The sequence below is a fragment of the Scyliorhinus canicula genome, chromosome 5, assembly GCF_902713615.1.
Source record: "Scyliorhinus canicula chromosome 5, sScyCan1.1, whole genome shotgun sequence".
Taxonomy (NCBI): Eukaryota; Metazoa; Chordata; class Chondrichthyes; order Carcharhiniformes; family Scyliorhinidae; genus Scyliorhinus; species Scyliorhinus canicula.
Genome location: NC_052150.1, coordinates 78706650 through 78977270, shown reverse-complemented (window position 1 = coordinate 78977270; position 270621 = coordinate 78706650). Strand labels below are relative to the sequence as shown.

The 270621-nt window shown below is 46.4% G+C and overlaps 1 protein-coding gene across 1 annotated transcript; it reads left to right on the top strand.

The window, feature by feature from the left end:
* The first annotated feature begins 28889 nt into the window (after positions 1-28889).
* LOC119966077 (3-hydroxyisobutyrate dehydrogenase, mitochondrial-like) lies at positions 28890-214323 on the top strand. Its single transcript, XM_038797268.1, has 8 exons — positions 28890-29063; positions 37736-37896; positions 56990-57099; positions 65010-65131; positions 159959-160092; positions 160870-160946; positions 212709-212865; positions 214147-214323. Exons 1-8 carry the CDS (start codon positions 28994-28996, stop codon positions 214303-214305), a joined length of 990 nt encoding a protein of 329 aa, XP_038653196.1. The 5' UTR covers positions 28890-28993; the 3' UTR covers positions 214306-214323.
* The last annotated feature ends 56298 nt before the right edge of the window (positions 214324-270621 follow it).

The window sequence follows — 270621 nt, the reverse complement described above, 5'->3', positions numbered from 1 at the left end:
TTGACAGTTGATGCCTCTTTAGAATGTTTTTTTTAAAATTTAGATTACCCAATTATTTTTTCCAATTAAGGGGCAATTTAGCGTGGCCAATCCACCTACTCTGCACATTTTGGGTTGTGGGGGCGAAACCCACGCAGACAGGGGGAGAATGTGCAAACTCCACACGGACAGTGACCCAGAGCCGGGATCGAACCTGGGACCTCGGCGCCGTGAGGCGGTTGTGCTAACCACTAGGCACCCGTGCTGCCCCTTCTGTTTAGAATGTTAGAAACAGTTCTGGTAAGTTTAATTAAAGTCTATGTAGTTTTAAGTAGGTTAACTACGTTACTGTTTCAGGGCGGCATGTGAACACAATTATAACACTGAGATTGCGCCGCTGAGGACCCGGCGCTGAGGACCCGGGTTTGAATCCCGGCTCTGGGTCACTGTCCGGTGGAGTTTGCACATTTCCCATGTCTGCGTGGGTTTCACCCCCACAACCCAAAGATGTGCAGGTTAGGTGGATTGGCCACGCTAAATTGCCCCTTAATTGGAAAAAAATAATTGGATACTCTAATTTATTTAAAAAACTATATATTGTTTTATTCATTTACGAGAATTGTGCATCACTAGCTAGGCCAGCATCTATTTCTTATCCCTAGTTGCCCTTGAGAATGTGATGGTAAGCTGCCTTTTTGAATTGCTGTGGACCCTAAGGTGTAGGTACACCTACAGTGCTGTTAGAGAGGGATTTCTGGGATTTTGACCCAGCGACTGTGAGGGAACGATGATATATTTCCAAGTCAGGATGGTGAGTGACTTGGAGGGGAACCTTCAGATATTGATGTTCCCATATGCCTGCTGTCTTTGTCTTTATACGTGACATTGGTTGTGTGTTTGGAAGGTGCTGTCTAAGGAACCTGGGTGAGTTGCTACAGCACATCTTGTGAGATTGAGATAGAAATTTCATATATATTGTATTATATGTATTTGGTGAAGTAAGGTTTAATAGCCTGGGTTAGAGTGTGTTTGACTGCTGCAGTCATGGTTTTAAAAGAATCTTGGTTTGAAAGACAACAAATCTTTCAGGAGCCTGAGGTGTAATTAACCATCGTAAAAGCTTGGGCTATACTATTCCAGTGCCATGAAGGAGGCCAACAAGTTCTTGCAGAAAAATAAACTGGAGAAACAGCAGTAGTAGGCAATTATTGTAGTACGGGCTTCAGGGACAAGAGAAACAGGGGCAACCACATGTGGGGGTGTGGTGGGGGAGAGATGCAGACAGGGTTAAACTGGGGAACTCGGCCATTGAGGGGAGCTGCAACATGAATGAACTGGCTGGTGTACGGAGGAACAGCAAAGGAGGAGGCCGAGGCACACTTCCCAGCAGGGAAGGAGTGCATGACAGGAGGGAGGGCAAAAACAGATATTCAGGGAAAGAAAAGAGCAAGAAGGGAGGTAATGGGGGAGAGCAGATGAATGGAGGTTAGAGCCAAAGGGGGGAAACAAGGAGGGGGAGCACAGGGGTATAGAGGTCCAGTGGGGAATCAGGGTTGGGCAGAGGTTGGGAGAAGGGGGAGGACAGAGTACTGGTTGCAATAAGTCGCACGTGGACACAACAAAAATGAGGAAGTGGTCTTTTTGAATGGTCCGAGAGTGAGGGCAGTCTCAGATGAACGGGGCCAAGTCCACAGGGTGAGTATGGCTGACCCCACAGGAAAGTGGTGGTGGTGGGGTGTTGCTTGTTCTGGGTGAGTGTGCTTAACACTCAATTTGGCTCTGTTTCGTTCCTTAGCTTTGGAGTCGCCAGGTATCGTTAAGATACCGCCACAAGTTTCAAGGTTAAGTTCAAAGCAATAAATCCATACACCAATTAGTAAGTTCAAACAAGACACGTTTATTATATTACAGTAATCTTCTAATCATGCATATAAAACTATAAGACTAGGCTAATCCTACCACTAATAGGCCAATACTTATCTGGATAAGGGGACTGCCGATCAGGGAACAACCGGCTTCAGCCTTTTTGTCACTGGTCCGCAGGCTTCCATTAGTTATGGACTAAAGGGGGTCAGGAGTGTCTACTCCATAGCGTGCGTTGTGACTTACTTGCTAGGCGGCTGCTGTCCAGACCTCTCCTCCTCAAGGTTTCTTCTGCTGCAACGGTGTTTCTGGTGTGAGGGCTGGTACTGGGTCAAGGAAGAGGCTGTAGCAGAGATAGAAGCTGGGGTTTGCGGTCTCTGTCTTATACTCCTCTCAGGGTCTTGCGCCCACCTGGGCGGACCCTCTATTCTCTCGCAATCGATTGGGTCTCTTCCCAATCGATTGATTTGAATTCCCCAATAGCGGGGCAATTCCTCAATCACTGGGGCGGTTCTTGGGACTTATTGTTTTGGGCTTCTTTGGCGCCGAAAAGTCTGGCCTTCCATTGAATGTATCGATCTGTGTTTAACTTGTTTCCATTGTATCTGGGGATTGCCCGGTATCGCCTCATTAGTATGCTAACTGTTTCTTTTCATAGTGCTGTCTGGTTTCTGCAGCAGTCAAAACTGGTTTCTGCAGTAGTCTGAATATACAAGCGCTTTGCAAGCTGCTTGCTTTACAACATGTCCAATTTCCCTGCATTCCTTGCAATCTTCCATTTTGTGTCGGGCAGTGGTCACCCCAGGTGGCTACAGGGGTGGGGGGCGCCCCCCATTTTGATAGCTATATGGAACATGAGAGGCCTCAACGGACCGGTGAAAAGATCCAGAGTTCTCCCCATCTCAAAAGCCTACGGGTGGACAAATCTCCTCACAAAAGACACACCTAAAAGAGAGGGACCGACTGTAGATAAGGAAGGGCTCGGCGAGACAACATTTCATGCATGCTCAAAGACTAGGGCGAAAGCTCTGGCCGACATTCCTAACCTAGATACCCACTGATACAATATGGGGTGGGGGTACTTTAATAGCGTGCAGGACCCCAAAGATGAACAGATCCAAACTTAGGATGAGTACCATGTCAGGAATGACATGAGAACTCCATTCTAGGAGCAGATTGGGGTGGACCCTTGGAGGTTCAGTCACCCGGGGGAAAAATAATTCTCCTCTTCTCCCACGTGCACAAGGTCTACTTTTGTATAGACTTTTATAACGTAGGGAAAATGGTGCTTCCAGGGGTAGTAAGGACGGAATGCTCCGCTATCATAATCTCCGACCATACACCGCACTATATGGATGTGAGGTTGGAGAAGGGCCGAACCCAATGCCCCCCGTGGAGGCTGGACACAGCCCTCCTTGCCAATAAGGGATTCTGTAAAACAAAACTCCCAAGTAATCAACGGTTATGTAACCTGCAACCAGAACGGGGAGGTCTCATCCTCTACATTCTGGGAGGCACTGAAGTTGGTGATCAGGGGGGAAATAATAGATTATAGAGCTCACAGGGATAAGAAGGAAAGGATAACCGGGCAGCAGCTGAATTAGCGGATAAATCATTGATTCCTTTCATCTGCGACTGCCTTCTCTTTTTTTTACCCAGACCTGAAGCAATCATGTATCTCAGGAATTTTTCCTCCAAAGTCCCCAAATATATGACTGGTCTGGTCCATGGATAAATCCAAATTGGTTTGGAAGAATGAATTCTGATCTGTGGATAAAACATTTATAGAGTAGATTCAAATTTAAGAAGTTGTTGAAATTCAAGATGGCGCCATTGTCCATTTGAAGACAAAGGGTTTATCCGCACTTTCCGGTATTTGGGGCGCTCCTGCTGCAATGATGCTTCAACTCAGCCTTGAAAAATATTTAAACAATGACTGCTTGGATCGACTGGTTGCAGACCTCTCCATTTCAATGCTGTTTTAGGGTCGTGAAAACGTGAATCCTGGCCTTTGCTGGTATTTAAAGTGGATTCTTCTGTTGCAATTCTTCCAAATTAATTAATTACGTTCACTTTTCCTTTGCAGAGGGACCCCAGATGCTACATGTGTAGGAGCCGACTCGGGAATCTGCAACGGAATTCTCCATCGGTGGGATCCTTCGGTCCGCCGACTGTGCACCCCAGACCCATGGGTTTTCCGATGGTGTGAGGTGGTCACAATGGGAAACCCCATTGGCCATTGCAGAAATAGAGAATTCCGCTGCCAGCGATGGTGCCCTGCGCCGGAAAACGGGCTGGCGGACTGGAGAATCTCGCCCCTGGTTTTCCAATGGTGTCCTAAATGGCAATGTCTGACCACTGATTTAAAAGTTTCTACATTATCCGGAACTTAAAAGGTTTAGCTCACCCTCGCTAGACTGGCTGACTGCACTCTGGGAATTGAAGCTGGACTTCCTAAGAATTCCATGGCATCTTCTGCTGCACTGAGGAATTTTAAATTTCTGCCTTCAGCTTCCAAGTCTTTCTTTGGAGTGTTTCCCTGGCAATTTTCCCTTGTGCCTCTGAATCTCAAGCTTCTCTTCAGGTCAGAATGCTTCTTCAAATTTTTCTTTAGTCTCGCAGGATTTTAGTTTTTCTCTGAATGTTTTGTGAGGTTTTGGGTTCACAAACATTCAGGTAAAACTCCTACAAAATCAATATCGATGGTCTGGACACTTGTGTTCAAATAACCAAAAAGTGTAGCATTGTTGCCTCACGGCGCCGAGGTCCCAGGTTCGATCCCAGCTCTGGGTCACTGTCAGTGTGGATTTGCACATTCTCCCCGTGTTTGCGTGGGTTTCGCCCCCACAACCCAAAGATGTGCAGGATAGGTGGATTGGTCACGCTAAAATGCCCCTTAATTGGAAAAAATGAATTAGGTACTCTAAGTTTATTTTATTTTTTTAAAACAAAAAGTGTCTCAATCCTGTTTTCTCAATTCTCAAATGGCCAGCATTCTAAGGGAGGACAACACAACCACTTAACAAAAAACCACTAAAGCTCTCCTTGAAGCATGGCAATATTCACTGGGAGGAGGTTGCTACCACTTGTTCTACATGGCGACAACTTGCTCTTCAAGCTGTATCATGCTTTGAGTCACAATGTCTTAATGATGAGACAGAGCAGTTTCTCACCATTAGACTTACCATTCTATTCATGAAGCATCAGAAGGAGTACCAGTCATTTACATAACTGTTTGCAGGAAGACCCTGGATGTTTAGCTCTGGGAAGTAAATAACTCTACCCCGCTAGATAGTCTCCCCGTACTGCTTATATTCTGTTTCTTTGCCATTTGTGCCACAGATCAGCCTGTGTCTGTTTTTCTATCACTGCCCCCATGTTTAAATATAGACTGCTGTAAATCTACAAATCTCTTGGCACTTCTCGATATGTTTTATTATTGACTGGCAAAGCAGACAGCAATATTAATGGCCCAGTGGGAAGAATGAGGCAATGAAACAAGTGGACTGACCATCCAGCTGTGGAAAAGAAAGAAAGAGGAATGAATATACAAGAGAAAAAATTGCATTTGGGAAGAATACAATGAAATTGTGAAGAGAAAATTAAACGTAAATGACAATACAGTATAATCACTGATAGTGGTATGAAACCTGAGATTCTGGAATCTAATATTTCAGGAAAGTCTGTCCTCAAACAGCAGTCCTGACAAACAATGCAACAGGGACTGTGATAATCACATACTCGGACAAAGCAAAGTCAAGTCATATACTATAAATATGTTTCAAACTCTTTTAAAGTCTATTTTTGGCAAACCAATGAACAGAGTGGGTGTTCAGTTTGAGATGCAAATTACATAAACTACACTTGTCAAGGTGAATGAGGACAACTAATGTTTTAACACTTGAACTATGAAACTATTGATATATAATTACAATATTCTAGATGCATTTTGCTTCCTTCTAAATGTGTTGCCATTGACAGAATGTGTGCTTACTGCCGGCGATCAGTATGTTTGGTATGGAATGAGATGTGCTTTTTCTGTTTTTTTTAACAAACAATTTTAATGAGGTATTTTTGGCGTTACAAACAACCACAGTATAATAGAGTACACAGAACAATAGTCATAGTGCAACCTCCGACATCCATCCCTCCAAGGCCTGCCTATTTAACTCCCTACTCTACGCTCCCTAGCCCCCCCCCCCCCCCCCCCCCCCCCCAGCTGACGATTAATTCTCTGCAAAGAAGTCAATGAATGGTTGCCACCTCCGGGCGAACCCTGACATTGACCCTCTCAAGGCGAACTTGATCTTTTCCAGGCCGAGAAAGCTTGCCATGTTGGTTAACCAGGCCTCCGACTTCAGAGGTTTAGGATCCCTCCAAGCTAGTAATATCCGTCGCCGGGCTACCAAGGAGGCAAAGGCCAGAACATCTGCCACTTTCTCCTCCTGGACACCCGGATCTTCCAACACCCGAAAAATCACTACCCCTGAACTCATTTCCACCCTTGTCTTCAATACTCTGGACATGACATCCGCAAACCCCTGCCAGTATCCCCTAAGTTTTGGCCAGGCCCAGAACATGTGGACATGGTTTACTGGCCCTCCCACACATTTAACACACTTGTCTTCCACCCCAAAAAATCTGCTCATCTGGGCCACTGTCATGTGTGCCCGGTGCATCACCTTGAATTGAATCAAGCTAAGCCTTGCGCATGTAGTGGTCGCGTTGACCCTGCTCAACACGTCCGCCCATAGGCCGTCCTCCATCTCACCCCCCCAGTTCCTCCTCCCACTTACGCTTCAGCTCCTCTATCTGCATCTCCTCCGCCCCCATTAATTCTTTGTAGATGTCCGAGATGCTCCCCTCCCCCACCCATCCCCTAGACACTACCCTATCCTGAATCCCTCTTAGTGGCAGGAGTGGGGAGGATGATAACTGTCTGCGCAGAAAGTCCTGCACCTGTGGATATCTGAAGTCATTCCCTGCTGCCAACCCGAACTTCTCCTCCAGCGCCCTCAAGCTAGGGAAGCTCCGTTCCAGAAACAGGTCCCCCATCTTCTCAATTCCTGCCCTTTGCCATATCCAAAACCCTCCATCTAAGCTGCCTGAGGTAAACCGATGGTTGTCACATATTGGGGACTGAACCGATGCACCCACTGCTCCAACGCACCTCCTCCACTGACCCCAGGGTCACCACCACCATGGGACTGGTGGAGTATCTCGCCGGCGGGAATGGCAGAGGTGCCGTTATCAGTGCCCCCAAGCTGGTGCCCCTACATGAAGCTGCCTCCATCCGCTCCCGAGCCGCTCCCGTCCCCACCACTCACTTCCTTATCATGGCAATGTTAGCCGCCCAGTAATAATTACTAAAATTTGGCAGGGCAAGCCTCTTAACAAAGGACCATGGGATGAAAATCGGGAGACATTGGAATACAAATAAAAATCTCGGTAGGACCGTCATCTTAACCGTCTGCACCCTCCCAGCCAGTGATAGCGGTAGCGCAACCCATCTTCTAAACTCGCCCCTCATCTGCTCGACCAACCGGGACAGGTTCAACTTGTGTAACCGGCCCCAGTCGCGTCCCACTTGTATTCCCAGATATCTAAAGTTGTCCCCCACTAACCTGAACGGTAACTCCTCCAGCCGACCCTCCTGACCTCTTGCCTGGACTACAAACATCTCGGTCTTTATAATATTCAGTTTGTATCCCGAAAAGCGGGCAAATTCCCTCAGAATCGCCATAATCTCCCTCCTCTCTGCCCCTGGATCTACTACATATAGGGGCAGGTCATCCGCGTACAACGATACCCTATGTTCCACCCCTCCCTAACCAGCGGCGGCCCTAGGGTTGCTGGCGCCCCGGGCAAGCTGAACTTCGGCGCCCTTGGGGGGGGGGGGGGGGAGGGGGGGAGGGGGGGGCGAGGAGGGACGGGGCCGAGGAGGGACGGGGGGCGGGGCCGAGGAGGGGCGGGGGGCGGACCCGCGGGGGGGCGGACCCGAGGGCGGGGCGGGGGGGCGGACCCGAGGGCGGGGCGGGGGGGGCGGACCCGAGGGCGGGGCGGGGGGGCGGACCCGAGGGGGGGACTAAGGGGGATGGGCGGGGGAGGGCGGCCACCGCGCATGCGCTGGTTGGCACCGGCCCAACTGCGCATGCGCGGGACCTGAGTCTCTGGCGCCCCCTAGCACATGGCGCCCCGGGCGATTGCCCGAGTTGCCGGTGCCTTGAGCCGGCTCTGTCCCTAACCAGCCCTTTCCAACCCCTTGAAGCTCTCAGAGCAATTGCCAGCGGCTCTATGGCTAACACAACAGCAGTGGGGAGAGGGGGCATCCCTGTCTTGTCCCCCGCTGCAGCCTAAAATAGTCCGAGGTTGTCCTGTTCATCCTTACACTGGCTTCCGGGGCCTGGTACAACAACCTAACCCAGTCGATAAAGCCCTTACCAAACCTAAACCGTCCCAGCACCTCCCATAGATAGTCCCACTCCACCCGGTCGAACGCCTTCTCCGCATCCATGGCCACAACTACCTCAACTTCCCTTCTCTCCGGGGGCATCATATCACATTGAGCAGTCTTCTTATATTGGCCATCAACTGCCTGCCCTTGACAAATCCAGTTAGATCCTCCATAATCACCTCCGGCACGCAATCTTCAATCCTGGAGGCCAACACTTTGGCCCGCAGCTTAGCGTCCACATTAAGCAGTGAGATCGGCTTATAGGACCCACACAGCTCCGGGTCCTTGTCCCGCTTCAATATTAACAAAATGGTGGCCTGTGACATCATCGGAGGCAGCACCCCTCTATCCCTCGCCTCGTTAAAAACCTTGACCAGCAGCGGCCCTAATATCCCCAAAAATTTCTTGTAAAATTCCACTGGGAACCCATCCGGCCCCGGGGCTTTACCCGACTGCATTGTCTTCAAGCCCTCAGATATTTCTTTGGCCCTAATTGGAGCCCCCAACCCATCTATCAGCTCCCTGCCCATCCTTGGGAAGGTCAGCCTGTCCAAAAAGCGTCTCATCTCCTCAGGGCCCATGAGGGGTTCCGAGCGATAGAGTCCACTGTAAAAGTCCCTGAACGCCCTGTTTAACCCAGCCGAGTCCCCTACCAGGTTCCCATCTCCATCAACCACCTTATCAATTCCCCTGGCCGCCTCCCTCTTCCTCAACTGCTGTGTCAGCATTCTGCTGGCCTTCTCCCCATATTCATAAAATATTCCCCTCGCCTTTCTAAGCTGCTCCACTGCCTTGCCCGTGGACAGCATCCTGAACTCAGCCTGCAGCCTCCGACTTTCCCTGAACAGTTCCACCCCCGGGGTCACCGCACACCACCTATCTACCCGTAAGATCCCCTTGATCAGTCGGTCCATCTCTGCCCTGTCCGTCCTGTCCCTATGAGCTCGGATTGAAATCCGCTCCCCTCTCACCACTGCCTTCAGCGCCTCCCAGACCAACGGTGCTGAGACTTCCCCCATGTCATTGACCTGCAGGTAGTTCTGCATGCACTTCCTTACTCTCTTGCACACCGCTTCATCTGCCAGCAAGCCCACGTCAATCGCCATTGCAGGCGCTGGAAGCTCTCCTCACTAACCTGCAGTTCCACCCAGTGTGGGGCATGGTTCGAAATAGTGATGGCCGAGTACCCCGTGTCCACCACCTCCGCCTGCAGATCCCTACTCAAAATGAAAAAGTCAATCCGGGAATACACTTTATGTACATGCGAGTAGAAAGAGAACTCACTAACTGTCATCTGCCTAAACCTCCATGGGTCGACCCTTCCCATCTGCTCCATGAACCCTATCAGCTCCTTTGCCATCTCTGGTACCCTCCCAGTTTTCGAACACGACCGGTCCAGACCGGGGTCAATAACCGTATTAAAATCCCCTCCCATCACCAGCTTATGAGAGTCCGAATCTGGTATCTTCCCCAGTACCTTCTTTATGAATTCAACACATCCCAGTTTGGCGTATACATGTTAACCAATACCACCTTCCTCCCCTCCAGCTTACCGCTCACCATGACATAACGGCCCCTGCTGTCCGAGACTATACTACCCGCCGGGAATTGCACCCGCTTATTAATTAAAATCGCCACCCCTCTTGCTTGGTATCCAGCCCCAAATGGAAGACCTGACTGACCCAGCCCTTCCTCAGCCTAACTTGATCCGCCACTCTCAGGTGTGTCTCCTGCAACATCACCATGTCCGCCTTCAGAGCACTCAGATGCGCGAACACACAGGCCCTCTTGACAGGCCCATTCAACCCTCTAACATTCCAGGTGATCAGCCTGGCTGGGAGGCACCGTGCCCCCCCCCCCCCCCTCCCCCCCGCGCCGATCAGCCATCCCCATTCCTCTATCGGCCTGCCTCCAGGCAGCCCCTATCCCCGACCACCTCTCTGTCCCTGACCCCTAGGTCCGTCCCTCGTGAGCAGAGTAATCCCGCCCCCCCCCCCAGCAACATCGCCCTAGCCTAACCCCTGCCCTATGACCTATACACCCCCCCCCACTGTGCCTCCGTAGACTAGCTCACCCAGCTAGCCTGGTGGCCCTCGCCTCCGGTGCCAAAAAGTCTCCCACCTATTGTTCCCTACTCCCCTCCCCCCCGCCCATCGAAACTCCTTCCCTCATCAAACCAAGACCGAACAATCTCCTAATTACCATAAGAGACAGCCCGAAACAGACAAAGACCCCCAAAAAGAACCACCCCAAAGTGCAAATTAAAATAACACAGAATAAAAAGCTCCCACTAACCACTCCCATCAAAACACCGGAAACCCAACAAAAACCGAATAGCTTTTACTCCCCCATCTACATCCAAACTTCAAAAACAGAAAAAAGACAGCAATCAAACCTTACATACATCGCTCAAGAAAAGAGAAAGATACTGCCAGTTAAGTCCGAAAAGTTCTCAGTTCTGCGCCAGACCCTTCTGCTTGGCAAAGCCCATCGCCTCTTCAGGCGACTCGAAGTAATGGGGCTGGTCCTCGTGTGTGACCCAAAGGTGTGCCGGGTAGAGGAGCCCGAATTTCACCTTCTTCTTAAACAGGATAATCTTTCACTTGTCTGAAGCCTGCCCTCCTTCTGGCCACCTCCACACTCAGGTCCTGATAGACACGCAATATGCTATTGTCCCACTTGCAGCTCCTGGTACGCTTGGCCCACTGGAGAACGCACTCCTTATCCAAAAATCTGTGGAACCGAACCACCATCGCCCTTGGGGGGGGTCCCCCAGCCGTCCTTCCTCGCCATCACCTTGTACGTCCTGTCCACCTCCAACGGTCAGGGAAAAGCCCACTCCCCCAGAAGCTTCTGGAACATACTCGCCACAAAAGCGCCAGCATCAGCCCCCTCAGGGAGACCAACAATTCTTAAGTTCTGCCGACGCGCTCTGTTCTCCAGATCTAGCAGCCTTTTCTGCTGATCCTTCAGCATCCCCACCTCCAGCTCCACCACCGTTTGGTGCTCCTCCTGGTCCGCCAGCACTTTCTCCAACTTCTGTATCGTCCGATCCTGGGCATCCAGCCTACGTTCCATCCAATCGATCGACTCCTTTATTGGGTCGAGACAGTCTCGTTTCTGTCTGGCAAAGCCCTCTTGGATGACCTGCGTCAGCTCCTCCATCGATGGCATGTTATTTTCAGCGGCCACTTCGACCCAGCCCTTGCTTCTCTTTCTATTTCTTCCTTTACGGTCCCTTGGAGTTCTCCGTTCCATGCACCACTGTGTGGATCAAGTGCCGAAATGTCCGCACCTTCAAAGCCAAAACGCAAAACCACGTAAAAGTCGGGGAAAAAGGTCTAGAAAAGCCCGGCCAGAGCGGGAGCCACCAAGTATGCGACTTACTCCCTCATAGCTGCCATTGGAAGTCCTGAGATGTGCTTTTTCATACTCACTTTGAGCGTGCATCCCAATTAAATAATGCAGCAGGAAGTTTTTGAGAGTTAAAAACAAAGAAGGTTGTTTATTCTCACATACTTACCCTTAATTAAACACATCCTTCAACACACTCATTCTCATTCACATGCACAAAGATTAGATACAGTTAAAGTCATTTACTTATCCCAGTCTTTGGTTTATGACCTCTGGTCTCCCACTGACAGGCCTGTTGTTACTTAGATGGTTTTGAGCCTTTAAAGGAAGGTTATTATACAGCAGAATTCACACCAGGTTGTGAGGTTTTTTGGAGTCACATTTCTCAGGTTGTTTCTTAGGTAAACTTTAACTGGAACAGGCTGCATGGTAGCATGGTAGTTAGCTCTGTTGCTTCACACGTTCTCCTCGTGCCTGCATGGGTTTCTACCGGGTGCTACGGTTTCCTCCCACAAGTCCTGAAAGCCATTCTGTTAGGTGAATTGGATATTCTGAATTCTCCCTCTGTGTACCTGAACAGGCACTGGAATGTGACGATTATGGGCTTTCCGCAGTAACTTCATTGCAGTATTAATGTAAGCCTACTTGTGACAATAAAGATTATTATTATTAGATGAATGAGATCTGACCTAAGGCTCTGTACAATTGAAACATCGCTTCCTAATTTTTGTATTTCAGCCACCTTGGGTTAAAGGCTAACTCTAAGTTTGGCTTTTTGTCAAGAAGGGGTACTTTGTTACTTTTTGTACCTGTATACTGGCTTTAGGAATTTGCGTACATGCATCTGCAAACCTGGATATGCACTTCCCTATTCCTTAATCCAATTCATGATTATATATAGTATGGAGAAAAGTTGGGGCCTCTGAGAAAACCATTTGTCACATGTTACCAGTCAGGGAATGTTCACTTTATCCCTGGTCTTTGTCTCCTACCTTCCAACCAATTACCAATCATTGTCACAAGGTTCCCTCCAATTTCATCTGCTTCACATTTTGCCAATATCTGGTTCAGAAGCTTACCAATACCTACTGGAAATTCATATAGACAACATTTTGTCTCCGATCAGAGATTTGAGTAAATTCCCCCAAACTGGTTTCAAATAGAAGGCAGAGAATTAATAAGTGTGTTTGGGTAGTGGAAACAAAGGTTAGAAAATGGACAACATGAGTTTGTCAGTGTAAATATATACTCCAGTATATATGGGTGGAAGGGATGTCCTTTGGGGGAGCTCTTTGGTGAAAGTGATCATAATTCAGGGTAGTTTAGAAGGTTGGTTAAGCTCAGTTGGCTGGACAGTTAGTTCATGACACGGAGTGAGGCCAACTGTGTGGGTTCAGTTCCTGTACCTGCTGAGATTGTTCATGAAGACCCTGCCTTCTCAACCTTGCTCTCACCTCAGGGGATCCTCAGGTTAAATCACCACCAGTCAGTTCTCCACCTCAAAGGGGAAAGCAGCCAATGGTCATCTGGGACTAGAATGATTTTACTTACTTTTACGTTAGTTACCGAAAAGGACAAAGATTGACTAGGAATAAAAGTTCTCAATTGGGTATTTTTACTAAGTTGAGATGTGCTTTAGCTAAAGTGAACTGGAAATAGCTACTTGAAGGTAAGTCAGTATCAGATCAGTGGGAAGTATTGGAAGAGATGGATCTAAATATTTCCATAAATCTCCAGCTTAACTTTTGACTCCACTTTCCTATTTAACCACCATGCAGAGACATGATGGTAAGTTTGCTTTTAGTTTTGATAATCAGATCATTATTTGGATTAAAAACATCATAAATCCAAATGCCGACATCTGAAAGATTCTGCTCAACATCTTTTTGCAAATCCTGTGACTAGTCTGTTTCGTATTTTTGGCTTTTAGCTTAACTAATAATTTTCCAAATATAACTTTTGTCAAAATGTTTGCGATAATTCAATTGTATTGTAGTAAAACTATGTACTCTATATCTATAGCATCCTTAAATAAGTTAAGGAAGTTTTCCTCTTTCTAAATCTATACTCGTTTTTTAAAAATTGAAGCTGCTGGTGTCCAATATTGATTTATTAAGTGATTTTATCACACTTTAAAAAATGTATGGATGTGTTCTCCACATAACCCAGAAAGATTTAGTGTAGCTTGGCAAGAACAAACATTGGGAACCACATAGTGTGCTCAGGTGTACTTTTGTAATCAGCTGTAATTATGGAGCTCGCCAGTGCATCCTAACAATGGTGTAAAGAATAATCTTGGAGTATGAGAAGCAGAGTTTGCATCCTATATAAGAACGGGAACGTTTCTTTATTATATTTTTTATATGACTTCAAATAAACAGGTTCAATATGAAAACAGGGTTCAGCTAGCTGCGGCTGAAAAATAATGGATTTGTTTCTGTGATGGGATTGTCAATACATGAGAAATCCAAAGATATCCAGTTTCAATCACTGAGAGACAGCCTTTATTGTTAGTGCCGCTGCCTGATTAGATCAAAGTGTGTTTGGCGGCTGGGACATCCTTTGAAAACGCTGATATACATGGGTCAGCAGTCTGAGGAAAACAGACACAATTAATTATCTTAAATGGCTGCAGCATAAAGGAAGCTTTGTTTTAAGAGGAATGCCAAAAGCAAATGCACCATTAGATGGCTAGGGGACTAATTTTGCATATCCTATTTGTTTAAGTTTTAGAAAATTTCCATTGCTTAACAATTGAAAAGAATTAATTCCAAGATCAAATTAAGTTGCTTGAACATCAAAGTAAAATCTGACATCATTGAAGGACAGCCCTCTGTTCTCCGAGTGCCTATGGTCTCAATTACAAGAGGCAACTAAAATAGGCTCCGTATGAGGTCACATAACTATCAGAAGTTCAGTCATAAGCCATTAAAATAAGTGCAAATGCTTTGGATTGCTTCATTGTGTTTTCAAACTGCATTGTTTAAATTATCTAGAGTGTTAGAATGAACTCATTCAAGGAATCATTGAGGAAAATAGCATAGATGCAATTAAGGAGAAGCTCATTAAACATGAGGAAGAAACAAATAAATATAAATAAATAAAAGGAACTAATCGTGCCGGGCTATGGGTTAGTGTGGGATGGGGACTCACTGGATTGCTCTGAAGAGAACAGGCATGGACATTGGCCAGAAACTGAACAGGATCATGTAAATAATATGGCTACAAGAGCAGGTCAGTCACGAGGAATCCTGTGGCAAGGACCTCACCTTCTGACTCCCCAAAACCTGTCCACCATATGCAGTGATGTGGAAATGCCGGTGTTGGAGATTGGGGTGGCACAGTAAGAAGTGTTACTCCCAACAGGCCCAACAGGTTTATTTGGAATCACTAGCTTTCAGAGCCTAGTTCCTTTATCAGGTGAATGAAGAGGTAGGTTACATAAACACATATATAGACAAAGCCAATGATGCAAGATGATACTTTGAATGTGAGTCTTTGCATTATCACAGATAAAAGAGTTGTGAATTGTCTCAAACTAGGACAGTTGGTAGGATTTTGCAAGGGCAGGCCAGATGGTGATGGTGGTGGTGTGTGTGGAGGGTGGGGGGTGTAGTTAAATACAGTGGGACATGAACCCAAGGTCCCGGTTGAGGCCGTATTAATGTGTGCAGAACTTGGCTATCAGTTTCTGCTCGGCGATTCGGCATTGTCATGTGTCCTGAAGGCCGCCTGGGAGAACGCTTACCCGATGATCAGAGGCTGAATGCCTTACCTCTTCACTCACCTGGTTAAGGAGCTACGCTCTGAAAGCTAGTGATTCCAAATTAACCTGTTGGACTTTAACCTGGCGTTGTAAGACTTCTTACTGCCCCCACCACCTGCAAGGCACAGGTCAGGAGTGTGATGGAATACTCTCCACTTGCCTGGGTGAGTGCAGCTCCAACCACACTCAGGATGCTTGACACCATCCAGCACAAAGCAGCCTGGTTGATTAGCACCCCATCCACAAACATTCACTCCCCCTGCCAAAGATGAATAGTGGCAGAAGTGTGTACCATCTACAAGATGCATGTACACACACGACTGCATGGCAAAACTTGGTTCCAACTCCATCTACAAGTTTGCTGACGATACGACCATAGTGGGCCGGATCTCGAACAACGACGAGTCTGAATACAGGAGGGAGATAGAGAACCTAGTGGAGTGGTGCAATGACAACAATCTCTCCCTTAATGCCAGCAAAACTAAAGAGCTGGTCATCGACTTCAGGAAGCATAGTACTGTACACACCCCTGTCAGCATCAACGGAGCTGAGGTAGAGATGGTGAGCAGCTTCAAATTCCTAGGGGTGCACATCACCAAAAATCTATCCTGGTCCACTCATGTCGACGCTATCACCAAGAAAGCACAACAGCGCCTTTACTTCCTCAGGAAACTAAGGAAATTTGGCATGTCCACATTAACCCTTACCAACTTTTACAGATGCACTATAGAGAGCATCCTCTCGGGCTGCATCACAGCCTGGTATGGCAACTGCTCGGCCCAGGACCGCAAGGAACTTCAGAGAGTCGTGAATACCGCCCAGTCCATCACACGAACCTGCCTCCCATCCATCGATTCCATCTACACCTCCCGCTGCCGGGGGAAAGCAGGCAGCATAATCAAGGATCCCTCCCACCCGGCTTACTCACTTTTCCAACTTCTTCCATCGCGCAGGAGATTCAGAAGTCTGAGAACACGGACGAACAGACTCAAAAACAGCTTCTTCCCCACTGTCACCAGACTCCTAAATGACCCTTTTATGGACTGTCCTCATTAATACTACACCCTGTCTGCTTCATCCGATGCCAATGCTTATGTAGTTACATTGTATATATTGTGTAGCCCTATTATGTATTCTCATGTACTTTCTTGAATTCTGTTCAATTCCCTTTCTTCCAATGTACTGAATGATCTGTTGAGCTGCTTGCAGAAAAATACTTTTCACTGTACCTCGGTACACGTGACAATAAACAAATCCAATCCAATCCAATGAACTCACCAAGGCTCCTTTGGCAGCACCTTCCAAATCCACAACTACTACCATCTAAAACAGTGTTCTTCAAAGTCGGGTGCGCGACCTGCAGGTGGGTCGTGGGCGGGTGTCGGGAGGGTCACGGAGCCGTTGTCCGCGGCGCTCCCGATTGCGCAAATCCCCGCGCAGCAGTTGGCTTTTCATAACGCCGGCTGCAAGCGGCCGTGAACATGGAAAAGTAAATTTGGCCGCATTGCGCATGCGGGCACGATGATCGGTGCGCATGCGTAAATTGGGCACGCATGCGCAGTGCAGCCGCTATTTTTTTTAACGGTTGCAGCTTTTTGTTTTACAACTTCTGTAGTGGTCTTTATTCATTTATTTTATTCATTTAATTATTATTTTTTTCATTTATTTTATTCATTTATTTTTTTTACAAATTTTGGGGGGTTTTATTAATTTTTTTCATTTGTTTTACTCATTTTATTTTTTTTTACAAGTTTGGGGGTGTGTTTATTTGATAAAATTTTACAGGAAAAATATTCCGAACTTGGACAGATGGACACTCCATACTTTCCGACACTGTAATGCTTTACTTTCATCCAACAGGTTCTACTGGGGGAGCGTGTACGAGGGCCAAAGGGACCGAAAACCATTTCCTCCATTTTTGTCAGCAGCAAACAAGGTAAGAGAAAATGGTGGGTCGCGCAGGTCGTTCGGCGTGGGTCGCGAATGTCGGCTGGGTTGGGTCCTGAAGGTTGGCCGGTTGGTAAAAATGGGTCCCTGGAAAAAAAGTTTGAAGAACTTAGGGGCAGCACGGTAGCATGGTGGTTAGCATAAATGCTTCACAGCTCCCGGGTCCCAGGTTCGATTCCCGGCTGGGTCACTGTCTGTGTGGAGTCTGCACGTCCTCCCCGTGTGTGCGTGGGTTTCCTCCGGGTGCTCCGGTTTCCTCCCACAGTCCAAAGATGTGCTGGTTAGGTGGATTGGCCATGCTAAATTGCCCTTAGTGTCCTAAAAAATAAGGTTAATGGGGGGGGGTTGTTGGGTTACTGGTATAGGATGGATACGTTGGCTTGTAGGGTGATCATTGCTCGGCACAACATCGAGGGCCGAAGGGCCTGTTCTGTGCTGTACTGTTCTATGTAACACTGATCTAAAAGGCAAGAACAGCAGACACAGGGGAACATGACCACGTGGAGGCTCCCCTCCAAGCCATTCATTTTGCTGACTTGGAAATATATCACCTTTCCTTCACTGTCACTGGGTCAAAATCCTGGAACTCCCTCCCTAACAGCACTGTGGGTGTACCTACATCACATGGATTGCAGCGGGTCAAGAAGACAGCTCATTACCACCTTCTCAAGGGCAATTAGAGATGGGCAATAAACACTGGCTTAGCCAGCGAAGCCTATATCCTATGAATTAATTTTGAAAAAGATGTGCTTATGGCCTCCTTCTGTGTTACAGTGGTTCTATGAATACAAAGATACGTTGACAGGTTTAAATGAGGAAGAGTTGTAGGAAACATAGAAAATAGACGCAATGCCATCCGCGCTCTCAAGACTAACCACAACATCGTCATCAAACCAGCAGACAAAGGAGGGGCCACCGTCATACTGAATGGAATGGACTACTGCAAAGAAGCGCACCGACAACTCAACAACCAGGAACACTACAGTTACCCGCAGATCTGACCAAGGAACACACCCGCCAACTCAACACACTGATCAAAGTGATGGATCCAGACCCTCAGAATACCTTACATGCTCTCATCCCACGTATTCCCCACGTTGGAGATCTCTACTGCCTCCCGAAAATACACAAGGCCAACACGTCAGGCCATCCTATTGTATCAGGCATGGAACCCTGTGTGAGAACCTCTCTGGCTACATCGAGAGCATCTTGAAACCCATCGTACAAGGAACGCCCAGCTTCTGCCGCAATACGACGGACTTCTTTTTTAATAAACATTTCATTGAGGTAATTTTGGTATAGTAACAACAACGAAATAAACAATATACATGAAACCATACACATAGTGCAAAAGCCATTTACCTCTCGTACACCCTCCCTTATTGACCCCCTACTCTAATCTAAACTACTCCCCCCTGCCCCCATCTGTTGACGATTAATTTCCCGCAAAGATGTCGACGAACGGTTGCCACCTCCAGATGAACCCCAACAGTGACCCTCTAAAGGTGAACTTGATTTTCTCAGAGAAAGCTAGCCATGTCCGATAGCCAGGTCTCCGATTATGGGGGATTTGAGTCCCTCCATGCTCATAGTTTCTGTCTCCGGGCTACCAGGGAAGCAAAGGCCAGAACATCTGCCTCTTTCTCTTCCTGGATTCTCGGGTCGTCTGACACCCCGAAAATCGCCCCTCTGGACCCAGCGCCACCCTTGTTTTTAACACCATGGACATGACGTCCGCAAACCCCTGCCAAAGTCCCCTAAGCTTTTGACATGTCCAAAACATGTGGACATGGTTCGTCAGCCCTCCCGCACATTTTGCACACCTGTCCTCCACCCCAAAGAATCTGCTCATCCGAGCCACTGTCATGTGAGCCCGGTGAACAACCTTAAATTGTATCAGGCTGAGTCTGGATACGACGGACTTCTTACAGAAGCTCAACACCGGTGGACCAGTTGAACCAGGAACATTCCTTGTTACAATGGACATCTTAGCACTCTACACCATCATCCCCCATGGTGATGGCATTGCTGCAACAGCCTCAGTACTCAACACCGACAACTGCCAACCTCCAGACGGAATTCTTCAACTCATCCGCTTCATTCTGGATCACAACGTCTTCACCTTCGACACCAAGTTCTTCATCCAGACACATGGAACAGCCATGGGGATAAAATTCGCACCTCAATATGCCAACATCTTCATGCACAAGTTTGAACAAGTCCTCCTCACAGCACAGGACCTTCTACCAACGTTATACACCAGATACATCAATGACATTTTTTTCCTTTGGACCCACGGTGAAGAATCACTGAAACGACTACACGATGACATCAATAAGTTCCATCCCACCATCAGACTCACCATGGACTACTCTCCAGAATAGGTTGCATTCTTGGACATCATTGATCTCCATCAAGGATGATCACCTCAGCACTTCGCTACACCGTAAGCCCACGGATAACCTCACGATGCTCCACTTCTCCACCTGCCACCCGAAACACATTAAAGAAGCCATCCCCTATGGGCAAGCCCTCCATATACACAGGATCTGCTCAAACGAGGAGGTACATAACAGACATCTACAGACGCTGAAAGATGCCCTCGTATGAATGGGATATGGCACTCGACTCATCGATTGACAGTTCCAACGTGCCACAGCAAAAAACCGTACCGACCTCCTCAGAAGACAAACACAGGACACAACCGACAGAGTACCCTTCGTCGTCCAGTACTTCCCCAGAGCGGAGAAACTATGACATCTTCTTCACAGCCTTCACCATCGATGAAGACGAACATCTTGCCAAGGTCATCCCCACACTCCCACTACTTGCCTTCAAACAACCGTGCAACCTCAAACCATTGTTTGCAGCAAACTACCCAGCCTTCAGAACAGCGACCACAACACTACACAACCCTGCCAAGGCAATCTCTGCAAGACATGCCAGATCATCGACATGGGTGCCACCATTACACGTGAGAACACCACTTACCAGGTACGTGGTACATATTAGTGCGACTCGGCCAACGTTGTCTACCTCATACCTGCAGAAAAGGATGTCCCGCAGTGTGGTACATTGGCGAGACCATGCAGACGCTGTGACAACGGATGAACGGACATCGCGCGACAATCGCCAGGCAGGAATGTTCACTTCCAGTCAGGGAACACTTCAACAGTCAAGGGCATTCAGCCTCTGATCTCTGGGTAAGCGTTCTCCAAGGCAGCCTAAAGGACGCGCGACAATGCAGAATTGTTGAGCAGAAAATTATAGCCAAGTTCCACACGCATGAGTACGTCCTCAACTGGGACCTTGGATTCATGTTGCATTCATTTGAGGATGTGAAGCAAGGGTTAATAGCTAGAAAGAGCCAGAATGACCGGGATACATTAGTGGAAAATCACAAAGTAGAGGAATGTGTTATTGAAGCCATTGAAGGAGAATGAACTTGCTCAGATAAGGGAGTGATATTTGAAGTCGTGAGCCGACTCATGACTACAAGCCAAACAGCCTTGAGAAACAAGGCGCATGGCCGGATGACAGGATATGAAATGTGGGAGCTGCTTGCAACTATAGCTAACACCTGCTAATTAAGGTAAGACTGCTACATACTCATGTGCCAATAGATAACCTCAAAGTCTGTAAAATCATGTACTGGAACTATTGCAATAACAAATCTATGCTTTGTAATGGGGGCAAGCTCAAGTGAATGTAAGAGACAGCCCCTTAAAAAAACATATAAAAAAGGGATATTTTGAGCAATACTTTGGCGCTCTCCGAGGTGTTTCTCCGGAATACCTAGGGGGCTGCACCGATCGCAATAAAGAATATTCTGAAGTACGAACGTATTCGAGACTGTTCCCTCCGGACTGAGAGACAAGTGAATTAGAGATGCATTCACATTTGGTGGCAGGGGTGGGATTTCAAAGAGTCTCCGCTGAGACTGGCGGCATAAGCGACTGGCCGAGTTCGGGAGCGAAGGAGGAATTGGGCCACCACTGTGAGTAAAATTTTTGCCACTTTGGTATTCCCCTCCGCTGTACCATCCGCAATTCAGCCCCGCTGTCAGCACTCAGGGACGCTCCTACGAAATCCAGGTCAGTCCGGCGAACCCATTTAAGGGAGGGAGTGTGACCCCGACAGTAATAGTCACTAGGCATAGTCAGGGACTAGTGCTTTAAGGGAGGGTGTGTAGCCCCTACAGTTATAGCGAGATTATGGCAATCCTAGCTGGGGTCCCAGACCGCAGTCTCCAGCTGCATTTGTAGATTTCCTCCGCACCACCATACAGATGTATTACGCCGAAACCAGGGATCTTTGGGCGCTGGTCCAACAGATTTTAAGACCTGAGGAACATACCCGGTTCCGTAATAACCTCCACCTGCATAACCCTAATCTCCTGGTTCCCGTCACCCTAGCCGGGCTATTGGTCCTGCATAACAATCAGCAACAGCAACAGGACACAATTTACCAGGCGCTCACTACTACCCTACAGAAACCAGTCGATATCACAAAGGTCTTGGAAACAAAGCCTAAAAAGGGCGAAGGCGCTGATGAATTTTTAGAATGATTTGAGGAAAATTATAAAAATCAGGCGGGTGATGTTAATCACCGTAACGGCGCTAACAGCCCCCAATATTGCGCCATTCTCCTTAGCTGTCTCCCGACACAGGTCTCTGATGCTATCAAGACTAACAATATGGACTGGTCTGACAATAGCCCCACTCAAATGGCACAGGCTGTTAAATATTACTGGAAAGATGGGAGCGTTGAAGGGTCCTCTAAGGTACAGCATAAGGTTAAGGCTGAATATATTGTGAAGAAAGATGAGCAGTCTCCAGCCCCTGATAATACCGGCTATCAGATGGAGCCCCAATTTTGTGTCCTCGGTTGGGTGACCCCACAGGGTCAAGGGTACCTGACCCACCCTAATGGCCCCCGCCCGCCTTCATACGGTACGCCGTACGCCCAGTTCGGAACCTCGACAGGACCCTACGGTATACCGACGGGCCCTTTCCAACATCCGCCCCAATACGGCCCCCAGACTGTACCCCACCCCTATCCTCAGCAGCCCCCACCTCAGACTGCCCTTTGTTATAGCTGCGCAAGCCTGACCACTATGCCCGTAACTGTTTTCGAACAGAGGGGGTGGCCGAGGTGGAGGGGGACGCGGACGAGGGTGGGGGGGGGGGAGGGAGGTACCACCAACTTTTCCCAGAATAACCCCTTCCAGCAGTACTGAGAACGGCTGCTGCCCTGCCGTCTTGGGAATTCAGAGACTGAGCCTCTGATACCCCTGACCGTCCAAGGGCGCACTTATTCCTTCTTAGTTGATGCCGGCGCTACCATGTGCTCTGTCCAGTCTTCCCTCCAGCTCCCACTTTCCACTAAAACACAGCAGCTTTTAGGATTCCAAGGCCAGGCTGCAGAGTATCCCATTTCTGTTCCTGTTCCCGTTAGTCTCTACGGGATCACTCTCCAGCATAGTTTTGTGGTTACCACCAGTTTGGATTGCAACCTCCTTGCCCGTGACCTCTTATGTGCCTTCGGCGTTCGGATTAAATGCGGCGACGACGGTGTCACTGCCCATCCCTCACCAGTTCTGCACCAGTTTTTCTCTGCCTGTACCCCGCAATGGTGGGTTTTGCGCCTTCAATCCGACCCAGAGCTGCATGTTACCCTTGCCTATGATCCAACTGGCATAGATACGCAGCTGGCCGAATGAAAAGTACAGATCAAAAAGAAGAAATAACTTGAATTTTTCACAAAGCCAAAATGCTGAAATCCAGTTCAGATTGAAAGGAAAAGGTAACTTACAACTTTCAGAAAGAAAAAAACGCTGAAATCCGCGATAAAATGGCGTCGGAGCACATTTTACAGTCTCAGGCAGACAAAGAACAAAAAACTGCGTCTGTGCATGCGCAGGAAACGGAAGCCGCGCATGCGCAGTGGACACAAAACCGCACAGTAAAGGAAGGCCGATTTGCGTATGCGCAATTCATTCCTACGCATGCCGTCACGAGCGTCATGACGTCTGAGCATCCGGACCACGCCTACTTAAAAGGGAAATGGCCGATAATTGAAAACAAGGTACTTAAAGCGGTAAAACTAAACTTTCTTGCCTCAGAAGACAAAAAAACATCTGAACTTAAACCAGCAGTTGAAAACAACTTGCACAACACCCTGGAAAAAGCAGTCTGCACCACCCAAAGTGAAGAGAACAAAAAGAAATCCGAAACAAAAAAAGATGATTTGTTTTTCGAAGAATACTACTCAGACATGGCTGAGTTATTCGGATATGCTGATCACAGCATCAGCGACACGGTTGCAAAGCTCAACACGAATCTACTCGTGGTAGATGAATCCAACCAAGATGATTTGTTTTTCGAAGAATACTACTCAGACATGGCTGAGTTATGCTGATCACAGCATCAGCGACACGGTTGCAAAGCTCAACACGAATCTACTCGTGGTAGATGAATCCAACACCATGGTGCCATGGCAGATCGTCGATACATTGGATGACAGCAATACCCAAGACGAAGACGATGCCACACAGAGAGCACAGAAAGACTCCACGGAGAGAGCGATGACAGGCTCCACAGTGAGAGTGATGAAAGACTCCAAAAGGGAAGCAAGCAAACACTCTCTGGCGAATACCATGCATGAACAAGACCATGAAGGTCAACCCGCCGTATCTGAGCAACCGCAAGCAGACTATGAAAGGCTACCAAGCTCACATAAACAAGAAGAAGACAATGTACATCTACCCACTGCATGCGAAAACAGTGACAAGGTGATCACACTCGACATACAGGAGGTACAGGATCACAGCGAGACTGACAGTTCTCAGCTTGTCTGTACAGAAGCACAGAGTAGGGCCACCCAAGAGTCCAGAGAGACCATGCCAATAGAAACCATGCAGATTTTGACTCCAGAAGAGGAGCACCAAGAGTCCAGAGAGACCACGTCAATTGAAATCATGAAGATTTTGACTCCGGAAGAGGAGCACCAAGAGTCCAGAGAGACCGCGTCAAATGAAATCGTGAAGAATTTGACTCCAGAAGAGGAGCACCAAGAAAGCAAAGACAATGAATCAAATCCACCACAAATGACTGATGTCACCAGCATCAATGCAACATCAGATCAGTCTCACCATTCTCGAGACGAAACGTTCAATGACTCAAATTATCCACACGGGACACTCATTGAGCATAACAAGAAAAACAAAAGCCAAAAGAAGCACAGCAGAAACGAAAACAACAACAGCAAGAACAAAAGCAACATGAAGTGCGACAAGAACAACAAAAATCGCAAGAAGCACTGCAGAAACAAGAACAACAACAGCACCAACAAAAACTACAAGCACAATGACAAAAACTACAAGAAGAACAACAAAACCAACAAGAAGCATAACAAAGATAGCGACAACAACAAAGACAGAAACGACAAAAACAGCAACAAGAACGGCAACAAAAACAACAAAGACAGGAACGACAGAAACAACAGCAATGAAACAATGACTTGTACAAAATGGTACAACTCTGTACATGAAGGACAATGCCACAGCACACTGCAAAACAATGACAAGACTACATACATGCCATGGGATGACAACAAATTGCACAAACTCACATCTGCTCCAGAACAAGCAAGCACACCAGCTTTCAAGGCAGATGACATAATAAATCAATACCACAAGCACAGACAAAAGTCCATGTCAGTCAACATCAGTGGTTCGGCCATGCAAACACCTCGGGATGATGCATTGGTTACTTAAAATAACAAGAACACTGACAACATTCACCACGTCAACAACAATAAAAGAAAACTCAGTGAACAAATTCATCAAGTTTGGACTCATAAATATAAATTGGCTTTGTAAAATATGCAATAGCACCATCACTTGTATAGATACACATATCATAAGTAACTGTTTTGTTCAATTTTCTTTAACGATGTACAGAAAATATGTAAAGAAAAAAGGGGGATGTGGTGATTGTAGATCTGAGTAGATGCAATACAACTGAGCAAGCACTAGAGGGAGCACAGGAGAGCTATAAATACACAGGGATAGGAAGTGAGGACACACTTCACGGAAGGCAGAACTCGTAGCAGGACACAGACACAAGCAGGCAGCATTTGAGGTAGCCGTAAGTTAAGCTCTGAAGACAGAATAAATTCACAATAAAGCATCTTCTCCACATTTGAGACTACGAGCTTTATTAAGACATGAGGAACAACACACACACATGACTACAGAAATGGCTAATTATATAATAGCCCTCACTAAAGTCTTAAAGAGTCTCCACTTGCGAGTACGTGCCACACAAGAGGAAGTGCCACCCGTAGCTAGCTCCGATATTGTACAACTGGGAGATCATGTGATGATCCGCAATTGGACACGGAAGGGGTTGGAACCGCGTTGGGAGGGACCATTTCAAGTTCTCCTAACAACCCCCATAGCAGTCAAAGTTGAAGGATGTAATGCATGGATCCACATGCACCATTGTAAACTAATAAAGTTTGCATGATCACTAACTCTCGTTTTAAAGTTCTAGGTACATGTGGCTAATCGTTCGACTACAGGATGAGGCTGCCTTTTGTCCTCGCGATCCTCGCCAGCACACTACTGTGTGCGACCACTCGAGACCGGCGATGTAGACCCAACGGAAGGATTCTGCACCTTTGTCGTGAGGACACCTTTAGCTTTGCCAACAGCACCACAGATGAGATCTTGTGGACGGCGATCCCGGTAGATACCTGCACCACCATCATTCATCAAGACGAGCAGAAGCCAGGGTTCCTAACTACCCGCGGATCCCTGACCTGAGATCGCTACGCCTGCCGGTGGGACCACCGGTGTACGAGGAAAGGCAAGCCACGAGTTCCTGAATGTAAGACTATCCATACTCACCCGCCTACCAGGAGGAAGCGGGCAACACACCATGTGACTGCAAATTCATTCCTGTTTATGTCTTATACTTATGCAAATAAATTGAATGTCTCCTCTTGTTGGGCACTTCTGTGATGCCACAGATGCTGCAGCGGCTTTCCCAGTTAGACAAGCAGGACTTAGTAAGTGCCGAAAATGTGTATGAGGACGTAGGACCAAAGGATGATTTCCCGGAGGAATTCCTCAGACTCTCAAGGATAAGCCCCTTTCAGAGGAAGACTGCTGTGTGATCATGGAATGATCAAAGGGGGGTATGAGGATGTGAAGCAAGGGTTAATAGCTAGAAATAGCCAGAATGACCGGGATACATTAGTGGAAAATCACAAAGTAGAGGAATATGTTATTGAAGCCATTGAAGGAGAATGAACTTGCTCAGATAAGGGAGTGATATTTGAAGTCGTGAGCCGACTCATGACTACAAGCCAAACAGCCTTGAGAAACAAGGAGCATGGCCGGATGACAGGATATGAAATGTGGGAGCTGCTTGCAACTATAGCTAACACCTGCTAATTAAGCTAAGACTGCTACATACTCATGTGCCAATAGATAACCTCAAAGTCTGTAAAATCATGTACTGGAACTATTGCAATAACAAATCTATGCTTTGTAATGGGGGCAAGCTCAAGTGAATGTAAGAGACAGCCCCTTAAAACATATAAAAAAGGGATGTTTTGAGCAATATTTTGGCACTCTCCGAGGTGTTTCTCCGGAATACCTAGAGGGCTGCCCCGATCGCAATAAAGAATATTCTGAAGTACAAACGTGTTTGAGACTGTTTCCTCCGGACTGAGAGACAAGTGAATAAGCGACGCATTCACACATTCACCCCCCACCATCTGGCCTGGGTTTGTGAAATCCTACCAACTGTCCTGGCTTGAGACAATTCACACCTCTTTCACCTTTGAATATCCCTCTCTGGATCTGTAAAGACTTAATTATATGCAAAGACTTCCATTCAAAGTATCGTCTTGCATCTTAGACTTTGTCTAGATATATGTTTCTGGAGCCTACCTCTCCATTCACCTCACGAAAGTTAGTGATTCGAAACAAACCTGTTGGACTTTAGCCTGGTGTTGTAAGACTTCTTACCATAGAAAATAGAAGCAGGGGAGGCCATTTGGCTGCATCCGTTATGATCATGGCTCATCATCAAGTTCAATACCCTGATCACACCTTCCCCCCCATATCCCTCAAGAGCTATATAATGAATTATTTCTTGAAATTACACAATGTTTTTGCCTCAACTACTTCCTGTGGTAGCGAATTGCAGATTTACTACTCTCTGGGTGAAGAATTTTCTCCTCACCTCAGTCCTAAAAGGTTTACCTCTTATCCTCAAACTACAACCCCCACATGCTAGTGCCAGTTGTAAACAGTTCTACCTCACAGCACTAGGGACCCAGGTTCGATTCCAGCCTTGGGTGACTTTCTGTGTGGGGTTTGTACATTCTCCTGTGTCCCGTGTCTATGGGGGTTTCCTCTGGGTGTTCTTGTTTCCTCCCATAGTCCAAAGATGGGCAGGTTAGGTGAATTGGTTGTGCTAAATCGCTCCTTTGTATCCAAATATGGGAAGGTTAACTGGGATTACGGGGATTGGGGCAGGATAGTGGGCTTGGGTAGGGTATTCGTACAGAGGGTTGGTGTAGACTTGATGGGCCGAATGGTCTCCTTCTGCTTTGTAGGGGTTCAAGGGATGGATTCTCGGAGGAATGGACTGTTTTTGTGTTGTAAATACCATGCAATGCATATTGTACCACCTGACAATCTTTTTCTGCCTCTGTGTAAAATCTTACGTCAATAAATATCTCAATTTTAGTGTTAGTAATGGTTTGATCATGCATATTTACTGCTTTTAAAATATGACAGGAGAAAGTGATAGGCAGCTATGTACGTGTTCTCTGGTGCATTGTAAAATACTTGCTAGGTCCATCCTACTTGTGAGCACCTGTAAAGAATACAAGTTTCATTCCATAGGAAACATCCTCTGATCATAGAAATTACCATTTTGCTCCTACCAGTGGGGGGAAAATGCCAAAAAAAAGCCTGAATAGTAGCATCTGGGGTTGATTTGGTTGTAAACAATATTATTAAGAACTGGATATTTTACAGGATATGAATACGACTGCGTGAGTAGTCCATGCTTGAAGTAATGGAAGCAGACAGCCTGAGTGGAATGTGGCCTGCTGTGCAACACATCACACTGAAAGAAGCAGCAATGAAAGTTAAATATGCGAATGATTTACTACAATTCCTGTGGCATTGAAGTTGTAGCCAGGACACCGGGCGGGCGGGCGGGCGGGGCGGGGCGGGGGGTGAGCGGTGTTAAGATGCATTTTCCATCATTCGGAATCTGAGTCAACAACAAAACATCTTTCTCTTGCAACCGCAAAAATCCCATTGCTGTTGAAGGAAAGGTGGGCCAGCTTTCCTGTCAGCAGCGGACTTTCTGCAAAATCCTGCCACAGCGATCCATCCCAACTTGCTGTGTTCTTCCCAGACATCATTCCAGAGGATGTCCCGGTTCTAGCTGCTGCTGATTGGCGGCTGCTGGGCCCAGGCCGCCGCTTGTGCATTGGCTCTGCCGCTGCCACTCTCCCTCCCACCTACCCAGGGATAGGCCGCTCAGACTGGGGCAGGAGGACGCAGGAGGCGCAGGTCGGCACGGCGAGAGTCAAGTATGGCGGCTATTATAAGGAGGTCAGCGAACTTCTCCCTCAAATACAGTAACTATGTTCGCCACCGCGTGGGTAAGGCTTCTTTATTTATTTTGTCCACATTTAACTGCCGGATTGGTTATAAGCCATGTTGACATTGAAGGTTTTGCCGGGCATGGCCAGTTTTTAAAAGAAAAAACATGTTCCCTTAGGAGGCAAAGTGGAAACCGATGTACCTTGGTGGGATTTCTGCTCTTCTCCCTCGGTTGACATTTCCCGCAGAAACACTCGACTTGCTTCCCTTACCCTGAAGTAACAAAGATTGAGTCCCAGCGTCGGACATTTCTCACTGATCATATTTGCAGATTGTAGAGTGTTGCACACTAGTTGACAGTATTGATTTTTTTTTGTGTTGCTCACTCCCCCTGAAAGGTACCAATAGCTCAATATCCAGGACTCACAGTAACTTTAAGCTAATTTGTCTTCCAAAATTAAAAAATTTTTTTTACATCTCATTGTTGGCATCAGATGTTTGCCCTTGATGACATTTGTCGCATCCTGTTGGTCCAAAGCAAATCAGTTGTGAAATATGGACATAGAACATTCAGTGCAAAAGGAGGCCATTCGACCCATCGAGTCTGCACCGACCCACTTCAGCCCTCACTTCCACCCTATCCCCATAAACCCAATAACCCCTTTTTTTGGACACTAAGGGCAATTTAGCATGGCCAATCCACCTAACCTGCACGTCTTTGGACTGTGGGAGGAAACCGGAGCACCCGGAGGAAACCCATGCAGACACTGGGAGAACGTGCAGACTCCGCACAGACAGTGACCCAGCGGAGAATCAAACCCATTCATATATGGGATGTGGGCATCGCTGCCTGGGCCAGCATTTATTTTGCATCCCTAGTTACCCTTCAGAAGGATCTTCCTTCTTATTCTATGCAGGCTTTTTGTCTAATATATTGAATTCAAACTCCTCTTCAAATTAACTCATGCTCTTGTCTCCCTCTACTTTTGTAATCAGTTCCAGTCGTGCCTCTCCCCAACACTCTTGTTTTTAAAAAATAGCTTTTTGATCCTCGCCATCTTTTGTTGTGGCGTCCTGCTATTTTAGAACTTGCTCCTTAAACCCACCTGCTTCTTTTTTACACCTTCAACCAAAGAATCTGGTCAATTATCCCAGCATGACCAAGCATCTTTTTTTTCATTTTCTTGCATTTTAGGATGTTTTTCTATGTTAAGGACATCATGTACACACATTCTTTTTAAATCCTACATTGACCCTGGTGATGCCTACTTGCAACCTTCAGCTGTTTTTGGCGTAGAGTGTTCGGGAACTCTTGGTGTCAGGGATTTGGGCAGGAAATTTTGCACTACAAATTTTTCCCCAGCTGAGGTCAGCTGTTGATTGAACCAAGATTGACATCTCCACAGGTCATTGGGAAAGCTTTTCAAAACCAATACAATTTTACTCCGTGTCCATATTACCATACATGCTGGTCATTCAATGCACTTAATACCATTTAGATAAAACACTCAGTGAAAAAGTACTGTGGGGAAGGATAGGTCTCAGAGTTTTAGATAAGGTGGAATTAATCTAGAATGGAAATGAGAGATCAAATGAAGACATTGGAAAAATTGAAACGACAAAACATGTTTCAGTGATTGAAAATCTGAGCAGGACAGAGGTGAGAAGTATTGTGGAGTAAATTATATTGGCAACAAAAATAATGTGGGGTTTGGAATTTAGCTCAACGTCAGGTTGAATGACAAGATCTGCTTTCAGCTGAGTGTATTTTTCTAGGGAGAGGTTGATAGTGGCAAGGGAGCTGTTTTATTATTCAGCCCAAAATTAACCACTTGCTCTTTGGAATCTTTAATGATAGATGCTTTGACTCAACAATGGGTTCAAATCAGATAGGTTGCATTGACATTGCAGAGACAGTCAAAAGTATTGGAGAAACAAAGGTGAGTTTCATCAGTACATTACATTTATTAAAGCTGACCTTGTGATCATACACAACATCGCCAAGGGGCACCGCGCAGCTATGGAAGAGGAGGGGGTACAAGGAGGGCACCTTAGGAGCAATGGGAAGAGAAGCCAACATTGGGCATGCAACAATTTCAGATAAGTGAGAGTGTAACCATTGAAGAATATTCACATGTAGTTGTACCATAGAAGAACAGGGATGGAGGGGTTGGCATGGTAAGACCAAACTGCAGAAAGATCAAGGATGGCAGTCAAGACAATGCACTAAAATCATAGTCACAGAACAAATCATTTATAACGAATGAGGGTGCTCTTGATTCTGCAGTGGGGCAGAAGGTAATCTGAAGGAATTTGATGAGCATGGAACTGGGTGAAGATGATGTGCTTGAGGACATCGGTGAAGATGATATGCTTGAGGACATCGGTGAAGAAAGGGGAACTGGAGGTGTGGCAGCAGTTGAAAGAAACTAATGGGTCAAGGGTACACTTTGTGGAGGAGGAAGGGAGCGTATCAGTTGGGTATATTTACATACTGAGATTGACTCATGACCCTATATACCAGTTAATTAGTAACATTAAGATGCCAGAAATCTTGTCTTGAGATTAGAGTTCTTCACAACTCAAAACTAGTTGCGGCATTATATCAGCCTGCACAGTTACTACTCTTCAAAATGTTCTTAATTGACAGTAAAGTGCTTTGGGATGTCCTGAGATTGTGATAAGTGGAAGTCATTCTTTTTGTGTTAACAGATTAAAAATGGTACATCACCATATACCAGACATTATTGTTTGCTCCATATGCAAACTTATTTCTAAAATTCATTAACCTCCATATCTGGTGCTGAAATTGAGGAGCAATTTTCAGTTTGCAAAGATCCCCATCAAAAAATTAAACTTAGTGACTTAAACTTGTTTACACAGATAAATGTACTCCAACAACATAATGTGTATATTCAATACTATAAAAGTGCTGTTATTTAAAAAAACCCTGAATATCATGTGATTTCCCTTGAGCAGCATTATAGGAGGCAGTCGGATAAATGTACCAAATTGTTCAAGGTGCAAAAGAAAATATCCAGTATTTTAGTGCTGGGTGCTTGTGGTATTCGCCTGAAAATAGTGAAAGCATTTCAACCTGTGAAATTTCCTGGCCAAACAATGATTAAATTGGCTCAAACAAAAACAGAGCTAATGTTTTGAGTGTGGATGACTCTTTGGCTTACCTCAGCTTCACAATAGATGCGGGATTTAAAACAAAGAAGTCTTAAGTATTGTATGTCCATCATATTTCACATGGCACATTTTGTTACTGATCTCTGATTAACCTCAATATTTTACAAGCAGTTAGAATTCCTATGATTCCCACAAGGGGACAAGAAGTGAGAAGAACACAAAATGAAATGCTTGGTCTAACTTTTTAAACATAATCATTATCCTGATCTCAATCTCAGACATTTCATCATGGACATTTATCTGTAAGAACATAATCATTTCTTTGATTTCAAAATGCAAAGCAATTAAACATCTCCGCTTTAAAACCGATCCTTTAGCAGCAGCATTCTGCATGATATAAAAATGAGAAGCCCAACAGGACCCACCTCCATGCCACCACCAAGGCAAAAACCAGGTCATCTGCTCCGCACCAGTCCACAGCTCCGGGGCTGTGTTGCCATCAGTTGCCATCCTTGATTCGCCCTCCAGAGGCTCCGAATTCTCATCAAACGCCCTAAACACTCCAGTCCACTTCTCTGGGGCGGAAACCATCCTGTCCTGCAAATGCCTGACCTGCACAATCTCCCTGGCACCCTCCTGCCGCTTCAATTGGTGAGCCAAGGGAAGACTGGTCTTCTCCCAATACTCTAACACCGCCCCTTTTGCCCACCTCAATTGTCGCACCGCCCTATCCATGGACAGCAAGTCAAACTGCATTTGAAGATTGTTCTTGCACGCCAAAAGCTCTAGGGCCAGGTATCTCGCATACCTACAATCCGCCCCTAGAACCTCACCCTCCAGTTTCTGTTGCTCCTCCCTGCCCACATGTGCCTTAAACACACTAATCTCTGCCCTGATCACCACCTTCAACGCCTCCCACAAAATCGAGGGTGACACCTTCCTGTCATCATTATTTTCCACACACTCCCGTATGGCCCTCGAAATCCTCACGCAAAACCCCAAGTCCAATAGCAGCCCTAAATCTAACTGCTACCCCCTGTGATGCTCCTGACCAACCTCCAATACCAACTCCACCCGGTGTGTGGCATTGTCTGAAATAACCATCGCCGAATACTCAGCTTTCCTCACTTCTGTGAGAAGAGTCCGACTTATAATAAAACAATCAATCCTCGAATACACTTTATGTGCCAAAGGGAAAAAAACAAGAACTACTTCCACCATCACCCCCCAACCAAGGATGCGTAAACTTCCAGGATCTACCCCTCTCGCCACCTCCATAAACGGCGATAATACCATCCCAGCCGGGACCAATGATTTTGGCCAAGAGCGATCCACCTTTGGGTCGAAAGCAGAGTTCATATCACCCCCAAAATCAATTGCTGGGTGTCCAGACCCTGCACTGTAGCCAGCAACTGTTTCATAAATGATGCATCTTCCCAATTCGGGGCATACACATTCACTAGAACCACCTGCTTCCCCTCTAATTCAATTCCCCTACTGGCTGAGAATTCTGAATTCTCCCTCTGTGTACCCGAACAGGCGCCGGAATGTGGCGACTATGGGACTTTTCACAGTAACTTCATTGCAGTGTTAATGTAAGTCTACTTGTGACAATAATAAAGATTATTATTAATTAATGCCTCTACTACCATCACATATTGTCCATCCTGATCCGCTTTCATCCTCTGTCCGGAACTGAACCTCTCATTAATTAGGATCGCCACCCCATGCCTGACCATCAAATCCTGAATGAAACACCCGGCTCACCCAGGCTTTCCAAAGCCTCGACTGATCACGTACCTGCATTTGAGTCTCTTGTAAAAACACCACAGCGGCTCACCACACCACTCCTGTTCACGAGCCTACCTTCTAGGTAGGCAGGGTGCCCCCCCCCCCCCCCCCCCCGGTCCAGCCCCAAATCAATCAGAAGAAAGGCCTACAACCCAATCACCCAGGCTCATGCACACCCGACTCTCTTGTCCCAATCCGAGCATACCCACCTTGCTTCTCTTTCCTTCCAATCACCATAAAAATCCCCCGCGCTCTACCATTCCCCATGACCCTAGTTCCCAGGAAAGAAATCCCTCCACCTCCTTCTGCATTTGTGTGCAGCTGACTGGAAAATGCCACACTGGTCACAGCCCTGAAATGAGCTGCCGGCATAGAAGTTCAGAGCGGCGATAACTTTAAGGGCTACGGGCAGCGGGTGTCCTCCCATTCCATGTGATGCCAGTTCTTGAGGACCTGTAAAAGGTGGTCCACTGTTCCCTTGGTCAGATGCTGTCTTCTTTGGCACTGAAGCTCTGACATCTGCAGGTAGGAAATATTGGTGTCGGAAGACCCTTTGCTGGTACTGTCTCCTACGAGGCTCCATTATCTGTGGTGCTGCTCCCTGAACATTTGTGGGCCTAGCTTCCCCCTCCTCTACAGGGTGCTGGTCCTGGCCACGTGCAGCTGCATGAATATGGCTCGGCTGCCGCTCCATGGTTTTCTAGAATCATGCACTGAAGAGAACATCAAAGTGAGCATTGAGGATTCCTGACAGAGCCCTGACCCTCAGCCCTCCATGGGACATCCACTCATGCCCTTCCACCTTACTGAGTGCCTCTCTGCTCATCCTCACATTCCCCCCTCACACCCTCCCCTCCCGCACTGCGCCACTTCCCTCTCAACTTACCTGGTTGTCCCTCCTCAACTTCCTGGCTGATGTGCATGGACTCTCTAGAGTCTGTGGTACCTTAGCCATGAACATTCCCCACCCTCTCCCAACCCTGGCGTTACATGAAAGGGCAGTTGAGTGGATGTATGGGATCTGCATCCTCATGTGGGTCCTCATAACCTTGAATGGAGTGACTGATGATAGACATCACCATCATGCCTTGCAGGGGGGTACATAATCACTGTTATCTGTATCATGTTAATGCTTGTATGGGCACTGGGGTTCAAAGCTTGGGGCCAGCGCTTCCAAAGGGTTATGAACTTGGCTCCGAACTATTTTGTGAAAACCAAATAAGCTAAATTAAATATACTGAAAGAAATAGGGGCAACCCTAAGGGATATTGCCTTAAACAAAAACAAATTGCAAATGAGACTTAAAATATCGAACTGAAACGTGATTTAAAAAGTTAATAAAGGGTTTCCGGTGGCGGCCATCGTGTGAGTGCTCGCACATTTGGTGGCCCCGCTTAAGGTGGATTTTTATCAGTCCTTCCCCAGCCGAATGATGTGGTATTTGAGGGCAAAGGTTGTATGAGTGCCCAGGGAAGGTAATACTCTTCTGAGGTTGGTGTATGGATCAGCGGACGTGAAGTGCTGCGAGAAAGAGAGAGCAATTGGAGCAGGAACGTTTTTGTGGTGCACCACAGGTGAAGATGGCGGAGGGCAAGAGCAGCGCTGTCCGCCCAGTGGTCGACAGAGCAGCTGGTGCAGTGTTTAAATGGCAAATTCCAGTAGCAGAGGAAAGAGGCCTTGGAGGATTTGGCCAAGATTGTGGAGCTGCTTAGAGAGGTGACTGAGCGGGTCGAGCAGAGGCAGGAGGCTCGGGGTCTGGCGATCCAGAAGGTGGAGGAGTCGGTGGTGGAGCACGAGGATCGCTGACTTCGCTGGAGGCGGAGATGGGGATGGTGATGAGCAGCCAGAAAGGGCAGAGACAGAAATTGGAGGACCTCGAGAACTGCTCCAGGAGGCAGAATTTGAGGATTGTTGGGATTCCTGAGGGCACCGAGGAAGCGGAGGCTGCCAAGTACGTGGGGAGCATGCTGGAGAAGCTGATGGGGGAGAGGGCATTTGACTGGCTCCTCTAGGTGGATCGGGCACTCGGAGGGCTGAGGAGGAGGCCGCAGGTGGGGGAACTGCCGAGGGCTTTGCTGGAGCGGCAGCATTGGTTCCTGGATAAAGAAAAGTTCCTGAGGTGAACGAAGCAGACAACAAATGCACTTGGGAATGAGCTGCCGATTTACCTTGACCTGGGTGCGTAGCTGGCTAAGCGATTAAATGCGGACTTTTACAAGAAGGGGTCAAATTTGGGGTTTGTACCCTACCCCATGTGCGTGACACATCATAAACAGGAATTTTATTTTGACCCGCCGGAGGAGGAGATGGACTTCGAGAGACCATGGACCGGGAGGACAGTGAGGACATTGAACTTTGGAGAGGAGTTTTGTGTAAATTGTGGGGCACATTGGATGGATAAATTGGGGCAGGTTTCGCCGGGGGAGCGGTGATGGTTAATGTGCCTTTTGTTTCTCTTTATTTGTTGGTGGTTCGGGCGGAGGGGTGGGCTGGGAGGGTGAGGGAAGTCAGAGGCTTTGGGCGGGGGCCATTCTGCTAGCTGGGCCGGCTAGTTAAGCACCGCACTGAGTGAATTTGAACATAGTTCAGGGGGAGGCTCAATGGCCGCAGTGGAGGTTTGATGTGGGGCTGCTGGCGGATGAGGGGTTGCGGTTGTTCCTGGATGGGTTGGGGTTCCCTAAAGGTAGAGGGTGCAAGGACTGGGGGCCCCGATTGGGTTGAGGGAGGTGATGCAGATGGGGAAGGCCACTGGGCCTGATGGGTGCTCAGTTGAGTTTTATAATAAGTTGGTGCGGAGCTCGGGCTGTTGTTGGTGACGATGCACAATGAGGCGACGGATAGGGGGAGCCCCTCCCCACATTGCCGCAGGCATCATTTCCCTGATCTTGAAGAAAGATAAGGACCTGGAACAGTGTGGGTTATACTGCCCGATATCACTGCTAAACATTGATGTGAAGCTGTTGGCGAAAGTGCTAACATCGCTAATTGAGGACTGTGTGTCGGGGGTGATAGAGGAGGACCAGACGGGATTTGTGAACAGAAGGCAGTTGCGGGTGAATGTGCGCAGGCCACCTAATGTAATTGTGATGAACTAATTGTAGAAGTAGTGGTGGCAATGGACGCGAAGAAGGCCTTCGATGGGTGGAGTGGGTGTATTTGCTGGAGGTGCTTGGGCGTTTCGGGTTTGGGCAGTGGTGTGTTGCGGATTGGGTTTGGTTGTTGTAAACGGCACCAGTGGCGAGTATTTGCATGAACTGGATGAATTCGGGGTACTTTGGGTTACATCGTGAGATGAGACGGGGGTGCCTGCTCTCCCTGTTGCTTTTCACTTTGGCGATAGTCAATGGCAATGGGGCCATCATTATGGACCACATTATTAGATTTAGACTGTGGATTAGTATTCGGAGATTTATCAACTGCTCAATGCAGAATTAAAATTTCTGGAATAGTTTCCTCTGAAAAGCAGTGAGCTATGCTGATTAGCTCCTTTTAAAGAACTGGGAAAATATGGGATTGTGATACATAAGACATGGCTGGGACTGTGAATGAGTCACTGTAGAAATGAACAGGACAGAGTTGTAAGTTGCCAAGTTGGAAGAATTAAAATTGGTTAACTTGGCACAAACAAGACATTGACCTGCACCTTCCCAATCTGTGATTTACTACTATTTTGGGTAAAAACTCTCTGCAAACAAGCCAATCACATATTTTTGTTGCTCTCACTGATTTTTTTTTGGTGAAGTTTGAATGTAACTTGCGAAATATGAAATGCATCATTGTGTCATTGTTAAAAATGATCTAACAGTGTCTTCCAGATCGATGGCTTCGAAAGTCCCAGTGGGATTTATTGGGCTGGGCAACATGGGTAATCCAATGGCAAAGAACCTCATAAAACATGGCTATCCCATTATTGTTACTGATATCTTCCCAGAGTCGTGCAAAGAAGTACAGGATTTAGGAGCACAGGTAATTTGAGAATATTTAATTTTAATGAAGCATGTTCATTGTGATGACCCGAAACAAATCACCTTTTATCTTGTTATTTTGCGACTCGGTTCTACGTCCTAATTTTACACTATGAATCAGTTACTATAGATAAAGTAAGCCTGGATGAGTTTCATATGACGATAATTAAATAACTAGCTAGCCAAATTACTGAGGTCCTTACCCCTTATCTTTAGGGTATTGGTGCAAATGGGTTTAGTAACTGAGGTTTGGAAAGTGAAAGTGCCATATCAAGAGCATGTCATTAATTGTAGGTAAAGTATTAGAAGGCAGGTTTGCAATGGGTGGGAAGGAGCATATGAGGAGAGAGCTGGGTTAGTACCTGACCACCAGAGGCTGCAATATTTGTGGAATTTCATATATAGACAGTGGAATGTTGTTTAGGGCTTGTTTTACATTGTGCCATAACTGAATTCCAAGAGGCTTGTTTACGCTTGATTCTTTCCATTCAAATAAATAAGAAAATACATGAAAGAGTCTAAAGGCCGATGTAGTGATGCTGCAGGAGACCCATCTGAGGGTGAAAGATCAGGTGAGGCTCAGGAAGGGTTGGGTGAGTTGGGTTTTCCATTCGTGGTTCAATAGCAGGGCTTGGGTGGTGGTGGTGGGGGGGGGGGGGGGGGGGTTGGTAGCGGTATTTGTGGGCAAGAGGGTGAGGTTTCAGATGGATAAGGTGTGGCAGACTAGGGGCGTAGAGGGGAAGTTGATGGTACTGGCGAGGGTGTATGGCCCCAACTGGGATGATGCAGGGTTTGTGAAGAGGGTGCTGGGGCCATCCCGGATCTGGATGCCCGCAAGTTAGGGGGGGGGGGGGGGGGGGGGGGGGGGCGGGGCTAAGGTGCTGGCTGTGTTCGAGAGAGATGGGAGGAGTGGAGGTTCCTGCACCTGAGGGCGCAGGAGTATTCATTTTTCTCCCCAGTGCAGTAAAGTGTACTTGAAAATAGACTTTGTTATGGTGGGGAAGGCGTTATTGGCCGGGGTCAAAGGTAACAATGAGGAAAATTGCACCGTCCGTTTAAAACAAAAGTAGGACCAAGTAAAACTGAACAGTTTTCATCCCCTTATGTAAGGAAAGATATACTGGCATTGAAGGCAGTCCAGAGAAGGTTCACTAGGTTGATCCGGATATAGGTGGATTTTCTTATGAGGAGAAGCTGAATAGATTGAGCCTGTACTCCTTGGAGTTTAGAAGAATGAGGGGGGCGACCTTATTGAGACATATAGAATTCTCGTGGGGCTTGACAAGGTAGATGCTGAGAGGTAGTTTCCCCTTGTGGGAGAGTTTAGGACTAGAGGGCATAATCTCAGAGTAAGGGGTCACCCATTTAAAAGAGAGATGAGGAGGGGTCGACCATTTAAGAGAAGGGAGTGAATCTGTGGAATTCTTTACCGCAGAGGGCTGTGGAGGCTGGGTCATTAAGTATGTTCAAGGTTGAGATAAACAGATTTTTAATCAGTAAGGGAATCAAGGATTATGGGGATAAGGTGAGAATGTGGAATTGAGTATTATGATATTGCATCGGTCATGATCTTATTGAATGGCAGAGCGGATTTGATGGGCCGAATGACCTATTTCTCCTATGCCTTATGGTTTAAATCCAATCCAGCCAATTACTGCCCCATGAGTTTATTTTCGGCTCTCAGCTGTTACGGACAGAGCAAAAGAGATGTCGGCTAATTCTCCCCCCCCCCCCCCCCCCCCCCCCCCTTCTCTCACTCTTGGCTGACCGCACCCTCGAGTGCTGTGAATTAAAGAACTGATTTGAAATTGGCTTACTTGCCGGTTTAAATCAGCAATAAGGATAAATATTTATTATCCACAACACCCGAAATATAGACACAGGCATCCATTCCTCACTCCCGCCAAATACACATATCTACACAGACGGAAAGATGACTTCTAAAGATTCAGCATGCACTGAGTTATCTTAAAGAATAACAAAAAGGTTACTTCTAATCAGTCCTCAAGATGGTTGAAGACAAATATAAAGGTTGGATGTTTCATGGGATTGATTGACATTGGTTCATCCCAAGCAACAGCAAACTTCTGGCTTTCCAGTTGAAGTTGGTCAACCACTGGAGTGATATAAACTATAATATTTCAGGTAAAAATATCTCCAATTCCCTACCTAATGTGATTTCTGAGACAGGGACCTTCCTTGTGTTTTTTGGGATATATCTTGCCTCTAGTCTTGGTAATGCAGACTGACCTTTTTGGGCTGTTCTTGAAATAACAAGTGTTATTGGTTTGCACCAGAATCCCAATCTTTGGTTAAGATCCTGGACTAAAACCCATCTTTTTACTTTGGAAAAATGTGAAGAAATGTTACTGCACCACAGGAGTCATGCACTATCCAGCAGACAACTTTTATGGTAAAGTTATCTTTAATTTAAATATAGAATTAAACACAACAGCAACAGAGGAGTAACTTAAATTTAACATTTTAACATTTGGTTTGTTTTCTAATCCTGCCTCTATATTGATATATTCCAATGAAGCAAACCCATGTATATTACAATACCACTGGTGAATAACATTAGCAATCAGGTTTAACTAGCTTATCTTGAGACTGCCTGTTTGAAAAAAATCTTTTTATTCTCCTCATTTTCAACATTTTCATCAACAAACAATTAAAGACAACTAAATCCCTCTGTGGAAAGATAACAGACTTAACCTTTTGAGTCTGGGTGACTCTTGTTATGGGCCAGAGTTTAAGAGAATCCCAAAGTGTATCATGGAGTTCACCTGACCCACAACTTTTAATAGATTGTGGTATGGGGAGCACACGGCTCACTCTACAGGTGTGGTATAGCAGAAAATGGACCAGTGGTTTTTAAAACAAAACAATGTTTATTCTTTCTAAGTTAACCTTTCTAAAACAAACAGTGAATATCTTAGCAACCAGTAAATCAAATACACCCCCTAAAGAATACAACACTAAATAACCTGTATGCTGTCCTTTTAACATCCAAAAGACTTAACAAGTCCTTCAAACAGGAGCACATCAGGCTTACATTTAATACTCTGATATTTTACAATTCTGAGTTCGCCAAATGGTTCATAGATAGTTTTTGGATGTTAGAGATCAACAGCAGTGCAGCTGACAGACAGACCCAAGCTCTTTCTCAAACTGAAACTTAAAATAGCAGAAGTGGAGCTCAGCTCTACCCACACCCTGACATCACTCCAGTAACATGAGCAGCTCAATTTCTTAAAGGTACATTTCTTAAACACCCATTTCTTAAAGGGTACTCTCATGTGACACTCTTCATCAAGGTCAACTTTGTCTGTCACTGTTTATTTTAGTTAAAAGTAGAGTTATGAGATTTGTATTTATTCACTGCTTTTTTAAATGCATAAGAACACACTAAAATTGTCAAGAGAAGTAAGCACGTGATGAAGGAGACGTTGTTTGATCAAAAACTAGTGGAAGAGTTGAACTTGAAAGAGATATTAAAGAAGTGGAGGAGTTTAGGCAAGGAGCTCTTGAGAGTGGGCTTCGGCAGATGAAGGAACAGCCACAATTTGAGGCGAAGGGAGGAAGAATACACAAAAGATCAGAGTCAGGAATCAGTGGCTTAGTGACGATTATAATACTGACGGGTGGCAATAGGAGGGTCATTGGAGAGGTTTAAAAGTAAAGCTAAGAATTTTAAATTTCAGGCATGGATAAGTGCTTCAGCAGAGATGGCCTATGTTAAAAGTGGATATAAGTTCCTTGGTGATGGTGAGAATCAGCAGTTAGACATTGGCACAGTTTAAAACAGTGGCAGAAGTTTGTGGTGAGGGTTTGGAATTTATGTTTGGGGTTCACGGTCATGGCTTCAGGGAGGCAGTTCTTTTCCAGCATCAGGAGGGTATTTGAATGTAGTTATGGCACCGGCGGAGGGGAGGGAGACAGAGGTGATGGTGGCTTTGACGTTGAGAAGCATTTGACCGAATAGAGTGGGGGTATTTGATAGCGGCTTTGGAGCGGTTTGGGATTGGGCCATGATTTTTGGAGTGGGTAAGATTGCTATACAGGGAGCCGAGGGCGAGTGTCCACACGAATAGCATGAATTGGGGTAATTTGCTCTGCACCGAGGGACCAGGCAGGGATGTCCTATGTCTCCCCCTGCTGTTAGCGCCTGCGATTGAGCCTTTGGCCATCGCGTTGAGAAGTTTGGGGGTGTGGAGTGGGGTAGTACGGGGGGGGGGGGGGGGGGGGGAGTGGGATAGAACATAGGGTATCTTTGTACGCAGGCGACTTGCTATTGTATGTGTCGGAAACGAGTGCGTCAATGGGGGGGGTATACTGCAAGAGTTTGGGTCTTTTTCGGGGTATAAGCTAAATTTGGACAAAAGTGAATATTTTGTGGTGTCCCAACCGGGGCGGGGGGGGGGGGGGGGGGGGGGGGCTGCCATTCCGTATTGCGGCGACCCACTTTAGACACCTGGGGGGGGGGGGGGGGGGGGGGTAGGTGGCACGGGATTGGGGGGGGCTTCCGTAGGTATATTACTAGTTTGGTGGGGAGGGTGAAAGCGGATTTGGCAGGGTGGGATGGTCTTCCTCTGTCGCTGGCAGGTCGGGTACAGGCAATTAAGATGAATGTGTTGCCGCAATTCTTGTTTATTTTTCAGTGTCTGCCAAAGGTGTTTTTTAAGGTAGTAGAAAATATGATTACCTCGTTTATTGGCAGGGGTGGGGTCAGGATTAGGAAGATGCTTTGTAGAGCGGACGGCAATCAGGGGAGTTGGGTCTCCAGAATTTATTGTATTGTTACTGGGCGGTGAATGCGGAGAAGGAGAGGGGCTGGATTAGAGTGGGGACTCCCAGTGGGTTAGAATGGAGGACAGTTTGTGCAGCTGGGGGGCTTGGCAACAGCGCTGCTCCCGATGGCTCCGGGAAAATATTTGGTGGTCGTGGCGACGCTGAAGATCTGGAGGCAGTTGCGATAGCACTTTAGGCTGGGGGCGGGGTTACTGGAAATGCCGATTCTGGGGAATCATAGTTTTGAGCCAAGGAAGTGGGATGGGAGTTTTTGGAGATGGGAAGAAAGGGGATTTAGGGTATGAAAGGATTTGTTTCTGGGGGGCCAGTTTGCGAGGCTGGAGGAGCTGGGGGAGAAATATGGTTGGGGCAGGGGGAATTGTTTAAATATATGCAGGTCTGAGATTTCGCTGGGAAGGAGGTACAGAGCTTTCCGGTGGCGCCGGCCCCCACACTGTTGGAAGAGATACTGATGACAGGGGGAATGGAGAAGGAGGTGGTGTTGGCGATTTATAGGATGATTCTGGGAGAAGATAAGGTATTGCTGTATGGGGATTAAGGCGAAGTGGGTGGAAGAGTTGCGAGAGGGTATGAAGGGGTTGAGGTGTGAGGTGCTCCAGAGGGTGAATGCTTCAACTTTGTGCGTGAGGTTGGGACTGATATAGTTGAAGGTGATGTATAGGATGTACCTCACAAGGGCGAGGATGAGTCCACTCTTTGAGGGTGTAGAGGATATTGGTGAACACTGTGGGGGGGCCCTGCAAATCACGTTCATTTGTTTTGGTCCTGTCCAAAATTGGAGGGGTATTGGAGGGAGGTCTTCAGGGTAATCTCGAAGGTGGTGCACATAAGATTCGAACCCGGTCCCCTAATAGCCATATCCGGGGTATCAGATCAGCTGGGTTTGGAAGTGGGTGCGGAGGCAGATGTCTTAGCCTCGCTGATCGCCCGAAGGTGGGTCCTGTTGGGTGGAGGTCAGCTTCTCCATCCTTGTGCATTGGCGTGGCGGGGGGGATCTGTTGGAGTTTTTAACGCTCAAGCAAGTGAACTTCGAGTTGAGGGGAAGGATGGAAGGGTTCTGCAATCATGTGCTTTGTTTATTATACATTTTGAAGAATTGGATGACATTGAACATTGGCGGGGGAGGGACGGGGTTGGGTGGGTGGTTTGGAATGTATACGTTATTGGTGATTATGTATGAGTTAATGGTGGATCCTGATTCTTTTTCTTTGGTGTTTTGTATTTAAGATGTTGGGAGCTGTTTGGGAGTGGGTGGGATAAAGGGATTGTTGGCCAGGGGATTGCCACTGTATTTGTTACTGTTGGTTATTTGTTGGTGGGTGTAAATTTGATGAAAATGTGAAAAAGGAGGAGAATAAAAATATTTTTTAAAAGGTCATGGCTTCAATCTTCTTAATGTTTTAAGTGAAGAAAATTGAGCTCATCCAAGACTGGATGTTTACATGGTTTGCAATAATAGAGGTAGTGGAAGAGAGAGTGTTCTGGGAATTGTGAGCATACTTGTGGAAGCTGACCGATGATGTCACCAAGGGACAGCATATAGTTGAGGAATAGCAGCGTCATGGAAGAGAAGCCGGTACTGGAGGTGTTCTGGTGACAATCAGATTGGTAAAATGGAATCAAGTGAGGGAAATTTCACCTGAGCGGACACAGGAAATTAGTTGGAGAAGAATGGTCTGTTGATAATATCAAAACAATGCACTATAGTTGCAGTCACAAATATGACTTTGGCTAGGGCTGAATTAGATCTTTTGCAGAGGTGAAATCTCATTGGAGAGAAATAAATGGTATTAGGGGAAATGGAAATTGGTTTGATAGCCGCACAACACATTCCAGGATTTTGGTGAGGAAAGGAAGTTTGGAGATGAAATGGTAACTTTCAAAGAGAGTGGGATTGACAGTAAAGTATGGCTGTGTTACGACACTCTGGGCTAGTGCGCGGTCAGTCCCAGCACCACTTGAACCAAAGTCACAACACAATTAAAATATTTTTTTAAATAATTTTTTTTTTAAGAGTACCCAATTATTTTTCTTCCAATCAAGGGGCAATTTAGCATGGCTAATCCACCTACACTGCACATCTTTGGGTTGTGGGGGTGAAACCTACGCAAACACGAGGAGAATGTGCAAACTCCTCACGGACAGTAACCCAGGATCGGACTCGGGTCTTCAGTGCCGTAGACAGCAGTGCTAACCACTACGCCACCGCCGCCCACAACACAACTGAAATTAACTATTAATTCATAGAAAATAGCTCAAACCATTGGTCTCAAAAATAAACTATATATCTCAAAAATTAATGGACAGATTTCAACAAAACGTGGTATGCGTATATGGTATGCCGCAAGGAAGAACTTATCAGCTTTTGGCAGAGTGTAGATCCGGATTCAGATCCTGGAATTTTTCTAAGGGATCCATTAACATTGGGAGGTGGGACAAATTGACTTTTCTGTGAGTTTTTTTTGAAATTATGGTGATTATTTTAGAATGTTATGGATTGTCTGAGTTGCTGTGGTAGAATTTTTTCACTGCTGTCAAAGTGGGAGCGGAGTTTTCAGAGAAGGTTGTGTGAAGGATCCAGAGGAGGTTCACAAGAATGATCTCTGGAATGAAGAACTTGTCGTATGAGGAACGTTTGAGGACTCTGGGTCTGTACTCATTGGAGTTTAGAAGGATGAGAGGGGATCTTATTGAAATGTACAAGATACTGCGAGGCCTGAATAGAGTGGACGTGGAGAGGATGTTTCCACTTGCAGGAAAAACTAGAACCAGAGGATACCATCTCAGATTAAAGGGACGATCCTTTTAAACAGAGATGAGGAGGAATTTCTTCAGCCAGAGGGTGGTGAATCTGTGGAACTCTTTGCCGCAGAAAGCTGTGGAGGCCAATTCACTGAGTGTCTTTAAAACAGATAGATAGGTTCTTGATTAATAAGGGGATCAGGGGTTATGGGGAGAAGGCAGGAGAATGGGGATGAGAAAATATTAGCCATGGTTCAATGGCGGAGCAGACTCGATGGGCCAAGTGGCCTAATTCTGCTCCTATGTCTTATGGTCTGATGGGATGTGAATTGGTCTGAAGCCTCCTCTCTGAGGTGAAAACTCTTCATTTATAATGTTGGGTTAGCACGGCGTGGTGGTGACATGCTTTTATTGAATGCTGACTTCACTTGCTGTCCTTGGGAAGGTAGTGCTGAAGGTAGCCCGCCTTCTCAACCTTGCCTGTCGCCTGAGATGTGGTTATCCTCAGGTTAAATCACCACTCGTCAGCTCTCCCCTTCAAAGGGGAAGGCAGCCTATGGTCATCTGGGAGTATGGTGACTTTACACTTACACTAAGTGTTGAGCTGCCTTCTTGAACTGCGGCAGTCTATGTGGCATAGGCACACCCACAATGTTGTTGGGAAGGGAGTTCCATGACAAGAGGGAGCTGTTGAGGGGCAAAAGCAGCTGAGCTGATGGTCTCAATCATGGTAACAAAGACATCCATGATCTCTTTGCATTTGTTGTTCTTGAGGTTGAAAGGTGTTTACAGTAATCATCAGCATTGGAGAGAAGAAACCATGAGTGCATTTCGCTCTTCAGCATGACCCTGAAGTTTGGGTGTCCTTGATGGGGGAAAGTAGGACCTGTTAGTGTTTGATGTGGTTTAGTTGGATCTGGTGAAAGACAAGCAAGACAGTTATGTGCCGGATACACTGAGATCTGCCTCCTAAATTTGTGGCAAGGAAGAGTCGCGGCAGGAGGCAGTGACATTTTTGTTGGGGAAAAGGTGGAGATGAAGGGGTGACTGAAGAAATTGATGACTACCGAAGTATATTGGAGAACGTGCAGGGGGAGAGTTGATTTTAACCTACAATAGGATTTTCGTATGAAGTGTTGGGGTGGCCCGGTGGCACAGTGGTTAGCACTGCTGCATAACAGCACCAGCGACCTGGGTTCAGTTCCGGCCTTGGGTGACTGTCTGTGTGGAATTTGTATATTTTCCCTGTGTGTGGAATTCCTCCGGGTGCTCTGGTTTCCTCCCACAGTCTGAAGATGTGCAGGTTAGATGGATTGGCCATGCTAAATTGCCCCTTAGTGTCCAAAGATGTGTAGGTTAGCGGGGTTACGGGGATAAGGCGTGGGTGTGGGCCTAGTTAGGGTGCTCTTTCAGAGGGATGGTGCAGACGCATTGGGCTGAATGACCTCCTTCTGCACTGTAGGGATTCTATGGGAGCAATTCCCCAGCAAAGTGTTATTCCAGCTACCTGCTTCATAACTACCAAATATACTTAGAACTATAGAATTCCTACAATGCAGAAGGAGACCATTTGGCCCAGTGAGAATGCACCTGCCCTCTGAAAAAGCACCCTACATTTACAAAAAGTGATTTTGCATTTCCACCAAAATGTACTATAACAGACATTTACTTTGATAAAGAAAAGTCAGTCAATAGAATACTCATTTTTGGTAGCAGATTTTTGTTTTCCCCAAAATGTCACATCTTTGAAGTAAAGACTTTTTATGATAAAAGTAATGAACGGTCTGATAAGAATTGTTGGTTTATGCAGCGTAAACAGTCATGAGACATTATGACATTGTAGAGGTAGCGGAGAGAGAACTGAAATGAAAGTTGCCATAGTCCCCGAGGACCATAAGCTTCACTCCCCTTTGAGAGAGAGCTGACTGGTGGTGATTTATCCTGCGGGTCACCACACCTCGGGCAAGGGGCAAGCTTGAGAAAGCGGGGCCTTCATGGATAACCTCAACCAGTACGGGAATTGAACCTGAGCCACTGCCATCGCTCCGCATCACAAACCAGCCATCTAGCTAACTACCCGTGGGAGTTGTGTGTTTGTGAAAGCTGACCCAGTGTCTCCAGATGATGTTTGCCAAGGCAAATAAGCCAATGCTGGAGGTGCTCTGCTGACAAATTGGTAAATATGGAACTGGTTCCACCTACGCAAATGAAGGCATGTAAAACAGAAATATCAAAAGAAGCTGAACAGTGAAGCAATCTCACCTGAGGATTTGACTTGTGAAAATTGCAGCAATTATCAGGATGTTGGATGACAGTGTGTATATTTAGAAGTTCTATTGTTTCATTGTGGGGGTTATAAATTGCTAATAAAATAATTTAACGTTGTCTTGTCCTTTAACTATTTTCCTTATTGATTTTACTACTGATGCTAGAAAAGGCTGGTGTATTAGATGGAATTCAAGCGACTGTTACAGCCTTAAATTCAAAGCAGCAGTTCTGTTACAGTAACCTTGTGCCTGCTGCCTCTCTGTTGTGGATCCAATAATAAACTATGACCAGCATTGATTGATCACTCATCTTTTGATTTAAGAACTACTTAATAGCTGCTAAGCAGCTTGATCAGACCAGTAATAGATTGCTGTTGTTTCTCTGGCTTGTGGAATTCAGTTTATAAAATTGATGTGAACACTTCAGCTGTGTGGGCTAACTTGTCTTTAATTGCATGCGGTTCAAGTTCCAATGGACCGATCTGTGTCCAAAGAGGTTCCTGCCAATCTATACTTACTTATAGGTTTATTTAAATAGAAATTGTGCAAGACCTAATGGAGACCTTTAAGATAATGAGAAGGTTTGTTAGGATGGACGTACAGAAAATATTTCGACTTGTGGGTGGGGGGTGAGTCCTAAGCTGGAAGATGGAATTACGATTTAAAAAAAAAAACAATTTCCAATTAAGGGACAATTTAGCAGGCCTGTGTCTGTGCTATGGCCGAAGTTGTTGGCCTTTCGGCCATAGTTGCAGCCTCAAAGGTGTATGGCAAAGCAGTCGTCTTTTTGAGAGCCGAGCGGGTGGTCCACCTCGCCCTGGAAAAAGGGCTCACGGTGGGCGGGATCTACCTGGCGGTGGACCCGCTGGAGGCCACTGCCGAGAGAGTTATCCTCTCTAATGCCCCGCCATTTATTCCCACGGAGCTTCTCCTCACCCATCTCCATCAACTGGGGGAGGTACGGCCAGTGGTGATACCGCTCCCGCTTTGCCTCAAAGACCCCACCCTCAAGCATAGTTTCTCCTTCCGGCGCCAGGTCTTTGTTTTCCTGGCCTGGGAGGAGATCCTTTAGGGGATTTTGAGATCCCCTTTGGGGATAAAACCTTCTGGTCTGCGGGTGGTGTGCGGTGCCACGCTTGCAAGAAGGTGGGGCATATTAGAAAAAATTGCCCCACCTCTAACACTGCCGCTGATGATTCAGCCACTCCCTCTACTTCCACTGGCGTGGAGGTGAGGGGACAGCCGTGTGGCTGGAAGGCTGAGGGGAAGACCAACAGGTCGATTCACCAGCAGTCAGGTGTGGATCCTTCTGACACTCTGACCTTGACTGACCCAGTGCCCCTGGCTACTAACTAGGGTGCAGCCGTTACACCTCACCCCCCATCACCCAGCAACACCCTCAGCCCGGTGACATTTCGCCATCGGACGCCGGGCCCGGCTACACTTCTGCGCAGGCCCTTGTGGATGGCTGTGGTGAGGTGCGCGATCTCAAACCAGAGGGTGCTCTGTCCATCCACAAAGCATTGAGAAACAAGGAGTCAGCCTGGAGGGGCCTCCAGAGATCGAGGTCTCCCCGGTGTGTGACCCTCTCCCCTGCAAACGGCGGCAATCCAGGTTCTTTTGCATAGGTGTTACGCCCAGTTCCCAAAAGAAAGGACGTGGGGGGATAGTGAGGAAGCTGCTGCTGTCCCCCGAGCAGGATGCTTTGAGGTCAGACTGGACCCGAGCGGGCCTGTTCCACCCAGTACAATTTAGCACCCCAGACTTGTTAAATTTTTTGGGGGGAGGCGGTCGGCGATAACCCCCTGCTTCTTAGATTCTTAGCTAGTTATGGTTTGGAAGACCCTCTGTCCCAGCTGCTGTCTTCGGGCATCTCTGCCACCATCCCGGATCTGTTTCCGGAGTTATTTTCGGGGCCTTTCGGTAAACAGGCGGTGGGGATGGAGCAGGCATCTGCACCACCGCCTCCCACTGGCCCAGGACCCAGGGAGGAGTCTGAGGAGATCCCGCCTGTCGATGATCCCAGTGGTGGGATCAAAGCAGGCACTGGGTTGGTTGGTGGGACCAGTGTCGGGAGTGGAGGGTGTACATGAGGCTCTCTGCAGTGGGGTGCAGGGCTCACTTTTGCCTGACACTGTGTCTCCCTTCACCCTCTCTGGGAGACTCCTGGAATCTGGCACATCTCAATTGAAGGTTCTTGTGTTTTTCTGCCTTCGTAGATAGTTCAGGCAGTATCTTATTGGGCCCCCCTCCACCAACACCTCAACTTCCTCCCTCCCCACCACCCTCCTTTCCCGTCTCTCCCCCCATTCTTTCCTTTCTGCTGGGACAGAGGCGAGGATATCTGGTATCTCCAGCACAACGTTTAGTGAATGTACCATTTGCTTTTTGTAGATCTATGTTGGGAACTGTTTTAATAATCAGAGTATCCTAATCCCCCCACCCCACCACCCCCCGCCCCATACATTGGTACTGAGTGGATGATACTCTGTTTCTCCAAGACAAAATTAGTGTTTGACCTTGTATATATTTTTAACTGTTTTAATGAAAAGATATAGCCAATCCACCTACCCAGCACATCTTTGGGTTTAGGGGGTGAGACCCAGGCGAAATACAAGATGTTTAACAGGGAATTCATTACCCAGAGTGGCAGCATGCCATAAGAAGTATTTGAGACAAATAGTACATACGCCTTTAGTGAAAGCTGGATGAGCACAAGAGGGTGAAATGAATAGAGAATGCTGTTAGGGCTAGATGAAGAGTGATGGTAGAAGGGTGGTGTGCAGCATAAATGCTGGCAAAGACCACTTGGGCCAAATGACTTGTGCTGTAAACTTTATGTATGTAAGTGAATGTAAAATGGCAGCCGCTGAAAACACTGAAAACGTACGGCTAAATTCAACTTGAATTACATAGAACATAGAACAGTACAGCACAGAACAGGCCCTTCGGCCCTCAATGTTGTGCCGAGCCATGATCACCCTACTCAAACCCACGTATCCATCCTATACCCGTAACCCAACAACCCCCCCCAACCTTACTTTTATTAGGACACTACAGGCAATTTAGCATGGCCAATCCACCTAACCCGCACATCTTTGGACTGTGGGAGGAAACCGGAGCACCCGGAGGAAACCCACGCACACAGGGGGAGGACGTGCAGACTCCACACAGACTCCACACAATTATTTGTTGATTTGCATTCCCACTCCTAATCTCCCACTCCTTGTCTTGACCAGTTAAATTTGTTGCTTAATTCAAAGGATTCAAAAGGAACTCTTGGCATCACATTAAATAAAGCAGCCATTCAGTCGTGCATGTCTACTGACAGTTCTAAACCTTATTTCTTTGGTTTGTGGCATCTTCTAAACAGCACATTTGATTAACTGCATGTCTCACTAGCAGCAATTCATTACGCTTGATAGAATGAGCACTGGCCGTGTGTCTGCTCTCTGGCTTGGAGAAGACTGAAAGATGAGCAGGCCGGACACTGTCTGGGCCCCAGTGCAGGGCACAGACTCCGAGGAGAGCCCAATCTCAGATTCTGTGATTAATGGGGTCGTGACTCGTGGCTTGGGAACTGCTGCCTTAGAATTTTTTGAGGATCTAAGTGGATGTCATGTATTTGGATTTTCAAATAGCATATGATAAGGTGGCAGGCAAACGCTGTTCGACAAGATAAGGACTCATGGGTTTGCGGGTAATATATTGACATGGGGTGACAATTGCTTAATAGGCAGAAAGTAGAATGAAGGAAGTAAGAGGTTGTTTTCTGGTTGGCAGTCTGTTACTAGGCGAGTGCTAAAGGTTGGTGCTTGGGCCAAGGCTAGTTACAATCTATATCAGTGTTTTTCAAACTTTTTTTCCGGGACCCATTTTTACCTACCGGCCAACCTTTGGGACCCAACCCGGCCGATCTTCGTGAACCACCATTTTCTCTTACCTTGTTTCCTGCTGACAAAATGGAGGAATCGCAATTGCGCCCAAAGCACGTGATGTCAATGTTCGGGATGGGGGGGGGGGGGGGGGGGGATGGGTGGGCGTGACCTGCTCTCTGCCTCCCTGCAGGCAGGAAGATAACATGGAATTTAAAAAAAAAATCTTCTGCATCTCCGATTGTGCAAATTTGCGGGCAACAGCTGTAGCAGCCGGCTTTTGTTTTACAAGTTCAGGGGGGTTTAATTTGATAAAAATTTACAGGAAAAAAATGCAGAAACTGGAAATGTTTGCATCCTCTAGAAATTGGAGGTTCACCACATTTCACCTAAACATTACAATTAACAATGTAAAAAAAAAAGAAACGTAAAACTTAATTAATTGATAACGCCTCCAAATACGACCTGCAGGCACTTTGTTTTGGAATGTTTAAAAATCAAGATTAAAAAAGTTGACATCTCTTGGTTGAAGTTACAGCTGCGGTCAAACCATTGTTGGATCACACTCCATTCTTGGAGTAAGAGACTTCCACTTCATCAGCGTCAATCAATCACATCATTCTCCCCAAAATTTTTGCAGCCGGCTTTTAACAATGCTGGCTGTGAACGGCCTTCAAAAAGGCTGTGGCCAGATTTTTAAAAATGCGGCTGCACTGCGCATGCGTGCCCACTCATTGGTGTGCATGTGCAAAAGTCTGTGCATGCGCACTGATGAACGGGCACACATGCGCAGTGTGGCTGCATTTTAAAAATATGTTCGTGGCCATTTTGAAGGCCGCTGGCAGCTAACATTATTAAAAGCCGGCTGCTGCGTCTGTTGTGCACGGATTTGCGCAATCAGGAACGCCGCAACGGACGGCTCCACCACCCACCCGCAGGGTCGCGCCCGACTTTGACAATGCCTGATCGATATCAATTATGTAAACAAAGGGACTGACTGTAATATATCCACATTTTCTGAGATTGGAGGTATGCCGTTCAAGGTGGTGGGAGGGAGCTTTCGGTATTTGGGTATCCAGGTGGCGCGGGAGTGGGAGCAGCTCCACAAGTTGAATTTGGCTCAGTTAGTGGAGCAGATAAAGGGGGACTTCAGAAGGTGGGATATGCACCCGTTGTCAGTGGCGGGGAGGGTGCAGACGGTAAAGATGACGGTTCTCCCGAGGTTTTGTTGGTATTTCAGTGCCTGCCAATTTTTATTCCGAAGGCTTTCTTTTTTAAAGAGGATGAACACGGTGATCTCTTGAGTTTGTGGGTAAAGAAGCTGCTGGAGTGTAATCGGGGGGGGGGGGGGGGGGGGGGGCAGGCGCTACCGAATTTCAGGAACTACTACTGGGCGGCGAACATAGTAATGATCAGGAAGTGAGTAGTGGGGGAGGGGTCAGTGTGGGAGTGGGTGGAGGCGGCCTCATGTAGGGGCACAAGTTTAGGGGCACTAGTAATGGCACCTCTGCCATTCTAGCCGGCTCGGTACTCCACAAGTCCAGTGGTAGTGGCAGCCTTGAGGGTGTGGGGACAGTGGTGGATGCAGTGGAGGGGGCATCGATATGGCCACCTATTTGTGGCAACCACCGGTCGGGAGGCTGGATGGGGGTTTCGGAGGTGGCAACGAGCTGGGAGCGAGCGGTTTGGGGACCTGTTTATTGACAGCAGCTTTCCCGTGCTTGGAGGACTTGGAGGAGGAGTTTGAGCTGCCCGGGGGAATGGGTTCCAGTATCTGTAGGTGAGGGACTTTGTGCGGAGGCAGGTCTCGACCTTTCCGCACCCACCGCCCACAGGGGATACAGGACAAGGTAGTGGGGGAGGGGAAGGTCTCAGAAATTTATAAAGAGCTCATGGAATGGGAAGGAACCCCGATGGGGGAGGTACAGCGAAAATGGGAGGAAGAGTTCGGGAAGGAATTAGAGGCGGGATTGTGGGATGATTCCCTGTGTAGGGTTAATGTGTCCTCGTCGTGTTCCAGGCTTAGCCTGATGCAATTCAAGGTGGTCCACAGGGCACATATGACTGTGGCCCATATAAGCAGGTTCTTTGAAGGGGTGGAGGATAGGTGTGGGCGGTGTGCGCGAGGGCCCGCAAATCATGTCCACGTGTTTCGAAGCTTAGGGGATTCTGGCAAGGGTTTGCCGATTTCACGTCCATGGTTGAAGATACAGGTGGTTCCGCATCCAGAGGTGGCGATTTTTGGTGTGTGGGAAGACCTGGGAGTCCACGGGGTGTGAGAAGCTGATGTTGTGGCCTTTGCTTCTCTGGTAGACCGGAGACGGATCTTATTGGCATGGAGGGACTCGGAACCCCCAAAATCGGGGGTATGGGTTAGTGACATGGCCGGGTTTCTCAGGCTTGAGAGGATCTATGCTAGGGTTTGCCTGGAGGTGGCAGCTGTTTATCGACTGCTTTGGGGAAAATTAAGCTGTTGGCAGATATAAGGGGGGGGGGGTAAAGGGAAAAAGGGAGGCATGAGGTGTTGTTTGAGGTGGGAAATAGTTAGTGGGAAAGGGGGATGGAGGAACTGTATGTAAGCTACGTTGGCTGGGTGTGGTTATTGGTTGGGTGGGTGTTATTTAGTCTGTTGTTTTGGTTCCTCTTGAAAATTGTTTAAAATTATATAGGCTTTAATAAAATATTTTCAAAAAAAAAAAATAATTGACTCCAGCACTTTCCCCACCACCAATGTCAGGCTAATCGGTATATAAGTCTCTCTCCCTCCTCTTTTAAAACGTGGGGTTTCATTTTCTACCCTCCAATCCATTGAAACCCTTCCACAGTCTCTAGAATGCTGAAAAATGATCACCAATGCATCCAATATTTCTAGGGCCACCATCCAAGGGCCTAAACACTCTTTTCAAGCGAGGCAGTGCTCCATGTGCGCCTTCCTCAATCTGGTCTATTGCATTTGCTGCTCCCAGTGCGAACTACTCTCCATTGGAGAGACTAAACGCAGACTGGGTGACCGCTTTGCAGACCACTGTTGGTCCGTCCCCAAGCAGGACCCGGACCTTCCTGTTGCTTGTCATTTCAACTCACCGTCCTGCTCTCACGTTCACATGTCCCTCCTTGGCCTGCTGCAGTGTCGCAATGAAGCCTGGTGCAAACTGGAGGAACAACACCTCATCTTCCAATTAGGCACGTTACAGCTTCTGGACTTAATATTCAGTTCAACAACTTCAGACTGTGAACTCTCTCCTCCACCTTCACCCCATTTTTATTTCCGTCAATTTATTTTAATTTCTTCTATCGATTTGTTTTCCCCTCATCATTGTCTCCCATCCCCCCACTGTTGGAGTGGAGGGTCCATTGGTGCTTTCATAAAGACCAGCTCTGCACGGAGCCGGAGGGAATGAACCTGTCTGCCCCAGCAGAGTGACAATCAGCGCAGTAAGAGCAGTGCAGTACTATCAAAGGTAGGCTACGGATGTTGCACTTAACTTCGAAGTCTTGATCGAACTGAAGTCCGCATTGTGCATGTCACTCTTTTCAAACGGGCCTGACGTCGCCGTGATTTCCTGGAAGGCTGATGAGATCTCGGAAACCAGCTGTTTTAATAAGCACCGATGAGATTCAAATCAATGCAAATGGCGTTCATGCCACCAGGCAGCAGGAGAACCGACCCGCCATTAGAATTGTAAACATTTTATGCTGGCATGTTTCTGACTTACAAGTTCCACTGGATTCACCCTGCTGCCCGCCATCAAACCTGCCATGGCAGGATGGGAGAATTGTGCCTCACAGGTTGCTATCAGTTACACTGTGTAATGCTGGGGAATGTAGACAGATTCATTCTCGTCAAACCACAAAACCGAGGCCATTATATTTTAATAATAGAGTCAAAGGATAAGTACTGGCCCAGACACCTGAGAAGTATTTTCTTTTCACGCAATCTTTTACTTACGCTTGAAATGGCAAACATTGATTTAATATCTTATCCTGATGTTGCAGCACTCCCTGAGTACTGGCACTGACTGGCAGTGTCAGTCTACATTTTGTGTTTTAGTCTCTAGAATGGGACTACGACGACTTCACAGCTGACACATGCATTTCTCCCACCCCCATTTTCCCTTGCTTCTCCGATCATCGTTTAATGCTTTAAAAATTTTTTTTCGAGTACCCAATTCATATTTTATCCAATTAAGGGGCAATTTAGCGTGGCCAATCCACCTACCCTGCACATCTTTGGTTGTGGGGGCGAAACATTGTGGGGGCGAAACCCACGCAAACACGGGGAGAATGTGCAAACTCCACACGGACAGTGACCCAGAGCCGGGATCGAACCTGGGATCTCGGCGCGTGAGGCAGCAATGCTAACCACTGTGTTGCCCGTAACCATTATTTAATGCTGATAGGGTTAGATTTAATAGAGTGGGAGGAAGCTCATTTGGAACATAAATGTTGGCAACACCAGTTGGGCCAGATGACCTGTTGCTTTGCAATTGATATAACTTGATGTTTCTGCATGTTTCTGTATTTTTCCACTGAAACCTTTTGGCTTTCTCCTGCAGGTTAAGTGGAGACCGTTTGCTTTTATTTATTTAAACAATTTTGATCTGTTAATTTAGCTGTGTCAATATATGTAATTATCCTATGTGTACTTCGGATGACACCTTTACTTGTTGTTATGGGAGAGGTGTTTTCAGAACCCCAAAATGTATCATGGAGTTCAACCAACCCCCACCTTTAATGGATTGTTGCTTTTGAAGCACACGGCTTGTTCTCCAGGTGTAGTATTACAGTTATGGTTTTTAAAACAAAACAATGTTTATTCCATGAACTCAAATTAACCTTTTAAATAAACATTGGATCCCTTAACACCCCTTACTTCAAAGATAACCCCGAAAATAATACTACACTACCCAATCCTGCAAACTGTTCCTTCACACATCCAAAAGACTTAACAAATCCTTCGAACAGAAGCACATTAGATTTATATTCAATACTGAGACCTTTTTAGAATTCTGATTTCACCAAAGGATTAAGAGATAGTCCTTCATGGCAGAGATCACCAGCAATGCAGTTCACAGCCACACCCAAGCTTTCTTCAAACTGAAACTAAAACTCCCAAAAAGCAGAAGTGAGCTCAGTTCCCCTCCAGTAACGTCACTTCAGTCATATGACATGCCTCATTTCTTAAAGGTACATTTCTTAAACATCCAATTCTTAAAGGCACTCTCACATGACATTGTCCTTAATTGAAGGTTTTTTGAGTTACCTCTCCAAAGTGTAAAACCTGTTTCCTCACTTCTTCACACTGGGCCCTTTTAAAATTTGTCCCCAAATTGTTTCAGCTATTTACTTACCTGATTTCTTCTGATAAAGAATAGTTTTGCCCACTTTTGTTTCGTAGATCATGGACTCTCCTGCTGATGTAGCTGAGCGAGTTGATAGAGTCATAACTATGCTGCCATCAAGCCCTAATGTGATTGAAGCTTATACTGGTCTAAATGGCATTTTGAAGTAGGTAACTCAGTATACTGCTTAATATTTGTTTCAAACAGTTGTAGTTCATGTCAAAGTAGCACTGGAGACTGGAGCTCTGTAGTCACAAATTTCATTCTGCAATGCACTATACTGCATAGTCCTTCAATGAGCCATCCTCCATAGAATATTTCATTCAGATATTAAGTCTAAGCACAGATGTTTTGAATTATTGGTTATGTATGAAACAGATTGTCATGTTTAGTCAACTAATATGGTAGATTGTTTAATAAAATTATATATTTAGCGTACCCAATAATTTTTTTTCAATTAAGGGGCAATTTTAGTGTGGCCAATCCACCTAACCTGCACATCTTTGGGTTGTGGGTGAAACCCACGCAGACACGGGAACAATGTGCAAACTCCATACAGACAGTGACCTTGTGTCAGGATTGAACCTGGGTCCTTGGTGCCATGAGGCAGTAGTGCTAACCACTGCGCCACCATGCCACCCATGGTAAAGTTTATTTTGACCATGACCTAATTTTTGGATTTAAACAGCATCTAACCCTATGTATTTGGCATTTTGTCGGTGTCTTTATCAAATAGGATTTGTCTTCATTGAAACTTGGTTCAATCCTGCCCAGTTTTAAATCTTTATTGAAGTAAAAAAAAAAGTACATGTTTTGTAATGTTGCAATGTTTTTTCCCCATTTGCCATTTTGCCAAACAGCTGTCTTTGGGATGAGAGTGAGGAAGAAGCTTTTTTATGAAGGAGTTGATCCAGGCCTAAAATTTTCCGGCACTTCCCGCCGGCGGGATCTTCCGGTCTCGCTAATAGCGAGTCTCCTGCACGCAGCAGGTTCCCTAACAGTGGAGTGTGTGAGCCACAGAAAAGGCTGTTGACATCGGCTGGACTGGAAAATCCCACCGCCAGCCAATGGCAGGTCACCTCCTCTGCCGTAAAACAAATTGGGTTCAGTGGAAAATCCCGCACCATGATTCGTTATAGCTTCTCTGAGCAGCTCTCTGGCTGGTGCTTCTGATAATGGGCCTACCTGAGTTTGTCCATGCTGTTGTGTTCTGTGATCTTGCCGTTGCAATGATGTTTACAGGACATCTAGTTTTTTTTAACTAGAACAATGATTTATTGATTATTACATGGAAAGATAACAAACTGATTGTTATACAAAGTTACTAAATGAGTTTGAAGTCTCCTGGAGCTACCCTATGTGCGACTGTCCTGTTGTATGTCTTACTACCAACTGGCGAGTGACTCCTGTCACGTAACCGATGTCTGACACCACCAACTGTTTGGAGGTCGCATTACTAACTATGTAGAAAACTATTCACAGGCATATCGCCACATCCCCCTTCCTTTGGAGATGTTAACATTTATATACAAAAACATGATTTGTATTATCCTTTTTAAAAATAAATTTAGAGTACCCAATTCTTTTTTGCCAATTAATGGTCAATTTAGCCAATCCACCTACCCTGCACATCTTTTGGGTTGTGGGGGTGAGATCCACACAGACATGGGGAGAATGAGGAAATTCCACATGGACAGTAACCCGTGGCTGCGATCGAATCCAGGTTCTCAGCGCCGTGAGGCAGCAATGCTAACTACTGCGCCACGGTGCTGCCTCAATTTGTATTATCCTTTAACACATGTTATATATTTTTATACAGATGCAACTGTGCTTCAATCAACATGGTATGCCTGATGAATGTGGCCCTGGTGCACAGCTCATTTCACATCTCCAACATGATCACCCCACTGATCTCCTGGGCTCTTATCAGTTTCCCGATCGTCGCTTTTGTTTCTGGAAGACCGGTTTACGTACGGGTCTTTTTTGTGTTAGACTTTTGACGCGGTGCATCCTGAAGACCGTTATCCTTGCTCACCAGGCCTGTGTCACAAGTTTCTTTAGTTTTTTAACACGTTGTTTTTTTCTCCGTCGTCATGTGCTTTCTGGCCAGTCGGCCACATTGGCGATGTCTTCTTGTTTAGTATCACAGGTAGGACACATTGTGTCCCCCACTCTCCTTCTCGTCCTCTTCTTTTTTGCGAGATCGAACTTGTGACTGCGTCTTTTTTTCTGCTTGGCTTTGGTAGCACCCGTTACTGCTGGCCTGCGCCATGGGAGGGTTGCTTATGAATCATCTGTTGAGACGTCCCATGTCGGCATACTTCTGAGGGACTGTGCAGTTATGGTCAAGTCTGCATCTTCAGTAGCGGGCTGCAGAGCCTCGCACTCTGGTGTCTGCGTTGGGTGCTGTCTCTGTATCCGGTGTTTGAGCCCCAAGTGATGGCTCCTCGTCACTCGATATGATGATGCGTGGATCATCTTTTCCTGAAGAACTGGATAGTGGCTCATCCCCGTCTTGTAATATGATATAAGTAACATCCGTCGTCGTGGAACTGCATGCAGATACAGCCATTTGCTCCTCTAACTTGTCTTTCGGTGGAGTGGCCTCGAGTATTGGGGAGTCCACTACCGGAACCATTTTGTAGGCTCGAGATGATTCACCGTATGCCTCTGGAGCCAGTTTCTCCAGAATGGGTATTATATCTTCCGTTATGAGTGTGGTCGCAGCTGAGTTCTCATCCGAAGTATCTGCTGCTGCAACCTCCCTTTCGGTCTTTGCATATGCCATCTTAGAGCTTTTACACTTCTCAGTGTCCTGCGCAGACTGGGCGTCCCTTGTGATCACCTCGTCACTCCCGCCAAACCACCAGAATGGTGTTTCACGGTCGTCCCCTTCTGGCTCATCATCTTAAGTATTCACTTTCCTCATCGTAATCGTGGTCTTTGTAGTTTTCATCGTCGTAATGATCATCACCATAGTCAGTGCAATCATACTCATCATCATCGTTTTCCGTGAAGTATAACACTGCTCATGGAATTATGTGTTCATGCAGGAAATTACTGATTTTCAAGTTGGCAGCGAGTCTTGCTGCAGAGCTTCCATCTAACACTCAGTGCTCTGGAACCTCAGGAGGAGTGAAGAAATTGAAGAAAGAGTAATTTAGTACAATTTTCTTAACTATTGTACGTGCATCCCGACCCTGAAGCGACTGCTTCATTTTAATGGTTTTCAATGTGACATTTATTTATTTCTTCCAGTCGATGTGACACCCTATGCATCTTGTGATTGCAAATACGAAGAAGTTTGACCCATTAGGCTGTGACGCCATCTGGTATGTTTTTACGAGTACCTCATTTGTGAAGTACTCATTCGGTTCAAACTTAAACTTCAGAGTGAAGCCCATTGGCTCTCCCGGATCTGAGAAATTTACGGCTACATCTTGTAGATGCTGTAGGATAGGCTCATCATGCTCCTGTATTATGTCACTGAGCAAATCCTCATATTCGAAGACCGCTAACCAGAACTCTGAAGTCCTTTGGATTCCTCCACTTTCACTATCGCTTGTATCTCATCGGATAACTGCGCCACTGTATCTCGTTGCGAGTCTCAGTACTCTTCTGTTGCCTTGCTGTCTGGGATTTACAGCCGCTCAACTAGGTTCAGGGCCTCGCATGCATCCGAACGTATGATGGTCTTGCGTTTCGTGTCCACAATGGAAAATGGTACAATGTGACTTCTGTTGTGTACCCATGCTTCAATTTCACATACACCCAGCGTCTCAATCTCATTCCCACTGTAGTCCATCAGCAATCTTGGTTGATTGCCAACTTTCGGATGAACTCGCAGCCCGTGACCTCACAGCCTGTGCTAATCGGACAGACTGCTCTCATACTCGTGTCTGATTACTGAAATTGCAGGACTGGGCATTCAGTTCGACACGACACGATATATATCTTTCAATGTCTCGTTCAGCATCACAGGAATTGTCCATCTGTTTTCGACGGTATCAGTTGGATCATCACTATTATTACAACTAGTCCGTACTTCAGTTTTCATACTCCGATTCATCGTGTCCTTGGTTGAAATCAGATCAACAAAAAATAATCCTACAAGGGGCTTCTCATCAATTGCATGGATTGACCCTGTTTGGTCCACCGTAGGACGCAAAGAACATTGTGTCGCGAAATGATTTGTGGGCTACACTTGGGACATTGCCGTGGCCCATGTCGATTGCCACATTTCTAGCATTACCGCTGCTTAAAATGGCCGCCTGCACCGAGACCACTTTTTTTATTGAACTGCGTCACAGTGCTAATGGCGCTGGCATCTTCTTCCATTTTTGTTTTAAGGATATTTTATTGAGGCATTTATATATTAACACGACAACCATAAGCACAAATCAACCCAACAAGGCTGCAAATAACCAACTCAACAAACTAACCCACCATCCTGCTCCCCACTTCCCAACTCCCCTGCCTGCCCTTTTTATCACCCCCTCCCCCGCCCACTGCTGACATCTTAACTTTTTTTGAAGAAGTCGGTAAACGACTGCCACATCCGGGCAAACCCCTCCAAAGAACCCCTCAAGGCGAGAACTTTATTTTTTCTAACTTGACAAACTCTGCCAGGTTGCTCACCCACACCCCCGGTTTCTGGTGGACCGGGTCTCTCCATTCCAACAATATCCGTCTCCGGGCTGCCAGGGAGGCAAAGGCCAAGACATCGGCGCCTCTCGCCCCCTAGACTCCGGGGTCTTCTGACACTCCAAAGTACTCATCTCTGGACTCGGGGCCGGCATCTTTTTCCATGTTGGCGGCAAAATGCTTCAAGCTGAGTGTGCTGATCTGCTGTGCAGCCAGCTCACTTGCGTGGCAGATCTTAATCACATTTTCCAATTTCGGATCTTCTTCCCATAACAATCTCTCAAGGAGTTTTATCATTAGATATCCCAAACACTATTTGGTCACGGATCATCGATGACTTTAGATTACTGAAATTGCAGGACTGGGCAGTCAGCCTCAAATTGGTTACAAAGTTATCAAAAGATTTGCCTGGTTTTTGGGTACACGACGAAATATATATCTTTCAAATGTTTTTTTTCCAGAGAGCAATGCTGATCGAAATACTTTATTATCTCATTGTTTCTCTTGCTTTCCTCTTTGCTATCAAAAATGAAGGTATTGTAGATTTTGATTGCTTGAGGAACTGCTACCGTGAGCAGCAACACAATATGCCGCTCGTCAGGCTGCGGCTGCAGGACAAGGGCTGAAAAATAGAGTCTAAACTTTTGTTTGAAAACACGCAAGTTTTCATCTACGTTACCCAAGACTTGAAGCTGGTGGGGGTGCCTTTAAACCATCCATCTCTAACTTCACTATTGTTTGTTGCATTGAGTTGCAGATAGCCGTAGTTCACCTGGTCAGCGGAAGAATCTTTCCTTTTTCGTTCTTCGGCCTGTTTCGCCTTGTCTTTTCTGTTGTTATCTTTAAATGTTTCGCACACCTGGTACCATGCTGTGGTCTGTGATCTTGCGTTGCAATGATTTTCACAGGACATCTAGTTGTTTAACTAGAACAATGATTTATTAATGAACACGTGGAAAGATAACAAATAGATTACTATGCAGACAAATATACTAAATGAGTTCGGTGAACTCTCCTCGAACTACTCTATGTGCGACTGTCCTGTTGTATTACTGTCTTGCTACCAACTGCCGAGTCTCCCATCATGTGACTGATGTCTGACGCCACTAACTGGTTGGCGGTCGCATTACTAACTATGCACCATAATATTCACAGGCATATCACCACACATGGTTAGACCATTGGCCAGGTTTTAGCATGCAAAGAGATTGTGCTGTCAAGCTTAATGGCAGTGTTTTGTGTTGTAAGAAATGTAAAACCGTTTTTAAGGGCTAAAATTAAGAAGCTTGGAGCTGTCTTTATCTTTTGACATTGGAAGGAGTAAAGTCAAGCTTGTAAACCGTTGTAGCATTCTGTTTATGCTGCATATCTGTTCGTTCACATAGCTGTTTGGTTCTTAGCGAGAGTCTCATCCTGAGAATGAATATTCCTTTGCTTGCTGAAGTCATGGAGAATCATTTGGTTGCATGTGATATATTCCAAAACGTTACAATACTGTGGTATGATAATGGTTCACCGTTTGACCCCTCGATATTCGCTTTTTGTTGGCATTTTCTTAAAAAAAATAATCCTCTACTTTAAAAAAAATATGCCTCCAGATGCCTTTAGGAATAAGATGAGAAAGGATACAGGATTTTACAGTAATAATTAATCTAATTCATAAGATATATAGGAGCAGAATTAGTGCCATTCAGCCCTTCGAGTCTGCTCTGTATGCTCTGCCATTCTATCATGGTTGATATATTCCTCAACTGCTACCTACAATGTTACAGACCAAGAGCTGGATTGCGAAATCAGCCAGAGCATCTCCTCCCTAGAACACATGACCTCGGAGCGGGAGTAGGCAATTTAGCCTACTAAATCATGGTTGATCCCATTCTGGCCTCAACTCCACCGCACTGCCCATCCTGGAATGAAGAACTTGTATGAGGATCGGTTGAGGACTCTGGGTCTGTACTCGTTGGAGTTTAGAAGACTGAGGGGTGGGGGTGGGGGGGGGGGGGGAAGGGCAGCACAGTGGCCTAGTGGTTAGCACAACCGCCTCATGGCGCTGAGGTCCCAGGTTCGATCCCGGCTCTGGGTCACTGTCCGTGTGGAGTTTGCACGTTCTCCCCGTGTCTGCGTGGGTTTCGCCCCCACAACCCAAAAATGTGCAGAGTAGGTGGATTGGCCACGCTAAATTGCCCCTTAATTGGAAAAAATAATTGGATAATCTAAATTTTTAAAAAAAGAAGACTGAGGGGGGATCTTATTGAAACTTACATGGTACTGCGAGGCCTGGATAGAGTGGACGTGGCGAAGATGTTTCCACTTGTAGGAAAAACTAGAACGAGAGGACACCATCTCAGACTAAAGGGACGGTCCTTTAAAACAGAGATGAGGAGGAATTTCTTCAGCCAGAGGGCGGTGAATCTGTGGAACTCTTTGCCGCAGAAGGCTGTGGAGGCCAAATCACTGAGTGTCTTTAGGACAGAGATAGATAGGGTTTTGATGAATAAGGGGATCAGGGGTTATGGGGAGAAGGCAGGAGAATGGGGATGAGAAAATATCAACCATAATTGTATAGCAGAGCAGACTCGATGGGCCAAGTGGCCTAATTCTGCTCCTATATCTTATGGTCTTGTGGTTCTCCATAACCCATTCAACAGTGTTTATTTTTAAAGGGGCCAGATGAGTAAACATGTTTGGAAAATCAGATATAAATTGTGTAGGAAGGGTGAAGAAGAGGTGGTAAGGTGGTGCAGTGGTGAGCATAGCTGCCTCACGGCGCTGAGGATCCAGGTTCGATCCTGGCCCCGGGTCACTTTCCCCCTGAATGCGTGGGTTTCGCCCAAACAACCCAAAGCTGTACAGGGTAGGTGGATTGGCCATGCTAAATTGCCCCTTAATTGGAAAAAAATGAATTGGGTACTCTAAATTTATTTTAAGAAAAGGAAGGGTAAAGACATGCATTGTATGAAAGTGGAAAGATAGTTTTCAGCATAGTTTATGATATGCCTTTGTATGTAAAAACCTTTTCCTGTGAAAATAAGGTAATATCTTATTCCTCTGATGATCCAGCGTCTGTTGTGGTATTCCTAACACCTGCCCTGTATACTTTGACCTCAAAACCTCTTGGAGTAGGGATTTCCCCTGATAGCTGTCCAATCACCCTTACCAGAAAGTATGTAGGTGGAAATAGTACCCGGCTCAGCTGTAATGTCCTAAAATTTTCTGATGTTCACAGGATTTCTTTGGTAACTGCAAGCGATGCCACTGAATGTCAATCCCAGTTGCTGTTTTCTGGATTAGAGAGAAGGTTTTTTTTCAAAGAAAGTAAATAAGTCTTGATATGCCACATTAAAGTGCATTGTTTTATTTTCCTGGTGAATACATAGTCAATAACTTTGAAGTCGATGGATTTTGAACTAACTTTCCATATTTTCTTTCCAGGAAAGTCAAAAAAGGTTCATTGCTAATTGATTCAAGCACTATTGACCCTGCAGTTTCGAAAGAAGTAGCCAAAGAAGCAGAAAAGACTGGAGCTTTGTTCATGGATGCGCCTGTATCTGGAGGTATTTAAGAAGTTGAGGAATATTTTATAAAGGAAATGCCTACAAAAAGCCTCTCCACTATGAGATAGCCACAAAATCTAACTGTCCAGAAACCAGACCGGCATTTTCCATTTCAGGGTGAAGTTAATGTGTTGATGCTGGGGACGGGTAGATTCTTTCGATGATCCAGTTCTGATCCATTTTCCTGGGTTGAAGCTCCTGATAGGAGGGAGACCATTAGTGTCAGCCTCGAACCTCCGGAACCCATTCCACTGTAGCAGTCAGTTTTCATGTGGTGAATGGGAAAAGAGTGGATAGTGTTTTTTTTTCATCAGGAGAGGGACATCTGGGGTGGAAAGCAATAGACTTCACTGTCTAAATTTTCTAAAATTCTCTTGTGGTTCTGCTTGATTTTGTGGGATGCTATGTGGCACACAAAAAGTTATAGTATGCCAATAGATCAAATCTCAATTTTATTATGATTGGAAGTTATAGATCAGTAGTTTTGATTACTATGTTAACCATATCTTTACTGTTATCTGGTCTGTTGAAGCATGGGATACAGGGGAAGGTGAAATAGATGGTGCTGGCGGATAGCAGTTAGCTTGTAGAAACTGTGAGTAGCAATTGTGGGGAGTAGTGGGGCGCCATTTGTTGAGAGAGTGATAGTATGTAGGAGCATACAAAGGCAATGGTGACCTGGGAAAATCAGGAGCATGCTCAGCTGGGGGTGTGGCATTGCGGGCATGAGATGGCAGGAGGGAAGGGTGGTAGATGGTGAATGAATTCCCATCACTTTCCAGGATAAAGAACAGTTTTCTGCTCCCATGTAATTTGAGGAAATCTATTATTCTAAAATGGATGTGACCCTTCCCACCAGGCTGAACTGCTACAATTATTTTTTTTACACAATTCTAGTTATTTAGAAGTGTTGAAAATCCATTTGAAGAACCATAAGCAAATTATTGGCAATGAAGGGAACATGTGTAGGCAGTGACACCAGTCGGTGTTTGGGGATTTGTTTGTGACAGGTGGATGACATTGGTTTGAGATCTGCTGGAAGGGAATTCTGGACATGAGGGATCAGAAACTTGATTTTAAGACTCCCAACTTGGTTTGGTAATATGCACAATCATGACACACCACCTTGAATACAGGTCTCAATTACAGATCACTGTAGGTAGATGAGAGAGAAGATTTGGCGTACGATAATAAGAAGGTTAAACAACGAAGGGCATACTATCAGGGCCGATGGTTTACAATGACTAAAACAAATTTTAATTTCATTGTAGGGCATTGTGCGACTTTTTAGAAGAATTCTGTGACCACATACACTTGTAGCTGCACAACCTTCATTTTCTATGTATTCTAATACCTAAGCATGTAATTTTTGACCTGTTGCCATTTTTTAATGCTACAGATACATGGGTGGTATGCACCATATACCTGTTGGAGTTAGATAATCCTATATTTAGTAGTACTGAAGAGAGAAGTATGGATTTGGGATGGTTGTGGCCATTTTTGTCACTGAAGAGAGATTCTGAGGTTTGACAAACTGGCGTGTTGATTCTGCAGTTTATCCAAAGTAGGGTAGATATGCAAAGATGTGACAGCATTGGGGAGATTTCCTGTAGCTTGAATTCATGTGGCTAAGTCTGCAACGCTTGAATGAACTGTGGAAGGGTAACTTTGGTTTTGACATCTTTACATAGAAATATTGAACATGTAAGCAAGAAAGTGATGTTGAATAAGTTTGCTTCAGATATTGGTTCGATCATAGTTGAAGTATTATATGTAATCTGGGAAGTTTATATGATGAATATTTGTCCTATAATAATTCGTTGGAATGAGAGGTAATATTTGTGAACTTTGAGGACACCCAAATCAGATCTTCAGAAGTGTGAACATTTTTTAGAGGGTGAAATGTGATGGATTGTTTCTGTTCTTTTGCACAACTGTGCCAATAAGACCATGGACTTCCCATTATGGAGAAGGGAGAATTTTGTAACAGCGCTATTAAAATCTGGAATAATTTATTAAACACATCTATTGGGATTGGAGTCAACAGCTTCAGTATTGCATCCAGAATAATAGGCTATCTAATTTCTGCCTGTGCTGTGAATTCTGCGAAATGTGCTTGACGGAGTGGTAACTGGTTGCCTGATATGTCAACCAAAAGGGTCTGTGACTCTAACCGAAAATATTTTTTGTTGGATGGGACAGATCGCATTTAAACATTTTAACCAGATGTGTAGTTATTTTGAAAGCTTTGATAGACTTTGAATTATATTTTTCATATTTTAGTTCAGGTAAGAAATACTGTGCAGAGTGGAAATCACCTGCACATTTGGCACCAGCTTTAAAAAATCGGATAGTTACAAATGTGTCCATTGTTTGAAACAAACTATTTAGAATGGACGCTTACATCATGATTAATTATTATTGATTCAGTAATGAGACGAAGAATGTTACAATTACAGAGAAATATGAGATTGTCACGTTTTGGGGACTGTGTCTTTAAGGTAAAACCAAGTCGTGAAGGAGTCATGTGACCTGCAATACATTCTGTCTAATCACAAATCTGGCTGACTAGGTTGCTATGGGGACAAGAGAGGGCCAAGTCAAAAGACTTGTAGAGAAGATGCAAGGTGTTCACATTTATGAACAATGGCAAAGGTATCTGTGCTGGCTGTGGGTAGACTGTTAGCCTCCAAGTCACGGGGAGGGGTTAAGAATTCTAGACTTCATAGACAGTTATACTTTAGGCTGAAATAAAAACAGAAGTGCTGGAAATACTCAGCACGTCAGGCAGCATTGGTGGAGAGAAACAAAGTTGCCTTTTCAGGTTGCTGGCCTTCCATGAGAACGTTAACTCTTGTCTCTCTACAAATGCTGCCGGACCTGCTAAGTATTTCTCTCACTTTTTTTGTTTTCATTTCAGAATTCCAGCATCTTCATGATTTTGTTTTGCAAACTTTAGGCTGCCTGTTTGATTCCAGGATGGGGCAGCACAGTAGCATTGTGGATAGCACAATGGCTTCACAGCTCCAGGGTCCCAGGTTCGATTCCGGCTTGGGTCACTGTCTGTGCGGAGTCTGCACATCCTCCCCGTGTGTGCGTGGGTTTCCTCCGGGTGCTCCGGTTTCCTCCCACAGTCCAAAGATGTGCAGGTTAGGTGGATTCGTCATGATAAATTGCCCTTGGTGTCCAAAATTGCCCTTTGTGTTGGGTGGGGTTACTGGGTTATGGGGATAGGGTGGAGGTGTTAACCTTGGGTAGGGTCCTCTTTCCAGGAGCCGGTGCAGACTCGATGGGCCAAATGGCCTCCTTCTGCACTGTAAATTCTATGTAAATAAAAAGATAGCATGGAGTTGAGGATCCAGACGATAGCTAATTAGCATTTCTACCTGGATACAAATCTCATGTGATTCAAGCTGCCATGAAGATGAGCTTTGAAGGAAAAGCTTACCGAAACAACTGTGGGTTATGGTATTTTGAAGATATCACTGAAACTCTCAGATTTTTGCAGACTAACTTGTGGCTGAGAGAGAGAGCAGGGAAAAAAAGGGAACGAGACTTGCACTTGAAGCAGTGAAAACGCTGACCCAGTTGTTCACCACATGGAATGGAGGTGGGTGCTTTCACTCAGATTTAAGAGACCCAGGCTTTAAAGGAGGCTGGAGGATTAATCTAACCTGGCCTAGAGTGAAGCAATCTGCTGTGTATCATTAACAATGAGTTAGTTTTGGGATTAGACATTATCTGGCTGGGAAAGGGAAAACGACACAGGTCTTTGACAGTGGAGAATAGAACATAGAACATAGAACGATACAGCGCAGTACAGGCCCTTCGGCCCACGATGTTGCACCGACATGGGAAGTCAAAAACTAAAGGCCATCTAACCTACACTATGCCCTTATCATCCATATGCTTATCCAATAAACTTTTAAATGCCCTCAATGTTGGCGAGTTCACTACTGTTGCAGGTAGGGCATTCCACGGCCTCACCACTCTTTGCGTAAAAAACCTACCTCTGACGTCTATCCTATATCTATTAATAGTTTTGGATTGGTTCCAGGAGAGTAAAGTGTTCACTTAAGAGACAGAATAAAGTATTACCATGATGGGGACTTTCAGTTGTTGTATAAGTTAAACTGGAAAGCTTCTCTGTACTTGAGATTATAAGTTGCCTACTGATGCTAAGGTAATGTTGATTTTAGTTTGTTACTGTAAAGGTCTTAAAACCTAAAATATTGTCATGTGATCCTTCCAAACAATGACTGGAACCTCAAATGCCTTTTTAAAAAAGGGTATTTGGCCCTACACTGATCATAACAGGGAAAAAGAGGGGTATCTGCTATCTCTGCCGATCATAATCATAGAATTTACAGTGCAGAAGGAGGCCATTTGGCCCATCGAGTCTGCACCGGCTCTTAGAAAGAGCACCCTACCCAAGGTCAACACCTCCCCCTATCCCAATAACCCAGTAACCCCACCCAACACTAAGGGCAATTTTGGACACTAAGGGCAATTTATCAGGCCAATCCACCTAACCTGCACATCTTTGGACTGTGGGAGGAAACCGGAGCACCCGGAGGAAACCCACGCACACGCGGGGAGGATGTGCAGACTCCGCACAGACAGTGACCCAAGCCGGAATCGAACCTGGGACCCTGGAGCTGTGAAGCCATTGTGCTATCCACAATGCTACCGTGCTGCCCTTAATGTTGTTTAAACCTTTGGCATAACCATTGGGAATGTTTTGTTTTCTCATTAAAACTCCTGTGCTAATTCCTTGTTGTGGTGCAGTTCCATATATTTGGGCAACTTGTGGTACCTTGTTGAAATAGCAGATGTAGACAATAAATGTTAGTCAGATGTTTGACACTGGGGATACTGTAACCTGAACCTGTACCAATGCCCATGCACACATGACTCCAGCAGGGGTCACCAGATGATGGAACATAACTCTGTCCTTTCCCCGCCCAATTCCTGCCTGCGGCTTTAATGCCACTGATGGCATGCCTCCTGCTGCCCCAGCCGAGATCAGCGAACTTGGTAGACTAAAAATATAGTTGCTTATTGTACTACCGTGACTCTTCATAAAGATCATGCCTCCTACTGATATAGTTATCCATGGTTAGATTAAATTACATTTTTGAAAATTTGAGCATTCAAAGCTGCTGCTGATTGTGACATGGAGAAAATCAGCTCTTAAAACAATGGTGGTTTTCCCTCGTATATTCAACAATACTTTGCTGCTTGCCAGCTGACTTAATTGTGGCCAGGCTCCCCATTTAAAAATAACCCCAGATGAGATACATCATTCAGAACACTGGACTACAAAGTACTGCCTTGCAGTCTATTAGCATGAATAATATTTTACAAAGTAAAATGCCCACTTCTAAAAGAAGGTTTAGATTATTGCTATTTTAAAATAATTTCTTGATAAAATGGCATTATGTTTTTGGCCTCAGTACGAAAATGACTGATTATAGACTTTGAGGTCTGCTTTGTGAAGTTACCAGAAAACATAATTGTCCAAAACCCATTTCAAAAGTAATCATTTATTTTTATTTATTTACTTTTTAATTACTTTTTCTGAGTTACAAAGCCAGGACTCAGAGTGTGGACAGGGACAAACCCCTAATACAGCTCCTTGCCTACTCCAAAAAACAATTCAAATTAAAATTGTATCCAATTCATGGTCCCCACATGAGAGACATACCAGATCTGAGCCAAAAGGCCGAGCAGATACTACACTTGATCTTCGCCAAAAGGCCACTGAAAATATTGTACTTCCCTTCCCCAGAAAAGCTTCAATTGACAAAACAGTTCACTGGCATTTTCCCTTCCTAGTCCTGAATTGTTAATTGCACAGTAAGTCTTATAAACAGGCCTCACTAATTGAACAAGCTGTTTCTAAGAATATTGTTTGTTCTTTTTTCCCCCAGCACCACTTTCCCTTGAAGCTGATTCACTGGCCACTGCTGCTGGGACATTGCACAGAGGCTACCAGACATATACTCAAGTGTAGACAGTGAAGGACAACAGCCCCATTTCATCACTAAGAGCATCAGGTTCAGCTAACTAAGTACAGTACTTGACCTTCTGAGTCAGTACCATATCATGCAGTATTTATTTTTTGCTGAACTACCAGGGAGCCAAGAGTAAATTGTAATCTTGGGCTTAGTTCAAACCCTGCTTTGAGATGAAAGAGCAGTATTCACACTCCCAGCATTACTGATTTCACAGATAGTTGAGTTTAAGCAAAATGCCATTTAAATTTTTTTTAATGTGTTTCTTTAACCAATAAGGTGAGATACTGATTTAAATTTCGATTTATTGTCACGTGTACTGGGGTACAGTGAAAAGTATTGTTCTGCGTACAGTCCAGGCAGATCAATCCATACGTGAAAAACATAGGACATACCATAAATACACAATGTAACTACATAGGCATGTGGAGTATGGTGCTATAACAGTAGAGAAGATGCGTAGAGAGATCAGTTCAGTTCATAAGAGGGTAATTCAGGAGTCTGTTAACAACGGTGAAGAAGCTGTTTTTACACCTGTTAGTGCGTGTTCTCAGACATTTGTATCTTCTGCCCGATGGAAGAGGTTGGAAGAGAGAATAACCTGGGTGGAAGGGGTCTTTGATTATGCTGCCCACTTTCCAAAGGCAGCAGGAGGTGTAGACAGAGTCCGTGGATGGGAGGCAATTTGCGTGATGGACTGGGCTGTGTTCACGACTCTCTGTAGTGTCGTACAGTCTTGGGTCGAGCAGTTGCCATGCCGGGCTGTGATGCAACCAGATAGGATGATTTCTATGGCGCATCTGTAAAAAATGGTGAGAGTCAATGTGGACATGCCGTAATTCCTTAGTTTCCTGAGGAAGTATAGGCAAGTGTTTCTGAATCATGCAGCATTGTTTAGTAGCAAAACTGGATTTCATGATTTCTTTCTGCCTGGCGTTAATTTTTATGAATTCTTGATTGTGTGTAATTTAATGGGAATGTAAATGTTCCAGTGGTAAATCTCTTTATGTAAAAAAAATTAAAACTAATTCCAAGGGGCTTTTCACAGTAACTTCATACTTGTAACAATAAAAGGTTATTATTATTAAGGTCTAGCCATGATTACCAATTAGTTTATCAAATCCTCATGCCTCGTGATCCTTGAATTGTTATAATTAGAGGGTATTATATACAAGTTAATAAATAATATAATTGAGGAAAAGAGCAAATAGGTTAAAATATTCTAGCTGAGAGATTCACCTCTGAGATTGATTCTATTTATTCCATTTCTGGCAGAGTCTCACTGTGCAGTCTGCCTCACATGTGTGATACCAGTTTTGGCAGTTAGTGAGCAGCCACATGTCTGTTTTGTTATGCAGGGAAAACTGATATTCGTATTGGCACAATATCTCTTTTATAAAGCGGAGAAAGCTCCAACCCACTTATCAGTGGAGCAGCTAGTTATGGTTTCATCAGCAAGGGTAGTAATGGGCTGTAAAAGATTTCATAATTAAAACAAAAATCCAATTGGCTGCATGATGAGCTGGATTTTCAGTTTTTTTGGCAGAACCTTAACTTCTGTACAGGAGGCATTTGTATTTTTAGCGTCTTTGTATGTTGAATTGCTTTGAAATAGAGTTTAGGAAGTTCAAATGGTAACTATTTACTTCAGTGCCAAAATCAGTACATTCTAATGATTGCCTTTTTTAATATGATAGCTAGTAGACACACACATAATCGTATCAATCTGTCATTGATTTAAGGAGATGTCTGGTATTGTACACATCAAATGCTAAGATTACTTTAGAGTCTTCTAACATGAGTTAATGACAGCTTTACTCAACTTAGGACTTAGTGGAAAATGAAGCTGGGCTGTAAATTACCTCTCCAAGTCCATAAAATTTAGGATATGGGGATCGTGTGGCCCTTGATTTTAGATTGTTTGTTTATCAGCTGGCGCCTGGTCTGGAGTTAAGATTTGTAGATGTAAATCTCTGACAGAACTTGGAAACTCCTGCAGGCTACTTTCTTTATGACTTGGGGTAAATTGAGTTGAAAGCTCTGCCTTAATCATGAGTAATGATGCATCTACGTTAATTTCTGAACCATTTTACCAAAGTCCCTTTGTTTGTAGGTTTGGAATTCTGACCCTCCGTTGATGGGTGTGTTAAGAGGAGTCGCTGTTATCATAGCTGTGAATAAACCTTTTCAGAATGATTATCCAGAGCATGGAATGTTTTGTGCTTTTCTCATGAGCCTGATAGTGAAGTAGTAAACTCTTTCCCAGAAATCAAACATGTACTTTCAATAAAGTTGAAGAAATATTTTAAATTAGATGAAGCATCATTTGACCATATTAGTTTAACAATCAACTACATCTTTCTCTTTTGCCACAACATGTACTGATTTATAACTTCGTTGGAATCTTGAAATGAAAATGTAATGAATGCCATCAAATGATAGCCCTGCCTCTGAAAATAATGCAATCAAAGCTGTTGCAGTCAGTTTGGTCGTCTCCAGACGTTTACCAAGAAAGCATTTCAGTGTGCATTCGCTTGGGACTTTGCACCAACTGGTTGTGAGAAGTCAAGTTGATGTCTTCATTTATACAGAATAGTCACTGTTCTATGTACTCATGGGAACATTTAAAAAACTTGTTTTCTGGACGTGACATGTATTCATTGCTCATCCCTTGTTCCCCTGAGAAGGTGCAGTGGTGCTGCCTTGGTCCTTGTGATGACGCTTCCAGCGGTGTTAGTGAGGGATTTGCAGGATTTTAATCCAGTGAGAGTGAAGGAATGGCATTATAGTTCGAGCTTTGGATGTTGTGACTTGCTTTACTCAGTGGTAAGTGTTTGCAGGGTTGGGCGATACTGTCCGAGGACGTTTGGCCAGTTCAGTTCTTCCTCCTCCATCTTCCCCTCCTTGACCCGTGACCTTTTTCCGAATCTGTTCACTACTTATTCTGAAGATTCTGAGTCGTGTCACAATGGAGTTCCACAGAAACTCCCTCCCCTCACTCAAGTGGTTGCTTTTCAAGTGTGAACCTGACTGCTGGCGTTATCAGTAGTTGTCTTTGAACCTAATCCCGCCCTCACTTGATTTCCTCATGTGCATATTTCATCTCCATTTATCGTGTCTTCCTGACTTCGAAGCATTCTGGTAAACTAAGATGACGTGAAATTTGGTGAAAATGCTGAATTCTTAATCCGTGCTTCCTCCTCGTGCTCTAGTGGATGATGGCAGGCTGTTCAACTTTGGGCATCGTCACAACTGAGTTCAGCCATGTCAAATGCTTGATGAGGCTGCATGTGCTTTTTCCAGCAGGAATCATTGGAGAACAAAACTGAATAGTAATACTCGAGGCCTGGGCTGAGACCAGTTGGAGCATTCCTTGCTAAGTTTGACTAACTCAGCCCTAGATTTGCTCATGAGAAAATTGGGCATTGAACGTTGGCAGAGAAATTCAATTTACAAAAATTCAATCAGATCCTACGTACCCTACATGTGACTGACTGACTATTTTAACAATTAAAGGACTGCAGTGACTGCACTCGTTAGTATTAAATATGCTGTTCTCCACCCTAAATAAACTAACTGAAATTAAAAGCATTTTATAAGTGAAATGTAATTGTATTTGGATCGCAAATAGGAACCTTTTGAGTATTTTGTTAATGGAGCATATAGAACCATAGAACAGTACAGCACAGAACAGGCCCTTCGGCCCTCGATGTTGTGCCGAGCCATGATCACCCTACTCAAACCCACGTATCCACCCTATACCCGTAACCCAACAACCCCCCCTCCCACCTTACTTTTTAGGACACTACGGGCAATTTAGCATGGCCATCCACCTAACCCGCACATCTTTGGACTGTGGGAGGAAACCGAAGCACCCGGAGGAAACCCACGCACACACGGGGAGGACGTGCAGACTCCGCACAGACAGTGACCCAGCCGGGAATCGAACCTGGGACCCTGGAGCTGTGAAGCATTTATGCTAACCACCATGCTACCGTGTTGCCCCCATGAGACACGTTCTCATTTAACATTTTATTTTGTTATCTCCCCGTGCCGAGGTACATTAGACAACTTCAAACGTAAGTTTGTCTGTTCTAAAGAAGTCATGTTGGACTCAAAACATAACCTCTGTTTCTCTCTCCCCACATGCTGCCAGATCTGCTGTGCATTTCCAGCAATGTTTGCTTTTATTATAGATTTGTTTGGGCATATTGATCAAAGAAATAACTACTCATTGGTCTTGTTTGAAGCTGCGTGTGACTTAATATTTTAGTGATGCCACATTTTAATGAGGCAGGAACTGCATATTCATGCACAATTGAATACTCCTGTAGAACATTCCACATTTTTACATTACATTGCCTGCAATTTATTCCCTTTTGGAAGAATACCTAAATATTTGTAGAAACTGGTCGCTTGTCAGAGTGCATTCTTTTATATTCTTATAGACAGATTGCCTTTCAAAGAAAGTATGCAAACTTGAAAAGGTGCATGTATTGTGTGGACTTTTCATGAACACTTTTAATGGTTGTGTTTTACTTGGGTTTTCATATCCGTCTCCATCAAGATCTGGACAAGTAGATGTATTACAACTGGAATAATGCTGGACTCACTGGAACTGGCACAGTACATCTGCCATACTTCTGTGATGAGGTGCATTGCAACTGCCGCATCAAGTTATCAGTGAAAGTCAATCTTTCTCTTCTCTCCCACTACCCAGTTTGGGAAGGAAAACTTTTTTTGGGAGAGTACTTAAATGTGTGTATACGTGTGTGTGGCCACATGAAACAGGCCACACTTGTTGAGTGATCCAGTTCCTCCCTAACCAGGGGCATTGCAGCACATAACAGTGCTTTGAAGGAAACTAACATCACCAACCATGACAAATAAAGCTTAGCCCATCTGTTGAGTGGCATTGTCATTCTGTGTGCTGAACTTCAGATTTCTGGCGAATTTCTCCAATAATTTGGATAATTCATTTCAAGACGATTCAAATACATAAAAGTTTTTTTTCTAAATTTAAATGCCCCAGTTCAGTTCAGCTGCTAACCTAGTTGAAATAATATGGAAAAACCAAGGTGAAGGTGAAGGCCAACCAGGTTTGAAATTTGTAACTCGGTGACTCCTGGTTTGGAATTTCCAAGTTGAAAATTGTTGATAATAAGACTGTGGGAGGTGAGGACTTCATAGAATGGTTGCAGTGCTGAAGGAAGCTAACAAGCCTGTTGTGTCCATGGCAGCTGTATGCTAGAGCAAGTCCCACACCCCAGACTTATCCCATAGCCCTGCAAGTTCCATCCTTTCAGATGATTATACCATTATCCAAAAAGCTGTGATTAAATCTGCCTCCAACACACTGGCAGTGCTTTCCAGATCCTAACCACTCCTGCGTTTATGAAAAAAAAGTTTTTGCTTGTTGTCATTGGTTCTTTTGAAAGTCACCGTAAATCCTCTGGTTTTTGGCCCTCATGTCACTTGGAGCAGCTTTTCCCTATTTACTTTGTCCATGGTTTTGAACACCTCTGTCAAGTCTCCTTTTAATCCTCGAAAGAGAGCAGTTGCAATTTCTTCAATCTATCCACACAATTGAAGTTCCTCCTCCCTGGAACCATCCTTACAATTTTTCATTCTCATCTTTCATTCTCACTGCACAGTATAAATATGTCCTACTTTCTCTGTCTGTTTGCTTTGGCAAAGAGTCATCGGACTCGAAACGTTAGCTCTTTTCTCTCCCTGCAGATGCTGCCAGACCTGCTGAGATTTTCCAGCATTTTCCCTTTCGTTTCAGATTCCAGCATCCGCAGTAATTTGCTTTTATTTCTTACAATTTTTTTCCTGCATTCTCTTTAATGCCTTCACATCCATCAAAATGTGTTGTGTCCACATTTGGGCACAATACTCCAGCTGAGGCTGAACCAGTGTTTTATAAAGGTTCAGCATAACTTCTTTCCTTCTGTACTCGATGTCCCATTCTAATGCTTTGAGTTCCTGGGAACAAAATATGTTACTTTCTTTATGTGAAAGTAATGTCTTCAGTAGAGCTTTGAGAAATATATTAGAATATAGTCTCCATAAGTATAACATACGTGTAGAAATGTGGTAAATACCCAGTTGTAATTGTGTGAAGATAATCCATTAAAAGAGATTAAGGTTAATACTCTTGTGTATATAGTACCAGCAGATGGCATTGTAGCCAAACCTGTTCAGCAATTGGAGCTGTTAGAAGAGGTACTACTCAAACATAGACCTAACTCAGATCATTTTAAACCCTTCGGCAATGGTACTGGACAAGGCTTTAGTTTATGTCCTTTTCAATCTCAATGCTGCGATAGGAAATTCGAGTGAAACGCCATTGGAGAATCTCGTTTAGTTCTAAATGATATAGGCTATATACAGCTGTGAAAATGATCTACCATTCTGGATTAGTTTGAGTTGAAGTCCGACAAATTGATTTCTAACAATGCATTGCATTATTTCTTTCTCAGCTCAAGGGTGTGTTTGGTCGTATGCAGTTACTCCGATTATAGCTATTGGCATACAAGTGGAAATTGCTGTTCAAAATTACATGGTGTTTTGGAGCCATGCCTACCTACCTGTTATTTTTTTAAACAATTGCAGATAATCATTGAGCTGCTGTATGCACATAAATTGCAGAATTTGTTGGATTGTTTTTTCCTTTGGTAACTGTTGCTTTCCCCCTGTCAGAATCATAATCGCTTATTGTCACAAGTAGGCTTCAGTTAAATTACTGTGAAAAGCCTCTGGTTGCCACATTCCGGCGGCCGGCTTGTTCGGGGAGGCCAGTACAGGAATTGAACCTGCACTGCTGGTCTTGTTCTGCATTACAAGCCAGCTGTTTAGCCTACTGTGCAAAACCAGCCCCTACAGAATGCTGTGATAGTAATTGCCCCAAATCAGATTATTCACCAGCACTTTTTTTCTGTGATCTTGTTGAAATGCTCTTTTTGCCTTGCAGTCTTTGGAACTATCTTCTGGGCGGGATTCTCCATTCCTCGCAGATAAAATCGGGAACGTGATCGGGTGGAGAATCACACCGCGCGGCAAAATTGGGATTTGCGTCAGGTGGCAAATCTGTCGTGGGTCTCTGTGCCCGCCCCGCCTGCTGTAGCAAGTTTCCCATTGGCCCAGTTGGGTTTTCCACCCAACTTGGTGGGACCAGGCAAATAGCTCATTAGAGCTATTTTGCATGTCATTGGAATGCAGGTGCGCACCATTTACAAGCCAGATGGGATGCTCTGGGCCCCTCCCCCGGCCGAGAGTCCTGCTGGCGTGAATTTGTGCAAGTATCGGGGAGTGTGGACCTGGCACCTTGGAGTCTGAGGGGTGGCACAGTGGTAATTAGCCATCTAACAATAGCTACCAGCGTGCACAATGGGTCCTTCCCGAGAGGTAGGGGCGGGGGTGGGGGGGGGGGGGGGGCTTGTGCTGGGCTGGTGGGGTTCAGGTCAGGGCCTTCCATGGGATGGGGCTCCTTTGGCTGCTCTCCCTTTAACTTTTATATACTGACTGTCTTTCTAAAAAACTAATGTTTTTATTGGTTTTCACATTTTTATGTTACACATTCCACTTCATACTTTAAAGATAGATAGAGAAATACAGCACAGAACAGGCCCTTCGGCCCATGATCTTGCGCCAAACTTTTGTCCTAGGTTAATCATAGAATTTTGGACAATTTTTCATGGCCAATCCACCCAACCTGCACATCTTTGGACTGTGGGAGGAAACCGGAGTACCCGGAGGAAACCCACGCAGTCACGGGGAGGATGTGCAGACTCCACACAGACAGCGACCCAAGTCGAAATCGAACTTGGGACCCTGGAGCTGTGAAGCAATTGTGCTATCCACAATGCTACCGTGCTGCCCTTAAGAAGTTAACCTACACTCCATTATTCTACCCTAATCCATGTACCTATCCAATAGCCGCTTGAAGGTCCCTAACTTTTCCGACTCAACTACTTCCACAAGCAGTGCATTCCATGCCCCCACTACTCTCTGGGTAAAGAACCTACCTCTGACATCCCCTCTATATCTTCCACCATTTATCTTAAATTTATGTCCCCTTGTAATGGTGTGTTCCACCCGGGGTAAAAGTCTCTGACTGTCTATCTATTCCCCTAATCATCTTATATAAACTTACAACTTTCATCACCATGTATAGTACTGAGCAAAGCAACCAAAGAAAACATAAACATTACAAGTGAGATATAAACCAAAGAAGAATAAGAAGAAGAAAGCAAAAACGTTACAAACAAACCGAGGATCATTATACGTATTTACATGCCCCCCACCCGTGGCTGTGAGTTCCCTTTGGCTCCTGTTTTAGTTGGACTGCCCAGTTTTCTGACTGACTGCTTAATAGATTTAATGGCTGCAGATGGGGAGAACAGCCAATGGAGCCCATCCCAAGGATGACACCTGACAGCCCCACCAGCCTAGCATAAGCCTGCCTGACACCCACCCTCACCTCCCAGGAACGTGAGTGAGGGTACTTTGTATTGCAAGCTGCCAGGTTGGCGCTGCCAAGGGACAGGGCATGGAGGGGGGAAAGCGGGGGAGCTAAAGGGAGGATCTGGGGAGTGACGGGGAGGCTGAATGGGAAGATCTGGTTGGGGGGGGTGCTGAAGGAGGGTTATGATGTCTGGACCATTACCAACACTTAGGATGCGCTGGTGTCCTGCCTGCTTTGCGGGGTTGGGGGTGGGGGATCCATTCCAGCAGCTAATTGAGATTGGAACACCCTTTGAAGATGGCGCTCCAATCTTGGGGGGCCTGGGATCTGAGTGATTAGGTCCCACCTCTCTCAGTTGCAGCATGGACCCTGACGTGCCACGGGATGGGATGTAAAGCCGATTTCCAAAAAAACCCTTTTCCAAATGCCATGGAATGGCACGTTGGGGGGCCTAGTGCTAGCGGGGAACTGTCCCGATTCTCTGCTGGCGGGAGCACTTAGACTCCGGAATAGAGCCCTGTCCCTTTGTCTCTGACATCCTTATGGACTCTTGCTGTTTCTGGTTGACATGTACTCTAGCTCAGGGCTTTTCAAAGTGCGGCTTGCAACCTGCGGGTGAGTGACGAGAGATCTGCGGGGCGATTGGGCGCGCCGTTCCCCCAATGGTCCCAATCACTGGAGAAGCGGCCAACAGCCAATACCGGCTCTTACATTGAGTTTTTTAAAAAATGCATTTAGCTTATCCAATTATTTTGTTTTCCCAATTAAGGGGCAATTTAGTGTGGCCAATCCACCTAACCTGCACATCTTTGGATTGTGGGAATGAAACACACGCAGACATGGGGAGAATGTGCAGACTCCAAATGGACAGTGACCCAGGGCCGGGATTCGAACCTGGGTCCTCAGCGCCATAGGCAGCAGTGCTAACCACTGCGCCACTTTGCCGCCTTTCGGCTCTTACATTGAGAATGGCAACTGCTGCCACCTTTTTAAATGGAAGTAATGAGGCTGTGTGGAGCCTTTAGGCCAGAAGCGGCAGCAGAGAGCAGATCACGCCCCCTGCACGCACACTTGATGTCAAGTGCACATGCTTTTGGCACCAAATCACAGAGCACTGTTGCTTCCATTTTCCAGCTGCTGGCAAGCAAGGCAAGTGAATTTTGAAGGTGAATGGGTTTCTTAAAAGTAAGAGATGGCCATCGATTCAAATAGGCAGTTTACCTATTTGGATGTTTGAATAGAATCTCACAATAGAATCTGTTGGAGTGAGCTACTTAGGAGAGTCCAGGGCAGGACATAGCAGTGCTAGTGTTAGCTCTGTGCAGAGCTCCGGGGCCTCTGGTTAACAGCCTACAAAGAAGAAGCTTAACTGGGGAACACAGCAATATAAAGGTAATTTCTTGAGTTATGGTTTTGTCAACTGCCAATGCAAATAAGATTGCAAAGCCCCTGTGTGTTATATGCAGGGAATTACGGGCAGATTAGAGGAGAAGTTTCTGATTTTGAAAGAGAACTGGTGGGTGAACATTTCCTTCTGAGGTTGAGATCCCAGAGTCAGTTTTTAACTTAGAGCTGTTGGACCTGACCTGTGACAGCACATTAAAAACTCAGCAAAAGCCCATGAGACTGTCAGCACTCTGGTGTAGCATCTCCCAGGAGATCCAGTGCTGAGTAAAACATGCATTTCGTTGCTATTGCCCTTCACGACAACCTACATGTACAAAATTGGATTTTCCATTTTCATAAAAGATGAAGCCGGCAGAAAGGAACTGGATGATGACTGCACCTGATATGCACATTGCCATCTCCACCTTTGAACCGGATTCAACTGAGGTTGTGAGAACCAACCAGGTTCCCCTTTCATATTAAAACAGTAAGAAGTCTTACAACACCAGGTTAAAGTCCAACAGGTTTGATTCAAACACGAGCTTTCGGAGCGCAGCTCCTTCCTCAGGTGAATGGCCAACGCCGGCATCTCCACATCATTTCATATTAAAAGTAAGTGAACGTTGCGTGGGCTGTGAAGGCTGGCCAGAGTGGGCCACGAAGGCTGGCCAGTGTGGGCCGCGAAGGCTGGCCAGTGTGGGCCGCGAAGGCTGGCCAGTGTGGGCCGCGAAGGCTGGCCAGTGTGGGCCGCGAAGGCTGGCCAGTGTGGGCCGCGAAGGCTGGCCAGTGTGGGCCGCGAAGGCTGGCCAGTGTGGGCCGCGAAGGCTGGCCAGTGTGGGCCGCGAAGGCTGGCCAGTGTGGGCCGCGAAGGCTGGCCAGTGTGGGCCGCGAAGGCTGGCCAGTGTGGGCCGCGAAGGCTGGCCAGTGTGGGCCGCGAAGGCTGGCCAGAGTGGGCCGCGAAGGCTGGCCAGTGTGGGCCGCGAAGGCTGGCCAGTGTGGGCCGCGAAGGCTGGCCAGTGTGGGCCGCGAAGGCTGGCCAGTGTGGGCCGCGAAGGTTGGCCAGTGTGGGCCGCGAAGGCTGGCCAGTGTGGGCCGCGAAGGCTGGCCAGTGTGGGCCGCGAAGGTTGGCCAGTGTGGGCCGCGAAGGCTGGCCAGTGTGGGCCGCGAAGGCTGGCCAGTGTGGGCCGCGAAGGCTGGCCAGTGTGGGCCGCGAAGGCTGGCCAGAGTGGGCCGCGAAGGCTGGCCAGTGTGGGCCATGAAGGCTGGCCAGAGTGGGCCGCGAAGGCTGGCCAGTGTGGGCCATGAAGGCTGGCCAGTGTGGGCCGCGAAGGCTGGCCAGTGTGGGCCGCGAAGGCTGGCCAGTGTGGGCCGCGAAGGCTGGCCAGAGTGGGCCGCGAAGGCTGGCCAGTGTGGGCCGCGAAGGCTGGCCAGTGTGGGCCGCGAAGGTCGGCCTGTTGGTAAAAATGGGTCCCCAGAAAAAAAAGTTTGAAAAACACTGCTCTAGCCTGTTGCCTTGCATTTTCATGATCAGATTGGTGCATTCGCTCTCTGTTCTACCTGCTGCCAGTTGTTGTTGTTTTTGCTCTGGGCATGTATGTTAATATGACATTTCCATTGTTGTTGGAAGTTTGATCCAAATTTGGGTGAATGAACTCTTTATTGCTCTCTGCTTTGCATTGGGAATTGGTCACTGGAACCGATTGTTTCTACTGTTCATTAGACCCAATAGTTCGCTGGTTCCACAAATACCATGATCAAGCTGCCAGTCATGAATAATGTACCTCAAGTGATGCAGGAAAGAAAAATACAGTTCCTGGAATTTTCTTTATTATCCTCTACTGTGAAGACAGGCAAGGTATTGGTTCAGTGCCTCTGCCATCTCGGTGTTCCCCATTAATACCTCACCAGTATCGTCCTCTAAAGGCCAACATTTATGTTAGCTACTCTCTTCCTCTTTATATAATTATACAAGCTCTTGTTTATCTGTGTTTACGTTTGCTGCTAGTTTCCTTTCATAGTTTATCTTTGCTTTTTTGATTCTATTTTTAGTAGCTTTTTGCTGACCCCTAAAATTTTCCCCATCCTCCATCTTAACACTAGCTTTTGCAGTATGGTAGGCGCCACCTTTAACCTGTCTGTCCTCCTTGATTTCCTTGTATGGTCATGGAACATATTTCTCCCTTTTACAATTCCTCTTCTTCTCAGCAATGTACTTTAATTAAGAGATATTTAATATCGCCCTTGTAGCCACCTGGGGTGGCCACTGCCCAACACAAAATGGAAGATTACAAGGAATGCAGGGAAAATGGACATGTTGCAAAAGCAAGCAGCTTGCAAAAGCGCTTGTGTATTCTGACTGCTGCAGAAACCAGTTCTGACTGCTGCAGAAACCAGACAGCACTGTGAAAAGAACAAGTTAGCATATTAATGAGGCGATACCGGGCGATCCCCAGGCACAAAAGACACAAATTAACACTAATCGATACATTGAATGGAAGGCCAGACTTTTCGGCGCCAAAGAAGCCCAAAACAATGAGTCCCAAGAACCGCCCCAGTGATCGAGATACTGTCCCGTTATTGGGGAATTCAAATCAATTGATTGGGAAGAGACCCAATCGATTGCGAGTTTATAGAGGGTCCGCCCAGACCCTGAGAGAGGTATAAGACAGAGACTGCGACCCCAGCTCTCTCTCTCTGCCAGCCTCTCCTTGATCAGCCAGCCGTCCCAGCAGAACACCGTTGCAGCAGAAGAACCTTCAGGAGGAGAGGCCTGGACAGCAGCCGCCATCACATAAGTGTCATACAATGCACGCTACGAGAGTAGACACTCCTGACCCCCTTTAGTCCATAACTACTGGAAGCCTGCGGACCCAGGACAAAGCTAGAGGCCGTTGTTCCCTGATGCGGCAGTCCCCTTATCCAGATAAGTATTTGGCCTATTAGTGGTAGGATTAGCCTAGTCTTAAAGTTTTAAATGCATGATTAGTAGAATACTGTATTATAATAAACGTGTCTTGTTTGAATTTACTAACTGGTGTGGAGTTATTGATTTGAACTTGACCTTGAAACTTGTGGCGGTATCTTAACGATACCTGGCGACTCCACAGCTAAGGAACGGAATAGAGCCAAATTGAGTGTTAAGCACACTCACTCAGAATGAGCAACACCCTGAACATCCACCATTGTTCCTACCCTCAATTATTTGTGTCCAGTCTACTTGGGCCAACTCATTCCTCAGGCGTGTACAATTACCTCTGTCCAATGCTAAAACTCTTATTATAGCACTCTGCCTCTTTCGCTCAATCTGAATTTCAAATTCTAGCATGCTGTGATCACTCTTTCCAAGAGGGTCCTTAACGGCAAGATTATTTATCAAGCCTTCTTCGTTACATAACACTAAATCTAAAGTAGCCTCCTCCGTGGTTGGCTCCATAGCAATATGCTCTAAGAAACAATCCTTCATGCACTCTATGAAATCTCCCATCCCATATTCTAAGAAATCTTTTCCATGTTGTCCAAGATCTAATTAGCTGCCTTCCACAGGGCTACATACAACGTATTGTTTTCCCACATCAGTGCATCTGAACCTGATGCAAGTGCCCAATGCATTGAATCGAAAGCCCTTGATGTTGCTGCCAGCTGGAGGAGAGAGAGAAAGTGTGCAAAAAGAGAGAACTTTTAGAAAAGCATGTTTATTCGAAGTGTTTTTGAATTGTAAATGTCCTAACTGTTCAGTTTGGAATTTCAGATCTGTCCTGATCTTAGTTAGGGTGCAACTGTGAATGTCATAAATGGCCTCGGCCGTTTTAGGATATGGTAAGGAAATTTGGCTAACTTTCCGTTTTCTGCGCTGTGAGAAAAGTGGATTATGCACCAACAGGGGAATGAACTGACCTCATCCCATAATGTGAGGTCACTCATGATAGAAATTTACTGTCTCAGAGTTGGTGCTGAGATTGCAAAGCTACAGGCAGCAATTTTGAGTGCCAGCAGACACTCAGGTCCTGCTCATTATATACTACTAGAATTTGTTAGTGTTCAGAAGAGCGGACCCAAGGCAGCAAGATTGGGGATGGCGTGCAGGAGTGCACACTGATTTTGTTATTTTTGAATTGAGACCTCCCCAATGTCGGTTCAGATGCTCCAGTCACATTGTGTGGAGTCTATGATTCATTTATTGTGGACCTTATTGACGCACATCCTTGCCTGATGCTGAAGGGAAGGAGTGCTTTGCATTATTAGTTCGTACAAGTTGAAACGTCCTCCCCACAATTTGTTACTCTAGCAAATCCTTTTTGCACTCTAATCTTTCCTTGCTTTTGTGTTACTTAATACCACTAGTTCAACACATTGCCATCCTTATTTTTATTATAGCTGTTAATTATTATTAAGGTGCACAGTTTTTTTCCCCCATAAATTTAATGTACCCAATTGATTTTTTCCAAATAAGGGGCAATTTAGCGTGGCCAATCCACCCAGCCTGCACATCTTTGTGTTGTGGGGGTGAAACCCACGCAAACACGGGGAGACTGTGCAAACTCCACACGGACAGCGACCCAGAGCCGAACCTGGGACCTCGGTGCCGTGAGGCAGCATTGCTAACCACTGTGCTGCCCAGGTGCACAGTTAATACAGCAAACTGGACTGATATTTTAGCATGCTACTCAAGTTCTTGGCCCTGATTCTTCATACGAATAAACTCCTAATCTTGGTCAGGTACGAAGAAATATTGTGAAGTGTATCTGGCAGCTACATTCAGAATGCCAGAACTTGGAAATGTCTGCCCAACTGCTGACCAGCTGATCACGATGCTGGTGAGTGCCTTAACCGAAAGGAAAAGATTTAACTTCTTTAATTAAAGTACTTGAGTTTATTTTCATTTTACCGTAAACCTTATTCTACTCTTCTTTGCCATACTAATCTAAATTCCCCAGTTAGGTTGCTTCTGATGACTCTATCCAGTCAGACTATATTTGCATATATGCTTATCAAAATTATTTTGCATGTGTTCTTCCTCTTTGCATTTATAGCATGATAAGTAGTTCATTTCGTTTCCATTCAATTTGTTGGATATGGCAAGGTGCATTGAACTGCAGCTTCCTACAAATTAAAATTATTTTTCTTTCACAAATATAAAATATTTATCTTGCGCTGCAATTCTGATTTTAAGAAGCCAGAAAAAATGTTTCCAACCAAGTCCTTTACTTCCTCTCTTTTCTGTAGCTATTTTATGATTCCTTGGATGTATGGTTATTACTTGATTATACAGGAAACTCCTGACCTTTCTTCACAGTGTGTGCAAGGTTAGCTGGTCTTGGACGGGACAGGGATGCTGCACATCAGCTGTCGCACCCCTGGGCTGGATGAAACGTGCAGCTTGGGTTCGCACTCCTGTTTGCTATCTCTGACTATTAATGAAAAGTACGAACGTGTAGTCAACTGGTGAGAACAGAAATAACGTTTCATGCTGGAGTCCCACAAGGTTTGAAAAGCCTGCCAGCATTATTGTGTTTCAGTCTGTTATTGAAGAACAAGAACTTGAGCAATCTGTGAAGGAGCTGAAGATCTGTCTTGTTTCAAATCATACATGAAAATGTCTTATCTACCTTTCTGGGATATGGTCTGTATTTCTCCTGTAGTACTACAGATGTGAAATAGTCAAAACTGGCATCCACTTCGAAGATCATTGTTGAACCTTTGTCTGTCTCACAGCAGGTTAAGCAATGAATATAAAGTCCACCCTGGTGCAAGAAATAAAGGCTTTTCATACTTTTGGCAATGGTCCTTTCAGGGTGCTGCATGCAAAACTGAGAGCACTGTTTACTCAACGTGTGTTGATTGCTTGGTTTCTTCCTTATTTTGATATCCATTATTAATCAAACTTTTTTATTAATTGCGATAGCTTTTGAATCATTTTTTTCGAATTTTGTAGACATAAAAGCTGCATGTGCCCTTGGTTTAGATTTATTCTTAAAATACTGAAGCATGGACTGGACACTAACTGAGCACTTTGTGCATTGTCTTTCTCACATAGAAGCTTTTCCTTGCACGCGTTAAATCTAAATGGTCAGAATGAGTAGAGACTGTAAATTTTGAAACAAATACAATTGATTTCAGAAAGTAGTTCAATCTTGATAAATCAATGATTTTACCCATGTTTTGGTTTAATATTGCTGAACAAATTTCCCCCCCCCTTTGAGTTGTCTGTCATCTTTCCTATACCCTGCTTTGACCCATCACTGTATCTCCTGCTTCATGTCACTGTCCTGGGCTTCAATAACTCAAACTCTACCATTTGCGTCTATCTCTTTTCCAAAATGTCCATGAGATGCCAGTTGTTGACTTCCTAAAAGCACAGATCATAAATTGCCCCTGCCTTCTCTCTAGTTAACCTCTTGGCCAGCACAACAGCTGGGGACTACTCACCAGCCAGAGGCTGTTTAGCACAGGGCTAAATCGCTGGCTTTGAAAGCAGACCAAGGCAGGCCAGCAGCACGGTTCAATTCCCGTAACGCCCCCCCCCCCCCCCGAACAGGCGCCGGAATGTGGCGACTAGGGGCTTTTCACAGTAACTTCATTTGAAGCCTACTTGTGACAATAAGCGATTTTCATTTCATTTTCATATTATCTCATCGACCACCAACTCTTAGACTCTGCCAATGGGCCAACAATCACTGCCCCCTCTACAATTCCTCCAGAATGTCAGTGTATTTGTGAACAAGGCCCTTTCAGTTCACAGCATTTTGGATGAGGGCATTGAAATTTTGCCCATGATGGTAACACCTTGTGCCTTATGAAATTTTTCTGCCTGGCTATGATTTCTAACACCATCCCCAACAAACACTTTTGCCCTTAAACAAGGTGTAACTTGATGATTATATCTCTACTCAATGTTGCCTTCTCCTTTTGATCAATTTGTTGCTTAAAGTAGTCTTTTCTATTTCATACCGTACCCTTACCCTTGGTATTTTCAGGGTAATTGACTTACCCTTGGTAATTTCAAGCACTGCCTCAACTTCCTGTTGCCCTGAATTCATTATCCGCCTGACCTCTCTCAACCTCTCTCTCTATATAAGCTCTCCTATTCATATTAATGACCAGCACTTCAACCCTCCCATCTGTCATGGCCTCACTGCTCTGTTACTCATTGCATCCCTGACCAATTTCTGGTGTCCCTCACCTCCAGCATTACTTTTTCTCCTTCCACCCCTATTTTCTTCTTCATAGGGGTGGCACGTTGGTTAGTACTGCTGCCTCACAGCTCCAGGGTTGCGGATTCAATTCCAGCCTCGGGTGACTATCATAGAACATAGAACAGTACAGCACAGAACAGGCCCTTCGGCCCTCGATGTTGTGCCGAGCAATGATCACGCTACTCAAACCCACGTATCCACCCTATACCCGTAACCCAACAACCCCCCTCCTTAACCTTACTTTTTAGGACACTACGGGCAATTTAACATGGCCAATCCACCTAACCCGCACATCTTTGGACTGTGGGAGGAAACCGGAGCACCCGGAGGAAACTCACGCACACACGGGGAGGACGTGCAGACTCCACACAGACAGTGACCCAGCCGGGAATCGAACCTAGGACCCTGGAGCTGTGAAGCATTTATGCTAACCACCATGCTACCGTGCTGCCCCAAATCTGTGTGCACGTTATCACTGTGTCTGCGTGCGTTTCTTCCAGGTACTCTGGTTTCCTCCCACAGTCCAAAGATGTGCAGGTTAGGTGGATTAGCCATGTTAAACTTCCCCTTAGTGTCAAAAAGGTTAGGTGAGGTTACTGGGTTACGGGGATAGGGTGGGGGTATGGACTTAAGTAGAGTGCTCTTTCCAAAGGTTGATGCAGACTCTGCGGGCCAAATGGCCTCCTGAATTGTAGGGATTCTGTGATCTCTGGAGCAAAAATAATCTTTCCACAACTAACTTACAAAGGCACTAACACGCTCCCAATTGCGTATCCTTTGGCTCTCCATTGACCACAATAGATACTTTATCAATGATCTTCCCTCCATCATAAGATCAGAATGGGCTTGTTCGCTATGAAAACTAGCACAAAGGAAGATGGATGTGGTTGTTGGAGGTCAAACATCTCTGCAGGAGTTTCTCATGGTTATGTTCTAGGCCCAACCACCTTCAGCTGCTTCATCAGTGACGGCCCCTCTATCATAAGGTCAGAAGTGGGAATGTTCACTGATGGTTGCACGATGTTCAATCTTCAGATACTGAAGCAGCCCTGGTTTGTGTGCAGCAAGACGTGGATAAAGAAGTGTATGCATGTAAATTATTTAATTAAGCTGGGAAAAGGTTAATAGAGACACTTGTCTGGCGAGTCGAGAGATAGAAAGGAGTGAAGATGATAAATATATACATTTGTAAGGAAGCTACGGTCAAGTGGTTTTATAAATAAAAAGTGAAATTTTGAAATTTGCATTAGCAGATCGAGAGGGACTTGATTTTTCCAGCTGTTAAATTAAAAAGGGGAGTGAAAGGCTTTTCCAGCTTGCAAACTTTCATAAGTAAACAAGGGAAGGTTATTAAATTTTATTTGACCCACATGTGGTGGCAATAGGAAAGATATGAAAGATTTTAATATTTTGATAAACTTAAGGGGGGGGGGTGAGGACAATAGAATCGAAAATGAAAGGGAAAAAATATGCTTACGGCAAGGTATTGAGCTGAGTTGTGTTGACTGTGGGGGGTCGGGAGGCGGTGGGGGGGGGGGACCTCTTGGGAACAGCTATGTGTTGGGAGAAGGTGCAAAGTTTGAATCAGCCATTCAATCAAACCAGAAAAGCCTTGGGCTGCAGAAATCAGTCTTGTTTCTGATGTTTCTTGGATTTCCACAGCACAGTGGAAGTGAGTTTGAGAGACTGCTTGGTATACATTTACTCAAACAACAGCTGTTTTGCCTTGGGTAATGTCACTGGATTTTTATAGTTAAACATCTGTAAGGGAGTGTGGGTTGTAAGGTATTGACTTGTAGGTCTGACCAAGTAGGATTTTTTGGGAAATGTTTTCGAAGACTATTTTTAACTGTGTAACTGTAATCCTGTGTGCTTTTAAGTGTGCTTTGAGTTTTCTTTTCTTATTAATCTCCTAATTTTGAATTTTAAAATCCTATGAGTGTTGCTGGACTTTTTGTTGTTGGGACCATTATGGTTTCTTCATGCTTTCAGAATACAAAAAAATGTTACGGCCTTTAAGCCAAGTTCCCCCTGTGGTTTTGTTTGCTCAGCAATTGGCACCTGCTGTGGTCATAGCATAAGTAACATTCGCGCCACAAAAGTGGCAGGCAATAACCATCTCCAACAGAGAGAATTTAGCTATTGCCCCATGACATGCAATGGTATTACCATTGCTGAATTGCACACTATGAACATCCCTGGGGGTTACCATTAACTAGAATCTGAACTGGAGCAGCAGTACAAATACTGTGGCTACAAGCAAATCAGAGGCTGGGATTGCTATGGTGAGTAACTCACCTCCTGACTATCCAAAGCCTGTTGACTACCTGCAAGGTAAAGTCAGGAGTGCATGGAATACTTTCCACTTGTCTGAATGGGTGCAGCTCCAACAACACTCAAGAAGTGGGGCATCAGTCAGGACGAAGTAACCCCCTTGATCGGCACCCCACCCACCACCAGAAACATTTATCTCATCCACCACTGATGCACAGTGGCAGAAATGTGTTACCATCTGCAAGATGCAGTGCAGCAACTTACCAAGGCTCCTTCAACTGCAATTTCAAACTTGCCTGCTCTACCACCTAGAAGGACAAAGACAGCAGATGTATGGGACACTACTACCTGCATGCTTCTCCCCAAGTCACACATCATTCTGACTTGGAATTATGTTGCCATTGCTTCAATGTTGTTAGGCTAAAACCCTTGAACTCCTTCCCTAACAGCACTGTGGATGTGCCTACATCATGTGGACTGCAGTGATGCAAGGCTGTGGCTCATCACCATCTTCTCGAGGACAATTAGGGATGGGCAACAAATGCTGGCTTATTCAGAGACGCCCACATCCTATGAAAGAATTAAAAGAATATTTTTGCGATCCTTGCTTTCATCTATGACGTCCTTGCCTCCAGCATAGCCTTCAGTCCTTCCAAACCTTGTTATTCATCCTGATTTGGTCTGCATCTTTCCTTCAGATCCAAGGAATGTGGACCTGGTCACATACAATGCTTAACAATCCATCATCAGGTCTGTTTGAAACACGGCAGTGCTGTCAGATCTTATTCTTCTCTGCCAAAACTATCCATTACTTTAGATTCGCCCTGTGGAGTAAAGAGAACACGCTTTGACAAAGAGTCATCGGACTCGAAAAGTTAGCCCTTTTCTCTCCCTACAGATGCTGCCAGACCTGCTGAGATTTTCCAGCATTTTCTCTTTCATTCAGATTCCAGCATCCGCAGTATCTGCTTTTATAAAGAGAACACGTTTCTCCTTCAATTTCACCCATGGCCAATTATCCATTAAATAACCACCCAAGCTCCCTTCTTGGGCCCAAGCTGAGTGACATGTAAATGGTTTCCTCTTCTCCAGTTCTGCCCTTTTCCTTTTCATGATCTCCGCTAATACCTCCCTCCTCAAACACATCCTTCATCCCTCTATCCTTGCAAACTATTGCCTCAAACAAAGAACAAAGAAAAGTACAGCACAGGAACAGGCCCTTCGGCCCTCCTAGCCTGCGCCGATCATGCTGCCCATCGAAACTAAAATCTTCTACACTTCCGGGGTGCGTATCCCTCTATTCCCATCCTATTCGTGCATTTGTCAATACGCCCCATAAACGGCCCTATTGTCCCTGCTTCCACCACCTCCTCCGGCAGCGAGTTCCAGGCACCCACTACCCTCTGTGTAAAAAAACTTGCCTCGTACATCTCCTCTAAACCTTGTCTCTCACACCTTAAACTTATGCCCACCCAGTAATTGACCCCTCTACCCTGGGAAAAAGCCTCTGACTAGCCACTCTGCCAATGCCCCATCATAATTTTGTAGACCTCTATCAGGTCGCCCCTCAACCTCCAACGTTCCAGTGAGAACAAACCGCGTTTATTCAACCTCGCCTCATAGCTAATGTCCTCCATACCAGGCAACATCCTGGTAAATCTCTTCTGCACCTTCTCCAAAGCCTCCAAATCCTTCTGGTAGTGTGGCGACCGGAATTGAACACTATACTCCAAGTGTGGCCTAACTAAGGTTCTATACAGCTGCAACATGACTTGCCAATTTTTATACTCAGTGCCCCCGGCCAATGAAGGCAAGCATGCCATATGCCTTCTTGACTACCTGTGTTGCCACTTTCAGTGATCTGTGGACCTGTACATCTAGATCTCTCTGACTGTCAATACTCTTGAGGGGTCGACCATTTACTGTATATTCCCTATCTGTATTAGACCTTCCAAAATACATTATCTCCCATTTGTCCGGATTAAACTCCATCTACCATCTCTCCGCCCAAGCCCCAAATGATCTAAATCCTGCTGTATCCTCTGACAGTCCTCATCGCTATCCGCAATTCCACCAACCTTTGTGTCGTCTGCAAACTTACTAATCAGACCAGTTACATTTTCCTCCAAATCATTTATATATACTACGAACATCAAAGATCCCAGCACTGATCCTACAGAACACCACTAGTCACAGCCCTCCAATCAGAAGAGCACTCTTCCATTGCTACTCTCTGCCTTCTATGACCTAGCCAGTTCTGTATCCATCTTGTTAGCTCATCACTGATCACGTGTGACTTCACCTTTTGTACCAGTCTGCCATGACAGACCTTACTGAAGTCCATTCAGACAACATCCACTGCCCTACCTGCATCAATCATCTTTGTGACCTCGAAAAACTCTATCAAGTTAGTAAGACACGACCCCCCCCTTCACAAAACCGTGCTGCCTCTCGCTGATACGTTTACTTGCTTCCATCAAGCAGCTGTTCCTTATCCAAAGCACTTAAATGTTTCACTAAATCTGTTTGCAACGCCCATGTTTGAATCTCGGCAATCTGCTTTCTGCCTCTGCCCTGACTAAAGAAAAATTAATTAAATTGCAAATGGCATCCTCTGTGATCGTAACCATCATGCACTAAGTATCCTTCTCCAGCATTACCCGATTCAGGTGGACTGTCTCTGCTTTGTTCTACACTTAATACTCCACTCATAGCGAAGGCAGCTCAATCATTATGATTTCTTCAACCATTGCCACAACAAAATCATTTCTTTGTCCAAGTTTTGATCACTCTTGCGAAGGGCCTGTTGCCCATTTTGTTGATTATACCTGTTGTAGTTGCTGTAGTCTATGCAGTGGCACATGTCACCATCTCTACAAAAAGCCTATGAAATTTAGGACCCACCAAGTATTCTTTCATATTATTGGGCTTGGAATGGTTATTGTCACATCTTATGCCTGTTGTCACGAAGCATGTTGATGTTATCTGTGAGGGTACCCCAACTTGGAACACCGGTTAATGGATGTTTTTGTTTTTGTGATGATGTGAGAAGACAAGGGCGGGTGGGAATCAAAACAGTAAGGCAGCAAGTGTAGAGACGGGATGTGCATGGTACCAGGGCCAGGCTGGCTAAGAAGAAGGGCAAGCTGGGGGCGGTCAAACTCAGTGAGACTGGAGGTCTAGAGTGGATCTGCTTCAATGCACGGAGAATAACAGGTAAGACAGATGAACTTAGATACTTGACTCATGAGCGGAACTTGGATGTGGTTGTCGTAACGGAAACTTGGTTAAAAAAGGGACAGGATTGGCAGCTAAATATTCCGGGATGTAGGTGTTCTCGGTGAGACAGGGGGGAAGGTAAAAGAGGTTGGGGAGTTGTAATACTGGTTCGAGAACATATTACAGCTGTTCAGAGGGAGGACACCTTGGAAGAATTGAGTAACGAGGCACTATGGCCAGAACTCAGAAACAGGAAGGGGCAGTCACTATGATGGGGCCTCCCAATGGCCCACGGGAAGTTGAACAAATACATTTTGATTCTGGATAGATGTAGAATTATAGGGTTGTTGTAGAGGGAGACTTTTAATTTTCCTCATATTGACTGGAAATCTCTTAGGGTTGGGGGTATGGATGCTGAGGAATTTGTTAAGTGTGTCCAAGAAGTCTTTTTGGAACAATATGTGGATAGTCCGACTAGAGAGGGGGCTATATTGGATCTAGTACTTGGGAACGAGCCCGGCCAGATCATCAAAGTTGCAGTGGGGGAACATGTGGCGAATAGTGACCATAATTCTGTAAACTTTCGGGTACTCACGGAAAAGGACGAGTGTTGTCCTAGGGTTAAGGTGCTAAATTGGAGTAAGGCTAACTACAACCAGAGTAGGCAATATTTGAAGGCTGTTGTTTGGGAGAGACTGTTTGAGGGTAAATCCACATTTGGCATGTGGTAGTCTTTTGAGGAACAGTTGATGGGAGTGCAGGACAGGCATGTGCCAGTAAAAAGGAAAGGCAGGGTTCATGAACTGTGGATGACCAGGGAAATTGTGAGTCGAGTCAAAAAGGAAAAGGATGCGCACATGAGTTCTAGGCAACTAAAAACAGGTAAAGCACTTGAGGAATACAAGGAAAGTAGAAAAGAGCTCAAGCAGGGAGTTAGGAGGACAAAAAAAAAGGGTCACAAAATGTCCTTGGCAGACAGGATTAGGGAGAATCCCAAGGCATTTTATAGTGCATTAAGAACAAGAGGGTAGCTAGAGAAAGAGTTGGTCCACTCAAAGACAAAGGAGGGAAATTATGTGTCGAACTAAAGGAAATAGGTGAGATCCGTTATGAGTATTTTGCATCGGTATTCACAAAGGACAGGAACACTGATTGGCGGTGTCTCAAGGAATATGTAAATACTTTAGAACAGGTCATTATTACGAGGGAGGAAGTGTAAGGTGTGTTAAAAAGCATTAAGGTTGACAAATACCCAAATACCCAGGACCAGATGGCATCTATCCCAGATTACTGAGGGAGACGAGATGAAATCGCTGGGCCTCTAACAGAAATCTTTGTTTCCTCGTTGGCTACAGGTGAGATCCCAGAAGTTTGGAGGATATTATAACATTATTTAAGAAGGGTAGCAAGGGGCGGCACGGTGGCGCAGTGAGTAGCACTGCTGCCTCATGGCGCCGAGGTCCCAGATTCGAACCCGGCTCTGGGTCACTGTCCGTGTGGAGTTTGCACATTCTCCCCATGTTTGCGTGGGTTTCGCCCCCACAACCCAAAGATGTGAAGGCTAGGTGGATTGACCACGCTAAATTGCCCCTTGGTAAAAAATAATTGGGTACTCTAAATTTTTTTTAAAAAAGAAGGGTAGCAAGGATAATCCGGGTAATTATAGGCCAGTGGGCTTGACGTCAGTGATAGTGAAATTGTTGGAAAAGATTCTCAGGGATAGGATCTATGCACACTTGCAAGTGAATGGTCTTATTAGCGACAGACAGCATGATTTTGTACGAGGGGGGTTGTGTCTCACTAATTTAATAGAGTTTTTTTGAAGAGGTGACAAAAAGGATTGACAAGAGTAGGGCTGTGGATGTTGTCTACTTGAACTTTAGTAAAGCATTTGACAAGGTCCCTCGATGCAGGCTGGTGCAAAAGGTTAAATCACATAGTGTCAGGGGAGAACGACCTAGATGGATTCAGAACTGGCTTGGCATAGAAGACAGAAGGTAGCAGTGGAAGGGTGTTTTTCCGAATGGAGGTCTGTAACTAGTGGTGTTCCGCAGGGATCGGTACTGGAACCTCTGCTGTTTATAATATATATAAATGACTTGGCCGAAAACGTAGCTGGTCTGATTAGCAAGTTTGCGGATGATACTAAGATTTCAGGAGTTGAGGATAATGATGAACCACCAAGTGCTGGTTTAGCTCAGTGGGTTAGACAGCTGGTTTGTGATGCAGAACGAGGCCAGCAGCGCGGGTTCAATTCCCGTAGCAAATTACCCAAACAGGTGCCGGAATATGGTGACTAGGGGCATTTCACTGTAACTTCATACTTGTGACAATAAAAGGTTATTATTATTATTAAGATTGTCAGAGAATACACCAGGCTATGGATGAGCTGCAAAATTGGGCGGAGAAATGGCAGGTGGAATTTAACCCGGACAAATGCGAGGTGATGCATTTTGGTCGATCCAATTCAGATGGGACCTAGAAAGTAAATGGCAGAACCATCAGGAGCATAGACCCACAGAGAGACCATACCAGTCTCCAGACCTCAAGAACCCTACGACATCATGACAGTGAAGAATGGGGCTTGAAATCCGAGAAGCTCGAGAAGTCCAAAGAATTGCAGGTTAGATGGATTGGCCATACTAAATTGCCCCTTAGTGTCCAAAGATGTGCAGGTTAGATGGGGTTACGGTGATAGAGCGGGGAAGTGGGCCTAGGTAGGGTGCTCTTTCAGGGGTCCGGTGCAGGCTCGATGGGCCAAATGTCCTGTAGGAATTCTATGGTTCTAAGAAACCCAGAATCTCAAAGCATGAAGGACGAAAGAAACTGTGGTACGATCTGCCTAAATTGAAGACACAGTTGGAGCTTAAAAAGAAACTCCATTGCAGCTTATAAAACGAGCTAAGGGGCTTCACCACGACATACAGAGGTCGATTGCCAGACCTGATCAAATGCAGAATTGAGGGACCAAACTAGGTCACAAAAGGCTGAGCAAAATTCAAAGAAATGAAATAATCATTCTGAACGGCAGAAGGGAATGCAGCTGAGGGCTTCTGGGAGGTCCATTGTGAATACCCACAGATTAAAGATTTAAAGGGCCTCTAACAGTGAGCAAAATACACTAAAAAAAACAGAAATTACCGTTGAAAAAAGGCTGCAAAAAGGATCAGCAATAGCATCCGAGAGTGTAGCTGGAAGAAAGTGGTGGCCAAGCTCGAAGGAATGAAAAAATAAATTTTAAACAGAAGGAAGAACTTAAAATTTGTCTACCGGTGCATCCTTCTGATTTAAAAAGTTCACCACTTGGCTCAATTTTGGCTCAAACTTGGCTCAAATTTATAAAATAAAATAACAGCTAAACATATGTTCACTTTTTTGTTTATAAAAGCTGAACTTTTATAAAAGCTGTTTTGAAGGTTTTTTACAGAGAGAATAGGCAGGATTCTCCGACCCCCCGCTGGGTCAGAGAATCGCCGGGGGTCGCCGTGCTCCAAATTCTCCCGCCCTGCAAAAATCGGCCCGACGTGAGTCGCGCCGCCTGCCTCGGAGAATGGCGGGGTCTGGCACGACACAAGGGGCCAAAGGGCTGCCCGAATTCTCCGGCCCGTGATGGGCCGAAGTCCCGCCCGTCTTTTGCCAGTCCCGCCGGCGTAAATTGGAGTAGGTCCTTACTGGCAGGACCTGGCAGCGCGTGCGGCCTCCGGGGTTCTTGGGGGGGATCTGGCCCCGGGAGGTGCCCTCACGGTGGCCTGGCCCGCGATCGGGCCCCACCGATCCGGGGGCAGGACTGTGCCGTGGGGGCACTCTATTGTTCCGCACCGGTGGCTGTAGCCTTCCGGCATTGCCGGTGCAGAAACTAAGCCCGCGCATGCACCAATTTGCGCTGGTCGGCGGAGGCCCTTGGTATGCCGCCAAGCCCCTTTCCTGCCGGCCAGTGGGGCGCAAACCACTCCGGGCAGGCCTAGCCCCTGAAGGTGCAGAATCCGCACCTTTGGGGCAGCCCGATGCTGGAATGGTTCACGCCACACCGTCCCGCCGGAGTTGCCCGCCCCGCCGATTATGGAAGAATCCCGCCCAATGTTTTTGAAAAAGAGCTTGTAGGAGCAATGAGGGCCCACTGAAAATGACCAGCATGGGAAGAACAAAGAGAAGAAAAAACACGACGACTGCGCAGCCGTTTTTAAAAAAAGGGCAACAATACTTTTTTTAAATTTAGAGTACCCAATTCATTTTTTCCAATTAAAGGGCAATTTAGCGTGGCCAATCTACCTACCCTGCACATCTTTGGGTTGTGGGGACGAAACCCACGCAAACACAGGGAGAATGTGCAAACTCCACACGGACAGTGACCCAGAGCCTGGATTGAATCTGGGACCTCGGCACCATGAGGCAACAGGGCTAACCCACTGCACCACCGTGCTTGCCCTTGGGCAACAACATTTAAAGCTGTACTCTCCTGTGTGATAGCATCAGCTGTGGGCAGCAAAGTTATATTACCAGACCAATTTAGGCTAAGGCAAGAGCCATACCAGACACACAATTGGGCATCACAGAGAAGAACATTTTTAGATAACAGAAGTACACGATGATTAAGCAAGAAAGCAGAAGAGGTACAAGTTAATACGTTTTTATACTTGCTTGGAGTAATTGCAGATGGAGTCATCTTAAGACAAGGTGTAGATGAATCTTCAACCACATTTGGTGAGATATTAAAAGCCGTTGACAAATATTTTATGTGGAGAGTGCAGATCTTTAAAAAGATCTAGAACATCTCCAATAAAGCACTGAAGGGGCAAGGAAGACCCCAGGGCAAGAAATTGGACACCCCAGGCTGAGGGAGACAATAACTAAGCAAACCACAAGATGGTTGCAGGCTATGTCAGCGCATTGAAGTGCACAAGATGATGGAAAGGTGCAGAAGAAACAAGAGGCTAAAAAGGTACGGCGTAAAAATATAGCTTTTTGAAAATGCGGGCACATTACTCAATTTGCATCAGCAGGTGGCAGTGCGGAGCAAGTAACTGGCTGTGAATGAAAAGAGCTATCTGAGGTAACTGAAAAGAAATATTACCTGCAAAAGCTGTTCGAGAGGAAAATTTTTGTATCAAAGCTGAGTTAGAAGAACTCAATCGGAAGTTCAGCCAAAAACAACAGCAGGCGAAAAAGGTACTCAAGGAAGTCATTGCCCTGAAAGACTATTTGAAGAATCAATACATGATCCTGGAATAACAGGAGGAGTTAAAAAAGATGTTAAACACTAAGAAAAAGCTGCGATTGAACTGTCTGTAGCGACAAAGCAATATACTGAAGCACAGCATGAATTGGCAAGAGATCAACAAGAAAATAAACAGTTGAAATAACAGCTAATTGCACTTCAAGATCAAGTGCAAAAAGAATACATAACCCTTCAACAGCATGAAGAAATGAAGATTGTCTACAACTATTCAAGGTAGATGATTAGCCCCGATCTGTTTGAAAGGCAGAGCATACTCAACAAGCTGAATGGCCTACTTTTGCTCCTATATTCAATGTTCATTCCTTCTTGATAGCAGAATGGATGAGGGTAGAACAAAGGTGAAGAGAGTCTGTTGACTTACAAGAAAACTCAAGGCGAAACAAATAGGCAAGGCAAAGGAAAACCTGTTGAAGGACCTTCACACAAGGATCCCTCGGTTCAAAGCTTGTTCTTGTGGAAAATTATTAAGAGACGTAAAATGAATTTAATCTCACTCTGATAGAACAGAAGAGCAGGTTGGCAGAGAACCGTTCCAAGTTGTGAGCAGATATAAAAGCCATGAGTAGCACGATTATAGATGTCAAAGCTCTGCTGCAGACAGATTTCAAATGACTGTGCTGTCAGTCATCATCAACTGGTACATTTTTTTTTACTACTTTATCAGAGTTACAAGGCCAGAGCTCAGCGGCAAACCCCTAATCCAGCTCCTTGCCTGCTCAAAAAAAGAATTCAAATTGAATCCAATTCATGGTCCCCACCAGATCCAGGCATTACCTCACGCTCATCTTAGCCATGTTTACAAATTAGAGTCCGCTTACCAATCAATCTGCGCTCTCTTCCCTCTCTCCTCATACAGTATAAATTTGTTATTTCCCTCGGATTTGTATTCTTGCAAGATGTCCCAATGAGTGCAAGACGAAAAACTTTGGAAAAAGAAAAGTAACTTTTTTCTGCAATACTCAAGTTCTATTTTATTAAACGTGTATTTGCATCCAAAAGGGTTATTTATTGTAAGTTCTGAAGCAAATTGCTCCCATTCTTATGAGACAAGTATCTATTTATAGCAGCAATAGAGCTATTATTTTTATCTTGAACCCCAGTTAAAAAATTTGGAACAGACTGAATAATGATGGTAAAAATACCAAGTGATCTTTTATTTATGCAAGGCAAAAAGGAAATTTAGGAGGGGTGGTGATAATGGGGGACATGCTTTCAAATTACTCAAGCTTGTAGTCTTGTTGGAGTCTTCCGCATATTATTAAATTATTTGCAGCTTTGTGCTTGCTACTTGCTCACAGTAGGGACTGATTTGGCACAACAAAGCTTTTTTTAAACCAGGCGGAGGAAAATATTCATTGCATCATGTCTAGACTGAATATGAACCTGGGTTGCAGAAGTAAAAGGACAGGAGTTGAGTTTTTTTTTGCTTTGGGGACTGACTGGCAGAGACTTCATAGTATTATGCTTATTCCTAAAAATTGATGCTCCAAGCATGAAGCATATGAGCTCATGGAGCTTTGCATGAATCCTCAGCCTCCGACTAAAACCTGGCGAGAAGTTTATTTTTGTTGGGGAAAAAAAACTGGGTTGCGCAAAGGACCTCCCATGATTTGGTTATCTTTAATTTTGTTGATGCTTCTTGTTCGTTGTTACATAACAAACATTTCTGATTAACTGCAGTACCTTGTACTGCCTCTAACTTTCATGCTGGCACATAAGACATCATTTAAATGTTATATCCTTCAGAGATTTGAAATAAAAATGAAATGAAAATTGCTTATTGTCACGAGTAGGCTTCAATGAAGTTACTGTGAAAAGCCCCTAGTCGCCACGTTCCGGCGCCTGTCCGGGGAGGCTGGTACGGGAATCGAACCGTGCTGCTGGCCTGCTTGGTCTGCTTTAAAAGCCAGCGATTTAGCCCAGTGAGCTAAACCAGCCCCTGGTGAGCTAAACCAGATTTAAAGCCCAGAGTAAGAAAATTCTTGTTGAGGAATATTGGCAAAAAGGACAATCACTAATTTGGAATGTAACCGTACTGGGTTTGTTGGGCAATAAAGATTGATACTGAATATTTAATTAGTCAAGGTATGGCACGATGCACAAGTTCAATGCATGTGTTGGTATGTTCATGGATCCCGGGATCTCTGGGGCAATCCTGGTTCCTTGAACCTGATCTCTTGAATCATGACATCCTTTGAGATTTTAGCTTAAACCAGCTTAACTCTAACATTTATGCAACTCCTTTTACAGCTTTAAGACTTTAACTCTAATGGGTCCTTTTCCAACACACAACTTCCCAGTCTACCTTAACTGCTGATACTTCCAGCCCACCTTACCTGCTGGAGCAGGGCACTTCATACTGGAGCTACCCAGCTGCTTGCTGAATATTTTCTCTTTTTTTCAGCACTACTTTAACCGGAGCAATCCTCCACTGATCCAGAATATTGAATGTTTACTCCAATCCCTAGCCCTGTGACAGGTACTTGACGATTAAGCTTAATAGATGGGTGTGTCCAGAACCAGGGGTCACAGTCTGAGGATTCAGGGTAAACCATTTCGGACAGAGATTAGGAGACATTTCTTCACCCAAAGAGTGGTGAGCCTGTGGAATTCATTACCACAAGAAGTAGTTGATGCTAAAACATTGATTAGATTCAAGAGGCGGTTAAATATAGTACTTGTGGAGAATGGGATCAAAGGCTATGGGGAGAAAGCAGGATTAGGCTATTGAGTTGGATGATCAGCCATGATTGTGATGAATGGTGGAGCAGGCTCGAAGGGCCAAAAGGCTCCATCTTCTATGTATCTATGTATGTAACATTACTTGTGGCAAATACCCATCGACTGGCAATGCAGATACTAACTTTCGAGCAAGTGTCCTACTGTCAAGTGAAGTGTCCTGTAATAAACGCTTTACTCTTGGCAAGTGCAAAGATCTCCCCTGTTACACAGTTCTTGCAGCTAGCTTTGCAACATTTAGCCTAGGTATGCATGCCTGTGACAACACAACTAAATACTCCTAATCCAATATTTGCAACTATTTATCAATGGGAAGAGCAGAAGAGCAATCCTAGTTTCCCCACCACAATCAAAACTTAATTTGTACCTTTGTACTGGAGTTCTTGGAAGATTCTAGACCCAAGAAATTCCTCCAGCCAATAGACTTTGCAGACTTGGCTTTTGTTCCAACGTCTAAACTTGTACCTTTGACTGGGGGCCCTGGAACAGTAATCTTTAGGCCACATTCCTGGCCAATCAGCATTGACTTCAGCTTTGGCTTCTGTTTACTCCAAAGCGGGACCTGCTGGAGCCCACTTCTGCAATTATGCCCTAAGCTATAATTGCAGTTCACTTCATTTGTTCTTTCTCAAAGCTATAACATGGTATTTGACACTAAAGATATGCCATTAAGACTTTCTTCACAGCGCATCCCCAAATTCGCAAATCATCTCAGAAAGGTTTTCATCACTAAACCTTTGCATAGTAAAATTTGATCATTTAAGCCTTAATAATTACTCAAATGTGCCAGTGAGGTGAAGTCTAACAGCACCTAAAAAGTTCCATATTTTGACTCCAGGATATCTCAATTCTAGATGGGAGATATATTTCAACGTGAACCACAGAAAAAATTGTGCCTCTTGTGTGTGAAGGACCAATGTTTTCAGTAAATTCTCTCAAGGTTTTAGTCTGTTGCAGACTAAAATGTTAGCTTCCCCAATTTCTAACTGGCATGCTGTATATTTGATTGAAGCTTATTGGTCTGTTAACAATTAACAGGGCCTGAAGCATCTGGTGACATTAAAGGCCATACTATTAGAGCAGCAGTCATTTCATGGGCTCAATTATGCTGCATTAGGTGTTCAGCAAATCTGGAAAGCGGCTACATGGAGTTATAGAAGTATTCTCATTAGATATTGTTGTCTTGATTTTATAGCAAGCTGGCAGTTTGACAGGGGTTTGCTACTATCAGCTTTGGCATACTACAAACGGATTCTCTTGGTTGCTAGGAGATTATGCATGATATTTGAATGCCCAATGAACAAAGAAATATTTCTGGCCTGTGACATACAACATTTGCAGGGTAGTTAAACACAATGCGTTGGAGCAAAGAAAAGATGAGAAGACTTGGTCGGTATCACCACACATCTTGTCATTTTCTTTCAATTAAAATGATATTTCATTGAGTTATGCTTTTCCGTGCATCATAGTGACAAATAGCTTTCCAGATTTTTCTGTTCAATCACAATCGTTGAAAATGAAATGTTCTTTGAAATCCTTTGGTAGCCTTGCTTCTCCTCTTTCCCATTGCTTTCAAATACATACTTCTGACTTTGTCTTTCTGTCGATTTTTGAACCCGCCATTCTGTTGCCTAGGTCCAAAACACTGAAATTTCCTCCCTAAACCCTTCATCCACTTGTCTTCCTCTCCTCCTTTCAGACCAGACACAAATCCCATTTCCTTGCACAAGGGTTTGATTACTCTCATAATCTCTACTCCTTTAGCTTGGCATAATGTTTTTACATATTGTACCTCTGTGAAGCTCCTGGGACACTAGCACAGGAAAGGCACTATATTAATGCAAGTTGCTCTTAATGATGTATGTTAGCAAATTTCTTAGTGGTCACCATCACAGCAAAGGGTTGTTAGTCCAGCGGTAATAAATTTGCTTGTCATTCACATATGGGATTTTAGTAAAGTTTCTTAAAGTTGTAAGATTTGGCCTTCCATTTATATCAGACACCATGAAGTAATGCAACCTAGTTCTCAGCCTCTGATTACCTCCAACGCGCTCCAACCCAAGAAAATATCACACAAGCTGGAGTGACCAGCTCCCACCTTGCATGTGGCTGTAAGGCCCAGAGGATCTCTGCCCTGCCTCTCGAGCGGATCAGCTTCTATTTTTGTACTAAAATATAATCTGGGCCTGTGCTTAGTTGAGGCTGCATTTTTATGTGTTTATCCAGCTTTTTGGCCTTTGTATTTTGTTTATGATAGTGCAAGTACTTAGGCCAAATGTTTATCCTGTTCCCTAGACCTGGATGTTTTCATTCTCTGTCCGTGCATTTCCAAACTGTCTTGTCTATACTGAGACAAGATTAAGATCTCCCTTTCTCCAAGATTTACTTTACCACTAAAATTGTTCAAGGGAAAGAATACTGGGATGGATAGATTATTAAATTATCTTAAAACAGCTCATCTGTGTTTTGGGAATTTATCTGAATCGGTAATTTTTATTTATGATAAATGGGGTTATATTTTAAGACTATATTTTAAGTCTTTTTTTTACAGTTTCAGTATTAAATATTGTTTTAAAGAAAAAAAAACCTTTTCTCTCTTTTTTAAATGCCCACTTTCCCAATAGAAATTGTGAATAGATTTGGTTTAGTGGAAAAAAAAAACTAATGTTAGGGCAGCACGGTGGCTCAGTGGATAACACAGCTGCCTCACAGCGCCGAGATCCCAGGTTCGATCCCGGCTCTGGGTCACTGTCCGTGTGGAGTTTGCACATTCTCCCCCGTGATTGCATGCGTTTCACCCCCACAACCCAAAGATGCGCAGGGGAGGTGGAATTGCCCCTTAATTGGAAAAAGAATAATTGGGTACTCTAAATTTATTAAACAAATTTGAATTAATGAGTTTCCTTTGGAAGCTGCCTCTTTCCCAACTGGCAATAGAAATTGAGAAGAAAATAAGAAAACTATATAAACCAGAGGGCGGTGAATGATATAGATGCAACGTGCCATCCTTTGATTGATGGACCTAATTCAGCTAATCTTGCTGAGGGCTCACTCTCTCTCAAAGCCAGTAGTTTCACTTTCAAAGTTCAGCCCTCAGTTCCAGAGGATGATTCCTTAAAGTAAATTGGTGATCTGATATATGATAAAGCTAGAAATATTGATTTTTAGCAGATTTTTCAGCAATGTTCAGAGTAGAGAACATAGTAAAGGTTAAGCAGCTCCTTTAAAGTTTGAACAAATTACTGTGGATGCTGGAATTGGAAACAAAAACAGAAAATATTGGCCAATCTCAGCAGGCCTGACAGCATCTGTGGAGAGAGAAGGGAGCTAACATTTTGAGCCTGGATGATTCTTTGTCAAAGCTGGAGAGAACTGGGGGGGGGGGGGGGGGGGTTTGCATGTTGAGTAGTGGGGCTAGATAGAGGGCCAATGATAGGTGGAGATTGATAACAATGGCGTGGACAGAAAGACACGCAAAGGGGTGATCAAGGCTAAGAAGGGTGCTGATAGTGGCACATGAAGGGATCAGAATGTGTTAATGGCAGAACAAAGGGAACAGTTTGTAAAGGGGCAACTGGGAACAGCTGGCCCTGGTTTGGGGGGGGGGGGGGGTGGAGGGAGACAATGGTGAGGGGAAAATGGATCAATGGAAGAAATTAAAATAAATTGATAGAAATAAAAATGGGGTGAAGGAGAGAGTTCACAGTCGGAAGCTACAGAACTCAATGTTAATGCCAGAAGGCTGTAACGTGCCCAATCGGAAGATGAGGTGCTGTTCCTCCAATTTGTGCTGGGCTTCACTGGAATATTGCAGCAGACGAAGGAGGGACATGTGGACGTGAGAGCAGGATGGTGAATTGAAATGGCAAACAATAGGAAGGTCTGGGTCCTGCTTGCGGATGGACCAACGGGGTTCTGCAAAGTGGTCGCCCAGTCTGCATTTAGTCACCCCAATGTGGAGTAGATTGCACCGGGAGCAGCGAATGCAATAGATCAGATTGAAAGAGATGCACATGAAGTGCTGCCTCACCTGAAAAGAGTGTTTAGGCCCTTGAATTGTGAGCAGGGAGGAGGTAATGGGGTGGGTGTTACACCTTCTGCGATTGCATGGAATATGCGCTGGGAAGAGGGGCAGGTGTTGGGAGTGATGGAGGAGTGGACAAAGGTATCCTGAAGGGAACAGTCCCTATGGAATTCTGATGGGGACTGAGGGAAAGATGTGTTTGGTGGAAGCATCATCCTGTAGTTGGCGGAACTGGAGGAGGATTATTCTTTGAATGCGGAGTTTGGTGGGGTGAAAAGTGAGGGCAAGGGGGTCCCTAGCTGGGTTCTGGGAGGGAGGAGAAAGGGTGAGAGCAGAGGTGCAGGAGATGGGGCAGACATGAGAACCCTGTTGACTACAGTGGGTAGGAAACCACAATTAAGGAAAAATGAAGACATCTCAGGAGCACCGTTTTGAAAAGTGACATCATTGGTACAGGTGTGACAGAGGGAAGGAACTGGGAGAATGGGAACTAGTCCTGACAGGATGTGGGGTGGGAAGTCGAGGTTGCTGTGGGAGTTGGTGGGTTTGAAATGGATACGAATGGACGGTCCATCCCCAGAAATGGAGATGAAGAAGTCAAGGAAGGGAAGGGAAGTTTAGGAGATGGACGATGTGAAGGTGATCGAGGGGTGGGAGTTGGAAGCAAAATTAATAAGTTTTTTTCAGGTCCAGGCAGGAACATGAAGCAGCACGAAATAGTCATCAATGCACTGATAAAAGAGTTGTAGAATGGGCTCTATTAAGAGGCAGGCAAAACTGGGACCCATGTGGGTACCCTTAATCACATCTTTGGTTTGGAGGAATGAAACCGGTTAAAGGATAAATTATTCAGTGAGAGGACAAGTTCAGCCAGACGGAGGAGAGTGTTGGTGGATGGGGATTGTTCAGGTCTCTGTTCGAGGAAGAAGCAAAGAGCCCTCAGACCATCCTAGTGTGGAATGGAGGTATAAAGTGATTGGACATCCATGGTAAAGAGGAAGTAGTTAGGGCGGGGAACGGGATATTGTTGGTATGATGTAGCCATGATGTGGAGATGTCGGCGTTGGACTGGGGTGGGCATAGTAAGAAGTCTTACAACACCAGGTTAAGGTCCAACAGGTTTGTTTTGAATCACTAGCTTTCGGAGCACAACTCCTTCCTCAGGTGAATGAAGAGGTGGGTTCCAGAAACACATGTGTAGACAAAGTCAGTGATACAAGATGATACTTTGAATGCAAGTCTTTGGAGGTAATTAAGTATTTAGAGGTCCAGACGGAATGACTGGAGAGAAGGATAATCACAGGTTAAAGAGATGTGAATTGTCTCAAGCCAGAACAGTCGGTAGGAATTTGCAAGCCCAGGTCAGATAGTGGGGGGCGAATGTAATGAGACATGAATCCAAGGTCCTGGTTGAGGCTATAGCTGTGTGCGGAACTTGGCTATCAATTTCTGCTCGGCGATTCTGCATTGTCGCGCGTCCTGAAGGCCGCCTTGGAGAACGCTTACCCGAAGATCAGAGGCTGAATGCCCTTGACTGCTGAAGTGTTCCCCGATTGAAAGCAAACATTTCTGCCTGCCGATTGTCGCGCGATGTCCGTTCATCCGTTGTTGCAGCGTCTGCATGGTCTCGCCAATGTACCACGCCTCAGGACAGACTATCCTGCAGCGTATGAGGTAGACAACGTTGGCCGAATCGCACGAGTATGGACCGTGTAGTTGGTGCGTGGTGTTCTCAAGTGTAATGGTGGTACCCATTGTTACATTCCTTGCTTCTTCCTCCAAGATAGCCAGATATGTAGTGTTGACAAAGAATATACAAATAAGATATTTGAATCAAAACAAATTTATTTTACACTATTAAACTAAATGAAGTTTGTACACTCTACTGAGTTACAGATAATAAACTAAGGATACTGAATCTGTAATATAGCATTCAATATTCTATCTAATAATTAGACTACACTATAACTAGACCTCGTGCTATGTCTCTACATTCAATTCTCACTCTGCTCTCCTCAGCTTCTCATCATGTTCTACTGGAATTCCTAGAGATGCTGACTTATATGCAGTGAATTAGTAACACCGCCTAGTATTTTCTTTACACATAGTTTCTGATGTTAACTCTTTACTACACTTGTACTATACAAATCATTACACCCAAGTTGATGATCTGGCACGTCATGCAGAGGTTGCCATGGCAGGGTTGTGTGGTGTCGTGGCCGTTGTTTTCCTGAAGGCTGGGTAGTTTGCTGCAGCAATGGTCTGTTTGAGGTTGCACGGTTGTTAGAAGGCAAGAATAGGGATGTGGGAATGGCCTTGTCAAGATGTTCGTCTTCATCGATGATCTGTTGACATTGATATGATGTAGGGCTTCAGAGGGATTGCAGATGTCGGTGGGAAGGGACTGGACAAGAGGAGAGAGTATGGAGTCAAGATAGGAAGATATGAGGTCAGTGGGCAGAAACTAGCTGACATGATGGGTCTACCGAGACAGTCCTGTTTGTGGATTTTGGGGAGGAGGTAGAAATTGATAATTATGTAATATTTAAAGCATGGAAATGGGCCATTTGGTCAACAGGTTCATTTTGGCCTTCAGGTTCCACAAGCCTTCTTCCACCCTTCATTTAACCTCATCAACATATCCCCTGTTCCTCTCTCCCGCATAATTATCTAGCTTCACCTGAAAAGGTTTATACTATTCACTGCACCTACTTATTCTGGTAGTGAGTTCCACATTCTAATATCTCTGGGTAAAAAAGTCAACTGAATTCCCTATTGAATTTATTCATAACTGTCTTGTACTTATGGCCACTAGATAATGATATTGTTCGAAGTTGTGATCATCAGTGCAGCCAACTCTTGTCCTTACCCCATTTCCAGAGAGGTATGTTTCTCACAGAGATTTCTGGTTTGTCACTCACAGCAGTGACAGATCTATAGTTATGTGCTCACCCCTGGCTATCACTTTTGTTCCTTCTTTCCTTTGTCTCTTGTTGGTGAAGCCAGTTACACTGCAGATTGACTCAATCTTGAGCTTAATTGAATAAAAGTGCCAATGAGAAATACAGTTGAAACACAAATGCAACATTTTATTCCCTCTGAAAATATACTAAGCTGCGTGAGAGCCGTCACCAAACTACCTCCAAGGTCCTTACTGCTGCCTGAGCTTAAATTCACAACAACTTACATTATGTTGATATTTGATGACATTTCTGATCAAATTTCACAAGAGCATTACAAAGCAAAGTCCTAAACCTAGCCACCTGCAACTGCTTCATCAATGATCCTCCCTCCATCTTAAGGTCAGAAATGAAGATATTTCTGATTGCAAAGTGTTCACTCCCAGCTGGAACTCCTCAGATACTGATTAAGTCCCCATCGACACTCAGGAAGATCTAGAGATTATTCAGGCTTGGTCTGATAAGTTGCATGTAACATTCATGCCACACAACTGGCAGACAATGGCCATCTCCAACAATAGAGAATCTAACTTTCTCCTTTGATATTCAGTTACATTATCATTGCTGAATCCCTCGACTATCATTATTTTGGAGGTTGCTGTTGACCAGAAGCTTAATTGGACAACCATGTAGGTATCATAGCTACAAGAGCAGGTCAGAGGCTCGCAATTCTGTGGAGGGTAACTCACCTGACTCCCCAAAGCCTGCCTACCATCTACAAGCCACAAGTAAGGAGTTTGGAGAAATACTATCCACTTAGCTGGATAAGTGCAGCTCTAACAACACTCAGTAAGCTCCGCACCATCCAGGTCAAAGCAATCTACTTGATTGGCACCTTATCCACAACCTTAAAAAATTACTTCCTCCATCAGGGTGTATATGGCAGCAGAGTGCATTATCTGCAAGATGCACTGCAGTAGGGCTCCTATGATAGCATCTTCCAGATCCGTGATTTGTACCACCTAGAAGGAAATGGGCCGGAGGTGCATAGGAAGACCATCACCTGGAAGTTCCTTTCAAAGTCACAGACCATCTTGACTTGGGAATATACTGCTGTTCCTTCGGTGTTAGTGGGTCAATATCATGGAACTCGCTTCATAAGAGGACTACACCACAGGGACTGCAAAGTTCAAGAAGGTAGCTCAACATCGCCTTCTCCAAGGCAATCGGGATGGACAATAAATGCTGGCCTTGTGAAAAACTACGTCCCCTGAGAAGAAAATGTTTTGACACTGAACCTTGTAATATTAGGGCAGATGGCCAATAGCTTGGTTTAAGAGGTATTTTAAGGGGCTTCTTAAAGGACAGAATAGAGAGGCAAACAGCTTCAGGGAGCGAATTCCAGAGCTTAAGGCCGAGGCGACTGAGGGAATGCCCACCAATGGTGAACTGATGAAAATCAGGAATAAAAACAGAAAATGCTGAATAAACTCAGCAGGTCTGGCTGATTTGTTGAGAGAAACAAGAGTTTAATGTTTTAAGTCTGTATGACTCTTCAGATCTAATGAGAGGGAGAAATGTGATGGATTTTATGCTTTGTAAGAGGGGGTGGCGCAGCTGGAGCAGCAAAGTGGAAAGTCGATGATGGGTGTGAGTTGGGAGAGATTGCACAAAGATGTTTAGGGCACAAGTCAGAGAAAGTGTTAATAGCAGTGTGAAGGACTATGGAAGGTGTTAAATGTGGCATTAAGGTAAGAGAGCAGAATGTGTTAAAGAAGAACAAAGATTAATGCATAGTGAAAGCAAAATTTAACAAATGACGGATGGCGGAGGGGGGGAAATTTGGATAAATAAAAGATGTCAAGAGGCAGCGAATGGTCGCAGTCTAAAGTTGTTGAGTCTTGAGGGCTGTAAAGTAGCTAATCGAAAGATGAGCTGCTCCTCTAGTTTGTGTTGGATTAACATCAGGGATGTTCAGAGGGGTGTGGGACCGGAGGAGATAACGGAAACAGGGAGGGGTGAGGCAATGCAGGAATTTGAAAATAAGGATGAGAATTTTAACAACAAGTTTTACTTAACTGATGTAGATCGGCAAGTACAGGGTGAAGGGTGAATGTAACTTTGTGAGAGTTAGGGCGTGAGCAACAAAGTTTTGGATAACCGTACATCTACAGAAGGTGAAACATGGGGAAGCTGCTCGGTAGAGCATGAAACATTCAAGTGTAGAGGTAACAAAGATATGGATGAGAGTTGCAGCAACAGATCAACCAGGGCAGGGGCTGAGTTGGGCCATGTTACAGGTGTAGAAATAGGCAGTCTTAGTAATGGAGTGAATATGTGATCTTAAGTTCAATTCTGAGTCAAATATTAACACCAGAGATGTGAACAGTCTGCGCAGACAGTAGTCTGAGAGTGCTGAGTCAGTGATGGGGACTGTAGACCCTCCTGGTATTTAATCAGAGGAAATTTCTGTTTATCCACTGTTGGATGCCAGAGGTGCTTTCTGGCAATTTGGGGAGTGACAGTGAGGCCACTTGGGTGTCGGCAACATACATTTGGAAACGGGCATTGTGTTTTTAGCTGGCAACATGTAGATGTGAAATAGGAGGGAGTCAAGGACAGATCCTGGGAGACAGGAAAGGCAATGGAACTGGAAGAGAAGTGTTTGGAAGCTCTGGAATTCCCTCCATACACCTCTCAAAGTCTCTACATAGCTTGCCTCCTTTAAGACGCCAAGCTTTTGGTCATTTGACCTGGTATTTCCTTCTGTCACTCAGTGTCATACTTGATTTTTAATACTCCTTGTGGAGCCCTTGGAAGGCTGCATTATATTAAACACACTATTTAAATATAAGTTGTTGTTGTAATCCTCTGGCTATGATTGGAAGGTAATAATAGAGCCAGGCAAGTGCGGTTCCGTTCACACTCCGTGCTGCCCGGAGATAGTCCAGCTCTTTGTAGTTCAGTGCCACGCCACACAATATTTTTAATTACCGTGATACTGAGAGCACTCAGTATCAGTATTTTTTCCAAACTTGAATGCTGACTGTGGAGTTAACATTCATCTTTAAATTAAACGCATGGTAGACAAAAAAAACAAAATTGGACATTGAAACAATCATGTATCATAGAATCCCTACAGTGTAGAAGGGGGCCATTCGGCCCGTCAAGTCTGCACCGACCCTCTGAAAGAGCAGCCTAACCAGGCTCCCACCTTATCCCTGCAACCTCGTAACCACACTTAACCTGAATATCCTTCGATACTAAGGGCCAATTTTAGTATGGCCAAACCACCTAACCTGTACATCTTCGTTCTGTGGGAGGAAACCCACACAGACATAGGGCGAGAGTACAAACTCCACACAGACAGTCCCCCAAAATCGGAATCGAACCCAGATCCCTGGCGCTGTGAGGTGCTAACTGGGCCACCATGCCGTCTTTTTGGTACTTGATAAGTGATAAGAGGTCCTATACTTGTTTTTTTGTTTCACCAGCTGAAACAAAGACCACATAAAGAAGAAAGGCAAAACAATTGTACAAAAAGATGCTGTACAACAATAACCAGTTTAGCTGTTAGTGGTGAGTGAGTGGGAAAACAGATCAATAAAAGAGGTCAGTGGTTTACCGACCTGAGCATCTGGTAAACCTGTTTTATTGGGTGTTTATTGGTACAGTCGTTTGAGGTGCAATGAAAAATGCATTCTGCATGATTTTTCAGTTTTCAGTTCTCTGCAACATTATTCCTTAGCCAGATACTGCCTCCAGAAGGAATAAACTGCAGGTGCTGCAAATATAAAATCTCAAATATCGCCACTCGTTCAAAACTGTCGTCTCAATGCTGATGAATTTGTAATACTTTTACCCGCATCATTCAGTCTAAGTACTGTTGGTATATGCAGCCTTAATTTCCTTGATCACTGGATATAACATTACTGTGGTAATATTACTGGAATAGGAATCCAGAGACCCAGACAAATGCTCTGGGGATACAAGTTCAAATCCCAGCATGGCAACTGGTAGAATTTAAATTGAATTAATAAACCTGGAATTAAAAAGCTAGGCCCTCAGTAATAGTAACCATGAAACCATTGTTGATTGTTTTAAAAATCCATCTGGTTCACTAATGCCCTTTGGGGAAGTAAATCTGCAGTCCTTACCTGGTCAGGTTTACATGGGATTCCAAATTCACAGAAATTTGGTTAACTCTTGAATGACCTAGCAAGCTACTCCACTGTATCAAACTGCTGTGACATCTAAAAGGAATGAAGGACCACCCTGCATCAACCAAGGCACAATAAATGATAATGGCACATCCAGCTCTGTTGATCCTGCACAGTCCTCACTAACATCTGGGGAGCTGTCCCACAGACTAAGTCAAGCAACAGTCCGACATTGCCATACTCATGGAATTATACCGTGGAGACAATATCCCAGTCATCACCATCATTATCCCTCCATATATCAGACCCAGCAGAGGTGGCGGCTCAGTGGTATACAGTCGGGAGGGAATTTCCCTGGCAGTCCTCAACATCAACACTGGCCCACAGGAAGTTTCATGGGATCAGGTCAAACATGGGAGAATAAACTTCTTACTGCTTACCACCCTCAGCTGATGAATCAGTACTCCTCCGTATTGAACACCACTTGGAGGAAACACCGAAGGTTCAAAGGGTGCAAAATTCACTCTGGGTCGGGGACTTCAATGTCCATCACCAAAAGTGCCTCAGTAGCACCACTGCTGGCCAAGTCCTAAAGGACAGAACTGCTCGACTGGGTCTGCGTCAGGTGGTGAAGGACAAACAAGAGGGAAAAACCTACTTGACTTGAATGCTGCAAAGACTATGGGCCCTGACAACATTCCAGTGCTGAAGAATTATGCTACTGAGCTAGCTATGACCCTAGCCAAACTGTTCCAACATAGCTACAATACTGGCATCTACCCTGTAATGTAAAATATTGCACAGGTATGCCCTGGCCACACGGAGCAGAACAAATCCAACCTGGCCAACTATCGGTAAATCAGTTTACTCTTAATCGTCAGCAGCGTTATGGAAGGTGTTATCGACAGTACAGTTCAGCAGCACTTACTCAGCAATGGCCTACTCACTTAGGCTCAGTTTGGATTCTTTCAGGGTGATGACTGAATGGCGACCTGATTGAGGTGTGCAAGATTATGATGGGTATGGACAGGGTGGTTAGGGAGCAGCTGTTGCCCTTAGTTGAAGGGTCAGTTATGAGGCGACACAGGTTCTAGGTGAGGGGTAGGGGGATTTGAGGAAAAACGTCATTTTTACCCAGAGGGTGGTGACGGTCTGGAATGCACCGCCCAGGAGGGTGGTAAGAGACAGGTTGCCTCACACCCTTTTTAAAAGTACCTGAATGAGCATTTGGCACGTCATAACATTCAAGGCTATGGGCCAAGTGCTGGCAAATGGGATAAGGTAGGCAGGCCAGGTGTCTTTCATGCATCGTTGAAGACTCGATAGGCTGAAGGGTCTCTTCACTGTATTATTCTGAGATTCTGTGAAGTATTCGTGGCCACACACACAGTGTGGAACCAACTCGGACAACACTACGGACTAGTAGCAATGTTCGGCATGGCCCCCATCTGCAAGAACCATAAATGAACCCGGGCGACATTGGACACCTCCTTTGAAAGCTGGATACAGGACTAGGGGACACTGACGGTAGGGGGCCTATACATAGAAGGCTGGACAGCGACCCTGGGGAAACTGACGAACAAGCTACAGATACCAAAAAGGAACGAGTTGCGATATACATGCAACTAAGGAACATCCTCCATAAGGAGGCAGCAACGTTCACCCAACGCCCTGGACAGATTTCTAACCTCAGATGAACTAGGGGACGGTAACTGCACCAACATTTATGGACAACTAATGAAAATGAAATGAAATGAAAATTGCTTATTGTCACGAGTAGGCTTCAATGAAGTTACTGTGAAAAACCCCTAGTCGCCACATTCCGGCGCCTGTCCGGGGAGGCTGGTACGGGAATCGAACCGTGCTGCTGGCCTGCTTGGTCTGCTTTAAAAGCCAGCGATTTAGCCCAGTGAGCTAAACCAGCCCCTGGAGGAGATGAAGTCACCTCTGGATGAGACGAGGGAAAAATGCGAGGAAGAACAAGGCATGGAAATAGGGGGAGGACTCTGGATCAAGGCACTGCACAGGTCGAACCACACTCCTCATGCGCATGGCTGAGCCAAATGCATAGGGTGCACTTGACCAGAACACGCATGAGTGGCGTCTTCCTGGAGGTGGAAGTCGGGTACCCAATCACCAGGGTCCGAAAACAAACAAGGCCCAAACCTCCACATGTGTTCTCCAGTTATTTGTTACAGATTTGTAACATTTGGGCAGCAGGGTAGCATGGTGGTTAGCATAAATGCTTCACAGCTCCAGGGTCCCAGGTTCGATTCCCGGCTGGGTCACTGTCTGTGTGGAGTCTGCACGTCCTCCCCCTGTGTGCGTGGGTTTCCTCCGGGTGCTCCGGTTTCCTCCCACAGTCCAAAGATGTGCGGGTTAGGTGGATTGGCCATGCTAAATTGCCCGTAGTGTCCTAATAAAAGTAAGGTTAAGGGGGGGTTGTTGGGTTACGGGTATAGGGTGGATACGTGGGTTTGAGTAGGGTGATCATGGCTCGGCACAACATTGAGGGCCGAAGGGCCTGTTCTGTGCTGTACTGTTCTATGTTCTAGATTACGTTAATTCCCAATTTGCGGTATAATTTATATTGTACATTTTCACCAGATCTCCTGTTCTTGTTTCTTGTATGTTTAAACAACAAAATTGTTACTAGTCAATTGTAAAAAAAACAATGAAAACGTGTTTTTTTTAAAACGAGAGGTTCGCTGATGATTACAATGTTCACCATTTGTGACCCCTCAGATACTGAAGCAGTCCATGTTCACATACAGCAGGACCTAGACAGCATTCAGGCTTGGGCTGATAAATGGCAAGTGCCATTCATGACACACAAGTGCCAGGCAATGACCATCTCCAATAAGTCCGAAACAAACGATCACCCATGACATTCAATGGCATTACCATTGCTGAAACCCTTAGTATTAACATCCTGGGGTTAGCAATGACCAGAAACTGAACTGGAGTAGCCATACAAATGCTGTGGCTACAAGAGCAGGTCAGAGTCTGGGAATTCTGTGGAGAGTAACTCACCTCTTGACTCCCCAAAGCCTGTCCACCATTTACAAGGCACAAGTCAACCGTGTGCTGGAATACTCCGCACTTGCCGGATGAGTGCATCTCCAACAACACTCGAGGAGTTCATCATCCAAAGCAGCCCTCATCATTGGCACCCCGTCAACCACCTTAAACATTCACTCCCTCCACTACCAATGAACAGTGGCAGCAGTGTGTAGTAGCTACAAGATGCACTGCAGGAACTCACCAAGGCTCCTTCACTAGCAACTTCCATACTCGTGACCTCTACCACCCAGAAGGACAAAGGTAGCAGATGCATAGGAGCACCACCTGCAAGTTCCATCCAAGCCACATACCATCCTAATTTGGAACTACATCAGCATTCCTTCACTGTTGGTGGTCAAAATCCTGGACATTTCTTCCTCGCAGTACTGTGGATGTTCCTACATCAGCTGGACTGCAGCGGTTCAAGAAGAGAGCTTACCACCTCCTTCCAGGGGCAATTAGGGATAGGCAACAAATGCTGGCCTTGCCAGCAATGTTAACCTCCCATGAAATAATTTTTAAAAACAGTAAAATTTAGTATGAATGGCATAAGAGTATTTGCCTGGTTTGCAATCATTGACGGAGGAGTGGCACTTGCTATTTGTTATTTACAGCTGTGCACAGATGGTGCCCTCAACGTGAAATTTGAGACCATGTTAACAGGGCAAGCAGCAGCGTGCCTTTATCAGATTGAAGAATTCTTATTGAAGCACGTGGATTCAATGCAAAATCATTTGCCAAAAAAGAAATAAAGAGAGGGAAAGAAAAGACTGGGTTCAGAGGGATAGATGAAAAAAGTTTCAAATAAATTACATGTATAATTTTATTGAAACACGAGAGATGAGACACCAGACTGTGATCATACGTTTGCCAAAGAAATCGTGAGGTAATAATTAAGACTTGCCATTCCATTAAAGATTCATTTGCACTGGACTGGACAAACCCGAAGTTTGTCTTCGGGTTTAAAAACCTACGTTTTTGTGGTGTTTAGTTTGAAATGTGTTTGTGTTCTCAGCAAGAAACCTGCGTAGCAAACCTGATGGACAAATCAGAAAACAACTTTCCAGTTGCCTTGTTTTAAGCATCTGTGGATGCCGGAATTTGCTATCTGATTTACTGCGTAATAACTGTGAACACTGACTGATAGCTTCTCCATTATTCCTACCACAAAATCTGAATGAATAAGTACAGCACAAAGGTAGAAAATGCGAGCAATGTAATTATGTTCTAAAATAATTAAAAATAGCTGTGTGAAATATCGGATTATCTAAGGATATTAATAGACCCTGTGCTCAATTTGTGGAGCAGCAATAGAGCAAAACTGGGATGCTGAACTGAAAAAACAGAATAGTAGATGATGCATTGGTGGAGAAAAAAAAATCAGGCATCAGATTTATAATGATCTGGTCAGAACACTGAGTCTTGTTTTAATTGATCACGGAGACACAAGATATTCCATTTCCAAGCATGGTGAAGAGAAGAGGAATAAGACAGAAGAAACTTGTGCTCTTTTAGCTTTGGAACATAGTAATTGTTATCGAGATAGTAAACAGTAAAGGAAAAGTTAATCCAAAGCAAAGTTCAATTTAAATAATAGTACAAGAAGAAGATTTGAACTGGGACATGTAAAGTTTAGATTAATGTTCAGAGTTTCTTCTTGTGGAGAGTAATCATCACTTTGGAGCAAGTAGCGGATAATTTTTTTTAAACATTGAATACGGTGATGGGAACTGTAGGATCTTCCAGGATGGGTTACAGTTAAAATTAATAAAATGTGTTTCCCCATCCGTGTCAAATTTCTGATGTCTGTTATTTTGTGTGGTGCCTTTCAATGGGACTGTAAAAATGCTTTATATCTCTCATGACTAACAACTATCAAGTTTTGCCTTTTGGCTCTGCAATTTATCCCTCTTTTAGTCATCAGCCCTATACCCTCCTGTATGCTCAGTTGCAACTCCCGCATATTTTCCATTACTAATACTGTTTTCAGGAAGTTCCGACCATGAAACTGTGTTGTGGGATATTGGCACACACGCTATTTCATGAACATTTATGTTGAACTTGGTGCATCTTCCTTTTAATGTAACAGAGGAAGGCATTATGGGCAGGCAGTTGCAAATATGTCAAGTATTTGTATGCTGGTAACTGTTGAAATTTCACTTTTTTCATCCCAAATTTGTTTCCCCATAATAACTCCTAAATGTCTATCCAAGCTTTACTTTTTCCTCCAAATATGAAAAAACTTAATATCCGATGGGCAACTTGTGTCCACAATAGCTTGCATTCAGCAGTTCTGTATACCTCTCTCCCTCCTTCTATCTTGGTCATTATTGGGCTAACTTCCACCGAGTGATGTCTACGTGGAATTACAAGAGTTTAAAGCATACTTACCAGCTCTGGAAAACTTTGTTCAGCGGCCCGCTGGCTAAAGCTGCTTGGAGCCAGAAGAGCAAGAGTCCACGAAGACCCTGGCCCAGTGCAACGCCAGTGAGCACATCAAGGACCCCCCCCCCCCCCCCAAACCACATTTTACAACTCTGGCCAGAAAACATGTAGGTTCGAAAGGCCCAGTGAAATTGTCAGGCCAGGGAGAAGGCAAATAAATGGGACTTGGCTGGTAAGGAGGAATGTGTCAGGTAGCAGGAGGGGGTTGTCAGATAGGGGGAATCGGATAGTGGGAGGGGGGCGTTGGGGAAGGAGTATCGGGTAGCGAGAGGGGGAATATCAGGTAGCGGTGTGGTATTAGGGGAGGAGGTGTCGCATAGAAGGGTGGCGTTGGGGAGGGGATGTTGGGTAATGGGAGAGGCGTCTTGGGAGGGTGGTGTCAGATGGGGGAGGGGGCTGTGTCAGTTGGGGGATGGGGTGTGGAACCTGGGATAGGGGTAGGGGAGGGGGAAGAGGTGTGTCGGAGGGGGGAGTGGATTTTTGTGTCGGGGCGGAGGATGCTGGAGAGTTGTCGGGTAGGGGGAAAGGCTGTGTTTGGCAGCGGATTTCAGTTAGGGGGAGGGCGTGTTGAGTAGGGAAAGGATGTGGGTAGGGCAGGTGGGAGTGGCATGAAGGGATGTTGGGAGGGATAGGTTGGCGAATGTAAAGAGGAAGTCATGACAGGTCGTTGGGGGGGGGGGGGGCGGATTTAGCGTTGGGTGGCGTGGGCTGGAGGTGGGTGTCCCATGCGGGACTCAGTCTGGGTGTCCCGTGGGGGTCTTGGTTTAGGTGTCCCGTGGGAGACCCCAACTAGGTGTCCCGTGGGAGAACCGGTCTGGGTGTCCCGTGGGAGACCCCCAACTGGGTGTCCCGTGGGAGACCCGGCCTGTGTGTCCCGTGGGGGACCCGGTCTGGGTGCCCCGTGAGGGCTCGGTCTGGGTGTCCCGTGGGGACTCGGTCTGGGTGCCCCGTGAGGGCTCGGTCTGGGTGTCCCGTGGGGGACCCGGTCTGGGTGTCCCGTGGGGGACTCGGTCTGGGTGTCCCGTGGGGGACGCGGTCTGGGTGTCCCGTGGGGGACGCGGTCTGGGTGTCCCGTGGGGGACGCGGTCTGGGTGTCCCGTGGGGGACGCGGTCTGGGTGTCCCGTGGGGGACCCGGTCTGGGTGTCCCGTGAGGGCTCGGTCTGGGTGTCCCGTGGGGACTCGGTCTGGGTGGCCCGTGGGGGACCCGGTCTGGGTGCCCCGTGAGGGCTCGGTCTGGGTGTCCCGTGGGAGACCCCGTCTGGGTGTTCTCTATTATCATTGGCGTTAACTTCTGATATGACAGACATTTAATGTGTAAATTTTTTTTAAAAAATAATTTTTATTGAAATTTTTACAAAATATAAACATCTCAACTCTATTAACAAAACAGTAACACCCCAAGAACAATACCCATCCAACTTCAAAAGCGACGACAAACAAAAGAAAAAAACAAAAGAACACCCAAACAACAAAAGTGAAAGAGATAACACCCGCCACATCCCACAAACCCATGTACACAGTTCTCCTTCCCACCGATCCAACCCCCCCCCCCCCGGGTTGCTGCTGCTGCCGGCCTATTTCCCTACCGTTCCACCAGGAAGTCCAGGAAAGGCTGCCACCGACTAAAGAACCCTTGTACTGATCCCCTCAGAGCAAATTTTACCTTCTCCAATTTAATGAACCCCGCCATATCATTGATCCAGGCCTCCACGCTTGGGGGCCTCGCATCCTTCCATTGGAGCAAGATCCTCCGCTGGGCTACTAGGGACCCAAAGGCCAGAACACCGGCCTCTTTCGCCTCCTGCACTCCCGGCTCCACTGCAACCCCAAAAATTGCGAGTCCCCAGCCTGGCTTGACCCTGGATCCCACCACCCTCGACACCGTCCTTGCTACCCCCTTCCAAAACTCCCCCAGCGCTGGGCATGCCCAAAACATATGGGCGTGGTTCGCTGGGCTCCCCGAGCACCTAGCACACCTGTCCTCGCCCCCGAAAAACCTACTCATCCTCGTCCCAGTCATGTGGGCCCTATGCAGTACCTTGAACTGTATGGGCTAAGCCTCGCACAGGAAGAAGAGGAATTCACTCTCTCCAGGGCATCCGCCCACGTCCCCCCCTCAATCTCCTCACCCAGCTCCTCTTCCCATTTAACCTTCAGTTCCTCCACCGAGGCCTCGTCTACCTCCTGCATCACCCGGTATATGTCCGAAATCCTCCCTTCTCCAACCCACACCCCCGAGAGCAACCGATCCCGCACCCCTCGTGGGGGCAGCAAGGGGAACCCCTCCACCTGCTGCCTGGCAAACGCCCTCACCTGCATGTACCTAAACATGTTCCCCGGGGGGAGCCAAACGTCCCCTCTAACTCCCCCAAGCTCGCGAACCTCCCCTCTACAAACAGCTCCCTCAACCTCCTAACCCCTGCCCTGTGCCAGCCCAGAAATCTGCCATCAATGCTCCCTGGGACAAACCGATGGTTCCCCCGTATCGGGGCCTCCATCGAGCCCCCACTTCTCCCCTATGCCGTCTCCATTGCCCCCAAATTTTGAGGGTAGCCGCCACCACCGGGCTCGTGGTATACCTCATTGGAGGGAGTGGCAACGGCGCCGTTACCAGCGCCTCCAGGCTCGTGCCCACACATGACGCCGCCTCCATCCTCTTCCATGCTGCCCCTTCCTCGTCCATTACCCACTTACGCACCATCGCTGCGTTGGCAGCCCAATAGTACCCACAGAGCTGGGCAACGCCAGCCCCCCCCCCATCCCTGCCCCGTTCCAGGAACACTCTTCTCACCCTCTGAGTCCCATGCGCCCACACAAATCCCGTGATACTCCTGTTGACCCTCCTAAAAAAAGGCCTTCGGGATAAGGATGGGGAGGCACTGGAACAGGAACAAAAACCTCGGGAGCACCGTCATCTTAACGGACTGCACCCTCCCCGCCAGTGACAGCGGTAACATATCCCACCTCTTAAACTCCTCCTCCATCTGCTCCACCAACCGTGTGAGGTTGAGCTTGTGCAGGGCCCCCCAGCTCCCAGCCACCTGGACCCCAAGGTACCTGAAGCTCTTCCCTGCCTGCTTCAGTGGGAGCCTACCAATCCCCTCCTTGATCCCCCGGATGTACCACATACAACTCACTCTTGCCCAGGTTCAACTTATACCCAGTGAAACCCCCGAATTCACTAAGAATCCTCATCATCTCCGGCATCCCCCCCCACCGGGTCCGCCACATACAACAACAGGTCGTCCGCATACAGCGACACTCGATGCTCCTCCCCACCCCGCACCAGGCCCCTCCAGTTCCCTGACTCCCTCAATGCCATGGCCAGGGGCTCAATCGCCAACACAAAGAGCAAGGGGGACAGGGGGCACCCCTGTCTCGTCCCCCGGTACAGCCGAAAGTACTCCGACTTCCTCCTATTTGTGGCTACACTCGCCATCGGGGCCTCGTAGAGCAGCCTCACCCACCGGATAAACCCCTCCCCAAACCCAAACCTCTCCAACACCTCCCACAAATACTCCCACTCAACCCTATCAAAGGCCTTCTCCGCATCCAAAGCCACCACTATCTCTGCCTCCCCTTCCATGGCCGGCATCATAATGACATTGAGGAGCCTTCGCACATTCGTATTCAACTGTCTTCCCTTCACAAACTCCGTCTGGTCCTTATGAATGACCCCGGGCACACAATCCTCTATTCTAGTGGCCAGGATCTTTGCCAGCAGCTTAGCGTTGGCGTTTAGCAGCGAAATCGGCCTATATGACCTGCACTGCAGAGGGTCCTTGTCCCGCTTCAGGATCAAGGAAATCAGCGCCCGTGACATAGTTGGGGGCAAAGCCCCCCCCCCCCCCCCCCCCCCCCCCCCCCCCGGCCTCGTTAAAGATCTGGACCAACGGGGGCCCAACTGGTCCAAATACCTTTTATAAAATCCCGCCGGAAACCCGTCCGGCCCCGGCGCCTTCCCCGACTGCATGCTCCCTATCCCTTTGACCACCTCCTCCAGCTCGATTGGCGCCCCCAGTCCCTCCACCTGCTCCTCCTCCACCCTCGGGAATCGCAGCTTGTCCAAGAAGCGCCCCATTCCACCCCCCTCCACCAGCGGTTCCGACCGGTACAGTTCCCCATAGAAGTCTCTGAAGACCCCATTAACATCTACCCCCCTCCGCACCACCTTCCCAGCCTTATCCGTCACTCCCCCAATCTCCCTGGCCGCGTCCTGCTTTCGGAGCTGGTCTGCCAGCATCCTGCTCGTCTTCTCCCCATACTCAAAAACCTCCCGCTGTGCTTCCGCCTTTCTGGTAGTCAATAGGTCGAATCTGGCCTGAAGGCTACGCCTCTTCCCCCAGCAATCCCTCCTCTGGAGCCTCCGCATATCTCCTATCCACCCGCACCATCTCCCCTATCAGTCTCTCCCTCTCCCTCTGCTCCCCCCTCTCCCTATGGGTTCGGATGGAGATCAATTCCCCCCCTCATCACCGCCTTCAATGCCTCCCAGACCGTCCCCACTCGGACCTCCCCGTTGTCATTGGCCTCAACGTACCTCTCGATACACCCCCGAACCCCCTCGGCCACCTCCTCATCTGCCAGCAGCCCCACCTCCAAGCGCCAGAGTGGACGTTGGTCCCTCTCTTCCCCCTGCCCGAGGTCCACCCAGTGCGGGGCATGATCTGAAATGGCAATGGCGGAGTATTCCACATCCTCCACCCTCGAAACCAACCCCCTGCTCAGGACAAAAAAAATCAATCCTCGAGTAGGCCTTATGTACGTGGGAGAAAAACGAGTACTCCCTGGCCCTTGGCCTCGCAAACCTCCAGGGATTCACCCCCCCCCCCCCCAATCTGGCCCATAAATCCCCTCAACACCTTAGCCGCCGCCGGCCTCCTACCCGTCCGGGACTTGGATCGATCCAATGGGGTATCCAGTACCGTGTTGAAGTCTCTCGCCCCCCCCCATGATCAGGCCCCCCCACCTCCAGGTCCGGAATGCGGCCCAACATACGCCGCATAAACCCCGCATCGTCCCAATTTGGGGCGTTAACATTCACCAACACCACCCACTCCCCCTGCAGCTTACCACTCACCATCACATATCTCCCGCCACTGTCAGCCACCACATTTAACGCCTCAAACAACACCTTCTTCCCCACCAGGATCGCCACCCCCCTACTCTTCTCACCCAGCCCTGAATGAAATACTTGGCCCACCCATCCCTTCCTCAGCCGAACCTGGTCCACCACTTTCAGGTGTGTCTCCTGGAGCATGGCCACATCCGCCTTCAGCCCCTTCAGGTGCGCAAATACCCGGGCCCGTTTGACCGGCCCATTCAGCCCCCTCACATTCCAGGTTAGCAGCTGGATCAGAGGGCTCCCTGCCCCCCTCCCCTGCCGATTAGCCATACCCCATCCCTTGCCCACCACTGGCCAGCGTCCCCCGCTCTGCCAGTTTCCCACGGCGGCAACTCCCCCCCCCCCCCCCCCCCCCCCCCAAGGCTAGGAACTCTCCTAGCCGCGCCCCTCCCTCCATAGCACTCCCGTGAGCCAGCTAACTTCTGCTGACCCCGGCGACTCCCGCCCTACCTCCGACTCCTCCCCACGTGGGACTACCCCTCCTCCATCGTGCCCGCCAATGCCCCCCCCCCCCCCCCCCCCCCCCCGCTCTTGCGCGGGAAAAGAAAACAGCCAGCAACGACCCGCGCTTCTCAGCCCCGACCCCCGCCCCCACTATCTCCCAGCACGGGAAACCCGCAGAAAGCCCGTGCTTTCTCCCTGATCGGCCCCGCCTCCTCTAGGGCAATTCCCATTGTCAGTCCCCCCCACCAGCTCCCCGAACCCGTCCACCAGACCCCTACAGAAAAATAATGGTGCCGATCCTTATAGGTGACCCACAGACGTGCCGGCTGCAACATGCCAAACTTCACACTCCATCTATGGAGCACCGCTTTCGTCCGGTTAAACCTGGCCCTCCGCCTTGCCACCTCCGCACTCCAGCCCTGGAAGATCCGCACCTCCGTGTTCTCCCACTTGCTGCTCCGCTCCTTCTTGGCCCACCGGAGCACACACTCACGATCCACGAACCGATGAAACCGCACCAACACCGCCTGCGGCGGCTCGTTCGGCTCGGGCCTCCTAGCCAGAATTCTGTGGGCCCCCTCTAACTCCAGGGGCCCCTGGAAGGACCCAGCCCCCAGCAGCGAGTTTAACATAACCTCCACATAGGCCGCCAGGTCCGACCCCTCCAGCCCCTCCGTGAGGCCCAGGATCCGCAAATTCTTCCTCCTCGACCAGTTGTCCAGCTCCTCGAACCGCTCCTGCCATCTTTTATGGAGTGCCTCATGCATCTCCACCTTCCCCGCGACGGCCACGGCCTCATCCTCCCTTTCGGAGGCCTGCTGCTGCAGCTCCCGGATCGCAGCCCCCTGGGCTGTCTGGGTCTCCATCAGCTCCCTGGTGGTTACCTTCAACGACTCCAGCAGCTCCAATTTAAGCTCCTGGAAGCAACGCAGCAGAGTCGCCTGCTGCTCCTGAGCCCACTGCCTCCAGTCCTCGGGGTCTCTGCCGGACGCCATTTTGTCTTCCTTCCCCCCCTTTTTCAGGGGTGCTTTCTCCGTTTTTCTCCTTACCCCACTCCTAGTCCGGACCATAGGACCGTAGGGGTCGACTCCTGTCCTCTTCCCACGTCGGGATTTGCCGACACATCCCGGTTGGGGGCCCTGAAAAGAGCCCCAAAGTCCGTTCTCAGCGGGAGCTGCCGAATGTGCGGCTTAGCTCCGCATTGCCGCCACCGGAAGTCATGTGTAAATATTTTTAAGCTTCTCCATCATGGGAGTAGTTTTTGTTTCTAACCTTCTCAGGAGATTAAACCTCTCCATTTGAAGATTTGATGTGGGGCATAATGCAGGCCAAACTACAGACACATTCTCGGTGAAATTTATTGTGAAATGAAATTTCTATACGTTTACTAGGTCATCACTAAATGATGAGCAATGGAAGACCTGGCAAGTTGGTGCTAATTTTCAATTCCAGAATTACATTGTTAAGAGTTGCTTCTCTGGTAGCCCAGAGACAGATCCTGCTGGGAGGGAGGGACTCGGAGCCGCTGAAACCGTGGTGTGGGTGAACGATCTCGCGGAATTCCTTCGGCTGGAAAAAAACGAAGCTCGCCTTGAGAGGATGTGTGGAGGGGTTTACCCAGAGCTGGAAACTGTTTATTGATTTCATCCAGGATCGTTAAGTCAGCGGGGCGGGGGGGGGGAGACTTTGGGGGTAAAAAAGTAGACAGAGTGGGTGGAAGATAATGGCAGGGAGGGTGGGGCGCGGGTGTTGGTTATTGATTTGTTCTGAGATTTCCTGTTTGTTCTCTTTTTGGTTGTGTTTGTGTGCCTTAATAAAAACATTTTAAAAAATGAAATGTGTTATTTGATTGGCTGACTTTGTGTGTTTTTCTCATTTGTAATTGGTAGCATTTCCGACCTATTGGATATCAAATTTTCATGGGTGCAGAAACATTGATGTTATTGCAGCCCATCACAAAAGTTTGGTATTACTGTTTATAATTCCACATTTGCAGAAAAACACGGTGTGAAGCATTCATTTTATTTTATTTTATTTATGCTATATGTAAGTACCCCTGTATATTTTAAAATGATGTCAGTAACAAACTTTAGCCATCACATTAAAGGAGAACGTTACTGTGGGGAGGCAGTAACTTTTTAGAAATATTTTATGCAATCCTGTATAGATTTTAATATCCGCAAACATGACGATCTGACTTGTGCTTGTGTCACTGACCTAGACTTCTCACAATACTTTGCACCCAAGACCCAACTTCACAATAATCTTTCATTCATTAGTTAACATGCATCGAAGTAGGGCAGCACGGTGGCCTAGTGGTTAGCACAACCGCCTCACGGCGCTGAGGTCCCAGGTTCGATCCCGGCTCTGGGTCACTGTCTGTGTGGAGTTTGCACGTTCTCCCCGTGTCTGCGTGGGTTTCGCCCCCACAACCCAAAAATGTGCAGAGTAGGTGGATTGGCCACGCTAAATTGCCCCTTAATTGGAAAAAAAATTATTGGTTAATCTAAATTTATTTTAAAAAAACATGCATCGAAGTTACTGGGTTCAGCTGGGGTGCATACATAGCGTGGCTACTAGTTTAAAAAAATCTAATTTAATGAAGGACGAGCATGGACGGATTTTGATCCAAATTAATATAACCACAACATTTGTCATAGGAAGGAAAGGGGCATTTCTTGAAATGCTGATCTACAGCCTCAAACCCCCTTATTTGCATTTCATAATTGTTATGATGGGTTATAAGAACAATATCAGTGATTTGGTAGGCTATTGTAAGCCAAGCTCTGAAGTAGTTGAGTCAAAGATTATCTTTTTAACAATAAAACTATGACCTACATTTGTAAATAATTGAAGGTCCTCTGGGATACATTAATTTGTAATAATTCACATCACTTGTTAATAATGATCCACATTTTTTAATAATAAGAGCCAAAATAACTGAATCCGAAGCAACATTTTTGTTGCATTAAGTAAGCGAAGATAACACGTGCACATCAACCAACGTGAAATAATCGTTTTTCTTGATGTCTCTAATGGATATCATAACAATGAAACAACAACATTGATATTAAAGAAGAATTGTTCAGATTAATGCCTCTTCCAGTCCATAATTTATAAAGCATTAACGATCAATGATGCCCAATGGCTTCATATTCCCTGTACAATTCTGATTTGATTCAGCAAATGTATACCTAGCTTTTCTATTCACAGTCCTTATTTGTTATTTTATAAAAAATGTTTTATTCTGGATTTTGTTTAGCAAGTGAAAACTATTGCACCAGTTTGTAGACTAACATTTTGGTGTCAAAATCTGCTTTTCTCATATGCATTATTAGGTGTTAATATTTTCCCCTTGTTCTTCAGACCCATTTTAAACAAGATTTATTAAATGGTCAAGTTGTTAGTAGTCTGCTTCTGCATGTGGGATTGTTATTAACCATAGAGCAACACAGCACACGTTTAGCATAAATTAATGGGCAGTAATTGAACAAAATGAGTGCATCAAATAGTCATTATTTTACACTCATTATCCAATGAGAAACATATTATATGTTCTGTTAATTCACTTGAAACATACGTTTCTCAAGTTATTGGTAGATATATTGCCTGGTAATAATATTTGAACTTGTTGCGTGACACCTCTGGTAGTTGAAATACTGCATTGGGAGCCCCTGCAGTCACATCACATTGTACCAAGAGAGTTACTAACCTGGAGTAAATGAGATAGTTTTGATGAGAGGAAAAATATGAATTGCCTGTCTGTTTAAGATTAGTTTGAAGAGTAGTTAGCTGGCTGTAATAGGGCACACTTGAGTAATTGCATTTGTATAACAAGCCCAGCTGAAGAGAACTGACAGGCGTAGAGATTTGTCTGGCGAGGATCTCCAGATGGACATGACCACACAACAGCTGGGTGGCACATTTCTCAGCATGGTTAGCAATGCCCAGAGTGTCAGCTGTTCCCTATGACCACAGAACCCTGGTAGACCAGCTGGTGGCTGCTGACAGGCAGCAGCCCTGGTAGACTTTCTCCTCAAGCCAGTTGTCAGTGAGCGAAGGCAGCAGGGATGACCAGCACAGCATAACGATTCACTGCTGAGAGTCATTAGGAGAGCTTTAAAACATGCTTTTGCCAAGAAGCTGGGTATATGAACCAGAAACATGCACTGCTTCATGTTTTGAGCCATTTAAACAAATAAAAAAATCGTTCTTTTTCTAACTTTCTGTCAGGTGTCTAGCTGCTTCCTTAAATACAATAATAATATGATTGTTTTCATTTTTGTATACATGGCAACAGTTGGGGCTCTTCCAGGAGAAGAGGGGAGAAAATATGGCTGGAAAACCTGGCTGTTCACACGCTGTTAGGCATTCTACTAATGGAGCAATTAGTGTTACAGGTCAGGTTTAGTAACATAGATCCAAATAATATTTCTTGCTGGGGGTCACAGGCACTTCATAATGACATCAGAACTGTTCTCTGCTGTGACAGGAAGCTACTTGTTCGACTGCACCGGACAGCCCCTTAAAATAGAGCGACCAATTTTTTGTTTTGTTTTAAGAAGTGCTTAGTTCTCCTCAAGAATTGAATTTATTGATGCTTAACCTCTTATCCTTTTACCACGCCACTTGATCTTACATTTCCACAAGCTTCCTTTGTCTGACTGTGCTGAAGACATTATGAACTGTAATAAAATTAGAGGGAACATACTTAATCTTTAAAATGTTAGGACGTAATGAAAGATTACCCAATGTAACTGATTTGATTTGACATCATATAAAATGAATATGTAATAATAATAATCACTTTTTGTCACTTCAGTGAAGTTACTGTGAAAAGCATCTAGTCTCCACATTCCGGCGCCTGTTCGGGTACACAGAGGGAGATTCAGAATTTTCAATTCACCTAACAGCCTGTTTTTCGGGACTTGTGGGAGGAAACCGGAGCGCACAGAGGAAACCCGCTGCTGGCCTTGTTCTGCATTAGAAGCCAGCTGTTTAGCCCACTGTGCTAAACCAGCCCCTTGTATGTGCGCTCTGTCTACTTAACATGTTAGAAAATAGATGGCATAGCAGCAGAAAAAGAATATCCTCACTTGCCTCCTTTCCCCTTTTTGTTTTCTGGACCATATTTTAACTAAATGGAAAGTCTTGGCCAGGCCAACTCTGCTGATCCATCAGATACAGATATATAGAATTGTGTCCAATTTTGCTCTATTTATTTTTGTTACTTTTTAAAAATAAATTTGGAGTACCCAATTCATTTTTTCCAATTAAGGGGCAATTTAGCGTGGCCAATTCACCTACCCTGCACATCTTTGGGTTGTGGGGGTGAAACCCACGCAAACACGAGGGGAATGTGCAAACTCCACACCGTCAGTGACCCAGAGCCAGGATTGATCCTGGGACCTTGGCGGTGTGAGGCTGCAGTGATAACCACTGTGCCACCGTACTGCCCCTTTATTTTCTGTTTCTAATGTGCTGACCAACTAACCAATTGTGCAAATCACCTTTGTACCATTCTCATTGATGAGTGTGCTAACATTTGATGGCAATCATGTTGTTCTCCATACAATCACTTTTACTTTCATTAGACCGGCTGGTGATGCTGCTGAAGCCAATTCTTGAAGAAGCTCCATGTGGAGAGAGTTTTTTTAAGAAAATTGGTTTTAGACAAGCTGATGCTTTTTCAAAGATGAGGAAATTAATGCCCTTATTGGAACTTAATTCAGTTGTTTCTGTTAGCTGGGCAACAAAATAAAGACCAGCTTTCGCAGGAGCATTTGAGGCTATGAATTAAAGCAATCAAATTGAAAGTTGGTAAGATTGCAATTTTAATTTTATTAAAATAGTTCAAATGTAGACGTTTTTGGTACCACATTTTGCACTATTGCCAGATTTATCACAGCAAAGTGCTGATTCTGAGCAAATGCATGGTTTGGAAGTTTCATATTTTAGGACTTGTAACAGACCTTCAGTTATCAAAGGGTTTTGTTCCCATGCGGTGGTATTCCAGGTTTTGATGCCATGTATATTATGGGAGTACAGTGACCACAAGACCCGCCTTATTTTTTGGTGCAGGCAGCTTATTTAATCTTTTTTGTTTTCTTTCCTGAAATATTTTTTCCTGGAGGCAACCATGTCTACTGAGTAGCTGGTTCATGCTCTCTCCTGGTTCAATTGAGATGGTTTTACTTTGAATATACATTTTTTTTTTTTCTCAAATTTTTTTTTTTCCAATTAAGAGACAAATTTAGCGTGGTCAATCCACCTACCCTGCACACCTTTGGGTTGTGGGGGTGAGACCCACGCAGACACGGGGATAATGTGCAAACTCCATATGGACCAGTGACCCAGGGCCAGGATCGAACCCGGGTCCTCGGTGTCTTGAGACAGCGGAGCTAACCACTATGCCACCATGCTGCCCAAGTATCCATTTATAGGTTTTTAAAAAAATAGTTCTGCATTTGTTAGCTTGTCTCAGCCTATGAAAATGCAGAACAAATTCTACCATACGGAATCCTTTTTCTTCGTTATTTTGACACTGATTCCCAGATGAGCATGTGCTCTCATTTTTTTGTGCAATGGTACTAATGTTTAACTGAACCTGCATTGCGTGAAGAATAGCCTAATTGCTAATGGTAAGCCTGGATTAACTATCCAAGTGGCAAGTTTCAGTTGATGTTCTGTCCTTACTGTGTGTTGTTTTAAAATATATATATATATATATATATATATATTTATATATGGATGCAAGGTATTCGTGTCACTTGTGGTGGGGGTGGGAGTCTTCTGCATAGAGAAAGAGAAAATTAGCTTCATGATCTTACATAAGTGTTCTTCCTGTCTAGAGAAATCAGACCAGGACTATGCCACTTTCTCTCTCTGCCAGGTGAAACATAAAAATAAATATGCAGCCCAGGGAGGAGAAGGAAGTGCAAACTTTGTGTATGTTGAGTTGTGTTTATGTTCTTTCTAGATATTTAATCAAAATAGAATGTGATATTTATGTACAATACACGGCTGTTAAATGCAAACTATTTAAGAGTGCAATGTTTCATTTTTGTATCAAGCTAAAATGTTGCGGGGAACAATCTGGAATTTCTAGATAAATAGATGTGAGAGGAAAATTGAATCCATCTTATAAATTGCCGCAAAACACTTAATACTGATTTGATGGGCAAATTATTAATATCTCTGAAGTGTTAGCACTAATGTTTGTTATTTTGTGAATGTTAAATTGCTGTTACAACCAAGCGAGGAACCTTGTTAAGTTTATTCTTATTTAAGAGAGAAGCACAAGAATTAGGTGCCCACTAGAGGTCATTGTTCAGTTGTAGCCTATTAATGAACCAGAAACATCTGAGAGGGCAATAAATTACACTGTGGATTTTTCTAATTATGAATTCGTGCTTAATCATTCAATGACAAGTAGGTTGTGGCAGCACATCTATGTATTTTGCATACACAGTTATGCTAATGTGCTATTATATTTCAGTAGATGTTGGTTCTTCATCATTAGAGCAGTTCATTAAAGAAAGCTGTCTTGCCAAATCATAATTGCTGATTATGGGTAATAATTAACTTTTCTTCCCCTCTTGATTCTGTCTGTTTAGTCAAAAAACCCGGTTTGGCTTTTCCACGCTTTTCTTACCTTCTGTCTTATTCTGTTCCCAAGCTCTATGTTGCTGTGTCAGCATGCCATTCTGATAGTTATCAGAATTCAAACCCAGGCTAATTAAAAGTCGTGCTGACAGTTGTTCTGATCTGACTTTGACTGGTGTTTGATGGTCATTATGGGCAAATAATGAACCAAGGCCACAATTGCAACAGCTGCCAGCTCTGGACTGTGCTGCAGCTAACTAGTAAAGGCCACTCAGTAATAATGAATGCATCTATCGACTGACTGATTTTCTGCTTCAACTGAGAAATGGTGAAATTACTTTTATTGCTGTTTTAATTTTCTTGTTTTTTTGGGGGGAGGTAAGCCATTTGACGTTGCCCTTAACAGTGAAAAAGGCTATTGTATTTTCAATGAGGAATACAGTCCTCACAAAATCTGTGTTAATAAAATCAGCGAAAGTGGTTTTAAGCATTGAGTTGTAAATGAACATATGGTTTTCAGTATTTATGACTGAAATCACCTACTGTGTACTGTATACTTCACGACTGAAGAGAAGGAGAACAAATATGTAGTTCATTTTTCCTGAAAAGAAGGCAGAAGTAAATCTCGTTTAGTTTGCATCTTCATTATGGAATGGCTTCATGCTGACTTGAGTTACTTAATGTACAGTAGGGATTTTAAACGAGTTTAGATTGATTACCTTTAAAAAGATCGATTGTACCGCAACAGTGAGTTCCACCAAACTCCCTTCCAAAAAACACCCTCCTTGTTCTTTCTTTCATATGCTACTGTCCACAAACACGACACCCAAGCCATGAACGTGTGCGGGTATGGGGGGAAAAATAATTTTTTTAATTCATCCATCGGTTATAACTATCTTACAGCATATAGCTCTTGGTTGTGCCATCTCCATTTAATTCATTTCACTCCAGTTGTCAGTGAGGCATCAACCCTAAATTCATAACTTAGATAAAATGCTATTGGAAGAAAAACATAAAATTGATTTTAACATTCCTCATTGAACCTTCACATTAAAGTGTGAGGCCTGTGTTTTAGCTGATTTTAAATGTTGAAGTGTGATTTTTGTTTTATTGAAAAGTACTGTTCAAGTACCATGCACTTGATTGCTCAAGGATCAGTACTGAAAATTGACGTGAAATGGAAGTAAAATCCACTGGAACGCAGAAGAAATTTCTGTTTATATAACAACTTTAATATCTTTAGGACATCACATTCACAGTTAATGAATTGCTTTTGAAATGACGTTACTATTGTTTTACAAATGCACAAGCCAATTTGCCCACAAAGACAGTGGGATAAATGACCAGTGGAGATGTTGAATAACCCGCCTTTGCCTTTTCACGTCCATCTCCTTTTAGATCTTCCCTAAAAACCTTCTGACCAAGCTTTGTGGTTACCCCTCCCATATCTTTGATATTTTGTTTGTTTGATTCAGTGTCCACTTATTTGATTATACCTCTGTGAAATATCTTGGCATGTTTTTTCTGCTTCAAATGCATCAGATAAACGCAAAGAATAGCAGTATTCTGAATATTAGGCAAAATTCTACTGATTTTCTCCAAATGATCCCATGGGACCTTTTTATGACCACTTGAACAGACATACAGAATTTTATTTTACATAGGAATATAGGAATAGAAGTAGGCCATTCAGCCCATCGAACCTGCTCCACCATTCAGTGAGATCATGCTGACCTATGGTTTAACTCCATATACCTGCATCCCTAAATACGTTTGCTTAAAATCTGTCTGTCTCAGATTTAAAATGAACAACTGATTTAGCTTCAATTGTTGTTTGTGGAAGAGAGTTTCAAACCTCCTCTGTGTGCAGAAGAGCTTCCTAACATCTCTCTTGAATGGTCTGACCATAATTTTTAGACTAATTTTTAAACTAGAATATTTAATCCAAAATGAGCATCTCCAACAATGTAGCACTCCCTCGATACATCTTTGAAGTGCTCACCTCAATTATGCGCTCAAGTCCCTGGAGTGGGGCTCCCAGTGGAGTGGAGTGCTTCTGCCAATGGGCCCAACTTTGTAAATACAGCAGAGACACTGCTCCCGATTACTTTTTTTTTTGCAACTCTTTTTATTGGCTTTTTTCATATTTACAAACAGTTACTGTGTATATATATATTACATTTTTCTTGCCCGCGCTAATTTACTTTATTTTACAGCGGTTCGTTTTGTCCTTCATTTAACTAACTCTATGTACATTTTGTTAAGCTCTGGGTCGGTCTATGATCCCCCCCCCCCCCCCCCCCCCCATTGGCATCAGCACCTTCCTCTTCTCTTGTGGTTTCCCCACCTTTCTCCCGCCCCTCCCCACCCCTCGGGTTGCGCAGCCCTTTGGTTCCCCATCTGTCTTTCTTCTTTCCACCTTAGCTTACTCCTCGCTGCTGGCCTCAAAACGGTTTTGGAACAGGGTGATAAACTTCCCCCAAGTATTCAGGAAGCCTTCCTCCAACCCTCGGGTGGCGTACTTACTCTTCTCCAGGTGGAGAAATTGCGAAAGGTCAGCCAGCCAGTCTGCAGCTGTGGGTGGTGCTGCCAATCGCCAGCCGTGCAGGATTCTCCGGCGTGCGATTAGGGAACCGAAAGCGAGGGGGTGGCCCTCTTCCCCGTGTGTAGCTGTGGCTGCTCCGATACCCTGAAGATTGCCACTATTGGGCATGGCTTCACCCTCACCCCCACAACCTTGGACATTGCCTCGGAGAAGGTTGTCCAAACCCAGCAAGCTTGGGGCAAGCCCAAAACATGTGGGTGTGCTTGGCCGGGCCCCTCTGGCAGCACTCACATTTGTCCTCCACCTCTGGGAAGAACCTGCTCATTCGGGTTCTGGTCAGGTGCGCTCTGTGCACCACTTTGAGTTCAGCCTTGCACAGGAGGAGGTGGAGTTCACCACGCTCAGTGCTTCACTCCAGAGTCCCCATCCGACTTCTGTCGTCCCATTTTTTTCTGGTCTCATCCAGTGGTGTTCAAGCTCTGTCCAGTAGCTGTCTGTATATTTTCTCACATAGCCCCCCCTTCTCACTGCTTGTGCCTATCAAGTCCTCTAGTAGTGTGTTTTCTGGGGCCCCGGGGTACCCTACTGTCTCTTTGCGGAGGAAGTGCTTTATTTGGAGGTATCTCAATTCCTGTCCTTTTGTTTGTTTCCACTTCCTCGTCTGTTCGTCCAATGTCGCCAGTCCGCGCCCAACATTGAAGACCCCAATTGTCAATGTGGCCCCGTCCTGCCTCCATTATTTGAAGGTGGTATCTAGCATGGCTGGGGGGATTCTGTGATTGCCGCAGATGGGGGCCATCATCTTGATAGTCTGCACTCTTCCCGCCAGGGACAATGGGAGTGAGCCCCACCGTTGAAGGTCTTTTCTTACTTCCTCCACCAGGCTGGTCAGGTTCCACTTATGGATCTGTGCCCAGTCTCTGGCTATTTGGATCCCCAGGTAACGGAATCTGTTCTGGGCCGTTTTGAATGGGAGCCCCTTCAGCTCTGTCCCTCACCCTTTTGCGTTCACTGGGAATGTCTCGCTTTTGCCCAGGTTATGTTTGTAGCCCGAGAAGGTTCCAAACTCTTTCAGTATTTGCAGTATTGCCTTCAGTCCATCCTGTGGCTTCGAGACATAGAGAAGCAGGTCATCTGTATAGAGTGAGACTCTGTGCTCTCTGTCTCCTCTCCGGATTCCCTTCCAGCTTTTTGCGCCCCGTAGGGCTATTGCCAGGGGTTCGATTGCTAGTGGGGACAAGGACTGGTGCAAATTCTTTGTAGAAGTCCGCCGGGAACCCGTTGGGTCCCGGTGCCTTTCCCGCCTGCATGGAGCTGATGCTCTCCATGATTTCTCCCAAGTCCATTGATGCTTCCAGCTCTCCCTGTCTGTCCTCCCTTACCACTGGTAGTTCTAGTCTAGGAACTGTTCGTTCCCACGTCGCTGCCTTGTTCCTCTCTGTAGCTGGAAGTATTCAGAGCTGGTGGTGTTAGTTCGGCCACTTGCTTTGGGAGCGTTGTACAGGAGCCTCACCCAGGCTCCTAGCCCAAACCGTTCAAGTACCTCGAGGAGATAGCTCCATTCGACTCTGTCGAAGGCCTTTTCTGCATCCAGGGAGACGATCGCCTCTGGTGTTCTCTCCCCGGGTGGGGGAAGGTCATTATCATATTCAGCAGCTGCCTAATGTTCGCTGTGAGCTCCCTACCCTTGACAAAGCCCGTTTTATCCTCTCTGACCACCTCTGGTACGCAACCTTCCAGCCTTTTGGCCAGGACATTTGCGAGTATTTTCGCATCCACTTTCAGCAGTGAAATGGGTCTGTATGATCCACATTCCGTCAGGTCGTTATCTTTTTTGGGTATCAATGATATTGTGGCCTGCACTAGCGTAGGGGGCAGAGTGCCCCTTGCCAGTGAGTCCGCAAACATGTCCCTTAGGTGTGGGGTCAGGACTGGTGCGAATTCTTTGTAGAAGTCCGCCGGGAACCCGTCGGGTCCCGATGCCTTCCCCGCCTGCATGGAGCTGATGCTCTCCATGATTTCTCCCAAGTCCATTGATGCTTCCAGCTCTCCCTGTCTGTCCTCCCTTACCACTGGTAGTTCTAGTCTGTCTAGGAACTGTTCATTCCCACGTTCCTGTTGGGGGGCTTGGAGGAGTACAGTCCCCGGTAGAGGATCTCAAATGAGCGATTAACAGCCTTTGGCTCTGTTACCATAAGAACATAAGAACTAGGAGCAGGAGTAGGCCATCTGGCCCCTCGAGCCTGCTCCGCCATTCAATTAGATCATGGCTGATCTTTTGTGGACTCAGCTCCACTTTCCGGCCCGAACACCCTTAATCCCTTTATTCTTCAAAAAACTATCTATCTTTACCTTAAAAACATGTAATGAAGGAGCCTCAACTGCTTCACTGGGCAAGGAATTCCATAGATTCACAACCCTTTGGGTGAAGAAGTTCCTCCTAAACTCAGTCCTAAATCTACTTCCCCTTATTTTGAGGCTATGCCCCCTAGTTCTGCTGTCACCCGCCAGTGGAAACAACCTGCCCGCATCTATCCTATCTATTCCCTTCATAATTTTAAATGTTTCTATAAGATCCCCCCTCATCCTTCTAAATTCCAACGAGTACAGTCCCAGTCTACTCAACCTCTCCTCATAATCCAACCCCTTCAGCTCTGGGATTAACCTAGTGAATCTCCTCTGCACACCCTCCAGCGCCAGTACGTCCTTTCTCAAGTAAGGAGACCAAAACTGAACACAATACTCCAGGTGTGGCCGCACTAACACCTTATACAATTGCAACATAACCTCCCTAGTCTTAAACTCCATCCCTCTAGCAATGAAGGACAAAATTCCATTTGCCTTCTTAATCACCTGTTGCACTTGTAAACCAACCTTCTGTGACTCATGCACTAGCACACCCAAGTCTCTCTGAACAGCGGCATGCTTTAATATTTTATCGTTTAAATAATAATCCCGTTTGCTGTTATTCCTACCAAAATGGATAACCTCACATTTGTCAACATTGTATTCCATCTGCCAGACCCGAGCCCATTCACTTAACCTATCCAAATCCCTCTGCAGACTTCCAGTATCCTCTGCACTTTTCGCTTTACCACTCATCTTAGTGTCATCTGCAAACTTGGACACATTGCCCTTGGTCCCCAACTCCAAATCATCAATGTAAATTGTGAACAATTGTGGGCCCAACACGGATCCCTGAGGGACACCACTAGCTACTGATTGCCAACCAGAGAAACACCCATTTATCCCAACTCTTTGCTTTCTATTAATTAACCAATCCTCTATCCATGCTACTACTTTACCCTTAATGCCATGCATCTTTATCTTATGCAGCAACCTTTTGTGTGGCACCTTGTCAAAGGCTTTCTGGAAATCCAGATATACCACATCCATCGGCTCCCCGTTATCTACTGCACTGGTAATGTCCTCAAAAAATTCCACTAAATTAGTTAGGCATGACCTGCCTTTAACGAACCCATGCTGCGTCTGCCCAATGGGACAATTTCTATCCAGATGCCTCGCAATTTCTTCCTTGATGATAGATTCCAGCATCTTCCCTATTACCGAAGTTAAACTCACTGGCCTATAATTTCCTGCTTTCTGCCTACCTCCTTTTTTAAACAGTGGCGTCACGTTTGCTAATTTCCAATCCACCGGGACCACCCCAGAGTCTAGTGAATTTCGGTAAATTATCACTAGTGCATCTGCAATTTCCCTAGCCATCTCTTTTAGCACTCTGGGATACATTCCATCAGGGCCAGGAGACTTGTCTACCTTTAGCCCCATCACTCCCTCCTTAGTGATAACAATCCTCTCAAGGTCCTCACCTGTCATAGCCTCATTTCTATCAGTCGCTGGCATGTTATTTGTGTCTTCCACTGTGAAGACCGACCCAAAAAACCTGTTCAGTTCCTCAGCCATTTCCTCATTTCCCATTATTAAAACTCCCTTCTCATCCTCTAAAGGACCAATATTTACCTTAGCCACTCTTTTTTGTCTTATATATTTGTAAAAACTTTTACTGTCTGTTTTTATATTCTGAGCAAGTTTACTCTCATACTCTATCTTACTCTTCTTTATAGCTTTTTTAGTAGCTTTCTGTTGCCCCCTAAAGATTTCCCAGTCCTCTAATCTCCCAGCACTCTTTGCCACTTTATATGCTTTTTCCTTCAATTTGATACTCTCCCTTATTTCCTTAGATATCCACGGTCGATTTTCCCTCTTTCTTCCGTCCTTCCTTTTTGTTGGTATAAACCTTTGCTGAGCACTGTGAAAAATCGCTTGGAAGGTTCTCCACTGTTCCTCAACTGTTCCACCATAAAGTCTTAGCTCCCAGTCTACCTTAGCTAGTACTTCTCTCATCCCCTTGTAATCTCCTTTGTTTAAACACAAAACACTAGTATTTGATTTTACTTTCTCACCCTCCATCTGTATTTTAAATTCCACCATATTGTGATCGCTCCTTCCGAGAGGATCCCTAACTATGAGATCATGAATCAATCCTGTCTCATTACACAGGACAAGATCTAGGACCGCTTGTTCCCTCGTAGGTTCCATTACATACTGTTCTAGGAAACTATCGCGGATACATTCTATAAACTCCTCCTCACGGTTGCCTTGACCGACCTGGTTAAACCAATCGACATGTAGATTAAAATCCCCCATGATAACTGCTGTACCATTTCTACATGCATCAGTTATTTCTTTGTTTATTGCCTGCCCCACCATCTCGTTACTATTTGGTGGCCGATAGACTACTCCTATCAGTGACTTTTTCGCCTTACTATTCCTGATTTCCACCCAAATGGATTCAACCTTATCCTCCATAGCACTGATGTCATCCCTTACTATTGCCCGGATGTCATCCTTAAATAACAGAGCAACACCACCTCCCTTACCATCCACTCTGTCCTTCCGAATAGTTTGATACCCTCGGATATTTAACTCCCAGTCGTGACCATCCTTTAACCATGTTTCAGTAATGGCCACTAAATCATAGTCATTTACGATGATTTGTGCCACCAACTCATTTACTTTATTCCGAATACTACAAGCATTCAGGTAAAGTACACTTATGTTGGTTTTTTTACCTCTGTTTTGAATCTTAACATCTCCAGTTTTATTCCTTTTGTTATTACTGGGCCTATTCACTGTGCTCCCCTCAGTCACTGTACCTTGTACTGTCGCCCTTATGGATTTCTGACTATGTCTTCTCTGCCTTGCACTTTTCCCCTTACTTCCTTTTGTTTCTGTCCCTGTTTTACTACCTTCCAACTTCCAGCATTGGTTCCCATCCCCCTGCCACATTAGTTTAAACCCTCCCCAACAGCTCTAGAAAACACCCCCCCTAGGACATCGGTTCCAGTCCTGCCCAAGTGCAGACCGTCCGGTTTGTACTGGTCCCACCACCCCCAGAACCGGTCCCAATGCCCCAGGAATTTGAATCCCTCCCTCTTGCACCATCTCTCGAGCCACGCATTCATCCTATCTATCCTGACATTCCTACTCTGACTAGCTCGTTGCACTGGTAGCAATCCTGAGATTACTACCTTTGAGGTCCTACTTTTTAGTTTAACTCCTAACTCCCTGAATTCCGCTTGTAGGACCTCATCCCGTTTTTTACCTATATCGTTGGTGCCTATGTGCACCACGACAGCTGGCTGTTCACCCTCCCCCCCCCAGAATGTCCTGCAGCCGCTGCGAGACATCCTTGACCCTTGCACCAGGGAGGCAACATACCATCCTGGAGTCTTGATTGCGTCCACAGAACCGCCTGTCTATTCCCCTTACGATCGAGTCCCCTATCACTATAGCCCTGCCATTTTTCTTCCTGCCCTGCTGTGCAGCAGAGCCAGCCACGGTGCCATGAACCTGGCTGCTGCTGCCTTCCCCTGGTGAGCCATCTCCCTCAACAGTATCCAAAGCGGTATATCTGTTTTGCAGGGAGATGACCGCAGGGGACACCTGCACTGCCTTCCTACTCTTGCTCTTTCTTTTGGTCACCCATTTTCTATCTCCCTCAGTAACCTTCACCTGCGGTGTGACCAACTCGCTAAACGTGCTATCCACGACCACCTCAGCATCGCGGATGCTCCAAAGTGAGTCCATCCGCAGCTCCAGAGCCGTCAAGCGGTCTAACAAGAGCTGCAACTGAACACACTTCTTGCACGTGAAGGAGCCAGGGACAGTGGACGTGTCCCTGAGCTCCCACATCGCACACGAGGAGCACGACACGGGTCTGGGATCTCCTGCCATGTCTTAAACCCTTGGTAAACTTAAACAACTAGAATTTCAAAATAAAAATAAATAAATTAGACAATGAAAAGAAAAAGAGAGACTACTTACCAGTCACTTACCAGGGTTAAAAAGCACCTCCTCATACTCTGCACCGAATTACCTCACTGCACCAAATTACCAAGTTTCAATCTCCCACTCTGTATGAGTCTCACTCCGGATGTGTCTCCTGGAAAAGTGCTCGCTTACCAGTCTGCCTCTGCTATCCTTTACCTGCGCAACTTCCCTTGTGGCTGCCTGCTTTCTCAGCTGGTGAGCCAATAGGCAGCCAGCCTTGTCTCCGTGTTCGTAGAAGGTCCCCTGTGTCTGGCGGAGTTGGTACACTGCTTTCCTAGTGGATAGCCGGCTAAAGTCCATTTTTCAGCTTTTTGCTCTCCACCAGCAGCCTTACGGTTGGGGCCTCGGAGTATTTTCTGTCGACTTCCAGAATGGAGTCCACTAGCTGTTGCCTGGCCACCCTCTCTTCCCTACCTCTGCTTGCCTTGTAGGCTATGATCTCTCCTCTGATCACGGCCTTCAGTGCCTCCCAAAACATGGAAGGTGAGACCTCCCCGTTTTGGTTGCTATTAACGTAATCGCCTATGGCCTGCGATATTTTTTGGCAGAAGGCCTTGTCGGCCGGGAGGTCCGTGTCCAGCCTCCACGTGGGGCGCTGGGCCCAGCCTGTTTCCAACGTCGCATCCATATAGTGTGGAGCGTGGTCGGCGATAACTATGGCGGAGTGGTCCATTCCCGTTATCCCTGGAAGCACCGATTTCCCCACTGCAAAGAAGACGATACGGGTGTATACCTTGTGCACCTGCAAGAAGAACGAGAACTCCTTTTCTCCCAGATGCAGGAACCTCCACGGGTCCACCGCACCCATCTGTTCCATGAAGGCTCCTAGTGCCCTAGCCATGACAGACTTTTCCCCCGTTCTGGGGTTTGATCGGTCGGTCAGTTTGTCCAGCACACAGTTAAAATCGCCCCCCATAATCAGTCGGTATGTGTCAAGGTCGGGGATTTCCGCCATGGTCTTCCTTATGAATTCTGAGTCGTCCCAGTTGGGAGCACACACATTTACCAGTACGACAGGTGCCCCTTCCAGGACACCGCTGACCATGACGTACCTTCCCCCTGGGTCCGTAACTGTCTTGGTTTCCATAAACCTCGTCCTTTTGCTAATTAATATTGCTACCCGCCCTAGCTCTCGTCCCGTAGCACGAGTGGTATGTCTGTTCCACTCAGCCCTTTCTTACCAGCAGTCGGTCCTTCCCCGTCAGGTGCGTCTTTTGTCGGTAGATTACGTCTGCTTTTCGGCTTCTTAGGTGGGTGAAGACTCTGGATCTTTTCACTGGGCCAATGAGTCCCCTTACATTCCAGGGAACAATCCTGGTGGGGGGGTTTCTGAACCCCCCCCCCCCCCCCCCCCCCCCGAGTCCTGCGGGACGACCCATATTTACCTGGTGGACGTGCCTCTGCACTTCGGGGTTCCCCTTTGCTCGATGGCCATCCAGAATGGCCGGTGTCGCTGCTCTCACCATGAGGTTAGGCCCCAGTGCTCCGAAGTTTCCCTTTGCCCAGGGTGCACCCAATGTGGCTGCCAGCTGTGTGTATGCCAAGTAGGTGTGCCCCTGCACTCCGGAGTCTCCCTTCGCCCTGATGCCCTCCCGAGTGGCTGTTTGTGGTGCCATTTGGTTCCTCGCCCTGCTCCATGCCCGCCAAGGCCTATCTTTGACTTCCCAATTATATGGTGACGGCATCTTGGTAAAATATTATTTACTTTCATTTCTTGCGCTTCTCGTGCTCCGGTTTCCTCCCACAAGTCTCGACTGACGTGTTGTTAGGTAATTTGGACATTCTGAATTCTCCCTCTGTGTACCCAAACAGACGCCGGAATGTGGTGACTAGGGGCTTTTCACAGTAACTTCATTGCAGTGTTAATGTGAGCCTACTTGTGGCAATAAAGATTATTATTTCATTTCTTGGGTAAATCCCAAATATCCAAAAGTTGCTGTCTAATTTGTGCCACTCTGCCATTAGCTTTGTGAAAACAATTCTGTTGTCTGCTTCACAACTGAAACGCATTTAATGTCCTAGAGTTGCTGTAACAGTACAGGGGCAAGTTTAACTAATAGTAGGCATCATTAGATACTATACTACAACAAAATTGCCCATTAAATCCAGTTACTATCAGAGTGTGTAGAAATGAGATGTCCAAACCAGGAATGTCTGAGATGCAGTTCCTTATGTGCAATGCGGTTTCTTTTTGCGTTAGAAAGTAAACTTGGAGAAGTTTTGGTGTGACTCATAACACAGGGAACCTTGAGTTCTGGACCATTATATTTGAGTTCTCCATATTCTCCTCAGCAACTAAGATTTGATATCCCTGAAGACATGTGTACCTTCCAGTTGCGTACAGGCTGCAGTCGGTGAGCCTACCACCGGTAGTGGTACGTGGAAGCAGGCTAGGTTTTCTGGGCTGTGGCCTGAATTAGTATGGACCTGTTGATGCAGCTGTGCTATTTCCGTGCCCGGCCGGTCCAAAACAAGAAAAGAACTCTCCCCCCAAAATAAATAATAACAAATAGCAATACAAGAAAGAATAAAATAACATAACAAACCCACCGCCGCAAAAACACACCCCCCAACCATCCCCAAACCCACCCCCCCCGCCCCCCCCCCCCCCCCAGTTGCTGCAGAGACCGACCACTCTCTACCCCTTCGCCAGGAAATCGAGAAAGGGCTGCCACCGCCGAAAGAACCCCTGTACCGACCCCCTCAGGGCAAATTTCATCCGTTCCAACTTGATGAACCCAGCCATGTCGTTGACCCAGGTCTCCGAACTCGATGGGCCGCGTATCCCTCCACAATAACAGAATCCTGCGCCGGGCTACTAGAGATGCAAAGTCCAGAATGCCGGCCTCTCTCTCCTCCTGCACTCCCGGCTCCGAAGCTACCCCAAAGATCGCGAGCCCCCAGCCCGGCCTGACCCTAGACCCAACCACTTCCGACAAGATCCCCGCCACCCCCTTCCAAAACCCCTCCAGAGCCGGACATGCCCAAAACATATGGGTGTGCTTTGCCGGGCCACCCGAACACCTCCCACACCTGTCTTCCCCTCCGAAAAATCGGCTCATCCTTGCCCCCCGTCATGTGAGCCCTGTGCAGCACCTTCAGCTGAATTAGGCTGAGCCGTGCGCAAGAGGAGGAAGAATTCACCCTCTCCAGGGCGTCCGACCACGTCCCATCCTCAATCTCTTCCCCCAGTTCTTCCTCCCATTTCGCTTTGAGCTCATCTACTGAGGCCTCCTCCTCCTCCTGCATCAGTTGGTAGATAGCCGAGATCGTCCCTTCCCCGACCCACGTCCCCGAAAGCACCCTGTCCTGCACCCCCCTTGGCGGCAGCCGCGGAAACTCCTCCATCTGCCTCTTAACAAAGTCCCTGACCTGCATATACCTGAAAGCGTTCCCAGGGGGGACGTTCCACTTCCCCACCAGCTCCTCCAGAGTCGCGAATTCCCATCCACGAAGAGGTCCCCAAACTGTCTGATGCCTGCCCTGTGCCAACTTCCAAATCCCCACCCGTTCTCCCTGGCGCAAAACGGTGATTGCCCCGTATCCGGGCCCAAACTGAGGCCTTCACTTCCCCCCTATGCCGCCTCCACTGTCCCCAGATTTTGAGAGACGCAACCACCACCGGACTCGTGGAGTACTTTGCCGGGGGGAGTGGAAGTGGGGTCGTCACCAAGACCTCCAGACTCGTACCCGCACAGGACGCTACCTCCAGTCTCTTCCATGCGTCACCCTCCCCTTCTGTCACCCACCTGCGAATCATCGCCACGTTCGCCGCCCAATAATATCCACACAGGTTGGGCAGCGCCAGGCCCCCTACCTCCCTTCTTCGCTCCAAAAATACCCTCCTTACTCTCGGGGCCTTCCAAGCCCACACAAACCCCAGAATCGATTTATTCACCTTTCTGAAAAATGCCTTCGGGATCAACATGGGGAGGCACTGGAAAAGAAACAAAAACCTCGGGAGCACCGTCATTTTAACCGACTGGACCCTGCCCGCCAATGAGAGCGGCAGCGCATCCCACCTCCTGAACTCCTCCTCCATCTGCCCCACCAGCCTCGAAAAGTTAAGCTTATGCATAGCCCCCCAGGTCCTAGCCACGTGGATGCCAAGATACCTAAAGCTCCCCTCAGCCCTCCTCAACGGGAGTTCCCCTATCTCCCTCTCCTGACCCCCCGGGTGCAGGACAAACAGCTCACTTTTCCCCACATTTAGCTTGCATCCCGAAAAGTCCCCCAACTCCTCAATTATCCTCAGCACCTCTGGCATCTCCTCCGCCGGGTCCGCGACATACAGCAGCAGATCATCTGCATACAGCGACAACCGGTGCCCCCCCCCCCCCCCCGACAATACCCCTCCAACCCTTCGAGTCCCTCAGCGCCATGGCCAGGGGCTCAATTGCTAATGCGAAGAGCAGGGGAGACAAGGGGCACCCCTGCCTCGTCCCTCTGGAAAGCCGAAAGTCCTCTGACCTCCTCCCATTCGTCAGCACACTCGCTACCGGGGAGCTGTACAGCAACCTCACCCAGCTAATGAACCCCTCACCAAACCCAAACGTCCGCAACACCTCCCACAGATAACTCCACTCCACCCTATCAAAAGCTTTCTCCGCATCCATGGACGCCACTATTTCTGACTCCCCAGCCACCGGCGCCATCATCATAACATTCAGGAGCCTCCGCACATTGGCATTCAATTGTCTCCCCTTTACAAACCCCGTTTGGTCCTCATGAATCACCGTCGGGACCACATTCTCCATCCTCCTGGACAGGACCTTTGCCAACAACTTGACATCTACGTTAAGGAGCGAGATCGGCCTATAAGACCCACACCGAAGGGGGTCCTTGTCCCGTTTCAGGAGCAAAGAGATAATTGCCCTCGACATCGTCGGGGGCAGAGCCCCACCCCAAATCCCTGGCCTCATTCAGGGTCCTCACCAGCAGCGGCCCTAGCAAATCTGAAAATTTCTTATAGAATTCCACCGGGAACCCATCCGGCCCCGGCGCTTTCCCTGTCTGCATGCTTCCCAGCACCTCCACCAGCTCCTCCAACACAATTGGGGCCCCCAAACCCTCCTTCTGCTCGTCCCCTACTCTTGGGAAACTCCAGCTTATCCAAAAAGTGGTCCATCCCGCCTGCTTCCCCGGGGGGTACCGCCCAGTACAGCCCCTCATAAAAGGATCTGAACACGCCATTGATGTCCTTCCCACCCCGCACTAAGTTCCCACCTGCATCCATGGCTCCCCCAATTTCTCTAGCTGCCTCCCGCTTCCGGAGCTGGTGAGCCAACATCTGACTTGCCTTCTCCTCATACTCATACACTGCCCCCTGTGCCCTCCTCCACTGCGCCTCCGCCTTCCGGGTGGTTAAAATGTCAAACTCCGCCTGGAGACTGCGCCGCTCCCTCAGAAGCCCCTCCTCCGGGGTGTCTGCATATCTCCTATCCACCTGACCATCTCCTCCACCAGCCTCTCCCTCTCGACCCTCTCCCCCCTCTCCCTGTGCGCCCGAATAGATATCAGCTCCCCTCTAACTACTGCCTTTAGCGCTTCCCAAACCATCCCAACCTGCACCTCCCCATTGTTATTGGTTTCCAGATACCCCTCTATACCCCTACGGATCCGCCTGCACACTTCCTCCTCTGCTAAAAGCCCCACATCCAGCCTCCACAGCGGGTGCTGATCCTTCCCCTCCCCCAGCTCCAGGTCCACCAAATGTGGAGCATGATCAGAAATGGCTATCGCCGAATACTCCGCCCCCACCACTCTCGGGGTCAGCGCCCTGCTAAGCTCGAAAAAGTCAATCCGGGAGTACGCCTTATGAACATGGGAGAAAAAGGAGAACTCCTTACCCCCCGGCTTCAAAAACCTCCAAGGGTCCACCCCTCCCATCTGATCCATGAACCCCCTCAGCACCGAGGCCGCTGCCGGCCTCCTGCCCATCCTAGACTTCGAGCGGTCCAGAGCCGGATCCAGCACCGTGTTAAAGTCCCCACCCCGAATCAATCCCCCTGTCTCCAGGTCCGGGATCAGGCCCAGCATACGCCGCATGAAGCCCGCATCATCCCAGTTGGGGGCATAGACATTAACCAAGACCACCCGCTCCCACTCACCATCACATATCGACCTGCACTATCCGCCACCACTTTGGACGCGACGAACGACAGGCTCTTACCCACCAAAATTGCCACCCCACGGTTCTTTGCATCAAGCCCCAAATGAAACACCTGTCCCACCCAACTCTTTCTTTGCCTCACCTGATCCGTAACCCTGAGGTGCGTCTCCTGGAGCATAGCTACATCGGCTCCCAGCCCCCTCAAGTGAGCCAAGACCCGGGATCTCTTCACCGGACCATTCTGACCCCTCACGTTCCATGTGACCAACCGAACCCATGGGGTCGTCCCCTCTACGCTGATCAGCCATACCCCTTCCTCAACCCACCACGTGCCCAGGGAACCCCCCAAGCCCTCTCCCCACGGTGGCAAACCCCCCCCCCCCCCCCCCCCCCCCCATCACCATCCATTCCCTCACAGTCCCTGCAGCAACAACCCCCCCCCCGGCCCTTGTACGTGATCCAGCGGCAAGCCGGCTGTAAAAGGCCAAACTTCACCCCCTTCCTGTGGAGCACTCCCTTCGCTCGATTGAAACCAGCCCTTCTCCTTGCCACCTCCGCGCTCCAGTCCTGAAAAATCCGAACGTCCGTGTTCTCCCACCTGCTGCTCCTCTCCTTCTTTGCCCACCTCAACACGCACTCCCGGTCAACCAAGCGGTAAAAACGGACCAGCACCAACCTGGGCGGTTCGTTCGGCCTGGGCTTCCGCTGCAGCACTCGATGGGAGCCTTCCAGCTCCAGGGGACCATGAAACGACCCCGCACCGATCAGCGAGTTTAACATTAGGACCACATAGGCCGCTAAGTTCGAACCTTCCAGCCCCTCCGAGAGGCCCAAAATCCGTAGATTCTTCCGGCGTGAGCGGTTCTCCATCTCCTCCATCCTCATCTGCCATTTCTTGTGCAGTGCCTCGTGCAACTCCACTTTCACTGCCAGGCCTAAAGGCTCATCCTCATTCTCCGAGGCCTTGTGCCGCAGCTCCCGAATCTCCCCGGCCTGAGCCGTCTGAGTCACCACCAGCTTGTCCAGCGAGGCCTTAAACGGCTTCAAAATCTTGGCTTTGAGCTCCCGCGCCCACAGCTGCCAAGCCGCTGCTGCTTCCCCGTCTGCCGCCATCTTGCTTTTTCTGCCTCTCACCTTTCTCTGTGGTAATACCGACTTCTGGATCGTTCCACTGCGAGTCCAGTCCATCCACTGGTTGCTGGGCACACTGGCTGTGTTTCCCCCCGGGGGAAAAGTCGAAACAGCGCCGTTGCGGGCTCTTAAAAGAGCCCGAAAGTCCAAAAAAAGCGGGAGCTGCCGAACGTGCGGCTTAGCTCCGCATTGCCACCACCGGAAATCCTGCTCGGACCACCTTTGAACGACTGCCAGATCTTTGGCATTCATGGCATCCCCAAGGTGTTGAACTGGACAATGGGAGCGGCTTTTACAAGTGCAGAATTTGGTGCTTTATGACCGCCAATGGGATTCGCCACGTACGCACTGCCCTGTACCACCCACTTCCAATGGGTTGGCCAGAAGGGCCGTCCAAACCTCAAACAAGGCATAAAGAAGCAAGCATCCGGAACTTGGGAGACTCGATTGGCACAATCCTTATTCTGCTATTGGATCACGCTGAATGCCACTGTGGGGGTCGCATTATTGATGAGCCGTCACTTCTGTACCCGATTTGAGCTTGGTCACCACGGACATTGCAGGGAATATCTGCCGCGGACAGGACAGGATCGACGCGGTTGCAGATAGTCACAAGTCTGTGGATTTTGCCCTAGGAGATGCAGTATATTTTGGCAACGGCATAGCATAGGTCCCAGCTGGTGCTGTTGCAGACCGACTGGGAGTCAAATCAACACGTGGACCACCTCCGTAGCTACGTTCCTGAAGTTCCGGACCCGATTCTGCATTCCCCAGTCCCCCGTGTTCTCCCACCCTGCTGTCACCACTACTGCAGCCCATTGCCCTCGGCTCCTGCTGCCATCGAGATCCGGAACACTGCGATGCTAGACCTGGAGCCAGCCAAACCCGCCATGGACATTCAGGCGCAGGCGAAGACTACCGCTGTGCCGATTCCTGACACCGTGCAGACCACGCTGACCCCACCACAACACTTTGTGCACAAGCATCACTCTCCTGCTTGGTATGCAATCCTGGACCCTGCACAGACAACACTCGGGTGAAGAGAACGAGGGTCCCTCGCTTCTGGTTCCCCGTGACCTCCACAGAATATGAACTTCCCCGCCAACTGGACGAACCTCCCCCTTACCGATGGCAGCCCTCATAGTATAAATACTCCGACCTGGGTGCAGGTTGGAGAGCGTTCGGGGAGTGGAGAGTTATTGTAGGCAGAGAATGAAAGAGTATTATAGCATCCAGCAGGCCATTCCATGTGTGTTCACTATGCGGATACTACAGTATTCAAATACGAGGGGTAGAATTCTCCGTTCCTGAGGCTAAGCGCCGGCACCAACAGAGAATCCGCGGGTGATTCACGACGGAAAGATCGGCACAAACCCCTCACTGATCCGGTACTGGTGAGGGGCGAGAACTGGTGCCGCTTGGAACACTTGCGGATCACGTGGAAACCGGTTGGATAATAGGCGGGTCCCGGGCCGCGCATGCGCAAGGCTGATGAGCCACACCAGTCGCGCCGGAAAACATGGCACCGGCCATGCTGGTACCCTAACCCGCCCCCGACCAAGCCCCCCGGCCAGGGGCATGGATCTGGAATGAGTATGGCAGTGCTGAACACTGTCCACAGCTGGCACGCCAGGTTCCCGACCGCTGGGAGCACAAGTGGCCCGCGCTGTTGGGAACTCGGCCCATCGGGGGTGGAGCGTCACTGGTGGGTCAGCACGAGTCCTGATGCTGTCGATTTGGAGGGGGCGGAGCATCGCGAATCGGCGTCAAACCACTGCCTGCCCCAAATCCAGCGTAAGAAACCATTCTCCGCCCGATAGCCAATCCCGATTTCAGCGTTGGGCTGCGGAGAATTCCGCCCAATGTCAATTAATGCACCCAGATGTCTTTCAGTTTCACCCGTAGCTATTTTGACTTCATACATGGAAGGCTTGCAATGTTAATTTTTCATTTTTTATGTTCGTTGATGGCATGTGAGCATTGCTGGCAAGGCCAGCATTTATTTGTCCATCTCTAGTTGCCTTTGAGAAGGTGGTCGTGAGCCCCCGCCTTGAACCTCTTCAGTCCATGTGGTATAGATACACCACAGTGCTGATAGGTAGGGATTCCCGCATTTTGACCCAGTGATGAGTGTCATCATTTCCACTTGTCCATAGTTGCATTATTAACTTGCATAGTTTATTTAACTTATTTTGTAGATGTTGGCTGCCTTCCCTTATCCAACCAACCTTTCCAGTTTGATATTATCTGAATATTTGTCCCGTGTGTATTGAGATTAGATATATTATAAATATTATGACACAGTACTTTCCAGTCTGAAAGGAAGGTACTTTCTTAAAGCAAAGGAAATTGGACAGCAAGATATTTCCCTTCTAAATCTATGGATGTAATTTTAAAGATATGGACCTACTTGCAGTCACAGCATGAACAATCCCCTCCCAAGTTTACTGACCGATCTCAAGTGTTGCCGGCATGGTGATGAACCTCTCTTTGTCCAGCAAATCTCAGATTGAAACACCGTTCGGGTCCACTTAATTCTCTCTGTGCAACTCGTTACCTCCAAATCTGAGTTACCAGCTTTCAGTCACCGTACACCCATGCCTCACAGTCAAACTTTTTCATTGCATCCTCTCCACAGAATCTCTATCTCACACTTGTAACTCTTTGCTTTCTCCCCTTGCAGTGGAAAAGAATGCAGAACTGCAGGGGGAGGCTGAGAATCAGGGTTGGGAGAGGCGGGTGGCAGTGGTTGGATAGTTACCATGACACCTACTGGGAATGTTTGCCCACTTGGCCCATATTGAAGTCACCTTGTCCCAGTAGGCTGAAGAGGTTTGCAACACACTGACATGAAAGCCTGAGCCTCAAAAGGCACTGGTGCTCGGACATTGAGAAAACTGATCCTCTGCTGATAGACCCTGTGTTGGCGTGATCACCTTTTTGAGCTCTGTGGGTTTTTTTTAATGAATTTAGAGTACCTAGTTCATTTTTCCAATTAAGGGGCAATTTAGCGTGGCCAGTCCACCTTGCCTGAACATCTGTGGGTTGTGGGAGCCAAACCCACGCAAAGATGGGGAGAATGTGCAAACTCCACACGAGGCAGTGACCCAGGGCCGAGATCGAACCTGGGACCATAGCGCCGTGAGGCAGCAGTGCTAACCACTGCGCCATCATGCTGCCCCTCTGGAGCTCTGTGTTGATCTTATCTGATGTAGAGTAGCATGTGACTTGAGGAGAGGGAGGCCAATGCAGCTCCTGGTGCTGGCCCCTCTCTTGTTCATCTTCAGAGGTTCAAGAGCAAGGCATATAAGCTGCTCCCAAACTACAGTGAAAGCTGGTACAAAAGAAGACCAGATCAAGGTGATTAAAGTCCATGTTAGGTGAAATGACTCCAAACATTTGGAAATCACCTGTGAAGCAGTGAAGACACACTCTCAGAACAAGTGCTGTGAACATGGTCGGGCTGGCACGATGCAGTTTCACTTTCGTGACCATCAATTTTTAAAAAAATAATTTTTATTCAAATTTTTCAACAACAAATTTTCTCCCAACAGTTAAAATAAACAAGGTGTAAAACTAAACAGAAACAGAAATCCCCCCCAATACAAAGTAATAAATTAATAACTAATAACAATACAAGAAAGAAGAAAAAAAAAATTGCAAACACACCGTCGCAATCCCCCCCCCCACCCCCCGATTGCTGCTGAGACTGACCACCCTCTACCTCTCCGCCAGGAAATCGAGAAAGGGCTGCCACCGCCGGAAGAACCCTTGTACTGTCCCCTCAGGGCAAACGTAATCTTTTCCAGCCTGATGAACCCGGCCATGTCATTGATCCAGGTCTCCGGGCTCGGGGGCTTCGCGTCCCTCCACTGTAAGAGAATCCTACGCCGGGCTACTAGAGACGCAAAGGCCAGTGTACCGGCCTCTCTCGCCTCCTGCACTCCCGGCTCCGCTGCTACCCCAAAGATCGCGAGCCCCCAGCCCGGCTCCACCCTGGAACCGATCACCTTGGACAAAGTCCCCGCCACCCCCTTCCAAAACCCCTCCAACGCCGGACATGCCCAAAACATGTGGGTGTGGTTCACCGGGCCTCCTGAACACCTCCCACACCTGTCCTCACCCCCAAAGAACCGGCTCATCCTGGCCCCAGTCATGTGTGCCCTATGCAGCACCTTCAGCTGAATTAAGCTGAGCCGTGCGCAAGAAGAGGACGAGTTCACCCTCCCCAGGGCACCCGCCCACGTCCCATCGTCAATCTCTTCCCCTAGCTCCTCCTCCAACTTCGCTTTCAGCTCTTCCACCGAGGCCTCCTCCTCTTCCTGCATCATCTGATAAATCGCCGAGATCCTCCCCTCACTGACCCACGTCCCCGAGAACACCCTATCCTGCAGCCCCCCTTGGTGGCAATAGCGGAAACTCCGCCACCTGCCGCTTAACAAATGCCCTAATCTGCATATACCTGAAAGCATTCCCAGGGGGGAGGCCCCACTTCCCCTCCAACTCCTCGAAAGTTGCAAACTACCCATCGTGGAAAAGGTCCCCCATCCGCCTGATGCCTGCCCTATGCCAACTCAAAAACCCACCATCCATTCTCTCTGGTGCAAACCAGTGATTGCCCTGTATCGGGGTCCGCACTGAGGCCTTCACTTACCCCCTGTGCCGCCTCCACGGCCCCCAAATTTTGAGGGACGCCACCACCACCGGATTCGTGGAATATCTTGCCGGGGGGAGCGGAAGCGGGGCCATCACCAATGCCCCCAAACTCGTACCCACACAGGACGCCACCTCCAGCCTCTTCCATGCGGCGACCTCCCCCTCCATCACCCACCTGCGAATCATTGCCACATTTGCAGCCCAGTAATACCCACACAGGTTGGGCAGCACCAAACTGCCTGCCTCCCTTCTTCGCTCCAGGAATACCCTCCTTACTCTCGGGGCCTTCCGCGCCCACACAAACCCCAGAATACTCTTATTCACCCTTTTGAAAAAAGCCTTCGGAATCAATATGGGGAGGCACTGGAAAAGAAACAAAAGCCTCGGGAGCACCGTCATTTTAACCGACTGGACCCTGCCCGCCAACGAAAACGGCAGCGCGTCCCACCTCCTGAACTCTTCCTCCATCTGTTCCACCAGCCTCGAAAAGTTAAGCCTGTGCAGGGCTCCCCAGTTCCTAGCTATCTGGACCCCAAGATATCTAAAGATCCTCTCCGCCCTCTTCAACGGGAGCTCCCCTATCTCCCTCTCCTGGTCCCCCAGGTGCAACACAAACAGCTCACTTTTCCCCACATTGAGCTTGTAGCCCGAAAAGTCCCCAAACTCCCCAAGTATCTTCAACACCTCTGGCATTCCCCCAGCCGAATCCGCGACGTACAACAGTAAATCGTCTGCGTACAACGACAACCGGTCGTCGTCCCCCCCCCCCGCACAATCCCCCTCCAGTTCTTCGAATCCCTCAGCGCCATGGCCAAGGGCTCAATCGCCAACGTGAAGAGCAGGGGAGACAAGGGGCACCCCTGCCTCGTCCCTCGGGAAAGCCGGAAGTCCTCTGACCTCCTCCCGTTCGTCACCACACTCGCCACCGGGGAGCTGTACAGCGACCTCACCCAGCTGATGAATCCCTCACCAAACCCAAACCTCCTCAGCACTTCCCACAGGTAACTCCAGTCCAACCTGTCAAAAGCTTTCTCTGCATCCATCGATGCTACTATTTCTGCCTCCCCAGCCACCAGCGCCATCATCATAACATTAAGAAGCCGCCATACATTGGCATTCACCTGCCTCCCCTTCACAAACCCCGTTTGGTCCTCATGGATAACCAGCGGGACCACATCTTCCACCCTTCTGGACAGTACCTTTGCCAACAACTTTACATCCACATTAAGGAGCGAGATCGGCCTATAGGACCCACACTGGAGGGGGTCCTTGTACCGCTTCAGGATCAAAGAGATGATTGCCCTAGGCATCGTCGGGGGCAGAGCCCCCCCCCCCCTCGCCTCGTTCAGGGTCCTTACAAGCAGCGGGCCCAGCAGATCTGAAAACTTCTTGTAAAATTCCACCGGGAACCGTCAGGTCCCGGCACTTTCCCTGTCTGCATGCTCCCCAGCGCCTCCATCAGCTCCCCCAACTCGATTGGGGCCCCCAGACACTCCACCCGCTCATCCTCTACTCTTGGGAACTCCAGCCCATCCAGAAAGCGGTCCATCCCGCCCACCTCCCTAGGGGGCACCGCCCGGTAGAGCCCCTCGTAAAAGGATCTGAACACCCCATTGATGTCCCTGCCACCCCACACCAAGTTCCCTCCTGCATCTGTGACTCCCCCTATCTCTCTCGCCACCTCCCGCTTCCTGAGCTGGTGGGCCAGCATCTGACTTGTCTTCTCCCCATACTCATATACCGCCCCCTGTGCCCTCCTCCACTGCGCCTCCGCCTTCCGGGTGGTCAGTATATCGAACTCCGCTTGGAGACTGCGCCGCTTCCTCAAAAGCCCCTCCTCTGGGACATCCGCATACCTCCTATCCACCCTTGCCATTTCCTCCACCAGCCTCTCCCTCTCGATCCTCTCCTCCCTCTCCCTGTGCGCCCGAATGGATATAAGCTCCCCTCTATCTACTGCCTTCAGCGCTTCCCAAACCACCCCAACTTGCACCTCCCCGTTGTCATTGGCTTCCAAATACCCCTCTATACCCCTACGGACCCGGCCACACACTTCCTCGTCTGCCAGAAGCCCCACATCTAACCTCCACAGCGGGCGCTGATCCTTCCCCTCCCCCAGCTCCAGGTCCACCAAATGCGGAGCATGGTCAGATATGGCTCTCGCCGAATACCCCGCCCCCACCACTCTCGGATCAGCGCCCTGCTGAGAACTAAAAAATCAATCCGGGAATAAGCCCTACGGGAGGCTTCAAGAACCTCCAAGGGTCTACCCCTCCCATCTGATCCATGAACCCCCTCAGCACCGAGGCCGCCGCCGGCCTCTTACCCGTCCTAGACTTCGAGCGATCCAGAGCCGGATCCAGCACTGTATTAAAGTCCCCACCCAGGATCAAATCCCCCGTCTCCAGGTCCGGGATCTGGCTCAGCATGCGCCGCATGAAGCCCGCATCGTCCCAGTTGGGGGCGTACACATTGACCAGAACCACCCGCACCCCCTGAAGTCTACCACTCACCATTACATATCTACCTGCACTGTCCGCCACCACATTAGACGCAACAAATGACAAGCTCTTCCCGACTAAGATCGCCACCCCTCGATTCTTCGCATCGAGCCCCGAGTGAAACACCTGTCCTACCCAGCCTCTTCTCAGCCTCACCTTATCCGCCACCTTAAGGTGCGTCTCCTGGAGCATAGCCACGTCTGCTCCCAGCCCCCTCAGGTGTGCCAAGACCCGGGACCGCTTCACCGGTCCATTCAGCCCCCTCACGTTCCATGTGACCAGCCGAATCTGGGGGGATCTTCTCCTTCCCTCTGCGCCGATCAGCCATAGCTCTCCCACGGCTCACCACGTGCCCAAGGAACCCCCCAGGCCCGTTCCCCACGGTGGCAGACCCCCCTCCCAGCACCCCCCCCCCCCCCTTCACCAGCCATTTCCCTACGGTCCCTGCAGCAGCAACCCGGTGCACCCCCTAGCTGCGTAACCCCTAACATTGTACTTCCGTAAGTCAGCCGACTTCTGCTGACCCCGGCTACCCCCGCCATACCGACGCCCCCCCCGATGCAACGCAACCATCAATCTCCCTTCCTAGTGCCGGCCCCGCCCCCAACTCCTCCAGCGCGGGAAGAAAGCCCGCGCTTCCATCCCGAACCCCGCCCCCCCAGCCCAACACGCGGGAGAAAGACGGGCACATGACCCAGCGGGACCACGAACAGCTCCCCAATCCTCCACCAGTGGAAAATACTAAAAAGCACCACAGTAAATAAATAACAGCCCCAAAAAACGAAGATGCAGAGCAACGAAAAAGCAACATCAAACATAGCCAATAAAAATGAAAGGATACTAAGGAGGACAAAGCCTCTGGTCAATGTACATCATTCCCCAGCCCCCCAGTCCTCAGTTTGAGTCCAATTTCTCTACCTGAACAAAAGCCCAGGCCTCCTCCGGATAGTCAAAGTAGAGCTGGCGGTCCTTGTAAGTGACCCAAAGGCGAGCCGGCTCGAACAGGCCAGACTTCACCCCCTTCCTGTGAAACGCTCCCTTCGCCCGATTGAAGCCAGCCCTTCTCTTCGCCACCTCCGCGCTCCAGTCATGATAGATCCTAATGTCCGCATTCTCCCACCTGCTGCTCCTTTCCTTCTTCGCCCATCTCAGCACACACTCACGGTCAACGAAGCGGTGAAAGCGGACCAGCACCGCCCTAGGCGGCTCGTTCGGCCCTGTCTTCCTGTTGCTCGTTCTGGGTGAGTGTGCTTAACACTCAATTTGGCTCTGTTTCGTTCCTTAGCTCTAGAGTCGCCAGGTATCGTTAAGATACCGTCACAAGTTTCAAGTTCAAGTTCAAAGCAATAAATCCATACACCAGTTAGTAAGTTCAAACAAGACACGTTTATTATATTACAGTAATCTACTAATCATACATATAAAACTATAAGACTAGGCTAATCCTACCACTAATAGGCCAAATACTTCTCTGGATAAGAGGACTGCCGGATCAGGGAACAACGGCCTCTAGCTTTGTCCTGGGTCCGCAGGCTTCCAGTAGTTATGGACTAAAGGGGTCAGGAGTGTCTACTCTCGTAGCGTGCGTTGTGACACTTGTTTGCGGCTGCTGTCCAGACCTCTCCTCAAGGTTCTTCTGCTGCAACGGTATTCTGCTGGGAGGGCTGGCTGGTCAAGGAGAGGCTGGCAGAGAGAGAGAGCTGGGGTCGGGGTCTCGCAATCAATTGGGTCTCTTCTCAATCGATTGACTTGAATTCCCCAATAACGGGGCAAACCCTCGATCATTGGGCGGTTCTTGGGACTTACTGTTTTGGACTTCCTTTGGCGCCGAGAAGTCTGGCCTTCTATTAAATGTATCGATTTGTGTTAACTTGTTCCCATTGTACCTGGGGATCGCCCGGTATCACCTCATTAGTATGCTAACTTGTTTTCTTTCACAGTGCTGTCTGGTTTCTGCAGCAGTCAGAACTGGTTTCTGCAGTAGCCAGAATACACAAGCGCTTTGCAAGCTGTTTGCTTTTGCAAAATGCCCATTTTCCCTGCATTCCTTGCAATCTTCCATTTTGTGTTGGGCAGTGGTCACCCCAGGTGGCTACATTCCTCAACAGCACTCAATGGGCCCCCTCCAGCTCCAAGGGTCCTTGGAACGACCCCGCGCCCATTAACGGGTTCAACACCACGCCCACGTAGGCCTCCAAATCCGAACCTTCCAGCCCCTCCGGGAGGCCCAAAATCCGCAGGTTCTACCGACAGGAGCAGTTCTCCAACTCCTCCATCCTTGTTAGCAATTTCTTGTGAAGCGCCTCATGCGACTCCACCTTCACTGCTAGGCCCAGGAGCTCGTCCTCGTTCTCCGAGGTCTTTAGCTGTAGCTGCCGGATCTCTGCAGTCTGAGCCGCCATGATCTTGTCCATCGAGGCCTTAAACGGTTCCAGGATCTCAGCCTTCGGCTCCCTGAGGGAGCGCTGAAGCTGCTCCTGCTGCTCCCGCGCCCACTGCTGCCACGCTGCCGGTTCCCTGCCCGCCGCCATCTTGTTTTCCTTGCCTCGCATCTTTCTCTGCTTCAAAGTCGATTTTCTGACCGCTCCGCTCCTGGTCCAACCCATCCACCGGCAGCTGAGCACAGTGGCCGCGTTCCCACCCGGGGAAAAGTCGAACCAGCGCCGCTACGGGCCCTTAAAAGAGCCCGAAAGTCCAAAAATAGCGGGAGCTACCGAACGTGCGGCTTAGCTCCGCATCACCGCAACCGGAAGTCCATGACCATCAATTTCAATAATCAATGGCTCCCCACTGTGCTCTTAGCTTGTTCTGGTGGGTTTCCACACAGTTCGCCAAACCTGTGCACGACTGCTAAAGCTAGAATGTAGGATTAAAGACTCAAATAATTGATATATTAAATATTTAGATGACTTGACAGCTCCACAGGGGCTTTCCCATTCACCTGCCAACATGCCCCCGATAAAGCTGGAAGTTAGCAGGATCATGTTGGGTTTCTGGCCACTGTTAAGTTTCAGAGCTATAGCTTCGCCTGCTCCCCACCTCACGCACCCCACACGCACACACTTAACCCTTTCCACCCTATGTCTACCACAAGCAACTTTGGACTGTTTGTCTTTACACTTTCTACCTATTTGTAAAATCCAAGAATAAGGTTGAATCCAGAAAGGCCCAGATCAGCATTTTCTAATTTTCATTGTTCTACTTTTCTTGCAATTGCCACAGATTGACTGATTATGATCTGAATTAAAATAGGGAAAAATAAATTGTATGGTACTAGGTTAGGCACGTATATTTAAAAGATGCATTAATTTAAAATAACTAAATGTGGTGATGCCAAATACACGCTCAACTGTAGGGTCAGATTTTGGGGACAGAACCTTCGCCCCGGTAACAAGAAACTTACAGCGAGAGGGCCTAGTTCTATAGTTGTGTTGTGCGAAAATAAATTAATTTGACTTTATTTCACTATAATTTTCTAACTATAATTAAGTGGGCGATGATCAATCGGAGTGGGGGAATGGATTCCCTTTTGCGACTTCATCAGAAAATTATCACCCATGAAATGTAATCAAAAAGATAAAATATTAATCAGTAGAGTTCATAAACAGATGCAACGCAGTATGAATGCAAACTGACACTGGAAAGGCGATAGACAGGAAAGAAATAGATAAGAAATTACTGAAACAATATGTAACAACAATATCTTGTGGAATAGGATTGCAGAATTCAGCATCACTTACACAGGGAATAGGCATGGAAATTTAAATCAGTCCCTAAATAAAGAGGTGTATTTTAAACTGATTTAGATTGACTAAGGCATACACAAAGTCATACATCTGTGCATATGAAGCCTCTGGAGTACTGTCAAACACAGAAATGGGAATGACAACAGAAACTGGTTACAAATAAAACATGGCATGGTCTTAAACCAATTGTGCATGCTTATCTTTGGCAGAAAAGAAAACTAATTGAACATGATAAAGTGTGAAGTTAATTAACACACACAAGTTTGTTGATTACCTTCACAGGATTATATTTTTCTTTTGCTAGCAGACTTCCATCCCAGCTGTCTCCCTTTCAGAAAATGTCATTGGTAAACAATAGAGACACCATAACAAGTCGTAAATGGCTCCAGTGACAGCAGCCCCTAGTGAAGCTGCATCTGTAGAAAATGATTGTGTCTGATTACCTTTTGAAGACAGCAGTGCAGACATTGCATATTAAGTGCCACTTCTGCATCACTTTACTTTGCACCTGATGTAACCATTATAAAAACAGCTAAAATATATTTTCTAAATACACGTTCACTGTCAGTGTCCTTATTGGAAGTTGAAGACAACATTTTAAGATTGGCATTAATCTAATTCTAAGAATTATGATTGTTTAGTGAAACAGTTGCTTTCATCTGCCCAGCACTTTAAGTAAGAAGCACATATAAAATCCTTAAGAGCTTACTTAAGTTTTCTTTCTCCTTTAACCACAATAAAGACTTGAAATAAGAAGCAGGCAAAATTCAGACAGCTTCATACTAACCAGAACCTGCTGTTGTAAAACAGGGATTGAACTGAACCCATTAGACCAGTGAAAGGTTTGTGTGAGCTTTTAAAGAACTGTATTAATGATTGAGGTTTGAAAGAGAAGAGAGAAGGACTAAACTATTCATGCTTGAAATGAGCTGCAGATTTTTTTATTAGAAGGCTAGATATTTGATGAACCGACATTCGAGGTAGTTTTTATATTGCATTACCTGCAAGCTGAATTGCTTTAACTACGAGGAGATCATACAAAACGTCCACACTTATTTTTAACAAAAATATCTTCCTTCATATTTGAGCTGGTGAGGGAATTGATGTATAGAATATTTTTGTAAGGTTTTGTTCTGAAAGATTTATCAACCATTTCCCAAATTACACTTTGGCTGTGTTAATGCATTATTCCTTCATCCAACATAAGTGTTTATACAACTGAAAAACTGCAGCTGTCGAAAGATTAACCAGCTGAGGAGTGTTGTCAGCATTAGTTCAGGTCTAATAAATGACACTATGAAGCTATTTATCAATCCCTCGTCCAGAATAAGAATTTGGCCAATGATTAATAGTATTCCGTTTGTAAGCTTTGACTATGCTTGTGTAATTATTGTGCTTGTTTTTAGATAAGGCATGTTGAAGGGATGAAATATAAAAGTATTTCAAATTTAGTGATACCAATGGTGATGTGATTGTTTCAGGTGTCGGGGCTGCACGGGCTGGCAACCTTACATTCATGGTCGGGGGATTGGAAGGAGAATTTGATGCAGCCAAAGAATTGCTAAGCTGCATGGGAACCAATGTGGTTTACTGTGGAGAGGTTGGAACTGGACAGGTAACGAAACGGAGAAATTGGTTTTGATAATGGAACCACATAATTTGATCAAGTTAAATGCTCCCTAGTGTCAGTCTTCCACAATGAGTAGCTTTTTTATTTGTAAGTATAAATAAATGTAAAGCATGGAAATTATAACTAAATGGGTGTGCTAAATTAACTGAATTGTCAGTGATTTAGAACATGTGCTGCCCATCTCCGAAGAGACTTGAGTGGGGGATGTAATTTGAATTTGACGGTCGCACAAAATGAATAACAGCAAATCACAGCTATACACTCCGCCCAATTTTCTTTTCAGAAATCAGTAGAGTAGATAATCGGGTAGGGTGTAATATGGGTTGCCAATTTACTGTTTCCCATTTTTGCATTGTCAGTGGTAAAATTTCCCACCCAAAGGTAGGAGGTTTATTCCAAAGATGCGCAGGTTAGGTGGATTGGCCACGCTAAGTTTCCCCTTAGTGTCCAAAAGGCCAGGTGGGGTTACAGGGTTATGGGGATAGGGTGGGGGCTGAGGCCTTGGTAGGGTCCTGTTTCAGAGAGTCGATGCAGACTCGATGGGCTGAATGGTCTCCTTCGCGCTGTAGTGATTCTATAATCTGTAAATCAAGCTGGCGTTTAAGAGTAACTGAAGGCTAAGGTACTTCCAGATCAACTCATTTTAAATTGCCATGTCGCATTTTGAATTATTGTTGTTGTAATCTGTTTTGCTGGTATTTAAGTGCATACATCATTTTAAAGTTATTTACCACTTTCATCCATTGTGACCTCTGTTTACAGGCAGCAAAGATCTGTAACAACATGCTTCTAGCTATTAGTATGATTGGAACTGCTGAAACAATGAATCTGGGAATCAGGTTTGTCCATTATCTCTGTTTTTGCTTTGCTCTCCTCATATTTTCTTTGCTAGAATTATTAAAGTTACTATTCCTTTGAATCATATCCTACAGTCCAAAGATTTGCCATGCTAAATTGCCCTTAGTGTCCAAAAAAAAGGTGAGGTGTGGTTTACTGGGTTACGTGGATAGGGTGGAAGGGTGGGCTTAAGTAGGGTGCTCTTTCCAAGAGCCGGTGCAGACTCGATGGGCTGAATGGCCTCCTTCTGCACTGTAAATTATATGATTCTATGATGATTCTAAACATCCAGCTTTTGCAAGGAATACTCATTCCAGCATTCATTGTCAGACCAGGCTTGACCACATCAAGTATTAGCAGGACTCTCTTTTCTGCCAAAACTTCTCTTTACTTCAGGATATTCCAGAATAGTGTTTTTCAAACTTTTTCTCCCAGGGCCCACTTTTACCAAATGGACGACAGGGACCCACACTGCCGGTCTTCGCAATCCATGCTGGCCGCCCTTTGCTTACCTTTAATGTGACAGGCGGGGCCCAATGTGAAAGGGCGGCCTTCTTGGTCCTTACAATCTCACTTCAATCAGGTTCACAGGAGGAGAGGGCAATGCACATATCAGGTGCAAACCTCCCCCTTGTGCCATCTTCATCTTTGTGAAAAATCCAACCTGGCACCTGTTGGTCATCGTGGAGGGCAATAACAACAAAATGCTTGTTTTAATCAGCACTGGTTATTCGTGGGAGATGTTACTCCAAAACGCTAACAGCCTTGTGGTCTTTGGTGTGTTTTAATGTGCTGTCACAGGTCAGGTACAGCAGCTTAGTTTTTTTTCCATTTGGAGTCAGCTGTAAGTTAATAGCTGATTCTAGGGTCTCAACTTCAAAAGGAATTTTTCACCCATCACTTCTCTGTCAAAATTTGCAACTTCTCATCTGCCAGTATTTCCCTGCATATTACACACATGGACTTTTCATTCTTATTTGCATTGGCACAATTGACAAAACCATGGGATTTAATGGAAACATTTCTAAGTACTAAGAGCTGCAAGGGTACATTACCACCTCTCTCCTCGCATCAGTTCCGCCTGCCACCCCAAATTCCACCCCCCACAAAATCACTGGCTGACACCTCGCACCCTCCCCACATCCAATCTTCGTATTTGCTCCTCAGAACCCCACCAGCACAACTTGGTGCTGCCCAAGGTATGGCTCACTCTGTTACACCCATGGCTGAGGGTGTAGACATCTTGTCCCAGTCGATGAGGGTCATATCCCAGATGCAGGTGAACATTGCCGAGGCACTCCAAAGCATGGCCCAGTCACTGAGGAGCATCACTACCATGGTGGAGACAATGGGGAGCCGCCAGGACTAGCAGAGCCAGATGGCGCAGAGGCTTCTGGAGCTCACTACAGCTGCCACTCAGTCCAATGGAGATCTCCCAGGGCCTGACTGGCAACGTCAGGGAGGAGGCAGCGCTGGAGGTCAAGCCCCAGAGAGGACGTCCGCCAAGGGCATCACAGGCCGCAAAAAGCAGCAGGCTGCCTCCACCTCTGATGTACATCCTGGGGACATACTGGACGATGAAAGATCAAGAAAAGAGACGATCACTGAGTGGGCACTGGGGAGGGAGGGGGGGAGACACCATCTGTAGCTGATGGAAATGTCAAATGTCCACAATTTAAACATGTTAGACCTGATACATGTGAAGCCTCTGTCACAATCTTCACAGCGAGCCTGCCTGCATCTCCAACCCCAGATGCCACCTCTGCCCCCTGGGCACAATGGCCCAAGATCACACCCCCCCCCCCCCCCCCCCCCCCCCCAATGCCGACCCTGTTCAGAAGATGGGTGAGAGTGCGCTGTCAGCAGAGAGAAAGGAGTCAGACATTGGCATAAACGGAGGAGCATCTTAGCTAACATCACAATAAGTGACCATCACTCTCCTTCCTGCCTTGTGTATTGTCCTGCTGACTGTGCCCACACAGGCTCCTTGGGGTGATGTTATACAGACCCTTGGACAGTGGAACAGGGTAGTTGGGGAGGGGTATGTCCTCCTCCACCATGTCGCTCCGCTGCTGTGCCAGGTTCTGGAGGGCACAGCAGCCCACGACAAAATGGGCGACCCTCTGGGGTGGTGCAGCACCAGAGCGGTCTAGGTATCGGAACCACATTTTGAGCAGTCCGATGCACCACTCAATGGCAGCGTGGACCTTGTTATATCGGGCCCCTGCCCACCGCATTGGGGTCATCAGCCAGGACTTCAGTGGGTACTGCTTATCCCCCCTGGAGCCAACCTGTCATTCTGGCGTGGTCATTGAAGACTCCAGGTCTCTCTGAGTGTCCCAGGATGTAGCTGTCACGCATGCTCCTGGAAAGTGTGCATACAATTACATGATCTGGAGGCAGTGGTCGCCACAAGTTGAACATTCAGGGAGTGGGAGGCCCTTCCCTGTTAAGTAAGGGCACTCTGTTCCCCGTTGCATGCAAGGCAACATGCATGTCATGCTCCCTGAACCTGGAGCATGCTGGAAATGGCAGAGAATTCTGCAGCGGAGTCATCTTGGTGGGCTTGGTCCATCTCAAAGTTGACGTAGTTGGATGCCCGGGCATACAGGAAATCCGTGACCTCAGGGATGCACTTGTGGACTGTAAAGCTTGGGAAATGCCGCAAAACTCCCCCCTCGAGCCCTGCATAGAGGTTAAGTTCTGTGGTGGCCTACACGGTCACCAGGAGCGGGTGTCCTCCTCCAGGTGCTGCACTGCGTCTTTGTTGAGACGCCATCTCTGCAGCACATGCTAACTCTCATCTCTTCGAAAGACCAACGATGCCTGTACCTCTTGTGCTTTCGCTGGCATCTCCCCTTTGCGTTCTTCCTCGGCCTGATGGGTGGTTGTGTTTCAAGGTGTGTGGCAGTGCCCTGCACATGGGGTGCTGCCTCCAGCCTTCATCGACACTGCTGCCACCTCCTCCAGTGTCTGGATGTCTGGGCTGTCACCAGCACCGCGAGGGCAACCTCTGCCGGACCAACAGAGTCAGCCCCATTTTGTATATCAGTAACGAATTGGTGAAGGGGTGAGACCGACAATCAGTTAGGGCTTCCACCCCGGGGCACTCCAAACCTCCCCCACCCTTACGTATCCTACCCTCTCTCAAAGTGCCATCCAGCGAGCCAGTTCTGCAGGAAAACCTCGCTCTGCACACTCGCCCCCGGCCACAGCCGGAGCCCCAGACCCCTGCCAGGAACATTAGGCAGACCGTGCTCAGGTGCCCTTCTCTGATTCACACGCATATCCTTCGGTCGCGAGGATATCCCCAATGCTCTTGAGTGTTTGATTGTTGGCTGCTGCCTCGGTGCTGACGCTTCTAGAGATCAAGCTGTTGAGGTTTCAAAATTTGATTGAAATGCAATCCAATAATCATCATCTAAGACATGGCAAGTGTACCCACAAAAATCCACTTGAGAATATTTTGTTTATTAAACGGTAAACAGTACCTTTATACAAAAAGATGAAAGCCAACTACTTAACAATACGTAAATCTCACTAACCACTCATCAACAAGGAAAAGGCACCATGCCATACACACACAAGTACCTTTTTGATACAGAATATCGGTACAAAACACAAAGCTACAGCAGCTCATTTTACAAAGAAAAAATTTGTTCTGCAGAATGTAGGACCATTGCTGTTGCTGTGTGGTTGTTTTACGTATTATTCTCTGTCCGTGAGCCTCCGTTGTACAGGTCTTCTTATACGACCTAATTTCATTGGAACTGAAGCTCGGCATCCACATGTTCCACTGGTGTTCAAAGTGCCGTAAAACAGCCTCGACGCCCGACGTGTTTGATTCGTAGCGATGGGCTTGTCGTCATGCAACACTCACCACACTTATAATAAAATCACCAGCAATCCGCAAAAGCATTTGTTCAACACCTTCATCAAGTTGCTCATTTGGATCAATCTACCTCTCTCTCGTCCACCTCACAGCAGTGGAAAATCGCACCGACCCAGAGCACATCAGATGAGAGAAAGAGCTCCCCTTCCCCTTCGCCAGCCCAGTCAGCAGGTCATCTTCTCATCCTCCCTTTCCTTACTCCAGGCTACTTAGAAAAGAAAGAGCAGCAGTAGCCTCTTGGCATTAGCAGGCACAAGCAGAAGCAAGCAACAAACACAATCTGCAGCACCACTTTGGAATATTTTGTTTATTAAATGGTCAACAGTAACAAAGATTTGAAAATCCACTGTGTGACATTCCACATAGCACGCTAACCATAAACAACAACGAAATGTCACCGTTCCATATTGGTACCAATGGAAAGCTGTATAGGCTCATTTTCACAAAAATCAAACGCATGGATAAGCCCTCGCAGGTTCCTCAACAGAAACTGAGGGCAAACCTGAGAATGTGTGTCCAGAACTTTGTCCATCAATGCAGTGTGTTACTTGTTCCATGCATCAGTGCCATTCTCCGTCCAGGAGCCGCAGCTGTGCAGGTCCTCCCATACGGCCCAATCTCACCAGAACCAAATCCTGGCATCCACATATTCCACTGGCGCTCAAGGTGCAGTTGAACATTCTTGACTTCCAGCGTGTTTAACCCACAGTGATGTGTCAGTTACAGGCAGCACTCACCACTCCAGCAACAAAAGCATCAGCAATGTGGAAAAGCATTTCTTCAACGGCGTCATCAGGTGGACCATTTGGATCAATTTTGCGCACCAGGTTCCGCAACGTTGTCTTGTTTCAAACCCGGTTGCTTTCTGAACTCGTACGTCCCCCTGAGCCTGGTATTCATGGACCCAGGTATCTTGGGGGAAAAAAATTGCCCACATTTCCGGCTACAGAAAAGGAAGGAAACAGCAACAGCAGCCTCCAGGCATTTGCAGCAACCAGCAGGAGCAAGCAGCAAACACAACCTGCATCTGTGAAATGCTTTCACAACTAACAAGGCCAATTCCTCATTAGCAACAGTGTTGAGATGTGAAGCTAGAGGTATTTCACAGTCAAAGGAAATTAAGTGACCTTCAGCATAGAACCACTAGCAGGGCTCTTTCCTGGAAGTGTTTGGTAGGACAGACAGGCAGAAGCTGTAGTTGCCTCTGTTATGGGTAGCCACAATATTTAAAGATGGTTTCAAAGCCTCTCAGCCGAAAAGCCCCTCATCCACCCACCGGCCCATGGACAACCCCCGACCTGGAACGCCCTGATCAAGCCCTGAGGGGTCCCCTCCCCAATCACTGGGCAGCAGCTCTAGTGCCCTCGAGCTGCATGCTGGAACATGGAAATGGCTACTCGCCTCCTCATTTCCCAATGCAACCATTGCGCCAGCTTCACATTTTTTAAAAAAATACTAAACGACACCCACGTAATGTCTCGCTGGGGAGCCAGATAATTCCCAAGAGCCCGTTGCTTTCAACTTGAATCTTACTAATGAGGTGGAAATTAATGCAAATAGGGTTAATGATATACTTGCCATATTTGGGTGTGAATCGAAACTCCCATCAGGAAAATACTGGCTGGATAGCAAACTGATACACGCCCGGCGCGAATCTTGATTTTGGCTTTTTCTGCTATTTATCTGGCCAGCCCAGATTGGACATAATACCTCAAGAAATCACCTTTATACTGTTTGGTTACTGAATTAAGTTTCTTCTTTGTAGGCTGTTAACCAGAAGCCTGGAGCTCTATACAGAGTAACACTAGCACTGCTATGTCCTACCCTGGGCTCTCCTGAGCAGCCCTCTCCAGCAGATTCAGTTGTGAAATCCTGGCCAGTAGGTGCACTGCCTATCTGTGTCTCTGGCCTTCTCATACTTGTAAGAAAATTATCCCTCTTCACATTCCTCTTTCCGTGCTTGCCAACAGCTAGAAAATGGAAGAGGTTTTCCTCCGTGATTTTCCATATACACTGCTTGACGTCAAGTGTACGTGCAGGGCATGTGACGTGCTCACTGTTGCAGCTTCTAGCTGGAAGACTGTACACAGCTTAATTTCCTTTTCATTTAAAAGCCAGCACCCAGTCGCCGTTCTCAATAAAAATGTCGCTATGGGCCGTTGGGCACTTCTTCCACAGTCAGGAACTCCAGGAGTGATTGCTCCGCGACCCTCCTGACAACTGCCTGCACCCACACGCAGGTCGCGACCAGCTCTTTGAAAAATCCTGTTCTAGAAAGTACTGATTGCTGTCAGTGGCTTTTCTCCACTATGATCACCTCTTTGAGTTCATCTTTCCAACAGTTAGAGCGATGAGGTCCTGGGCTTTGTCATTAAGATAGTGAAAATCTTTTAACCTACCTCCGCTGGTTTCCCCTATCTGTTGCTGCCCTATTCCTGAACACATGCCTCTTTTGAGTCTATTTCTCTATTTCTTCGTATGCTACCTCCAAGCTTACCTTGTTCATGAGACTTATCTCTACTCCTTTAATCCCCTTTCACTAAACTGCTGAACACTAATTTCTCTTCCTGACCCCGTGCCAGGTCATGGTGCAAATGGTTCCTTCTCCTCAGGTACTGTCCTTTCTCCTGAAAAATTATTATCGTCATCCCACTTCAAAACACCCACTTTTAATCCTCACAGTCATTCCATTGCCAACCAGCTTTTTCTCTCTGAAGTTTTTATCTGTGTTGCTGCTTCCCATAGCTGCTACCTATCTTAACTACAACTACATGTTTGAATTTCTGCAATGAAATTTCCAACCCTGAAATTACACTGAAATGGCTCTAAGCAAATTCATGAAGAACATAAGTTGTGACCATAATTTACTGCCCACCATCACCTTACTGTCTCTATTGCTTTGACACAGTTGGTACCATTACAATGATTTGTAAGATTGTTATGTTTTGGGACTGTGGGTGAGGTTTCCTGGCAATTCTTGCTGGTGGAATCTTCTGATCCCGCCAATGGTGACCCCCCCCCCCCCCCCCCCCCCCCCCCCCCAACGTGGGTTGCCCAGCGACAGAGCATGCAAACGAAAGGAAACCTGTTGACAGGGTGGGACTGGATGATCCCGCTGTCAGACAATGGCAGGCCACCTTCGTAAAACATCCCTCAGGGGCGTGTACAAAATTCCACCGTGTGCTTAATTTAGGGTAAAATGAAAGGGATTGTATGACCTGTTTTGACGCCTAACAGTTTTATACGAGGGAGGTCATGTTTCGCTAATTTAATTTAATTTTTTGAGGAGGTGACAAAAATGATTGACAAGAATAAGTGCTGTGGATGTTGCCTACATGGACTTTAGTGGAGCATTTGATAAAGTCCCTCATGGCAGGCTGCTGCAAAAGATGAGATCACATGGGATCAAGGGTGAACTAGCTGGATGGATCCAGAACTGGCTTGACCAGAGGGTAGCAGTGGAAGGGTGTTTTTCCGAGTGGAGGTCTGTAACTAGTGGTTCCGCAGGGATCAGTTCAGGGACCTCTGCTCTTTGTAATATCTATAAATGACTTGGAAGAAAGCGTAGCGGGTCTGATTAGCAGGTTTGCCGATGATACTAAGACTGCAGGAGTTGCATATAGTGATGAATATTGCCAGAGAATACAACCGGATATAGATAGGTTGCAAAATTGAGCAGAGAAATGGCAGATGGAATTTAACCCGGACAAATACGAGGTGATGCATTTTGGTAGATCCAATTCAAGTGGGAGCTATGAAATAAATAGCAGAACCATCAGTAGCATAGAGATACAGAGAGATCTGGGCGTGCCGGTCCACAGAGCCTTAAACGTGGCAGCATAGGTGGAAATGGTGGTAAAGAAAGCATCTGGCATGCTTGCCTTCATAGGATGGGGTATCGATATAAAAGCGCAAAATTATGTTAGTTATATAGAACGTTGGTTCAGCCACATTTGGAATTCTGTATCTAATTCTGGTCTCTGCACTACCAGAAGGACATGGAGGCTTTGGAGAGAGTACAGAAAATGTTTACCAGGATATTGCCTGATATGGAGGGTATTAGTTATGAGGAGAGATTGAATAAACTGTGATTGTTCCCCCCAGAGAGACAGAGGCTGAGGGGCGACCTGATAGAAGTTTATAGAATTACTTTTCAAAAAATATTTTTATTCTCCTTTTTCACATTTTCACCTGAATTTACACCCACCAACAATAAACAATAATCAGCAACAAATATGTCAATCCCCATAAGAATAACAACGATCCCATCCTCCCACCAACCCCCAAACATCAGCCCGCATGTTTACATAAACAAATGACAAAAAGGAATCAGGGATTACCCATAGTCACCCTTAATACACATAGCCCCCCCTCCCCCCCCCCCCCCAACCCTCCCACCCATCCCCCCCAACTAATGTTCGATGTTATCCAGTTCTTGAAAGTGCATAATGAATAATGCCCATGAATTGTAGAACCTCTCCGTCCTTCCCCTCAGTTCAAACTTAACCTTCTCAAGGGTCAAATATTCCAACAGGTCTCCCCGCCACGCCAGGGCACAAGGTGGAGAGGCTGCTCTCCAACCCATCATGATCCGCCTCGGGCGATCAATGAGGCGAAGGCTACGATATCTGCCTCCAACCCTGGCTGGTCCGACACCCCGAATTTGGCCTCCTGGCGCCCCGGGTCCAGTTTCACATGCACCACCTTGGAAATTACCTTAAAAACATCCTTCCAGTAATCCTCTAGCTTTGGACAGGACCAAAACATATGAACGTGATTAGCGGGCATTACCACCTTCAGCTGTATCAGCCCCAACTTCGCACATGAACGGGAGGCATTTACTCTCCGGAGCACCTCACACCAGACCCCCTCCTCTATAACCTCTCCCAATTCTTCCTCCCACTTTGCTTTGATCCCTTCCAGTGATGCCTTATCCTCTTCCAAAATAGCTCCGCACACCGCTGACACCCTTCTCCAGTCCCCTTGTCATCAGTACCTCCTCCAGCAATGTGGAGGCTGGTTCCTCTGGGAAGCTCTGTATCTTCTTCCTGGCAAAATCTCGAACCTGTATGTATCTAAACATTTCCCTCTGCTCCAGCCCATACTTAGTTTCCAGCTCCCTCAATCCTGCAAACCAACCTCTAAGAAACAAATCTTTTAGCGTCTTAATCCCCTTCTCTTCCCATTTCTGAAAACTTCCATCCCACCTCCCTGGCTCAAATCTATGGTTCCCCCGAATCGGCATTTCCCTTGACCCTGCCCCCAACCCGAAGTGTTGGTGAAACTGCCTCCAGATTTTCAATGAAGCTATTATTACCGGACTCCGTGAGTATTTCCCCAGAGCTTTTCAATGAAGCTATTATTACCGGACTCCGTGAGTATTTCCCCAGAGCTTTTCAATGAAGCTATTACTGAGTTTATAGAATTCTTAGGGGTATAGATAGGGTGAACAGTTAGAGGCTTTTTCCCAGGGTGGAAATGACAATTATAACGTGGCACAAGTTCAAGGTGAGGGGGGAAAGGTTTGGTGGAGATGTGCGGGGGAAGTTTTTTTACACAGAGGGTAGTGGTGGCCTGGAGCACTGCCAAGTGAGGTGGTTGAGGCAGATACAATAGCGACCTTTAAGACTTATCTGGATAGGCACATGCACATGAACAGACTCGGTATAGAAGGATGCAGGCGGTTGGTCTAGATAGGTCATGTGATTGGCACAGTCTTGGAGGGCCTAAGGGCCTGTTCCTGTGCTGTATTCTGACCATGCTGACCTGTATTTATTGCCAGTCCCCCAGTACCTACAATTTTAAACAGTTACCTGTGTATTTTAAATACCTTCAGAGACGTCGCACTTCCTTGGTGGGATTTTCCAGCCCCCTCGCAGTGTGTGTTCCAGTGAGAAAGATGGCTCGCTATTGGCTGCTGGTGGGTTTGTCTGGTCCCGCCAAACTCAATGGCCATTTGCCTTCCTCGCCGGCCACACTGCCGGAGAACCCACTGTTGGTTGTGGGGGGGGGGGGGGGGGGGGGGGGGGGTTGCCTTCAGCAGGAGCGGTAGATCCTGCCACCAGGAGGGGCTGGGAACTCCCGGCCCTTATCTCTGTAACCTTCTCCAACCCTCAAACCCTCTGAGAACACCGAGGCCTCCAACACCAGACAACTTATGATTTCCCCACTCCTTTCATGTCAGCATTGAGAGCCATGCCTCCGGAGACTCGATCCTAAATGCTGTAATTTTACCTCAAACCTCTTGATAACTCTACCTCCTGATTGTCACTTCCTTCAAGCCATTCTTTGGCTAAACTATTTGTTGTTCCTACTGGAATTTCCTCCTTTGGCTCAGCATCTCTTTTTATATTATTACATTTCTGTGCAATGTGATGTTTATAAAATGTCTTTATGTAGAAAAGACAGAAGTTACTTTTGGGCCTGCTCAAAATAAAACAGTATATATGATTTGATGAAGTTAAGATACTGGAAAGATGAACCAATTGGACTTTTCTCATTCCCAATTTCTCACCGTCTTTAATAAAATACACAGGGCTGGATTCTCCACTGTTGGGATTCTCCGTTGCACCGGCAGCACACCCACATCCGGGAATTCCCGACAGCGTGGGGCTGCCCACAATGGGAAAGCCCATTGGCCGGCTGGCACGACGGAGAATCCCGCTGCTGGCGGGGACGTGTCACACCAGAAAACTGGTGCGGCAGGACGAAGAATCCCGCCCACTATCTTTTAAACTTTTGGATAAAGTTCATACCCCTCCCAGTCTTATGGGATGAAGACCTCAGGGTGCAGGGAATAACATATCAGAATGGATAGAGGATTGATTAGCTAACAGGAAACAGAGGGTAGGCATAAATGAGTAATTCTTGGCAAGATGTAACAAGTGGAGTGCCACAGGGATTAGTGCTGGGGCCACAACAATTTATAATCTATATCAATGACTTGAGTGAATGGATTAAATGTATGGTTGCTGAATTTGCTGATGACACAAAGGTAGGAGTTAAGTTGGCAAGAGTGCGTACGTAGTTTGCAAAGGGACGTTCCCATGTTAAGTGAGCAAAGTTTTGGCTGATGGGGTATCGTGCGGGAAAATGTGAACTTGCCCATTTGGCAGGAATTCTCCTAGAAAAGCAGCATTTTATTTAAACGGAGAAAGGCTACAGAACTCTACTCATGTACAGGGGGATCTGGGTCTCCTAGTACACAAAGCCGTGGGAGAGACTATAACTCGATGACACCATTTAAAAATAAGGGTTTTCAACTTGGAACAGAGATGAGGAGAATTCTTTTCTCTCGGGAATACATGAGTCTGTGAAAATCTCTTCCCAAGAGAGCAATGATAGCAAGATTCACTGAATATACAAGTGCTGTCTAAACCGTATGACCATTGACCAATTTGAGTCACCAACTTAACGTTAACTCAAACACATCATTGGTAATTGTATATGTAAAAAAATGTTCTGGACAATGCTGCTTATGCTGGCAGCATGTAGGGCAAATATGTTGCAGTTAACCATAAGATTAGGAGCAGAATTAGGCTACTCGGTCCATCGAGTCTGTTCTGCCATTCAATCATGGCTGAAGTGTTTCTCATTTCCATCCTCCTGCCTTCTCCCCATAACCCCTGATCTCCTTCTTAATCAAGAACCTATTTATCTCTGTCTTAAAGAACTCAGTGATTTGGCCTCCGCAACCTTCTGCGACAAGGAGTTCCACAGATTCACCACGTTCTGGCTGAAGAAATTCCTCCTCATCTTGGTTTTAAAGGATCGTCTTTTCAGTCTGAGGCTGTGCCCTCTGGTTCTAGTTTTTCCTACTAGTGGAAACATCCGCTCCATGACTACTCTATCCGGGCCTCTCAGTCTCCTATATGTTTCAATAAGATTCCCATCTCGTCTTTCTAAATTCTAAGTGTACAGAGCCAGTGTCCTCAACTGCTCCTCATATCACAAACTCTTCATTCCAAGGATCATTCTTGTGGACCCTTTCCAAGGCCAGCACCTCTTTGCCCAAAACTGCTCACAATACTCCAAATGGGGTGTGACCAGAGCCTTATACAACCTCAGAAGTACATCCTGGTCTTGTATTCTAGCCCTCTTGATATGAATGCTAACATTGCATTTGCCTTCTTAACTGCAGACTGAACCTGCACATTAACCTTAAGAGAATCTGGAACTAGGACTCCTAAGTCCCTTTGTGCTTATTTCCTAAGCTTTACCCCATTTAGAAAATAGTCTCTGCCTCTATTCTCCCTACCAGAGTGCATTACCTTCTACTTTTCCACATACTTTGCCCACTCTCCTAATTGTGCAAGTCCTCTGTGCACCCCCCCCCACCCCCCCCCCCCCCCCCCCCCCCCCCGGCTTCCTCAATACTACCTGTCCCTCTGCATATCTTTGTATCATCTGCAAATTTAGCAACAGTGCCCTCAGTTCCTTCTTCCAGGTCGTTAATTGTAAAAAGTTGTGGTCCCAACACCGATCCCTGAGGCACACCACTAGTCACCGGCTGCCATCCTGAAAAATACCCCTTCATTCCTACTCTCTGCCATCTGCCAGTCAGCCAATCCTTTATCCACACCAGTATCTTACTGTTAACACTATGGGTTCTTAACTTATTTAACAGCTTTCTCCTGTACCAGCACCGTGTCAAAGGTCTTCTGGAAATCTCAGTAGATCTAAATAGATTATTGGCAACATTTGGTATTGTTTGCTCCAATCCTCTAGCACCAATTTAAAGGCAGAATTTGTTGGAAAATCTTGACCACGATCTACCATTGGTGCTGATCTAAGGAGCTTGAAAACGACACGCCTGCTGAGAAACAGACCAGCCAGTTAGTCAGGTCAGTTTCCTTTGACCGATGTTTGGTTATTCAGTGCTCAACGATGGAAGAGATAAATAAGTACAGCATGAACAAGAAAGCAGCGGAGAGTAGGTTGATTTTTTTTTTTGCATTACTCTTGCTGAAATGTCTTTGGATTTTTGAATTCTGATATATCAAATTCACCCAAAATATTAAAATTGCCTCAAGCTGTCTATTTAGCAAAGGGGAAACATCCGGATGGGGCAGTCAATAAGACCGGACCCAATACAACCAGATGAGCTTACCTTTTCAAAAAGAAACATTTGGCTGATTGATTCCATTTATGAACTTCTCAAAAGCCCACTTTTCCACTGCAGAGTTTCAATCCCAACCCCGCTTTTCTTTGATCAATATACTGCAAAAATGGATTTCCGTTCCACGGTAGCATAGTGGTTAACACAGTTGCTTCACAGCTCCAGGATCCGAGGATCGATTCCCAGCTTGGATCACTGTCTGTGTGGAGTCTGTATGTTCTCCCTGCGTGGGTTTCCTCCGGGTGCTCCAGTTTCCTCTCACAGTCCAAAGATGTGCAGGTTAGGCGGATTGGCCATGCTAAATTGCCCTTAGTGTCCAAAAAGGTTAGGTGAGGTGACTGGGTTATGGGGATAGGTTGGAGGTGTGGGCTTAGATAGGGTGCTCTTTCCAAGGACTGGTGCAAACTCGATGGGCTGAATGGCCTCCTGCACTGTAAAATTCTATGATTTTTGTTAGTAAACATTTTGAAATCTCTATTTCAAGGATCTTGAAGAAGTGGTATCAATACTCTCAAAAATGGAGGAAGGAATAAAACGTTCCAAATCTGCACAGTGTGGTCTTAATCAATGTCTTAACATGTGTTTGCAGTAAACACCTGTTCAATGTTCAAGCTGCTCTAACAGAGGTTAAATATAGCTCCTAAAGTTCTAAACCACTGCATTTATTCTTGCTGTTTATCTTATTATACCGTATACTTGAAAATGAAAACATTTATTAGAGGAAGGCTGTAAAATGTGTTTCGAGCTTTTAAGTTTTGAGAGAGTAAGAAATCTTGAACATACGAATATGTGTTGCTGACTTTCTACAATTACCCCCATCTCTTCATCTTTTTCCACAATCTTAACAACAGATAAAGCTTTCAATGGTCACTGCAAAGACTGATAAATGCAGCATAACTGAGACCATTATTTCTTCAGACAAATTACAGTTGGTATTTATATATTTAAAATTTTATATCAAACGTATAACATGCATTAAAAGTACTAATCAACTGCAATATTAGTTGGCTCTCAGGAACCTGAATAATTGTCCTTCCATTATCATTGATATTCTCCTAAAACTCAGAATATATTTTTTCTTTTTTTCTTTTATTTTCTTTAAAATTTAGAGTATCCAATTCTTTTCCCAATTATGGAGCAATTTTAGTGTGGCCAATCCACCTACCCTGCACATCTCTGGGTTGTGGGCGCGAGACCCACACAGACGTGGGGAGAATGTGCAAACACTACACGGACAGTGACCCAGGGCCGGGATCGAACCTGAGACTTCGGTGCCGTGAGGCGGCAGTGCTAACCACTGCGCCACCGTGCCGCCCAACACAGCATATATTTTAAAGTAGCATTATGTATGATTTTTTAAAGTTACCTATCTTGCCAATTTCTCACTCCCTTTATGAAGGTATTCATTTTGTTTCTTGAGGCACAGATCCATGGGCACTTCCCACCCCCACCTCGCCAGTTCTTTCTCGAATCGTCATTCTTCTAAGAGCCTGCACAGGAAAGGTTGACTATTCAGCCAAACATGTCCTCATCTAAAGTTCACGTGTGATTTACAACAAAGTGATTGGAAGCCCTGCTTAATTTTTTTCTTCCTTCCTGCCTACTCTCTACATGACTCAGTGTCATACTGAAAGTTATTTCTTACCCTTTGGCCCAACATGCGATCTGTGGTAGTGATTTTTGGAATTTATTAGTTATGCATGGCACTATCAGGAGTCGCAAGGTTGCCAGTGAATGAAGGAATATATTTTTGGTTCTGCCCTACTCTGAACTCTCTCTTTTTCAATGCAACCACTAGCTCTCCTCCTCCGAGTACAAATATTCAACAGGTTTTTTCAAATCATGGCTTTCGGTGCACTGCTCCTTCCTCAGGTGAATGGTCAAGAATGATTCACCTGAGGAAGGAGCTGTGCTCCGAAAGCTAGTGATTTGAAACAAACCTGTTGGACTTTAACCTGGTGTTGAAAGACTTCTTACTGTGCTCACCCCAGTCCAATGCCGGCATCTCCACATCATTACAAATGTTCAGTCAGTGGTTGGGAGAAATGCCTGTAACTTGATATGAAGACTGATCACCCTTGCATTAATGAAGAGGACCAAGCACTGTTTGAAACATTTCTAAATTACATAAATCAGTTTTCTTTTGTTTTTGACAATAGGTTTATTCAAAGCATTTTCCCCATTTTAACCCCCTTACCCACCCCACTCCTGCTGATCCCTCAACCACCTTAAAGAAATCAATAAACGTCTTCCACCCCTGAGTGAACCCCTCTGCCGACTCCCTCAAAGTTGACTTGACTTTCTCCAGCCTCAACAATTCTGCCCTCTCGCTCACCCGCACCCCTGCCTTCAGTGGCTCCGAGTCCCGCCACCCAAGCAAAATCTGTCTCCAGACTATTAGGGAGGCAAAGGCCAAAACATCGACCTCTGTCATCCCGTGGGCTCCCAGGTCTTCCAACACCCGAAATCTCGCCACCTCAATCTCAGACACGCACATAACCAGAACATGAGGATGTGATTTGCGCTTCTCCCCCCCTGCACACTGCCCACACATATACCCTACCCCCCTCAAAGAACCGACTCACCCTCGCCACCGTCTTATGAGCCCTACGCACCACCTTAAACTGGATGAGGCTTAACTTCACACATGATGAGGATGCGTTCAACTTCCGCAAGCCTCCGCCCACGTCTCGGTAATATGGTTATTACAGATCGGCACCCTCCAGCCCCAGATGCTGCCTCCACTGCGGCCACACCCTTCGGGCTGACACCATCACTGGGCTCACGAATATCTGGCCGGTGAAGGCGCCAACAACAAACGCCTCAAACATATACCCTTGCACAATGCCACCTCTTCCCGCCCCACACCGATCCCTCCCCCACGTCTCACTTTCTTACCATAACAATGTTCACCGCCAAATAATAGTTTAACATGTTCAGCAACACCAGCACCCTCATCTTCATCCACCTTCATCTGCTCCACCAGCTGAACCAAGTTCAGTTTTTGCAACTGCGCCCAATCGGCGCTATCAAGATACCCAATACCTGAAACGTGCTCCCACCACTCGAAACGGCAACTCCCCTAACCTCCTTCCCTGCACCCAAGTCTCAATAGGGAGCACATCGATCTTTCCCATATTCAGTTTGTATTGCAAAAACTGGCCATATTCCCCCAGAATCTCCATGATGCCTTCGATGCTGCCCACTGGGTCCAAAATATCCAATAACAGATTGTCTGCATACAATGAGACCCTGTGCTCTACGTCCCACTGCTCAATCCCTCTCCAGTCATTCGATGCCCTAAGCACCATTGCCAGTGTCTTGATCATGAAGGCGAAAAGCGATGGGGAGAGTGGGCACCCCTGCCTCATCCCATGATGCCGCTCGATTCATCCACACACTCGCAACTGGTGCCTTTTTAATAGGCGGACCCAATCCGCAAACCCTTACCCGAACCACCCCAGCACCTTCAACAAATACGCCCAATACACCCAAATGTCTTTTCCACGTCCATCGCCACCACTACCTCCTTAACATCCAAAGGCCCCATAATTACATTGAGTAGCCTCCTCACATTCGCCGACAGCTGCCCCCTTCACAAAACTCGTCTGATCTTCGCCTATCGCACAATCCTCAATTTGCGATGCCAACACCTTCACCAATAACTTGGTATCCACGTTCAGTTGTTCATATTGGGCGGTATGACCCACACAGCTCCGGTTCCTTATCTAAAATCAGAGAGATGGAAGCCTGCGACAATGTAGTGAGGAGTTCTCCCCCTTCTTCCTTTCCTCATCAAACGCCCTCACCAGCAGTGGCCCCCATGGCCGCCCCAAACTTTTTATATAACTCCAACAGGAACCTGTCCGGCTCCAGAGCTTTCCCTGCCTGCATCGTCCCCATACCCTCCATCGCCTCACTCAGCCCAATTGGGACCCCAGACCCTGAACCAGCCCCTCTTCCACTTTGGGAAACTCTAATCCAGGAACCGCTGCACCCCCTCCTCCCCGGTTGGGGACTCCGACTTTTAGAGCCTCCTATAAAACGCCTCGAAACCCAATCACCCCCTCTGGGACCATCACACCTTGCCCGTAACACTCTTTTCCCTTGGTTTCTTTGGCTATTAGCACTCTGTTCCATGGGTATGACCTATCTTTCATTCTCTCACCCCCACAGTATAAATCTTTCCCACTTTCTATGTCTTTTAGCTTTGACAAAGAATCATCTGAGCTCAAAACGTTAGCTCTTTTCTCTTCCTACAGATGCTGCCAGACCTGTTGAGATTTTCCAGCATTTTCTCTTTGGTTTCAGATTCCATCATCCGGAGTAATTTGCTTTTAACCACCTTGCCCTTATTGTTCCTAACTCTACCGACCTCACTCGCCGCCTCTTGCTTTCTCAACTGACGAGCCAAAATCCTGCTCTCCTTTTCTCCATACTCATGCACTGGTCCTCTGCAGCTGCCCCACCACCTTTCCCATAGAAACTAACCCGAACTCCACCTGGAGCCTCTGCCTCTCCTTCAACTACCCTGCCTCCGAATACCTCCTGTCCACCCTCACAATCATGCCCATTTTCTCTCTTTGCGCCCAAATTGATATGAACTCTCTCTCTCTCTCTCTCTCTCTCTCTCTCTCCCTCCCCCCCCCCCCGGACTGCAGCCCATCAGTTTTCTTTTTAGTATAGTAACTGTGTAGTTGGCATTTTATATATTAAACTTGCAGTAGTTTTTATCAAAACTCTACTGTGTTTTACCGCAATGAGGCTATTTGGAGTACATTTTGTAGCAGATTTTTCCATTGCAGCCGCAATTTTAGTGCAGTAGTATTTACTGGTGATAAACCTAAGAGGAGACATTTACTTTCAATTTAAATTTGAAGATGTGATTGTTCAGCTACTGTGGCCTTGCCTCAGATGTGAGGCCATTTCTACCTATTAAGTTGTCATAATGTAACTGAGATAAAAGAGGAGTTTAGCCAGAGGAGACTAATTGGATTGTCAATATGTTTCACCATTTACATTTTAAAATCAACTCTCTGGAACAGCCATTGTGATCTTTATTTGGTGTTGAAACTGCAGATTGACAAAGTACAGAACACTACTTTCACAGTATGTATTCTGTTTTGGGGTCAACATGGTGCCACAAATTATTTTGTTCTTGCCTATTAAAATCCACTTAGTACATGGCTAGATCATTCTAATTTCAGTTGATAAATATTACAGCTTTGACAGCTGAATACTGAAGGATTTGAAACCAGCCAGTAAAGAATCTTTCGCTTTGTAAATCAAAGCTATAATATCCCTTGTAATAGGCAGCAAAAAGGTAAAATTCTGCTGTCACTGCAGTTTTAAAATTAATACAATTTTGCTGGAGGGTGTCCATTGTTGGATGGCACCATCACTGCATTGAATCTGTTCGGATATTTGAATAAAACCCAAAATAATGAGCAGTATTTTGTCATTGGTAAATCGCGTACATTCTAGGAGCATTTGCTCTTGGATATCATCATTAATCTATTACCAGCTGAGGAAAGGGCTCGATTAGTGTGTGAAAATAACATTTTCTAAAATCAACCTAAGCTGGAAGAGCATGATTAGCTTGTTATCGAAGTAACTAGAGTTTAAAATACTGAGGCCTTGTAACACTGCGCAAGTATCAGTGAACAAACACTTAACTTTTACATATAATTCATTTTTAATTCTAAGGAAGCATTTAACTTGTAAATAAATACATTACCGTCTTCATTAAAATAGCAGAAAATGAATTGGATGCCAGCAATGAAGTATGTGTTTGTTCATACACAAGAGTAATTTCAGGGCCTCAGTAAGCTCAGTAGCGTTTTCCTGGTTTCTGAGAGAAAGGTAAGTTCATAAGATATAGGAGCAGAATTAGGCCATTCGGCCCATCGAGTCTGCTCCGCCATTCGATCATCGCTGATATGTTCCTCATCTGTTACATACAACGCTACAGACCAAGAGCTGGATTGCAAAATCAGCCAGACCATCTCATCCCTAGAACACATGAAGTAGGAGTAGGCAATTTAGCCTCCCGAGCCTAAATGGCTGATCCCATCATGACCTCAACTCCACTGCCCTTTTTATATTTTTATTCAAGGCATTTTCACATAAACAAACAAAAGCAGAACAACCAAACAACATAGTAAACAACCAACACACGCTCCCCTAATACTGACCCTTCTCACATCCTGTCTTCCCCATTTTAACTCCCTTACCCCTCCCTCACACCCAACCAACCCCAAAAATCTGTCTCCAGGCTATCAGGGACGCAAAGGCTAGAACATCGGCCTCTCTCACCCTCTGGACTCACAGGTCTTCCGCCACCTTGAATATTGCTACCTCTGGACTCAGGACTACCTCCACCCCCAGCACCTCGGACATAATGTCAGCGAAATCCTGCCAGAACCCCTTCAACCTTGAGCATGTCGAGATCACGTGAACGTGATTTGCGGGTCCCCCTGCACACCGCTCACATCAAACTACCCCCTCGAAGAACCTCTCATCCTTGCTACCGTCATATGCGTCCCATGTATCACTTTGAACTGGATGAGGTTTAACCATTCACATGACAAGGACGCATTCACCCTCCACAGTGCTTCTGCCCACGACTCGGCTCCTACCTCCCCTCCCAGCTCCTCCTCCCACTTGCACTTGTGTCCCTCACCAGGGCTCCCTCCCAATCCATCAACTCCCTATAGACTTTGGACACCTTCCTCTCCCCTATCTCCTCCTTCGACAGCACCTTGCCTTGCAACCCGAGTGACGGCAGCCCAGGAAATGTGGGCACCTCTCTCCATACGAATCTCGGACCTGCAGGTAACTAAAATCCTTCCCCCTGGGCAGCTTATACTATACTCTTCCTCCAGGTCCTCCAACCTCGCAAATTTGCCCCTTATGAACAGATCCCCAAATTGTTCGATCCTGTGCATTCAATCCAACCCCGCCCCCACCCTCATCCCCCAGCACAAACCTATGATTGTCACAGATCGGCGCCTACACCGAAGCACCCTCCAGTCCCAGATGCTGCCTCCACAGCCCCCACACCCTAAGAGCCGGCACCACCACTGGGCTCACAGAATACCTGGCTGGCGAGAACAGTAAAGGCGCCAACAGACAAGCCCTCAAACACGTACTCCTGTACGATGCAGCTTCCATCCGACCCCTCTCCCAAAGCCCATTTCCTAACCGTAGCAATGTTCGCCGGCCAGTAGTAGATCATTATGTTCGGCAGCGCCAGCCAGCCCCCCTTGCCCCTGCTCCAGAAAGACCCTCCTAACCCGTGGGGTCTTTCCCACCCACACAAACCCAGAGATCAACGCATTAACCTTTTTAAAAAAGTGAGTTCAGGACAAAAATTGGGAGGTTCTGGAACACAAACAGAAACTTAGGCAGCACTGTCATTTTTACTGTCTGCACCTGCCCTGCCAGCGGCAGCAGATCCCACCTCAGCCAGCTTCGTCTGCTCCACCAACCAAGTCACTTTCAACTGATGCAGCTGCGCCCAGCCCCGCGCCACCTGGATATCCAAGTATCTAAAGCTCGCCCCCACCACCCTGAACGGCAGTTCTCCTAACCTCCTCTCCTGCTCTCCAGTCTCAATGGGGAACACCTCACTGTTTCCCATATTCACTTGCATCCTGAAAACTGGCAAAATTCCTATGATATCCCCATGATGTCCCTGATTCTGTATAACGGGTCTGAAATGTATAACAGTGCATCCGCATACAATGAAAGCCTGTGCTCAACAACCCCCCCCCCCCCCCCCCAATCCCTCTCCAGTCCCTCAACATATTCACTCGGTTCGTCTGGACAATTGTGACCGACACCTTGCACAGCAATCGTACTAGTCCACAAACCCCTTTCCAAACCCGAACCACCCCAGCACCTGCAGCAGATACTCCCACTCCACCCAGTCAAACGTCTTCTCCGCGTCTATCGCTATCACTACCTCCACCTCCTGCTCCTCCGAAGGCACCATGATTACATTAAGCAACCTCCTCATGTTTGCCGTCAACCAGGGCAGCACGGTGGTGCCGTGGGTTAGCACTGCGGCCTCACGGCCCCACGGTCCCAGGTTTGATCCCGGCTCTGGGTCACTGTCCGTATGAAGTTTGTACATTCTCCTCGTGTTTGCATGGGTTTCACCCCCACCACCCAAAAATGTGCAGGTAGGTGGATTGGCCACGCTAAATTTGCCCCTTAATTGGAAAAATTTATTGGGTACTCTAAATTTATTTTTTAAAATGTTTGCCGTCAACCGACTCCCCTTCACCGAAGCCGTTTGATCCTGGCCTATTTCCCCCGGGAAGCAATCCTCGATTTGCGAGGCCAACACCTTTGCCAACAGCTTGGCATTTACATTTAATAACGATATCGGGCGGTATGACCCACAGTGCTCCGGATCCTTGTCCTTCTTTAGCATCAGGGAGATTGAACCTGCGAGGGGGAGTTCCCCCTCTCCCTCGCTTCATTATAGCATTATGCACCCTCACCAGCAGTGGCCCCTGGTCCGCCCCAAAGGTTTTCTAGAATTCCACTGGGAACCCACCAGCCTCCGGGGCCTTCCCTCCCTGCATTGCCCGATACTGTCCATCACCTCCCTCAACCCAATTGGACCCCCAATCTTTGAACCAGCTCCTCTTCTGAGGAGACTCCAACCCTTCCAAAAACCACCGCATCCCCTGCTTCCCAGCCAGGAGCTCTGACTCATTAGATGTTTCTCCTCAAATCTGTTTTAAATTTGCTATCTCTTATTTTAAGATGATGACCTCTCGTTTTAGAATGCCCCACAAGAGGAAGCATCCGCTCCTCGACCACTTTATCCATAGCTTTTAACATCTTACATACCTCAATTTGATCTCCCCTCATTCTTCTAAACTCTAGAATAGGCCTAAACTGTTCAATCTGTCCTCGTACAACAAACCCCTCATCTCTGGAATCAATCTAGTGAAGCTCAGTCTCAAGACTGTTGCTTTATACAAGCACAGGTCATCTTGGGCACTTTGTTCTAGGGTGAAATAATATAGAGTAATAACTATAAACTGTTATCTGAATGTAAAGTGAATGTCAAAATTTATCCCATATGTTGGAATTACTTCAAGGGATATTTTCCACACGTTCCTGTCTGCTGAATGCGATTCAACACTCAAACCAATTAGTTCTTGTACTGGGACATTCCAAGAAATTGGTGGATCTCCATAACCGGAATGGCAATCGGAACATACAACATTGGCAACTTACCAGTCTGCATCTACCTTTGCATCTCGTGACTGGCTGGTTTAGCACAGTGGGCTAAACAGCTGACTTGTAATGCAGAACAAGGCCAGCAGCGCGGGTTCAATTCCCGTACCGGCCTCCCCGAACAGGCGCCGGAATGTGACGACTAGGGGCTTTTCACAGTAACTTCATTGAAGCCTACTTGTGACAATAAGCGATTATTATTATTATTATTATTATTATTATTATTATTGAATAGCAAAGACTTGGAGTTTAATGTGGAAAGATGCTGACGCATATCAGTCATTTAAAATCATTGAGGCACGCAGTGGTTAGCACTGCTGCCTCACGGCGCTGAGGACCCGGCTTCGATCCCGGCCCCGGGTCACTGTCTATGCAGGGTTTCCACATTCTCCCCGTGTCTGCGTGTGTGTCACCCCCATAATCCAACGATGAAAGGTAGGTGGATTGGCTATGCTAAATTGCTCCTTATTTGGGATGAAAAATGAGTTGGGTACTTTAAGTTTATATTTTAAAAAATTTAAAATCATTGAGGCAGACAAGATTTTCAGTGTTGTGCACGCACTCAAAAATAAAGCTAGATGACATTCCCGCTTAATTCTTCATTGCGACCTCAATACATAGATTGTATAAGTATGAACAAAGCCACAAGAGATGAACAGTTAACCTCCTTGAGTTTTTTTGAAGAAGGGTTACCTTGGAATTTACAAGCTAGTGAAGAGCCACTTACTGCAAGTGTTGGAAATGTGTTAAATGGTAACAGATGTGTCTGCCATGTTATTGGTGTATTTTCGCTGTTCATGATTAAGACACTTAATAGGTTATGTTGGTGTCTTTCTTGCTGCAATTTCCATCCTCGCCCACCTCCACCAAATGCATTCACTTTGTTCTATGCAAAACGGGAGCAACGGATGTTTGTTTAAAATAGGTGTTTGGTGGTACAGAAATTGAGCTTTTCTGAAAATGCAGACATGCTGTTGAAGCTTTTTGTATTGTTTTGCACTCAGCGGGGCCAGATCTCAACAGGAACAATAGTTCACATCGCATGAGAAGAGGATGCTGATTGGTTGGCAAGTGGAATCTAATTGGTAGAGGCATTGCCAAGGAGCATGCACCAGGGAACCGTTAACTGCCACACTTTTGTTTAGATTCAACCAGGCAGGACAATGTTAGTCAACACATTACCATGGGGAAAAACCAGGGAATGGTTGTCCCCCCAGGTTTTGTTAGTTGAAAAAGACACTGTGTAGATATGTTATTTCAGTTTGGCACAGGATAGGGCCCTGTGTGTGAATATACATAACTTCCAGCACACATTAGTGAGCCACACTGTGAGCCTGACTGATGATTTTAAATTTGGTGTCAGTGTAATTCTTAGCACAATCAAGATAGTTTAGCAAGTGTTGTCCAACTGCGGAATTGCATCTAATATTGGATATCATGTTCAGAGTTTTTGCAAGCACAAGCTGGTTGAGTAAGGTCAGTTGTTTGCCTTTTACAAATAGCTAAAGGGACATGCTCTTTGTTACTATCCACCAGTTGATAGGACATGCAGCCTACTGACACACTAGCATCACACTGACACTGAAATTCATAAAGCTTATTAATCATTTGTGTGGGGGGCAGAACGTCTTTTGGGTTGACGGCGGCGTCCTGTTACTGGAGAATTCCACTTAATCTTTAATATTTATTATTGTCACAAGTAGGCTTACATTAACACTGCAATGAAGTTACTGTGAAAATCCCCTAGTTGCCACATTCTGGCGCCTGTTCGGGTACACGGTGAAAATTCAGAATGTCCAATTCACCTAACAAGCACGCCTTTCGGGATTTGTGGGAGGAAACTGGAGCAGCCAGAGGAAACCCATGCAGACACAGGGAGAACGTGCAGTCTCCGCACAGACAGTGACCCAAGCGGGAATCGAACCCGGGACTTTGGTACTGTGAAGCAACAGTGATAACCACTGTGCTACCGTGCCATGGAGCAACACATTTGTGTTGCTACTGCACAGAAGCAGCGTGAAACAGCAAGCTTCACCTGTTGCTCAAACGTTTTAGATAGCTTGTCTTTCGGGGTAATCTGAGATAGATTGGGCAATTTTCAGGACAGAAAGTGACGGTCTGTTCATGAGTCTGCCTGATATACAGCAAGCAATATCTGATCAGGCTAGCCATTATCCTGCAGGATAGCTTTGATGTGTCTATTTTGGCATCAAGCTTGCATTGTGAGCATACGGCTCATGCCCTATTTACGAGGTTGCGGATCGTATAGTTTGTGGAACTGTAGGAATTCCAAATGCATGTATTGACCAATGAAAGTGGGCTTGTGATAGATAGTAATGCAGAACCCACTGGCAAATCTCTCAACTAACATGTCCAGGATAGGCAGCTAATTTTACTGGTCCTTTTCAGTGGTGAATTTGAGCGTAGAATGGAGCCCATTAAGATGTGTACAGAAATTCCTGCGTGCAGCTGAAAATTCCAATATAGCAAACCTATCATCCACATATTGGAAATATGCAACGTGGAGAAGGTTAAGGGCCATCCATCAAAGATGCGTTTTTCATGGGAACTGAAAAAGATGTTGCAGAAAGCTGGGCCTCGAAGGATCCCATGACAATACCATGGAAAATGGTCTTAGAAGGTTCTAGCAGAGTCAGGCAGAAGCCACACTTTCTGGGCATACCAGCGCTAAACTGTGGTGAACATGCCTGTGGCTTGGCTCTTGGGGGGCGGGGGTTGTCCATTCTACATTGGCAGCCTGTGCCCAATAGAGAGAGACCCACTGACGGCAAGGACTGCCACACAGGAAGGCTCCCATTCGCCCATTAAACAAAATCCCTCCCACCTTTGCAATCTCTGACAGGCCCTAGAAATCCCACCTCACCTACCTTTCTTCCAGGACTCTGTGTGATGATCCTGTTCCTTGGCCTTACTGCCACTGCTGCCGTGGTGCTGCCAGTACTGGAGAGCTACTGGCCTCTGGGCAGTCATTCGCAGAGGTGGGCCATTTGTCCTGAAGCTTATGAGGACCCCATTGCCAACTAGTGTCTGATTGAAATTGAATTGGGTTGGATGGGTGCCCAGAATGGCCATGGCTGTCTTGCCACTTGCTCTTCAGCCAGTGGGTGGTCCCACTGCCATGCTCATTTAATTTCACTCATACTTTTTTCCACTTTTACTTTTGAGAGTCAAACAAGAATTTACAGTTCAATTGCCTGAACCACATGAAGTTCCTGTGTGGACTTTATACTTGACTTCATCTTCACCGACTTGTCTGCCGCAGTTACATCTGTCCATGATAGTATGAGCAGCAGTTACCACCACACAGACATGTGAAAATTAATTCCATCTTCACATTGAGGTTTTCCTCCATCATGTTGTGTGGCAGCCTGCTAAATGAGCTAGTTTTCAATCAGATCTAACAATTCAAGACTGGGCGACCATGAGGTGATTTAGACTATCAACAGCAGCAGAACTGTATATGACCACAATCTGTAACCTCATGGCCCGGGGAACCTATTCTGCCATTGTCATCAAGCCAGGGGATCAACCTCAGTTCAATGAAGAGTGCAGGAGGGCATGACAGGAGCAGCACAGATCCCAACAGTGGCTAGGATACTGGATTAGAAACCCAATTATTTTATTTTAATTTTGTAAAACTGTGAGGAAAGCTACCGAGTGTCATGGAAAAATAGGAGTATGGTATATTAAAACAAACTTTATTACTAGCACAGTATTAAATATCTTGTAACATCACACAAGTAAATAGTTTACAATTACCCTTTAAACAAGCTATTAAATATACTGGCTCAATAACCCTTAACTGCTATCTTTATTCTCACTCAAACAACTGAAAAAGCTATCTCAGCTCTCAATCCACTTTCAAAAACACTGGCTGCACAGAGATGTCTGTATACTCTACTTAGAGAAAGAGAGATATTTTGACAATGCTTTAAAAAAAGGACCTGAATCCTATCAGGACCATGCAGAAACTTTGGCTTCATGGTTTCAGAAGCTACTTCTCAGCTTGTTTCAGCTCGCCTTCCAATCACACAATTCTGAACTGCTTGGAAAGAAACTACTAATCTTTCTATGGGCATATCTTTAACTGAACTGCAGTGAGCGCAGATGCTTGACAGCACTGGGTGTACCTACACCAAATGCACTGCTGCGGTTTAAAAAGGTGGCTCACTACCTTCTCAAGGGCAAATAGGGATGGCCAATAAATGCCGGCCTTGCCAGTGACGCCAACATCCCATAAATAAATTAAGAAGATAGATATAGACAAAATTCACCGGAAAATGTCAGAGCTGGCCTATTTCAATCTAAGTACTCTTTTTCTTATAAATTTAGAGTACCCAATTCATTTTTTCCAATTAAGGGGCAATTTAGCATGGCCAATCCACCTACCCTGCACACCGTTGAATTGTGGGGGCGAAACCCTCGCAAACATGGGGAGAATGTGTAAACTCCACACGGACAGTGACCCAGAGCCGGGATCGAACCTGGGACCTCTGCGCCGTGAGGCAGCAGGACTAACTCACTGTGCCACCGTGCTGCCCTCAATCTAAGTACTCTTAATAAATTATGTGTTTCAATTACTGTGAACCAACCTCTCTGGAATTGACTTTTACTTGTGACGTCTCATTCCTTCTGTTTTTTTTTTTGGGTTTTTTTATATAAATTTAGATTACCCAATTATTTTTTCCAATTAAGGGGCAATTTAGCATGGTCAATCCACCTACTCTGCACATTTTTGGGTTGTGGGGGTGAAACCCACGCAGACACGGGGAGAACGTGCAAACTCCACACGGGCAGTGACCCAGAGCCGGGATCGAACCTGGGACCTCAGCGCCGTGAGGCGGTTGTGCTAACCACTAGGCCACCGTGCTGCCCATTCCTTCTGTTTTTAATTGTTGGAGATTTTTTAAAAGTTTAGATTTTTTTTGTTTTCTGTCTTTTTTTCATAATCTAATCAGTTGCTCCTTCCATTTCATTTTTATGCATCGGATTTGACTTTGCCAATATGGGAGAGTAATTATTGGAGCACATATTAAGGTTACTTTGTGGCTACTCGATCAGTTTTTTGTTCCTAAATTTCAAGTTATACAGATATAAAAGTAATGTTCTCTGCATCAATATTTTCTGTTAAAATGTTTTATTTATATCTGTTCAAATAATTTATGATGCAGGTAGGACTACAGGTTATATTTGTTACCATTATATTCATTTATACTACCTATGTAGATTTAGACACACAAATACATTTCAGAATATACTACTCGCGTTCAAATCACAGTACTTTAAAAGTTTAAAATTTTCACCATTAGAGCGCTCTTCTCCTTTTAACCTTCGGAAATCACTGGTAAAAATTCTAATTTAATGTGTACGTCAGTTCTGTTCTTCTCATACAATTGATGTAAAAGCAAAATGCTGCAGATGCTGGAAAACTGAATTGAAAACAGAAAATGTTGGAAACACTCAGCAGGCCCAAGACCATCTGTGAAAAGAGAAAATGGGGTAACCTTTTAATTGATGAAAAGTCATCAACCTGAAAAGTTAACTCCTGTTTCCGCAGACGATGCCTGACCATTTGTTCCAGCATTTTTTACCATTGATGTACCATTGGAGTACGTATTTTGAAACGGTTAGGGCTGATTTGTGTGTACGAATTCAAAGGAAAATAACGCAACAGGGAAACTGCTTGGGTTTCAACCATTGACTATATTTATTAATGACTTGGACAACACTACTACCTGAGATTGGTGGTATAAAATAGTGTTTACAAATGGACATTGACAATTTAAATGAGTGGACAGAGCTGTGACAGATGGATTTCAACCCAGGTAAGTGTGAGGTCATCCATATTGCACCAAAAAGAATGGATTCAGTCTATTTTAAATGCTAGAAAGCGTGAAACAATAGAAATCTAAAGAGATTTTGGGCCCATGCCTGCAGATCACTGAAAATGTAGTGGTTAGGTAGGGATAATAATCAAAAGAGCTAATGGAATGTTAGAATTTGTATCTAGGGCTAGAATATAAAGGGAAGTTTTGAAACTGTTATACAAATCCCTAATTAGGCTACCTCTGGAATATCGTGGACAATTCTGGGCAATGCACCTTAGAATGACTATACTGGCTATGGATGGAGGGCAGTGCAGTTTCCCCACAATGTTTTCAAGGCTGCAGGAGTTAGGTTATGAGAGAGTTTCCATAAACTGGGCTAGTATTCTTTGGGAGTATAGCAGATTGTGGCGTGGTTTGAGGGTTTCAGGATTTGAATGGTAGATGGAAGCCTCTTGCTGATTGGGGTCTCCAAGACAGGGGACTAATCTTAAATCAGAACCTGATCATTCAGGAGTGAAGTTAGGAAACACTTGAGAACAACTTGTACTTGTATAATGCCTTTATCTTCATAAAATGTGTCCAGGCGCTTCACAGAGGCACTGTAAAGCAAAACCTGACACTAAGCCACACATCAGCACAGGGGGCCCAAGAAGACTCAATCAACGAGGATGTTTTAAGGAATGTCTTAAAGGAGGAAAGTGATATAGAGAAATAGAGAGGTTTACGGAGGGAACCAGAGCTTAGGGCATTGGCTACTGGAAGTGTGACACCAATGGTAAAACAATTTAAATTGAGTATGCTCACGGAGCTGGAGGAGATTAGAGATGGAGATGATGAACCTATGGACACCAAAAACAAGGCTGGGAATCTTGAAATTAAGGCGTTGCTTAATCAGGAATCTGTGTTTGTCGGTGATGAGGAACTTGGTGAGAGCTAGGGCCCAGGCAGTAGATTTTTGAATGTCGTCAAGTTTAAGAGAAAAATATAAAAAATTTTAATGAATATAGAACAATAAAATAAAACAACCCCTGCCCTCAACAAAGCAGCAACTCACCACGAACAGTTGACAGGGATTAGCTCTTCAAAAACAGAATGAAAGGCCGCCATCTTTTACAAAACCTCTCAATTGCACCCCTTAATGTGTACTTACTTTTCTCAAGATGCAAAAAGTTCATCAGATCTCCCAGCCATACCAAGGCATTGGGTGGAAAAGCTGACCTCTACTCCAACAGCACTCACCAGCGAGTGAACAGCGAGGCAAAGGATAAGACATCCGAATGTTTTTAAGTTAATGTTAAACAGGGAAGTGCAGTTGGAACAGTCAGGTTTATAGCTATCAAATGCATGGGTGAAAATTTCAACACCACATCAGCTAAGACTGCAGCCTATGGTGATATGAAGATAGAAATAGGTAGTCTATGTCGTGATGGCATGAATATGTGATTGCAAACTCCCCTTGGAGCCTTAAATTATGCCAAGGTCCTGAATAGTCGTTTCACCCCTCAGTCACAGGCCAGGAGTGGGATGGAGTCAGTGACTAGGGAGCAGAGTTTGACGCGTACTGAAGACAATGGCTTTGTTCTTACAAGTTTTCAGTTGGAGGAAATTTCTGGAAGTTAGACATGCAATCTTGACAGTTTAGAGACAGTGCCAGAGTTGAGGTGGAACTTTGTGTTGTACATATACATGTGCAAACTGACATTTGGATAGGGTCATTGAGGGGAAGCATGTAAATGAAAAGTAGGCTGAGGCCAAGGCTAGATCCTTGGGGATAACAGTGGAAGAAGTGCCAACAGGCCGGGTCCATGTTTGTGGAAGCCAGTGCTAACGGTGCCCTGTTGAGGTCCCACAAACGTGGCCATTGACTGCCAGGTACCGGCTGCATACCGCATCCAGGTATCCAATAGGCTCATTTAAATCACATTATCTGGATCACGCCCAGAGTGGCACACAATTAGCCTGGCGCGGAACCCGATTTGGAGCTTTCACAGGATTCACCCTTTGTGCCCAGCTCCGCGAAGGACACAACACGGTAGCTGAATCACACCCTCCATCTTTGTAACATCTAGTCTTGATTCTTTGTGCATGTTTTGGCTTTTTTATTATTTCCCTTCCTGCTATTCTCTGCCCCTCATTTCCAGTATTACTATTTGACTATCTTTCCTCATCTCTGCTCTTGGATGTACCTCATCTTTCAATGTTTGATCCTTTGCCTTCACTATTTATAGTCCTCTCTTCAGTTACGCGGTTCGCAAGAACACTGGTCTCAACACGGTGCAGGTGTGGACCTTCCCAAGTTTACTGCCCCCACTTTCCTCAGTTCTGGTGCCAGTGCCACACATACTGGAACCAACTTTTGCCATTTTAATACCCTATGCCACTTTGCAGTCATCCACCCTAAGTGTTCAAATCTGTATCCTTGCGCTTAAGGGAATGGAGATGAGGTTTGTACCAGGGTGAACAGCCAGGGTGATGGAGAGGAATCGTTTTAATGGGGTTGAGGGTATTGAAGGTGTGGTAGAATGGATCAGCAACTGCAAAACTGTCATGGTGAATAGAGGGTCAAAGGCTAGATGGTCAAAATTTCAAAAGTGCAGTCGTAAATCAATTAGCAATGGTGTACACAGACGAAAACAGGGCTGGGAGGGGGAAGGGGTTTTTGAGGAGTGAGTGATGGAAAGAAGTGATCAGATACAATGGGAGTAGTGAGGCCAAGTGAAATGGCAAGGTAAAGGAAGGTAGAAGTCATGGAACATTCTCCTACAGTAAAGACTGATGCTCGCTCAATTAGTGCTAAATCTGAGCTCAACAAAATTTTGCTAGGCAAGACTAATAGAAAACTATGAAGCTAATGCAGATGGATGCAATTAGGGTACTGATCAATCATGATCTTATTAAATGGTAGAATAGTCTCATGGGGCTGAATGGCCGACTGCTGTTCTCATGTTCTTACTGCATTGCACCCTGAATTTTAACTACAGCTGTTAGTATCTCTTGCATGGCCATTAGTTTTCAGATTTCACAGAAAAGCACACTGAGTTGCGTAATGTGATCCCAAAAGACTAATAAATCCTGAAATCTGACTAAATGAAAAGCGTTAGCCTTTATTTCGGACTATTTTTAAATTATGCATTATTTTTTTAAGTTCTCAATATTTTGAAACTACCAGCCTTCCAATTGGTGGAGCTTGCGCTGATGAACCAGGTTGTCCTTGGTGTCGGAACCCTTTTGTTGCCTCCTCTACCGTTGCATTCTCTTCTACACTTGCGACCTCGTGTACATAAACAAATGCTGATAGAGCCGGCTTTTTCAGGAAAATTGGGACTCGGGTCAAAGCAACCTTTGGGAGTTTTAAAAAGCACCAACGAAACCTCTGAGACATTTCAGCTGTGTCCTCCATGGGACTTTCTCAGAATCAAGTACCAAATCTGGTCATCCTCAGCCAGCAGCAATTGCATTGCACTGTTGGACCAACTTTTATTATTGAGATTAAGTATTATTGCGGTGGTTGATAGACGCAACAAATAAAAAAGTAAAATCTTGCCTGCCTCTTCCCACATGCTACATTCTCAGCACGCTTCCCTGTTTCTCTCTCTCTCTCTCTCTCTCTCCCCCTCCTCCTCCTTCCTGTGCCCCCCCCCCCCCCCCCCCCCCCCCCCCCAAATAAATTTACTTCAGGTTGGGGTGAAAGGCATATTCAGAGATTTTGCCAACTGGCAGCAGAGTTGTATTGCTGGGAGTGATGATGAAAGAATTCAGTTTAGGAGCAAAGTTCACCATAACATTACTAAATAGCCATTGCCAAATTTGGTAGTGACGTATAACATTTTGTGAAACCTGCCAAGAGTGCAAGCACTTGGGAAGCTTTAATCTTGCTGTACTTGGACTGTGATTTCCCCTTAGGCCCATCTACAGAAGGTTTGTTTATTGCAATCTGCAGTACAGAAATCTGGAAATGTGTATCATTTACCAATCATTATATTGTCTGGACTGTACATCTCTGGATAATAAACCCTTTGAGCACTGTGTTCCATACTCTCCAAAAGATGCAGTTCTTCAAAATCTTACCACCAATTTTTTTTATTGGCGTTGGTATCTTTTCTGTTTGTTTGTGGCAGTGAACAACAGAGTTAGCCAACCTGCTGTAAGTAAAATTTTCATTTTCTTTGAACAGTGTACAGCTTCCACACATATAGCTTCTTCAGGTCTCCATTTGATTCTGTTTCTGACCCAGCATAATTTAGAGTTACTTGCTAACTGTTAATTGTTTCATGCATCAGTGCTTTTGCTTCTTCTAAACCTAGAAAAGAGCCTTCATATACACCAGATTTTAGGGAGATCAGCTGGCCATTTGGGGAATGGTTTTCTGTCAGGAGTGTCCCAGGTGATTTTCCACAGGATTATGGTAATATCCTATTTATATGCCGACGTTGAGCTGCTTTCAAAGAATGGAGGTGGATGAATATATGTGGAATAATATAACATTTAGCCGATCAGTACTATCTGAAATATTTTCTTAGCTGAAGCACCAACACATTTAATTAATATGAATAGAATAGAAAACTATGATTTTGTTTTAAGTGAGTTCTATTTTGAAATTTTAATGCTAAATGTAGTCAAAATTAGAATTAAAGTTAATTTTAATGTCAGAGTTTAGGAATGCAGGAATGTTCTGTACCTCAATTCTCATTTTCCCACCTTTGCTTCAAATCTTACTTAATGAAAATAATTTAGGAGAGGGGTGAATTTTAAGTTTCTGTCTCCTGATTCCCTTCCTAACAGCTTTAATTATAAGATTATGTTCTCTTGCTCTTGATTCACTCTGACAGAAGAAATAGTGTATACACATGTATCCCATCAGCCTTTTAATGTTTTATGCACTTGAACAGATTATTCCTTAATCTTCTATAGTCAAAGGAGAACGAGCCACATTTATTCAAACTTTTCTCATAATTTGACGCTCCGATCACGGATATTCTGTTGAATCTGCACTATACTCCTTCCAAGGGCAGGATATCCATCTTGGGGTGTAGTGCCCAGAACTAATTGCAACACTCCAGACATGGTCTAACCAAGGATTAATACAACTGAAGCATAACTTTGTCCCCATTGTATTCCAATCCCCTTCAGATCAAAGCCAACATATCATTATCCTTTTTGATTGCTTTGTGTACCCATATGCCAGCTTTTAATGATTTCTGTACTTGAGCGACCAAATCTCTTTGCTCCTCTACAGTTCCTAGTTTTTCACCATTTAGTAAATATTTTGATTTGTCTTTCTTTCACCTGAATGGGACCTGACACTTGCCCACGTTGAATCCCATTTGCTCACTCACTTATTTGTCAGATTGTTCTTTGTGTATTTCACTGTCTTATTTTACAAAACTGAAAAAGAATATGTACTGGAATGGCTTGAAAATAAACATCAGTCATAAAATTGCAGATTTTCCAACCTGTATACATCGAACTTTAACTTCAAAAGTTGTTTTTCCATAATGGAGCATGCTATAACGAAAGTGTACTTGCATTGAATTTGCAATGACCGAATTACCCAGCAACGTTGAACTAGCGCTTTTAGCATTGAAAAATATGTTACACTGTTTTACAGAGGCATGATTAACAAAAATGGACATGAGCCAAAGAAGGCACTATTAGGAGGGTTAAAAGCTTTGTTGAAGTGATGGATTTAACAGATGAAAGGGAAGTGGAGCAGTGAATAGTTTTTGAAGAGAAATGGAAGTATGGGGGAACTTTGAGCCAATGCAGGTTAACGAGGACAGAAGTGAAAGGTGTTTTTTTATTTGGTCATGGGATGTGAGCATCGCTGGCTAGGCCAGTATTTGTTGTGCATCCCTAATTGCCCTTGAGAAGGTGGCTGTGACCTGCCATCATGAACTATGTCAGTCCTTTGTTGTAGGAACGTCCACAGCGCTGTTAGAAAGGGAGCTCCAGTATTTTGACCCAGTGACAGCGAAGGAACGGCGATATATCTCCAAGTCAGGATGGTATGTGACTTTGATGGGAATTTGCAGGTGGTGGTACCCCATGCTGCTCTTGTCCTTCTAGGTGGTAGAGGTTGAGGATTTGGAAGGACCCTTGGTGAGTTGCTGCAGTGCATCTTGTAGATGGTGTGCACTTTGCTGCCAATGAGCATTAGTAGTGGAGCGTGTGAATGTTTCAGGTGGTGAATGTGGTGCCAATCAACTGGGCTGCTTTGTCCTGGATGGTGTTGAGCTTCTTGAGTGTTGTTGTAGCTGCACTCATCCAGGCAAGTGGAGAGTATTCCATCACATTCCTGACTTGTGCCTTGTAGATGGTGGACAGGCTTTGGGGAGTCGGGAGGTGAGTTACTTTCCCCCTCCACAGGGCCATCAGTCATTTCTTAAGTTTTGCTTTTACTGAAAACTGACTTCTGTTCTCCTATTAATACATTCTGCTGTCTTACCTTTATGCCACCTTTAGCACCTTCCATAGTACTTCACACTGCAATTAACATTTCCTTTGTCTTGTGCCCTAAACATCTTTGTGCAATTTCTCCCAATTTGCACCTATCACTGACCTACTTTGCTCCCCACTTGTACAGCATATAATTTGTCACATTTCTCCCTCTCTTTAGCTCTGAAGAAGTCACACAGACGCAAACCATTAACTCTGTTTCTCCCAACAAATGCTGCCAGGCCTGCTGAGTTTATTGAGCATTTTCTATTTTTATTAAGGGTAGCAAATATATGGGAACACCACCAGCTGGAATGCCACACACCATCCTGAATTAGAACTATATTGGCTTTGCTTCACTGTTGCTCGGTCCAAATGCTGGAACTCCCTCCCTAACAGCGCTGATGGGCTGCACCAGTCCGAGAAGGTTGCTCACCACAATCTTGTCAGGGCAGTTAAGAATGAGCAATACCTGCTGGCCTAGCTAGTGACATCCCAAGAATAAAATAAACTAATTACATGTTCAAAATACTCTATTTAATTTGTTAAACATAATTTCCATTTTCTAAAACCACATTGGAGTTGCGCGCTGCCTATGTTGTGGAAGGCCTGAAGGAATTAATACTCACCAGGCACTTAACCGGCCAGTCTCAGGCCTTCTCCAGGAATTAGGGCCTCAGGGTAGAAACCCCACACCTGCTGGCAGTGCCACCTGAAACGGTGGTTGCTGCTGGTAATACACCCTTGGAGAGGTTTTAGAACGCTGAGGGACTGCAGACTACAGGTGAGAGGGCAGGATGAAGGTTACAGGGAGAGTGGTCACCAGGTGGGAGTGAGGGGACTCAGAAGAAAGGATGCCGGATGGCTTTCAGTGCCTGCCCACCCACCCCCTTCCTGATACTGGGTCAGTCCCGATCAGTCACCAATTGCCTTTGAACATAGGACCCTCCGAGGGGTGGCTATTTGGATTTGCTCATTGGTCTCACTGCATAGCAAGTCCTCTGGTGCAGTGGTTGAATACCAATGGTGGTGGCATAAGGCCCTCAAGTGGAAATTAATTGGCCACCTAAGGGCCTCAATTAGCGTCCAGGGTGAAAGCCATCCACAGGCCTTGCGATCCCGACATAATTAGATGCAATCAGGAAGACGTGGAGTATCCATCCCTTAACCTCCTACCCACTGGCACAGTTTTGTATAGACACCTTAAACTCAGAAGGTAGGCGATGTATGGGCGAAAGCATAGTTGAAGTCTTCAGTGCGAGATCGGATGAGACTGAGACAGAGGCAAGCAGTTGATAAAATTCAGTTGAAGTAAGCAGTCGTTGTAATAGTAAGGATATAGGGCAGCATGGTGGCACAGTAGTTAGCACTGCTGCCTCACAGCACCGAGATCCCAGGTTCAATCCCAGCCCTGGATCACTGCCCCTGTGGAGTTTGCACATTCTACCCATGTTTGTGGGGGTTTCGTCCCCAGAACCCAAAGATGTGCCTGGTAGGTGGATTGGTCACACTAAATTGCCACTTAAATTGGAAAAAATGAATTGGGTACTCTAAATTTAAAAAAAAAGTAATAGTACGGATATGGGGTCAGAAACTTGGCTTTGGATGGGTTAGTATAAACTGGAAGGGAGATACAATCATTGGCAAGAGTTTGTGGCAGGAGGCAGTAAGGTGATGCCTTAATTATTTACAATGCTCAATTGGAGAAAATTGTGAGTAGAGGAGACACGAATATTCGACAACCATTCGGCCAACACACAGAGAGTTTCCTGGTGGGAAGGTAGAGCTAGAAGTTGAGTGTACATGTGGAAGATGAATGTATCTTTGATGATATTGATCAGGGACAAGTATAGAGAGGTTGATAAGGGAACCTAGAATAGATCCATGAGGGAGTTTGGAGATGACAATAAAGGGATGGGAAGAAAAGCGATTGCTACAGGTATATTATGTTTTGACGGGCAATAGCGGAACTAAATAGTAGTCCCACTGAACTGGACAACAGACGAGAGCTATTGAAGGGGCATAGTGTAGTGTACCATTCGAGAGGCTGCAGCAAGGACAAGGAGGGACAGTGTGCCACCATCACAGTCACATTTGTGACTTGGATTAAGACCTTTCCAGTGGCAGAAACCCAAATTTGTCAGGAAGCAGAATTCCATTTACCACTAAATGTAGCAAATATCTGAAAATCAGCTCTGCTTAGAAATTCATATGTTTTATGAAATTAACGTTTTTACAGCACCATCAATTTAAGTTTCTGACATGTATATCCGGTACACACTGAGTTAATATTCCTGTTGAGCCATGGTGGTTTGTTCTCCTCTTTATCAGTGGCCTTTTCTGCAGGATGGTAGAATTATTCTTTAATAGAGGCTTTGGTTATCTCCTGCAGATTTATAGGTTTCTAAATGGCAAGAGAGAAAATTGATATCAGCAAGTATAAATTTGCAACAAAATATTATAGTGTCACAAAAGGTATGCTACATAAGTAATCATTTGATGCACTAAACTTTCTCAATAGCTAGATTTACTATATCAAAAAAAGAAATTGTAGCACATTCATTGTTAATGGGTGCATGTGTTAAGGTGAAGCCCTATTTTATTAAATAAATTGGTCAGGGTTTTTCTGCACTAAGGGATGCTGGAATGGTTGTAAGTGTGTGCTAGTATGCCCAGTGACATGTTATTATGAGGATTGACAGCGTCTGTCAAGCATTTTGATAGCCTGAGCAGTAGATCACTCAAACAGCAACAGTGTTCCTATGTAGAAAATATCACATGTTCCTCCCAATTTACAGGGAAACAGCAATAACATTTTATCATGGTTGAGGGCCCAGTAGCTGCTTCCTATTAAACTTGGCCTTTTGGATACCTGTCCAGGATTAATTTGTTGATTTTCAAATGGAAACTCAGACCCTCCACTGAAGCATGACTTGCTCGGAGAGGCACAATCTGAATGACAATTATGTTGTAGGCAGGTTTTAGACCATTACAAACATGGACCCAGCGGAAAGCAAAGATTTCAGTAACTGATTTTAATAACATGTCCAATTTAAACTGTCAGTTATGTGTGCACTTGTGGGATGGTTTTTAGAAGGATAACATAACAAAACGTTCTAACGTACTATTATAATGATACACTTGAAAAAATGTTTTTGTATTAAAGAATAACGGTTCCCCCAAAGAGATTTATATCCTGTACTAAATGCCAGGTTTTGAAAGTTGCAGATTAAATTGTGAGCTATCTCTGGAGATTTCATTCATGACTGTAATGGTTTCTTTCCATTTCTTACATTTAATAAGGAAACATAAATCAAATTATGATTTCCCCCCCCCCCTTATTGCCATTGTTATTAACTCTACTTCATCCTCCACAGCATCCTTTGACTTCTATGGGGGGAGGGATTAGGGATAAATTAAATATAATTTGAACACCTATGCATATTTACAATATAATTATTAGAATTTGTTTTAACGTGATTAGACATGGACAAATATCGACATTTCTCTCAAAACCAATTGTCTTCTACAACAATAACCTATAAACATAATGGGTAGCTGAGAAACCATCTTTCACCTAACCTGGTGACCTCTGTAAATGTAAGGTGAGGAATACTGCAGAAGTTTAGTATTATTAGTACTCAAAGGTTTTTAAGATTTGAAATGATCTGATCTATGAATGAAATGAAAACTGTTCAATGTTTTAGTCTCCATATATAAGGAAAGCAGCATTTCTATTGCAAAGTTAACCTTGGATGTTAAGAAGGGATTATGATAGGGCAGCACGGTGGCGCAGTGGGTAGCATTGCTGCCTTACGGCGCCAAAATCCCAGGTCCGATCCCGGCTCTGGGTCACTGTCCGTGTGGAGTTTGCCCATTCTCCCCGTGTTTGGGTGGGTTTCGCCCCCACAACCCAAAGATGTGCAGGGTAGGTGGACTGCCGTGCTAAATTGCCCTTAATTGGAAAAAATTAATTGGGTACTCTAAAATCTTTTTAAAAAGAAAGACAGGATTATGATAATATTTCTAGGGCAGCATGTGGCACAGTGGTTAGCACTGGGACCATGGCGCTGAGGACCTGGGTTCGAATCATGGCCCTGGGTCACTGTCCATGTGGAGTTTGCACATTCTCCCCGTATCTGTGTGGGTTTCACACCCACAACCCAAGATGTGCAGGTTAGGTGGATTGGCTATGCTAAATTGCCCCTTAATTGGAAAAAAATAAATAATTATGTACTCTAAAAAAAATTTAAAAGATAGCATTTCTGTTTTTCCCCCACTGGTATGATTATCTCTTGTGACCTGAGCAGATAGTACTTTATTTTAAAGAGCTGCTTAGGTCACGCTTTCCGATTCATGGGGCCCAATTAGTTATGAGCCATGTTATCTTTCCCTCAATGTTTAGCATATTGAAACAAAAGTATTCACAATTGAAGTAAATGCTAGGTCAAATTTTCGAGAAGTATTTAATTGCTGTTTTATGTAAGCTAATGAAAATCATTGTTTATTTAATACAATCTTGATCTTGCCCCAGCATTATCAAATGAGTTATTGTATGTTAACATTTAATTCTGATATTTCTCCAAAATGAAACGGTCAGCAAAGTGTGGAAAATTGGAGGTGCTTCATTAAGAAGAAGAATCTTAACGACATGGCTTTTTAAAGAAAAGTCACTTTGAAGATTCAATTTAAATTTGTTAAATTATTTTCCTCTCTCTTACATTTTTTTGTCCTTTGCTGAAGGTACTGGCTCTCACTGGATTAAGCTTTGAAAGCACTTGCTGCCTGCTGACATCTAACTTAAGTGATCGTTCTTTATGTGTGAACCCAAGCGTACGTGTCAGCAGGCTGTTTAGCAATGATGCCTATTCCAGGCATGCTTGACCGTCACCTGGCACTTCTGGTTGCACATTCCCATGTGTCACTAGATAACCACCAAACCTAATCTGCACAAAATAGGTGGAGTTTTACAGCCCCTCCCGCCAACGGAATTTTCTGGTCCTTCCGATCAGTGGACCTTTGAGCGCTCGTCGCATTTTACTCCACTACTCCTGCCACTAAGGACCATAAAATTCAGCCCGTTATAAAACTAGTTTCAATATTATGATACTGCTACTTAGCAGGAGCATGGGAACACCACTACCTACGAGCTCGCCTCTGAGGTCACACAACATCCTGACTTGGAAATAATCGCTGTTCCTTCATTGTCAATGAGGCAAAGTCTTGGAACTCATTACCGAATAACTTTGTGTGTGCACCTACACCACAAGGACTGCAGCAATTCAAGAAAGCAGTTCACCACGGAAATTGGGAATGGGCACAAATTGCTGGCCTTTCCAATTATATATCCCATGAATAAAAGAAAATGCTGGGCCTCAGCAGCAGTGGCAGGGCTGCCATCTATGTAATGCCACCCTCTCTGTTACTATAGGGTATCAATTGAAGCAGAACAATCATTATCATTGATAAGCCATTAGAGATCAAAGGAGAGAGGCAGTGGACTAATGGACATCCCGCAGGTACAATCTTTCTATGTGGTGCGGGCCTCTCCAGAAATGTGCTTTTGAAAAACAGTTTTGGAACAGCAGAAATTTACATCAAAGCTGACTCAGAGCCAGACCCATATGAACTGCTATTGACATGTACATTATTTACAGAGCACTGGACTCTCAGTACTGTAGTACGCTGCTTTGCTGTTTCATAGAATCCCAACAGTGCAGAAAAGGGCCATTTGTCCCATCAAGTCTGCACCAACTATCTGAAAGGGTGCATCCTACCTAGGCCCACTCCACTGCCCTCTCTCCGTAATCTCCTAACGCCACCCAAACTGCACATCTTTGGACACTAAGGGGAAATTTTAGCATGGCCAATCCACCTAATCTGCACATTTGTAAATAACATCTGTGTGTTTTCTTGACAGAGTGCTGAACGTTCTGTGATATTTTAGCATAGTCACAAAGCTGCTAAATACAAGGCATGCTTAGATATTGCCACAACTGGTTCTTCCGTCCACATCTGCGTTTACGCTAATGTCACTTTCAATGTCAGAATCCAAGTTTTGTTCATGGAGGTTGGTTGCCTCTTTAGAAGCAGAATTGATCAATTAAGATTTATGTGATACTCATTCAAATAATTAAATACAATGTGCCTGTGTTTTGTGTGTCTTATATAATATCTCGGATTAAAATATACACATTACTGGACAGTTGAATATACCTTATTTCTTAGAATGAAGGAATTGGGATTTGTCCATTAAGCTTCTAGAACTGCCAGCATTAAAGCCATTCGAAACAGCAAGGGAATATGAGTGGTGCCAGTTTGGTGTATAAAGTATCTATGGTACCAGTGGAAGAATTTTGGTTCATCCCAATGCAAATTTCTTTGTCATCTTTTCAGAGAAAATAGAATGTAGGATATCTTCCATGTAGAGAGAATGCTAGTACCCATAAAAGAACATTCCAGTGTTTAGGCTCCTTTGGGAAGTGGCTATATGTCACAGCAATACTCCAAATATAGTTGGCATCCTATGTGCAGAATTGCATGAAATGAATTTACATTCAGCCACTCGGTTGTTCAGTTGAATAGACATGACGGTTGACCAGGTTGCGGCCCAAGCTGAGTTGGACAACATTGCACAGATGGCAAGATTTACTACTGCAGTCATGCATGAAATTGAGATTTTGGGCGTGGGTATTTGGGCAGTAGTTCACAGTATCGTGATGTAAAAATGTATAGCTTCATGATTTTAGAGGATCCATCTGAATTGATATTCGCTTTCACCTTCAGACAAAAATATAAGTTTGCATAATCAATAATTATCATTAACCATCTCATACTTGGCATTATTTATGACATGACTTATTCCATTTCATTCTAATGTGTTAAAATTTAAAAATACGTATTTCCTTCTAAAAATAAATGAAATAGTTTTTTGAAGCGAAGGAGAAACTTAGTTATTTCTTTTTCGTTCTTGCGGTATGTTGAGGGGCAGTGTGCCGATTCTCATGATTTTCTTCTCTGAGTCGCGAACATTAGACAATGAGAGGCACTCTTTCCATTTTATTGAAGCACTTTTTAGTCTAAGCTTTTGTATGGAAATTGATAAAAGAAGGAAAATATTAGTTTGCTCATTTGAGGTGTAATTTTGCCTTGGCCTTTGGACATGTAGATGATTTGTGTACAGGTCTTACTGCTGTACAAGATGCTGGCAATGATGTTTGGTTGATTTGGATTTATGGTTTTTGGATGTTGATGGAGCCAGCAAAGAGGGCATTAAAGAAATTTAGTGGGTCATGAAAATATGCACGTGAGTTCCTGCAGCAGTGGGTACAGTGTTGAGGTAGAAACAATCAATATTGCAAAAATGAAGATATGGGATCTTACTGATGGATAGGAGGTGAGGTTTAAACTTCACCCTGTGTAGAAAATGGCACATTAGTCATAATCAGCATAAGCAATCAGACTGGGAGTGAGATGGCGATGGCAACAAGGGTTGATCGTCTCTGACTGGGACACTTTGCTCAATGGAAGGAATTCCTCTTAGCCATAACTTAATATCTGACAATCTCAGCACAAAGGTGTTATGGATAACAAAAAAAGAGCAAACTAGCATTTAAATAGTGCATTATTGCTCTGAGACTATCAAAGCACTTCATAATCAATTAATTACTTTTGAAACATCCCTTTGTATAGACAAGTAACATACATAGGATATACAGCACAGAAACTGGTCATATAGCTCAACCAATCCATGTTGGTGTTTCTGCTCCCCTGAAACCGCCTCCTCTTTCTTCATTTAAAGTTGTCATCGTAGCCCTCTATTCCCTTCCCCCTCAGTGTTTCTCTAGATTTCCCTTAAATGCATCCAAAATATTCACTTCAACCAATCCCTGTGATAGTGCTTTCCACATTCTCATTACTATTTCAGTAAAAAAAGATGATTTTGAATATCGAGGTAACTATATTGTACTGATGGGCTTTATTTTTACAAACATATGAAATAGGAGCAGAAGTAGGCCATTCGGCCCCTGTGGCCTGCTCCACCATTCTGTAAGATGGTGGCTGATCTGTTTGTGTGCACGTTCGCATATACCCACAATAATCTTTGATTCCTCTGAAAGAGAGCCCTATCGTGGCCCATTCACCTACCCTAAGCCCACCTCACCTTTGAACACCTAAGGTGCAATTTAGCATGGCCAATCCACCTAACCTGCCCATCTTTGGACTGTGGAAGGAAATTGGAGCACCCAGGGGAAACCTACGGAGACAAGGGGAGAATGTGCAAACACCACAGTCACCCCAGGTCGGAATTGAACCCTGTGCCACCATATAATCTACAGACTAGAACTCTTTTGCACAGGTGCAGAGAAAATGTATAAGAATGATACCAGAAATGCGTGCGTATGCATAACCAAGGTGAAATACAGGCTTAGCATAACTTTTTATTATTTTCCCAATTAAGGGACAGTTAAGTGTGGCCAATCTACCTACCTTACACATCTTTGGGTTGTGGGAGAGAGACCCACACAGACACGGGGAGAATGTGCAAAACTCCACACGGAGAGTGACCTGGGGCCGGGTTCGAATCCGGGTTCTCAGCGTCATGAGGCAGCAGTGCTAACCACTGCACCACCGCGCCGTCCTCAGCCTTAGCATAACTTTGTATCTTTTTCCATTTTTTTCCCTTTGGAAATTAGTCTCGACGTTTTTAATTTCAATGAGGAAAAAACAGCAATCTATCATTAAGGTTAATCAGGGTTCAAATCTTTCATTATTGCACAGTAATAATCACTCCTGATTTATGCTCCACCATCCTAATAATCTAAATACAAAGCAAATAAAACTAACAACTCCATCAGGGGAACAACAGAAAGATTCTAGTTGTCTCTGAGCTGGTTGGAAAAGGATTAAATTGCAGTTAACTGGGGCATGACCAGATCACCACAGTTTATACTCTTAAAAGAATTGCTGCAGGAACTGCCAGTGCAAAGTTATATTGCAATTAGCAGACATGATTTCCATAATGACACCTGGGTTTGAAAAAGCCTTTTATCCCACTCTTATAGTTGTTTATTTTCATACCTTCATACAAGCAGGAAATAAGTAATGAAACAGAAAATGCCAGAAATATGCACATAATCAGACCCTCTCCCCCAAAAATTGTGTTTTATATAAATTTTTATCGGAGTTGGTGTCGACAGGCCAGTTTCTTTACAGTGCTTGTAAGAAAAAAATTGATTTTTTAAAAAATGGCATTGCTAACCTGTAGTGTAACTTTTCGTCACTAGTGTATTTGCAGCTCCTTGATCCTCCTTTGTCCTCTTTCCCACTTGTACCGTCCAAATAATCTCCTATTTTTCTGAACAAATTATATTGCCTCACGTTGATCTGTGTTGAACTTCATCTGCCAAGTATTTGCAGGTTCTGCAAGTTTATTAATATCTTCCTGTCATTTGTTGAAGTCCTCCTCAGATTATCCATCCCAATTTGGTTCATTCTCAAATTTAGAAATTGTTTTTATTTGTTTTCTATCTTGAAGCTAACTCGTAATCTATTCTGCCGCTTGTTCTATGACTCCACGGGCTCAATTCTCCGCACTCACGACGGTGCGGAGAATAGCGGGGGTCGTAAAATGTTACGGCCATGCTAGTCCGACGCCCTCCCGCTATTCTCCCCCCCCCCCCCCCCCCCCCCCCCCCACGCCCGACTCCCGATACGAATCGCTGACGCCGTTTTTTTACGGCCAGCAGCGATTCTCAGCTGTCCGATGGGCCGAGTTCCCAGCCCTTTACGGCTGTTTTTACGAACGGCAAACACACCTGGTCTGGCCGTTCGTAAAAACGGCCGTAAAGTCCCGATTTTTAAAACCATGGCACCGATTGGCACGGCAGTACCACGGCCGTGCCAAGGGTGCCATGGGCCCGCGATCGGTGGGCACCGATCGCGGGGAGCGGGTTCGATGCCCGCGCACTCTTTGTCCTTCCGCCGCCCCGCTGTATCACTTCGCGGGGCGGCTGAGGGGCATCCCGGCCCGCGCATGCGCGGGTTTCGCGCAAATGCGTGATGACGTCATCCGCGCTTGCGCGGGTTGGAGTCTTCCAATCTGCGCATGCGCGGCTGACGTCATATGACGCGTCAGCCGGCGCAAACTCTGGCAAGCGGGCTTAACGAAATTCGTTAAGCCCGCGATGCCGGAGTTTACGGCGGCGGCATGCTAGCCCCGACCGGGGACCAGAATCGGTTCCCGGTCGGGGAGGGGGGGACTGGCGTCAAACCCGCCCGGATTTGACGCCAGCCTTACGATTTCTCCCTGTGTGGGAGAATCGCGCCCCACATTCTTTGACTATTCATTGGTCTATTATGGGTACCTAATCAAGGGCCATTTGAAAATCCAGATAAATTACATCTACTGCATTCCACTGTCTACTCACTGTTACCTCCTCTCAAAATTCAGTAAGGTTGGTCAATTAAGATTTTTCCTTTTGAAACCCATGCTGACTATTCATTATTGTATTTTTCTTTCCAAGATATTCTTCTATTCTCTCCTTAGTTAGGGATTCAATTATATATTTATCACTGATGTTAAGATGACTGGCCTATTATTCCTAGCGCATAATTTTTCTCCTTTTTTATATATAGGTGTTACGTTAGCTATCCAGCAATCTTCTGGCACTGCACCTTTTCTTATCCAATTATTAAATAGATGTTGTAATGCCTCTGATATCTAAATGGGGCTGCTAATTGTGTACAAAGCCCCAAAAACAGCAGTGTGATGAATGATAACATAATATCTGTTTTGAGAGATGTCAGTTGATGGGTAAACATTGGCAGGTGATAGGGAGACCTCTGGTGCTTTTCTGCACATTGTAGCTGGTATCTATTCTGTCCATGCATATAGCAGGCAGGTCCCCAGTTTAGTGCATTATCCAAAAGACTGCACTGTCAATAGTAGTCTCTCATTACACTCAAAACGTCAGTCTATATTAATTGCAGGGAGTTGAATTCACAAGCATTTTATTTGGAGGTGAAATCCTACCAACTAAGCAAAGCAGATAGGTATTAATGAAGGGTTGAACTGGGTAGTGCCATCATCAAGATGGAAGGCAATTGCAAGCTGCAGATGAATTAAAGCAAAGGGACCACCCATCATCAACCTTAGAATCAAACAAGGCAAGGATGCACTCAGACCAGTTCATAGAATCCCTACAGTGCAGAAGGAGGCCATTCCGCCCATTGAGTCTTCTGACCCTTTGAAAGAGCACACTACCTAGGCCCACTCCCCCGCCCTTTCCCTGTAACCCCATCACCCCAACTAATGTGCCCATCTTTGGACTGTGGGAGGAAACCGAAACACCCGGAGGAAACCCAAGCAGACATGGGGAGAATGTGAAAACTCCATATAGTCAGTCACCCAAGGCTGGAATTGAACCCTGGTCCCTAGCTCTGTGAAACACCAGTGCCAACCACTGTGCCACCATGCCAACCCCTTACACAGTTGACCCTACCAAGCCTTCCTCACTAACATCTGTGGACCTGTGCCAATATTGGGTCTGCTGTACAAAGACTAGTTAAGCAACAGCCTGATATGGTCATGCTCACTGAATAATATCTTACAGAAAATGTCCCAGGCACCTCCATCACCATCCCTGGGTATGTCCTGTCTCACCAGAGGCAGCAGAACAAACCCTCCAGAGAAGACTCTAAAGCACCATCAGTTGGTGATTCAGCAATGATACTAAGAACCTTCAACTTTGACTGTGGACCCCATGAGGTCTCATAGCATCAGATCAAACGTTGACAAGGAAGCCTCCTATTGATTAACAAGTACTGCTCTCTTGCAATCATTGCCATCAAACCATCAATGTAGAGTGCAGGATGGCATGCTAAGAGCAGCAGCAGGCATATTTGCAAATGAGATGCCAACCTGGTGAAACTACAACACGACTACAGGCGGAGCCAAACAACAGAAGCAGCATGCTATAGATTGAGCTACAAACCTCACAACCAATGCATCAGATCAATGTTCTACAGTACTGCCAGATCTAGGGCTGGATTCTCCATTCTCCCAGCAGCATGTTCTCAGTGGTGCGTTGTTCGCAGACAGCGGGATTCTCTACTCCGCTTGTCAATGGGATTTCCCATGGAAGCCACCCCACGCTTCCGGGAAAACTGCGGGCGGGGGTACACTGCCAGCGAGAACAGAGAATCCCAACGGCCGAAGAATTCCGGCCCCAATCTTTAAATTATGGTGGCCAATTAAACATCTAATGGGAGACGGTTCCTTAATTAACTTCATCCTCCATGATAATGGAACGCAGCATTTGAGTACAGAAGACAATAATAATAATAATTTATTGTCACAAGTAGGCTTCAGTGAAGTTACTGTGAAAAGCTCCTGGTCGCCACATTCCGGCGCCTGTTCAGGGAGGCCAGTACGAGAATTGAACCCACACTGCTGGTCTTGTTCTGCATTACAAGCCAGCTGTTTAGCCCACTGTGCTAAACTAGCCCCTTTGTTTGAAGGTTTTGCAATAATCATCAGCCAGATGTGCCGAGCACATGGTCTTGGCCTCCTGCGGTCCCAATATCACATATGTCAGTCTTCATGCAATTTGATTAACGGCTTGTAATGTCAAGAAATAGCCGAGCACACTGGATGCAGCAAAGGCTCAGGGCCCAAAGATATCTTGGTGGTGGCAGCATTAAAAACTTAAAAACTTGACGGCAGAATTAGCCCCACCTCGAGCCAAGCTGTTGCAGTACTCGACTCAACAAAGTGGAAAATTGCTGAGTAGAGTCAATAGGCGAAATTCTCCGCAACGGCCGACGCCAGAGTGAAACCCAGAGTGTTTCACTCCGGCGTCGGAGGCCGCTCCTCGCCCCGTATTCCAAGCGTGAACCTGTCGGGGTCGTCAGGGCGCTCGGGCCGGAGAGTCGCCGAGAAACGATTCTCCGAGCGGCGTGTCGCAAAACGCGACACGCCATTTTGGGGGGGTGGGAGAATCGCGGGGGGTGCCAGAGCGGCCCTCCCGCGATTCTCCCACTCGGCGTGGGGAGCAGAGAAACGCGCCCAATCTGTCTGCAAAAAGCACGACAAATCCATTCCAGCCAATTACTCCCTAACCATTCCAGCCAATTACTCCCTATCAGTCTACTGAATCATGAGCAAAATTATGCAAAGTGTCAGTGACACAGCTATCAAGTTGCACTTTCAGTTTGGGTTCTGTTAGGGCCGCTCAGCTCCAACCTTATTGCATGCCTAGTCGAAACATGGTCTGAAGAGCTGGACCCAAGAGGTGAGATCAGAATAACTGCCCTTGACATCAAGGCTGCATTTAATTGAAGAGCCTTAGTAAGATTGAAGTCATTGGAAATCGGAAGAAAACTCTTCCCTGGTTGAAGTTGCACCAAACACAAAGGAAGACAGTTGTCTGTACTTGGACATTGCTGAAGGAGTTCCTCAGGGTAGTGTCCTGAGCCCAACCATATTGGCTGCTTCATGAATGACCTTCCCCTCATCATAAGGCCAGAATTGAGTTGTTTGCTGAGAATTGCAAAGTGTTCAATTCCATTCGCAACTGTTCAGATACTGAATCAATCTATCTCCACATGCTGGAAGACCTAGACAATATTCAGGCTTGGGAAGTGACAAGTGACATCCGTGCTTCAGCAAAAGAGAATCCAACCATCTCCCCTTGAAATTGAGCAACATTACCAGTGCTGAACCACACTGGTAATCAACATCATGGGGGTCATCATTGACCAGATATTTAACTAGACAAACCACATAATTACTATGTCTACATGATCAGGTCAGAGACTGTCCTGTGGCAAGCAACTCAACTCCTGGCTCTCCAAAGCCCATCTACCACTTACAAGGCAGAAGTCAGGAGTGTGATGGAATACTCTCTACTTGCCTGAGTGAGTGCAGCTCGAGAAGCTAGACATCATCCAAGACAAAGCAGCCCACTTGATTTGTACCCCAGCCATAAACATTCAGTCCCTTCACTACTGATGCACAGTGGCAGCAGTGTGTACCATCTGTTAAGATGTATTGCAGGAACTCACCAAGGCTCCTTAGCCACCACTTGTTGGAGTGCAGCTCCAACAAAACTCAAGGAGCTCAACGCCTTCCAAGACAAAGCAGCCCACTTAGTTGGCACCACGTCCACACCTTGATTATTCATTCTTTCAATCACCAATGTACCATTTCTGCTGTGTGCATCATCTACAAGGTGCACTGCAGCACCTTGCCATGGTTTCTTTGACAGCAACTTCCAAACCCATGACCTCTAACATCTGGAAGAAGGATAGCAAGTTGAAGGGAATACCACCACCTGTAAGTTCTTCTCCAAGTCGCACATCACTGTCCCTGTGTCAAAATCTAGGAACTTGCCACATAACAAACGATCAATGGAATTTATGCAGTAGGTTTGAGGCGTTGCATTTGGCAGAAGGAATAGGGAGAGGCAGTATAGACATAATGGCATTGATCTAACAGACATGCAGAGACTGAGGGTTCTGGGATTCACATTCATACATGTTTGAAAGTGACAGGAAATATTGAGAGAGTTGTTCGCAAAACATACGATTCCCCCCCCCCCCCCCCCCCAAATGGCGTGTCGCAAAATGCGACACGCCGCTCGGAGAATCGCGGGTTCTCGAGGACCCGCGATTCTCCGGCCCGAATGGGCCGAGCAGCCTGCTGTTCCCGACCTGTTCATGCCAGCGGCAACCACACCTGGTCTCTGCCGGCGTGAACATCACGCAAAAGGTGAGTTTGGAGCCTGTGGTGCCCACCGATCGTCGGGTCGGAGTCTCCAAAAGACGCACTCTTTCCCCTCTGCCACCCCGCAGGATCAAGCCGCCACGTCTTGCGGGGCAGCGGAGGGGAAGACGGCAACTGCGCATGCGTGGGTTGGCGCCGGCCAACCTGCGCATGCGCGGCTGACATCATTAGGCGCCGCTGGCCATGTCATTCTCGGTACGCTGGGCCTTGACGCCAGCGTCAAGGCCCGGCAGCCGAGGTCCCCGCAACGCCGCTCCTAGCTCCCCCGGGGGGGGGGGGGGGGGGGGGGGGGGGGGGGGAGAATAGGGGGCGAGGAGCGGCCATCCGGCGCCGTCGTGAAACACTCCGGGTTTCACGATGGCGTCGGTCGTTGCGGAGAATTCCGCCCGTGATCTTTGGCTTTATAAATAGAGGCATTGAGTACGAAAGCAGGGAAGTTAACCTGAACCTTCATGGTTCGACCACAGCGAGAGTATTGCGCCTAGTTCTGGTTACCATACGTTCAAATGATTTAAAGGTCCAAAGGAGGAAATTGACCAGAATGGTTGCAGTGAAGAGGAATTTTAGCTACAAGGTTAATTTGGAGAAGCTGGGACTGTTCTCTAAGAGCAAAGGAGATTGAGGGGAGATTTAATAGAGGTGTACATGCTTGTGACAGGTTTGGATAAGATATATAAGCAAAAACTGTTCCCTTACCTTATTAATGCACGGACTAAGGGTCACAAATGCAAGGTTTTAAGCAAGTGACCCAATGGGTGTGTGAGGATGAACATTCTTAAGCAGCAAATGGCAATGATCTGGAAGTGGCTATCTAAAAGGGTGGTGGAAGTAGTAATCCCAAAAGGAAATTGGATGGCCACTTCCTCGCTGTTGTACCCTGCCTGTATCCTCCAATAGCTCTCCTGTGTAATATAACTCCTTTACCTGCAAAAATACAAGCAGAGAATTGTCAACATTGAATTATTACAGTAGAAATTTTTGTGAAATCTATCAGTAATGGCCATGGAGGTGTGTCTTGCATTATGCTACTCCACATTGTTAGTTAACAGGTATTATCACATACAACTTGGTGCTTCTGCATGAGCGTGAGCACATCATTTAATAGTCTCAGATAATGGCCATGTAAAATTAAAAATTCCCTGATGTGGATTTGACATCGCTTCACCCAAAATGTCACCTATTTACAAGTCTAATTATTTTTGACTTTTCATGTAATAAAGTTCTGTACTGTTCCTCACAGTCTGCCATTCATAATATTAGGAATAAGGGTTTGGTTACGACCACAGTTAGTCATTTTGTTTGTCTATTTGCATACTTCCAAGTTAAATGGGCATATTATTGTGCTCTTTATCAGATCATGACATCCCTTTGTGCTTTAATTATATGTTTAAAGAAGCATTTTTTGCAACCTCATGTCAAAATTTCTAATCCTCACCAAAAATAAGCTCCAGGCTTTTCTCTCGAATGCTTGGCACCAATGCCTGTAAAGCATCATAGTTGAATTTGCAACTTTGTGTTTGATATCCTACCACTGAGTTTGAGATTTGTTGGCTAAACCGCAGCATTGGTGAATTTTTTATTTTAAAAAAAATTTAGAGTACCCAATTTGTTTTCCAATCAAGGTGCAATTTAGTGTGACCACTCCACCTACCCATCACATCTTTGGGTTGTGGGGGTGAGACCCATGAGACCTGGGAGAATATGCAAACTCCACACGGACAGTGACCTGGGGCCAGGAGCCAACCCGGGCCCTCGGCGCCATGAAGCAACAGTGTTAACCACTGCCCCACCGTGCCGCCCCTTATTTTGTGCAACTTTTAACAACGCTCATGATTGCAGCTTTTAACTTCATTAATATGCCAGCGTTCGCCAATTGTAAAACATGCAGCATTTACCATCCCCATAGTGAATTGGTATTCTGAAATGTAAAATGACCTGTTTTTAAAAGTCGGAGGAAACATGTGTCACATGTTTAAATTTGAGTAATCATGTTGATTGAATCAGGAAATAAAGGTTCATACTGGAATTTGTTTGTATGTGTTACCTATGGCAATCCTGAGAAATATTTATTGACTGATTAGTTGTTAAGATTCAACAATTCCTGAAACAAAGTGTAGGATAAGCAAAACAGAATGTTGTGTGGATATTATTTTGACACTATTTATATCCAGCCTGTGCAATCCAGAGAATACTGTCTCTTTAAAGTTTATTGACCATGTATTTAATAGCTTGGTTCAATTTGTATATGCTGGGCTGAGTTAGAATCACTTTAATGTCATGTCATAAATCCAAAATAAATGCAGTATTATTTTCGAAGATGCTTGCTAGAACGAGACAAATGGTTATGTAGGGTCAAACAGCAGATAACTGGTCAACCGTACCTGCACTTTGACATTAAAACTACTCATCTGTAACTTTTGACAGGCTGGGGCTTGACCCGAAGCTACTGGCAAAAATTTTGAATATGAGTTCAGGTCGATGCTGGTCAAGCGACACCTACAACCCAGTACCAGGAGTGATGGACGGTGTGCCTTCTGCTAATGATTATCAAGGTGGCTTTACAACAACGTTGATGGCAAAGGTACTGTTTTTTAAAATAAGAAATAATTAGAACTCCATGTTTATTCTCTGTCCCCTTTAGATCACCCATGCCACATGCTGTTTAGTCCACTGAGAGAAGTCAGGAAGATTACTCAAAGGATTTTAATATCATTCTACAGCCAGCTGATTGGAGGTGCTTAACATTGGCATTAAGGCCAATTATTGAGCATCAAATCCTGTCCCCACTGGGATCACGTAATTAGCACACACCATGAAACTTTGGATTTTCTGGACCGTACCACTTTACCTGCCTAGAGAAATTGCACACTTCAGCCCATTTGTGTTCCCTTTTGATGGTCCAGCCAATATGACAACCTCATTATTTGGCGACTTGCACTATCATTATCTGGAATAGTAAAGATATGACTTTGAGAAACCTACTGTGGTTTGGATGAATGCGCTTCCCGTTTCGCTACTTTCTAAATTTCTCCATATTAAACAACATATCCTGATGAGAAGTGCAGTTTTACTCCCTCTCAGTCTATGATAAATGCTGTAGCTCTGGGGAAATGTCTGAACCTCACTCTGTATGCCTTTCCACATTACATAGAAATGGCAAATCCAATACCTCAATCTATTGAGCTGTGTGAACAATGCTTTGGAATGTCATTGTGCCGAGTTACTACATTATTAGTAAGAACATGTGTATACACTATAGTCTGATAAAAATGCACATCCAATATTTAATTCCTTTGAAGAGCTAAAGATCTAAAATTTTAAAAAGTAGCTTTGCGAACAAGATTTGTGGCTTCTATGGAGAGAAAACATGTGACTGTTTTCATTGTGGGTGGGTCTCTGGGAAAAGAAGTGACCCCCTAAATCGGATCGAACCAAACAACACGAGGGAAAGAGGGGAAAAATAGCAGGAAGGGATCGAAGCATTAAGTCCCATCACAAAGCATAGTTCAACATATAATTGGTCGGCAATATACCTTGAAAAGATTGCAAGAGGTTAGAAACTAGTTGTCTGTCTGGAAAGTGTTGTGTGCGCACCACCCAGGCCCACTTCACACAAATGTGCACTTCATATCAGGTAAACAGAAAATGTACCTGATTTCTCAGTAGCTTGGTTGTAGTTTCTAAAATATGATTGCTTTTCATGTGCTTCACTTTGTTGCCGAAAAGAAATGATGGAATGTACTTGTAATTTATTGTAATAATTGTGCAGTCATTTGTGCCCTGAATAGGGCCACAGTGCTGAGTTCTAAAGTGAGGTTTAATAAATCATTCCCCTAACCATCCCTCCATTTCTTCCATTTAGGATCTGGGATTAGCACAGAACACTGCCACAAACACGAAAACCCCTGCTCTTCTAGGAACCTTGTCTCATCAGATTTACAGGATGATGTGTGCACGGGGCTATGCCCAGAAAGACTTCTCTGCAGTGTTTCAGTTCCTGCGTGAAGAGGAGAATATTTAAACTTGACCAATACCAAAATGCATCTTGCGAAGTAGTCATGAGAATGTCAGTGAGTGTTCAAGTAACTTCAGTTGTCCAACAAAAAAAAGACAGGATAATTCTATAGCCATAAATCACAGTCCCAGAGATGCTGTCTAGATTTTTTTTAACAACTGCTTATATAATTGTGCACCCACAAGTCCCTGATTTAACTGTGCGGAATTAGAAGTATTTGGAAACAGATTTGCAAACAAGACAACAAAAAAATGTTTTGAGAAATGAGACTGTTACACATTATATGGGTTTATTCTTTGTTACAGGGGTAATGGTAAGTAGGTAACACTCTTGTTTTATGTTTTTTTGAGTTTCATTACCAATTGCTTCACTAAGAATTGATAAATTATGAATTTTCCTTTTAGCTTTCTGTTTTGTATTCCTGGATAATACGTAGATCAGTGGTCTGTTACGTAATATAAATAGATGGCCACTATTACATTTTCTTTAAATATTTAATTAAAATGTGATTGTAAATCGAAATAAAATTCTATTAATTATATGCCGGCTTCAATCACTTGAGCTTTTTTGACTTGATTCAGAACTTTGGCTAATTTATTTTGAGGTCTCACGGTAAGTTTGTGTTCTCATCCAAGCTATGAAGAGGTGAGAAAAGGGGCATGGATTCTTCATGGTTTCCACTACTCAGTTCATTGTGACACGTTTTTAAAAATTTATACGGATGAATGCACCAATTCAACGTATGTAGTTGACTGTTTACGTGCTGATTCTAAAGAATTCAGTCAGACTGTCTTTATTGAGTTAAACAAAGAGAGGTTCGTTTTTATTGTGCTGAAAACCCACCCAGGTAAAGATATTAAAGTATTGAAAAAATTAAAACACTGTTGCAGCACGTGCACACACGCATGCAAAATTACAAGTTACAAAGTAGAGGAAGTTAACCTTTGGTCAAATTAAGATTCAACAAGCAGTGGCAAATAATAAATAGATTGGAAGTCCATGGTGCTGTTGTTTGCAGCTGAGGCAATTCTTAAAGTTGTAGTCCTTGGTTTTCCCTCTTGGAAACACTGCTGTGGAATTTGAAGCTTCTTTTAGCATGTCTCTCTCTGTTTGCTGTCCACAGTATGAGAGAAGCAAAACCAGGGTCCAACTTAGTTAAGAGAGAGAGGCAGGCAGCCTTACTGCTGCTTTCAGATGTTCATTCTTCAGACTGCCCCAAAGCAAGCAGGGTTTGGTTATAAAATGAATTTCAAGGGCAGCACGGTGGCGCAGTGGTTAGCATTGCTGCCCAGGTTCGATCCCGGCTCTGGGTCACTGTCGGTGTGGAGTTTGCACATTCTCCCCATGTTTGCGTGGGTTTCGTCCCCACAACCCAAAAAGATGTGCAGGGTAGGTGGATTGGCCATGCTAAATTGCCCCTTAATTGGAAAAAAAATGAATTGGCTACTCTAAATTTAAAAAAAAAAAAAAAAAATAAATTTCGAAAAGGTGGATTTGATCACCTGAAATCTTCTTGATGATTGGGGATTCCACAGAAGGTAATTGATCATCTCATGTCTGGACAGACCTTGGCTATTGTTATGACCCAGGTGAATAACTTTAAAATTTCAAGCCATCACTTCTGAATGACCCATTCTTCCATGTGCTGTGCTGTGCGAGGAAGGAAAATATCAAAATCTCCATTGCTACCGTAAACACTCCACCTCTGTCCTGACTTAAATTAGAATGTAGCTATGAAGTGATGCAAATGGTGGCAGCGGTTTTAAGTTTGAGTATGTCTTTGGAGTAATTTTTGACATAAGAAGGGTGAAATTCCACAGAGGGTTGTTTGGGCATGTTGAATTTGTAATCCACATTGGAAACTTCCAGAAGCTGGGGTGGCACAGTGGTTAACACTGCTGTCTCACAATGCCAAGGACTCAGATTCCGTTCCGATCTCGGGTGACCGTGTTGAGTTTACACTCCCCCCCAATGTTTACATGGGTTTCCTCCGGGTGCTCTGGTTTCCTCCCATAGTCCAAAGATGTGCAGGTTAGATAGATTGGCCATGCTAAAATTGCGACTTAGTGTCCAAATGTTAGATGGGGATGGGGCAAGGAATGGCCATGGGAGGGTACTCTTTCAGAGGGTCGGTGCAGACTCGATGGCCGAATGGCCTCCTGCAGTGTAGGGATTCTATGATAAGCTTGACCAAATTCCAGTTAAAGACAAGTTGGGTCAGATCTTTAGACAGTGTTTTTGTTTCAACAGTTGAAACTGCCCTTTTTGAAGAGTCCTATAAGTGAGTCCAGCAGATGAAGTAGAAATTTAATATCGGACATCAGCACACCTCCATATCATAGTCCGCAAAAAAAGTGGGTTGAGAATGCCCAATCTCATTTCAGGTCTAATCAGACACTGGCAGAGGGAAAAGACTTTCACTTCATTAGTCTGACTGATTTTAACCTAATTTTAAAGAATATGGAAAAAACATTAAGAATAATGGATATCCCTGGATATAAATGGAAATGTTTTTGTTCTTAGATAGTCCAAAGATGTGTAGGTGAGGTGGAATCGCTTTGCTAAAATTGCTCCAGAATCCAAAATTGTGGATTGGGTGGGATTGCGGGAAAGTGGGCCTGGGTGGGGTGCCCTTTCAGATGATCAGTACAGATTTGATGGGCCAAATGGCCACTTCCTGCACGGTAGGAATTCTACGGATTCTATATTTTGTTATTTCAAATGCTAATATGCATTTGTGTCCATGCCCCAATCTTCCTACTTTACCTGCATACTCTTTCTATTTAAAAAGTCAATATTGAATTAATTCATTTCTTGATTTGGGTCCTTAGAAACAAGGTTCATAAATTGCAAGGTTGTTTTCTTCCTTTCAGATCTGCAAACTTGCTTTGTAGACCTGACTAAAGATTTTTTTTTAAGTATTCATTTTTATGGGATGTGGGCGTCGCAGGCTAGGCCAGCATTTGTTTCCCATCCCGAGTTGCTCTTGAGAAGGTGGTGGTCAGCTGCCTTTTGAACTGCATCAGTCCGTGTGGTGTAGGTACACCCACAGTGCTGATTGGGAGGGAGTTCCAGGATTTTGACCCAGCGACAGTGAAGGAACGGCGATATATTTCCAAGTCAGGATGGTGAGTGACTTGGAGCGGACCATCCAGGTGGTTGCATTCTCATGTATTTGCTACTCTTGCCCTTCTAGATGGTAGTGGGTTTCGAGGGTGCTGCCTAAGGAGCCTTTGGGAATTCCTGTAGTGCATCTTTTAGATGGTACACACTGCAGCTACTGTGCATTGGTGGTGGAGGGAATGAATGTTTGTGGAAGGGGTGCCAATCAAGCGGGCTGCTTTGTCCCGGATGGTGTCGAGCTTCTTGAGTATTAGATAGAACAGTACAGCACAGAACAGGCCCTTCGGCCCTCGATGTGCCGAGCAATGATCACCCTACTCAAACCCACGTATCCACCCTATACCCGTAACCCAACAACCCCCCTCTTAACCTTACTTTTTAGGACACTATGGGCAATTTAGCATAGCCAATCCACCTAACCTGCACATCTTTGGACTGTGGGAGGAAACCGGAGCACCCGGAGGAAACCCACGCACACACGGGGAGGACGTGCAGACTCCGCACAGACAGTTGTTGGAGCTGCACTCACCCAGGCAAGTGGGAGTATTACATCGCTCCTGAGTTGTGCCTTGTAGATGGTGGACAGGCTTTAGGGAGTCAGAAGGTGAGTCCCCACAGGATTCCTAATCTCTGACCTGCTCTTGTAGCCACAGTATTTATATGGCTCGTCCAATTCAGCTGGTCAGTGGTCAGAGATGCCGGCATTGGACTGGGGTGAGCACAGTAAGAAGTCTTACAACACCAGGTTAAAATCCAACATGTTTGTTTCAAACACGAGCTTTCGGAGCACTGCTCCTTCCTCAGGTGTCGGCCATGTCGGCCTTTATGCTTTTCAGATGCATGAACACACGGGCCCTCTTGACTGGCCAGTTCAGCCCCCCCCCCCCCCCCCCCCCCCCCCCCCCCCCGATCAACCATAGCCCTTCCTAGGCCAGCCTCCAGCCCGCGCCCCGCATCTCTTGGGCGTCCACCATCATCGACCCTCACCCTGTCACCTTTCGTCAGTCCCTCTCCTGCCAGCAGACTTCTATTCCCTCTCCCTCCCCCCCCCCCCCCCCCACCCCATAACAAAATAACAGTCCCAACCCCCATCAACACACTCACCATCTGCTCACCCCCCACTACACTTCCGTGAGCTAGCCTGCCCAGCTAGCCTGGTCACCCCCGCCCATGGCGCCAAGCATCCTACCCCCCCCTACTGATCCCCCACCCCCCGCTCGACCATCCTCCCAGTGTAAACTTTACAATCCCCACCAAACACAAAGAAAAAAGCAATCCACCATCCCCCATCAAAAACAAACCCAAAGCCCAAAACAGAGCTAAGCCCCAAATACAGTGCAAAAGTGCAGAAGAAAACCAAAATACAAAATATAAACGTCCCTTCCAGAGTTCAATGTCCTCATTCTCCTGCTGGTCCATTGATTCTAATAAATTCTATAGTCTCCTCTGCCGACCCAAAATAGAATTCCTGTCTTTCATACGTTACCCACGGAAGCTCTGGATGCAGCATGCCGAAATTCACCCCCTTCTGAAAGTGGGCTGACTTTTGTAGCCACCTAAGATGGACACTGGGCTAACAAAATGGAGAACTGCTAAGACTGTAGGGAGAAAACCGTTTTAGCCAGGACAAGCAGTCTGCAAAGGCTAATTAGCATTCTGCACGTAACAAAACTAGTTTATGGCCAGGTGGAAGATCTCAACCAAAGGTGTAAATAGCAAAACACTTTGCATAGTAATGAGGCAATCCAGATCTGGGCACACACAATAGCAACATTTGGGTTTGAATGGATACTTTAAGTGGACGCCCAGACGAAACGGCACCAGAAGTATCCATCACAAAAGACCGTAGAGACCGCCCCACCCATCGAGAAGAGACCCTCAGATTGGGGGATTTGTAAGACATCGATTGGGAAATGATCCAATCGATACATGGCAGGTAAAGGCCCGCCCCGAAAAGGCACGGACATTGGGGGCCCTATAAAGATAGACCCCGCACATGGTTCTGTCTGTTTTGCTCCGGCCTCGCTGTCTGTTGTTGCTCCGGCTTGCTGTTTCGACTCCGACTTCAGCCGTTGATCCTGTCTTCCATCACCAGCCGTTGAGCACCAGCCATCGTTCAGTAAGTGCCAAAACGACGCTCGCTACGTGAACCCAGCCTTGCCTATACATTAATCGACTAGTAACGAACAGAAGGTGCAGCCCAGAGAGGAACAAAGGCCTTGTCCCCTGACCTTGCTGGTTCCTACTTAGATAAGTATTTAGTCGTTTAATAGTAGAAATAGGTATTAGTCTTTAGCGTGTGCATGCGTATTTATTATATTTGTATAATAAATATTGATCGTTTGAACTTACTAATCGGTGTATAGTTTTATTACTTTGAACCTGACCTTGAAATACTTGTGAGGTGTCTAGATACGGCACCTGGCGACTCCGAGCTGAAAATACACACACAGAGCTGTAGCAGTGTTAAGCACACGGCCTTCAAACGAAGGCGTGTTAATACACTCCAATAAACGCGTAATACACTCAAGTAAAACGTGCAACACTTTACCTTAATGAAGCTCGCTCTCCATTTGGCCAGCTCCGCACCCGGGTCCTGATAAACACGCAGCTCGTTGCCTTCCCATGTACAGCGCCTCGTCTGCCAGGTCCACCTCAAAATCCATTGCTTATCCAGGAACCTGTGCAATTGCACACCATCGCCCCGGCAGCTCGTTTCTCTATTACTTTCTCATAAGTGCCCTGTGCGCTGGTCCGTCTCCAAGGCCCGAATGAATGCTCCTTCACCCAGCAGCTTCTCGAGCATCCACGCCATGCACCGGTGTCTGCTCCCTCAATGCCCTCCGGAAGGCCCACAATCCTCAAGTTCTGCCTGCGCGACCTATTCTCCTGGTCCGCCACTTTATCCTGCAGCCTCTTCTGTTGATCTCTCATCGACCCCATCTCATCAGCCATCGAGGTGAGCTGCTCCTCGTGCTTCCCCATCGCCTCCTCCACCTTCCAGATCGCCTGGCCCTGGGCCTCAACCTTACTTCCATGCAGTCAATCCCCGCCTTTATAGGATCCACCACCCTGGCCAGGTCCTCCAAGTTCTCCTTCCTCTGCAGGGCAAACCTTTCCTGGACAAAGGTCCCAAACTGCTCCGTCGACCACTGGGCCGGCAGACTCGGACCATCTTCCATCTTCCCCTGTGTCGCAGGCTCCACACCAAATTTCAACAGTTGTTCCCTCCTTTTTCGACCACTTCTGGTCCACAAATCCAAAAACCGGTGGGATTCTCTCTTCTTCCACCTCTCCTGCACCTGATACCATCACTCAGCTCCGCTGTTAGCCAGGAGAAAAGTCCAAAATGTCCACCGCGAACGGGAACCACCAAATGTGCGACCACTCACTCTATGGTCACACCAGAAGTCTGGATGTTAACTTTTTCAAGGTATAGGAATTTCATTAAGTCCCCCAGCCACACTGACGCACAGGGCGGAGAAGCTGACGTCCACCCCAATAGGCCCCGCCTGCGAGCAGTCAGTAGGCATAAGCTAAAACATCCGCCCCCGTCTGCAGGCCCATCACCTCAAATATGGCCCCTAGGGGATTGGACTCCAAAACCATTCACAAGATTGTTAATATGGTGCTGAATAAGGAGCCCCAAAACCTCCCAACTCAGGGCAGGATCAGAACATATGCACATGATTAGCCGGGCCCCTCCCACACCGTTCACACCACATGTCCGCCACTCCCGCTAACCATCAACTCGTCCTCGACCTCGTTAAATGCGCCCTATGCACCACCTTTAACTGTAACCACAAGGCGTGTGCGATGGTCACTCCTACTGATACTGTCATGGACAGGTGCATCTGGTATGTTTTTCCCCCCTTATTGATTCCCTCACCACCTGTCGCAGATCCAGTCCTTTAGGACTTTGCCAGTGTGGTCAGAACTGGTGTTACCGAGTCACTCTTGGTGATGGACATTGAAATCCCCCAACTGGAGTAAATTCTGCGCCCTTGCCACACCTCAAAGTGGTTTTCAACATGGAGGAGTACTGATTCATCATCTCAGGGTGGAAGGTACGTGATAATCAGCAGGATCTATCTTTCAGGATTTTTGACAGTGGCCCACGTTTGACCTGAAAAGTCCTGAGTCTTCATCTGCTCCAGGGTCGATGTTGAAGAATCCCAAGACAACTCCCTCCCAACTGTATACCACTGTGCTGCCGCCACCTCTGCTGTGTCTGTCCTACCGGTGGGACTTTGCACGGTGGTCTGTCCAGTTTCATTCCTTTTGTAGTGGTTTTGATACAGCTGAGTGGCATGCTAGGTCATTTCATCAACCACATTGCTGTGGATCTGGAGTCACATATAGGCCAGATGAGGTTTCCTTCCCTAAAGGACATTTGTGAACCAGCTGGGTTTTTAACAACAAGAATGATTTCAAGGGCATCATTAGACTCTTAATTCCTGATATTTATTGGATTAAATTTCCACTATCTATTGTGGAGGGATTTGAACTCAGGTACCCAGAGTATTACCCTGGGTTACTGAATCACCGGTCCAGTGACAATACCACTATGCTATCATCTTCCTGTTTGCTATCTGATTTGCCACAGTATAGAAGCCAAGGTTATTTTCTTTTCCTAACCAATTAGCTTCCCCTCTCCTCCCTGATTGTTGGAATGCAATTCCAAATGTGCCTGTTGCTTTTGATAGTTTAGCAGGATGCCATTGTATGGGTCCTTCCCATTTTTCAGTTTATTCCCTTTGTAGCCATCTGGGATGGCCACTAAACAACTAGGTACAGAGAAACTCGCAAAGCCTAGCAGGTAAAATGGACAAGGCAAGACTCAGGCAGGCTCAGAGCCTGAAATGTATATTTGCAAGCAAGAGGTCCAGACAGTATCGAAACTCCGAACAATTAGCATTTTAGATTGGCTGATTAGCATTTGATGGCCCATCTCCACCAGAACAAAGGACTGGTACTCGAGCGAACGGTACAGTCCCAGACATTTCGGCGCCACTCTCTATTCAGAGGAAGCGTCAACAACGGGGTCAGTGACCGCTTGGGACACGCCCCACCATCCAGATCCCCACCCACTTATTGGTTAGGAATCAAATGGAGTAATCAGGGAATCACCCAATTAGTGGGGTCCAAACTGAAGGACCGCCCAAAAGAGTGCGAAAACCCCCAAGTATAAGAAGAAGAGTTTTCCGTATGTTCGTCCTCTCTTTGACCTGGCGCCCCTGTCACGGCCATCTCCAATTGTAGCAACACCAGAAGCAAGTCCAAGTTCAACGCTCGCTAACAGACAAATGTGCCTAGCTGAGCAGCAGTTACTCCTTCGAACTCGAGAGATCCAGAATTGAACAGCAGCCACTGTTTCTCTGATCTAAGCTGGGTGCCCGAAGTTAAGTACAGGTTGTCTTAGTCGAGAGGTGTAGTTAACTAGGAGTGTTTATGTTGCATGACTAATTGTGTGTAAATAAAGTACCCTTGAACTAACTAACTGGTGTTTGGCTCTTTGATCGATAGCTGGTTGAACCTTGTGGTGGTATCATTTGATACCAGGCGACTCTGAGTATTAGAACATAGATATCAAAAGAAAGCAGAGCAAACTCACTGATTGCCATAATTGGAACAGAGCCATAGTAAAAGACATAAAAGAAACTCGCAACACCTTATTTCCCCTTTCTTTTACTTTTGCCATTGCATTTTTGATCCATGGATGATTTATGGACATGTGTCTTTAAAGCAGCCTGTGCCTTTAATTCACACAGAAGGATCCAGAAGGCTGTTCTGTTTTAGTCTGGCTGATATCAGTGCTGACTGAGTTTGGTTGATTTGGCAGATGGGCAATGAATTGGCCCAAAGGGCTGTGCTCTTGCCTGGTAATAGGTGCTGATTGGATCTGATCCTACTGGAATGTTTTTAAAATCACGAGGTTCCCGTTTAGTTTCACTTTTGATGCTGCAGCTTTCATGGAGGGTTCTAATTAATTCCCTTCAAATTCTCTCCTAATTAATTCTCTCGAAAATATCTAACGCGCACTCTTCAGAAGGTCACTGTGAGGGCGGACTCTCCAGCAAGACTGGGTGTCATTCTCTTGAGACTGCAGAGGTTTCAAGTCAAACCATGAACTGAAACCAAGGTTGGATGTGGAATGAAGTCTCGATACTGAAAGATTTCGGCCTGAATATGAACCTCAAGAAGAAGGCCCAGTTTGAGAAGAAATAAAACACCTTTCCAGAAAGCCTAGTGCGAGTGAGTACTAAATGTTCTAACCTACTGGTCCCTGAATGAATGACTGTAAGGAAGATCATTACCAGCTGCAAACCAGAGGTGTGCTGTGAGGAAAGCATGCTAAAGAACCACCATTTGAAGCCAAGACTCTTACCTTTTGACCTTCATACTTACAATTTTTAACATCTCCCCTCCTCTGTATTTGTCTTGGATGTGTGGGTAGAGGGTGGGACAGTCATGTTTACTGCATATTTCACCATCAGTCTTGTTATAAATAAAAAGTAATTATGTTTCTACTTACAAACCTGGTGACTGTAATTACTAGGCAGCCAAGGGCCAAAGACTTTGGGATATTTTAAAAGAATTATTGGTTAGTTCACTTATGTTGCGAGTCTGGGGCACGTGGGGCTGGAATTGACCACATTTGCCCAGGGTGGTGTAACATAATTTGGGGGCTTGTCCGTGATCTTTAGAATGGTAGATGGCAAATTTGGGTTAGTGTAAATTAAAAGAGACACTGGTTGGTAGTGGTATAACAGGATGTCTCTGGGGAGCCATTCAAAATTTTCTTGAGATGATAGACCGATTTCTGGTTTATTTAAAGGAGCTTTGCAAAGACATGTTAGTCAAATTGATAGGTGCATTAGAAATAGACATATCTGCTAGAGCTAAGAAGGTGGAGATAATTGAAGTGAATGCTCAATGTTTAAATTTCAAAGAATTGCAAGAAACGCAGCCTGGGTCGTGGCAACAATCAGTAGAATTAGCTAAAATCCAGTAATAAATTAAACAATTGGAAATGCAGCAAAAACAAAAAGAAATGGAGCTGAGGCAGAAAGACAGAGTAAAAGAAATGGAGATGAAAAGGAGGGGACTAGGGCAATACGGTGGCACAGTGGATAGCACTGCTGCCTCATGGTGCTGAGAACCCGGGTTCAATCCCGGTCCCGGGTCACTGTCCATGTGGAGTTTGCACATTCTCCCCGTGTCTGTGTGGGTCTCATGCCCACAACCCAAAGATGTGCAGGGTCGGTGAATTGGAAAAAAAAAAGAATTGGGTACTCTAAATATATATTTTTGAAATGAGGAGGTTGGAATTAGAGATATAAAAAAAAAGAGAGGCAAAGGAAAAAGAGAGAAAGGAAAGAGAAAAAGAAATGGAGATGGAAATGAGAAAGTTTGAACTAGAGAGAGAGGAAAAAGCAAAAGAGAGAAAGTTCCGGATGAAGGCACTGGAAGTTAAAGGGAAGCTGCCGTAAAGAAGAGGGGAGCTAATATTAGAATGGAACCCAGTGGTGATATGTTTTAATTTATAAAGCCCCTTCCAAAATTTGATGAGAAGGAGGTAGAAACGTTTTTTAGGGCTTTTGAGAAAATAGCAACCCAAGTGGAGTGCCCAAGAGAAAAATAAACATTACCTATGAAAAGTAAACTGACATGGCGGGCACAGGAGGTTTATGCTTCCCTGTCAGAGCAGAGCTCTAAGAACTATGACGAGGTAAAAAAGACTATTCTGGATGCATATGAATTGGTCCCTGAAGCATAGAAGCAAAAGTTTTGGAATTTAAGGAGACAACTGGTACAGTTGTATGCAGAATTTGAAAGGGTGAAGCAGAACAATTATGATAGGGTGGTACGAGCATTGGGAGGTGGAACTATCCATGAGGTTCTAAGAGAGGTCATTCTCTTAGAGGAATTTAAGAATTCATTACCTCCTATAGTAAGAACCTATGTTGAAGACCAGAGGATGAAAACTACTAGGCAGGCAGCAATTATGGCTGATGATTATGAGCTGATCCATAAATGTAAACTTTTGTTCCATCACCTCCATACTTTGGAAAAGGATAGGAGTGAAACGGAGGCAGGTAGCAAGGAAGTTGCAAGGAAAGTCCGTGGGACTTGTGGGGGTTCATAAGGAGGATTACGAAAAGTGAACAAAATTTGGAGAATACTACAGGGCAGACTGGGCGCGATTCTCCGCCCCCCCACGCCGGGTGGGAGAATAGCGGGAGGGCTTCCCGACATTTTTCACACCCTCCCGCTATTCCCCCCCCCCCCCCCACGCCCGACCCACGCTACGAATCGCCGCTCACCGTGTTTTACGGCGAGCGGCGATTCTTCGAGGCTGATGGGCCGAGCGGCCGGGCCTTCACGCCCATTTCAACACGGCAGCAAACACACCTGCTCGCTGCCATCGTGAAACGGGAGGCAGATGCCCGTTTGGGGCATCTGGGGGCCCGATTGGCACGGCCGTACCACGGCTGTGCCAACGGAGGCATAGGCCCGCGATTGGTGCCCACCGATCGCGGGCCGTGCGTCTGTAAAGGACGCACTCTTTTCCCTCCACCGCCCCGCAAGATCAAGCCGCCACGTCTTGCGGGGCGGCTGAGGGAAAAGACACCAACTGCGCATGCGCGGGTTGGCGTTGTCCAACCTGCGCATGCGTGGCCAACATAATCGGCCGCGTCAGCCGGCATGACACTTGATGTGCGGCCTTGACGACCGTCGTCAAGGCCGCGCCGCCGTGACGCATGGGGCCGCGCTCCTAGCCCCGCCCGGAGGGGAGAATCGGCCCCGGAAGTGGGCGTGAAGGCTGCCGTAAATCACGGCCTGTCCCACGGCAGCCTTTACAATTCTCCGCATTTGCGGAGAATCTCGCCATGTAACTAACTAGCCTTAGGAGACCTGAGGTAAATACTGCTGTGGGAGCAGGTGTGAGGAATGAGGTGCATGAGATATTGTCAGATTTTTGTCTAAGGGGAAGATCACCCCATTTTCCTCAACTGATGTAGCCAAACCCATATCTATTTTAAGGGACACAGGTGCTACTCAAGCTCTTGTACAGGAGAAGGATTTGATTTTCCCTCCAGAGAGCTCAATGAAAGCTGAGGTCTTAGTGAAGGGTATAGGTGGAGATTACATCCTGGTTCCATTGTATAAAGTACAATTGGAGTGTGATTTGGTATCAGGTCCAGTAGTTGTCAGAGTGGTTCAGGAATTCCTCGTGGAAGGAATAAACTTACATTTGGGGAATGATTTGACAGGAGTGAAGTTTGTCGCTTTACCCATAATTGTAGAGAGTCCAAGGGAAGTACTGTCATTGGCACATGAGATGCCAACGGTAGGGTATGTGGGAGTGAGAAAAACTCATTGGGCATTAAATGGCTCAATGAAAGACATGTTCAAAGACATTGATCATATATCAGGTGACAATGGTAGTGAATCTGACTTGGCTGATACTGATGTAGTTGCCTTTGTGGGAGTGGTTCCTCACACACTTGTCAAAGATAAAAGCTAGTAGAGAACCAGATTCTGAGAACTCTAAGATTGAAGGTGACCAAAGGGAAGATAAGTCTAATAGCAATGACAGGAATGAAGAGTCAGATGAGGATTCTGAGTTCAATTTTGCTTCTTATTGTGAAGTAATGATTTTTTTTAAATTTAGAGTACCTAATTCATTTTTTCCAATTAAGGGGCAATTTAGCATGGCCAATCCACCTATCCTGCACATCTTTGGGTTGTGGGGGTGAAACCCACGCAAACACGGGGAGAATGTGCAAACTCCACACAGACAGTGAACCAGAGCCAGAATCGAACCTGGGACCTCGGCGCCGTGAGACTGCAGTGCTACCATTGCGCCACCGTGCTGCCCTCTTGTGAAGTAATGATGAAGAGCTGTTACTGAATAGACCTATCACTAACAGACCTTGACCAAGTGGCACACAATTTTTCCAAAGCTAGTAAAAAAGACAGAAAACTGGAAGAAGAAAGTGACTTGGAATTTTTTAAAAGTAATTGGTTACTGCCTCTTGTAGTAAACCCATTGCCATCCCCTTCAGGTGCAAAGATTTCCCAGAGCATGCCTGCTAAGAAGGAAAATATACATGATAGCATGGCATCAGTTAGTCAGGACGAGGACAGTAAGAACTGTGAAGTGATACCAAGCGAACAGCTGGCTAACCCACATCCTTTTAAAGGTCCGCAGTGCCTCTTCAAGGTAAAAGAAGCAAACAGCAAAGGAGATGGACTAATCAGTAAACAATTCTTATTAAAAATTAAGGGGGTGGTGGCTGGAGAACTATGTAGCGGTCCTACTGCCGTATCTGTTAGCAACAACCAGAATGTTCATGGCGCCGATAACATGCCACCCTCTGTTTCTGAAAGTAAGGAGGAACAATTGGAATCTGGAAGGCACAAATTGTTTCAGCCCATATTACCAAATATGGATACGGGCTTTGATTATGAATATTCCAATGAAGAGGAGAAAACTGTAACACAAGAATGGTGCATATAAAGTCAACCATCTCTGAGAGGATTGAACCCTCAGCAGTACTTGTTCTGAAGGTAACCAGGTGAAGGACAAGGAGTAATGTAAAGCTGGAGGGGTTGAAGAGTGTTTATTAATTAAAAATGAACCAAATGTTTCTCTCAGCATTGACAATACTACTTGCAGTTTAGTTGTAGAAGATCCTCGAAATTTGGTTAAACATTCATTGGACAATCAAAAATGACTGACTGCATGCCATGAGAGACAGAAGGAGTGTGGACAGGGGACACTCCGTTGGTTACTCATGGTGCAGACATAAGAAACTCTGAACCAATAAAGCCACATCCGCCTTAGCTAAAACCAGACTGGCTCAGTTAGAGACTGAAATACAATGCATGCTGGACATGTTGCAGAAACAAGCAAAACTGCTTGTAGAGTTTGGGAGATTGACAGCCATGTTGGAGGACAAACTGGTGCTGGCTGCCCTGGACTTTCCCAGGCCATAATCCACTTGTGTTTATCGAGATGTTGAAGAATCGTAACGCAAGATTATTTTGTTGGAGTTTATTATTACAACAGTTCAATGTTAAAATTGTACGTATTGCCGGAAAGGATAATGTGATTGCGGATGTTTTGTCATGGGTTTAAGGGTTCAATGGCTTCCAGTGCGGAGGCTGGGAAGAGGACTTGTATACTGAGGATGTGTTTGTGATTGCTGTCTTGCATACCTCATAATGAAACGTCTATACCTAAAGTTTCATTCTTTTAGGGGGGAGGTATGTAAGGGTCCTTCCTGTTTATTTCTGTTTATTCCCTGTGTATTCCTTTATTTCCACGTGTATTCCTTTATTTCCCCTTTCTTTTATTTTTGCTATTGTATTTTATGATCCATGGATGATTTATGGCCATGTGTCTTTAAGGCTTCCTGTGTCTTTAATTCACACAGAAGGATCCAGAGGCTGTGCTGTTTTAGACTGGCTGGCATCAGTGATGACTGGGTTTCATTGATTTGACTGGTGGCCACTGAATTGGTCCAAAGGGCTGTTCTTGCCTGGTAATAGGTGGTGATTTTTACAGTGCAGAAGGAGGCAATTCGAGCCATCGAATCTGCACCGGTCCTTGGAAAGAGCACCCTACTTAAGCCCACACCTCAAATCTATCCCCGTAACCCAGGAACCCCACCTCACCTTTGTGGACACTAAAGGCAATTTAACATGGCCAATCCACCTAACCTGCACGTCTTTGGACTGTGGGAGGAAACCGGAGCACTCGGAGGAAATCCACGCAGATACAGGAACAACGTGCAGACTCCACATAGACAGTGACCCAGCTGGGAATCGGACCTGGGACCCTGGAGCTGTGAAGCAACTGTGCTAACCACTGTGCTACCATGCTGTCCTCCACTGTTCTAACATGTTTGATTCTGCAGCTTGGATGGTGGGTTCTAATTCATTCTCTCAAAAAGATCCAACTAAACCGCTCCATACGGCCACTATGAGGGCTGACTCTCTCTCCAGCAAACTGGGTGTCATTCTCTTGAGACGTGAGGTTTGAAGTCAAACTGACGTCAGGGACGTGATGCTGAAAGCAAGGTTTGATGTGGAATATAGTGTCTATACAGGAAGATATAGGCCTGAATGTGAACCTCAAATAGAAGGCCCAGTTTCATAAGAAATAAAGCACGCCCCAGAAATCCTGTTGCCTGTGAGTACTAAAGTTTCTAACCAGCTGAGACCATGAATGACTCTGCAAGGAATACCATTACCAGTTGTAAACCAGGGACGGCACAGCAGCACAGTGACTAGCACTGTTGCTTCACGGCTCCAGGGTCCCAGGATTGATTCCCAGCTTGGGTCACTGTCTGTGCGGAGTCTGCACATTCTCCCTGTGTCTCCATGGGTTTCCTCCAGGTGCTCCGGTTTCCTCCCACAGTCCAAAGATGTGCAGATTAGGTGGATTGGCCATGCTAAATTGCCCTTAGTTTCCAAAAAGGTTAGGTGGGGTTACGGGGATGGGATGGGGTGGAGGCGTGGTCTTGGGTAGGATGCTCTTTCCAAGGACCGGTGCAGACTCAATGGGCTGAACGGCCTCCTTCAGCATTGTAAATTCTATGATTCTATGACACTGATCAACCAGTGTGCTATGAGGAAAGTGTGCTAAAGAACCACCAATTTAAGAAAAGACTTAGCTTTTGACCTTCATCCTTATTAATTTTTGCCCCTTTACCCTCACCCCCGCCCCTGTTTGTCTGTCTTGTGTGTGTGAGTGGAAGGTGGGACGGTTAAAGGGAGTAGTCGGTTAACTTGTCATTATTCAGTTGTGTTTATTGCATATTTCATCATCATCCTTGTTAGAAATAAATAGTAATTGTGTTTCTGCTTGCACACCTGGTGACGGTAATTATTAGGCCGTCAAGGACAAAGACTTTGGGAACGTTTATAAGAATTCTTGGCTAATTGACTTGTGTTGGACTCCGAGGCTCATGGGGGTTGGAATTGACTGTGCACTTGCCCAGGGTGTCGTAACAATATTATTCATACATTTGGGGGGGGGGCAGCACAATGGTTAGCACTGTTTCTTCACGGCGCCAAGGTCCCGGGTTCGATCCCGGCCACAGGTCCCTGTCTGGGTGAAGTTTGCACATTCTCCCCATGTCTGCGTGGGTCTCACCTCCACAACGCAAAATGATGCAGAGTAGGTGAATTGGCCACGCTAAATTGCCCCTTAATTGGAAAAAAATTGGGTACTCTAAATTTATATTAAACATTTAAAAAAAATATTCATACATGTGGTGCTTAGCCGCTAGTGCCTTCAGGTTTTTTGACAGAGCCTCATGACTGCTGAAGCCAATTTTGCCCTCACCCAACTGTTCCACAGACTTCCAGCAGAAATTACTGGATAGCAATCAGGAGCTGAAACTATGTTCTAGTTTTCTTCAATACACTGGCCCCTGAGCCAAGGAGAAGTGAAGCCAATTGATATGTTCCTATTACTGCCCCACGTCAGATCTGCTAATTTGGAGCAAACTTGACTTTTAAAGAAATAAATTAGAGTTTGGAGTCATACAGAAAAATATAAACCAACTATTTGTTCGTTAAGGGTCAACCCTAGTATAATTAATGCCATTTTTTTGTGACATGTATGCAACAAAAGTCAAATTATTGTTTTCGGCAAATGAGTTGGAATCATTTATACACCTACAATGTGTGAATGGGCTGGATTTAAACACTTGATCCAGAAGTGAATGACAGTGGAGACTAATGGACTCAATCTCTATGGGCGCGATACTCCGGCCCCGTTACGCTCTTGCTCAAGCGGAAAGATGCCGGTGAATAGGGGGAGAGGCCAAAAACGAGAACCGCGCCAGGCGCCAAACAGGTTGCGATGCAACCGGCCCGCTCCCGTCGGCGAAATTGGGATCTCGCCGTGACCACTTCAGCTAGTTGGGACAGCGGGCTAATTTAGAGGGGATTCCATTTACGGTAGCGAGGGATAGGTTTAGGCATTTGGGAATTACAGTAGCAAGGAATGGATGGGGCTCCATAAGTGGAACTTAGCGAAGCTGGTGGAGGAGGCCAGGGAGGATCTTAGGAGGTGGGATACACTGCACTTGGCGGGAAGGGTCCAAGTGGTGAAAATGAGTATTCTGCCGAGGTTCTTTTTATCTGTCAGGCTCTCCCGATCTTTATACCAAAGGCCTTTTTTCGGAAAATGGATACGATCATCTCAGACTTTGTATGGGCGGGGAAGGTGCCGAGGGTGGGGAGGACCCTGCTACAGAGGCAGAGGCAGCAGGGGGGTTTGGCGTTGCCGAACTTGCTTCATTATTATTGGGCGGCGAATGTGGACAAGGTGCGGCGATGGTGGGAAGGCGAAGGGGTAGAGTGGGTTGGGATGGAGGAGGAATCTTCTAAGGGGTCGAGTTTGAGAGCTATGGTGATGGCAGTGTTGCTAATGGGTCCGAGTAGGTATTCAGGGAGCCCAGTGGTGCAGTCCACGGTGAAGATATGGAATCAGCTGAGGAGGCATTTTAGGGTGGAAGGGATGTCGGTGCTAACGCCGCTGTGTGAGAATCATGGGTTTGAGCCGGGGGGGGGGGGGGGGGGGGGGGGATGGATAGTGTATACAGGAGGTGGAGGGAAGTGGGGCTGGTCAAGGTGAGGGATCTGTATTTGGAAGAAGGATTCGCCAGTCTGGAGGCGCTAAGGGAGAGGGTAGAGCTGCGAGAGGGAGTGAGTTCAGGTATCTGCAGGTTAGGGACTTTGCGCGAAAGGTCTGGAGGAGATTCCCTAGATTTCTGGGATACAGCCTGCTGGAGCGACTGCTGCTTCCGGATGTGGAAAGGGAGGGAATAATTGGGGATATATACAAGTGGCTGGGAGAGCAGGGAGGTGAGCAGGTGGTGAAGATCAAGGAGAAATGGGAAGCGGAGTTGGGAGGGGAGGTCAATAGGGGAGTATGAGTGAGGCACTGCAAAGGGTAAATGGGACCTCCTCTTATGCAAGGATGAGCCTGATACAGTTTAAGGTGTTGCACAGGGTGCATAATGACTCGGGCGAGAATGAGTGGGTTCTTTCAGAGGGTAGCAGATGAGTGTGAGAGGTGTGGGCGGGGGGGGGGGGGGGGGGGGGGGGGGGGGCAGCGAATCATGCACACATGTTTTGGAGTTTTGTAAAATTGGGAAGATTCTGGGCGGGAGTGTTTGCGGTCTAAGCCAGGATAGTGGAGGAGGGAGTGGACCCGGACCTTTTGGTGGCGATATTTGGGGTTTCAGAGAAGCCGGAGCTCATGGAGAGGAGGAAGGCCGATGTCATAGCCTTCGTCTCTCTGATTGCACGGCGGCGAATTTTACGGGAGTGGCGGTCGGCATCGCTACCGGAGGTAGCAGCATGGTTGGGTGACCTGTATGACATCCTGCGATTAGAGAAGATAAAGTATGAGTTAAGGGGTTCAGCAGGGGAGTTTGAGAAAAGGTGGGGGATGTTTGTGACCGTGTCTGAGGAGCTGTTCATCGTGGGGGGGGGGGGGGGGGGGGGGGAGTTGGGGGAGGGTGATAAAGGAGAAAAGTCTGTACAGACTGTTGATTGTTGGGAAGTATGTTTCCCGGAATGTTTATTTGCTGTAACCTGTTTTGATACATGTTTGTAACAAAATACATTTTTTCTAAAAAATCACCACTTAAGCTACATTTCCATGCAATTAACGAGAGCCACCCCATATCCAATGGCCTCCCATGATTCAGTCGCCTCCCCAGCAAGTGGTCATGCTGGCGCTGATTAGTACTCCTTTTGAAAAACATGAACCTGGCGGAAGGGATTCTGTGGGGAGCTGAGGGGGTGAGTGGCCATCTTTTCTCACGGACAAAGACCATTGGGGTGCTGTGCTTGCCACTCCAGTGCACGGTGGGGGATGGGGGACTCTCCGCCGCATGAATGGGCCACGACGGGAAGGTGGGAGAGTGCGCTGGGGGGGTGGGGGGGGGAACCGCTCGTGGCACCACCATGCCAACCCCTGGATTGTATTGACCCATTCCGGGGACAACCCTTGACCCTGCCCATCTGCCCCACCGACCAGCCATAACCCCAATTGACTGTCGAGGCCTCTGGCTATGCGGCTGAAGGCTATTGCTAACAGGGAATTGGCAATCGTGATTAAGTGAGCACTTCACACAACCCAAGTGGTTTGCAGGCCATGTAGCATGTGGGAGTCAATGCCTAGCAGCCCAATCACACCTTGATGCCTGGACACTGTGCTGGAACACTGGGAGGTAACACGACACACGTAACATCCAAACACCCAGGGGATGGGACACAGCTCCGGGGTCATGTCCACAGGCGGAGGATGGGTGGGTGCCAAGAGTGAGCCAAGGGTTCGGAGGTCAGCTGCATTGTAGAAGAAAGTAACAGGCATCATACTTGTTGTGCACAAAGGTGTTTATTGTGTTTGACAATTCCTCACCCTCCTGATGGTGCTGCCCCCTCCCTCACCCCTTACCGACCCCCTCCAGCCCCACCCCCAGTGCCCTCAGTGATCCTCAATGTGCTTTGCCCTCCCAGCTCTACACCACGTCTAGGTGTCTCCCCAGGATGAACATCAGAGGTGGAGGCAGGCAGCCGCTTATCTTGTCCTGTGGCCTTTGATGTCACTGGCGGGCGTCCTATGGGGGCACTGATTCCAGAGGGCCCCGGCTCACTTTTTGGCAGCACATGCACAGCCGTGCCGCCCTGTCCCATGTGCTGGCAGTGAGACGCAACCTCATCAGAAGGGCGGAACCCGGGGGAGCTGGTGGCCACCATTGTCACTCCATGGGCCAGGTCCGGGTTGGCACTCAGCGCCCCCTCCTATTGGTCGGTGCCCACAGGGCCCTGGGGTTCACCTTGGGTTGGAGGGGCAGCTGATTTGAGTTCCGGTTGCTCCTGCATCTTCTGGCTCTGCCCATGGTCTGCACTACCGTGTCAACGCCCTTGGCAATGCTCCTCAGTGATTGGGCTATGCTCTGCAGTATCTCAGCAATGCCCACTTGCGACTGCGACAAGCTCCACAGCATCACGGCCATTACCATCTTCGAACAGGTCATTTCCCGCAGAACCTCATAAAGGTCAGCCTGGTACTGGGTCACATCCCCCAGCGAGGCGGACATTCTGTCGAGACCCTTAGCCATGACTGTCATGGGCGGGGAGGAGTGGGGGGTGAGTGGTGAAGGAGGGGTTGGGAGGGGTTGAAGGGGGAGGGTGTGGAAGAAGAGTTAAGGGGGTTGAAGGGATGGGGGTAGATGCTCCCATGCGGGGGGGAGGGGGAGGGAAAGGTCTCGGAGGTGGGCGGTGAGTGGCTATGGTGTCTGCTCATTTGTGCTGCTCGGCTTAGGTTATTGACCTTCTTCCTTCACTGGAGGTCAGTCCTCCTGCTCACACCCGCCGCTCCTCGTTCCAGGCCGCACTGGCTGCCCTATGGCTAACCCGGCGTGACCCTCGGGGGAACAGAACATCTCTCCTGGCCTCCACTGCACCTAGCAGCCTCCCCAGATCTGCGTCCCCGAACTTGGGGCCGGTCTACTCGGCGCCATTGTTGCGAGTTGCCTGGGGTTGGCTAAGCAGGTACAGCTTAAGTGCTGCTCAACCTTGTTAGCGGGGGGCTGGCGTGCTTGGTCCCGGTGAATCAGCTGCCGAGCCTTCATTTGCGGCAAGAAGCCTGTGAGGCCACGTTCAGTGGACCCATTAACATTGAATAGCGTTGCCGGCCTCGCTGTGCCGAGCGCTGGGAAGTCTGCAGCAATTCTTGCTCGCTACCACAGGGGCTGGTTTAGCACACTGGGCTAAAACACAGGCTTTTAAAGCAGACCAAGGCAGGCCAGAAGCACGGTTCAATTCCCGTACCAGGCGCCTGAATGTGGCAACTAGGGGCTTTTCACAGTAACTTCATTTGAAGCCTACTTGTGACAAAAAGCTATTTTCATTTCCTTTCACTTTGAAACCTTTCTGGACAATTGTGCCCTACATGTTTCTTCTGTATCAGTTCTGGCAATCTCAATCTTTCTACATATATAATTGGATTAAATTGTATAACAATTGAATACAAGAGACAGGAATAATATATTTATATCAAATCTCTTCATTAAGTTAATTGATTGGCTTGTTCTTAATCTTTTCTTTTGTCCTACAAATTGATTCCTGAAAATATAGAACATCTATTATTTATAGAGAAAATATCTTTTTTTTAAGTGCTTGTTTCTGTAAAGCGTAACGTGCACATTAAAATCTTACAACCCCTGCCCTGCTAATTATGGAACTGCATTATCTATTTGAATGCATTTTCAAATTGTGAGCTAAGTGTTATTGGAAAACGTAATTCTGGGTCCCGGCCAAATTTGCTATTGGTTAGCTGTGGTATCTCCATTTAATGAAGTTGTTAATCAGCAGATCAACTTCCAAATAGCTCATGAAAACAAACCACTGCAGCTTATTTATAGATTTATAGTTGGGTGTTGACACATAATGGCCGTCATTCTCTCTGCGTTAGTCTTAACATAATTCTGCAAAGCAATTTGGAGAATGGTGCCCCTTAAAGACTAAGCAAAATATTTGATTATTGTTTTATCTTGAGGCAGGTCAAAGAGGTCGATACATAAAGCTAAGTTATCAATGATCTAGTGGAGTTTTCATCAATCTTACAATGGCCAATGCGAAGAACTCCCCCCCCCCCCCCCCCCCCCCCCCCGCCCCCCCACCGCCTTCACCTGCACCCCAACCTTAACAGAAGTCCCAGCTGCTAGAAGTAATATGATTGATGGCAGCTAATGAGGAATACCCTCATATATTGAGGTAGTATTGAGTTTTCTTGGCGCCTGGAAATGAACAACAATCAAAGGTTGGTTTGGGAGAAACATGTGGTTCTGTTGTTTTTTAAAATAAGGCACAAGTTGAATAATGATGTAGATGCACTGCTGAATAATTGTTTCTTTGAGGGAGTAATTGATTATTCATGCAAGAAACTTTTTTTGAACAGTCTGTGCCTAATGATTAACTAACCATCTGTTTCCCTTTACTTGAGTGAAGTGCTCCAAAGAAACTTCAGCAGCAGTCATTTTGTATTGTTATCAGACCACAAGCTTCTGTTAAATATAAAACTATGAATCTGTGAAATAGATTGATAACTTTTCAATTGTCTGTATTGGCAACTAGCATTTCCAGGAATTAGGTTCTCCCAGAAATATTATCAAAGAACTCTAAATATGGAAAATGAGCTCAGATTTGCAAAGAGTAGTTTAATCTGAAAGAATGTCTAATAACTGAATGACGGCTCATTGTATTGTAGGTCAGATTGCATTAACGGTTTAACAAATATACAATTGCCAAAAAGCTTGGAAAAGTTGGGTGTTTTTCAGATACATTCAATAATTGAGATGTAGCTGTTCCTCCAGAAATTATTTTGACACAAATTTTGTTCTGAGAATGATGAGGCTAACGGCATTCTCCGTTATTAGTCCGTAATCAGACTGCAACTTCTAGAGTACACATATGGACAGTTAAATATGGAAATCCAAACGTTGCTCTTCAAGCTACTCTACTGCTCCACAAGCTATGGTAGCACGGTAGCATGGTGGTTAGCATAAATGCTTCACAGCTCCAGGGTCCCAGGTTCGGTTCCCGGCTGGGTCACTGTCTGTGCGGAGTCTGCACGTCCTCCCCGTGTGTGCGTGGGTTTCCTCCGGGTGCTCCGGTTTCCTCCCACAGTCCAAAGATGTGCGGGTTAGGTGGATTGGCCATGCTAAATTGCCCGTAGTGTCCTGAAAAGTAAGGTTAAGGGGGGGGTTGTTGGGTTACGGGTATAGGGTGGATACGTGGGTATGAGTAGGGGGATCATTGCTCGGCACAACATTGAGGGCCGAAGGGGCTGCACTGTTCTATGTCTATGTCTATGGCATAGCAGTGCCTTGCTGGTAGATTTGGCATTGTAATCTGTGTAAAGGGATGAAGCTGCTAGTTACCCACTGAACATGGGCACACAAAGTTAGGACTGGTGCATTCAGTGAATTTTTAAAGGCATGATTAGTCATAATTACCAACAAAAGGGCAGCACAGTGGCACAGTGGTTAGCATTGCTGCCTACGGCGCTGAGGACCCGGGTTCGATCCCGGCCTCGGGTCACTGTCCGTGTGGAGTTTGCACATTCTCCCCGTGTCTGCGTGGGTTTCGCTCCCACAACCCAAAGATGTGCAGGGTAGGCAGATTGGCCATGTTAAATTTCCCCTTTATTGGAAAACATTATTGGGTACTCTAAATTTATATAAAATTTAAAAAAAAATTTAAATAATAATTACCAACATAAAGCCTCAGTGGCACTGAATATTTTGTTTCACAAATTTGATTGCCTTATTTCTAGAACTTAAGTGTTTCAGATTTTTGAAAAGATTTATTTTTACTTTCTCTTTCTATTTTGTATGTCTGTCCTCGCCTAATCTATATTTCTCAATAACTGACTTTCTGTACGTTTTAAAATGGAATTAAATTTTATACTTCCTGGTTTTAACACTACGTAAATCAGCAAGGATTCTTCAAACTGGAAAAACCCCACTGTTTCTTAGCCTGTCTACAATTGGCACCAATCCCCTGTAAAAGGTCCCACCCCGGATCTGACACCATAGTTTGCTGCTCAGAAATCTGTGTAAAGTCTGTTTGTCACGATTGCCGCATTGAACAACAAGCATATTACTTCACCACTGCCTACAAAATCCATGCCATAATATTTTCAATAGATTTAGCATATATTGCACATTTTCAACCATATTGGTACAAGAAACAGGTTCTTATTTTATTTAAGTGTACATCTACACTTTGTATTAGACATCTATAAATTGTCTTGTCACTGACCCTCTTACATACCAGTACTTATTTAATACCAACATCCTATATCTGGGAGAAACAATTAATTTCCTATTTCAACTTCTTTTCCCTTTTCTCTCATAGTCAATGATGGATCCAAAGCTAAAGTTTCATAATTACCTTAGAACATAGAACAGTACAGCACAGAACAGGCCCTTCAGCCCTCGATGTTGTGCCGAGCAATGATCACCCTACTTAAACCCACGTAACCTGTATACCCGTAACCCAACAATCCCCCCATTAACCTTACACTACGGGCAATTTAGCATGGCCAATCCACCTAACCCACACATCTTTGGACTGTGGGAGGACACCGGAGCACCCGGAGGAAACCCACGCACACACGGGGAGGACGTGCAGACTCCGCACAGACAGTGACCCAGCTGGGAATCGAACCTGGGACCCTGGAGCTGTGAAGCATTAATGCTAACCACCATGCTACCGTGAGGCCCACCTTACTCAAGTGATTGTTATTGATGTGTGAGCCTGGATGGTGAGTATTATGAGGCTATTGGGCTCAATCCAAACTTCTCCTCACCTGATGTACAGACACTTGCACACACATCCGTGCACACAAAATCAATCATTTAGACTGCAAGCAGAAGCAAAAATTCTGGCTGAGTTTCCAAATGCTCCCCGTTCTCATCCAGGACCACTGAAACATTCCATTCAAGATCAATTATCTCAGCACAGGTACACAACTGATTTTGGATCTTTCTGATCAACATGCCCAGCTCCCAGCACCCTCAGTCACTCCAGTTTGAATTTTGATAAAACCATTCTCCCAACCTCAGCTTGTTGTTTGGTTTCACTTTTGGAAACATGCCAAAACAATTATCAGGAAAAATGCGTTGCAGTGCATAACAGACACATGGTAATCTTTTGTTTCAAACAACTTTGAAATATTTTCACACTCTCATTACACTGTCTTGCTCAACTCTGTGGATTCCAGCTTCTTACTTCTGTGAATTTGTTTTCTGCACCAGTCATAAGATGTAGGGCGGATTCTACTAGAGGAAATGGAATAGATATGTCTGTGAGAGGCACATGCACACTATTGGACGGCTTGCAGTGAGCCGGTGTCCTGTTATTATAATGGGTGCTGGCTTGGGGGAAGGGAGCCATCTCCAAGGGAAAAAGAGAAAAAATCCTAAGTGTCCAGAGAGAATAAACCTTTTTTTGAATGGTTCCTGCAGAATAATACTTTCATTGCAATGTAAGCCGTTCCATAAATCACTTCCATTTCTGGAATATATCTCTGTATGTAATATGGGTGAAACAGCTATTTCTTATCATTGCTTGAGATGTGGCTTTTTATTCTGAAGGTAAAGTAATAAATAAAATTTAATCTTTTTTGTATTTGCATCTTTGCTCTGTCCCAAACTATCTCTGCAATTGGTATTAGTGTTCTTATACAGAATCTGTGGGATAAAACATTTTAGATTCAGGACTTTTATACAGAGCTTCTCTGCAAACCAGAATAATGTAAATTACTTCCACAATTGCTATTTATGAGCTGTGGTTACCATTTTATATCATTCTTCCACCAGATTTGTTTATTTTATGCTCAAAACATTTCACAAATAAATTTAGAGTACCCAATAATTTTTTTTCAATTTAAGGGGCAATTTAGCGTGGCCAATCCACCGATCCTGCACATCTTTGGGTTGTGGGGGTGAAACCAACGCAGACACGGGGAGAATGTGCAAACTCCACACGGACAGTGGCCCAGGGCCGGGATTTGAACCCAGGTCCTCAGCGCTGTAGGCAGCAATGCTAACCACTGTGCCACATGCCACCTATGCAAAAAACATTACATTACATTCAAAATCTCCAAAATGGTTTCCACAATGGGTGGCACATTCTATGAACCAACAATGCTGTCATTCATAACATCTTGAGAGGGAGGACACGCGGGAGATGCACCCACTGGTTTAAGCTTCTCTCTTACATAGAACAGTACAGCACAGAACAGGCCCTTCGGCCCTCGATGTTGTGCCAAGCAATGATCACCCTACTCAAACCCACGTAACCTGTATACCCGTAACCCAACAATCCCCCCATTAACCTTACACTACAGGCAATTTAGCATGGCCAATCCACCTAACCCGCACATCTTTGGACTGTGGGAGGAAACCGGAGCACCCGGAGGAAACCCACGCACACACAGGGAGGACGTGCAGACTCCACACAGACAGTGACCCAGCCGGGAATCGAACCTGGGACCCTGGAGCTGTGAAGCATTGATGCTAACCACCATGCTACCGTGAGGCCCCAAATAGTAATGTGTCTGGGAAGGCTCAGAATGTTCAAATTAATGCCTCTTGGAAATATTATATCCAGTTGCATTTATGATGTATGTGAGCCAAGGACCATAATTAAGTTTTTAATTTTAATTTTTTTTTTCCAATTAAGGGAAATTTTAGCATGGTCAATCCACTTACCCGGCACATCTTTGGATTGTGGGGGCGAGATCCATGTAGACATGGGGAGAATCTGGAAACTGCACACAGACAGCGACCCGTGGCCGGAATCGAACCCGGGTCCTCGGCGCCATGAAGCAGCAGTGCTCACCACTGTGCCACCATGCCACCCAACCTTTTAATTTTTAAAAGAAAATTCTTATTTCTAACGACCAAGTTAAAGATGCTCTGCAAATGGGTTTTCAGCTGTATCTTAAAATTAATTGGGTATCATTCATCTTTTACCTTGTCTGTGCCCTTATTCCTGTATCGTTCTGGGTTTTTTTTTCTGATCTCGCATTTCCTCTTGATTTTCTCCCTCCTTCCCAGCCATCTTCCCGCCTCCATCCCGATTAAATCCGTGGTGGGAAGGCTCGTGGGCAGCCTTCCTGTCCTACCACCAACTGAGGTCTTTCACCAAAGGGACTATTTCTGCCACTGTTGATATTAACCCAGCTTTATGGGTACCCCACTCCACCACCCATGCATCCCTGCCCCCACTCTCTCTGCCCACCACCTCGCACTCCACCCTCAGCCATACCACCCCCCTACACCTGCTGACGGGGCACCAAACACCCTGCCCAAGGATAATGGTAACAGTAGCCCCTACAGGGGCCGCAGGGCATATCGTTGACATGGGCAGCAGACTGTACCCCTGGCAGTAGGGACGGGCGCAAGGCCAGAGGCCCCCACGATGCCAGGCACCAACAGGCTTGGGGTGCAGGGGGTATGAGGGGGAGGGTCCGCAGTGCCAACTGGGGCCACCATGTTGCCCTTTGGACCAGGTTGGACACGGGGCTACGCACCATGCTAACATGTCAGCCTTCACCCCTGTAGACAATGGATATTGTAATTCAACCAGCAGTGGTGGCCTTCTTCCTAGTCGCCGCAGCCCTGGGGGATGCATCGTATGAGCTGGAGCTGCTCAAGAAGGAGAAAGCTGCAGCAGCGAAGCCTTCCCCAGAGGAACAGGAGGCAGCCCCTGAGGATGGAGAGCCGGCGGCTCAACAGGCCGAGCAGGAGAAGGTGCATGAGGCCTCGTGTGTACTGGCAGTGCCTGTCATTTGAGGACCTGCCAGACCGGGCATGCCTTTGAAGATTCCGGCTGAGCAGGGGGACCAGACGGCACACCTGGCATTGCAGGGAATGGGAGAGGACACCCGCTCCCTGGTGACCGTCATGGTGATGGTCGCCCTGAATCTCTATACCCTGGAATGGAGTCCTTCCAGGCGCCGAGTGGGGACCTGCCGGGAATCTCACGGAGCTTGTGCCGTCCGTGCTGTCACAGAGGCCTCATATGCCCAGTCGCACAATACAACCATTTCAATGTGGACTGAGCCCACAGGATGCCCGGGAGCGGGGTTCACCGCCATCGATATGATGCCCCGGGTCCAGGGGGTGATCGACTGGATGCATGTCCCCTAAGGGATAACAGGGCATCATACACAAACCAAAAGGGGTTCCACTCGATGAATGAGCAGCTGGTGTGTGACCATTAGATGTGCCTCATGCATGTCTGCGCCCAATACCCTGTCAGTGTGCACAACGCCTTTGCCCTGGCACACCTGATGGTGCTCCCCTCCAGGTTCACCGACTAGGGGGTACTAGTCAGGGGCACAGACATGCCATACATCACCCCCCCCTCGCCCAAAGCCTCCACCACAGAAACCATCCGTGCGCTGCTGGCCGGAGTGGCATGCATGGCCGGCACTACCTCCTGTTCCTGCATGCGGGTGGACTCCTCCACCTGTGCTTGCAGGTACTGGATGTTCGCCGACAATTCATCATATAATCCCTGCCTCTGCGACTGCATCTCCACAATGATGGGACTGTCCATTCCAGAAACCCAAAACCTGTCTGGACGGCAGCTAGTCCCTGGGGTCGGCCTGCCCTCCGACCGTCTGCCCCCTCGGGTGTCCCTACCTCCACCTGTTGTACCAGAGCGTGTGTGGGTTGGGCACACCAGAGAGTGGGGGGTGTTAGGGAGCGGGTGTGTTTGGGATGGGGTGTATGGGTGGTGGTGGAGCAGGGGTGTGAGGTGGTGAGGGGGTGAAGGTGGTGGGGGGGGGTGGTGAGGGTGGTGTGGGGGTGGTGGCGGGCGTGAGGATTGTATTGGGGGGTGAGACATGTGTCACGGGGAACCGGAACTCAGCGGCGTCGTACTTCCTCACGGGAGACAGATCTCCACCCTGGCGACTGCCCTTTACTCAGGCCCGCCGACCATGATGCTGTGCCACAGTAAGGGGCCGCAGGTCCGGCACTCTCCCTCCAGTCTATACCGAAGACGATTAATCCTAGCACCGTTTCTCATTGGAATCGATTGTGTTCCACGTGGTGTCGGTGCTAGCCCCTCAACGGTCGTTGAATCGGCCCAGGTGTGGTGCCAGGTTTGATGTCATAAACCTGCGTAAATCCTGCCCCAGTGTCAGCACTTAGTCTCAGGAACGAAGTATTCTGCCGCAAATTTTAAAAATCAAGGCTTTGCTTAACCAGGAGCCAACATAGGTCAGCAAGAGCTGAAAGGTGAATGAAGTTAAAATGCGAGGCCCAGAATTTTGAATAAACTGATGTTTACAGAGAGTAAAGAAAGGATGGTAGACTGGCCAGGCGGACATTGTAAATAGTTGCATTTGAAGGTAACAACATTCTAGTTTACAATGTCAGCAGACAATAGGCAGAAGCAGACTTGAAATTACAGGCAATGGAGTGGCATAGGTTGAAAGCTCAGATGTGGGTCAACTGGATGCTGAGTTTGTGAATAGTCACCTTAATAATTGATCGATTGTGCTGATTGCTAACGCATGATTTGTTTTCATACATCCTAAACAGTTCCTCAGTGGTAGTTTTCTATCCGATTTCTTTGCTTCGGATTTGTCTGTTCCTTAACTCAGGTCATGCATGGCATATTGCTGTCCTTTGAATACAAACTTTGACGCAATATCGCAGAGAATATTACAGGCAACAAAGTAATAGTTTAACTATGTGCCACCTGGTGTGCTTCAGTCTTAAGACACTTTTTCACAGCTTTGTCCCCTCGTAAAGACTCTGGCCTGGATATGGTTCCACAAGTACCAATAGGAGGAGTGTGGGTTTATTTGAAGGGTGGTGGATTAATCCACATTGGAGATGATTTTGCTCCTTGTGCTACATTCTAATCTCTATGTGCTAGGATGTGCTGCAAAAGTCCAAATTTCAGATATGCACTTCTGGTAGTTGAGGGCCCCAGCTGGAAGCTTGGTGTCAGAAATTTACCCCTTGTGACAACTTAGCCACTGGGGGTGAGCTCGATCTGTGAAGTGAACACATATTGTGCAGCTTCAAGGTGTGTTCACGAATCATTAAAATAAGACACGTGGCATGACTAATTTGCATTAATATGCATTTCATATCATAAATTATGGATTGCCTTCAACAGATGAAGAAACATTTAATTTATTTCATAAAGCTGTAATTGAACAAACCATCAAAACGTAAGGGGAGGTGTGTTTAGAGATACTTACAATGCAACATGAATATCTGGTTTGTAACCAAGAAATATCCCGTGTAAGCACAAAATTAATTCATTAAAAGGCTGAGTAAGTGCCAGGCTGCTGTAATTTTCCCGAGAAGATTTTAAACTTCATATGACTATGCTCTGTTCACAGTTCAATTGAATGCACAGGCAGGATGCTGGTAGGGACAGTGAAAATAATTGGGCTACAACTTCAGCAATATGCAATGCTCAATTAAAGGGCATTCTACCCTTATTTTCAAGATTTTAATTGCTGATAGTTTACAGATATGTTGAAATTTCAATCCCAGAAGTTCAGGAGAAAGGAAATTACATTCCTGCTCAAAGTAATGACAAAGTCAGTGGAGGGGCCATGCTGCCACCTGAAGCCACTGCTAGGAAAACAGCAGCGACATGGTAGCACAGCGGTTAGCATTGTTGCTTCACAGCGTCAGGGTCCTGGGTTCGATTCCCGGCTTGTGTCACTGTGTGGAGTCTGCACGTTCGCCCCGTGACTGCGTGGGTTGCCTCCGGGTGCTCCAGTTTCCTCCCACAAGTCCCGAAAGACGTGCTGTTCGGTGAATTGGACATTCTGAATTCTCCCTCTGTGTGCCCAAACAGGCGCCGGAGTGTGGCGACTCGGGGATTTTCGCACTAACTTCATTGCAGTGTTAATGTAAGCCTACTTGTGACAATAATAAAGATTGTTACTGTAAAAACTGAGCTACTGCTGGTTTTGGGCCACTTTCAATGCTGTTGGCGAGCTGCAGGTGCCAAATGAGCTGCACTGTCATATCCTTTATACCTCAGATTTGCAATTCAAATCTTTGACTAGCTTAAGACCCCAGCTTACATGTTTCAGTGGTCTCAAAGCTGGTGACCTGTTGACGTGTTTAAAGGCCTGTTTGAAAATTGCACCAATTGGGTCTTGAGCATTGATAATGCAGCCACGGCATCTCTCCCATCTCTCTGTCAGAACACCCCCCTTGCAGACACGATTCGGGCAGTTGCTAGATCACCTCCGATATTTCTTCATTTCCTTCATGAACTCATAACACAACGTCATGCAGAACAGCTCCCCAGCATCAAACTAACACTGTTCAATTTACTGCTCAGGCAGCACTTTCAGTAAGAAGGAAGTGGAATAGCAGGAATGTGCCCAGTGGAAAGTGGCACATGGGCACAGCGGCAGTATACCATGGCATAGCGCTGTTTCAGCTTCTGGCAGCTGCTGCTACATTAAACCTGTAAGAGTAAGAGAAGGCAAGAATGCTGCCAGTTGAGCCAAGTTGACACCTAATTAGTGTCCCAGATTATGCTGTCAGTGGAACAATTCTGACGACTTTTAATTATGAATATAAAGTAGAATTTATAGAAATTTGTAGAATTATATACTAGATGTGATTTTTTCTTTATGGGGTCAAAATCTACCTTCCACTCTGTTTCATTTCGCAAAGCTTTCTTCCCCCTCCTCTGATTGAACTAATGCCTTACTTAGTAGGATCCATCTGTGGCCACTGGTATTTCTCATTTGTCATCATTCTCAGCGTGTGAATTTAGCCACTGAGTTTAGCAGGACATGGGAGATGATCACAGCCAAACACGGCCCTCTCCTCATCAAACATGTTAACATGTGAGATTATTAGGCATAGCAACCATATCACCGCGATTCAGAGGCCAATTCTACCGCCATCCTTTTTGATATATGCTTGCTGGTCTAACTCTTAGGCTGTCCCTCTGGACTGAAGATGATTTCCTTCCACTCTAGGGTCATGGGTCCTGAACTAACTAAAAAGCCCAATGATGGATCTGAACGCTCTGCCACAGGTGGGGCAGATAGTTTTTTGATGAGGTGGGTGGGTGGGAAGTTTAGAATTTTGTTTGCCCTTGGTCTCCACCTGGATCTGAGTGTTCAAAACGTGTGGTTGCTTCTTCTCCTGTTTGTCCGGTCTCGAGCTAGAGATTCCCACAGATCGGTGGGAATGTTGCATTTTTTTCAGGGCGGCATTGAGGACGTCCTTGAAACATTTCCTCCGCCCTCCTGGTAATCGCATGCTGCAATGACGCTCAGAGGAGGGAGCTTGATTTGGGAGTCTTATGTCAGGCACGCGGGTGACGTGGCCCACCCTATGGAGCTGGTTAACCATAACCAGTGTCTCGACATTGAGGCTGTTGGCCTGAGAGAGGACACTGATATTGGGGCACTTATCCTGCCATTGAATTTTCAGCATTTTGTGCAGGCATAGCTGGTGACATTTCTCATGTGGGAGGATGAGGAGGAAAAGAAGGACTCTCAGCTCATGTGCTCAGTGTTTGGGCAGCAATTCTCCTATTTGAACATCAGAAATGACCAATGTTTAAAATATCTACAACATCCTAGGGTTACCACTTGTTGTGTTATGTAATTTGGAATAACACCAGCTGCCACTTGATGCAGTTTTGAGTAAAAGATGCTCCAAACTTTGAAGTGAGTTCAATGTGTTTTATTGAACTATTAACACAGTTCTCAATGAGTTCGACTCTCTGCTAATCTAAATGTAGTAACTCAGTCCAACTGAACCAACCTTGCTTTAAGCAGCAGGGTAGCATAGTGGTTAGCATAAATGCTTCACAGCTCCAGGGTCCCAGGTTCGATTCCCGGCTGGGTCACTGTCTGTGTGGAGTCTGCACGTCCTCCCCCTGTGTGCGTGGGTTTCCTCCGGGTGCTCCGGTTTCCTCCCACAGTCCAAAGATGTGCGGGTTAGGTGGATTGTCCATGATAAATTGCCCGTAGTGTCCTAATAAAAGTAAGGTTAAGGGGGGGGTTGTTGGGTTACGGGTATAGGGTGGATACGTGGGTTTGAGTAGGGTGATCATGGCTCGGCACAACATTGAGGGCCGAAGGGCCTGTTCTGTGCTGTACTGTTCTATGTTCTAAGCCACGTGCTGGGGTGTGATGCTGAGGATAAGCCCTGTCTCACTCTGTAGATGTTGGTCTGTGGAAAGAGGCGGGGTGTGAATGCCTCATCCCTTTTATAGTGAGATACCACCCCTGAGTGTCCTGACTGCTCATTGGTCGTGTCCTAGTCTATGTGTTCATTAGCTGCATGTTTGCATATCATGACACCACTGACCTGAAACTAAACCCGTGATATAAATACTGTGGCTACAAGAGCAGGTCAGAGGCTCAGAATTCCATGGCGACTAACTCACCTCCTAACTCCCCTGAGGCCGCCACCATCCGCAAGGCACAAGTCAGGAGTGTAATGGAATACTCTCCACTTGCCTGGATGAGTGCAGTTCCAACAACACTCAACCAACTCAACACCATCCAGGACAAAGCAGCCCACTTGTTTGGCACCGCATGCGCAAACATTTAAGCCCTCCACCACCGACAGACAGTGGCAACGGAGTGTATCAGTCTTTATTGAATGTTCATGCTAGTGCCCAGGTTTATACTCACTAAACTTGGACATGGCTAAATTTGTAAGCTTAGCTTGCCTTCCGTTCAATTGTCTCTTTTAGGCAGCAGAGAATGCTGGTGGGAGGTAACTGTATCAAGGAGGCCGGCAGGAGTTGTTAGACATCCCAAGCAAGCAATGGGTGTCCAGTGATGGGAGCATCACCATGTAGTATTACACTCTTGAATGCACTGGGTCTATATTAGGTTGTCTCTAGGATTCCTTCACACTGGAGGGCAGCACGATGGCGGAGTGGTTAGCATTTCTGCCTCATGGCGCCGAGCACCCGGGTTTGATCCTCGCCCCGGGTCACTGTCCATATGGAGTTTATACATTCTCCTCGTAACTATGTGTGTCTCACCCCCACAACCCAAAACCCAGATGTGCAGGGTAGGCGGAATGGCCACGCTAAATTGCCCCTTACTTGGAAAAAAAAAAGAATTGGGCACTCTAAATTTATTTTTAAAAGGATTCCATCTCACCTCTCCATCCAGTAAAGGCTCTTTCGCATTCTTCACCTTCTCCTCAGGCTCATCCAATTCATCCTGATCTGAGGAAGTGTGCTGCTCCTCCCACTCCTCCTGTTACAATGGTTCTCCGTGTTATATGGTCACATTGCACAGTTCACAGCAGACCATGACTATTCATTATAGTCTCTGTGGTGTGTGCTGAAGAGTTCATCCAGACCAGTCAAGTGTCTGGAAAAACTCAGATACTTTTCCCAGTTTAGCACTCAAATATTTTAGCCAGTTGCCCTTATTTGCGGGATAAACAAAGGACGAAAACAAGTTTATGATTCAACCAAATTTATTATTAAACACAGTAAAACAGTTAAATTACCTCAATTAATAATAATCCCAAGTTTCTTAATGCAACCCGGTGTTGATGAACACTGTCGCGTTGCGTGTCCAATTCTCTGAGTCTCAGTTGCCTTGGGGTTTCCGTCCGCGAAGGTGGGTCTCGCACACTGCTTCCTTCTGGCCTCTAGCTGTCGTCGAATCTTATCTGCTACCTTAGCTCCGAATCTTCGCAAGGAAGGGTCCTGAGTGGCTGATATTTATAACCCTCTTTGTGCCTTTCCAGAAAGCTCATTGGACCTCAGGGCAGGGGTAACAGCACCCAATGGAGTCGCAGATTGCAACTCTGCAGGACATCAGGAACCCACCCCCAGGGGTCCATCTTTAGGTGTATTGTTCAAACATAGGCCCAGGAGGATCACGCCATGCTGCCCCGACGCGGGTTCACCAATTCTCTTGCGCCGATTCTCTGGTGCCCGCGGGATCGCCGCCGGGCCGGTCAGGGGCCGTTGAAAGCTGACCCCCTGGCGATTCTCTGGGCCCCGACAGGCCAAGTGGCCACCAAGTTCGGCCGAGTCCCGCCGGCGTGGGTCACATATGGTCCCACACGGTGGGACCTGGAAGTTCTGTGTGTGGGGGCCATCCTGGTTGGGGGGTGGAGGGATCCATAGCGAATCCACCAAGTTAACTGTGTGAAGAAGACAGGCAATTAAATGAGCACCTAGGCGTTCATTGCTTTCATCCATACAGCTGTTGAGCAAGGAGATTTTCAAATCCTCTCATGGGCCACACCCTAAACCCCTCTCCCCAGACCCATGGCCTCCTCCCACTTGCTCCTAGGTTTCTAACAGCTTAATTGTAAGTTTGAAACAATGGCCAGCCGCAGCCCAGAATTGCACTCCATCTGAAACCCATCACCATTCACTCGCCCTCTGTCATCTTTGAGTTTAAACCATCACTCTAGACCCTTTGAACATCACTGTCCCCTACCCACAAAACTGGCTTTATATCAAAAAAATTATTTTTCAGTCTATAGGCTGGAAACCTTGAATTGAATTTTTTAAAAAAAGAGATTAAACCCGCATTCCGGTGACTTGGATTCGCAGCCAACGATGGCTGCACAATTTGCATCACTACACCTTACACACTCCAATTCCATTGAGCTACCCATCAGCAAAAACCCGCAAATGACAATGACCTCAGGAGAATGTGTAATCCATTAGCACAGCATCCAGATACTCATCTGGGTACTCAACAGGGTGGAGATAAATAAACCATTTGGACGACAGGACCCTCTCTGAGAAGCGGATGGCCAGACATGATCTAATAAAATTATCATTGGAATACATTGGCCATAACCTTATTTGGATCCCTGAGCAGTTGGAGAGGGAAGTTTATGTGGCAAAGCCACCATATAGTGTGGTATAAGCATCTGCTTTCCCTGCAGAACAGGACAAGCAGCCAAGATGTTGAAGGAACAAGAGCCAGAGTTCCTTCGTCTCTCTCTTTCACTCTCCCTATCTAACTTGTAAGTTTTTGAACCCTGTCTATTGATTGTGACTATCCAGGTGCTGTAGACAGAAACTTTTGAAAGAAGTCAACCCAGCACCACTTTCACTAAAGATACAGATAAACCATCAGCTGCTGGAATAATCAGGGTCAGTGAGTAAAAGCAGCAGGGAGCCGCAAATTCAGCCTGAAGCCAACCCAGTCACCAACCCCCATGAACTAAATACCCCTTTCATTTTACAGGACTCTTGTTTAAATCTATTCTTTCACACTGTGTAATCTATTTGAGTGTATGTGAATTTTGAATGTGTGTGTGTACGAAGGTCGGAATGTATTTTGTTATTTTTACTTCGACTGCATTAAGTACAATAAAACTATCCTCTTTTCTTTGTTAAAACTTAAGAAAACCTGTCTGATTGTGCCTTTTAAGATCACAGCGTATAAACAGTTAAACATGTGCTGAATTGGCAATTGCACAGGGGGCGATGGACAGAGTGCTTTCGGGGGTGTGGGTAGGAGAGGGGAAGGTGTCTGACATCTATAAGGTAATGCAGGAGGTGGAGGAGTCGTCAGTGGAGGAGCTGAAGGCTAAATGGGAGGAGGAACTCGGGGAGCAGATAGAGGACGGGACTTGGGCGGATGCCTTGGAGAGAGTCAACTCTTCCTCCTCATGTGCGAGGCTTAGTCTCATCCAATTTAAGGTGCTGCACCGGGCCCACATGTCCGGGACTAGGATGAGTAGGTTCTTCGGGGGTGAGGACAGGTGCACCAGATGTTCGGGGAGTCCTGCGAACCACGCCCATATGTTCTGGGCATGCCCAGCACTGGAAGAATTCTGGAAGGGGGTGGTGGGGACGGTGTCGAGGGTGGTTGGATCCAGGGTCAAACCAGGGTGGGGACTCGCGATTTTTGGAGTTGCGGTAGAGCCGGGAGTGCAGGAGGCGAAAGAGGCCGGTGTCCTGGCCTTTGCGTCCCTAGTAGCCCGCCGAAGGATTCTGCTACAGTGGAAGGATGCAAGGCCCCCAAGTGTGGAGACCTGGATCAGTGACATGGCGGGATTTATAAAATTGGAAAAGGTCAAATTTGCCCTGAGAGGATCAATACAAGGGTTCTATAAACGATGGCAGCCTTTTTTGGACTTCCTGGCTCAGAGATAGGTAACTGGGTCAATAGCAGCAGCAACCCGGGGGGAGGGGGGGGGTGCATTATTGTAGTGTTTATTCTGTAACTTTATAGTGTGTTAATTTGCGTTGTTGTTAAAATGCTGGGTTGTTCATGGGGATGGGGCGAATGTATATGATTGTTAATATTATTGTTATTTTCGGTATTTTACTAAGGTGCGTTATTGTTGTATAAAATCAAAATTTCTCAATAAAAATTATTTAAAAAAAAAAAAAAGAATTGGCAATTGCATCTATTTCAATTTTTAAAAACCAGTTGCAGTCAAAAAATGCATGGGAAGAAGGAGAGACAGTCACCCTTCCTCACCTGATGGTTTATATCTCTGTCATCCTCAAATCTCTCGCCATCATTCTGAACCCTGTAACAGTGGACATGTCATCTCACTCATTGAACACCCCCTAACTGTAGGTATTCCTCCTCTGAATCTAGACTATAGTCCCACCAACCCCCCCATCATCATTAAACAGTCCTTACAGTCTCTTGACTTGCCCTCTGAGACATTCCATTATCCAGCTCTCACCGGACCTGCCGTCGTACTGCATCGACCTTCCCGATGTAAATGTGGACACAGAGAACTAGTTTCCTGTCTTTGAAGCCAAGGACCCAACATTGGACACTACGGTACCCGTCCTTTAGGACTTTTTTGCATGTTCTGACAGTTCCTTCCCCCAACCACGGCCAAGATGTCAGGCTTTTCCTGTTGTGCATTTCCATGCCCCAATCCCATCTGCTCCTCTTGCACCCTTTCATGGCCCAACCACACTCACACACCCCCCCCCCCCCACCCCGCCCCCATCTTTAAAGACCTCTGGTCCATAAAAATATCCCAACCCTCTCACCCCTGGTTTCTGACTCACCATCCAAGCTGTTAGTCTCCTGCTCCCCTCTCCAAAATTCCACAAAAATCTCAGATCCAAATGGACAAGCTCGACTGGTGCATGCCCCCTTTAAACAACTGTCAAACTGGTGCCATAACTTTCCTGTGTACCACTAACTTAATCTTGGAATTAGGACGTAATTTGAAAAAAGGTTTCAGATAATGAGTATTCACGGGATGCGAATGTACGTAAAACAGGAAGCCACCACTGGGCAGCATGAGGCCTGACCCGCTGCTGCAATGCTGCTGATTAATCCCTACATTTCAACCCACATTTGGGAATCCGGGATTTCAACTCTCCCCTAACTAAGTCCTCCTGTCTGCCACAATTCTCACACATACAGGCCCCATTAAATCCTGCCCCATGAGTTTGCACCTGTACGCTGATTACACACGACTCAACCTCTCTCACCCACTCTGCTGTCTCTAAATTATCAGACAGCACATCTGCCATCCAGTACTGGATGAAGAGAAAATTCTTCCAGTTAAACATTGGAAGATTGAAGCCATTGTCTTTGTTCCCGGCTCCGAACTTCACTCACTCCCTACTGTGCCGACCCTTTATCCAAATCTAAGATCAACCTAACCTTCAACCCTTCAATTTACTGCTGTCCATGTACCTGTCTAAGAGTCGCTTAAATGTTCTAATGACTCAAACTCCACCATCTTTGCTGGCAGTGCATTCCACACACCCACCACTCTCTGTGTAAAGAACCTACCTCTGAAATCTCCTCTATACCTTCCTCCAATCACCTTAAAATTATATCCCCTCGTGACCGCCATGAGGATTGGAAAACTGTCAATGTGGCACCCCTATTCAAAAAGGGAGAGAGGCAAAAAGCAGGCAACTATAGGCTGATTAGCCTAACATCAATTATTGGAAAAATATTGGAATAAATTATTAAGGAATTATAACATGCCTTTGTTATCCTAGACAGGACTATTCTAATGTACTCCTCGCTGCTCTCATGCATCTACCCTCCGTAAACTTATGTAATCCAGATTTCTTCTAATCGTGTCCTTACACAGTCCTATTCACCTATCATCCCTGTACTTGATGGCCTACATAAACAGCACCGGGCCTCCCCACAATGCAAGTTCCCATTGACTGCATACACATTGCATTGCATTCCCCTCATAATAACTTTGCTGCCTGAACCAAAGTGGATTCCCTACCTCCAGTGGTGTGTGACTATGCTTATCAATGCCTGATATCTTGACAGTAGTCCATTGTGCCAGTTGTATTTCAACCACCTTGACAAACCAAAGGTTAGCTACGGGCGGAGGGTGGGGGGCACAAAGATTATCTACTGATACACGTGTGTGTAGTAGACAAAAATCGAGAGCCTTGCTGCCACAAAATCTGGAGCACAGTAAGAAGTCTTACAACGCCAGGTTAAAGTCCAACAGCTCAAAACAACAGTCCAAAACTGTTGGACTTTAACCTGGTGTTGTAAGACTTCTTACTGTGCTCACCCCAGTCCAAAGCCGGCACCTCCACGTCACAAAATCTTGATACAGTAGACCAGTAGCATCCGAAAACAACCATTTTGCTGCTCAGATGGTTCTGCAGGAGCCTTGCAGAAGTTGGCTGAGCCGGTCTGCATGTTTTGTAACTGCATGCAGCACAACATTGAGGTCAAGAGGGAATAGCCTTTGACACTGTGTAATTGGCAAGAAGGTGAGGAGAAGAGGAGGCAGAAATGGAGAAGATGAAAGAACAGGAGGAGGAAGGGAAGTTAAAAAGTAAAAGGCTCTTTGAATTGTCCGTAAACTACTAACAAACTAATGATAGTAGTGAACATTACATTTGCCTCCTGGTCACAATGTAAGAATCAAGGACAATACAAAATACACATTCCAATGTGAATTCATAAATGAAACCATGCCATGTTACATAGAAGAATAAACTGATTATCCTTGCCCATCCCTTCGCATCTGTCTTCTATGCCTGTCCTAGCATTCCTTTTTGAGTGTTACCCCAGTGAATGCAGCATGGTGTTAAGAATTGGAGAAAATTAAGATTAAAAAAATAAAATTGGGATCAAATAAAATAAAAAGGGGAATTGATAAGGGCAGGTGTCTGAACGGGTTTTGATATGCGAATTAGCATATCGATGAGAAATGCAAGTGTTTATATATGTGACCAGGGCAAAGCAATGGAATGGAAAAGAGATAAATTCAAAGTGGACGGATAAGGTTGGGGTTCGACATGAAACCTGACCTTCACGGCCTCTTAGTCCATAAGACCATAAGACATAGGAGCAGAATTAGGCCACACGGCCCATCGAGTCCGCTCCGCCATTCAATCATGGCTGATATTTTCTCATCTTCATTCTCCTGCCTTCTCCCCACAACACCTGATCACCTTATTAATCAAGAACCTATCTATCTCTGTCTTAAAGACACTCAGTGATTTGCCACCACAGCCTTCTGCGGCAAAGAGTTCCGCAGCTTCAACACCCTCTGGCTGAAGAAATACCTCCTCATCTCTGTTTTAAAGGATTGTCCCTTTAGTCTGAGATGGTGTCCTCTGGTTCTAGCTTCTCCTCCAAGTGGAAACATCGTCTCCATGTCCACTCTATCCAGACCTTGCAGTATCCTGCAAGTTTCAATAAGATCCCCCCTCATCCTTCTAAACTCCAACGAGTACAGACCCAGGGACCTCAATCCTTCCTCACACAACAAGTTCTTCATTCCAGGGATCATTTTTGTGAACCTCCTCTTCTTGCAGTTTAAGTTATATGCTAAAAACCAGGTCGACAAGGTGAGTAACTTCAAACGGAAAGAATGATATATCCATAGCACAATAACTGAAGAAAGGGACTCAGTAGCAGCAGCTATCATCACAGCCACACCCAGTTGCAGAAAACAGTGTCCGCCCAAAAATAAGTTATTGCTAAAAGGGCAGCCAGTTAAATTCAAAAACTTGCACTGACAAGATTACATCTTCGCTGACACTGAAGACGTTTTCCCAAACGTGGACAGAGAATGTACGCGTGGTAATTATCTATTAGATTTTACTCAGAGAGTTATATAATATTGGATGTTGTTTGTCATGTGTTTTTTTAAGGTAATATAAATATTCTTTATTCATTGATCACAAAACGACTGGATATTTGTTAGTAGTTAACGGACAATTCCTCACGGGTTTCGATGGGCGGGATTCTCCTTTCTGGGGACTAAGTCCCCACGCCGGCAGGAAAACCGGCACCAACCACTCCGGCGTCAACAGCCCCGGAAAGTGAGGAATTCTCCAAATTTTCGGGGGCTAGGTTGACGCCGGAGGGGATGGCGCAGCTCCAGACGGCGCTGAAGGGCCGGTGTAATCTCGCGCATGCGCGGATCGGCCGGCGTATTTCCGCGTATGAGCAGACCGGCAGGCGTATTTCCACGCATGCGGAGGGGTTCTCAACTCCGTGCCGGCCCCTAGGAAATATGGCGGAGAGGGCGCGGAGGAATGAAGACCCCCCACGGAAACAGCCCACCCGCAGGATCGGTAGGCCCCGATCGCAGGCCAGGCACCGTGGGGGCACCCACCCGGGGTCGGATCCCCATGCGCCCCTCCCCCGAGGACCGCCCCCGCACACTTACTTGCCAGGTCCCGCCATGCGTCAGGTGAGTAATTCACGCTGGCGGGTCTAGCCAAAACTGGAAGACCACTTGGCCCATCGGGGCCCGGAGAATCACCGGGGGGGGGGGGGGTGGGGGTCGCTGTCAATGACCCCCGACCGGCGCCCAAAAAACGGCACCGGAGAATAGGGCAGCCGGTGCCGGGGCGGGATTCGCACTCCCCCGGGGAGGGGGGGGGGGGGGGGGGGGGGGGAGTCAGAGAATCCCGGCCCATATCTTTTCTCACATTATACCAAATTGAAAATATACATCACTAAAAACAGGTGTTCCTAGTTACTCTTCTGAGTTTTGGGATACCCTTGCATCTAACATCAGTAGGATTCGTAATAATGGTTGGTGGAAGGCTACTGCCTTTCAGTGCAGGAACATCGGGCAGCAGTAGATCACATGACTCCTTGAGCTTGCTTCACCATGCAATCTGACCATGGCTGATCTTTTGCTTCAACTTCAATATTCCTGGGAGTTGGGGAGGGGAAGGTCTCGGAAATGTACAAGGAACTGATGGAGTGGAAAGGGGCCTCAATCGGGGAGGTGAAGAGGAAGTGGGAGGAAGAGTTGGGAGGGGAGTTGGAAGTCGGAATATGGGAAAAGGCCTTGAGGAGAGTTCAGCCTCTTCGTATGCCAGGCTTAGCCTGCTCCAGTTCAAGTGGTCCATAGGGCTCATATGACTGTGGCCCGGATGAGTAGGTGTTTTGAGGAAGTGGAGGATAGGTGCAGACGCTGTGAGGGAAGCCTGGTGAATCATGTACATATGTTCTAGGCGTGTCCAAGGTTATGGGGATTCTGGCAGGGATTTGCGGATGCCATGTCAGAGGTCCTGGAAGGGAGGGTGATTCCAAGTCCGGAAATGGCAATATTTGGGTTATCGGAAGATCCGGGGCCTAGGGGGGGAGGGAGGCCGATGTTCTGGCCTTCTCCTCCCTAATGTCCTGGAGACTGATTTTGCTGAGATGGAGGGATTTGGAGCCTCCAAAGTCAGGCGTATGGGTTAGTGACATGGCAGGGTTTCTCAGTCTGGAAAAGATTAAGTTCGCCTTGAAAGGTTCAACCGGGGTTCGCCCAGAGGTGGCAGCCATTCATCGACTTCTTTAAGGAAAATTGGGAGGAAAATGGGAGGCATGGTAGTGTAAGATGAGGACAGGGAACTTAATATACTGGTAATCAGGAGATAGGGCGGGGGGTAGTACGGTATGTTATTTTAATGTTGTTGCGTGTGTTGGCCCACTCGGTTGTTTAAGAAATGTTAAATTGTTAAACTGTGAAAATGACAAATGCCTCAATAAAATAAGAATTCGGAGCAACTCAGGGCAGCCAGGGAGCACAAGTGGCTAGCACTTGCTTCACAGCGGCAGGGTTCCAGGTTCGATTCCCCGCTGGGACACTGTCTGTGCGGAGTCTGCACGTTCTCCCCGTGTCTGCGTGAGTTTCCTCCGGGTGCTCCAGTTTCCTCCCACGGTCCAAAGGCGTGCAGGTTAGGTGGATTGGCCATGCTAAATTGCCCTTAGTGTCCAAAAAGGTTAGAAGGGGTTATTGGGTTACAGGGATAGGGTGGAAGTGAGGGCTTAAGTGGGTTGGTGCAGACTCAATGGGCCGAATGGCCTCCTTCTGCACTGTATGTTCTATGTTCTACGTCTCCTTACGTCTGCTCTGCCATTCAATAAGATCATGGCCAGTCTGATTCTGGCCTCATGACCCTTGACTCCCTTGTCAACCAAAAATCTATCTCTTTTTTAATTAATTCTTGGGACGTGGGCATCACAGTCTGTGCCAGCATTTATTGCACATCCCTAATTGGCCTTGAGGGGGCAGTTAAGAGTCAACCACATTCATGTGGGTCTTGGGTCACATGTAGTCCAGACCAGGTATAGAAGACAGATTTCCTTCCCGAAAGGACATTAGTGAACCAGGTGTTTTTTTACGACAATCGACAATTGTTTCATGGTCATCATTAGACTTTTAATTTCAGATTTTAATTGAATTCGGATGTCACCATCTGGGGTGACAGGATTCGAACCCGGGTCCCCAGAGCCATTACTCTGGGTTTCTGGTTTACTCGTCCAATGACAATACCACTATGCCACCGCATCCTAGCTTTGAATATATTCAATATCACGGTCTCCACTGCTCTCTGGCGAAGAGAGAGAGAAAAAATCCTTATCTCGGTCTTAAACTGGGCGGAGCGAGTCAGGTGACTCGCGATTGACCTGGCACGGAGCCCCATTTGGCGCTCTTGCGCGATTCATCCGTTGCATCCAGATCCACTCTGGGTGCAATGGTGTCACTGAATCGCGACCCATATCTCATTCTTTACAACTTCAATGGGGAAAGGCCCAAGCAGCTCAAACTTTCCTCATAGTATAATCCCTTCATTCCAGGAATCAGGCGCATGAATTGTCTCTGAACTGCTTCTATTGCAATTATATCCTTTCTTATGTAAGGAGTGCTCCAGATGTAGTCTCACCAACACCTTATCTAACCTACTTTTAAACTCTATTCCCTTTGCCAACCTTTCATCCGGCAGACAGCAGCAAGGGCACTGGTGGAGTAGCAGGGCAGTGAGCATGAAGGACAACAGCTTTGTGCTCCACTGAGCCCCTGCCACTCTCCCAGGGTGGCAACTCAGCAATGCTTAGTATTCTGTTAGAGGACTGATTGCTCATTAGCTGTGACACCCTGAAAGATCTTTTTAAAAAAAATCTTGTTATTGGCGTTCCCCATATTTATAAACAATTGTTGCTTATATATTTAAAATCTTTCTTGCCCGCGCTAATTTGCTTGATTTTACAGAGAGGTTTGTTTTGTCCTTCATTTGACTAACTGTACGGACGTTTTGCTGCCCTCTGGATCGGTCTATGATATCCCCCCTTCCTCTACCCCCCCCCCCCCCATCCCCGCCCCCCATTGGTTTCAGCACCCTTCCTCTTCTCTTGTGGGTTCCCTATTTTCCTCTCCCCCCTCTCTTCCCGGGTTGCACAGTCCTTTGGTTCTTCATCTTTTTTTTCTTGGCTTACTCCTCATTGCTGGCCTTGAACAGGTTTTGGAACAGGCTGACATGCTACTATTGGGCATGGCTTCACCCTCACCCCCACAACCTTGGACATTGCCTCGGAGAAGGCTGCCCAGAACCCAGCAAGCTTGGGACAAGCCCAAAACATGTGGGTGTGGTTGGCCGGGCCCCTCTGGCACTGTTCACATTTATCCTCCACCTCCGGGAAGAACCTGCTCATTCGGGCTCTGGTCAGAGGCGCTCTGTGCATCACCTTGAGCTGCATTAGGCTTAGCCTTGCGCAGGAGGAGGTGGAGCTCACCCTGCTCAGTGTTTCGCTCCAGAGTCCCAATCCTAACCCTGTCCCCAGCTTGTCCTCCCATTTTTATCTGGTCCCGTCCAGTGGTGTTCAGGATCTGTCCAGTAGCTGTCCCTATATTTTCCCACATAGCCCCCCCTTCTCGCTGCTTGTGCCTATCAGGTCCTCTAGTAGTGTGTTTTCTGGGGCCCCGGGGTACCCTACTGTCCTTTTGCTAGTTTCCACTTCCTCGTCAGTTTGTCCAGTGTCGCCAGTCTGTGCCCTCGGCCGTCAGTGTGCCCCGTCCCGCCTCCATCTTTAGAAGGTGGTATCTAGCATAGCTGGGGGGGGGGGGGGGGGGGGGAGAATCTGTGATTGCCGCAGTTGGGGGCCATGAGGGACATTTTGGTTATCCCAAAGTCCTGTCTCAACTGGGTCCACGTTCTCAGTGTGGCCGTTACCATTGGGCTTGTTGTGCACCTTGTTGAGGAGGATGGAGTGCTGCTGTGGCCAGGGCCCGGAGGGTTGTTCCTTTGCAGGATGCCTCCTCCATTTGTACCCAATCTGTGTCGGGTTCTTGTACCCAGCCCCTCACTCTTTCTGCCATTGCTGCCCAGTCGTAGTATTGTAGGTTCGGTAGAGCCAGGCCCCCTCTGACTTTCCCTCTTTGCAGTGTCGGTTTGGGAATTCCCGTGTCCTTCCCCACCCCACACAAATGCCATGATTAGCCTGTCTACGTTTTGGAAAAAGGCCTTGGGGATGAAGATTGGTATGAATCTAAACAGGAAGAGGAATCTTGGCAGTACGTTCATCTTGATTGTCTGCACTCTTCGCGCCAGGGAGAGTGGGAGTGAGCCCCACCGTTGAAGGTCTTTTCTTACTTCCTCCACCAGGCTGGTCAGGTTCCACTTGTGGATCTGTGTCCAGTCTCTGGCTATCTGGATCCCCAGGTAACGGAATCTGTTCTGGGCCGTTTTGAACGGGAGCCCCTTCAGCTCTGTCCCTCACCCTTTTGCGTTCACCGGGAATGTCTCACTTTTGCCCAGGTTATGTTTGTAGCCCGAGAAGGTTCCAAACTCTTTCAGTATTTGCAGTATTGCCTTCAGTCCCTCCTGTGGCTTCGAGACATAGAGGAACAGGTCATCTGCATAGAGTGAGACTCTGTGCTCTCTGTCTCCTCTCCGGATTCCCTTCCAGCTTTTCACGTCCCACAGGGCTATCGCCAGGGCTTCGAACGCCAGTGTGAACAAGAATGGGGACAAGGGGGCAACCCGGTCTTGTTTCTCACTGTAGCATTGAAGTATTCAGAGCTGGTGATGTTCTCTCTGACATTCACTCACCCAGGCGGTGAATCCCACTCCGAGCCCAAACCGTTCCAGTAACTCGAGGAGGTAGCGATTCGCCTCTGTCAAAGGCCTTTTCTACGTCCATGGAGATGTTCTATCCCTGGATGGGAAGCGGAGGGGAGCGGGGTCATTATTACATTCAGCAGCCGCCTGATGTTCGCTGTGAACTGCCTACCCTTGACAAAACCCGTTTGATCCTCTGCGACCATCTCTGGTACGCAGCCCTCCAGCCTTTTGGCCAGGACCTTTGCGAGTATTTTCACATTCACGTTCAGCAGTGAAATGGGTCTGTATGATCCACATTCCATCAGGTCTTTGAGCAAAATTCCCGTGGCTGGCGAAAATCCCGCCCCCGCCGTGGCCGGAACTCTCCGCCACCCGGGAATTGGCGGGGGCGGGAATCGTGCCGCGCCGATCGGCAGGCCCTCTGCGCCGATTGGCCTGCCCCCTGCGGCGATTCTCCGGCCCGCGATGGGCCGAAGTCTCGCCGCTGAGAGGCCAATCCCGCTGACGTGGTTTCAACCACCTCTGGTGGCGGCGGGATTGGCGGCGCGAGCGTGCCCCCGGGGTCCTGGGGGGGGGCGCGGGGCGATCGGACCCCGGGAGGTGCCCCCACAGTGGCCAGGCCCGTAATCGGGGCCCACCGATCGGCGGGCGGGCCAGTGCCGTGGGGGCACTCTTTTTCTTCCGCCGCCGTTACGGCCTCCACCATGGCGGAGGCGGAAAAGAACCCCCCTACCGCGCATGCGCTGGTGGTGACGTCAGCGGCAGCTGACGCACCGGCGCATGCGCGAACCGGCGAAGGCCTTTCGGCCACCCCCGACGCCAGCTGGCGGGCGTCAAACGCGGTTGATGGTTCTGCACCTTTGGGGAGGCCCGACGCCGGAGTGGTTGGCACCACTCCGCTACGCCGGGACCCCCCGCCCCGCCGGGTAGGGGAGAATCCCAGCCCTTATCTTTTTTGGGTATTAGTGAGATTGTGGCCTGCGCTAGCGTTGGGGGCAGGGTGCCCCCTGCCAGTGAGTCCGCGAACATGTCCCTTAGGTGTGGGGCCAGGACTGGTGCAAATTTTTTGTAGAAGTCGGTCGGGAGCCCGTTGGATCCCGGTGCCTTCCCCGCCTGCATGGAGCTGATGCTCTCCATGATTTCTCCCAGGTCTATTGGTGCTTCCAGCTCTCCCCGTCTGTCTTCCCCCACAACTGGTAGTTCCAGTCTGACTAGGAACTGCTTCATCCCCGCGCCCCCGTCGGGGGGCTCGGAGGTGTACAGTCCCCGGTAGAAGGTCTCAAATGCCCGATTAACAGCCTTTGGCTCTGTTACCAGTCTCCCTCTGCTATCCTTTACCTGCGCAACTTCCCTTGTGGCTGCCTGCTTTCTCAGCTGGTGAGCCAATAGGCGGCCAGCCTTGTCTCCGTGTTCGCAGAAGGTCCCCCTGTATCTGGCGGAGTTGGTACACTGCTTTCCTAGTGGATAGCAGGTTAAAGTCCATTTGCAGCTTTTTCCTCTCCACCAGCAGCTCTACGGTTGGGGCCTTGGAGTATTTTCTATCGACTTCCAGAATGGAGTCCACTAGCTGTTGCCTGGCCACCCTCTCTTCCCTATCTCTACTTGCCTTATCGGCTATGATCTCTCCTCTGATCACGGTCTTCAGTGCCTCCCAGAACGTGGAGGGTGAGACCTCCCCGTTTTGGTTGTTACTAATGTAATCGCCTATGGCCTGCGATATTTTTTGACTGAAAGCCTTGTCGGCCAGGAGGTCCATGTCCAGCCTCCATGTGGGGCCCTGGGCCCGGCCTGTTTTCAACCTCGCATCCATATAGTGTGGAGCGTGGTCGGAGATAACGATCGCAGAGTAGTCCATTCCCATGGTCCCTGGAAGCATTGATTTTCCCACTGCAAAGAAGTCGATATGGGTGTATACCTTGTGCACCTGCGAAAAGAATGATTACTCCTTTTCTCCCGGGTGTAGGAACCTCCACGGGTCCACTGCCCCCATCTGTTCCATGAAGGCTCCTAGCTCCCTAGCCATGCCAGACTTTTTCCCTGTTTTGGGGTTTGATCGGTCGGTCAGTGGGTCCAGCACGCAATTAAATTTGCCCCCCCATAATCAGTCGGTGTGTGTCAAGGTTGGGGATTTCCACCATGGTCTTCGTTATGAATTCTGAGTCGTCCCAGTTGGGAGCGTAAACATTTACCAGTTTGACAGTTGCCCTTCCAGGACACCGCTGACCATGATGTACCTTCCCCCTGGGTCCGTAACTGTCTTGGTTCCCATAAACCTCGTCCTTTTGCTAATTATTATTGCTACCCCCCTAGCCCTCGTCCTGTAGCATGAGTGGTACGTCTGTCCCACCCAGCCCTTCCTTACCGGCAGTCGGTCCTTCTCCCTCAGGTGCGTCTCTTGTAGGTAGATTATGTCGGCTTTTAGGCTTCTTAGGTGAGCGAACACTATGGATTTTTTCACTGGGCCGTTGAGACCCCTTACATTCCAGTAACAATCCTGGTGGGGGGGGTTTCTGACCCCACCGCTCCTGTGGGATCACCCATACTTACCTGGTGGACACGCCCCTGCACTCCGGGGTTTCCCTTTGCTAGGGGGCCGTCCAAAATGGCCAGGGTCACCGCTCTCACCATGGGGTCGGGCCCCAACGCTCAGGGGTTTCCCTTTGCCCAGGGGGCGCCCAATGTGTCCACCAGCTGTGTGTACGCCACACGGGTGCGCCCCTGCTCTATGGGGTCTACCTCCGCCCTGATGCCCTCTCGAGTGGCTGTTTGCGGCGCCCTCTTGATTCCTCGCCCTGCTCCATGCCCGCTGAGGCCTATGTCTGTACTGCTTCACTATTTCACCCTTCTCTTTGCTTCTCTTTTGTTCTGCGTTCTCCCCAGACTCCTCTCCCCCCCCAGCCCCTGTCCCTTTGTCCCCCCACCCGCGTTCTCCACCACCTTCCGCCCCCTCTCCCCTCCTATTGCCACACACTCTCCCTCCCCTGAGAGGCGCGCTGCGGCCCTCCTTCTTTCCTGCCCTCCCGTGCTGGCCCTCCTCGCTAGTACGGTGGCCCTCCTCCCAGTATTCACCCAGTTCTGGCCCTGTTTAACCTTTCTCCTATTGGTTCTTGTCTCGCCCTCCTGTTTGCTTTTCTCAACCTCATTTCCCTCGCTCCACCCCCCCCCCTCCATTGCATTGAGAGAGGAGACAAGCTCAGAGACAAGACAGCACAGTCCCGTGCAAGGCATAACACACATGTGCACAGTTCATGAGTCCATTGTCCTTGTTTGTGATCCGTCCTCCGCTCTTTGTTCTGGTTTTCCCTTCCTTTTCCATCCCCATGTCTTTCATTGCGGTTGCGTCTGCTCCTCCCCTAGTTTGTTAGCTCTAATGAACTCATCAGCTGCCGCTGGGGTGTTACAATACAGCTCTTTCCCCTCAAATGTTACCCAGAGTTTGGCTGGGAATAACATCTCAAATTTTACCTTGCGTTTGTGCAGTGCTGATTTCACCTTGTTGAATTCAGCCATTTTTTTGGCCAGGTCCGCCCCCATGTCCTGATACACCCTTATGGTCTTCCCTTCCCACGTACTCGGTTTCATTTGCTGGGCCCACTTTAGGATTCTCTCCCGGTCTTGGAACCGGTGTAGCCTTGCAATAATTGCTCTGGGCTGCTCCCTGGCTTTGGGCCTGGGTCGGAGCGACCTGTGCGCCCTGTCTATTTCTGGTGGGTTTGGGAATACCTCCTTTCCCATTAACTTGCCCATCAGTTGGGTGATGTAGCCTGTTGGGTCTCTGCCCTCTATCCCCTCTGGCACTATTTTAATGTTCTGCCGTCTGGACCTATTTTCCTGGTCCTCCACTTTCCCTCTTGGGCTTCCCTGAGCCGTTACTAATCTTTAGACCTCAGCTTCTAGGGTTATCACCGTGTCGCTCTGGTACGAAGCGGCCCTTTCCAACTCCAGAATCGTTTTTTTCTGCTCCTTCACTTCCCTTTCCGGGCCTTCGATGGTCTGCTGCATTTTGTGCGTCGTCTCCTTCATCATTGCTTGGAGCTCCGACCAGAGCGCCTCCTTTATGCTGGTCGCTGCGTTCTACTCATGCTCCGCTGCTTGGTCCGCCATCGTTTTCCATTTCAGGCTCGCCTGTACCTCCGTCTCATCCTGTGGGGCTGCCGGCCTGCGTGTCCGCCACTCATGCGCCTTACTCTCGCTGCTGCTTGCGTCTCGCTGTCCCTTCGCTTTGGTGTTTTTCTTTCCTCCAGCCATCTGGCTGTCTCCCTTTCTTTCCCCGCTGCTGTTCCTTACCCTGAAGTTGCTCTTCCTTCCCCCGCTCCTCTGCTCTCGCTGGGTCTGCCTCGGGCTTCGGGTTTCCTTTTTTGTTTGTGGGTGGGTGGGTGGGGGGGGTTGTTGTGGTTGGTTTCCTTCCTCCCTTCCTTATCTTCTATCTTTCTTTCTGAAAGACCTTTTAAACACTCCAAACCCATAATGACAGCAGTCCTTGAGTTTCAAGCTTCTGCTTGTGCTGCAATGGAAGCTGGGACATTGGCCATCAGATGCCGCCTCAAGGTTGAGTCTGCAAGTGTGTTAATTGAATTGGCCACTAGTTCCATGCTGGAAGGGGTTTCCAAACTCTGTGCAAAGTTAACAATAATAATAATCTTTATTAATATCACAAGTAGGTTTTACAGCATACACCATGGAGCCTTTACTTTTGTAACCTGGCCTATTGAGTTCCTCGTCAGATATGATCTCACCCTCTGGTAAACTAAGATTTCCTTTCCTCCTGCTCATGGTGGGCATTAACTGAGTTATGACTTGCGCCCATGTACAGAGATAGTTTTTGAAAGTATAATGGGGTTGAGTTAGGAAATGTTTGCTTGTAACTCTGTAAATAAACTCAAAACTGATTGGCTTCAGTATTCTCCTTCCCCAACTGACTTTCCAGAATATACGACTCAAATTATACTGTGCCAGTATCTGAGCAATTGTGTCTGTGTGAAATTAAACAACCATGTCCCTTCAGCTTCACTGACTTCCTCTCTTCTACCATTGTCTGGCTTGGTTCCAGTCCTTGGGAATCTGAAGTGAAAATGGGACATGTTTTGGGAGGAGTGGCAAAAATAAGAAGTGCATGCATCTACCATTTGCAACTTTAAATCAGAAGAGAGTTAGGGATTAGGGAGAGTGGAATGTGAGAAGGAGAATTAGGTATGAGGTACTGCCATCTTCAACTCTGCCCAGTGACCATGGTCTCAGGAACAGTCCTTCCCCATAATGGTCAGCACCATCTTGTCTATGGTGATTCACAATACACCTTCTGCTCTGATGAGTTCCTGTTACCTCTGGTTATATGCCAGCTTTTCCTGCAATGGAGAGGCGAATGTGTCAGTGAGTGTGGTACAATCTATTTGGGTGATGTGGCTGACGTGGTTAAATAGCTGGCATATGTACAAACTGTGAGATGTGTGTCTGTCTGGGGCTTGCAGCCATACTAGATCATTGAGGGTGAGATGAAGAACATCAATGTTAGGTGAGTCCTGATTGTTAGAAATTGTTGTCAAGTGAACGATGGGGGTATGGTGAATTGGGCAGTGGCTGGAGGCTAGTGGTGCAATTGGTGGGATGTGGCACTTGACGTCAATACGTTTTTTGCAGCACTGTGCTCAGGCCTTTGGTATTAACCTCTGAAGCTATTTTTTCCTACAGCCCTCGAGGGCCTCGTGTCACTCAGAGTGTATAGAACATCTCTCCTTTCTATCTCCTCCACCAAGAACTCCGCAGCATTTGATAATTTAAGACTTTCTTCAACCCGTGGTCAGCCATTCTTCCTTCTTTCCCAGATCAGGTTCATTTACAAAATGTGCACCTACAATATACCTCCCTTAATGAGGTGCAGGCTAGCTTTAAGAAGTGTAGGTTAGCCTGAAGGAGTGCAAATTACTAATAATATTGGGCCCCCTGCTGATACATGTAGTCAACGAACAGCACAGTTAGTGCGAGCTGAACACAGAAATCATTAAGATTAGCAGGCAGCATGACGTTCATGTGCTTCCTGCATGCCACTCAAAATATGTGGATTATGCATCACGATCCTCGCACCCATTTTCTGGGGCTAACCAAAGACACGCGGTCTTTCTAGTGCATTAATGCAGGCTCAGAAAACGTACATTGACGTAACAGCTCTCTCACGTTACAGCGCCAATGTCAATGGTGGGCCCTTACTGTAGCAGCAGTACTCCCAGGTGAACAAGGTGGCACTGCTGTTCTGTACAAATCATTTGGTGAATTAAACATTGGTTTCTCTTATTTCCATTGGCGCGGTGAACTCCATCCTGTAATGTAAAGGGAACAATTAACACAGCACCCTGAATCAAAGTCAGTCTAAAATATAAAGGAGGTAACTCACTAACCTGCTGACCTCAGAGCCTTCACACCAGAGAATTGTTGGAATTATAATTAGAATAAAACTGGTTAAAATTATATTTATTAGCGTAATTATGTTTGAAAATAAGCAATATGTTGAAACAAATTGTGCAAGTCCCATTACAATTGAGTGAGACTTAATAGGCTTGTGCTTTTATGCATAGACCTTTCAATCTAGAAGTAGATTGAAAGTCCCCTGAATAACCGCCGTTACCACTGGCCCATTTATAATGTGATATCACAACAACACAACAAAACCCCTTGGGCACCATTGATATTGTACTCTAGTATAGGAGCATTGTTTCACTATAGCAGTAAGACAACCCATTATAATCCCAGTCTGGTGTTGTGAAATACTCCCCGTGCAGAGACATTTAAGACAGAGTCTACGCTCTGTTGGGTACATTTGTGCAGTTTTACAGTTAGCATGCCTGCATTTTAGAATCTGCGTGCAGACTGGTTTCCCTCATGATGGTAGAATTGCAAACCAGTAAAATTGGTAGGTCTCTGATTCTGCTGTCAAGATAAGAGGAATGGCTTCAGCAATATAAACATGGGCAACCAATGCGCAGCTTTTGGTCTCTTGCGATGAGAACCACACGAGTCCTAAATGTAAAAACGCTTTTTGGTATTTCTCTGCAGGGAATAGGAAAATTGAAATCGATGGAGTGTCCCCCACAAGATCGATGTTGCACAGCTCGCTGCAGCTATCTGGCAAAGGCCTACCCTGCTTTCTCAGTTGTAGAGACACGTGGCTCAGAGTAACACTGGTGTTAGGAGAGGTCAGGAAATGAACCTCTCTGTGAAATGCTTCAAATCACCAAAAATAAAATGAGATCTGTTTGGGTAAAGGTCAAAATTGGGTTGTCATAAATTATTCCCTTCGTTTTTAAGAAGAATCCAAAAGGGAGCTCGGCAGGTTGGTTGATGGAAGTAATGACCTCATTTAGAACTAATAAAATCTTTGATCTTTGACTTCTAGAAAAGTATGTTTGCCCTGTCACTTGAAACACAGAAGAGCACCATAAGTAATGCTGGTTTGCTTTGATGGCAGTAATCAAGCCCGCCCAGCAGTCTTGATTTTGTAAACAGATAAGTAAATACTCATCAGCATGTATTTGCATATCACAAACTCTTGTGTGCTGCAGACTTTTCTCCCAATACTAATGAGCTGTAAAAATGCCATTAACTCATGAACTGGAGTGGAAGTCTCTAAATGGGTTCTTACCTGAGGGGATCTTCATTATTTCCTAGTAAGGCATTGAAGCAGTAGCTGCTGTTAATGAAGAATAGCTGTGAATTTAAATAGGGATTTTCCTCTTCCAAACTTGTTTTTAAACTGAGGGTAAAGATGAAGCATATTGCTGCAAGAAAATATATAACTGAAACCTTCGATAACGTGTGTTTGTAAACAATTTGGCTGATCATATATACTGCCTATATTTTATTATACAGTATTCCTATTCAGGGAGGGACTGTATCACAATCCCTGTTGCTTTACCTGTATTCAGGATTTTATGGTGGGTGATCCCAATGTGGAATGCAGAGACCCATTGTTGAATCCTTGGAAATAAGCTCTCCACAGTCACATTGCGATATTTTGCTCTCATATTCTGACAGCACAGTTGTAGAGTACATTTTGTGTCTCGCATGCTGTCAGCTCTTTGTGGTGGGAACTGCTTGCCTTGCACTCCTACAGTATAAAACCATCTCACAGTTAATTTAATAACGTGAGGGATGTGGGGGTGGAGGGAAGGCAGGGGAGTGATATTGCCTCTGGTACACTATTTTCGATAAATGTTTTATGCAGTTTGAGGCAATCAATTGTTTTTTCTTAAAATTGTTGGTATTTTTAACAAATCAAAGAAACAAGGCATCTCGGTATGTACCTCTCCATTCACCTGAGGAAGAAGCAGTGCTCCGAAAGCTTGTGTTTGAAACAAACCTGTTGGACTTTAACCTGGTGTTGTAAGACTTCTTACTGTGCTCACCCCAGTCCAATGCCGGCATCTCCACATCTTAACTCACAGCAGATTTCGTTCCCCTATGACCCCTGCTTTGCTGATTCACATTGTCTCCCGGTCAAACAATGTCTCAACTAGAAAATTCTCATCCTTGCTTTCAAATTTTCAAAGAAGTTTTATTTCTTTCTCAGAGTTACAAAGCAAAAGTTCAGAGTGGACAGTGCAAGCCCTTAATCGTTTGCCATTGTTCGCTCCAAAAACCAATTCAATTTCAAGTCCCGCCGTGGCCTTGCCCTCCCTATCTCTGTGGTCTCCTCCAGCCTCACAACCCTCTGAGGTATCTGTGTTCATCTAATTCTGGCCTCTTGTGCATTCCTAATTATAACTGCTCCTCCGTTGGTGGCCGTACCTTCAGTTGTCTAGGCCCTAAGCTTGGGATTCCTATCCTGCACTCTCCACCTCTCTATCTTGCTTTCCTCCTTTACTCTTTGACCTCAGCTTTTGATCATCTGACCTAATATACCGTTATGTGGTTTGGCATCATAATTTGCTTTATATTGCACCTTTGACGTGTCTTGGGACATTTCATTACATTAAAGGTATTGTATCAGTATAAATTGCCATTTTTATTGTTGTATCAAAGTAAAGAATTCTGCACCTTGAACACTGGGGCTGGTACTGAAGCCAACTACAAATGAACAAATACAAATTTGTCCCATGTCATTTAAATGAAGCTGAAGTGATTACTGAGGAAAGCAGGGATTTACACACTGTGCCAAGTGGAACCCTGCTGGCCGTCTACACAAGATTAAGGAATTTAAACGCCACAGCATCAGTCAGGGAAAACAACAGTCATTCTGCTGAACACTTACATCTTCACACTTCAAATGCAGACATTAGAGGGACAGTTCATCTCTTTGCCATGCTGGTGTGGAGACCTTAATCTTGGATGAGGAGACGCATGTCTACCTGGGAAGTCTGGAGGTGGTGTTTACAATGAACGGTGGCTGTGAACAAAGTGACTGATATCACACTTGCAAAAGAGGGGTAATTGTCCTTAATGACCCAAACAAATAACAGAATGTCAAGATAAAGGCTTACTTCCTCCCGAGATGAGCCATTGATTCAATTCGAAGCCTTTGAACAAAGATTTGAAGGGGCAATAGACTTAAAGGAAAGTTAGACCGTTCTTTCAAGACAATAAAGGAAATGGAAAAACAGAAGCATTTTAAACTCTAGGCTATGAAATCAGTTTCAATACAATTGCCAATATGAAAATATATTTAAAATTAATTATTTCCCAGGATGTGGGCAAAGCTGGCTAGGTAGGCATTTATTGTCCATCCCAATTGCCCTTGAGAAGGTGCTGGTGAGATGCCTTATTGAACCGCTACAGTCGATGTTATGCAGCTATATCCACAGTACTGTTTGGGAGGGAATTCCAGGATTTTGACCCAGTGACTGTGAAGGAATGGTGATATATTTCCAAGTCACAATGATGTGTGGCTTGGAGGGGAACTTGCAGATGATAGGGTTCTCACATATTTGCTGCTCTTGTACTTCTAGATACCAGAAGCTGAAGGTTTGGAAGTTGCTGTTGAAGGAGACATGACAATTCACTGCAGTGCATCTCAGTAGAACAATGGTTTGTACTGGTACTGCTGCTTCACAGCGCCAGGTTCCCAGTTTCGATTCCTGGCTTGGGTCACTGTCTGTGTGGGGTCTGCAAGTTATCGCTGTGTCTGCGTGGGTTTCCTCCGGGTGCTCCAGTTTCCTCGCACAAGACCCGAAAGACCTGCTGTTTGGTGAATTGGACATTCTGAATTCTCCCTCCTTGTACCCGAACAGGTACCGGAATGTGGTGACTAGGGGCTTTTCACAGTAACTTCATTGGAGTGTTAATGTAAGCCGACTTGTGACAATA

Coding starts and splice junctions, on each gene's coding strand:
- LOC119966077 (XM_038797268.1), top strand. CDS start 28,994: ATGGCGGCTATTATAAGGAGGTCAGCGAACTTCTCCCTCAAATACAGT. Junction 65,132..159,958: donor GGATGCGCCTGTATCTGGAG/GTATTTAAGAAG, acceptor TGATTGTTTCAG/GTGTCGGGGCTGCACGGGCT. Junction 160,093..160,869: donor GAGAGGTTGGAACTGGACAG/GTAACGAAACGG, acceptor CTCTGTTTACAG/GCAGCAAAGATCTGTAACAA.